Below are 267,486 nucleotides of genomic sequence, written 5' to 3'. Positions count from 1 at the left end.
TCATTTGAGAGCCTCACTCTTAGTCTCTCACATACAAACTGGAAAACACAAAAACCAGTTCTACTTGTCATTGTGTACCGTCCACCTGTTCCTTACTCAGAGTTTTTAACTGAATTCCCTGACTTCCTGTCTGATTTAGTGCTTAGATCAGATAAAGTCATTATAGTGGGAGATTTTAACATTCATGTAGATGTTGAAAATAACAGCCTCAGCATTGCATTTAATTCTATATTAGATTCAATTGGTTTCATTCAAAACGTTAATAAACCCACCCACTGTTTTAATCACACCCTTGATCTTGTTCTGACCTATGGCATCGAAATTGAACATCTAATAATTTTTCCCCCAAATCCTGTTTTGTCAGATCATTCTTTAATAACTTTCGAATTTAAAATGATGGATCATGCAGCGTCTGGAAGAAAATTCCACTACAGCAGATGTTTATCCGACAACGCTGTTAATAAATTTAAGAAAATGATTCCATCTTTATTTGCATCCATGCCAAGTATAAACATAGTGGAGGGCAGCTGCCTTAATCCTACTCCCTACCAAATTGATCATGTTGTTGACAGCGCTGTAACCTCACTGCGTGAAACGCTTGATTCTGTAGCCCCTCTGAAAAAGAAGTTAGTGATTCAGAGAAGACTAGCCCCATGGTATAATTTACATGTTCGTACCTTAAAGCAGGCATCACGAAGGCTGGAAAGGAAGTGGCGTTCCACAAACTTAGAGGAAATTTTTCTAGCCTGGAAAAACAGTCTACTAACATATAAAAAAGCTCTCCGTAAAGCCAGAACTGCATACTATTCATCACTAATAGAGGAAAATAAGAACAATCCCAGGTTTCTTTTCAGCACTGTAGCCAGGCTGACAAAAAGTCACAGCTCCGTTGAGCCCAGTGTTCCCTTAGCTCTCAGCAGTGATGAATTTATGAGTTTCTTTACAAATAAAATCACAACTATTAGAGATAAAATTCAGCAGGTGCTTCCTATACCTGCAACAAATGAATCTTCTACTACAGTAGCTCTTGAATCATCTGTAGGACCTCAGTTATGTTTAGACTGCTTCTCTCCTATAGATCTCTCTGAATTTACATCAGTAGTTGCTTCATCGAAATCATCAACGTGTCTCTTGGACCCCATCCCGACTAGACTGCTTAAAGGCACCCTGCCATTAATGAACTCATCTTTATTGGACTTGGTAAATTTATCTCTAGTATCAGGCTACGTACCACAGGCCTTTAAGACTGCAGTAATCAAACCTTTACTCAAAAAGCCTAGTCTTGATCCAGGAGTCTTGGCTAATTATAGACCAATATCCAACCTGCCATTTATTTCTAAAATCCTAGAAAAAGCTGTTGCTAAGCAGCTATCAGACCACTTACACAGGAATGAACTATTTGAAGATTTCCAATCAGGATTTAGAGCACATCATAGTACAGAAACAGCACTGTTGAAAGTTACCAACGATCTTCTCTTAGCCTCAGATAATGGACTTGTTTCGATACTTGTCCTCCTAGACCTTAGTGCAGCATTCGACACCATTGACCACAACATCTTATTACAGAGACTGGAGCATGTGATTGGTATCAGAGGAACAGCGTTAAAGTGGTTCCAATCCTATTTATCGGACAGATTCCAGTTTGTTCATGTCCATGATGAACCTTCCACATGAACAAAAGTTAGTTATGGAGTTCCACAAGGTTCTGTGCTAGGACCGATTCTGTTCACCCTGTACATGCTTCCTTTAGGATATATCATTAGGAAGCACTCTATTAATTACCACTGCTATGCGGATGACACTCAGTTATATCTATCTATTAAACCTGTTAACACAAACCAGTTAACCAGACTTCAAGCCTGTCTAACTGACATAAAGGCTTGGATGACCAGTAACTTTTTACTTTTAAACTCGGAGAAAACAGAAGTCATTATATTTGGGCCTAAAAATCTCAGAAATAACTTTTCTAAAATTATAGCTACTCTAGATGGCATAGCCCTGGCCTCCAGCACTACTGTAAAAAACCTTGGAGTTATTTTTGACCAGGACATGTCCTTTAACTCACACATAAAACAAATTTCTAGAACTGCATTCTTTCACCTGCGCAACATTTCCAAAATTAGGAACATCCTGTCTCAAAATGATGCAGAAAAACTAGTCCATGCATTTGTTTCCTCAAGGCTAGATTACTGTAACTCATTACTATCTGGATGTCCTAATATCTTAATAAAAAGCCTCCAATTAATCCAGAATGCCGCAGCCAGAGTCCTGACAGGAACTAGCAAGAGAGATCATATTTCTCCTATATTGGCTTCTCTTCATTGGCTCCCTGTAAAATATAGAATAGAATTTAAAATCCTTCTTCTCACATACAAATCCCTTCATAATCAAGCTCCTTCATACCTTAAAGACCTCATAGTACCATATTATCCCAATAGACCACTTCGCTCTCAGAGTGCAGGCCTACTTGTGGTTCCCAGAGTTCTCAAAAGCAGAATGGGAGGCAGAGCCTTTAGCTATCAAGCTCCTCTCCTGTGGAACCAGCTCTCAGCCTGGGTTCAGGAGGCAGACACTCTCTGTACTTTTAAGGCTAGGCTTAAAACCTTCCTCTTTGACAAAGCATATAGTTAGGGCTGGCTTCAGGCAACCCTGAACCATCCCTTAGTTAGTTATGCTGCTATAGGCCTAGACTGCCCGAGGACCATCGGTGCACTGAGCTCCCCTACCCTACCCCCCCGCCCCCTTCTCTCCCACCTCATGTATATTCCACCATTGAATGTTACTAACCTTGTGCTCTCTCTCTCCCCTAGTTTGTGCTCTCTCCCTCCCTCTCTCTCTCTCTCTCTCTGTACCTTCTGCAGGTGTCCCTGGTCCTGGAGCTGTTTATCGCTGATGTGCAGTTATTGGCCCCACCAACTTGCAGTGTCTATTTGTTGTTTATTGTTGCTGTTCTTTTCTCTCTGCTCTATCCACTCACCCCAACCGGTCGAGGCAGATGGCCGCCCAAACTGAGCCCGGTTCTGCTGGAGGTTTTTTTCTTCCGTTAAAGGGAGTTTTTTCCTCTCCACTGTCGCCAAGTGCTTGCTCATAAGGGAATTGTTGGGTTTTTAGTTTTAGTTTTTGTAAAGTGCCTTGAGATGATTTGTATTGTGATTTGGCGCTATACAAATAAAATTGAATTGAATTGAATTGAAATTGAATTGAAATTACCAAGTCGAAATTTGAAATTGAATATATCTGTGCTTTGCCTGTAATGGTAACATCTTCTATAAGACATCAATCTAAAAGGTATTGATGTTCACTACAACATTTGCTTTATGTTGAAAAACAGGTTTTAATGATTCTTATGTTATGTAAAAAAGATTTGGTTTTTATGACCACCATAAGCATGCAAACATCCGATCAATGCACTCCTCACCATTTCAACTCAGCAAACATAACTTTTGTGCCAAACAGCCAGCTTACAGTATGTGTTCAGTCATAAATCAAAGTACTAAGCACATTGTTTTAAAAGGTGAAGAAATGGTAAGGAAGACAGAAATACCATTTCCTACAACTCCCATAGTGGTGCATTTGATTAGGCTGTCCATTCCTGGCAAACACCCATGTCTCACCCACTCTCAATGGCCCCTGCTTGTAACATAAACTTTCTAAAAAATAGACTAAATAATGAATAATACTTGTCATGAAAGAAATCTGGGCCACCTAAGTACAATCAATCATAAACCACTTTAAGACAAAGACAAAGAATCTTGCACTAAATCCTGTAATTAACTTTTACATTAAGTTGAAAAGGAAATATGGAACATCTGCTGAGATACTGAGGTCAGGAGAGGAGTGTATTTTGCTTCATGTTTGCCTTTATGTCTTTATCTATAGTATCAATGACATTTTAGCAACAAATGACTATTACTTTGAAAGATGGATGAGTGGAAATTGATTAAATAATAACACATGTTACCATGGCAACAGCTAAAACCTAAAAATGCTTAGGAGAAATACAAATTGAAATGCAAAAATGAGACTATAATGTCACTAACAAAAATCGTAGCGAAAGTAAGTGAACCTAATATTTTAGGGCATGGGTGATATTTTAAACTCTTGGTCAAAGAATCTTACAGTCAGATGCTAAAATAAAAAGTGCACAGCGTAAAATGATCAGAACAAAGATAAATATAAATTGCTCAAATGTTGCTTTTTCTGTTTTGTCTTTGCAAAGAAAGTATTTTCCAGCTTGAGCCTGTTGGAAAAAAACATCACGCCCCGTTCCTTGGCATGGGCTTAACCTTAGTTTACTAAAAACATATTTGAGTTAGAAAATATGCCCAAACAACAGAGGAAACATCGTCATGTGTTCCACGTTCGAGCTTATAATTGATCGGCACCCTGTCGCGAGCTCAGCTCCCTTCCCCTCGGGACGCGCTCCTCCACGCGAGCGTCGGGGAAAGCTGATTTCAAAGTAAAAGCCCCGGTAGAAGGAGGGACCCGGCCTGCTTCGAGTGAAACTTGAGAAGCGTCTTCCCCTCTCCGTCCTAATAACGTTTCACCAGCTGCCAGAAAACTCAAGACAGACCTTCCCACATTGAATAACACAGCCGGCATCACTAATGGAAAAAAAAAAAACAAAAAAAAAAACAACAGCTGGCTGCATGGGAAAACTTATTCTAACCACATGCACAGTGAAGTAATCTCCAGCTCACAAGCTTCAGGCAGGAATCAAACACCATCTCCCATGTGAAAGTATTGTGTTGGTCACCCACTCATCTACCTCAACCTAGTGAAGTTAATCTCATAATAGAATAGGTGGCTAAAGAGGTATGACAAGGTGTGACCAGCTTGAGCCCCTAAGATTCAGTTAATGCCCTGGCAGGACAGATCTGAGTGGGTAAAGTGAATAAGCAGCCCATCCCTTCATGGCCAACACTGAGGTGCTCCTGACCAACGTGCTCACACCACTCCAGCTGCTTCACTGCAGCTGTTCAGTACCCAACAGAGTAGATTGTGGTTTAACTGTGCAGCTCTCATGTGTTATTGTTTCTAAATGTGCCAGTGTGTACAAGGGCTGCTGTTCCCTGATCAAATGAATGTGTTAAATCATGATAATCATTTTAATCAGAGATCTTTAAACTTCCATCCAAATTGTATTAGCTGACAGTTGAAAATAATGGTTCAATCCATCAACAGAAGCAGATAATTAAAGGATCTCTTAGGAATGACCTCTGCCATAATTGTGGCCTACATACATACTGATCCTTAAAGAAGATGTAGGATGCCCTCTTGTGTTCATCAAGGCAATCTGCCTCAATCATCCACCAGTTATCCTAGAACACCCAGGGTGGCAGGGGTGCTGGAGTCTATCCCAGCTGACACTAGGCAAGAGATGGGGTACAGTCTGGAAAGCTCAGCACTCTAACACAGGGTTGACACATAGAGACAGACAAACACTCACTTTCATTCACACCTACAAACTACATGTCTTTGGACTGTGGGGGGAAGCTGGGGTGCCTGGAGACACAGGAAGAGCATGCATAGTACACACAGAAAGGCCTTAGGGTTGAAGGTGGTTCAAACCCAAAACCTTCTTGCTGTGGACACCAGTGCTTGCATGTTAGTCTTTCTTTATTCCCACCAAGTGAAAAAAAAATGTAATTAATCAATAATCAATTAATTAAAATGACTTTATGCATAACCATTATGAGTGTGCTTTGGATGTACATAGGTGTGCAAGATGGCACAATCATAGTGTTGACCTGTTGTGCTGCCATGTAGGGTTTTATTTTGTGTTTATTTTTTATACTCCTTTTTATCTATAATAGTCTTTTTAATTCACAATAAGTAAGGATAATGTCTACTCCAAGGAATTTTTAATAGGTTCTTCTGTTTTTAGGCTTCTTTATATTTTATTTTTCTTTACTACAGTAACAATAGAATTTCGGCTTTGGGGGTTATTAAAGGACTCTATATATCTAAATGTTTACAAGAAAGAAAAAGTATATAAGCCCAATGGAATTAATAGCTGATCAAATCTTCTTTGGCAGCAATGACTTCGAGCTAGTGCTTTCGATAGCTCTGGATCAGACGTGTACAACATTCGGGAGGAATTTATGACCATTCCTCTTTACAGAACTGCTCAGACACATTTGTAGAATGTCTTTAGGGTCTGACTGGGACCATTTTTGAAGCCATTCTGTGGTGGATTTACTTCAGTGTTTAGTGTCATTGTGTGCTTCATCACTCAATTTCTACTAAGCGTCAGCAGACAGCGACCCTGGCATTATCCTGTGGGATATTTTGTTAGACTTGGGAATTCATTTTCCCCTCGATGATGGCAACTGGTCCAGGCCCTGAGGCAGCTAAGCAAGCCCAAATCATGATGCTGTGACTACCATACTTCACTTTTAGGATGATGTTTTTTTATGTTGATAAACACATTTAATATTTATGCAGATCTCACAGACCTCTTTTTGCAAGACATGATTCACATAATCAGATGCTGGAGTCCAGGTGTGAAACTACCAACTCCAATTAGCTTTTATTCTAGTAACTAGGGGTTCACTTACCTTTTACTCCATCACTGTGAATCTTTAATGGGTGTGTTCAATAAAGACATGAGAAATTAGAGGTCTTTGTGTGGTACCAGCTTAAGCACAATGTGTTTGTGGCGTTGTTACGCCTTACATGATGATCAGATCACATTTTCTTGCAAACTAATGCAGAAAACCAGGTAATTCTAAGGGGTTCACATACTTTTTCTTGTCTTTGTGTCTATTAACAAACAAAGAATATAAAATAAAGGGGCCACTCATAATTTGTAATAAAACTGCATAATATAATTCTAAAATGAAAAAAAACAAAGAGATCAACAAATATAGTAGCAAAGTAGAAATATTAGTATATACTACCATATTGTAAAGTGTGTAGTACTGTAGATACCCTAAGCCTGTTGTCTGATGTGTTGAGAAGCAACCGCCTGTAGGTGGCAATGTTTGCATGTTTTTGAAATCAGTCTTTTGAATCTAAAATGCAGCTTTCACATTCTCATCTTCGAATTTTATTGCTAAAATCCAAACCCAAGAATGCAATGAAAGTCTATAAATGCAGGGCTGGAAACTTCACAGCCAACTGCATTGTCAACTCTAGCCCCAGTGCCAGTGATTGTTCACTATATACTACAGTACTTCCATAGGAATAAAATGTTATGTCTTGATAAAACAGAAATCTACCAGTTTGGTAGAGGAGCTGCTGATGTTGACAGCAGACTTTTCTGCGTATTTAAGAGGGTACCACTAGAGGGCATCATAACAAGAGAAAAGTGACTGTTTCAGACCTGTCATGAACCCTGACATTGTCTATGCAGAGAAACATGGTAAACAGAGGAAGAAGGAGGAGATGGATGTTGTGTGTAGCGCATAGTAAAGCCTGATTGTGCTCATCTGTTCTCTGACCTTTTCTGCCTCTCTGCTGCCTCTCCACCTACTCTCTCATGCCTTATGTTCGAGACCACTGTCTCTCTGCACAATCAGCTGTTTCATCTGACTACGCTGACCTCAGACCCCTCACCCTGTCAAACCAGCCACACGACCCCTACGGCTTGCACCCTATGACATTTTAGCTGAATAAAAGGTCCATTAAACAGGACACTGTGTGTGTGTATACAAGCTAAGATTTTGGAGCAGCAGATAGTCCAATTAAGTGACTGATTATGCGTGTGTGTGTGTGCAGAGCACATGTGTGTGCTCATTCTGTTAGATTTCACAGGCTTCATGGATGTCAGAATATTTCCAAACCACAGAGAGGCATATAGACAAGATATTTCCATGCCACACAATGAGAGCTTTGTTTTCCGGCAGCATTCCTCTGACTTTACACTACTGTACATTATCGTCAGCTTGGAACCATACCAACAATCTGCATCATCCTTCAAACTACATCTTGTACGGTACATAAAGCATTATTTGTTCAAAGAAGAAGATCTAAATTGCCTTTAAAATCAAGAATTTACAGTACTGTGCAAAAAGTTTTAGGCAGTTAAAATACACAAGGGATGCTTTTACTTTAAATTGCATACATCGTTTTTTATTTATCAATTAACTTCAAGCTAAGTGCAGCAAAGGGAACCAAAGAGAGCTGGGACTGGCTCCAGCAGATCCCTGTGACCCTAAATAGGAATAAGCAGGTATAGATAATGGATGGATGGATGGATTTGCAGCATTTCCCCTTTGCCCTTAAAGCAACAGCAGTTCCCTTTGGTTTGACCTGCACACAGTTTCTCCTGATAATTGGCTGCACCTTGGAGAAGCTGCAGCAGTTCTTCTGTAGATTCAGGCTGTGCCAGTGTTTCTGTCGCTTCATATTATCCCAGACTGACTCCACACTGCTGTGATGAAGGCTCTGTAAATGATCAGAGGCTTGATTGCACTGGACTTATGTTTTATTTGGCCGCAGTTGGCTCGGGAGGTTTCACCTGATTATATTATAAATAATGTAATAAAAACTGCTATCACACAGATAGCACACACACTCAAAGGCTAAATTGCTATGTAAAACAGGTTTTTTTACCTTGACTTGTAAATTTCTTTCAGTTCACCTCAGGCACTGTCCATTCAGTCTCTGTACAGTTGTTAATGTGAAAATCAAGATAACATACTGTACTTTGCAATTAGATTTTAAGGAATTTTAACTATTAATACTTTTTCTATAAGAAATAATTGTCTGTCCATCCGTCCGTGGCCACACAATAATTTGCAAAGGGAGGCAAACCTAGAGCAGTGTGTGTAACTTAGGGGACAATTTTCCACTGGTTTGCATTGCAACCAGAAGTTATGTCTAATACATTCATCAGCTTCATGTCCTACTCTCCTAGTTTAATGTGCTAGTTTTCTTATTTACTCTTACTGCTTCTTGAAATATCTAGACTGGCTGTTCCCACTGAAACATTTCATGCTTTTATGACTGCTAGTCAGTGAATTTGCACCTTCCTCCGCTTCCTCTTTAATGTACGTAGCTGAATTACTACCCCTCTCTCCAATGCTGTAATTAGTTCTGCTTTTGCTCCAAAATCACTGCATGGCCTTAGAGTTAACCTAGTGTTAACTTAGTGTTAAAGTTAACCTTTAACAGAACTGAATATGTTCAGGGCTGAGCTCAAAATACTTGGATCTAAAGCCCCAAATGATTATGGCTAACAACACTACTGGGGTCAGACCATCTGCTGCAGGACTCCTGGTTCTTCTTGCCTCTGAAAATAGCTCTTCATGAACTCAAGTGGGTTCTTTATGGGGCTTCTTGTCCTGCACAATGAACCTGGGACCAGTCAGACAGCTGATGGTGCTGTGTGAGAATTTAAAACTTCCACACAGTTCTGTATGTGGTGAAGCACCTACAGCGTAGTCGTGCTCTCTCTACCTTATCCTCTGATTGTTCTTTGTGAATGTGTGATACCTACAAAATGTTTAACCTGGGAGAAATAAACACCAGTTGGTCAACACTACTACGGTCATATAATTATCTTCTTGCAGGATCAACAGCTGTTAAGGGCCAGTTTTATTTGAATCTGTAGAAACTCCCAGCACACTATTGGAGACACCCACCATAAACCTACAAGACCATGAGTCAGAGTCAGCGATAACAAATGGGGCCTTGTTTCGCGCATTCATAGTTGCCCCATTATCAGATAATCTCCCTTGTACTTTCAGTCAGTGGAGTTAAAGATATTTTAATGCTTTGACAGATCTGGGAAACCCCAACCAAGACATTCCCTTGCTCTCTTTTATACTCAGTTGTGACTGCTCTGCTTTTTTATTTTTCTTCTTCTGCCACACTTTTTAGTAATGTCTGAACTTTTCTTTCACATTGTTGTTTGACAGTTCATTTGAACTGGGGGATGGAAGTATATTTACTCAAGTACTGTATTTATCATTTTGAGGTATTTATACTTTACTTGAGTATTCTCATTGTATGACACTTAATACTTGTATTCCAATGCATTTCAGAGTTATATATTAAGCCCTTTACCCCTTTACATTTAGTTCTATATTTATGTATAGTGGGAAAAGTATTTCTATCTTTTACTTCAGTAATATTATCAAGACCACAACGCCAGTATTGTTTTGAAAGGTTTTCATTGGAGGTCTACAGCACAGATGCAAAGGCTCACTGGGTTCTGGATTCACAGATTATGAGGAGTACACAAAATTCCTTATCGGTTTTACTCTCTTTATGGGATTTGTGGAAAATAACAAGAAATATCGCAAGTCACCACCCGTATCAATTGAGTACATTTCATTAACAGACTTTCCATACTTGGGAAAATTTTGAATGGGATGTTTGACTTTACCTGTGATGGAATGGTGACCTGTCCAGGGTATAGCCCTACCTTTCACCCAAAGAGAGCTGGTATAGTCTAGCAGATTTGCACACACACTTGATTTCATTCAATCACATGCACATATCACACTTGATTGGTGAAATGTTTTGACTTAACTACTAGAAGTCCAGTTACCATGACTCAGCTTCTAGATAACTTCATTTGGATGACTGAGAATTTTCATAGACAGCCATCTGTGACTCACACATAACAGTAAGATGTAATTGATTTTACTGTGAATATAAAAAAATACGCTGGAGAGGATGTTAGCTAAATTTGAGGCTGTAGTTAGCCTTTAAGAGGTGAGTCAGGAGCATAAAATGGGCATTGAGAAATATTTGGGTGGACCTTTACATGATACAATATTATGTTTTCAGTTATACTAGGGTGTCCAGAAATGTCCATGGAGACTTCTGGATCTGAGTGGTGATGAATAAAGAAAGGAGGCAGAGCATATTTGAGGTTTCTGACATGCTATAACTTCAAATCCCCAGTTACTGAATATCCCACAGCAGATCACTGCTCTGTCATAGGAAAAACAAGCATATATTCCTTATAAACAAGCAGTTCTCATAGGGAGCATCACATAATGATTACAAAGAATAACAAAATCAAGTGTAAGTGTAATCTGCTGTAGTGTGAGTGATCTCACTTGTCACAAGAGTCAGATCACAAACACACTGTGCGTGTGTGTGTGGGTGTTCATTTATGTGGGTTTTGTAAGAGACTTACCTTCCCAAAGGCATAATTGCATAACTGTAATGAAAGCCATGAAACCAAAATAAGCTAATATTATTCAGTGGATCTAAGTAGACTGACATTAGAAACAAAAATTATAAAACTGAATCAACTTTTTATGAGAATTTTTTTTTTCTAATTTACAGAATTTCATCAAAACCATGATTAGGGATGCATTCACTTTCAATTTATATATTATAACTGTCTTTCAGTTTACTAAACTATCCTCTACCATTAATAAAAAAAACCCCATGGCACGATACTGGCCAAAAAAAAAAAAAACACAACCTGGCTGAATTAACATCAGTATTAGCATGATTATAACAAGCATTTTAGTAGATGTATGGGAAATTAGCAGTTGTGTAGTAAGACTGTGAAGTCTCAGTGGAAACAGATCACACAAAAGGCCAGTCTCTGTGTTTGTAAAACAAGCACATTATCTATTTACACTATCAATATGTTAAAGTTCTGCAGTGGATCTGTGGTACCAAATCCATCGCAGTTACTGTCCTTTTCAAATTTTACATCTTCAGCCATTATCTTGTGATTTTTGGATTTTTAAAGTATCTACAGTATATCACCATATTTTATTCTCTTTCCTTCCATCAAACTTTGTGGCTTATTATCTCATGGAGCAGAAACATCTTTGGAAAATTAGTTAAATCCTAGTATGGACCTACCACTATGCAGCTCCACTTATAGAGCCCAGAGAGGGCTGTGGAACAACAATGATCTCAGTGTTAGTCTGGTCCAGGGTGGAGGCTTCAGTTGCTCTCTGGCAAACAGATGCTCCTCTGCACAGCAGGTTCATTTAAGGCCTCCCTCATTTTTAACTGGTAGAGGATGACACTGTAGAGAGATTCTTCTTATGTTTTTATTCTGTGGATGTCTCTTTCACATGCTCTTGCTCTTGCCTGCTCCCATCCTACATCTCTCTGAATCATTTCTTCTTGTTTAGCAGCTTTGTGTGTTTCTCTTTATTTTTGTCTGTCCACTGTGAAGAAGTTGTAAGGCTCTGGAGCGACAATGCTTATCATCCCTGTACTTTGGACTTTTTTGCTTCCCCCATGTGTGTCTTAAAAAATAATTAAAGATCGAGATCTGGACTCACTTTCCCAGGCAGATGTATTTTTCACTGCCGTGTCTGGAGAGTTATTTGGATTTGGTCTCTTTTTTCTCTTGCTTTCTCTTTCTGGCTTCCTCGCTCTTATATTCTTCATTTCCACACTCTCACCCCACATATGTTTGCGAGCCCAGACGTTGGTCTGAGGGCCCAGACTGGTCGCCATAGGGACGGATCCAACAACAGGCATAAACAGAATTGTGAGGAGGAAGAGAGCAGGGAGAGATCAGAGGAGAATGGGCAAATAGAAAGGGCCAAGCGGCAAGGGAGAGTGGGAGTTTCACATCTAAGTGTCCAGAAGTGAAAGGACAACATGGATTTGGGTCAAGCTTGGGGCTTCTTATCTGAACAAACACATCATTAAAGATAGACCCATAGAAGGAGAAGTACTGAGTATAGATTTGCTGCTCCACTGCACCAGTGCAAAGGGACGGGAGATGATTCAACAAGAGATACCTTAAATACTTGCACTGAAACAAACCTAAATGTGAAAAAGAGTGCAAAGGTCAGTATTAATGAAATATACAACTGGATACACTGGAAGAATGGCTTCCTTTATTTCTTTGCACTGTTTAAATACTGTCCACACAGGATTGGCATATACACAATACCACCATAATGACCCATAACCTGGAATTTCCCAGGAGCTGAACTGACAATGACTCTTAAAGTCTAAATTCCATGTTGTTTCCACTACACTGTGCAAACCACAAGGTGACAACAGAAAGTCTGAGCTTTAACATGAGCGCATTTTTCTCAATGTAGTAAGAACTACGTAGGAGATCTATCCCTTTAGAGGTTCAGAGTTAACATCTCCAGTTATCCAGTCATTGACTGTCATGTGTACAGTTGTGTCCTAAAGATAAATTAGATGCAGGATGCAGTAAATTGCACTGAAAATCCAAATCATCAGAGTGGTAAATGCAACAGATTCTAGACACTCAGAAACCAACTTGGGCTCCTGCAGACTAATGTAACAGTAACATACTGTAAACAGAGAGCTCAATTACCAGATTTCTTTGTTTTTTTAAGTGTAATTTCCAACATTATTAAAAATTGGGAGGTGATGCTATTTGCCAATGTAGGCCCCTGCTTATTTTCTCTTTGACTCACATCAGACTAAGGTTATTTCAGTCAACTGAGTGGCAAACCAGAAAAAAAATCTTAAATGTCAATTCCACTGAAGAATTTACAGAGATTGCAGCTGCTGATATTCTGCCTGCAGATGACTGATGTTCACGGAGTGTCAACCACAATGCTGGCAAGGTTCTGCCCCTAATAACAGCTGTTAGTAGACTGCAGAGGTTCTGGTGGTTTGTGTGCTTGTCTAAAGACACCTAGACTGCGCTGGGAAGAAGAAGTCATGTGAAGAGCTGGATGATGACAGGAGGATGAGTAAAGCCACGGCATAATTTATGTCTACACAACAGCTGTGTGCTGTTTTAAAGAACAAAACAGGAAATGCTGAGACTAAGCTCTGTATTTTAAACACGTATGTGGGTGTATTTGTGTGTTTACACCTGGTTGATGATCGACATTAAATAATCGGTCTGAACCGATCCAGACACAGCACAGTGACAATAAAGCAACTGACTGTGGCTGTATGAATGAGTTACTGGCAGCAAGTATCATTCCCCTCCCCTCTTTAGAGCCTGTCTGTAAAGTCTGCCAATAGACAGAATTCTGCAGAAATGTTCTAAATAGTTACTGTAAATACTTTTGATCTCTTTCATCCTCTCAGGAACACTTTGTTTCCTAGAAAACCATTGAATTTATATAATCTCTGGGAAATGATCATTGTTCATCTGGGGGTTCTGATTCCTGGATGAAGCGAGTGTATGTGTGTACGTGTCCATGTCTGGATTGCGATTGGTAATCATTAATCAAAGACACATCTGCTAATACTTTCCAGTATATGTGCATTACTCCTGTCACATGTTTTGTTTCAGTGCAAGTGTGCGTGAGTGTGTATTCAGATTTAATGTCAGTAAAATCAAAATAGTTATACTTCACTGTAAAAGCACAAGTATTGTAATCAAAATACTGAAAAATTAAAGTACTCATAAGAATTTTATTACTGCCCCAATAACTTGTTGAAACCAGTCAAAGTGAACAAACCAGTGAGGCTGCACAGTGGAGCAGTGGTTAACATTGTTGCCTCACAGCAAGAAGGTTCTGGGTTTGAACCTCATTCCACCAGGGCTTTTCTGTGTGAAGTTTCTTGCAGTTTTTTCCAGGTGCTTCCTCCCACAGTCCAAACACATACAGGTTACGTTGATTGGTCACTCTAAACATATGTATGAATGTGTATGTGAGTGTCTACGTGTCAGTCCTGTGACAGACCGGTGATCTGTACCCTTCCTCTTGTACAAGTTAGCTGGGATTGGAGGAGAACTTGGGGAGTCAAGGTGGTAGCAACTCCAGGAGTCAACTGGAAGTTACTTGACTCTGAAGCAGGCAACAGCTGAAACACCCCCAAACCTCCATTAGAAATTTGATCAATTAAGCCTTAAAAGCCAACCTTTGGAAATATTTAAAAATGAGAAATTCTGCAACATCAATATGCAACAGACAACCACATTATTTGGAGTTACACAGTAACATCGCTCACAGCAATATCACACATTGTCACAATTTTATTTTGTAAGTAATCTAGTAGTCTAAAGTAAAAGTATTACAGCAGATAGATTTGAGAAGAGAATCTGAAGGGAAATGGGTTATTATCTCAGCAGAATGTGGAAGCTGTGTAAAGGAAGTAAAAGGGAAGTTTACTCAATATAAGACATTACACAGATGTAATCTCCCATAAGATTCCACAGAATGAAACTGATTAAAAATAATCTGTGGTGCAAAATGAAAGGTAGGAACATTGTATTCTGCTGGTCGGCTGAGACTGGGCAGTCATTTGGCAGCTGGCAGCCTTGCTCTATATGAGCAGCTAGTCAGATGAACTTACCAAGTTTAAACTCTGTTATTCATACTGTGTCACATTCAACATGCTACACCTATTTTTCTCAAATGATTCATAAATAGCATTGATAGTCAATTTAGAGTTTATTTAACAATGACACACAACACCACCCACTCCACCCAAATGGATCAATGGAGAAATGTCCAAGTCACAACCCTGCGTGTGTCTATAGATGCCTCTGCCCATTCCCAAAATGATCATAATTAATTCCCTGCTTGTTCATTGAGTCATTATGTGGTACACCACAAAACTAATCTAGTGTTTCTTTTATTTAATAAGCCAAGTACATATTTCTGTGCAGGATGTAATGCTATGACACTAGGTCACACTTCACAGTCACACCTTCCTCCCAGCTCTACAGTAGTACAGCCTCGACCACACCCCCAACACATGTGCCAATGTGGGTACCCAGTCAGTGGAAGGAATGAGAAAAGTTGGGAGAGCAACTAAGGCAATATGAAGCCACGGCCATTGACCCAGCCAGCATGAACAGCTAACAACACGAGTCTGCCTCTCTTCCAACTCCCTATATAATCTCAGAGACGACAGTTCCCCTAAAAGTGCTACCCTACCTGCAATGTTAAGACTTTAAGGTGCAACGGGTTCAAATTGGAGAATAAATTTCCAACATCAGTTATAACAGCATCAGCAATCAATCAACAATCAAATGAAAGAGTGAAAGAGGGCATTGCAGAGGCTAAAATAGTCCTGAGAATTCTTAAACCTAGCACCGTTAAAGATATGCTATGATGAAATGACTCTGCCTGAACTTAAGGGTTTCCTGAGGTCACATCTCAGTGAAAAGACAACTACTTATATGTTATAAGATCTAGTGTGTGTGAGACACTCAGATATGTGTTACCCCAGCACTTAACACCTACACAGGATGACTGGACTCAACAGAAACCTATTTTCTAGTCATGACAAGCCAACACAGACACCTCTTACGATCCTACGACAATTCAAGAGGTTCTTCTCCATATAATTTACCGAGGATTTGGAGTGAACCATGCTGACCTTCGCCGGAGACTGAGGCCACCAATCTCCAATAGTCAAGTCCTCAGGCAGTTAATTGTAATTATACATGATAAAAGTGAGCACTAACACAGATTTGCCTTTCTGATTGAGCTGAACCCACTTGGTACTGGAATATTCCCATGTCTGACCTAGTCTCCTGTCTGTTGTTGCTCAGTAATGCAGCCTATCTACTTGCCTGGCTCTCGTCTGTTTTCTTATCTCTCTTTCTCTGTTGCGTAGGCAGTCTGAAGTTTTTTTTTCCATGTTGAAAGCTGTTGTTTACACTATTAAGAATCACTTTAAAAATGTCCCTTGCCAGTGCTTCTTTCGTTTAAGTTAGCGGTTGACGAATCAACATAATCATACATTACTTGCTCTTATTGTAATTAAAAATGACCTACTCCAAAGTGGGAGTATAAAAAGTCCCTAAAACAACATTCAGTGATCACCTGAATACTCACCTGATTTGCCCTCACTTGTTTCATACAAGAGGAAGGAAACTTTGCCTACACAGAAAACACCCATGAATTGTGCCAACAGAAACTCAGCAGCAGTGTACCACAGCAGCATTACTCGAGCCAAATTTGGTTTTAGTTTGAGAGAAAACAAAAAAGCTGTGTATATCAGAACTCTCCATGCTCTGTCATCTAAATGCTCCAATGGCAATATAGAATAGACAATGCTTTAGTGCAAATGACAAACCAGGATGACATATATACTCATTTTGCAGTTTATTGGTTACATCTATTTAAAACTAATCCACTGGTAATCTTCCTTGAAGGTGGTAATGTTCCATAAGTATTGACGTTCTGCTGTGAGTTTTGGTATTATCACACTGTTAACCTGCTCAGTTTCGTTGCAATTCAATATTCATGTGATCCAAGACAAGTGAAGAGAAACAAAGAAAAGAGAGGAGAGAGGCGTGCTGTGATAATCCAGTTTGGATCTGTTTTGCTCAGAATCCCGTGTGGTGTGATTACAGTCAGCTGATGGTTATGTATACAGAGATAATTGAGCTCTGGTTTGTCTTTTTTGGTTAAAGCAAGTGCTTGATCTCCACTAACCCTTTGACCACTGTCATGGCTCACTGCCAGAGGAGACGGAGGATCTCAGTCAACAGTGCTCAGTGGGACTGATTGTGTTTTGTAGGGTGTTATTAATACAGTATAGAAGCCACAGTGAGGTAGAGCTGAAGGTGAAGAAAATAATAATGATAATATTAAAGATGATATTAATATAGCATGGCTGTACCCACCATTGAGGTCACCAAGGTCCTGACCTTAATATTTTTTCCCAGGCACATACAACAAAATTTGTGAATTCCCTGAAATAACTTAAAAAAAACATTTTAATTTTATTTGGGTGCCATAAATATATTGTACTGCGAAAAAATTGAACCTGTATAAAAGCAAAACCTAAAGAAAAAGTGAATTTAACTAAAGTATGCGGACCAGCCCTTAGTGTCGATATACTATCAGAATATCATTTAGCCAATATAACTCTCTAGTCTTTAATAAGGTCAAACTCCCTGTAGACTTGCTTAAAGTTGTTAGAATAAGTGTGTCGAATATAAGAATCTCTTCAGGTTTTTCATAATAGGCTGTATTATATAATGATAATGTATAGAATATGTAGTATATTTTATATATTTTAAGTCTTAAGTTTAAGTCTTAATTTCTTAATAAATTTCCACAAATGTCCCTAGAAATCAACATTAAAAGGGTTATTTTTCAAAAGCTTCTTCTAGAGTAGGATGCCCCCGGACCCTCCTAGCTTTGTTGACCTCAGTATTTCTTAATCCCTGCATCTCCTTCTTGTCCTTTCGGCTGCTCCCTTCAGGGGTCGCCACAGAGAATCATCTGCCTCCATTTAACCCTATCCTCTGTATCCTCCTCACCCACACCAACTATCCTCATGTCCTCCTTCACTACATCCAAGAACCTCCTCTTTGGTCTTCCTCTAGGCCTCCTTCCTGGCAGCTCTAACCTCAGCATCCTTTTATCAATGTATTCACTGTCCCTCCTCTGAACATGTCCAAACCATCTCAATCTGGCTTCCCTGGCTTTTTCTCCAAAACATCTAACATGAACTGTCCCTCTGATGTACTCATTCCTGATCCTATCCATCCTCGTCACTCCCAGAGAGAACCTCAACATCTTCAGCTCTGCTACCTCCAGCTCTGCCTCCTGTCTTTTTCTCAGTGCCACTGTCTCTAAACCAGACAACATTGCTGGTCTCACCACTGTCTTGTCCACCTTTCCATTCATTCTTGCTGACACTCTTTTGTCACACATCACACCTGACACTTTCCTCCACCCGTTCCAACCTGCTTGCACACGTCTCTTCACTTCTTTTCCACACTCTCCGTTGCTCTGGACTGTTGACCCTAGGTACTTAAAATCCTCCACCTTCTTCACCTCGACTCCCTGTAACCTCACCGTTCTACTTGAGTCCCTCTCATTTACACACGTTACACTTTGTTTTACTGCGGCTCAGCTTCATTCCTCTCCTTTCCAGAGCAAACCTCCACCTCTCTACATTTTCCTCCACCTGCTCCCTGCTCCCTGCAACAGATGACAATGACATCTGCAAACATCATGGTCCATGGAGATTCCTGTCTGCCTGTCCATCACCACAGCAAACAAGAAGGGGCTCACCACTGTCTTACAGCTCTCATACATGTCCTGCACCACTCGAACATACTTCTCTGACACTCCAGACTTCCTCATACAAAACCACAGCTCCTCTCTTGGCACCCTGTCATACGCTTTTTCCAAATCTACAAAGACACAATGCAGCTCCTTCTGGCCTTCTCTGTACTTCTCCATCAGCATTCTCAAAGCAAATATTGGCTCTGTGATACTCTTTCTTGGCATGAAACCATACTGCTGCTCACAAATGCTCACTTCTGACCTCAGCCTAGCCTCCACTACTCTTTCCCATAACTTCATTGTGTGACTCATCAGCTTTATTCCTCTGTAGTTTCCACAACTCTGCATGTCTCCCTTGTTCTTTACAGATGGGCACCAGTACACTCCTCCATTCCTCAGGCATCCTCTCACTCTCCAAGATCTTGTTAAATAGCCCAGTGAAAAACTCTACTGCCACGTGTCCTAAACACTTCCATACTTCCACAGGTATGTCATCAGGACCAACTGCCTTTCCACTCTTCATCCTCTTCAAGGTCTTCCTCACTTCATCCTTACTGATCTTTGGTACTTCCTGCTCCACAACAATAACCTCTTCTACTCTGTGCTGTCTAACATTTTCCTCATTCATCAACTCTTCAAAGTATTCCTTCCATCTTTCCATTACACTTGTGGCACCTGTCAACACATTTCCATCCCTGTCCTTAATCACTGTCCTACACTCCTGCCCTTCCTCTTCTCTCTTTGCCCACGAACACACCTTCCTCCTCTCCTTCTTCGAGCAACAGTAGTCCAGTTTCCACTGGCATCCTGTAAGTCAACAGCACCAGTGGCGGTCGTTGTTAACCCGGGCTGCGACCAATCTGGTATGGAAGTCATATTTGTAATTCACATGTTTGATTTGGCTTAAATTTTACATCGGATGCCCTTCCTAACACAACCCTCTGCATTTACCCGAACCTGGGACCGATACATGAAGACACTGGATTGTGCCCCCCTGTGGTTGCATTTCTTAATCCCTGCATACAGTCCTGTAATCTAGGCACATCCAAGTGGTAGGAGACCTAGAACACACTGGAGAGACTGTGCGGCTCTTAATTGTTTCAAAATGGCAATGCATAGAGTTACATGCAAACTTGAAGAAGACTTTGACTGACCTACAGAGCTTTGATGTTAGCCCGTTAACACCTTTAGGATGAACCGGCACACCTTATCACCCTAGATCACTCATTGTCACTAATGCTCCTGTTTCTGCATGTGCAGTGGAGGCTGTCATACTAGATCATTATTAATAGTGGTTTTGGGAGGCGATGTACAGCTATCACACGTGTGTTTATGCAATATTATGACTGTGTTTATGGTAATGAAATGTGTGTTCACACAGTCTAGACTGCAGTCCGGAAAACTGCTTACGACAAATGATACCCCCACACCTCCCCACCCCTTTTGTAACGAATTATGTGTGCCATGTGTGCTCACTGCCTCGCTTTAACTGTCTGTCTCTCTCTCATTCACGCACACACGTACATCAGTGACTGCATTTGCAGACAATTTGCAACACATGACAAATCTATAAAAATGACACTACAACACCCCAGGACAGTCTCACAAACACACACACACATGCAAGGACACTGCACATTACATCTGTTTTGCAGTAACTAGAATGGCTCACAGTGGAAAAATAAGTGGAAAGAGAAAAATATTTAATGTACTTGGAAAAACAAATAGAGGTGAGTGAAAAGAGCTACACCTTGGCACCACACACACAGTACAATAATGGACGAAAGAAACAGGACACTAAGAGACACGAAAAGACAGGATTGTTTCCTGTTTTATGCAGATGGGTTGCACATAATGACACACATCATTACACTCACAGCCAAGTGGGGAATATAATTACAAGGTGACTCTACATGTAAGCGCTGCATTAAAGTCTTTGCACAGGTCAAATATCACCCCTTTCATTCAATAGTATTTAGAAGAAACCCAGCCAACCTGCATCCCTGCCTCTCCGTGGACTTTCCAGCCCAACTGGGTTTCATTAGGATTCATGATCCACCCAGAACAAATACTACGCACTAATATTGCTGCCAGTCAGCAGGGGAAATAAATTCTCTCTTCCTGTTGGGAGGGTCCTTCCGCAGCAGCAATCTGGCAGGGAAGCCATAAAACATAAAATTGCGATGATCTAACAGATAAAATGATGTCAACTTCACTCCCTACACCTCTGTCTGGGTTTTTTTTTTATTTGTTTGTTTGTTTGTTTGTTTCTCACATCCCATGCAGGCTCCACTCTGTGTCTTCTAGCCACAAAACCTCTGTCCTTTTCCATGTTGAATCATTAAAAGTACTTCCTCAGCGTTTCCTCTCTCCCATCCCTCTTCCATCCATCTTTTCCTTTTCGTGAGAAACTTTGGGCAAAATGCCTCCATGGAAACACCTTACCACTTTCACTTTTGGGTTTTTACCAATTGAAGTATAACCATATTAAGGAAAATTGCACATTAATGACATAGACACCAGAGGTCATTTCAGTCACTTACAGCAGTTTCCACTGAATTATGATATGAAAAATGCAAAAGATATTACTTTGGAAATATCTATTTTATCAGCTATTATTGGGTATTATCAGTCTTACTATTTTTGAAGTAAATAATCCATCAGCAACACCAAAGAAAGTAGTTTAGATAGATTTAATTTTTAATACCACTTCCACCAGTTTTTCTATGCCACATATATATTGCAACAAATTCAACACAGCCTGGCAAAGAAAATATGATGCTTGGTTTTCTATTGGTGGTGAAATACAGCAACAGTACTCCTGTCTCAAGGTGAGAGTTAGGAATGAAAAAGCCTTCCCACTTTATCTTAGGCCTAGACAGACCTGCTCAGAGTATAACGAAAACCATGGAAATAACGCTGAAAAAATGATTAACTTTTTAAAATGTCTTATAAACATTTCATTATTGATTAGCCTAATTATCATATGAATGTCTGTAAAGACTCACAGTCATCCAGGTGAAATTATCTAGAGGTTGAGTTATGGCAACTGGACTTCTAGTTTTTAGATTGAAACATTTCACTACTCACCCAAGTAGCTTCGTCAGTTTAAAAAGAAAGCTGGTATGGAGTGTTAACATTTATCCTTCAGGTTGATTTCACTTCACCCGTAGCCTAAATAGACTTGTTAGGTGAACTATGTAACTGGGGCGAGAGTTGTTAGACCCACACTCCTGAATTGATTTTACTTCACACCTGGCCTGAATATGCTCATTAAGTAAGCAAGGGAAGAGAGCAGAAGTGAGGGTTGTTGGGATCTAATGGTCAACTCTTGTGATCCCTTCCGATCCACAAACTGGGTGCAAAGTGTGTCCACCCTGAACGACATGTGATGAGCTCCTTGACCTCCTGGGAACAGATGAAAGGGCAGACTGGTAGATTGAGGATAATTTATGTCTGAGTCCCCCACTCCTGTTAAGGGAGGCTTTTTTTTTTTTTTTTGCACTTAAACATGTATGGCTTCTCTGACTCCTCTCTCAAACCATCTATTCTCTCTGTTCAAAATATATACATCACTGTCTTCAAATGAGTGTATGACAAAAATAGAAGACAAAACCCTTAATGGAACAAATGGTAGGCTGCACAGGGTCAATATGCTGGCAATACAACAAGCCCCTCTGTGCAGACAAGAACAAATCATTGTTCTGTACTATGCAGAAAACCTTTTTGAGTCAAAGAGTTACTCATCTACAGACGTGTTGGATTAAGCAGACTAAAGCTGAGCTCCATATGTGCTCTACAACAGCATCAACAAAGACATGTTACTCATCTGTTTCTGATGAGTATGCTGTTTGAACACTTGTGAACATTTTGAAAGAGCATTGCCGAATATTAGCTCAGTCTGTCTGTGCTTCAGTATTTGTGCGTGTGCTGCTGACAGATGTAGGTTTGTAATGATGTAGAACTGTCTCTTTTTCTGCCTTTCGAAAGAAACCTGAGAGTTTGTTTTTACTGTCTGCTTAGCATTCCTGAAACACTTCCATAGAAACTAATAAGAAAAGCAGGCACTGTATCACCTCTTTCTTCATTTTGTCATAACAAACTATTGCTCTGTAGCATCACTAAACTATTAAAAAAACACCATTATGTCACACTGTTGCGCTGGTTGACATCTTCCTTAAATACCATGGACACAGACATATTAGTTTATTTATACTCCCATCATGCAGCTGGAAATATTCACTAGAGCCCCAAATGTGGATTAATTTCCAAAAAAAAAAAAAAAAAACTATAGTAAACTAAAATATTTTGAAATCAGAAAGACAAAATGAACTTAGGGCAAAAAGCTACAAATGGGACAGAATGCTCACAGATAGACTAATGCAAAGTTTTTTTTTTCTGCACTGCAGTGTGATGTTGAAAAACAAATAACACTCCAAGGCAAAGCATACACATTTTAATACCAGTAAGCTGAAAGTGTCTTTCATGTGAATGGCTGCAATAAGTAACATGTGCAGAAGAATGTGATAAATCATAGAAATTAAAACAAGTAAAAACCACAAAAAAAAAGACCTTGATGAAGCTGCGTGCACTGAAATATGTGGCTGAACTCTGCACAAATGATCTACTACACAGCCCAGCATACTTTCTTTGATCTTGCAGCAAAATCATTTGAGAAAAATAAAATCTAAAGGCAAGAATAATTAAAGGCAAACTTATATATAGATTAAAAAAAATGAACCAAATACAACTTGCCAAAACTGTAGGCATCATGAGAACGCTCCCCCTTCCTGTGCAGGGGGTTTTGCTCCGGCTGCAGAACCAGAACTGCAGAGGTCAGATGGTAGATTAACAGCGGCTGTGGGGAAATCATAGGGCGGCACCTCACACAGATCATGTTCTGCTGACTGATGAGCCCCTGCTTCCCTGCAGCTCCAACAGTCTCTTTTGATTGTAAAAAAACAAGTACAACATGCAACACGCACGTACTCCTTCCACATCTGTGCAGTTTGTCTCTAGACTTTCCCTTTACTCTCTAATCTGTCCTGCTTTAGGCCATTCACTTAAAGTCTGAATTTCCTTTTTCCTTCTGTAGTAGTATTTCTTTCAGCTCAAAACAGCTCTTGATTTTAACTTACCATCATGATAGATGAGTGTTTGAGCAGATGTCTTGCTGTGTGTTTGTGTGTGTGTGTTCGTGATGGGTTTGCCAGCTGAGCACAAAGTGCTCCTGTCCTGCCAGCTTGAGAAATGAGAGGAAGCATTTTACAAGTCGTGCGGTTGTACATTATAACCTGGCTCATGCTGTACATCTCTACAGTTGAATACAACACCTCCCGTCCTTTATCCGCAATTTGTGAAAATGGAAGACCCAAACATGTACAACTTGGGTAAGATCAAAACTGATTCAAAATTATTTTTGTGAATATTTGAATTCACAAAGTAGAAATAAAAATTTCTCATCTTTGAACTAAGATCATATAACTTGAACTAGTCAGCTTGTCAACTGAGAATGCCCTCAATAGTATGTTCAACCCCATCTGGAAATTTCATTTATGTAACAACTAATTTTTAACAGTAAATACATTTTGAAGGAGATGTAACATCTATATTATTGTTCAGAATAACTTCATACACATATGTATTGGAATTTAATAAACAACCCTGTAGATAATGCACATCTAAAGTTTGCATTAGTGTTCTCCCTAAGTGCATCTTAAAGCAACTGACTGCAGAGAATTATGGGAAATAAAGAGAAATTTGGTGTGCCTGTACCCATGTCTCAATTCAGGGGCCACATCCATGGAAGAACTACAGGGTCTACATAGACTAAGCCTTTATAGACTGCGTAGCTGAACTATAGGCTGAACTGAAATGAGGCGGCCTAGTCTATAGAGGATTTCTTGTTTGTGTCACCAACTGTACCTACCATTGAGCCACAAGAACACTGTCATCTAGCAACCTGTACAGCTAGTTGGAAGAGAGTTGGACAAAGGTACTGGGAAAATCAATTAATATGGTGCTTTATGTTCTGTTGGGGCCAAATGATCCACTTTATTAAGTCCCCCCTCTTTCTTTAAACATCTGTATCATTATTTATTTGATTGAAGTGGAAAGTTGAGTTGAAACCCATTACTTACACGAGTAAAAAACAAAAAAAGTGAACTCAACCGAGATCCACTGATTCAGCACTTGTGCCCAACATATTTTGTTTTTGAATGTTGGGATATGCTGGACTGCAAAGGTTACAACAGATGAAACCTTTATTTCACGTGGAAAGTAGGCTACATTTGTCTGCCACCTTTGAATGAGAAATGGCACAGCCTTGTCACAACACTGTGATGAAATCAGCGTTCAAATGTAGCCTTCGAAAGATGAAGCTGGGGGACACAGTCTGTATCATATAATTGGTTACAACTATTGTTACATAGACTGTCTTTACTGTAATAGAGCTACAGTGATTATACATATCACACCCACAACACCTTGACATGTTTTGTAACACAGCATGAGATACAGTATATGGGTCTCTTCAACTGTTCTAGTGAGTTTGTTACAAACACACACAGCAGTGCTTACAGCTGCATATCAACTTGTATGATTTGTCCTAATGTGCATCAGTTGTCACACGAGGCAATTAAAATTGTTTTACAGAAACGTAAAATAGAATAAAAATATGAAAATACATGAAAACATAAAAGAATTGATAAAATAAGTTAAATAAAAATATTAATTTCATCGAATCACCGGATACTGTCGTCATCAAAGGCTTTGAAGAACAGGCACCTTGTAAGTCTAGATTTGTTAAATGTATTAACATATGGGGCCAATCTTAAATTTTCAGGTAACAAATTCCACTGATACAGTAAGCAGCTTGAAAACTAAATGCTGCTTTTCCATACTTGGAACTAACCTGTGAAACAGTCAGGAAACCAGTCCCCGATGTTCTGAATGTTCTTGTAGGTTCATAAGAGAATTAGTAAATATATTTAGAACCAAAGCCATTGATAGATTTAAAACCAAGTAAAAGAATTTAAAAAATAATTCTAAAATCAAAAGGAAGCTAATGTAAAGCTTTAAGAATTGATGTAATGTGTTTAATCTTTCTTCTGGTGAGCATCCTTTCTGCACCATTCTATTGCAACAACTTGTACTTTTTCTACATTTTTCTTGGGAAGACCTGCGTACCAGGCATTACTGTAGTCCGATTTACTAAAGATAAAAACATGAATCACCTTTTACAGATTGTGTCTAGACACAAGGTCTCTAATTCTGCTAATGTTTTTCAAGTGATAAAAAGCTGATTTTACAACAGACTTACCCTGACTGCTCATACTGAGATCTGAATCCAACAGGACACCTAGATTGCTTACAGTGAAACTAGGAACTGAACTGTGGAACAGTGGAACTGAAACCCAATGTCTTCATGTGATTGCTTACCATTAATCTTTCTTTTTTTTAATCCAAATACAATAACTTCAGTTTTATCCTTATTAAGTTTAAGAAAATTCTGGTGCATACAGATATTCATTTGATTGATACACTGCAGCAAGGAGTTAAGTGGGCCATGGTAGGTTTTGGTTTAGGCTTAGGTTTAAGCTCCACATAAATTTGTGTATCATCAGGATAACTCTGATACGCAATATCATTATGTATTATAACCAGAGGCACCATAAGTGAAGAGGTCCTATAATAGACCTTTGTGGTACACCACAGTTCAGTTCTACTTTAGATGATACATTATTTCCTAATACAACAGAACTATCTCTATTTTCCAAATAAGATTTAACCCAATTGAGAGCAGCTCCAGAAATCCCCACCCAGTAATGCCATAAAGTTCCATGATACGCTGTATCAAATGCGACAGGATATCAAATGCAGAAATGCAGAACAGTACAGAATTTTTTTCTTTATCTGTATTACTGGGAATATCATTTTAAATGTTCCCATACTATAATAGGCCTGAAAGCTTTAGTGAAAATAATCAACTAGACTATTTCATTTGAATACATTATCAGTTGATTAAAAACAACTTTTCCAATACTCTTCCCAAGAATAGTGAGATTAGCAGTAGGTCTGTAATTGGAGAGGACTGAAGCGTCAAGATTATTATTTTTGAGTTTAGGCCTATTGATGGTTGTTTTTAGTTCTACAGGAAAATTGCCAGTCAAAAGAGATGTGTTGACAATGTGGAGCACATCACTAGCCAAATGAGTAAAACCAGACCTAAATAAGCTTGTAGGAATTCCATCTAGCAAGCAGGTTGATGAGTTTACTTACAATATCCTTGAGTGTGCCCTGATCAATGGGCTTAAGTTGTAATAGTGTTCAACTTCTGGTAAAAGCAGTGGAGAATTTGCACCCAATCCCAACTCAGTAACTGTCTGTCTAATGTTTTTTAATTTGTTAATAGAAAAGGAGATAAATTACACATTTAAATATGTGTTAGTGTACATGTTTGTATGTGCAAGCATGTTCATTTGTCAACGCTTTCATGTGCTTGCAAACTATACTGTATGCTCTCTGCTACATAAATCAAGCCTGAAAGCAGACCATTATCAGACCCATGCTTCCCTCCCATCCAGACCCACAGTCTGAGGACTCCAAGAGACAGAGGTTAAAGGCCAAACCTCTAAAAGCAAAGCTGAGCCGTGACATCTGATGTCTGAGGTAAACCACAGACACACATTCACACAGCCTAAAGCCAGGGAAGAGGAGGACGTAACAGCAAGTCAAACAGTCACAGTGTCCAAATCTAGACACAGGCAGTAACAATAAAAACATCCAGCAAGAAACAAAGAGGTGAAATTCTGGTTTAGAGTGAGTGTACCAACACTGGCTGTAAATTTATAAAACTTACATAAGAACAAATGTGAATTCATAGTATACACATTTCAAGATTGCCAGTATTTATTAACATCATCTTGGTTGAATTCTGAAGATCAAACTCACATCTGGTCAGAGACACATTCCAACCAGCTGAATAATCATGGACATGAGCTTACACAATAAAAGCAGCACTCTAATCACAATCACTATCAGAATTATAACCATAGCTACAAATGCAACCCAGATACAGATAATAGATGCTTAATAATTCAGTTTGTCAACAAAACTAACTGAGAAAGTGCTTTACATTGGCATTGCTCAGGGGAGACATTAAAACCATTAAAAAGATTCGACAAATGTTCAGTGACGAGTGAAATGTTTCTTGTTGCACTATTGTAGTGCTCTTGCAATACCATGTTTGTTACAGTAAGTGGCTGTCCTATTTTTTACTAACAGGAAGTGATCCACTCCAAATTTGGAAACTTGGAAATGTTGTTTTTCTTGATTTTTCAAGTTGTCTATAGAACATTTCCATTCAAAACTGATTCCAGCTACATAAAAATGTCCATACTAAAATATTAACCAATTCTAGAGTGCATGCTGACATATTTAAGGATGCTTCTAGCACTCTGCGAGCAAATAAACATAGCAAGACAGATGACACCGATTCCTGCGGTTCACAACACTTCAATCTAATCTCTTTTCTAGGCTTTGATACAAGCTCCCCCTTCGCTTTCCTTTCCCTTCCCCACTGCCTCTCCCTTGAAGTGAGGGAAAGCAATTTTAATCCATTAAACTTAATGGCAATAGCCATCCACTATCCAGCCAAACTCCAGATCCTCTCACTTGCTATTTCTATGACTGAGGTAGTGTTTGTCGCACTCTACACAATCTAATCTGTCTCATCAAAGGCCCTGCCCTTTTTGCAGCTTTTCCCAAGAACACCTCACACTGTGTCGCTGACGTCCGTCTTTCCTGCGTCTGTGCCAGGAAAACCCAGATAAGTGATGAAGTAGAAGGGGAAATGCAGGAAGAACTGAAAAGAGATGATGTCGAGGCACATTCCTTCTTATGGGTGGCTCAGCTCGTTGTTGTGAATAAATAAAAATAGATAATTCTATATAGAAGTTTCCTTTATTTCTTTGTAAAAATATTAATTGTCAATTTTTTGCCATATTTTTTATATTATTCATTTTATGATGATTTAAAGGGTTACATTAATGTACATTAATGAGCTGTTTGCAGGGGTTGGATGACTCCTTCAAGAACAAATGGTTGCCTTCGAAAACATGCACCCCGAACACACACTTCAACGCACACAGCAACACACACACTCATACTCCACATGCTCTTCTGTCCACTCTTATCAGTTTGCACTTACAGAAAGATAAGGGCAGCTCCTGTTAATCATTAGGCACTAATGTGTTCTGTATATGGACAAGACGACAACAAACAGACAAACAAACAAATATTATTGTGTAGATTTTTTGAAAATCAGGTTACAGAAACTGTAGTGGTCCAGGATCAATTCCAGGGTCAACTGCCGTTGCTATTGTTACTTTTCTGTCTGTCTTTACTGGAAACTGGCTCAGAACAGGAAAAGGCTGAACCAGTGTCTGCACCCATGTCATATGAGTTCCCAAAAACATTAATGACACAATTAGAGTGCTGATATAGGGCAGTACTTAAAAGTCAGACTGCAGTAGTGGGAGGAATACAGGATTTACAGTATGTACAGTATTTCAGGTAAGATGTAGTACTAGACATCCAGATCTGAATCACAGAGGTGACAGGTGCAGTTATAAACCCATGATACTTACATGTAATGTAAGCTTTACATCATCCGTGACTCTTAAAGAAAAACTCAAGGTAATTACTGAGATCTGCTCAATGATTAGCTAAAAATAGCTTTCATGGGGGAACAAACATAAGCAGTTACAGAATCGGACTGACTGTAAACAAGTTAACAGATCTTACTTATTTATAAGAGAAAACCAATTATTATCCAAATATGTAAAGAGGCTTAAAGACACACTTCTTAATTTTACTTCTATGAGTATTCACTAACAAACAGGGATTAACAAACATTTATGTATCACTGAATCTATAGCAACATAATTCCTGTTTCTGATAAATGATTCATTTGCTTATATAATTAATAGCTCTTGCAACATTATCCCAATGTCACTTCATGGCGTAAGTAACTTAAAGAAATATGACAGAGGCATAACTCATGTGATGGACACCAGTGATACATGATGTCAGAGAAAGGTGAGGCACCTGAGCATTTGATTGGAGTGCAGCTGGAGTGGTTTTATTGTATGAAGTCGACTGAATGAAGATCATCAAAGAGGAATCTTTTTGGCGGACTAAGAGGACTTCAGTCTACTCTCAAAACACACAAAAACATCCTGACAAATGCTCCTCAGTTCCTGTTATTCTGTAATTACTAGCTAGCTCTGATCCCTAAAAGATCTCATCGAAAAACTACGCAGGAAGACACTGTGATCCCTGGATTACTTTTGAAGGTTTCTACACCGATAGCTGCTGCATTACAGCTGAGAGACTTTTTCATGAATGACACGACAGAGAAACGGGATTTTGATGTGTGGTCATTTGGTATATACCATATCAGCAGGTTTCATTTCCTCACAACGGTCTGAATGTCACTCCTTCATCTGCCCTTCTCAACCTCTAAAAAACTGAAAATAATTTTTTAAGTACGAAGAAATTTCACCAGAAAGATTTTCACAATCTCTAAAAAAAATTCTCCATGTCTTTTGTTTCTTCTTTTCAGTCCTTTTAACTTTCTTTTTCTTCAGTGTTTATTGGCTCCAGGTCTTGCCTTTCCTGTCAGTAACATTCCATAAGCCATACCCAGTCTTCCTCCTGCATACGATGGTTGCTGTTAAGAAAAACACTCTCTTTCCTGGACAAACACTGCCAGCATGCAGGGGTCAGAGTATAAAGTGGAATCAAATGTTGTTTGCCTATGGCTGAAAAGAGATTGTGGGATTGGAGATTATGTTTGATGAAGTGTGTTGAACCTGGAATTGTACCAACCGCAAATGTTCATCTGTTGTGCTTAGCAATTAGAGTGAACTTCTTGCCTCAGACGCTGTTTCCTTGAAGTGATATGATGAAATGCCAGAGGTGACATCCCTGTGCAATTTTCTCACAATAAAATATCATTGTCTACCCTCCTGGCCTCAGGGTGGTCTCTGCGATAGCATTGACCCTGATACGCACCACATTTCCACTTCCTCTGGTGTTCCCAGACGATACATCATTCCTACCATGTGACAGTTACACGTTGAGCTCCATAAACAGCATCCTCAAAGGGGACCTTGGGGTTTTTTTCTTGCTTCTGACAAAATTAGGAACCTCCTGTCTCAAAATGATGCAGAAAAACTACTTGCATTCATTTGTCTAGCGTTCTATATAGGCTAGACTTAAAACTTTCCGTTTTGACAAAGCTTATAGTTAGGGCTGGCTCAGGTGACCCTGAACCATCCCCTTAGTTATGCTGCTATAGGCCTAGACTGCCTGAGGACTCCCCATTATGCACTTAGCTCCCCTCTCCTCTTCCCACCCTCTCTGCTTCTTTTTCTATCTCCCCTGAGAGTCCCCTGAGATCACCTCTGCTATGTTGTTATTCTAAACTCAGACTGTACAACCTTTATGTCTATGGGATTAGTTCACTAATTCAGATTAGGTGAATACAATCATGCGAACTTGGCCAAGACATTGAACCATGACCATGTTGGCTTGTGCTGGCGTCCCAAGCCTATCAGCAGACAAGCACATCAATTTTGTATGAATCTGCAAACCCAGGATTATGTTCAATGGAAAGTTTTTAAAATTCCCTTTTCTACTATTTCCCTTTTCTGTCCATGGCAATTGCAGTAGTTTTAGGGTTTGGTGAAAGATCAGGGTTCAATTAAAATAGGGTTAGGATTAGAAAACAAATACACTTGGTGAAAATTAATATACTGAGACAAAAGTGGGTCTGATTCATTTGGTCTCCAGCACCCAAACATCCATATCCTTAGTTTTGGGAGTCACTAGTTGGAAGTTAATTGTATTTAGAACTGTCCTGAATTTTGACACTGGGAGCTACACCAAAAAGTATCATAGAGCAAAGAGAGATGCAGCATCATTTATATGGAGATAACTGTTCCTACTTTCAGACAGTCTCTATGGAAAGCATCCATAGTCCTTATTTGTTCACATAGCTGTCTGAGTATAAGTGGATGTGAATGTCAGACAGATTCAAAAGTTACAAAAATGGTTGGACACAGTTGGACTACAGCAGACTACTTCCAGCACTAAATCTCGAGATATAAATATAGATATAAACATACCTTCTACTGGGCTGGGTCTTTCTTGATCTGAATGAGCTGGAAAAGGTGAGCACACAGATGTTTAGAGACACAATTCCAGGATCAATATCATCCCCAACAATGAACATACAGAGCAAATTGTAAATGGTAGGCAAAAACTAGGTGATAGCTTTTAGATGTCCCAATTGAAATTTCAAGTGTCTTCCACTCTAACATCCATCCATCCATTTTCTATACCCGCTTTTCCTGGCTCAGGGTCACGGGGATCTGCTGGAGCCTATCCCAGCTCTCTCTCGGGTGGAAGGCAGGGGTACACCCTGGACAGGTCACCAGTCCATCACAGGGCCACATATAGGCACACAAAGACAGACAACCTCACACACTCACACTCACTCCTACAGGCAATTTTAGAGTCACCAATCAACCTAACATGCATGTTTTTGGACTGTGGGAGGAAACCAGAGTACCTGGAGAAAACCCACGCAAGCACAGGGAGAACATGCAAACTCCACACAGAAAGGCCGGGATGCAAACCCACGACCTTCTTGCTGTGAGGCAACAGTGCTAACCACTCATCCACCATGCTGCCCCACTCTAACATATTAAACTGAATAAAAAGTTTAAGTGCTGTAGCCAAACTGTATGGATTTGTTCTGTAAGGCAATTTATAAGATTAGCTTAACCTGGCATTATTTTGCACTTAACAGACTTTTAGCCAGCAGGTCTCAAGGACAACATGTCAGTTGTCCAGTCTGTTGGTTCAGCCCAGACTGAGATTCTGTATAATTATGGGACAAATGACGACTAAATATAAACGTAACACATTTGGTGATAACAAACTAAGACAATAAATGACAGTGAAACACGTGGCCCTTATGTACCAAAGAAACTATGAAAAAGTACAATAGACGAAAACATCAGGAGTGATGAATGAAGCCATTACTCTGTTCAAAGGAATCCATAATACAAAGTAAAACAAAACCTCAAACTGCCAAAATTGCCATATTTTTATTATGCTTTCCAGGTGATTTACCTTTGTTTAGAGATTTGACTGGTTTTAATTGCATCATCTTGCTGTCCTCTTCTCTTTTTTAATGATTTAATATCACCTTACTTTAACATGGCACCCTTTCATGCCCAGGTATCCTACAAATCAAACTGAACAGAATACAGCCCATTTCGCTGTCAAACTGTATTTCTGAGAATGCTACAAGAACAGTAATTCGAACAGTAATTCGTCTTCAAAACTAATGGGTGGAGAACACCGCTTGGTGGGTGAAAAAGTAGGCGTGGGGGTGTGGGTGTGTGGGGATATTTCCCAGGGCATTAAGAAGTGCTGAATGAGAATATGATGAAAGGATCTTGAGTTTCCACTGGGACCAGCGGGAAATGAATGACCTCTATATTCTTACCAAGAATGAGTCTTTTCTGGCCTCAAAACAGTGTTGAGAACAATAGACAGAGAAGACAAGCATAGGACGAAAAGAGTTAGCAGCAATGTCAAATAACGGCTATAAGTTAGAAGAGTCAGTTGCTGGATGGAAATGAGTTTCTGTTGTTGTACTGTCTTGTCATTCATTCAGTTATATTTTTTTTTTCTCTTTTTGTCTTTGCCGTGTATTTTGGATATCAAATAAACATTTTAACCCACAGCCCTACTATAAGTTGCAAAATTAGCTTACCATCAATTCACAAGACAACAGATGGACAGGCACACACACAGCACATTTCAACAAGCTGCAAATGGCTGCGTTCAATTAGCGGTGTGAAAATGTGTGTGCATGTGCAAGAGAGTGGGGTTTACATACACTCCCACTGAGTAACCCCATGAGTCATACTAATCACCTCAGGATTTCTAAATGAAGTCACACAATTCAATTCAATTCAGTTCAGTTTTATTTGTATAGCACCAAATCACAATAGAAATCATCTCAAGGCACTTTACGAAAACAAAAAAACCCAACCAATCCCTTATGAGCAAGCACTTGGCGACAGTGGAGAGTTTGGGCGGCCACCTGCCCCGACAATTATGTTTGGTGGTGTGAGAGTGGCTGGGTGAGGAGGAAATGCAGGGGGAGACAGAGCTGTAGAGTTCTATTACATGACCCCCTGAGTTAGGACTTGAAATCAATAGGTGTGGACTGTTGACAGTCAAAAAAGCCCTGCCCCTTTTCTCACCAATCAGGTGATCAGCAATTTTTCCCCATGTCAGAGATAAGTGATTTAAACCATAGATAGGTGATAAAAGGTTTTGTTTTCATTACTCATACCATACTGCATAGTCATGCAACTGCATAAATGACATGAAGGTCATGTTTCTCAGAATGAAAGAACCCAAATTTATCCCTTGGTCGTCAATTCCCTTTGAAAGCAAAAGTGACTTGAAAACAGATGGATAACTGAATGTCTGAATGTTAGCTCTTTCTTTTTTTTTTCAAACAAAGTGTTTATGTGTGTTTATGTGTGTGTGTGTGTGTGTGCGTGTGTACTTGTACTTTAGTCTTTGTGAGTACTATTTTCAGCATATTTCTATCAAAGTGAGGACCATTTTCTGGTACACACTTTGTTGAGACTGCTGTTTCAGGGTTAAAACTTGGTTTTAGAATTAGGTCTCTAATAGGGTTAAGTGAATGATTATGGTTAGGCATTTAGTTGTGATGGTTATGGAATACATTATGTCCTCACAAAGATAGAAATACAAGCATAGAAAGTGTGTGTGTGTGTGTGTGTGTGTGTGTGTGTGTGTGTGTGTGTGTAATAGCTCCTGGAGGTTCAGCGGTATGGAATGTTGACAACAGCTGTGAAACCGAAGAATTTACACAGAAACCTAATCTCACAAGAGTATTGGACACACACACACACACACACACACACACACACAAACAAATTAATGTGCACAAAGACATTATTTATTTGCTTTGGCAGCCTTAATTGAAAGAATACTAGCATTGTACTAGAGTGTGTTCCTCTATCAACCTCCAATGAAGCACAGAGTGTACCCACTTTCTAAAGGACTGCTGCTAAAACTGTATTTGCATTAGCTCTTAATATACATGGTTTGAAAACGAGGGCTGCCATTTCCAAGGCACTGCTGGCCTGATAGAAAGAAAAGGAAAATGGACAGATATGACTCAGTCACGGTTCTGTGCTGTTCAAACCGATACAGTGGGCCCCAGTGTGTGGGTTGCTGCGTTTTGAGTAATGAGTGCAAAGAGGGACTTTACAAAAGCGACACATATAACACACTTTACAACAAATGCTCAGACTGACACCGCAAAACACTTTATGCATGCCTTTAAACACCTGTTGCAGCACACATACTGCATCATCAAACTGCATCTTGCTGTGGCCGTGGGTTTAGTTGTTACTCAAATTACTGGGTCCTTGAAATGTCAATGCACTGCTCGCTTCTCTTTTGACATGAGAAGGGAGTTTTAAATGTTCAATTCCTTTTCTTTTTCTTTTCTTATTTTTCACATCAGAAAAGTGCTCGCTTAGAAACCAGCGTCACACCTCCTCCCTTGGACAGAAACAAACTCACACCCTCAGAAGGGGGAAAGTGCAACTTGACATTTGTAGTGAATGTTTCCTGTAATATAATACTGCATGTGGCATGAAAACAAAAGAAAATGAAAGAACAAGATAGTAATGATAAAATATGTAATTGGTAATAAGTCTTTAATCTGTCTGATCAACTGGAACATACTAACAGTGTGCATTAACCACTTCAGGTTTCCGTTGCTCTGCCTTTACCGGGAAATCCCTTTCGCCAACAAGTTCACCTCAGTCAGAAGTTAAGAAAAGAGCATCCTGTCATGATGTCACTCTTAAAACACTCACCACATGGAAACTGGAGCAGATAATAGCCGGAGTGAAGTACAAGGACACAAAAACTGACTGGCAGGGTTTCAGTCTAGACAAGTGTTGACATTTGGAATAAATAAAGGAGTGTGCTGATAACTTTTCTGAAAGCTCTTTTGGCGAGCTCCTCTAGAGCTATTGCATAAAGACTTGATGAGGGGGATCATCAGTCATTTTAACTTGTTTTCAAATACATGGAATATATTGAAAACATCTCTTGGTAATAGATTTGACTTTGAAATGAAATCACTTAAACTTATTTGGAGCGTAAACACATCTGCAAACAGTTGTTTCACAGGTCCAATTTAACAATAATCTGCAGATTGGGCTCTGGAGAGAAAAACAGGACACATTTTCAGGTGACTGAAGAGAAATTCCACCCCATAATATATACACTTCCCTGCATTTTCATTTAGGTATAGATTACTTCATTTATATACAAGGGTGTATCTGTTTTAGGTTGGGTGAATTTTTAACATTGAACTTTGACTTTAAAGTTTTGAACACTAGAATAAACACAAAGATTACTGAGGAACAATTTTTAATACAACCCTCTCTCTCACTCTCTCTGCCTCTCGTTCAGCCCAACACCTGAGTCCACTTTGAAATATATTAATCATTTGATGGATTCTAGTGATTTTTTTTTTTACACACATTCATAGTTCTCAGAGAATTAATCCTAATAACTTTAGTGATCCCTTGGCTTTTCCTTTGACTATGAGGTCAACATTTGCATTTTCCACATATTTAGTTAACAACAGGTTGAATTGGTTTATGATGAAATACCTGCAGAATAGTGTACTGTCATTGACCTCAGCTCTACTGGTGCTGAATCATAAACGTTAGGAAGCCAACGCACCAAGATGGCAACAATGGAAAACTTTCTACCTACTACCCAATAGCATGTTATCATTACACTTGTTAGCATGCTTTAGCATTTACTGTATGTACATCGAGCCACAGGCGTGCCCGTCTTTTTAGATACTAAAAGACAGGCTACAGTAGAAGTTACCAATATCAAAATGTCTGGGGCTAATGGGAAAAAGTGTCATGAACTGTCCATAATGTGGATGAAAACCAGGAGAAGACAGAGAACAAAAGGAAAAGTTCATTTATGGGTCCAATAATTTAAATCGGTGGCATTTGGATGTTGCAATATTTAAATAAACCAACAACACATCAAAAAATAAACTTAAATTAATAACTATATTAACATTAGCTGGTCAAGGCCATTTGATTTGTTATGGAGTGGTTTCATCAGTTTTCGTTGTGCTCTGTATAGAACTTGTGCTGTGCGAACCATTATTACAAAGCAACATGCTATCAATCCATCAAATGCATGTTTTGTTTTGGTTTTTTTTTTTTGGAATATTCATAGTTCTGATCATTAATTGGCATACTGATACAACAGAAGAGCCTCGGCCATGTTTTTAAGTTGCAGATTCCAGCAGCAATTCAAGTTCTGTGCCGAAGCAGAAGCACAAACAAGACAAGCATGGTCACTTCTGTGGTCACTCACACCACTCTGGGTATCTAAAACTCGGCTGTTTTACACCACTTGGTTTGTCATCAGGCTTATCAGAAAGACTGCACTGTACGAACCACACTCCTTCATTACATGTTCTTGGATCCACAAACCATCGTTATGTGAAGAGAATGGGAGACTGGCCCACTCATGTCATTTCCCTGCTGCTGAATGACATTCAGCTCCTGTTGACTAATGGATAATTCTGTGAGAAAACATAAACTTAGTCAAAACCAACATCTGCACATGCAAGTGACTGCTAGATTTTATGCAGCAGATTATTATTATGCATATATTTAGCTGCAACATCACTCACCCTGAGACTAGCCAGACCTTTGGAAGAGAACAAAAAGCTAATGCTATAATTATAATACTATAAATTATACTTGGCTCCCTGTTGTAAACATCCATCTCAGTTTACAGACTCTATATAAATGTACGCAATGTGCAGCATTGGCTGGCTAATCTGCTTGCGGCATGTTTACTGAAATTTGACCACTAGTGATCATGAAAACTACATTATGTTACACAGTTTATTCTAATTGGATTTTAAACTTTGTTATTGTATGCTACAGATATAACCATAAGATTTTTATATGATGATATTATTTCATTTTTCATTAAAAGGTGAAAATAATCTACCCTAAACCACACTTATAAGATTAATTCTAAAGGTTTTGCCCAGTATGTAATATAATATACACCTCATACTGAATAAAACGTAGATTGCAACAGTGCAATTACAGAGCATATAAACTACAGGGGAGTCTGATTTTTGTTCCACAGCCAACCCCCACCCCCTAAACCATGTGTGTTTATAGGCCTCCTGGGTCCTAAGAAACAAAACAAATACCTCATGAATCAAAATAAAATATTCTTTTTAATATCTTGCTGAGCCAACATTACAGCAAAAAAACTATATCTCAATCTGTTGACCAAGTTTCCATTGTTGTGAAACTGCCTGGCAAACAGTGAACAATTTGTTCTGATGAATAACACTGTTGGGATTTAATGAAGTCACAGATATTAACCAGCATATGCGGTCCTGTACAGAGCTCACTGTTAGGCCAGACAACAGTTGGAATTAACGATGAAGAAATTACACAAATACAGGCATGCAAACATATCATGCTTGTACATGGGAATCTATTCGCGCTTGTGTGGGTTTACTCCAGTTTCCTCCCACAGTCCAACAACATATATGTCAGGTTGATTGGTGATTCTAAATTACCCATAGGAGTGAGTGTGAGTGTGTGAGGTTGTTTGTCTCTATGTGGCCCTGTGATGGACTGGTGACCTGTCCAGGGTGTACCCCTGCCTTTCACCCAAAGAGAGCTGGGATAGGCTCCAGCAGGTCCCTGTGACCCTGGTTAAGGAATAAGCAGGTATAGATAATGGATGGATGGATGGTTGGATGGATGGTTTCAGAATCACTGACTGACAGCAGTGTGTTACATAATGTTGCAGCATCCTTGTCTACTCCCATCCACCAGCAGTTATTATCAATTATAGTCAGTAGTCAGTGACAGTTCAGTGAAATAGTCTTCCAGTATTGTTGTCAGTGATTTGCAGTTTGTGTTTCAAAGATATGAATTTGTTGAGAATTTGAAACTTGTGTATCAAGATGATAAAATAAAAATAATGTTTTTGTATAGCGTTATTAGTAGTAATAGTAGTAGTAGTAGAAGTACTAGTAGTAGTAGTAATAGTAGTGGTAGTAGTAGTAGCCTACAAATATGTAGGTATACTGGTCACGGAACAGAGATGTACAATGTAAAAAAGGGCAGAGATGCCTTTTCTTCCTAAGACGCCTCAGGTCCTTAGATGTCTTCAAGAAGATGCTGCACATGTTTTACCAAACTAGGGTCGCAAATGTGCTGGTTTATGCTGCAGTCTGCTGGGGAGGCAGCACAAAGATGCAAGGTGGCTGGACAAACTGGTGGAAAAAGCTGGTTCAGTGACTTAAATGAGGCTGGACACATTGGAGGCTGTTGTGGAGAGATGCACACAGGAAAAGGTAGAGGCCATCCCGGACAACACTAACTACTTTTCTTAATTTTACTACAACACTATGAATTTTCCTTTGAGGATTAATACATTTCATTATTTTATCTTATCCTATCACATGAATTTGCATGGGTCTTTTTCAACCACACTGCTACACTGGGTGTTCCTATGACAGAGCCCTGACCTGTTGTTGGTGGTTGTGACTAGATGTAGCCTAACTTGCAGTTAATAAGGTCATTTGGATGAACAGGACCACCTGGGCCCATGCTTGCGAGCACCTGTAAAAAGCCCAACCGCACTCTTCCTGCTCTTCCTGCTCTTTGTCATGGCATGAGTCAGTCAAAATTACTCTACCATGAACACACATTTTGTCTCCATCCCATATACACTGTCCAGCAGCAGTGTGGGGACTATCATAACAAATCATAGTCTACACACAAAAACTACACAAGAACATGTTTCAGAGGTGCACTGAGTTGTTACAAAAGAATGTGTAAGCCACAAATCACAAATTATCTGTAATTTCCTAAAGATGTAGTGATGTAGAGTCTGAGATAGCAATAATGAACTGCCAGATATTATTTAGATGGAGATACCAAAATAAGTCAGACCTTTGACCACTAGTGATCATACCAAAATAAGACCCAATGTTGTAAACCCCAGAATTTCCCTTTGAGTCTCTACTTAGTTAAAAAAAAAACATCTTGTTTTAGACATGAAGCCAAACTTGGCTTATTCATAGTCCTGGACTATGAAACATACTGGGACCCGAAACCAAACACACTGCAGGAGCTGGACTCCAGAGGACTGGTGAGGAAAGGGGTCGTCAGGGGCTGTGAGACAGAGAGCGTATGGCTCAGTTCCAGAGCTTGGCAGAAAGCAGCATGTCCAGACCTGCTGCGTCATATGAGCAGACAGGCAGCCTCACAGACTCAGCTTTAGTACCTCTCTGTCACCGGACTCACTTTGTGGGCTTTCATCAAAGTTCACTTGGATTAGGAACCTCATTTCATAAGACTTGTATTTCCCAAGAACACAACACTGCAGAGAATAATAAAACTGAACCGGGGTGAACATAATTTTGTCAGTGGAACTCTGTTAACAGTAAATCTGCGTTTCCACTTTTAGTGTCAGTCTTGTTTCTGTACACTGCACACCAGGTCAGCTAAAGAAAATATTAACTACTTCAGTTTTTTAACTTACTGCCTTAAAATGACTTAATATCAGTACTTTGGAAATAACATTTCTGCATAACTTGTGAACTTTCTCAAGCACTTTACATAATATACATTTTAAACAGGTTTAAAGCTTACTTCTAATAGGTAGTGAGTATATATGGGGCATTTTTTAAAATCTTCTGCATCAAAATATTAGATATTGTAACGACTGGTGGGTTTTTGCTGGAGCTAAGCTACTCTAGCAAGCACTGGCCCTGTACTAGACGGCTAGCAGGATGCTAGCAGCTATCGCCGTACTTGCTAGCGAGCGAGAGCGCTCGTGCCCCATACACCGCACGACCCCGAGCGTCTCAGTAAATAAGCGCAGTCTTCTTGATTGACCAACAGGAGGCAGTGTTCCTCTTTCACGCAGTTTATTGCTCAGAGAACAAGCCATCAAATTCCACACACTTACAAGCGCTGTCACCAAGCCCCTTTTCCACACACCTCGCCCAGAGTCATGGTGACAGCCACTCCCACTAAACAACCCCACACAAACACACACAATCCCTCCCTAACACAACCCAAAGTACACAATAACTCCAAACAGAACGTAACTCTTATCACATTTGAACAGGTAACCTATCTAAACACTGATAACAACTCCCACAATGCACCTGGCCGCCAACTCCCCGGCCAGGTTGCTACACAGCCCCCCCCCCAAGAGGGTTAGTGTCCCCACAACCCTAATTCCCTAACACAAAGTCCAGCAAGTGTCCAGGTCGGCGCTGAGTACGCCTCGGCCTTCCCGAGACCCCACTACCCGCACCCGGCCGAAGTCCAGTGGCGTTCCCCCCCGTGTTGAGCAAGGGGGGTGGAGAGTCTCCCAGGCGCATGCCAGTCCCAGGTTCTGAGGCAAGCGGGTGGTACGGTGCCAACCGGTCCTTATGCAGCACCACCCGCCTTCCCCGCCCGGGCATCCGTACCCGGAAAACCACCTCTGAGATCCGCTCAAGGATCTCTCCAGGTCCCTGCCAATGACTCATCAGCTTTGGGGACAGCCCCCGCTTCCTTTGCGGGCAGAACACCCACACCCGATCCCCGGGTGCCAAAGTGGGACCGTGAGCGCGGGTATCATAGGCCCGCTTCTGGCGAGCCCCAGCCGCCCCCAACGTCTCTCTGGCCAATTGATGGACCGTGGTCAACCGCTCCCTCAGGCGCCGAACATAGTCCATCTCCGGACCGCCAGCAATCTCCGGCTCAGGGGGCGCTCCGAACACCAGGTCCACCGGGGTTCGGAGTTCCCTCCCGAACATCAGTACTGCAGGAGTGCACTGACTTGACTCCTGCACTGCTGTCCGGTACGCCCACAGAACAAGGGGCAGGTGTTGGTCCCAGTCCTTCTGGTGCTGGCTGGTCAGGATGGCAAGCTGAGTCGAGAGCGTGCGGTTGAATCGCTCGACAAGCCCGTCACTTTGGGGGTGAAGCGGGGTGGTCCTTGTCTTCCTCACCCCCAACCGCTGGCACACCTCTCCAAACACCCGGCTTTCAAAGTTTCTCCCCTGGTCACTATGGAGTTCCTCCGGCACCCCGAACCGCGTGAACATCCCGTCCACTAGAACCCGTGCCGAGGTCGCCGCGCTCTGATCCGGCACCGCATACGCCTCCGGCCACTTTGTAAAATAATCCATCGCGACCAGGACGAAGCGGTTGCCAGCATCAGTGACAGGGAACGGGCCCAGGATGTCGACTCCGACCCTTTCCATGGGGGCCCCCACCAGGTACTGTTGCAGCGGTGCCCGGGAGCGTTGGCCAGGTCCCTTCTGAGCCGTGCAGACATCGCAGCAGTGGACGTGGATCTCCACATCCTGTAGACACCCTGGCCAGTAAAACCGCTGCCTCAGCCGCCGCACCGTCTTGCCATTCCCGAAATGGCCGGCTCCTGCCGCCCCGTGCACCCAGCGGAGGACCTCAGGCCGCAAGGCTCGGGGGACCAGGAGCTGTAGTCGGTCACTTCCTCCTCCCGGTGCCCGCCACCGCCGGTAGACCACGCCGTCGTGGAGCTCCAAGTTGCTCCACTGGGAATGCAGCGACTTCAGCTCAGGCTCCTGTGAGGACACGGCCGGCCAGTCCGGACGCGTCCCCGCCTGCAACCAGCTCCTCACCGCCCCCAGCACTCGGTCACTCGCCTGGCGTGGCCCCAGCTCCTCAGGGAGGAATGGCTCCGACACCCCGCGGCCACCCTCTGGTTCCGCCGCCGCTGCCGTCAGGCCCCGATACCATTCCTCCAGACGCCCACAGTACCGACACTCCTCCGTGAGACAAGGGCGTCTGGAGAGAGCATCGGCGTTGGTATGCCGCCTCCCTGGTCGGTGCTGGATCTCAAAGTCATATTCCTGCAATATTTCCAGCCACCTGGCCACCTGACCCTCCGGCTGGCGAAAGTTTAACAACCAGGTCAGGCTGGCATGGTCGGTCCTGAGCAGGAACTTGGTGCCCAAGAGGTAGGGTCGGAAGTGGCGGACCGCCAAAATTACTGCCAACAGCTCCCGCCGGGTAACACAGTAGTTCCTCTCGGCCCGGCTGAGGCTGCAGCTGTAGTACGCCACTACCCGCTCTCCAGCCTCTCCCCTCTGGGAGAGCACAGCTCCAACCCCCACGTTACTGGCGTCCGTGTCCAGCAGGAAGGGTTGACTGGGGTCAGGGTACGCCAGGACTGGGGCAACCGCGAGGGGCAGCCTTCAGCTGCTGGAACGCCGCGGCACAGTCCTCAGACCACTCAAACCGCCGGCCCTTATCTGTTAAATGGTGCAAAGGGCTGGCAATGGTGGCAAAGTCTTTGACGAACCTTCGGTAATAAGAGGCTAGTCCTAGGAAGCTTCGCAGTTCCGAGATGTTCGTTGGGGGAGGCCAGTCTCCCACTGCGACCACCTTCTCTGGGTTGGTAGCCACCCCCCTTTCGCTCACCACATGTCCCAGGAAATGCGTCTGGCGAGCAAGCAGGTTGCACTTGGCCGGGTTCAACCTTAACCCGGCCCCCCTGATGGCTGTCATGACCTCTCGGACGTTAGCAACAGCTTGCTCAAAGTCTTTGGCGTGGATCAGCAGATCGTCCAAATAGACCACGCAGCGGGTACGGGGAATGTCTTTGAGGACCCTCTCCATTAGTCTCTCAAATGTAGCTGGTGCATTGCATAGTCCAAATGGCATCACTGTAAATTGCCACAGTCCTTGCCCTATGGTAAACGCAGTCTTGGGTCGGGCCTCAGCGGCCAGTTCAACTTGCCAATACCCGCTGCGGAGGTCTAGGGAGCTGAACCAGCAGGACCCAGCTACGTAGTCCAGGGCATCATCGATGCGGGGCAGGGGGTAAGAGTCCTTGCGGGTGACCGCATTCAGGCGCCTATAGTCCACGCAGGGTCGCCAACCCCCGGTCTTCTTACGCACCATAACCATAGGTGCGGCCCAGGGACTGTCTGACGGTTCGATGATGCCACTCGCTGCCATCTCTTCGATCAACTCCTCAGCAGCCTGTCGCTTAGCGAGGGGCAGGCGGTGGGGGCGTAAGCGGATGGGAGCAGCAGAGCCAGTATCGATGGTGTGCTGCACCAGTGCCGTCCTGGTGCAGTCCTCCTCCTTGGCTGCGAAAATGTCCATGAACTCATTCAGTAGACTCTGCAGCTGTTCTTGTTGCGTCGTACTTAGATGCTCGCCACTTCGCCGCCCCAACTCCTTCACTGCGGCAACAGTCTCAGGTGATGGGGAGACGGGTGGACTGGGCGGAGGCCCAGGCTGTGATGTGCTGGCCCGGGCTGCGTTAACTCTCCGGCCCCCTCGCCGAGTCTTTGCTGTTCTTGGTCCGTGGCTGGGGTTTAGAATTGGGGGGTATGGAGGCTGTCGGGGTGTCAGTGGGACAGGGGTCTCTTCCTGGCTGCCTCGGCCCACCCGGAGCTGCACGGTTTCAGTGCCGAGATGGATGGCGACTCCCGGCACGTCAACCCGCGCCCCCCACTGGCCCAATAAGTCTAGTCCAAGGATGCACTCATCTCTTATGTCTGCGAGCCAGAATTCATGGCTCGTCTGATTCGTCCCCACCACCACCGACAGAGTCTTTTTCCCCGGCATCATTGTCTTTTCCCCTGTAACCGTGTACAGGGCAGTGTCCGTGGGGGTCCAATCCCCCGGCAGCGGACCAACTGTCTCTGGTAGCACTCCTCTCCGCAGCAAACAAATGGTGGATCCCGTATCCACCAGAGCACGGCAGGGCTGCCCATCGATTACACAGTCTAGATACAGTCCTTGTGCAGGCCCGCAGCGGCCCACCGTTGGGTAGTCATCATAGAGAGGAGTTGGCGATTCGGGCAAGGGTCCTCTCACTGCCTCGCCCCGCGGCCGTTTCCCACCGGTGGCGTCATCGAGGCCCTGGGACTAGGGGCAGGGCAGTTTCTAGCGATATGGCCAGGCTCCCCACACCGGTAGCAGCAGTCTGCTCTTGGTCTCCGACGGGGAACCACTTCTAGTTGGGCTTGGCTGGCCTCCTCATCCCCCGACTGTGCTACGTCCACCTCCCGCTCGACCGCTCGGGCTAGTCGTCGCTGTAGCAATGGCTGACGCATCTCCGGCTCTTCCCTCAGCACCTCCTCAGCTCGCTCGGCATCCTTCACCGCCTCTTCCAGGCCTCGAGGGGATGACAGGCGAACGTGCTGCCTCAGCCTCTCTGGCGTGAGGCCCCGCAGGAAGGCGTGGAGACCCAGCTCTTCTCTCGCTGCCCTCGGGAAGGTAGGGTAGCCCCTTCGGGTGTGTAGACGGATGTCAGCGGCGAAGGAGCCCACTCTCTCTCCCTCGCGTCTGCGTCTGTGGGCTAGCTCCTCCCTACTCTGCTCGGCCGAAGGTCCCTGTCCAAAACGTCGGTCGAGGGCAGTGGTCAGGGCCTGGAGGTCGCGTCGTTCGTCAGGGGGCAGGTCAACGAGAACCTGTAGCGCCGGACCCTCCAAAGCAAGTGCCACATGTGTTGCGGCCTCCTCCTGGCTCCAACCATTATGGGTGGCAGCCAGTTCGACTTGGGCCAGGTAGGGTTCCAACGGCGTCGCCCCACTGTACCGCTGCAGCTTGGCTGTCGATCGGGCGGGGAGTAGCGATACAGCCGCTGGAAGCTCCTCTGGCCTGACATAATGGGGTGGGTGGTTCGTCCGGGAAGCACTGCGACCCTCAGGCTGGCGTAACTCTCTGCCACTTCGCCTGGCCTGGTCGACCAGGTGCTCCAGCAACATGCTGTTTTCCCGGACCGCACGCTCTAAATCGCCTATAGCTGGCTCCATTGCAATGTCTTCTAGACACTTTAGTATCCCACTTCTGACACCAATGTAACGACTGGTGGGTTTTTGCTGGAGCTAAGCTACTCTAGCAAGCACTGGCCCTGTACTAGACGGCTAGCCGGATGCTAGCAGCTATCGCCGTACTTGCTAGCGAGCGAGAGCGCTCGTGCCCCATACACCGCACGACCCCGAGCGTCTCAGTAAATAAGCGCAGTCTTCTTGATTGACCAACAGGAGGCAGTGTTCCTCTTTCACGCAGTTTATTGCTCAGAGAACAAGCCATCAAATTCCACACACTTACAAGCGCTGTCACCAAGCCCCTTTTCCACACACCTCGCCCAGAGTCATGGTGACAGCCACTCCCACTAAACAACCCCACACAAACACACACAATCCCTCCCTAACACAACCCAAAGTACACAATAACTCCAAACAGAACGTAACTCTTATCACATTTGAACAGGTAACCTATCTAAACACTGATAACAACTCCCACAATGCACCTGGCCGCCAACTCCCCGGCCAGGTTGCTACAATATTTTTCGTCAGTGGAACTCTGTTGACTGTGGGTCTGCATTTCGCTCGAAAATAAGTGGAGGTACTGTTATATTCCTGTAAGCTGGCCCTGGGTTTATATGTGTGTGTACAGAGCTGTTTACTGTTCCGATTTTCACTATTTGGATAGGTAATTACGCTCAGGGTTGAGAGGGAGAGAGAGACAGAGAGTGAGAGAGAGAGAGTCCTCCCTCCCTCCCTCCTCCGGTTTCCTGTCAGACGAGTGTGTGCCTATGTGTGTGTGTGTGTGTTTGTGTGTGTGTTTGTGTATATGTTGGGTGGGTGTATGGATGGTTCAGCAGTGAGTCCCCAGCTGCTGAGCGGAGTGGAGCGCACGGCACCAGGCGAAGCGTCAAATCTATGCCACCACTGGGCTCTTTTTTTTTTTTTTATTCTTTTCTTTTTTTAACTTTTCTCTGAATCTGAATGACAAGCTGTGGAAGGAGAGCAAAGAACCATGAAGAAACAACGCCGTTCTTTGTCTTTACTTGGAGTTTTATGTGCCTTTTTCTTGACTGCGCTTCTGGAGCCCGGGAGTGCCGGTAAGTTCCAATATCAACATTACGCGTATCCTAAACACTCCGAACCGTTCACTGCCTCGGTAATCTCTCGCCTCGGTGTGTATTTATACCAGAGGCGCAGTGTGTTAGTTGTCATGTGCGGGGGAAACGTTCAATCCAGCGTGATGCGAGACTACTCCGGAGAGCCGAGAACAGCGCAACAACAGGTGACTCATTCGGGGACTATGCTTCTAACTGCTGGGGACGACTTACACTGACTAACTAGGGTGCCTAGTTTAAAACAGCACGTGTTTCCTCCACATGCAGTGCATTAGACTTTCCCACTGAGAGATTACCTTTCCCCACGAAATCCACGTCCACGTCGCAGAATTTCATGTTTGCCAAGTTTTTAAAAGTCTTATTTCTAAAGATAAAATGAAAATCAAACTTCATACTAAGTTCAAAAAAAAAAAAAAAAGATCTATGAACAGGTTCATCTTGTCACATATAATTTTGTGAACATTACTAAACGTTAACCTTTGAACATGGTGTGCTTTTATTTCTGGGGCACTCCACCGAATTTACGCATCAAGTTCACTTTGTTTGTGAGAAGTGTTACCTGTGTAAACTGTGTAGTGTCCTCTGTGGCAGGAAGGGACTTTTTCAAAGTTGGAGAAAATAACCCTGATTATTTTGTCAGTCTCATCTTATGGCTCCAGTTTATGAACAGAAGGGGCAAAGAGTTGGGGATTTGGCAGGCAGCGTTTCTAACAAAAAGTATTATTGAGTTGCACTATGGGAATTGTAGGATCTAATGGTTTTTGGCTCTTGGACTTATAGGAAGTAAAAGCCCAAATATGCTGACATCTGCCTTGCTGAACTTTTTAAGATGCAGATGTTTAACCTGTATTATGTGGTATCTTTCAACACTTTGAGCTCTCGGTCTGTGGGTTTAAACTCCAGAACACGGGTTGTACAGAATGTACAGAATGAGATCTTCTCATGACTGCTGACAGATGGGTCGAATGGGTAGACACAGGTCTCAGATGAAAATAGTAATTAAAATTGTAGCCATATGAAATATCACACCATGTGTTGTCCCAGTTCTGTTTCCCTTCTTCATCCTTCTTCCGCTCCCCCTCTCTCTCTGCTGCTGGTTCCTGCCCTCCTCCAGTCGTGAGCCTATTTTGAACCTGGAAATCCCACATACCAGAAAGACTGGTGGCCATGCTGCACTGTATGTCTCACAAATAGCCAGGCACAGCAACACACACGTACACACATGCACGAGAAGACAAACAATCTCCCACCCACGTGGGCCATTCTGCTGCACCAATACACATTAACACACACACACACACACACACTCCGTCTCTCTCTCTCTCTCTCTCTCTCTCTCCTTGTTTTTGTAATTACTCCAGCGCACCTCAGGCCGGGGGAAAGCTGCTCACCACTCTCCCAAGTACTGGAGCTGCTTGACATTTTGGTTATCCAAACAGCAGATCCGGATTTGATCTTTTCTTTCTTTATTTGCTTTCAACTGATGTTGATAACCACCCGCTCTGCAGGCTGTCACAGGAAGGTTTTTTCTTCCTTCCTTTCCAGGGAATCTTCATCACATCAGGGCAGAGGCCACTGTGTGCTTGTGCATTTTCCATTTCTCGGCTGAGCCAAGACAGAACACGAGCTGTTTTGAAAATGCCAATCAAAGTCAGGGCTGAAAAGGAAAAACAGGATAGCTTTAACACAGAATCAGTAAATTAATTTTTTTTTTTTGACACAGACGATTTCTCTTTTAAGGGATTCTCTGACTTCATCACATTTCTCCTTGTACATAAATGAGGTTCTATTAGATATTAGTACATTGATTAGCCCTTTATACTGTACAAAATAGCATGTGTGTGGCCCCTGTGCAGTCTGTCACAGCCCCAGTTCCTACAGTGTATGAGTTTGTTGGGTTTCACAGCAGAGAAGATTAGTGCAGAGACTAACTTTACTCCTTTTAACCTCTTTGAAGCCTCTCCCTTATTATTATTTTTTACCATATTTGTCGACTTCCCCCTCGTGGTCTGCCTGTGCTTCGCTGACTTTCAAAGAGAAGAAGTAGGGATTGAGGTGGAGGTGGCAGGGGGGAAAAAGGGAACCTGAGAAAGTTAAAAGGGGAAGGTAAAGACGGGTGGAATGAGGGATTTGGGGCCAAGTTAGAGAGACATGGATTAAGAGGGAGTCAAAGAGGTGGGAGGATCATTTTCAGCAACAGTCGGGAGAGCGCTGAGCCACCTGCTGTTGCGGTTATGTAGCCCTCTGCTACCTATTGCTAGTTGTCTCCCCTTTTTTCAGTGACACCGTCATGGCTGACTGGGAAAATACTCTATACATACAAGGCCTTTTAGTGGTACTGATTTATAGAATGCATGGTGTGCAAATTTTTCAGTTTTTCCATTCACATTTGAGCACTTCAGAGCAGTATTTCCTGTATATGGGTGATAAATTGCAGTCAAGTTTCCTATCTGTCCTTCTGTCCATTGTGAGCTCACATCCTCAGTGGTCTGGAAAAACAGGGAAAGGGTAAGAGAGGAGGAAAGAGAGGGGTGATAGTTGATGAGACAGGGAGTTTCGATGCTGATATACAAACTTTCAATTCGCAGTGCCTCCTGAATCATAAATTGCATTGGGATTTGATTTACAGCAGGTTTCAGTTAGGAGATTTGCTGTTATTTCATTTCTTTTTTCAGACTGGTTGATAGACAGTTAATTATTGTTATTATGTGCTATTATGCACATGAGAATCACAAGCCAAATATATTAAATGCTTTAGTTCCAGATCCTCCACATTTTAGGAAACATTTTCATTGCTATTTAATGGATCATACTGGGCTAAGATCCACTGAAAGTTATGTACAGGTATTTATCAAGGTTATTTTTTGATCTGAGTGCCAGACAGAAGCAGGTTACAGTAGCAGCAGGTCCCTCCTGGAATAAGCTCTCACATTTCAATTGCAGCCCCTTTAGGAGTCATCAGGAGCTCAGTTAATGACAGTCGACACTTTCCCCCTTCACTTTCCTGTGACGCACTGAGGACACATGTGTTTTCATACTCTTAATTTCTACACGTGGACTAGCAGCATGAAAAAGTGCAGCAGTAAGAAAAGTCAAAGTGTTTTAGCAGCTGGAACAATGACCCACATACCACCGCAGCCCTTCATGCACAGTTACCCTTTAAATTTCTGCACCGGCACAGTCTGTTGCTACTGAAGAGCTTAAAGCTGCATCCTGTAACAGCACTGTTGTCATAAATCCAGAAACTTTTCTTTTCTTACCCTTTGAACATAGTTCAGGCTAAATTCATGCCCCTTGTGTTTGTGAGTAAAACAAACAAACATAATTTGCCCTAAAACACATACAGAAACCTATGATATGCTAACTTCAAAGGAGGCTGTAACTAAAACTTATCCTAAAGGATAATTATGTTAAAGGAGTAGTGTTATGAAACTCTACTATTATACACTCTAGCTCTGAAACTTGTTTTCTCATCTCATTCTTAGAGAAAGCAGGTTCAATTCCTAAAATGTTGAACTGTTGTTTTTAAAAGACACCAAGGGCATGTGCAGTACATCATTCATTCATTCATTCATTATCTATACACACTTTTTCCTATTTAGGGTCACAGGGATCTGCTGGAGTCTATCCCAGCTCTCTTTGGGTGAAAGGCAGGGGTACACCCTGGACAGGTCACCAGTCTATCACAGGGCCACATAGAGACAAACAACCTCACACACTCACACTCACTCCTATGGGCAATTTAGAGTCACCAATCAACCTGACATACATGTTTTTGGACTGTTGGAGGAAACCAGAGTACCTGGAGAAAACCCACACAAGCACAGGGAGAACATGCAAACTCCACACAGAAAGGCCCCTGCCGGCTTACGAACGCAGGACCTTCCTGCTGTGAGGCAACAGTGCTAACCACTCAGTCACCTTGCTGCCCCTGCAGTATGTTATAAACAAATAAAAAATATAAAAATTTAGAAGCTTGGGTTTAACAAAAGAGTAGGAAGCCTTCAATAGGAAAAACTGACCTGCAATCAAATAGTTTAAAAGCTCTTAATGTGTAATCAGTGTTGCACAATAGAGCAATAAAGATTAATCAATCACTTTCTGAGCTTTCTGGCTGCACAGAGTGTAACTCTACCCATGTTCATTCATTTCATTTGTCTCTGAGGGTGTGTGTGGGTGTTTTAGAAGTATACTGACTGTTGCTCCTGTTAAATGAACAACCTGGCCACACCGATATGAGTACATGATGTAGAGGGAAATTTTGCAACATGTGTGTTATGAATGAGGTCTTCCTCACAGCTCAATGCCTGCAAACGTGCTGCTGTCTCAGCTGATTAACTGATAGCACAGACGGCACCGCGTGCAGTTGTTTTGTCTGTGCCTTGGATTTTAGATGTGTGGGGGCTGTTGTTGTTGTTGTTTGGAAGAGAGGGGTCACTTTCATCACTGTGCATTGGACTATCTGTTAAATCAGACATCCTCTCTCTTTTCTCAATCTATAAAGGAGTAATCAAAGTCCTAAGAAGTCTGAGTATTTACCTGTATCTGTGAGCATGATGTTTATCTAAACAATCTACAAAGAACAGTTGGACACTGATGATCATAACTTAAGGGGTCATGTGTGTTGACTTCCTAGCAGTAGTACTAAGTAGTACTGCCGCTTGCAGCTGAAAATAGAGGAAATGATTGCTAACGTGACATTACTAGCCAATATAATAAATGTTGTTTATTGGCCCCACATAAGCACATAATTTGACCTGATGTTTGGTTTCCTGTTTCTCTTCATTCATCGGGTTCTTGTAAAGTTATTTCTTCTATCATTTCTCTCAAAGTGGTTTCTGTGGTTGCCCAGGCCAGATGACAAAGCCAAGGTACAGGCTGAAAAAAAATTGACCTATCTCAGATAAACATGGCAAACAGCTCAGCATAACACTAAGTGAGGTTTTCATCTCCTCTCCTCTCAGTCTTCACTGCTGCTCCCTCCATGTGTGTCCTTTAATAGAAGTGTTTTATAAGCACCTGAAAGAATAATAATATCACATTTTATTGACCACAGGCATCATGATCATGCATTGATCATGCATTGATCATGCATGTGTATAGTACCTTAAATATTAACCTTCATTTTGTTTCTAAATTCAAAGATATAGTTTAAACAGGAAGTTTTAAGCTCTTAAAGATCTTAAACCTGAGACTAACACAGTCTAAAAAGGCTTAGCTGGATGGGTTTACAAAGCCAGTTCTAGCCTTGCAAGCACTGGGTTTAATGTCAGAGAGGCATGTCTGAACAGGACACAGAGCGGAGGGAGATCAGAGAGGCAGAGCAGCTCGAGTCATGCTAAGGAGAATGACAGGGATAAGATTTTACTGATTACGCAGCCAGCTCAGGCAGCACATGACCTACCTGTACCACATGCAATGCCTTTAATTTTTGGACAATGCCACAACATTATGAGGCGAAATAAAGAAAAAAAAACTGCTTTTGATAAGAATTCCAAAGCAAGATCATGAACACTGATTCTTTGGGAAATTCCTTTTTGAGCAATAATTTTTGAAGGCATTTCGAAGATTCTGTGAGCTTTGGGGTTATGTATCTACAGAGATCTAAGAACTGATTGAGCTGTTTGTGTGTTAAGTGTGGTATTGGCCTACTTTTGTACGGCCCTTTTGTTAGACCCCATCCAGCACCTTTGAGGTGGTGGATCCAGGCTCATGCATTGCTGCCTGTATTTTTTGTGCTCATCGTTTTAGATTTATATGTATTTCAATTCATGAAGATAATAAGCTTAACCAGTCCTGACCTGGATATATTCAGACTACTGATGATTTCCTGTGGTTAAAACCTACTGCATATGATGCACAGCATGTAGCTACCAGTATCCTATGCACCTGCTTTTAACATGTCACTTCAGTTATTTGAAGCAGAAAATAAGTTGCACAGAGCTGCCAACTAATTACCATCTTTGTGTATACTTTGAATATCAAAGCTGAATACTTGATACTTAAATCTATCAGTCACAAAGATATGAAAATAGTTTAAAATTTTGCAGTGGTCCATTAGTGGGGCTAAAGTGTTCTCAAAAATCCCTGGAAGTTTATTTCTAAGCATGAATAAGTTCTCTAAGTCTCACAACATTATTGCAGTGTTACATAGCAATGTGAGGTGTGACAGTGGTCACAAAGAAAGGTCACTTTGTCTCCAAACAATTTAAACTCCTGTAATCTGCCAAATGGAAAAAACTGATCACTGGTGAAGAGTATTCAGCATCTTCCTGTAGTTCCTGTGCAGAGTGGGAAACTTTAGCCTCTTGGCAATTCTAAGGTCAAAGTGTCACCAAAAATATTAAGTTTCATCTATGTGGGGACCATTGATATTCACACATTGATAATTATGAAAAACTGTTAACAGATTTACTCCTCAAGCCAAAAAAACTGGCATTATACATAGCAATACTTTTTTGTGTCTGCTCCACAGGTATACCTTTTCTCCCACTGCATCAGCTTTGTAGGTTCTGTGATCTGAGGCTGTCCTCGTGTAGTGGTGCAGGGACCTGCATGTCCAATTGCAACATCACATCCATCTGCTTACAGGCCTTTGAGGTCTGTGTGGCTATCTGGTAGGTACCTGAGAGCAGCAAATGGCCTTCATCTCTTAAATGTGACTGATTTGCTCAATAATGGACACTGTTTAATGATCTCTGCTGTGTGTATTTCATAGGAGGAAGAATGAGACAGGCTTCTCTATTGAAACTCTTTGCCATGACCCATCCAAACCACTGTATGGCATCATGCTGGATGACTCCAGAAATGCAACATGTGAGATGAAGGAGAAGAACACAACAAGTGGGATGGCACATGTCTGCTCCTGTAATGAGGAGGAATGTAACGACAAACTTTTATTCTCCCCCAGTGAGTACTTATTCGTATATTTATTTAACTCATGGCCATCGGTGGTCATGTGTGATGTGAAAAGGGGATGCGCGTAGAGAGAGATTTGGTGAATACAGAGAGAGAATTATCTCTTCAGGTCCTCTCTGTGGAACATTTTAGCATCTTTACAATCATTGTTTTTGGTTGTACAGTCCACAGCATCACTGTTTTGGTCTCTCTGCTCTAATAAAACTAGTTTCTTATCAGCTCATATACAGTACACTATCTGCCCAGCAGCAAACAGCAGACAAAGACAGAGACAAACTGGTGAATATATACTACAACATCACAGCTGGACATGACCCTCAGTAGTTAGTGAAGAGCAAAACAATAAAGTTAAAATAAATAACAGTGTTTATGTTCATGGTAATGAATATACTTGTTTTTTTTTTTCTTTTAATGGAATTTGCTGACAATAAGAACCACTAATCACTCAGCTGCTTTGAATATGTTTGTCATAGCTGGCTGCACAGGAAGAAAACAGAAAACTTGTAACTCACACCCACTTTCATCTAACCAAGTGCATTAACGCTTGGCAAAAAAATCAGCTAATTTTGACATTGTTTACACATCTGTTATTGCATGTCTGGTTGACCACATATAAAATCAGCATGTTATCTGTTCAGACAGCTGCACAGTTAATCCCAACATTTGCTGAGCAGAAGAACACATCTGTACTGCTTCCTCATTGTCCAACTTTAAATGAGTAACCAAGAGCTTGATGCTTCTTTGCATCTTCATCCCTTGTATGTTTAACCAGTTTTCTGTCTCTGCTAGTTCTTTCATTTATGAATAAATCATTATTCCTCTTTATCATTTCATCAGCCCCTCCCCTTCCTCTTCTGGTTTTCTCTCCAACAACTGACAGGGAAGCTCTTTGAGTACTGAACCTCGGCATATACAGTTGTTCACATGCAATTCAGAAGTTGTGGGCATTTTGCATCTTTATTGTGGTTGTTGACTTGTGGAATGACTACAGAATGCACCTTCATCAAAAACAGGAAATGGAAATGTGGAGTTAACGTCACACGTAAACAGCACGCGGGGAATCCTCAGTGTGGTCACAGACAGGCAGCCCACTGCATTATGCGATGTGCGTTTGGTTGACGAGAAGAAACATTGCGTGTCTGTGACGTGTATTGTGTGTTATGTATTATGTATGTGGATGTGTGTGTGTGTGTGTGTGTGTATGTGGTTGTCTAGGCCAACCATGCCGGAGAGCTCAGACATATGGTTTCCTGTCTGTGTTTAAATAAATCAGAAACATCTCCAGCACATGGTGAACAGGCTCCAAAGACACAGAGCACCTCTGTAGTGGATGACAGTGACGTAGGCTCATGTGCTAATTTATTCTCTTCTTGTGCTACACTATTATTAAAGCAGATTTGATTCCCCATCTTCCCACCCCACTGACTAGGCTGCAACCTTTTATCTGTATATCTGCTGCAAATAATGTGGGAGGCTGAAGGAAGGCCAAGTGTTGAAACAGACGGTCCTTGCACTGGACGAACTGTTTTCAATGCTTAGGTTGGATAACATCACCATGATTGCGCTGCTGGGGCAATTTCACAACATGAAACTTTAAAGGGTTAGTTCAGCCAACAAAAGCATTGTTTCTCACGTACCTCTAATGGTATTTAACCTTTCACATTTTGGTTTTCTTAGCCATACTTTTCAGATGTGGCAAAATCCCAGGAATCTATACTATATGTAGCAATTTCATTATATATTGAAGGCCCAGAAAGGAATCAGTAATCCAACATTAGCTAACTACCTGTGGCTAGTTGGCTCAGGGATTCTCCAAACTGTTAAACACAATGTAATTCGTACATATACAGTAATTTACAAATTAAATACTACTCATGTGCATTGTTTTTATATTACCCAGAAATTGGACTGACAGAGAGGTGTCTTGATCCTCTTCCACCCTATATGTTATCTCAGCTGAGCTCCACCTGTATTTTCTTCATTACACCACATGTAAAAGGATGGATGTCCAATAATTATTTGATGAATTTGTGTTATGTGCTATGTGGGCAGTGGATTTAGTTTAATTTAAATATCCATGACCATGACAAGCACTGGCAGGCAATTTCACTGCACATACTGTAAATAAAGTGGAATTCTGCACTTCATAGTACTGAATTTATTTAGTGTAATAGACCTACCACAGTAGTTTTAAACCATTGTCCATATTTTTCATTGTCTTTCAGTCTACATCTTGCATCAATCTTCACCTAACCCTCAAACAGTATTTTGATTCAGACACTGATCTCTCACCAAAATATCCTCACACATACACACACATGCATGTGCGCACACACACGCACACACGTCCCTGAGGGTAAGGGTTGTGGTTCCTTCCTCCCATTGAAGAAACATGCAACAGGAAGTCTTTGTTTGTTTATTGGACCACTGCCATGGCTTATTCCTCTACAAATATCTCACATTGTTCTTCCCCAGCATTGCATTCTTGCGACATGCTTGTAATACTGTTGTGGATATTGTTCATTGCTTGAGAGTTGTGGATTCTGGTGTGTGTGAGTGAGCTTTGTGTGTCCACTGCACGGGTTAAAAATGTTACTATGAATTTTGGAACAGCTGGGCAGTTCAGTGAGAAGCTTAGAATTAGTCTGATAGTAAGGTGACAAAAATCTGCTTCACCAAATTTGGTGTTTTTTTTTTTTTTTTTTACATTTTTTTATCGTATGTATAAGCAAAACTCTTCTGGGTGTGATCATAAATGGTCAATAGACAATCAGAATCATTGTCTATCCCTATTTGTGTTTTGGAAAAAAGAAAGCCAACCCATGTGCAAATTATCATGTTTTAAAACATTTTTTAATATTGAAAGATTTTCTGGCACCTGGGAAGGTACAGTGTGCACTGTCCTATTGTGATTGTTGTTATCTCTTTGAATAAACATGGAGAGTACACTTGAAAGTTAAACTATTATTATACCCCCACTGGAATAATTTCAAACCCAACCCCATCTGACTTCCTGACCTTTCTCAGCCAATGTGCCAAGATCAGAAAACCTGATCAGAGATTAGTCCTTTCACTCTGAGAAATATGGGCCTTTTTGACTGAGCACATGTTTCTAATTAGAATCTTGTGCAAATGATTTGCCTCTGTCTTTCAACCAGTGTCAGTTACACGTGTTTTGGAGCTTGTGCACTAGTTGCTGTGGGAAGGGATGCATTGACATTAAAAACTGTCTTGTCATAGTCATTTCAGTGCTTTTTGTTTTAGTGCTGCATTTACAGCTAAACGCTTATGACAGTCAGTTTTACGTTCTTGGAGGCAATGCTGTGTGAGAAATGAGAAGGCAGAGCTAATTCATTTCTGACATGGATTCCTCTACTCGCACAGATGTCACCTGATCTTCTCCAAGTCATTTGACATACCTAATGGTGAATGAAATATTCCTCATGACCTGGAGTGGGGTTTTTTGACACAAATAGGATTTTCTATTTTGTTTATAAAGAAGAAGAACAAGAGATAAAAATAAGAAAGGGAAAAATGAATTGAAATGATTTCTTGATGCAGACAGCAAATGGGAAGCAGAGAGGAAGACAGTTATGGAGTGATAAAGGAAAAAGTGGCTTGGCATATGTTTCAGGATCTGTTTTTTACTTTTATATTTTACAGTTCCTCCTTAACTGTGGAATCTTGGCCTGCCATCAGTGAGTATATCGGTCATTCTGACACACAGCAGACTGCTTTATAGAGAAATGACTCAAGCAGGCCAATTCTAAGATGCATATAGATGAGAGAAGAAGGACAATGTGAGTCAAAAAGACAGCATGCTGGCCAAAACCAATGAACACAGAGATATTTACAAGTAGACGGAGAGACAGAAACAGCGAGAGATGTTGGATGGAGGGCATGGGGAGCTGGAGAGACATGTGCCGTGTTTATGAAGCACGACTGGATTGTAAATGCAATGCTGTTACCATAACAAGTAAATAGTAAGTGTGATACTCAGTTTTACTTACTGTTACCAGCCTCCCTGTGGCTGGATATGATATCAGCCTGGATAGAGACTGGTTATTTATATACATTTAGTAGGGCAAATCTTCATAGGGAGAGATGGTAAACAACTTTCCTGATGTTAAATGTCTTCAAGCATAAATATACTCTAATAAAACTTGCAAGCACAACCTCAAGAAAGTACATGTGCCCTAATCAGTGATAAAGTGGAGAATGATTAACAGATATAGTTGAAGCTACAAAACCGTACACAGTTATATTAAAGCTGCAATTTGCTAAAACTCTTAGCCCAGAAACCAAAACAATAATAAGGTCGGTGGGTGTGAAGGATTTGTCCTGTGAATGCAATGGGAAATACTTCTCATTAGGCCGGTTGCCTTATATATATATATATATATATATAATTATATTTCCTTATATAATATCAAAATATGCATACTATAGGCAATCCTCTTACTATGATTTTATTATTAGGTTTTATGTATTTCAGAGTGGAAAGTACTTGTAAAGTAAATGTTCAATCCACTAAGCATGAATAAATGCTATGTAAAGCCTCATTAGAAAGGTTTTCCTGGTGCAACAGAGAAAGTGGAACAGTGCAGGCCAGCTGGAAGTGTGTGCTTCAACCTCTTTGATGTTTATAATAACTCCCATCTATCCACCCATCACCTGCTTCAAACATGAAATCATGTCTGACTGTCATTTTCCAAGGAAAATAGTTCCTATGTAATATCCAACTCACAACCTTGTGATTGAGGATCCAAATAATTACCAACTGGTTAGAGGATTAAGAGTCTGAGTCAGAGGTGGCAGCATTTAAAATCCCACCACTGACATCCTGTAACACACACACACACTAATGATGTGAGGGTCTCTGTTTGTCCAAATGATGTGTCAAACCTCAATGAACTCTGCATAAAAACATCCTGGCATCCTGATTGGAAAAGGCAACATCGGCTCTGTTACCAGTTTGTCTTGGCTGTTTTACCTTGGATACACACACACACATACACACACAGACGCACACACACACTTCAATCAAGGCAGAAAGACAGCAAGGAAAATACATGCAAAACATCTAAACTCCCCAAGCAATACTTACACACATGTACAGACACATGGAATTTGAGGAGTGTCTGTCTTATCTCACAACCTAATTTACTACCAGACTTCTGAAGTTTCCTCAAACCTCAAACTTTGCACGTGTGTGTGTGTTGCATCCATGGCTTTGCCTGAAGCAATTTTCAAAAACATTTACTACATTTAATGAAACAAAGTTTAAAGCATGTGAGTCAGACATACTTTACAGTTAATGAGGCTGTAATGTCAGTACGTCAATTATAACACATGTATGACCAAGTGTTGGCATGATAGTCTTTAATGTTTATTTTACACAGCAGACTGAACGTCTTTACTGCTGCATAGTGACATTTAGGTTTGGGTCTCCAGCCATGGTCCAGGCCTTTATATCTGTTTTTTTCTTATATTTAATTAACTCACCCCATGATTTATTACTGTTTGTAGCCAATGATAATTTTGACCTATCTATATTTTTTTGAGCTTCAAAGCAGTTGGCTAATAACAACTGTGTATGTGGAAAATTTGAATGCAAAATAGATGCTGGGTGGTGCAGTCCGTCAATGGCCAGTTCTTGGTGCAGCACCTCCAACCTGCCAATGTGACAGCTTTGCTCAGGAGTGTAATATTTCCCTCATAGACTGAATGAGACACTCTTTGAAAAAATGCCCAATGAGGGCAGATCAGGCCAGGCATGGTGAAGTCAGACAGGCTCTTGACTGTTTTCTCCCTGCCGCTGGAGCTGTGACGGTTGGCTGCCGTTCTGTCCGGCTTGGCAGTCAGAGCCAGAGGAGGTAATTAATGCTGCAGCTTACCAAGCTGCAAAAGCTTCTCACACTGTCTGAAGTTTCGACTGTAGGTCTGTTGACTGACTATGGAGTAAGAAGTCACCTAAAAATACAGACCCATATATATAAATACATGTATAAGTCATAGTTATAACACAAGGGTGGATCTTATGGCACGAGTTTAAAAAGTGACTTCGTTGTGGTGGGCTCGCTTGTGTTGGACTGTTACTATATGAGTAGTGGGAGGAAACAGCAGAGTAAGCAGTTGAATCCACACTGTATTCGGATTACAAACCACTAATGTATAATAGATGTTGTTAATGGTGGTGTCCGATATTTCAGCTACTTTTGCCAGTTTGTTTTAACTCCCCAACTTCCCAGTGTTTATTACTTGGAGTATTAATTTATTGATATTGGTTTTGACTTATTTTAAACTAAAATACAGCAGACTAAAGCTAAACAGGCCTATAATGTTACTGGATAGTACTGAAGATTAGGGTATGGCTGTTTGTACTGAGTCAGTAAATATCATGGCAAAATTGCCTGGTGAGGACAGCCTCTTACAAAAAGATAGCTGGCCTTAAGGAAGAGATCTGACAGCTTTCTGATAAACAGCAGAAGAAGGAATCTCTTTTGACCAACTTCATGGTTGTGGTTTCTGGGTAGTCCAAACAGGTCGCTTCCCTCAGTGCAGCCCTCCAGGACATAGCTTTGTGAGATCCTTCCACCTGCCTATGGTCTTCCTCCTGCTTGACACCATCAGTTGTCCTGGGCTGAAGTGGTGGTCGACAGGTGCAAGAGAAACTTGCCTGCAAAACTTGGATTTATTGACAATTTTAATTGTTTCTGGGATCTCGCCTCAGTCTTCAGTCTTCTCAGTCTGATTACTGATTTTTATACTGCATTTCACACTGCAACGAAAATAAGAATACTCTACTAACAAGGAAATAACATACTGCTTTACATTCAAATCTTATTTATATTCCTTGAAAGACAATTACATCTGAAAGCTGTCTGACTCAGACTGAGCGGACTAATATGAGATCCCTGCGGACCAATTTCTTTATGTCACCAAATAAGTTTGACTTTTATGATAACAGAGACATGGATACAACCAGAAGACTCTAGCCCTTTAATTGAACCTTTCCCCCCGAGGCTAATCTTTCATTCATCACCTTAGACTATCTAGCACGGGTGTGGCGGGGGGGGGCTTGCTGTTATTTTTAAGAACAGTTTTAAATGTTCCCTTGTTGATGTTGGACACTTTTCCACGTTTGAAACTCTACATTTTGTGTTCAAAGGGAAATCTCAATATCTGTGCATATTAGTCTATAGATGTTCTAATGATTTTTTAGCTAGTTACTTCATTAATAGTCTTTCCTAAATATATCTTTTTATTATTATTATTATTTTACATGTCTGCTGCCTATCAGATTCTTTGGGTGCTGAGTTTTTATCCCTGATTGATTTCTTGAACTTAACACTTTCATCAACTGGGCCCACACTTGATTTGGTCTTATCTCATGGGCTCAGATTCAACATGTATGTTTGACCATTACTGTATTTTAGTGTAGTTTGACAAAGGTGTTACTTTAGTTTTAGCTATATTTCTATTTCATGACATATTTTTAACTCTACTTCTGCAGATTTCTTCAGTAAATCTTTTAATAGTGTAACAAGTTGAGGGTGAGTCCTGATTTTTAATGAAAAGGCTTTTAATAATTTTAGTGAGATAGGAACTCAATCCTGGAAAGGTTATACCATTTAAGCCCAGAAAACTCAAAAAACTGTATAGGCCCTGGCTAAATAAATATATTGGAGCATTAAAACCCAGTACAATGGATGAGTGGTTAGCACTGTTGCCTCACAGCCCAAAGGTCCCTGAAACCTGGCAGGTGCCAATATGGTGCAGATTGTGCAAACCGAGCACTCTGGTTTGTTCCCTCAGTCTGAAAACATGTATGTCAGGTTAATTGGTGATTCTAAATTTTCCATAGGAGTGAGTGTGTGTGGTTGTCTATGTGTGGCCCTGCGACCTGTCCAGGGTGTACCCCTGCCTTTCACCCAGAGAGAGCTGGGATAGGCTCCAACAGATCCCTGTGAACCTAAATGGGAATAAGCGGGTATAAATAATGGATGATGATGGATGGATGGATGGATGGATGGATGGATGGAAAACCCAATTGTCATAAAATATTATTCTACGAACTGTCTCTCCATTTGTCCACCCACCAGTCAGTCCTGCTTGTAACAACCTGTTGTGCTTATTCAACACCATATCCTCTGCTTCTTTGAGTGAAACCTTTTGGCCCTGTTTTATTCTCAATTTATATGATACCTCTTGGATATCTTCTAAGAGCACATAACATAACAAGTTTCAACTTTTATGCTGATGACACTGATTTATTCTAGCCATGACCCCACAGATTTTAACGAGACTTTCTCCCTTTTAAATTGTCTACAGGACATCCAACAGTGGATGGCTGCCATTTTTTTTACAACTTAAAACCTAACTGAAATCACTTTAATTGGTGTGGATGAAAAATGACAGAGAAATTTGGCTCCTACTCAGACCTTATTATGTAACAGTAATAAGCTACAACTACAACTGTGCAGCTCTTCTGGAGGGTCCTATAGCCAGATTGAAAAACAAAGGTGACTTTGGAGTCTTTGCAGTCAGAGCTCCTGAACTGTGGAACAGCCTCAATGAAGAAATCAGTTTGACTGAGCCTCGGCCTCCCTTTATGCCCTCCCTTATTTCTATGCTGTAAATACTGTGATCGGATACTTTGCAAACTGTATGTGTTAATGCAATTTATTCTTGTAATGCTTGTATGTAATCCAACAAACTTATTTTATTTATTTAATTCATCTCCAGTTATTAATAAACCTCCAGATGACCCTTTGGTGTATGTAATCCTGGTGAGCTTGCTGCCCCTGCTGGTGATGGGTATCGTGGTTGTGGGAATGTTGTACTGGTATCGATCCTACCGACAACGCATGCTCAACCAAGAATGGGAGAGCAGCATGAAGAAGCGAAAACCAAAAGCTGGAGGACTGGACTGCAGTGATGCATGTGCCATCATGATGGATGACGACAGGTCAGACAGCAGCTCGACGCATGCCAACAACCTGAACCACAACACTGAGCCGCTGCCTATAGATCTGGATCTGCTGGTATACACACCTAATAGCATTCGAGATTTGTTTTGTGGATCTGCTCTGCACTGTGCCATTATAACTAATGATAAACTTTGATCATCTCCCAGGTGGGTAAAGGTCGCTTCGCTCAGGTATACAAGGCTAAACTGAAGCAAACCACCTCGGAGCAGTTTGAAACTGTGGCTGTGAAGATCTTCCCCGATGAGGAGTACGCTTCCTGGAAGAATGAGAAGGACATTTTCTCCAATACAGACCTCAGACATGAGAACATCCTCCACTTCCTGACAGCTGAGGAGAGAAAGCTGGAGAAACAGTACTGGCTCATCACTGCCTTCCACCCCAGAGGAAATCTACAGGTGAGAGCACCACTGTCGGGGTAGCCAGCAGTAGTGAAGCAGTAGTACGTCATATTATAAACTGCAATTCCAACAGTAGATTTTTGTACTTTTGTGACCATTCCCATCATATTTCCACCTTCCAGGAGTACCTGACACGTCATGTCATTAGCTGGGAGGAGCTGCATGTGCTGGGCAGTTCTCTAGCTCGGGGTGTTGCCCACCTCCACAGTGACCGCCTCGCCTGTGGACGCCCTAAGGTAGGCCTGTGTGTTTTCTGTATGTACTGAATATCTAAGTGATTTCTAACTGCACAATACGGTGTCTTTTAAATCTTTTCTCAAAATCCTTATTACTGAGGGTGACACAAGCCAAAAGCCAAAATTCAACAGGGCCTGAGGAAGTGGTGCTATGGGAAATAGATGCAAAATAGTGCAAGGTTTAGTCTCGGAGCAACATAAATATTTAACTAAGTTCATGGAAATCCAGTTTTTGTATTAGATGGGTGCAAACTGAGATCTCACAGTGTGTCCAGAATAGAAGGTTAATGGCAATATATTTGTTTATGATCTTTACCGTTATAAACAGATTTTTTAGTGCTAAAGAATAGACCAGGGCTCATCAAAATGATTATTACAGATATTCACAGTTATAATGCAAATAAATCATGTGTTTTTTTGCATGTGAAGGTCATATTTGCTGTTTTAATACTTTAATACATTCTTATAAAATAATTGTAATGCTTTTATTTTGAAGTTGACAGTTTATTTCTGTTGTGCCTGAAGGTGCCCATAGTCCACCGTGACCTGAAGAGCTCCAACATCCTAGTAAAGAATGACCTGACTTGCTGCCTGTGTGACTTTGGCCTGGCCCTCTGTCTGGATAGCAGCCTTTCTGTGGATGACCTCGCCAACAGTGGACAGGTCAGACAGAAGAAATATAAAAGTGCTCATTCTGCGATTACTTGCTTTCTACAACTCTGCCCTGGGGCAGCTTCCTTTCAGTCTTGGCTAAGAGTGGTAACAAAGCTAAGTACTACCGTCAGGTGTTTCCTATATTGTTACAATTTGTGGGTTGCGGAGAGAAAGCGTATTCTCTGCTGTTATGGCAACTCTCTGTTTGCCAGCAAAGTCCTGCATTACAACAGATTTGAGTTGGTCTTTGGTGAGATATGAACTAGATGTGTTTGTTTTGCCTGTTCCAGTCTTAGTCACAGTCTGTGTTAATATGTTTTGATGGCATATACCTCATTTGCCGAGAGAATAAATCTGACACACAATCAAGGGATAGTGTGAGGGGTAAAGGCTTTGTCATAACATGTCCCAGTCTCAGTGGTGAGACTTTGTTGTTCTTTAAAATGTATGATTCACTGGCTGAAAATGCAGCAGGTGAGAGCTGACTGACTTGTGACTCTGTGCCCCTACCACATTCTTATATAATTGATGTAAATGTGACAAAGACCAGGCTTTAATTTAGAAACACGCACATCTTCCTGAGCATTTTCACCTGATTCTTTTTTCCTAGTTAGTAGCAAAATGCAGGGTGTGATGCTTTTGTTCCCAAGCTGTTTTATCCACCAATTTTTCCATTTAAATGTTTAAATGAAGACGTATGACTGTGTGATATGTTCCATTCTCAACGGGAAGCTGGAAATTCCCAGCTGGTAATTATAACGCGCGCGCGTGTGTGTGTGTGTTCATGCCAGTCCAGCGCTAAAAAACCTCTGAACATGTACATCTTCATAGTTTTCTTTGCTTTACGTAATAAACGTGTTCCACATGCAGCAGCAGATATTATGTCAGCAATATTTGTTGACATAATATCCTCTTGCTTGCTTGTACAGCTTTTTTGTGTGTGTTTGACCACACACCACACTGATATTTTAAAGGATTTAAAAGGTATGCACAACCTTTGCCTTAGATGTTTACTTTCCTACTTCTGACACGAGGAGTGCTTCAGGCACATTTTTCTGCTGGTGAAATGTTCATGGAAGGTAGCATCAGACAATTAGGCACAATGATGCTGAGCTGTGGATAATGCATCACTCGTTAAAACTTTCAGAGAAGAGTCTGAGCAACTATAGGTTTGACTCATAGTTTGACTTGACTTTAATAATGATGACTCATGACTTATAAACCCGAAGCCCAAAGACATGGCCAATGTATGATTATAATATAAATATAACTCACAAGCAATATTCTTAGTTTACAGCATGTTTTATAGCTGCAGGCCAACACAAGACAAACAACTTCGTAATATTCGTTTCTTAACTCCAAGGAGTATCTTGTTTTTACAGTCTGTGGAGGAGAGGGGTAAACCTGTAGGGCCATAGGGGCACTTCTGGTTTTCAGTTGAGACTAGTTAATCCTGACTAAAGGACTTGTGTTGGGCCTCTTAGACTTAAAAGCTACTGGTCTTGAGTTTGTGGTGTCTGAGTTGGGACAAGGTCATGAGAGGAGATTACTCTAGTAGTGTGGATCTTCCTTCACTCCATCTGTTTGTTAAGGAACAAACAAAACAGAAACATGGAAACTTTAAAGGAAGTATGTATGTTAACTCTTCCTGCTGTTTCTGTACCTCAGGTGGGTACGGCACGTTACATGGCTCCGGAAGTGCTGGAGGCCCGACTCAATCTGGAGAACATCGAATCCTTCAAACAGACGGATATTTACTCCATGGCCCTGGTGCTCTGGGAAATGACATCGCGATGTGAAGCTATTGGAGGTCAGAGCACACAACACACCACAACACACACATCTTCAGTAGCTTACCTGTTTCAGGATGTGGGTACGCCATGTAATGCTCAAGCATATGCTCATTTGGTAACACAGCAAATACTGCCAAGGTGAAGTATCACAGTGCTGACTCAACAATGAGGACTGGCAACGTGTCATGAGTTTTCAAGGTTATCACTGCAAGCCAAGCAGGTGAGCTGATTGGCCAGTAGTGATGACATCACATTAGAATATAGCTCAGTGGATGTTTTTTGTCACAGGTGTACACATTAGTTCTTGCATGTAGCAGCAAAAGCAGCATGTGACAATGAGCCTAACATCTGTAATCTGATATGATAAAAATGGCTGATCTCCTTTGTTGATGTGAAAACAGTTTGGACAAATTATTAACATGTAAGCAAATGATTGTCTATTTTCACTATTTAACATTAACAGAGCGTTGTCACTGAAACAGCTGCTCGTTGCTGTTAGAAACAAGGTTCATGACAGTGGAGAAAGGTAACCAGAACAGTAAAGTCACAGGTAGAGTTTGTAGGGAGACAGGAGGGTCATTGGTTTTGTAAATAAGTGAATTTTTGAGCACTCAAGTCATGTGACACAGCATGTTGTTGACGGTTGTGAAATTCAGTGAATAATGCAGACAGTAGGTCCAGGCTGCTGTTTCCTGTTATGCAGTGAGTGAGGGTTTGTGTCTAATGGTCTTGTCTATTGGACATTGCTTTGACGTCAGCTCCAGGTCTGCAGCAGGAATCTGAGGAATGTCTGATATGTTATGGAGACAATCTGAACCCTTGTCCTTCTTTGGGCAGGAAATCAGTGAGTGAGCCTGAGTGGATACTGTACCTATTGCAGTTGGCTCTGCATGTGTGTGTTAGTGTGCAGCACTTATGCACTTGAGGGTCCTCACAAGAATAGAAAGACTAAACTAAGGTTATTTTTTTTAAGTTTTGTATGTGAATGGGTGTGTATATGTTTGAGCAGTTTTCATATTTGCATCAACCTTTAATTGTTGTTACTGTCAGAACCAAATGTCCGTATCCATGATCCTCCTCAGACAGATGTCTGTCTGGACGCTACACACTCAAACACACAGTTGTATTGGTATTGTGGTGCTGCAGGGGTGTCAACAACCATAGTATGATCACACTGAATTTTGCTCTCCTGTGAGTTGTTGATGTACACATCTCTTTAACGTTCCACAAAGATACATAAGATTGACAAAGCACTCTATAACTTTAATTTTAACTTTTACTTTTGTTTTTCTTCTTTCCTGACAGTAGAGTGGGAGTCTCTTGGACTCACCTTTCTCCCTACTGACCTTTTCTAGACACCCTGAGATATTTAGAACTAGACAGTCACATTTCAACATTGGCGTGTTTGTCTGTGCAGTTTACAGAGAGACAGAGTGAGTGTACAAAACTAGACAGATGTACTCGTGTCCTTGTTTCTACAGTGGGTACGGAAAGTATTCAGACCCCTTTACATTTTTCACTCTTTGTGTCATTGCAGCCATTTGCCAAAATCAAAAAAGTTCATTTTATTTCTCATTAATGTACACTCAGCACCCCATCTTGACAGAAAAAAACAGAAATGTAGAAATTTTTGCAAATTTATTAAAAAAGAAAAACTGAAATATCACATGGTCATAAGTATTCAGACCCTGTGCTCAGTATTGAGTAGAAGCACCCTTTTGAGCTAGTACAGCCATGAGTCTTCTTGGGAATGATGCAACAAGTTTTTCACACCTGGATTTAGGGATCCTCTGCCATTCTTCCTTGCAGATCCTCTCCAGTTCTGTCAGGTTGGATGGTGAACGTTGGTGGACAGCCATTTTCAGGTCTCTCCAGAGATGCTCAATTGGGTTTAGGTCAGGGCTCTGGCTGGGCCAGTCAAGAACGGTCACAGAGTTGTTCCGAAGCCACTCCTTTGTTATTTTAGCTGTGTACTTAGGGTCTTTGTCCTGTTGAAAGGTGAACCTTCGGCCCAGTCTGAGGTCCTGAGCACTATGGAAGAGGTTTTCTTCCAGGATATCTCTGTACTTGGCCGCATTCATCTTTCCTTCAATTGCAACCAGTCGTCCTGTCCCTGCAGCTGAAAAACACCCCGACAACATGATGCTCCCACCACCATGTTTCACTGTAGGGATTGTATTGGGCAGGTGATGAGCAGTGCCTGGTTTTCTCCACACATACCGCTTAGAATTAACGCCAAAAAGTTCAATCTTGGTCTCATCAGACCAGAGAATCTTATTTCTCATAGTCCGGGAGTCCTTCATGTGTTTTTTGGCAAACTCTATGCAGGCTTTCATGTGTCTTGCACTGAGGAGAGGCTTCCGTCGGGCCACTCTGCCATAAAGCCCCGACTGGTGGAGGGCTGCAGTGATAGTTGACTTTGTGGAACTTTCTCCCATCTCCCTACTGCATCTCTGGAGCTCAGCCACAGTGATCTTTGGGTTCTTCTTTACCGCTCTCACCAAGGCTCTTCTCCCACGATCGCTCAGTTTGGCTGGACGGCCAGGTCTAGGAAGAGTTCCGGTCGTCCCAAACTTTTTCCATTTGAGGATTATGGAGACCACTGTGCTCTTAGGAACCTTGAGTGCTGCAGAAATTCTTTTGTAACCTTGGCCAGATCTGTGCCTTGCCACAATTCTGTCTCTGAGCTCCTTGGGCAGTTCCTTCGACCTCACGATTCTCATTTGCTCTGACATGCACTGTGAGCTGTAAGGTCTTATATAGACAGGTGTGTGCCTTTCCTAATCAAGTCCAATCAGTTTAATTAAACATAGCTGGACTCCAATGAAGGAGCAGAACCATCTCAAGGAGGATCAGAATAAATGGACAGCATGTGAGTTAAATATGAGTGTCACTGCAAAGGGTCTGAATACTTATGACCATGTGATATTTCAGTTTTTCTTTTTTAATAAATTTGCAAAAATTTCTACATTTCAGTTTTTTTTCTGTCAAGATGGGGTGCTGAGTGTACATTAATGAGAAATAAAATGAACTTTTTTGATTTTGGCAAATGGCTGCAATGACACAAAGAGTGAAAAATTTAAAGGGGTCTGAATACTTTCCGTACCCACTGTATGTCTCAAATTGAGATTGTGTGTGCGTGTGTGTGTGTGTGTGTGTGTGTATTTCCTCTGTCTCCTCCCCAACAACAGGGGACAGAATGGTGGAGAGAAATACTACCCTGCACTGGCATTGTTGTTGTGGTCAGTTATAGTACATTCTCTGTGTGTCTCTGAGCATTTTATTTACATGTCCTAAATTAGCCTGCAGGGTGCGGCAGGGCCTGTCTGAGCTGCGGGTTATGCAGGATAATGGAGCAGGGGGTGAAGGGTTTGCACTGTGCCAAACAAAAGCCTTGTGGTCTGTGAAAACTAGGCATACACATACTAAGTTTAATAACTGAATGTCTATTTTTTATTTTTATTTTAAATGTATGGGGTGGCATCATTTATGCAACTGGACTGAGTCATTTTCACACCTATACACAAATGGAACTAGATTCACCTGCTTGCGGCAAAGGAATTTCCTGCTAGCCTCTCATCACGCAATCAAACACTACTAGCAGTACTAACATTTAACTTTCACAGCTCCTACAAAGCCAGCCACAAAATTCAGCCCACAACTTTCTCAGGAGAGGGGTGGATGCTGTTTTTGGATGGAAAGATGATTTTGTTTGGAGGAGGTGTTGTTTATTAGGAGTTATGCAGGTTATTTTCTAGTTTTAAAATCATTGTGGGATCAGTGTTTTCTGATACATGTATGCCTGCACAGAGTAGTCCGAACACCAAAGATGAAGCTATGTTTCCAAATAGTAGATTCCAGATGGTGTAGCCAGCCACAGAGGTTTCTGCTAACCTCCAGGCCACAGAGGTTTCAGACAGATAATCTAAAAAGGAAACCATCATAAACCGCTTTCCACCCCTTCGACTGGACTTATTGGGATTTAAGTATGGGTTGTAAACAGCAAGGGAAACCTAAGACTGAAACTCTGGATTTAGTTTTGCTAAATCTCTTCTCAAACCAGGATTACAATTCTGCTCATTGCTTTCAAATGTCTGGAGAAGGAAGGCAGCTTGCACCTGTCCCAGTTATCATTCATATAATCATGGTGAAAATTACAAATATAACATTCTAATTGATGCCAGACCGTGAAATGAGATCTCACCCACTCAGTCATTGCTTCACCTCTTTATATTTTTATGTTCTTGTTTTAGTTTAGCTTCCTCTTGTACCTGTGTTCTGAATTTCATCTGTATCCAGGCCAGGAGAATGTGTGGTATTTATACCAGCTCCACAGCAGAGAGCTGTGTACAACACAGCTCTGGCATAAATACGTTCCACGGGAACAGGTACTGGTCCTGTTTTGAAACACTAAAAACGAGGGAAGTTCCAAATGTCAAAAACAGGAAGTGTGGGCCTGTGGAGTCGGTTGAGCTTCTCAAACAGGGTTTGAGCTACACACCTCCTGATCCCGGCCCTCCAACATCCTGTCGGACAGTTCTACTCTGACTTTCCCGTTTCTTGCATTTGAGGACATAGTGGCAGAGACCAGGGACCTGATTTATATGAAACTACATCAGCGTTTCCTAAATTTCATAATACCACCCTGCTAATTAACATTAACAACATACAGTTTTTAAATGGGTATTCATAGCACAAAAACAGTCAATTTAATTGTTGTTTTGGAACATTTTAGTATATTGTACTGTATATTCTTCACTTTCAGGTTTATTATTTTGAAATGACCAATAAGTAGGTGTGCTACAAGTGCTCAGAAAACAATAACAATCTGAGCAGCTGAAAGCTTCCTGTGCATTTGTAATCAGGTTTTTCTTTATGCTTTCTGGAAAAGGGGTACAGCAAACAATCAAATCTGTTAGAACTGGGTCATTTCATCTACAATATGAACACAATCTCCAGTATAGCTACTAAATAAACTTTTCTTTCCTCCTTTCCTGTTTCCAAAGCCAAGAACAAGCTTTGAACCTCAGGTTGAAGGCTGCCTCAAAAATTAACTGACGTAAAAAACGACAACACTTGTTACATTTTGCTATTTGCTACAGATTAGCCTTCTAGTGTCGTAGTGGTCATCTGTCTTGACAGTGCATTTTAAATATTTTATTTCTGTCAATACCTCAGGTAAGAGCTCCTATGCTGCCAAATATAACACATGTAAAAAAAAGTGCATATTAGCACATAGTAGGCTACATAGTGAATAATGCTTGATTGAGATGTTGTGAAATAGGATGTAGAAATTGTTAAATATATAAAAGAGAAAGCTGTTTGTCTTATTTTCTGGCTCAGATGGATAAATGAAGATAACTTTGCAGAGACTAGTATCTTATTTCACAGCAACTGTGAAAGCCTGTGAGCCTTCTCTTTGGGGCTGACTGACTGCAGCTGTTGTGAATTCAGTTTCATGAGGGTTGGACCCAATCCCAGAACTTTGTTTTTCATTTTTCATGGTTTTTATGTTATATTTGCTGTTTTTTTTTTCTGCTAGTTCTTCAAAATAAAATAGTAAAAAAAAAAAAGAGAGAGAGAGAGAGACTAGGAGGTTGGTGTTTTGTATGGCCTGGGGTTGCGACTAATTGCTTGTTAGCAAAAGTTGATTTGTTGTTTTAAGAAACGATCACTATTCAAGTGCCAGAGTGGGTGTTTTCCCTCCCACAGGGACATCAAAAAAAAAAAAAAAAAATTAAAACTTTTTGTTTCCCACTGTCAGCATTATTGGTGCCAGTGCACAAAACTGACATCTCAGTTGAAAATAATAGCCCAGTGGTTTGTGGTGGAATGACTTCATACTGGAATGCTTTTACACACAATTTCTAATTATATTAACTCTACGGGCCACCTGTTTCACTCTGTCTTCCTCTTTCAGGGTTTTTGTACCTTCAACTTTTTCCTATCTCCTGAATCATGCATTGAAATGTGTTATTTGTTTTGTGTTCATGTAGAACTTGGCTGATTCCTTTTCACATACTTGCCTGAAAGTTGCAATCCCAACATCAGGACAGAGTGTTTTTCTCCACTTGAGTCCCAGGTGATGATTTACAGTACATAACTGAGCTGTGTTTGTGTTTGCAGAGGTGAAGGAGTATGAGCCTGCGTATGGCTCTAAAGTGCGAGAGCACCCCTGTGTGGAAAGCATGAAGGACAACGTGCTGAGAGACAGAGGAAGACCCGAGATCCCCGACACCTGGCTGAGGCATCAGGTGAGACACACTGTTGTACTGCATTTATATGCTGAAAGGATAACCACCGAGTCCTAGACACCCACAAGGGATTTCCACATTAGTGTTAATTTTGTATGAATACAAAATCTGAACAGCGCTAAAAACATAGGTCTGATAGGTGTATTAAAACAAAACACTGACATTTTATGACCTTATAAAGCTGCTATGGTATGTTAGACATATAGCCGACAGAGTAACATTAGACATTAACATTAATGTAGAGCAGATTTATCTGACTGTTTTGCTGAGAACAGCTGCCTGCTGCAGCTGGAAACAAGGTTACGGAAAACAAAGAGCTAAAAAGAGGCTAAAACTTATCATAGAGGTCATTACAAGAATTAGTCATTTTGTGCGTTATTTCAAAATACTAATTGCAGCTTTACAGTATATCAAAAAAAGCATGCAAAGTCATTTTAGTCTTTAAATGTAAATATTTTTGTATGTAAGAGAAATGCTGCTTCCTACAGTTGATTACACTTCCCCTTAGCCGGTAATGAAATTGTCCCTGTATGCTGTCAAGTCAATCTTCAATCAATGCTCTGTCCCTCCCACTGCAGGGTGTGGCAGTGATTTGCGCCACCATAAAGGAATGCTGGGACCATGACCCTGAGGCCCGACTCACCGCCCATTGTGTCGCAGAACGCATCTCTGAGATGGAGGACGAGTTGGACAAACTGTCCAGCCGCAGCTCCTCAGCAGAGAAGATCCCTGAGGAGCTCAAGATCCCAATGGAGGTGGAGATCCCAGAGAAGGAGGTGAAAATCACAGAGATACAGGACATCATAGCTGTGGACTGCTCCGTGAGCGACAAAAAGTGAGAGGAAGCTCTGAAGCTTTCCTCATGGAGACTTTTCAGACATTCAGGAGCTGAGCTCTTGCATGACTTGGAGCCATATTGAATTGTAACATCGAATTGTAACCCAGCAAAGATAAACTTGTCTCACTTTAATTAGCCGAAAAAGCTAAAGAGCCAAAAAGCCAACGTTAACTGGAAGCTTCCAAAGATGTGCTGGAGCAAGGAGGCAGCATTTCTTAAGAGTCAGACAGACATGTCTCTGAGCAAAAAGGTCGCACTCTCTTTATGAGAAATCAACAGGGCAACAACTGTTAAACCAAAGACATTTATTGTGCACTTTATCATGTTATCCATATGCATTACAAATGTGGTTCATACAAAGCCATGTATTCTAACATGTCAGGTTTATCAAAGCTTTTGCCTAAAAAGTGCCTTTGTGTGTCTGGCACAGTTGTCACCTTAACACTAATGATGATGCATACTCCACTCTCACCAGCAAGAAATCAAAGGAATATATATATATATATATATATATATTTGTGTGTGTGTGTGTGTGTGTGTGCGTGCGTGCGTGCGTGTGTGCGTGTGTGCGTGTGTGGTGTGTGTGTGCATGTGTGTGTGTGTGTTGTGGGTGTGTGTCTATGCAACCATATTATTTTTACCCAGCTACACTTAAAAGTTGTTTGCCACATAAGCAAGCACAATGTACATAGAGACAATAACTGTACATAAGAGACAAATCAACCAAAAAGGGAAATTAATCCTACTAATCTTTGCAGAGATGCGGAGATGTATTTTTTAAAGCATTTTGTATATCTTATATATCAAAGGGGAACTGAGGAGTGTGCCAAAGATCATTTTCCCCGCCTTACACAGAGTATGTCTTATATGTAAAATGTTGTAAATCTGTTATGAATTAAAGATATTTCTGTGTACTGAGATTCTGCTCTTAGTCTATTGTAATCCATCCAAGAATGACACAAATTGCATTGCAATGCAGTGCATTTTATTTTTCATGTTTCAAGCTATGATGAGTCTGAGCTGGTACAGAGGGGATTCAGGTCATATTGGGATCTAGGAAGAAATTCAATCCAAATGCAATTTAGCTTATCATTTTTATCTTCTCTTGTTGCCTACTACAGTACTTGCAAAGTTACAGGATGAGACAGTTTCTCATACTTACTCATACTTTTCTCATCTTTTCAACATGGTGAAGAATAAGGAGTTAAAAGATAAAAAAAAAAAGAAATTTAAAAGTCATCAAGTGAATCTTAAAGTGAATACTAATATGTAGCAGTGTAATTCAGCTACAACAGGAGATGTATGCTCTCTTAGATTTGGAATTAAGCTCTCTTAGATTTGGAATTAAGCTCATTTTCCTATTTACACATCACAGCGATACTGATCAGTATTACTGCTCATTGATTTGAGTGTTTCTGTCCACCTAATTAAAGCAGGTACAGCATTAACTCTACTGTGCTGTTGTAACTGGTAAATAAAACTTAATGTTAAAACACTGTGCAGGGGGAGGTCAGGGTGAGGAAGGGCTATGTCAGATGGTCATACACAGCTGTCTAATGAAAATCTCTCAACACCAGTTGTGGTAATTTGTTATGTTTTTATCTCTTTGGAAGCATAACAGGCATATTTTACGATTGTATGAGGCCCATTCTTGATGCCCTGAAATAGAGAGTAACTAAGTTAAACTCAACTCTAAGTACAAAATTTGCATAGTTCACACATGAACAGTGAGTGCAGGAGCAGTGAATGCTTCATCAGAAGTTCCCACCTAGTAAGTAATCAGACACTTTTTCTACACCATGTTTTCCTGCCCAAATAGTACGGAGTTAAAAATTAGCTTCACCTCCACCAGCTACACCTGCCTTAACCAATCAGTTAAGACATGTCCCTTTGGCATTTCTTGGCTGAACAAATGGAGCTGAGCTGTGGAGACATTTTAGGTAGTTTAGATGTTTTAGATTCTTATCACACAACTCCATCAGGTGTCACATTGGTCCCAGGTTCACTGTGCAGGACAACATTCCCTTAAAGAACCCATTAGAGTTCATGAAGAACTATTTTCAGACCTATTTTCAGTCCTGCAGCACATGTCTGACCCTACTAGAGTCCTGATCAGTGTGGAGTCTGTGGGATCATATAAGGAGAGACGGAAGACACTGGGACAGCCTGAATCTACAGAAGGACTGCAGCAACTTCTCCATGGTGCTGCAAGGTACCAGGAGAAACTGTGTGCAGGTCAAACCAAAGAGAACTGCTCCTGGTTTAAAGACAAAGGGGAAGTACTACAAATACTGATTAGATTTAGGGTTTGTTTCTGTCATGAGTTGGGTTTTTCTTAGTTCTGGTTTTGGACTCTTGTTTTGGTTAGTTTCCTGTTTCTCTCCTATGTTGATTATTGTTCTTGTTCTGTTTTGTGCCTGTACGCCAAGTGGTGTTTCCGTTTTGCCTGTCTGCCTAAACCCGTTCATGTCCAGCACTTGGGTCCTCACCTCTCCTTCAAACATCACCACCATCACAACACCGCAGTTCATGACAGTTTCCTTTGCTGCACTTTGTATGAAGTTAACAGATAAATGGACAACTAATTATGTCATTTATATTAAAGGCATCCCCTGTATATGTTCACTGCCTAAAACTTTTGCACAGTACTGTATCATTTTCTTGACCAAAGTCATGCAGATGAAAAAATGTTTGCTATCCTATCCCTAACAGTAAATTGTTTGTCAGCAGCAACGCCAAGGTTTACTGCAGTATAAAGGTGGCTTTAGGTGACTAAGTGTCACAACTGTTGAGTCTGAGCAAAGGTCAAATGGTAGGCCCAGTTTCCCTCTGTGCACAAAGTTGTTTCTTATTCTTTTATTTCCAAATGGATCATTTGACATAGAACAGTTTTAGCAGTAAGGACAGTAGGTATTACACACACACACACATACATGTTCTACATGCAGAAGATCTTTCAGGACATTCAGGAAGGCAAATTTACACAACAGGATATTATTGCCATATTGGCTATAGGTGAGTTATCTGTTCGTCTGTTCCTGTTTTGGTCCTCAGCTAAAATATGTAAATATATGTGTGTTTTACCTACTGGGACAAGTGGATTATTTGAGGTTTTCGTCACTGTCAAGTGTTTCTTGATTTTTTGGAACAGTTAGTAAGACTGTTTGCTGTGCAATGACAGTACACTGACTTTAAGAAAACCTTAAAAAATGTAGCAACAATCAGTCATAGCAGACACCGACCTCTGTGGTGAGTGCAGCTAGAGCAGTCAGGCTCAATTGAGTGAAGTAACCCTTTGAATTGAGAGTGTGTTCTGTCATGTAAAAAATTTTAGAGTGAAATGAGCAGTGAGTCAGACTGCATGTGCATGTATGTGTGTGTGAGAGAGAGAGCATATTTAAAGTGGTACCCTTTGTTCCTTGTTCCCATGCCAGAGCCATTCTGTGGGCCTAGCAGGCCTGTCATTACTTTTCTCTGGTACAAACTCTGGTCTGCAAAGGAATTTCTGCACACACACACACGCACACATACAGTGTGTGTGCAGTTCTCTCCTTCCTGTCTTGTTCAGCTTCTTCTCTCTGGCTCGGTATTGTTCTTTCCATCTTAAAGCCCCAGTTCTCCTTATGGCAGTCTTAGTTGGTGTATTCCTGGCATCACTGACTTCCCTTCATGGGCAAACATCCCATGTCCAGAATTAACTTCTGGCTTTAGAAGTTATTCTTTCATAGACCTCAGACATCCTACAGTGTTGTATGCATTTCAAAAGCCTCTCTCTGCCCACCCTCTTTGCTGGAATAACCAGACTCGGTCAGTCGTCCACCGACTGAGCTCCCACAATCAGTGTTTTCACAGATTTTCTCCAGCTGCCATTCACCTGCCTGCAGATGCTGGACATGGGGTTACAGCTTCATTTGTCCCCCCTATGTTTTTAAAATGCATCACCTGAACTACAAAAATGTGGAAACAAGTGAAATATTTTAGGTGTAATCACAGAAGCAGATACTGCCAATATATATATATATATATATATATATATATATATATATATATATATATATATACATGTATATACTGCTGTCTACAAAGAAACAAATGTCCTCTATTCTTAAAATGACCTCCAATAGTTTTCCAGTGCTTTGTAGTTGTGCTGACAGAAAGAACATGTCTGCTCTCTGGTGGGCAACACACATCCAGCAGTCAGAATTTGATTCATGTCCGTATTTTACAGCATGCATTTATTTTCAGTCAAAATAATGCAACCACAGTGGGGGCACAATCCAGTGTCTTCATGTGTCGGTCCCAAGTCAGGGTAAATGCAGAGGGTTGTGTTAGGAAGGGCATCTGACGTAAAATTTAAGCCAAATCATGCGAATAACAAATATGACTTCCATATCGGATCGGTTGCGGCCCGGGTTAACAACTGGTGCTGTTGACTTACAGGGTGCCAGTGGAAATTGGACTAGTGTTGGTCAAAGAAGGAGAGGAGGAAGGCATGTTCGTGGGCAAAGAGAGAAGAGGAAAGTCAAGGAAAACTGGAGTTAGCTGATATGATGGAGAGAAGAAAGGTGGATATCTTGTGTGTTCAGGAGACCAGGTGGAAAGGTAGCAAGGCCTATGGATTAGGAGCAGGGTTGAAGCTGTTTTATCACGGTGTGGATGGAAAGAGGAATGGAGAGAGGAGTTATCCTGAAGGAGGATTTTGCTAGAAATGTTCTGGAGGTGAACAGAGTGTCAGATAGGGTGATGAGTCTGAAGCTGGAAGTTGAAGGTGTGATGTTGAATGTTGTCAGTGGCTATGCCCCACAGGTAGGATGTGAGTTAGAAGAGAAGGAGAAATTCTGGAGGGAGATGGGTGAGGTGATTCAGGGTATTTTTAGTGGTGAGAGAGTGGTGATTGGGGCAGACTTCAACAAACATGTTGGTGAGGGAAACAGAGGTGACGAGGAAGTGATGGGTAAGTTTGGTATGCAGAACAAGAATGCATAAGGACAGATGGTGGTAGACTTCGCAAAAAGGATGGAAATGGCTGACCTTTACACATTTTTCCAGAAAAGGGAGGAGAATAGGGTGACATATAAGAGTGGAGGCAGGAGCACACAAGTTGATTACATCTTGTGCAGACGTTTCAATCTGAAAGAGATCAGTGAGGTTGGGGAGAGTGTAGCCAGACAGCATAGGATAGCGGTGTGTAGGATGATTCTGGTGGTGAGGAAGACGAAGAGGACAAGGGCAGAGCAGAGGACCAAGTGGTGGAAGTTGAAAAGGGAAGAGTGTTGTGTGGCTTTCAGGGAGGAGCTGAAACAGGCTCTGGGAGGTCAGGAGGTTCTTCCAGATGACTGGACAGCTACAGCTAAAGTGATCAGGGCGACAGGTAGGAGGGTACTTGGTGTGTCATCTGGAAAGAGGAAAGCAGATAAGGAGACTTGGTGGTGGAATGAGGAAGTTCAGGAGTGTGTTAAGAGGAAAGGGTTAGCTAAGAACAACAGAAGAGAACAGACAGGCGTACAGGGAGATGCAGCGTAAGGTGAAGGTAGAGGTGGCAAAGGCCAAACAAAGGGTGTATGAGGATTTGTATAATAGGTTGGACACTAAGGAGGGAGAGGTGGATTTGTACAGGTTGGCGAGGCAGAGAGACAGAGATGGGAAGGATGTGCAGCAGGTTAGGGTGATCAAGGACAGGGATGGAAATGTGTTGACAGGTGCCACAAGTGTAATGGAAAGATGGAAGGAATACTTTGAAGAGTTGATGAATGAGGAAAATGTTAGAGAGCACAGAGTAGAAGAGGTGACTGTTGTGGAGCAGGAAGTAGCAAAGATCAGTAAGGATGAAGTGAGGAAGGCCTTGAAGAGGATGAAGACTGTAAAGGCAGTTGCTCCTGCCTACTACCTGTGGAAATATGGAAGTGTTTAGGACAGGTGGCAGTAGAGTTTTTGACTGGGCTACTTAACAAGATCTTGGAGAGTGAGAGGATGCCTGAGGAATGGAGAAGTGTACTGGTGCCCATCTTTAGGAACAAGGGAGACATGCAGAGTTGTGGAAACTACAGAGGAATAAAGCTGATGAATCACACAATAACGTTATGGGAAAGAGTAGTGGAGGCTAGGCTGAGGTCAGAAGTGAGCATTTGTGAGCAGCAGTATGGTTTCATGCCAAGAAAGAGAACCACAGATGCAATATTTGCTTTGAGAATGCTGATGGAGAAGTACAGAGAAGGCCAGAAGGAGCTGCATTGTGTCTTTGTAGATTTGGAAAAAGTGTATGACAGGGTGCTGAGAGAGGAGCTGTGGTTTTGTATGAGGAAGTCTGGAGTGGCAGAGAAGTATGTTCGAGTGGTGCAGGACATGTATGAGAGCTGTAAGACAGGGGTGAGGTGTGCTGTAGAGGTGACAGAGGAGTTCAAGGTGGAGGTGGGACTGCACCAAGGATCGGCTTTGAGCCCCTTCGTGTTTGCTGTGGTGATGGACAGGCTGACAGATGAGGTTAGACAGGAATCTCTGTGGAGCATGATGTTTGCAGATGATATTGTCATCTGTAGAGAGAGCAGGGAGCAGGTGGAGGAAAATCTAGAGAGGTGGAGGTTTGCTCTGGAAAGGAGAGGAATGAAGCTTAGCCACAGTAAAACAGAGTACATGTGTGGATTCAAGTAGAACGGTGAGGTTACAGGGAGTAGAGGTGAAGAAGCTGGAGGATTTTAAGTACCTAGGGTCAACAGTCCAGAGCAACGGAGAGTGTGGAAAAGAAGTGAAGAGACGTGTGCAAGCAGGTTGGAACGGGTGGAGGAAAGTGTCAGGTGTGATGTATGACAAAAGAATGTCAGCAAGAATGAAAGGAAAGGTGGACAAGACAGTGGTGAGACCAGCAATGTTGTCTGGTTTAGAAACAGTGGCACTGAGAAAAAGACAGGAGGCAGAGCTGGAGGTAGCAGAGCTGAAGATGTTGAGGTTCTCTCTGGGAGGGACGAGGATGGATAGGATCAGGAATGAGGACATCAGAGGGACAGCTCATGTTAGATGTTTTGGAGAAAAAGCCAGGGAAGCCAGATTGTGATGGTTTGGACATGTTCAGAGGAGGGACAGTGAATACATTGGAAAAAGGATGCTGAGGTTAGAGCTGCCAGGAAGGAGGCCTAGAGGAAGACCAAAGAGGAGGTTCTTGGATGTAGTGAAGGAGGACATGAGGATAGTTGGTGTGGGTGAGGAGGATACAGAGGATAGGGTTAAATGGAGGCAGATGATTCGCTGTGGCGACCCCTGAAGGGACAGCCGAAAGGAGAAGAAGAAGTAGGGAAGTAGAGATGGGTGTGGAGGATACGGAGCATAGGGTTAAATGGAGGCAGATGATTGTGGCGACCCCTGAAGGGAGCAGCCGAAACAGGCTTTCAATCACAGTGTGCTGTCCCAGTGTTTTTGTTAAGTAGGAAAAATATATAGGAAATGTCCAACATCCAGTTTTAGTTTGAAAAATAGGTAAGTGCTGAACTCCCATGCAGTCCGATAGGTGCAGAATAAAAACTGGTTATTACTCAATAATCTAGCATATTTTGCTGTACACATACACTTTAGCAAAATGGAATTTACTTGATCCAAGATTTACACTCATCATGAGCATTAATAATGTGCTGTTATAGCTGGTTTGTTTGGTGTGTTATTTGCTATGCCATACACATAAAATTGCACTTTTCATTGAATATGTCAACTCACCATTTACAAATGGAAACACAACTCAAGTTCTTTATAATCGTGCATGTTTTTCATGAGAAAGTTGGGTGAGGCAGCAGGACAATGACCCAAAACATTCGAGTAAATCCACCAAAGAATGGTTTAAAAAAAAAAAAAATCTGATCAACTACTTGTGATTGTGTCTTCACAGATCTCTTTGTTCAAGGCATGGTTCACATGTGAACAGCAAACTTCAAATGTTTGAGTTTCTTTTATTAATCAAAGAAGCTCTAAAGCACACCTCCAAATCTCCACGTCCAAACAGATCTTGTTGGGTGTTCCCGTTCTGTAGTGGTTAGTTCTGACCAAAAGTTGTTAAACTTTCAAATTTCATTTATAATTTTCAAAACATCCCATTGTGTTTGAATCTTTGTTGCAGGGTTTGAACGTGGTGTCGTGGTGACAATGATCTCTGACCTGTAGCCATGATCATGGTTTTCTCTCCTTTTGATGTGTTTTTCATTGAATGGTGTTGCTCATCCTGACAGTAGAACTATGAAAGCAAACAGATTCACAGAATATGCACAGTGAGCTGCAGAGTGACACAAGTGCCAACCTACTACTGCGCTGTATAAACAGTGTAAGGCAGGTGGTCATAATGTTATGGCTGATGGGTGTAGAAAGTTGTCTTTTCAACACAATCAACAAATAATTCTGTGAACCTGTCTTGGAAGTTTAATAATAAATATAATATATAATAATTAGCAGTAATTATATAATAATTAGCAGTAATAGCTATGGTGCAACGGGTCTGCCTGTATATTCTGTAAAACAAAGGAATAGTGAGCAGTGAGGTAGTGAAATAAATTTATCCAAACTCATTATAAGTTAAGTGTATTGCATAGCTCTAAATACAATAGCTGGTTCAAGTAAATATAAAAGCTGGTTCAAGTCCAGATCAGCAAAGTTTATTCTCAGCTTGAATTTGACCGTGTGGTGGGCAACCAATACAATAATAAATTAATACAAAAATTACAGTGTTTTATCAAATCCTAATCAAAGGATAAAGGTGTTTCATAAAATTTGTTGATTAGATACAGATGTTACATATAAACACTGTTTCCACACTATAAGGTCTGGTTTTGGATGCACTGAAATTAACATAAACCATAATCTTTACGTTAACATTTTGTTTGATTCTACAACATCTTTATACTTTTTGATTTCCTTTAGATGATATATAAAGTTAATGTTTGTGCTTTCCATAGAATCAACAAATAATTCTGTGAACCTTTCTCATTTCATTATCTGGACTCCGATTAGCTTTCATATGTGGGTTCACTCACTCTTTCCTCCAGCACTGTTAATGTATAATGGGTGTGTTCAATAACCTCAGTAGAAATTTAAAAATGTTTGTGTGTTATCAGCCTAAGTACATTGTTGCGACTAAGATGAAGATCATATCACATTTTATTAAGGCCGAAAACCAGTGAATTCAACAGGGTTTGGATACTTTTTCTTTCATTGTATTATCATTGTATTATCTATTTCTGTGTACTTAACAGGTTCCAGGAGAAAGAAGAGGTTTGTGACTCTTGCTCTGAGCCAGCCTTGAATTGCATTTAATAAAAAGGAAGTAAGGATCATCCAGGCCAGGTAAAAAGTCCATTTCAGGCCAGGTGTCTCTTTCTTTCATGCTTTCGTCAGCCTCAGTGGCGAGCTCAGCACCCCTCTCCTCCTTCCACAGCCTCTTGTGCTCCTCCTTTAGCTCGGTGTAGGTGATGTAGAATGTGTGAAAGATAGATGTGGAAGGAAAAGACAAAATGAGGACCCCTGCCAAGATGGTGATCAGCGCCACCAGTTGGCCGGGTATGCTGCACGGCACCATGTCACCATATCCCACCGTTGTCACCGAAATGATGGACCACCAGTAAGACGCTGGGATGCTGCTGAAGCTGTGCTGGGGGGACCTGGCAGCATTAAGAGCCAGCTCGCTCTCTGCAAGATGGACCAGTGGGGAGAAGAGAGTCACAGATACACACACAAAGAGCAACAGCAGGCCGAAGTCCTTCATACTCCGCTGAATGGTGAGCCCCAGAGTCTGCAGGCCCAGAGAGTGACGGGCCAGCCTCATCACATACAGGATTCGCAGGGCTCTGGTCACACGCAGGATTAGACCCAGTTTATCCAGGCTGCTTCTTCCTGTTCCAGCCACAATATCCTGCACAGACTCATCCTTGAGCTCCAGAAACAGAGAAACATAGTAGGGCAAGACGGCAGCTGCATCGATGATGTTGAGTGGGCTACGGGCAAACTCCAGCTTGCTTTGAGCATGGAAAAATCGTACCAGGAATTCTAAGGAGAACCAGGCCACACAAACCGACTCCACCAAAAACAAGTTGCGGCATTTCTGGGAGCAGTGACCCTGTGGAAACAACAACATGCAAACTGGTACTAGTTAATTGAGTTAGTTCAACTGAGGCCAAATTTTTAAAATGCTTGTAAACACTTTAGTCTAATCAAATCAAACTGAATTATATTTCTCAAAGTTGGACACACCCAGATAATGTGGATTAGAGTTGAGTTAGTCCTGAGTTACTAACCACCCTACTGGTCACTTTACTTTTTAGAAGCAATATTATGCAATCTGTGAAAACAGTTGTATGGTTCCAGAGGAGAAATACTGAATCAGTCAACTCTTCCAAAAAAAAAAAAATAGCTTGTACACATTGCTGATAAAAGTCTCAAGTAATCCCACTTCAAATTCAAAATAAACAAAAATGTCTTCATTTTGTGTGCTCTGATGTTTTTTCAAGATTAGTCTTAACAAATGTGTTTGTTTTGCACATACCGTGGCTTCTTCCTGCTGGTAGCCTGACATGGTGCTGATGCACAGACTGACCACAGTGGTCACTACCATGATGACAGACAGGAAGGCAAAGACTTTCCCCGCTAAACCTGAATGAGGGTTCTCCACTGCTTCTCCCAGCCTGTGGAACAGACTGCCCTCCCTCATGGATGCCTTCAACACCCTCCTCTTCTCCCGCCACTCATCCTCTTTGCGCTGGTGCTCAGCCACCGCTTCCACAGAGGACATCATACGGTGATGGCAGCAGGGCTCCATCTGTCCTATATCGATGCCCCAATACACCAGCTCGGTGTGTAGGGCAACATTGCAGACCTCTTGCGACAGGCGCAGTTTCCCTTTTGCCAAGAAGCAGAAGATGACTTGAAAGGCTAAAGGGTCACGGTCAAAGAAGAATTCATGTTGCATCTCATCAAAGTCATCGCAAAACTCAGATACCTCCATAGGGGTGGTGCAGGAGCACAGGCGACCCAAACGGCTCTGGGGGAAATCCTTTAGGGTGCTCCAGGGGAAAGCATAGCGGATACCCCCCACATTTATGAGGATGTGCTGGGAAACACCAAGGTACCGAGACAAGGCTTCTGGACCACGAAGCTGCTGACCACACTGGAAGTACAAGCCTTTTACTGTGGCTTTCTCTGTGTCTGTGAAGACATGGTCATAACTGTCATCAGTGCTGAAGGACACGTCATCAAATCCGGCACCAATAATGGCCATGATGGTGAATAGATATCAGACAGAAGACCTGCACTGTAGTTACAGCAGTGTGTCCTGTTGGAGATTTATAAGGAAAATCTGAAATTAGGGAATATGTTGAAAACTCCTGCATATCTCTGGGTGACGTTTTTGCTTCTGTTTTATATTTTTGCATTACACAATTTTAAAAACAGACCAAATAATGTGAATGAGATTAAATGTAATGACTAATCCATAGGGAATTGTCACCTGGCTCTGCAATTTTTCAGCTAATTAATCTGATTTTTCCAGCCTGTAAATTTGGATCCCAACAGTCTCATTTCCAGCAGCAGCTGGTAGGTGATTTCAGCAAATGGTCTGTACCCCCAACCAGCAAACAAAGTCTGACACAAATGAACACTGGAACATTTAGCACTGTTGCTGGAGACCAAAACAAAGCTATAAGATAATGAATATTCACAAGCTGGCCAGAAACACAACTTTAAATGAATGTTAATGTTGCTCTTTGTCTGCTAAAATCAAAATCTTAAAAATAGCAAGTTTGCTTTAGGTTTGTTAACACATTTTCACAATTTGAAAATCCACAAAGGGAATGCCTTTAACAATATTTTGGACTGCAGCAAGTCTCAATTTTTTGCATTTCTAAGTTGTCACAGTTAACAGTTGTTCAAATGTAAAATTAATAATTTAGTCTTGAAGCCATTTTCACTAATACTGTAAGTGGTGTAACTCACCTTAAATTGGTATTGATGTGGTATAAAAATCCATCCAAAATGACAATTCCAAATCCTGCTGCTGTCTGTGAGTCCTTAACTTAATGAAGAATACATTTTCAGAAAATTGGATTTCCAATGTCAGCAGTGTAGCTTTATTATACCTGCAAAATTCTGAACCTGAAGTGAAAGAGGAGCTCAGAGTCCAAGGGAACACAACCCTCCCAGATAATCCACAAAAAGGATCTACGTATTTACTCCTTCTTTCCATCTTCTCATAACTGTAGTGTTCGGATCACTAATGGATGACCCTGCAGTCAGTCTGGACATAATCAGGACACTTTGTGTCCACTTTGGTCTAAAACACCATCCATTAACATTGTCACAATCTAGGCCTTTTGCTTTAATGCATCAAAATCCTGACAGGCAATGTCAAAAGGCTGATTCTTTTACAGAGAGAGGATTAATGAGATTAATCTCAAGAGGATAAAGAGTCAGAGATACACAAATGTAGCATAGCACATAACACAAAAATTACACCACCGGTAGGGAAACATAAGTCAAAAGTGAATATATATTTTAAGCTGGGTTCTATGTTTTATGCATAGAAAATTGAAAACTTATCCATATTTAGTAATGAGTAATGTCACCAGTAATTTTCTTATGACTTTGGTGTTTGATGCCCCTCATCCCAACATATAGGCAGAAACCTAAAGCTGCATGTTGTCTGACAACAGAACACTGAACAACCCCCAGTGCATTACATGTCACAACCTGCACCCATTTCCTGTTTGGGGACTCTTATTTCTTATTTTCTGCTCCCTAATGTGTGCCTTGCTTTTTTTAGTTTTACTGTGTCTGCCCTTTTCCCCCTGTGTCTTGTTATTCCTTGTACACACTTTATTTGAACCCTAATCTCTTACCCTTTAGTTATTAGTTCATTGTCATTGTGTTCTTGTCATTTCCCATGTTGCTGTCTTGGTGTGCTGGATTATCATTTTAGACTTTTGTCGGTTATCTACTGCTTCGATCTCTGGATTGGTATTAGGCTCTTGTGTCTGCTTAGTGTGTGTTTATGTATAGTTGCCTCTTGTATTGTGTCCTCACCGAATGTTTACTTAGTCCTCCTGTTTCTTAATAAATCATGTGTTATCTGTGATCTGGGCTGTGCACTCTGTGTGCGTCGGTGTCCTGCACCTTGTGAATACCTGAACATATGGCACAACCTTCCATAGAGTTGATTCCACTCTATTGGCTGTCAAGCTCCATCACCCAAAACACACTTCTGATCCAATAAATACCAGCTCCCACCCCACAAATGAAGTAATCATAACATATGAAGTATTTCACTGATGATAATACTGGAATTGATATGCAACCTAAAAGGGTGAAGCTATCTGTCTAGATTGCCTTGTCATGTGGCCCCCCACCTCACACACCCTAAGATCCAGGGAGGGAACAACTTAACACCAAGGAAAGAAACATTATTGGCAAACTTTATAATTTATTCACCCTGGCATTTACAAAGGGTTAAAACAGGAGGAGGCTGAACCAGCTCATTTGATGGGCAGTAATACACCTTCTCATAATAAAACCATAGATAAGACATGATAAATGTCCAGGGGGATCAAACAGTGTTGTGTGGCACTAGGCAGTGGAAAGCTGAGTCACAGGGCTATCCTCCCCGAGGCATAATCTTCATTCCCCATGACCCACTCCTCTTCCCATCGAGGCAGAGTTCCATCTCTGCCCTGCTGTCTTCACTTGGCATGGTGCCTGTATGGGCAGTCAGGCTCCTCTCATCGCACTTCATAACCCTTCCAACCTCGCTCCAGCGCTCTGTGATCCACTTCCCACCAGTTCAGTCTACTGCTACCACACCGACGCTCCTCCAGTCAAACTTCTCATAGAGTGGCCCTGCTTCCACTTCCTCCCACACCCCCACTTCCCCCCGGAACCTCGAGTCTCTGTCCTCTTTTCCTGTTGTCAAACCACCTTATCATCATCATCATCATTCAGTCACAAGTGAAAACAATCAGTACTTAGAAAGGGAGGTCAGATTAGTTACAACTTAACCAAAATGACTCCAACCAAAAACATGCAATGTATAAAAAAATCACAGTGTCAGACAAATAAATAAAATACACCCAATTAATCAAATTACACATAAAACCATTCTATGAATAAAGAAAAACAAAATACACATCTGTGACTCCTATGTGGCACAGAGCCAAAAGCATTTGCTTGATCTAAAAAAACCATTTGCGTGTCTCTTTGTTCTCTATTTGCTGACTGAATTTCATGCCAAATCATGCTTGTGTGCTCTAAGCATCCAGAAAAACCTGGAACTCCAGTCAGAGTGATGGCATGGGGAAAGAAACTGTAGCACCTTGGGTGTGACAATGGGTGTGACAATGGTGTTGCTGAAGTCCACAGACAGGACCCGTGCATAAGTGACTCCATGGGGAGTCAAGGTGTTGCAGAAAGTCTCCCAAAGGTCTTCATAACCACAGATGTCAGGGTAACAGGTCTGTAGTCATTTAATCCACTGATCAGGGTTTCTTGCAAACCAGGATGTGTTTTAATTGGTTTGAGACAGTTGGCATTGCTAACCTGAACATCAGGCCAGATGCATGGGTGATTTATTATCTGAGTGTCATATGGCTGTCTTTGCTTTGGAATCACAATCCTCCACTTTGCTGGAGTGTCAGGACATTGGTGATCAACTATTTTAAGACATTCAAAACTGTAGCAATGTTTGACTTAGGTGTTGTACCAGTGCCCTGAACATTAGTATTTCCTGTTCATTTCTTGTAGGCACCATCAGTATCACCACTCTCACTTTTACCTCATCTGATCTTGATCTACTGGTTATTACTGTATCCTATATATTTGCTGTTGTGCAAATTTTAAACCTATTTTTACTTCACCTTAGATTACACTCTTTTCTGTTTTTGTCATGATTCCTATTTGTGCTGCTCTTTTTTGTTCCCTACATGCCATGCTGACAACACTTAGGGACCTGGGATTCCCGTCGATGGGGCTAGAGCATTGTGCCTCGCCCAGCCCCAGCCCCTGTTCCAGTCAGGCTAGGCCCTCGTAGGATCCTATGGCTAGCTTTTCACCTCAGTCTCTGGCCAACCCTTCTCCTGAGTCTCTGGCCTGGTCCTCATCTGATCCTCTGGTGAGTCCTTCACCTCAGTCCACGGCGAGCCCTTCTCCTGAGTTTCCGGCCAGACCTTCACCTGAGTCTCCAGCCAGTTCCTCACCTCAGCCTTCGGCCAGCCTTTCACCTGGTTATCCCGCCAGTTCCTCAGCTCACTCTCTGACTAGCCATTCACCTAAGCGCCCAGCCAGTCCTTCACCCATGTCCCCGGCCAGCCTTTCACCTCAGTCTCCGGCTGGTCTCTCACCTGAGTCACCAGCTAGTCCACTGGAGTCTAGCAACGCCATCCAGTCTCGGCTCAGCCTTCTTCAGCCAGAGGCCAGCGCTCTCCGGCCAGAAATTAGTGCCCAGCCGGAGTCCCTCGGTGTTGCCCAGCCGGAGTCCACAGCTAGACTTTCGCCTGCATTCGTGGCCAGGCCTTCACCTCAGTCCCCTGCCTCCTCGAGGGGTCACTCTCCAGAGCGGAGCCGGGCTCCAGGCCTCTCGGGAGGTCCACTCCCTAAACAGCTCCAGACTTATATTTGCCCCAGGGGCCGTCCTTCCAAAGCGCCTCGGACCTTTGCCTGCTGAAAGGTTTTATACACTTCTATGGCCTCTTCACTGTCCTTTACTGAAGTACAGAATTTGGTGGCCTGCAAGTGGCTCAAGAGATAAAGTGTTTGTATTCTAACCAGAAGGTTGGCAGTTTGATTCCCATTCTCACAATTTCACATGTCGAAGTGTCTTTGGGCAAGACACTGAACCAAGGGTAATCTAGACTAAGTTGCTCCTGATAGCCAGGTCAGCACCTTGCATGCCAGCACCACCATCAGTGTGTGAATGATTGTATGTGCGAATGCTTGAATGGAAAATAGCGTGAAGCACTTAAATATACAAAGACTGCTAAGTAAGTTTTAAAAAAAGAATTCAAAAGCAAACTTCCAGTCATCTAACATAAAATTTGAAGTGCACTTTATAAAAGATGTTGGCGAGGAGCTAATTTCATTTTTTTGTATATGTATGGACCTGGAATCAGCAGTAAAGGAATAGAAATCTGAAGTGCCGCTTCAATGAAGAACATGAGACATCTATGTTGCATTAAGTGATAACTGATTACTGTGTGTAGATGTAGCATACATCCTTTCTCTTTTCCAGTTTGTGGTTGAGCATCAGCCCTTCTGTAAAATAGTGTTCTCTCTTGTGCATGAGCCTACTAGTTTTTGACACCTATCTTTGCCTAATCCCTCGCTGGACCTTTGGACTCTTCGAGTATTTGCTTGTGGATACTTGTCTGTACTGCTGATTAGATGCTTGTGTATGACCTCCTGCCATTTTGTAAGTTAAAAAATGTTGGACTCTTCCACTGTGTTATGCCTGATCCTTGCATTTGAGTCACTTATCGGTCTTTTGTCATGATAGTTTTATGACAGAGATGTTTTGCAAAATTATCTTTTAAAAAAGTAAATAATTCCGGGGGTTTGTTAGATCACTCGATAAAATGTACATCCTAACTGACAATGCAGCCTTTTTGCCAAATATGCAGTATTTTGCCCTGATGGATCCCAGTGTATATTATAGGCACCATTTATATTTTATTTATATTTATACATTTTCACCCCTGTGCTTCCAGCAGCCTCAGTTCACCGCTGTGCCCGGAGGATGTCTTAATGGCTTTGTTGATCTCCTTCACTTTTCATCTAACACCATCATTCTGGCATGGATTAAATGTCCAGTCCAAAAACCTGCAAAACTACTGGCATTTCTATTTGCTTCAGCTATACATTGTTTTTAGTGTAGTGCAATTATTCAGTATTAGTGTGCTTATATGCTAATGTAAGACAAATATCAGCATTAGAATCGTCACTGAATATCTACATGTAGTCAATGTGAGCATGTTGGCATGCTGACATTAGAACTGAGCAAATAGCATGGCTTTAGACTTCATACAACTTGTTTTGTAGAGCAGCCTTGTATTCATAGACCTCTATTAAAAAAACTTTGTTTAAACATATCACAAACTAACTGACCCCCACCTTGTAACCATGTTTTTATGCTTCAATATTTCTTCAGCCACACATAGTGAAACATAATGTATTTAAATCAATCTCTGCTTTTCATGCGTTGCAAACTTTGAAACGTTATCTGTAAATACTGACCCTTGTGTCACTGTGAGCCCTCTTGTTTCACTTTCCCTCACCTTCTGTCATGGGCAGAGGAAATCAATAAGTTTTACCAATAAATCCATTGTTGATTTCTTTCTGCTGACAGAATAATGTTTGTCCGGCCACTATCCTTTATGCTCAGGAAGAGCTGCTCACAGAGAGAAGCTGCTCCGACCACAGAGACACTAAACAGATGTCAGAGTCAGTGAGCACTGCTCACATTTCCCTTTAAATGTGGATTCCCAGTAATGTCCGACAGGGCCTTTGCAACAGGACAGCTTGTTTAACCTAGCACGCTGTGCTTTACCAGCCATAACCACTGCTTTACCATCCACCGTGAGCATCACTGAATCATCATCACTGCAGCTCACACATCTCATCACACATCTGTCTCTAATTTCCCCAGCAGGGCTGAGCCTCTGCAATATTTGGACATGCTTTTTCACATTATCAGCGGACTGACCTGTGTGACTGCAATGTGGAGTGTCTGTAACTTTCCACAGTAAGGCCAGATCTAGTAATTTTCCACTCCGGGGGACAGAGGACAATGTTCAGTGGAGTGGTCCCCTTTGCACATTATTGTCATGTGTATTTAATCTCTCGCCTGCACTGGGTGTCCATCGCTGTCCTGCAACCACAACTATAACTTTATATTTTACAAAAAATAAATTATGCCAAAAAAAGCAAAACATTTAGAGAGATAATCATTTAAATGAATATAAGACAGGTTAAAGTTCATGCAGTAGAGGGTGTAGTAAAAATAAAAGGACAGTAGCATAATTAGTAACTACTGTGTAACCCTGCAATTGAATGTTACCACTACCGCTAAAAAAAAGTGCACCATGCAAAACCAAAGATGCATGTCTTTCTAAAAAAATTCTATATTTAAATATTTATTTATATTAATATTATTTAATATTTATGTATATTTATTTATTTATCTTGTTTAATTAGTTTGTAATTCTTTCCTGATGAGGTTCAGGACAGTTGAAGACCCAAAAGTTTTAAAAACACTGTACACTGAAACAGTGACCCGATCCTGAATCATTACCTGGTTAGAGAAAGTGAGACTCAGTGGCCTCTAAACATCCTTATCTCAGACACTGTAACTAATGGATGTTGTTGAGCAACTACTGTATTGTCACGTCTGATTGAAAGATTTTATATTTCTCACAGGTCAGTCCTAATTCTCTTAAGTAAAATAATAAATAAAAAATAGGACATTTCAAATGAATAGAGTTGTATGCAGAGCTGCTTTTCAAAACGTACATGCATAGCAGAATAAATCCAGTAGAGGATCTTCTTAAAGCTGCAATCATAGAGAACAAACAAATTATTATCTAGTGCATTGTGCTGCAGCTGCATGTTGCAGTGGGAAATTCCATGACATCAGGAGAGTCCATCCCAGTGCGGATAAATACAGACGTCTTAGTGAGGGGCTGCAGAAAACCAAAGAGACTCCACACAGCAGCATCCAACTAAGACATGGACTTATCTATGGAGACACATTTGGAGGGTAAGTGTGAGTGGTGGTGAGACCTTGCACACATTTAGGCACTGAACCTGAATTATTTTTATCTACATATCTCAGCTGATTGTCATTCTTTGAAACTTTTGGGGGTTTTCTGCCTTTCCTAGTGGGACAGGGGAGTTGAAGGGTTCAAGCATTTATCAGTTCTTCAGTGCTTGTAACTTCAACCTTAAACTGAAACAGATTGTCCCATTCATGAGCCGATGATGTTTCTAATAAGCTATCCCACCTGAAGTGGATCATACCTTTTTTTTTTTTTTTTTTTTGCGCTGGCTGTCACTGAGCCTTGAGGAGCGAGAGCAGCGCACAGGCAGCAGTCTGTGGGATTGGTTCTCAAGGTGGATTTGTTGTCTGAGCATCGATTGCCAAGGAGGGTCCGGATCGCACCCCCTCACCTCTGCGCAGTCTCCCCCGACTCCCCCAACCGACATGGGTCGTACCATAATAGTCAAAAAAGCGTCCACGTGTACAAAAGTCTAAGCCTAGGTTACATGTTCATGAAAAAAATGTTTCCTAACCCAAATTCTGTGAGGTAGACTATTAATACAATTTTACTGGAATTTTACTGAAACTATATTTCACCTAAGGAAAAGTGTACAACTTGGAGGAATGCATTAGAGCAGACTTACTCTATGAGTCTCTATGATGTGGCTTTAACAAGGAAAACCACAACAAAGTAGTCTGTGCAGCTGATATGGTAGCCTACTGGTTAGACCAGTTGTAACAGCACAAACCATGTTCACTACATTACTAGATATTAATGAGTATGCACAAGATGCACAAAGTTAAGCAAACCTGCCAAAATTGGTTGAGAGGTATCAGCCAGTTCATAGACCCATAAAAGTCTTGGAAACATAATGATGCAAACAGAATCGATCTATTATTATAGCTAAATCAAGTTTTCCACTCATGTAAGATATGTCAAAATAATACTCTTAGGGAAATTTAAAATTATATATGAATAAATAATTTACAGTTTATAATGCTGATTGTGATTTTCTGATTAATTATATATGTTGATGAAATTCATAAATTCCGTAGTCATAACAGCAATGCTGATATTGGATATACAGGGTCTCCATTTTATTCCTGAATTAACTGGGAAAAACAAATTTATTTAAAATGGTTGTCACTGAAAATTTAAAAAAAAAAAACAGGAGGACTAGTTAATGAGTAACCAGATAAACTCTCAACTTTGGCACTCTTGCCAAAGAAGACCTCTGGAAACAAACAGACAGCACTCTGGCCATTACTTCATTTTGTTTTATTTTTTATGGTATGAGAGATATATAATTGTACTTATGACAGAAATGAATTCGAATTTTTTGTTTGTTTGTTTGCAGGGGTGAAGTTCTATGAAAGCCAGAGCAATGTGGCAGATTCTAGGCTTCCAGTGATAAATAATTTTGTTCTAAATGGCCCCACTGTGGATGTACATGCAGCTGAGGAGTTTGTACACCAGGCCATGGAAATAATTATGGACGAGGCAGTAAGAAAGTCCACTGATGTTAAAGAAAAGGTAGAAGTGTGATCTTATACTATTCAGAAATTTCTGGCAATGATTTCTGTAAATAAGTGAGATGATTGGTCTAATCAGGTTTGTGAGTGGCGTTCCCCTGAGCAACTGAAGGAGTTGTTGGACCTTGAGCTGAGAGACGAGGGAGAGCCAGAGGCCAAGATCCTGCAGCGCTGCAGTGAAGCCATCAGATATAGCATCAAGACTGGTAAATCTTCAAACTTTAATGGAAATGTATATTATAACATTTATTTAATTAGATAGACTGAGATAATTGTAATTTTTTTCAGGGTTCTGTAGTATAACTTTTAAATCTACACAGGGAACGGGTCTCTTGTCATAGAGGCAGCAATGTTCCACTGCCATGTTTCTACAGTAGCCCAGAAGGGACAAACTAAACACTGGCTCTAGATAGTGGATTGTGTACTGTTTAGAAACGAGTGGCCATCGTGCAATCTTACCAATTATTTTGTAATTGGCCAGATCACTGATGTTAATTTGTTTTGCACTGATGAAGCAAAATGAGTAACTATCATTTTAAAACTGCTGACATACTATTCTGACAAGGCATCTGTTGTCTATATTCACCTTCAATCAGGCCATCCTCATTTCTTCAACCAGCTGTATGCAGGGATGGAGCCTTACTCCATGGTGGCAAGCTTCATTATTGAAGCAACCAAAACCAGTCTGTGAGTCGCAAAACTCATTGTAAGACTGAGTCATACATGGAAATATTTGAGTGTAGTTGCTGCCTTTTACTTGCTCAACAGTTTGAAGTCATGTCAAGACATTGCATATATGCGGTTCCCATCAGGTACACATATGAGGTTGCTCCAGTTTTTACCCTGATGGAAGAGGCCGTGCTGAGGAAGATGATAGAGATGGTCGGCTGGAAGGAAGGAGGAGATGGAATCTTTAACCCAGGTAGCAAAAAGTTGCCTAGTTTTATTATTTCTCTTTCCTAATACGTCCTAGTGAATTAGACCTCTAGCATGAAGAAATCTCAACAATATTATGTGTTGCATCTCTTTCAGGTGGCTCAATGTCCAACATGTATGCTGTGAACTTAGCCAGGTACCGTTACTGCCGAGACATTAAAATGAATGGCCTCTTTGCTGCTCCACGAATGGTCATACTAACATCTCAGGAGGTACATTTTACAGGAACTTATCAAGCTTAACAGATGAGCAGCATTTTGACCCCTTGAAGTCTTTAGTTTTTGGCTATTGTGAATATTTTTAATCTGTTTTCTGTCATCTGCCATGTTTTATCTTATAACCTATATTAAAAAATGTTTTTCATGCCATTGATTGGTATCTTTTCATCAGCACATTGCCAATATGACCTGAAACTTATATTTTCACTTTCATATTTCCCTTGAAACAACATACTGCATCCAAAAACACATAGACATAGAATCTGAGAAATTATGTGTTATTTGACACTGACGTGGTAAAGATAGCCTCTTTGGCAGTCATGGCCTAATGGATAGCGAGTTGGACTTGTAACCTGAAAGTTGCTGGTTTGAGTCTCAGGACTGACAGAAATTGTTGGTGGGGCAGAGTGAATAGCCAGTGCTCTTTCTACCTTCAATACCACAACAGAGATGAGATCCTTGAGCAAAGCACTGAACTCCCAACTGCTCCCCAGATGCCACAGCAATGGCTGCCCACTGCTGTGTGTGTGCACTTTGGGTGGTAATTGCAATTTCCCCATTGTGGGACTAATAAGGGTAGTAACTTGTTTTTAGTTGGTTTACCTATATCAAATAAAAACTAGTGCAAACAACCGTGCACACTACACTAGAGGAGTTACATCCTCCATGGCTCTCCTGTCAGTGGAAGACATTTGCACTTCGGATCAGGTGGTTACACGCACTTCCTTTGGTTTTCGGACTCTTCTCCTGGGTGGCAGGGCCCAGTGAGGTGTAGAGCATTTCTGGCTATCACTTTGAACCCAAGATTCTGACAATTCTGACAATCTTGGGTTATGATACATAACCAATGTTCTGTCTCATTGGTGCGCAGCCCTCTGGGCTTTGGGCCCCACTAGTCCCTTGAGCCGGCTGAAGAAAAGACCGGTTCATTCTTAGGGAAGAGCTCGCCCAAACCACCGCCTTATATATGGGAGCTGCAGACGTGTGGACACTCGGTCCGGTCAACGGGGCCCCACCCTGGTGGGAGTAAATGAATTTCTCTTCAGTTCGCAGGCGCAAACAGGGGATATGACCCATAACAATAGCCCAGAGGGCTGCGCCCAATTCACAGAATCTTGGGTTACGATACATAACCAATGTTTTGCACAATTGACAGACTAGTGTTTAATCTCTTTCAGTGTCATTACTCCATTTCCAAAGCAGCAGCTTTACTTGGCATAGGAACGAAGAATGTGTACGTGGTGCCATCTGATAAAAGGTAAACTGCTACTCACACATACTGTGTAATTCTACCTGATATGCTGCTTCCTCTTCTGTGAACACACAGGCCTGACTAGTGCCACTTTAATAGTTGGTATTATAAAGACTCTTTACCCTTATTTGTTGTAAACATCACATTTTGATCAACTTTGACTTTTGATGAATTTTGTGTTTGTCAGAGGGAAGATGATTCCCTCAGCTCTGGAAGATCAAATAAAGAGAGCAAAAAGTGAGGTGAGGAAGCCGTGGTACCTGTCTGTGATATTGTTGCATGATTTTTGCAGTGAAATATTGCAGCATCATTTGCTGTGTTAATATGTGTGTGTGCGTGTGCATGCGTGTGCAGGGTGCTGTTCCCTTCATGGTAAACGCCACAGCAGGGACTACTGTGCTAGGAGCTTTTGATCCCATTGACGAAATTGCAGACATCTGTGAAAAATATGACCTGTGGCTTCATGTGGATGTGAGCTCATTCATTATTTCAAAATTGCTGATTTACTAGCCAATCGTTGTATTTTACTCTCAGTATAAATGTGCCTTTTCCTCTTCTTTCCACAGGCATGTTGGGGTGGAGCAGCTCTGATGTCCAATAAACATAAGCACTTGTTAAATGGCATCCACAGGTAAACGTTCCTATTAGTCAACACTCCATACACAGCAGTGTCTGCGATAAAGCCTTTTATCCTCAGTTCATAAAGTCCCAGTGACTACACAGTGATTGTTACACTCTCTCTTGTGTCTGCTCAGGGTCAACTCCATGGCCTGGAACCCTCATAAGATGATGATGGCATCACTGCAGTGCTCTGCTTTCCTGGTCAGAGACAAGACAGTAAGTCAAGCTCACTTATCAACTGATGATACGTCTGTTCTACAGAAATAACAACTGTTACCTACTATATGTGTGCATGAAAGCTGTGTAGCATTAAAATGTAACAAAAAATAAGAATGAGTGTTAGCTCTTCAGCTACATGGTGGACAGATGTCCTTCATAATTCTGCCTTTGTGGTGTCACTGTTAAAAGATCATTTCAACAGTTAACTGAATATAGACTGTATTAAATATCTTTGTCACTGCTTCTTCAGAGTCTCCTGCAGCACTGCCACTCTGCTCAGGCCTCCTACCTGTTCCAGCAGGATAAGTTCTACGACGTCAGCTATGACACAGGGGATAAGTCTGTCCAGTGCAGCAGGAAACCTGATGCCTTCAAGTTCTGGCTCATGTGGAAAGCTTTAGGAACAACAGAGATGGAACAAAGGGTGGACAGAGCCCTCGCCCTGGCCAGGTTAGTTTGAGGAAACTCACACATGCAGGATGAAAAGGTTATCCTTTGTTCACTTCTTTTTACTTATAGGGTACAAGGTCCTTTGTTAAAGCAATCTGCTTTTTTTTCAAGGAAAATACGGCAGTACAATAGGGCTAATAGTTACATGCAGAAAGACACATCAAAGGATATAAAGCCAAATGTGCTTTTTGTAGGTATCTTGCCCAAGAGATCAACAAAAGAGAAGGGTTTCAGCTCTTGATGGAAGTAAGTTGCAAAAATTAATCTGTAAATTTCAGATAATGCCACCAAATTTCACTGTGGATTTCTAGTTTGTGGGCAATTTTCACTGCTCTCCTTTTCTGTTTACAGCCTGAATTTGCAAATGTTTGCTTCTGGTACATTCCACCAAGCCTGAGGAATCTTCCAGCTGGCCCTGAGCTCTGGGAAAAACTCCACACTGTAAGCTATTACTTAATAGTGATATTTTATCATTTTGACCAGAAACAATGACCAAATTGTACTATTCTCAGTTCTATTGGTGCTAGGATCCTATTGCAATGCACAGTAAATCAGTGAAGTGAAAATGACCTTAAAGAATAATTAGAATAAGCTTTATCAGTAAGGCTATTAAACCAATGTGCTGAATGCCAGACATAAATAAAGAATACACACCAACTCTGGCAAAGTGTTTGGATCTAGCACCTCTGGCAAGTTCACAGCTGAATTATAATACAGCATTTAGCATGACTTTTACAATTGCACCCATCAGTGTTATTAAAGATTATTGTGCCTTCTCTCTTTAGGTGGCCCCAGTGGTAAAAGAGCGGATGATGAAGAAGGGCAGCATGATGGTGGGCTACCAGACCCATCGTGACAAGCCCAACTTTTTCAGAATGGTGGTGATCAGTCCCCAGGTCAGCAGGGAGGACTTGGACTTTGCCTTGGATGAGATACAACATCTGGGAAAGGACTTGTGATGAATGATTAGTGTTTGTGAAGAGCCTGTGTCCAGTCTTTTGCCTTCTGTCATGGATGGAGATTTTAAGGCATTTTCACTAGGAGAAGATTTTGAAGGAAGAATTCCTTGGTGGTTTACAATGTGCATCACAAACAGTTTCAAAAGTGATATGATGATCTGTAAAATGATGATGATCAATACAAATGTGCCTTGTCCAAAGACAAATAAAACTTAAATAAAATAGCAGTTTTCAGAGAAAAATCAAAGTTTTCAAATTGTGGCTCTTCTTTTCATGTGCTTCATATCTCAGGACCCGCTTATTCCTATTCTTATTTAGGGTCATGGGAATCTGCTGGAACCTATCCCAGGCAAATCTCAGGCAAAAAGGGATACACCCTGGACTGGTTGCCAGATCATTGCAGGGCAATAGCTGTTCGAAATCCAAATTGTATGTGAGATTTCCTTTAAATCTTGATCTGCACTATGTACAGATATTTTTCAGTACGTGGAACTCTTGAGTATATCTCCTAGTTTTCTTAATGAAGTATTGTGTTTGTATACAGCTGCTGGGTAACTAATATTCAAAATGTTCTATGTGACAAATTTTTCTGCAAATCTGGATTCCTGAGGGCCTGCATTGTATTAGCCACTTTAGTTTCCCAAAAACTCTGGTGCCGGCTGACAGTATGTTCTTACACTGCAATCATTTTGGGTCACTGTGACAAATACACAGAATACAAAGGAATGCTGTGACTTTTGATTTCCTAATATTGAACCAAATTTCATTTTCTTGACCTGCTGTGCTCTGGTAAAATAAACCACCACAGTAAATGATCTTTTGTAACTGTCAGATCAATTGTGTGAGCTTTGTTCATTCTTTCAAACAAAATAAATAGTCACAGATTACTTCAGTTGCATACTGGCAAGTATTGTTTCTCTTTGCAGTTTGAATAAAATGAACTGAGACCAGAGTCAATATATTTTGTTGTTTTATTTGAGAGTGGCTCAGAGCTATCTGGAAGGATCTGGAAGCGTCATGGAAACTGGACTTCACCTGGATGAGAATCTTCTACATACAGTATATAGTTACCACTATATAGTTGAATGTGTCAAAAGCTGGGTGAGTATTCATGGAAGCCCAGTATTAATGTTAAATAATGGTTTGAGCTACCACTGGGCCCTGCAGCCCCTGCTATCAGGCCATAAATCTGCTGTGCCCCAGGTGGCACCATCTGTAGCCCTGTGGTATAATACCTTTGAACTAACTCAGACTCTCTCCCAAGCAAAGAGTAAATACTTGGCAAGCTAACCCTGCCTAATCTATACACTGTAAACAATTATGATAAGCACTTGGGCTGGCCCCACTGACTTGGGTAGCATTTATCATTTGAGTCCACCTGGCATACCATGTAGTCCTACTGTTACTGTGTTACACCAATCTCTAACCAAGTGCACATTTACACTGTCCTTGAATCCTGTCCTCACCACAGCACACAGCAGATCCTTGGCATCTGGCCCTGTTTCACCAATTAAAAGAACATGGTGTCAAAATCAATTTGTGTTTGAGAGTGTGGGAAAGTCTACAGGGCAACTCCTTGTCTACACAGCAGCATACTACTCGACCACCAAAATAACAGCCCAGTGTCTCAGCTGCCTCATCTTAGCAAGTCACTGCTATCTAGATAAGTAACCTGTTATGCTAATAATCTTAGATGATTATATAAATGCATTAATAGTGAAAAAATGACATCTGTATAATATGAAACTGTAAAATTCACAGGTTTGGAAGGAAATTGTGGACAGACTCTTGCTTAGTTATATGGCAGCACAGCCCACATCACAGCAAGGTCTTTCTGTCTGGAGTTCACTCTCTTTCTCCTCGCCCCTGCCTGGGTTTTCTCTCGGCCCACTGGCTCATCCATCTGTGACGTATAGAAAAAAAATCCCTTCATTCTGCTGTCAGTACACTAGAGCACATAGCTGACCAAATTGTGTTGTTATACTGACACTTCTGTATTAACTTTTACAACACTTTTATAGTTTGCCTCTAAACTAAGTCTTCTCTTAATTCATTGCAGTTTGAAGACTTCCTGGGCTTTACTCTGAAGGCTGATCTCTGCAGCACTTCAGGATCTTGGTCTCTGGGTCCTTTCTGTCTCTCAGATAAAGGAGCAGTAATCCCTTCAGCTGCTAAGAAGAACACCATCAAACCTGGTTAGAACAGACACACATTTAACTATGGAGGTAACCTGTAGTACAATTTTCTGTTCTACTGCATCCATGCACTATAGAAGAGTAAATGATTATACTTTTTACTATTTCTCTGATATCAGTGGCTTCACTGCACCTTCCATAATAAGGGCAATGGGTTACTAAATTAAGTTACTAAATCATTTACAGTGGGTACGGAAAGTATTCAGACCCCTTTAAATTTTTCACTCTTTGTGTCATTGCAGCCATTTGCCAAAATCATAAAAGTTCATTTTATTTCTCATTAATGTACACTCAGCACCCCATCTTGACAGAAAAAAACTGAAATGTAGAAATTTTTGCAAATTTATTAAAAAAGAAAAACTGAAATATCACATGGTCATAAGTATTCACACCCTGTGCTCAGTATTGAGTAGAAGCACCCTTTTGAGCTAGTACAGCCACGAGTCTTCTTGGGAATGATGCAACAAGTGTCTCACACCTGGATTTGGGGATCCTCTGCCATTCTTCCTTGCAGATCCTCTCCAGTTCTGTCAGGTTGGATGGTGAACGTTGGGAACGTTATATATTATATATATATATATATATATATATATATATATATATATATATATATATATATACATGTTACATGATTCATGATTCATATACAATGAAATAAATATGATTATATTAAAAAATTGATGAGAAATTATCAGCAAAGTTACTGCTGAAAACAATAGAATTTGTATAGCATGCTTGTTTTGTGTTTTAGTTCACCTTCACTAAAATTCCTACAGTATTATAAAGAATTGCTGTGATACGATGCATTTGCTCATGTTGTTGGCATTTGAGCATAAAGAAATCAAAATACATTTTAATGTAATGTAAATGTACACTAGAAGCTTGCCTTTCAAAAGACTCTCTATGATTGATGCCATTGCTTTGACAATGCTAGCTTTGTTCCAGCTGGTCACTGTGCATTTAAAGTAAGATGTCTGTACTTGTATACCACTAATCCTCCTGAGGAGCATTTCATGTTGCACCATAGTTTACTTTCAGTGAATGTCCCAGCATGTTCTCATCCTAGGGCGTTAAATACAGATGCTTTGGCAAATGCATTTAACACTGTGGGAAAGTGTCACCTTTATTTATGATATATGCCATGCCCAGAAACGTTAGGAAAGAGATAAGTGCACACCTACAAAAACAATGTGCCTACACTCTCAAAATGACTATTAATTGGCACACCAATAAATATTAATAGAATTGGTACATGTCCACAACATTAGTTTTTGTCTCTCATGTTTTTTTTTAAAAAAAGTCCAGGAAGCCTTACAGAGAGCATAGGCTACAATAGTATAGTTGTAGAAGTCATGAAGAGAAAGAAAGATTTTTTTTCTTCTATATGAGTGAAAGCAGTTGTTGGTCTGACATGAGTAGTGACTGTAACGTCATCTATAGACACATATGTATGTGGTAATGTTTGGTGTATTGTCCCTGAAAAAAATACATACTTTATATATAGTACTACTGTTACTGTCAGTAGTACTAATGAATCTCCAGCAGGTGTCAGTAACTTTACATAGACAGCATACTTACAGGGATATCCCCTGTGGAGTTATACCACACAAACTATTAGCATGCCAACTTAAGAAAATGGAAGCAGATCCGACAATACACAAAATTAGAAGCGACAAGTGAAATGTGTTGATTAAACCAAAAGATATCATCCATCAATCCATCCATTATATATACTGGCTAATTCCCAACTAGGGTCACGGGGATCTCCTGGAGTCTACCCCAGCATTCTTTGAGTGTAAGGCAGGGGTACACCCTCGACAGGTCACCAGTCCATCACAGGGCTCAAAAGAAATCAACAACAGATCATTACAGTTTCACTCTGACTTGCACATGTCGAAATGTAGTATTGATCCTTTAGTTATTTATTTGTTTCTAGATGAGTGCAACCTGCCCAGAATAACAGAAGAAGCCTTCAGTACTCTTAACTCTTATATCCAGTCCATAGATATTCAAAAAGCCTTTATATAAGTCAAAAGTAGGAAAGCACCAGGCCCTGACAGCCTTCTGTACAAAAAAATGGAGTAATATCCTCACTCTTATAGAATGGTTCAATTGAAGACAGGGTTGCCCACTGTCTGCGCTAATATTTGAGCCACTTGAGCCACTTGCTCAGAATATCCGATTAAAATCCCAAATATGTAGGGACTAAAGTACATTGAACAGAACTTCTTCAGGTGGCCACGCTGTTCTGATCTCAGAAGCTAAGCAGTGCTGGACCTGGTTGGTATCTCAATAGGAGACCAGGGATCGCTAGACTCCGCTACTGAGGTTTCACAAGTAGTGCGGTCTTAGTGGCTGTCTCAAGCCCGAGACAATGACAGGGCATCTGCATCAGGAAGGGCATCTGGCATAAAACTTGTGCCAAATCAATCATGTAGATCAATTGATCTGCTGTGGCAACCCGTAACGGGAGCAGAGGAAAGAAGTAAAGATGTATTTTTTCTTTCTCCACTCTATGCAGTGTAGCTTTAATTTACATGATTCATCTTGGTGATAAGGTGGTGAACACAGTGTAAGCAATTAATTACTGAGAGGAATACATATGTTATTACTTCATTTTTCTTGTTCACAGTTCGTCAGGTTGTGGAACTGTATCTCTGGTAGAGTTGTGATCAGCACAGGGGCTCCACAGGGAACTGTTTTGGCTCCATTCTTGTACACACTGTACACAGCAGACTTCACATACAATTCTGAGCGTTGTCACTTTCAGACGTATTCTGACGATACTGTGATTGTTGCATGTATCATGACTGGACAGGAAGAGGAGTACAGAGGCCTGATAAAATCCTTCAGTGACTGGACTCACATAAACTGCCTCCTATTGAACACATCTAAAACTGAGGCGATGGTAGTGGACTTTTGAAAGGTCAAAACCCCTCCCTATTCCCAACATCTGTGGTGCAGACAGTGAAGTGGTGCCAGCCTACAGATATCTAGGTGTACTCCAGGACAATAAGTTGAACTGGTCACTGAACACAAGTGCATAATATAAACAAGGGCAGAGACGGTTTTTCCTACTAAGGCGGAATTGAATTGAATTGAATTGAATTTAAAGGCAGCGATAACATACTCAGCACTCAGACAACATATTTATGAATTCTATATTCCATTTCTTCTAGATTGCCCTAAATATTACACATTAAACCTTTGAGCCACTAAATCAACACTAAATGATTCTCTCAAAACAATGAGAATATAAGCAGCCCTGGCCATAACGTCTCTGTTTGTTGGTGGAAGAGTAACTGTTTACTAAGAAAAACTATAGAGCACAACTATTATGTGTGTACAGATTCATCTAATACACAAGCAGTTTCACCTTTGACACTGTTTTAACAAGTTTACGAAATTTCCTGCACACTACAATACAGCCATAACGAAAACCAGGGAGGTTTCCAAGAACAATCCTGCTTTGAGAATAAACAAACAACAAAGACAGAGCAGATTTAGTTACCATCAGGAGGCTGAGAATGGTATTGCAGTAAAGAATATGTGTAAATACATATTTGGGCCCCACAAAAGTATACTTTATAAAACTTGTAAAGTACGTCATTTTCATTTCATCACATACATGTGGCAGTGTTAGAAATGATATGAATACATTCATTCATTCATTATTTATACCCGCTTATTCCTCACCAGGGTCACAGGGATCTGCTGGAGCCTATCCCAGCTCTCTTTGGGTGAAAGGCAGGGGTACACCCTGGACAGGTCACCAGTCCATTACAGTATATGAATACATGTCAAAACAAAAAAATACATGTTGTCAAATATATTTTATTTCATAAATTTTGTATTTTTTCCACATGCATAATATTTTTGGTACTTATTAACATAAAAAACACCTCTGATTGTCTGCTGCAAAATCAGTGAACATATATAGAGCAACCTGCCCAAGCTGAAATTTGCAAAACTGCTGGTTCTCTAGAAAAAGAAAAAAGAAACACTGAAACACAAAACCTGTATCACACCTTCACTTAACAGCACACATTTATGGTTTGCCACTATTAACTAGTGACAGGAACATAGCTCACCACAAACTGCTTCCTGTCTTTTGATAGTAAGGTCCTTGCTGATTCTGCAGCACTTGAGTGCAACAGTGCAGGGAAGTGACAAATGAATGAATTCAGTATGTTATGTACAAAGGTCACGCTGCACCACTTCATTAGCTACTCTGATACTGACATGTAATGTAGGAATTTTCTGAAGTGAAAAATGAAACCGATCCTAAAACCAAAATTATTTTCACATGTACCACATTAGGCAAAACAGGTTTGGGGAGCATAGGAGCCTTTGAGTTATAACTTATCTGGTTGTTTATTTGTTTTTGGAGCTTGCTTTTAGTGTAGATACATGTGAAGATTTTATATCTACTGCCACTGCACAATTCATCTTATTTCCCTTTAGTTTATTAAATGAATTGTGTTGATTCCTGCAAAAGTATATGGTTAACTTTTATTATTCAGACTTGCATATCATCTGGAGAGGTGAGTTTTGCGACAGCAAAACACTACAGGCAGCCCACACACACAAACCACAGACACAGTCATGCATCAAGTACCATAAAAAGCTTTCCTAGCATGTGATAAATTTAAGGTTGGAGGTGAAAATAGTTCAGATATCCCCGACACCTGAACCTAAGCATGAACACGTATCTAGACTTTGGTTTTAAGACCCACTGCAAGATTAGACTGGTCTTATTTTTTTTTGTAAAAAATTGTTATTACAGGGTATCATGTCTCTTTCACAGGCTGCCAAGTGGCAACCTAGAAACTAAAAAGCATCTCAAGGAAAAATAAGGGCTTCAGTTTTATAAAGTCCCTGAAAATGTGAGTGCTTCTTTACAATCTCAAACATCACTGGATGTAAAACAACCATACATTTTAAAAGAACAACATATAACAACATCTCATTAAATACTATTTACTAGGAGTTAATGCTCAAAAATTTGGCTGATTTGCTTTACTGTGATAATGTGAGTATGTTATGATCCAATTTGATGGAGAGTTGCCAAGCAACCCAGCAACTGTCATCACAGTAGATTTGATCCTAAATGCTGAACCAAAACCAATATATAACAAGTGACTCATCAACTGAATCTTTGTTTTTTCAATTTGAATATCACAATCAACCATGTCAACGGAAGCCGTGAGATTAGGCAAACCTAAAGCAGAAGTAGGACAAAGAAACTGAAAAATGATCTGTTCATGAGAAAAACATTTTTTTCCCTGTTCTTATGAAAGATCTTGAAATTGTGTTAGTTAGTTAGTTGTTAAAAGTTATCAAAGGATGAGCAAGTCACAACAGAAATATAGCAAAAGTAAATAAAAATAATAATAATACAAAGATGTATGAAATCCTTTTCAGTAAAACCACAGTATAATGGCTCAACATGAACATTGCAGTCCCTCCTAGGGTAGCAAATATTTCTTCACTCTCACCTGATCCTTCTCAGGCAGGCTGCTTCTGCAAAACACAGATATGAACCTTATTACACTCTACAATTATTTATCTCTAAACATTTATTGTTTGCTTCACTAGATACTTGATGAGTTATCAAACGCTGGAGCTCTTTCATCCATTGCTCTCCTCTTTTCTTTTTGCAAGGATGGGTCTTAACAGAGATTCTGTATCTCTGTATCTGTCTGCTGGTGTTTGAGGATATATTGTATCTACTGCTGTTACATTTCTTTCAACAGCTGTTGGGATCTAGCTTTATTTTACTGGCCAATGAAGCTGTTTCCTGGTAGGCAAATTAAGTATTGAAATCTGTAGTAGTAGTAGATCTGTTCACTCATTCCTCCATTAAGACACACTGTTTAAGCGCAGTATACAGTTGTATTTAACGATTAGATACTTTTGAGCAATAACAAAATCAACTGTGAGGTACCACTCTTTGTTGGGACATGTTCTATGAAGTTATACACATGCAATTTGAGGTGTCCTATCAACAGATTTACAGAAGTTTATATATATATATATATATATATATAGGGGCAGTCAATTGATTTTTATGCCTGAAGTTTGTTTATGCCTGAAGTTTGAAGTTTTATTTCTCATATGAATACTGCTCATTCTGTGAAAATAGTTGTGTAATATTTTCTTTGGCAATGGAGGGAGTTTTTCTGACAAAAGATAATTACATTATGGGTAATGTGGGATGCAGTTTTTTTTTTAGATCTTGACCCTTCTTTTGTGAATCCCCCTACTTAATGGAAGTGCAAAACAAAAACTAACCATTAACCGATTTAGTCTATCATTGTTTTGTTTAGCATTAGTAAATGATTTATGGACCATTAATAACAACTTAGAAATCCATGTAAATTATGACATCAAAAAGTGGCTGTACCTCTATTAGGATCTGTCTGCAGCACGGCACCTGTCACACTGGCTCTTTCTCTGTTAATTTATGGTGCAATTTAGGTTAACTAGCTCAATAAAAACTGACACATTATACCTTCAAAAGCATATGAATATGTGAATGTGGAACATTTAGCATACAAAAGATCCACAGTCAGGATACGCATTGCTTGTGTGAGCTGCTGACTGAATACTGATAAGGCTGTGTGTTTGACCGTGTTTAGCATTTTAGTTTGGGTATAGGTGATAGCTGAGGAGCAGACTCATGACCTTAGCATTAGCTTCCAGAGAAAAAAAAATTACACAGGTGTACAAATCTCTTTGCATGATCCTGTGCATCTGATTAAGAACAGGTCTATTTATGAAATCCTGTTTTGACAATTTGACAGGAGTGAAGTTCTGCCTGTTTACACTGCAATCTCAAAGAGACCTGTCTTAAGCACCTTCATAGGCTATACTGTGAGGAAAGCGCATACAAATGTTTAGGCTTGTATAGGATTGTTAATGAAGAATAATACTGCACTGGTTTGGTATTTTATCTTCACTTAAACTAAAATAATAAAGTGTATCAGTTATGTTAGCTCATTGCTTGGCAAGTGCTCAGCTAAGTCAACTAATGTTGTTTGACAGTATTCACACCATAAAGCTGTAACCACACACTTTCTGAGTCACAGTAAGAACGAGCCAGTGTTCACAGTCAGAACAGTCAGCAACTGTATTTGCTTTTCAACTTAACTTGTGGTTTTACTACCTCCTTCTCCTACATTGCTTGTGTGTGGTGAAACAACGTGTTTGGAAAATCTGACATTAGTTTACAATAGGACTAATGGTTAATTATCATTTTTAGGGGGGCTGAGATGAAATGTAGGTGTGCTTGAGCATCCAGGGTTCTGAAATCGCTCCTCCTTAATTTATAACCTCAAGGTGAAAGAATTAAAAGCAGCGGAGGGGGAGAGAAATGCGGCCTGCCTGTATTTGGGGAGTGTAGGGGCAGTGACAAAGGCCGATTGCAATAAAAGGTTTGACAAAAGTCGTTTTAAGTATAACTCTGTAAACTTGGTAACCTCTAGTATTTTATATTTACAACCCTACACACACCGTTTCCTATCCTGTCGCGCTTTTGGCCACAGCACCTGAGTAAACGTCGCCAGGCACATCATCTTCTTCGCAAGTCATTTATTTAATTGGCTGCGCGATTACATAGTCCCTGCGATTGTCGCGTGCCATACGCTCTTCCCAGTGTCCGTCATGCGCCGTGTTTTACTTTCTACTCGCGCTACACTCGTCAGTGGTCAGGGTGCTCTTCTGCCATTGGTCATTGTGGTTGTCTGTCAAACACGCTCCACCGTGGGATTGGACCTGTCCCGGAGCTCTGTCCCTGTCGGCTGTACCTGTCTCGCTGTGAGAGGCTGACGGCTCTTCCTGCTCCACGGGCTACTCCCGCCCCTTCTTCCAGCTCCAAGGAAGGAAGGAGGAACTGGTAGAGTCGCATGTGTCATTTCCAGTATGCACCAAAACCGTGCTGCGATGTGGTTCCTTGGGCTTATGTAGCTGGTTTATGGTAGGCGGGAAGTAAGGGTCGGGATTTTGGAATCACAACCGGTGTCCTGGGGAGTGTGGGGCGCTTAGGGAAGGTGGTGCAAGTGGTTTCGGAAGTGGAGCGTGGCAGAGAAAAGGAAGAAGAGGGGCTTTTCTTTCCTGTGTGACACCAGAGAGCTCGCTTCGCTTGCCTGCCACGACGGGACTGACGTAAAATATGGCGGAGCATCACCCGGTGTCCGAAAACAAACATAAATCCTCATTGAACTCCGGTGCATCGTACTCTGGGAACGGGCGCAGCAGCACGGCGGTGGCGGAAAGAATCAGCAGCGCCGGTGCAGCAGGAGGTCTGTCAGGCGGCCTGTCGCAGCCTGCCGGGTGGCAGTCCCTGCTGTCTTTCACCATCCTGTTCCTGGCCTGGCTGGCCGGTTTCAGCTCCAGGCTCTTCGCTGTCATTCGCTTCGAGAGCATCATTCACGAGTTTGACCCCTGGTGAGTGTGCCCCCCCCCCCCCCCCACACACCGAGCTGTAAACGGGGTGGACAGGCAGCCCTGCCCGGCCTGGGAGCAGATTTCTTTTAAAACTGGTGAAGTTTGGGGGTTGTAGTAACGTTACACCTTGCCATGCACCTACATTCCGTGAAAAGCTGTTTGCTTTTTGGTTTGACCAAAACTAATTTGAAGACCTGCTTGTACCGACTGATATTATGGCCCTAAATTGGCCCGTCGTTAAAGCCTATAGGCTGACGTGTTTCCTTACTACTTACTACTGTGATAAAACATGAGGCTTGAACCACCAGTTAGTTATCTTAGACAGCTTCTCCGTCATTTGTCGAAGCCATTCCCTTGGTTTTTAGAAGTATTCTCTGAGTATTGTGCTGATTAAAATACGCTGCTTAATTTGGCCTCACCTTTTCAGCGCCAAGAGAACATATATATTAAAAGGAGCTGATTATAAAGTACAGTATTGTAACAGAGTGGAGGAGGAAGGCTGGGGATATTGCAACAGAGTTGTTGGCGGTGGTCAGAGCTTGATCTGACACTGGTGAACTTGGAAAGAAGCAGCCCAGGGTAGAAGGGCTGAGTGAACATTTCCCCTTTCTACACCCTCTGATTTGTCTCTGATTTGTCTCTTTCCAGCACACCTGTTTCAGTATGTGTGTATTTAAGCTGCTTTACAGTTAGAATATTGCAGCTTGACATGCACACTGTAGGTACAGACTTTATTACATTTCCTTAACATCCATCTAATCTGTTGTTTTTCCTTAGGTTGGAATGGCCTCTTAGTCTTCATAGCACTATTCATTTTTTTTTATATTCGTACAGCTTTGAAAGCGTCACTTCCTCTGATTCAGCTTCAATTCTTAAGCAGCATTTTGTGGTTGTGGTATGTGCTACTAGTTTTATTTCGAGTATGCAAAGGGCTTCCTCATAGGCAGCAGTTGACAGTTTATCAGACTTTGCTACAAGACTTTGCTATGAGGTGTTGGGGGGACTAGCCAAATTGTCAGATTTTGTTGATTTTCACGTTGTCTTGTCTTCCAAAGCTAACTTGCTAATTACAAATCTTGAAGTACCTCAGATTAAACAGGCCAGAGCTCTGCTCAACCAGAGCTGAGGGCCTTTTTTCTACAATCACCATCATACTGTTTGTGTTTCATTTCAAAACCTCCATCAGCGTGGCTTCTGCCAGATATTGTTCAAGCTTTTTATTTGTACTCTAAGGGACTGTTGCTTGACCCAAGCCTGCATTGCATCACTGAAAGCATTTAATGATTATTCTGAGTCCAGCATTGTGGATTAAACTGCCAGCTTCATGTCTGCTGAATGAAAGAGGACGCTTGAAAGCTTTGGCTGGGTGCGAATCCTTCTGTGTGGCTGTCTGAAAACCAAACATGGCATGGCATGACATGGAGTGAAATTTATTGTTGCACTGCTTTATTGTTCTTTCATTCCCTCTTTGCCATCACACTGATGACATTATGTACACCATATTTTTGGATGACTGAGGGGATCCTTTGTGTGTGTCAGTGTTTAACCTGTAGGTTAAGATTTGACGATACAATATATTTAAGATCAAAAAATATTTGTTACAAATCTCATAGAGATGCTTAAAAAGTAGTCAGACAAAGCCTCACTGCTTCACTTCATGTTTTGAAGGGGATGCCCCTTGTGTATGTGTTACTGTGTGCACTTGTATGTGTGAAGTGAAAGTAGCGCATCTTGTTCAAGTTTTCTGCTGTCATTTAAATTTGTGAAGCTCATCTTTAAAAGAGGATCATAGAGAGCTAACAGTCATATCAACCCTCTACTGCCTTGTTTGTTCTTTTTCTGTACATTTTGCCTGCTCTCACACTTTCCGATGTGTCCTTTCATGTGGTTAGTTAATAGGCGTTTGCCTTCAGAAATGAGAGATGGGACAGCAAAAAAGCATTAGCTGGCCTGTTAGCTATGCTTGGAGTTTGTGCCATGTTAATCATGGAACAGCATCAGAAAGAAAGAAAAAAAACAAAAAACAAAACACCTTCATTAATACATAATTATTCTCTAATCCTCTCTATCCAATGCAATAATGTTTGCTTGCTAGGGAGCTGGACCTCGCTCAAAGTAAGGTTGTGCAAGGAGATGGCATGCTTGCACCTGTCATCTTTTGCTCAAAACCCCAGCTCTATGACTCATAGGAACGTTTATCAAAATCTATCTTTAGAACTTAATTTCTTCTACATTCATAGTATAAAATTGTGTAAGGATCTAGGTGATATTATAAACACATTTCCTGGTTATAGAGACTGTAGCAAATCCGTTCTTTGCCAGTACCTCTAGCTGCCAGTAGAGGAAAAAGAGATTAATAGAGATACATTTTCTGTTTAATCACGGGTGATTATCAAACCCAAATGTAAGTTGTAACATTAGTATAGAAGACATTTCTACACCTGGAACCTCACAATTTATAGAGGGGAAAAAAAGCAGAGTGAACTTACAATAGAGCTGCTCTAATATGAGGTTAGTGTACTCTTTATTTCCATATGCATAAATGGAAGATATTATAAACTGCTCTGGTGTTTATTGAGGATGGAGTTGATGGTGTGTGCACCATTACTGCTGTAAGATGGGTTATCAGTTGTGCCACATTACAAAGCACTCAGAATGAGAACAAGAGGTTTTGTGGTCTGTAATAAACCATTATTATTAGGCTGTTTTAGATTTGTTGGAAAAGATCTAGTTCTTCCTCTGCATTTTCTTCAGAATCAGAATCAGCTTTATTGCCAAGTGTGTGTGTGTGGGTGCACATACGCACAAGCAAAAAGAGGAAAAAGGTGCTTTTGAAGGTTTAAAATGAAAAGGGAGGGAGACCTGGGAGGAGAAATGAAAAGTGTCAGCTTGAAAGAGAATGAAAAAGTTGGACTACATTTTGCACTTAGTTTCATTTACACTGCCTGCCTCTTCAGGTCTTTTTCTCCCATGTTTCTGCATAATCATTTCATTTCTTAAGGTGCTGTTGAGGTCAAATGATACATTAAGATAGATTGCCTTTTTGTTGACCTGCTTGGGTGACAGTAAAAACCCTTAAACCCAATCAAGTGAACAGTGCACTAAAAGGCTGTGTCAGGATTTTGGCCAGTAATTCATGTGAACATGTACAATCCTAGTGTCTTCTGTTGTGCACAAGAGTCATGACAGTTTGTGCCTCTGGTCAACTGTGTTGACAGACTGAGCTGGCCCACCTGAAACCTGATTCTTTAGCAGCAGTGGCTTTGCCAGTGCTTTCACTGGCTAGTGGAACAAATGTTCTGTCCCACTGGCTGCTAAGGAGATGTGGAGCCAGAGAGGCTGCTTGGCTAACACACTGGCAGGCTCACCCTTACAGACTCACTGGGTGGCTTTGACCTTGTGCAGTGTAGGTTTTAATTTCACTGTCACTGCAGATGTGTTATTTACTCAATTCAATTCAATTCAATTTTATTTGTATAGCGCCAAATCACAATACAAATCATCTCAAGGCACTTTACAAAAACTAAAACTAAAAACCCAACAATTCCCTTATGAGCAAGCACTTGGCGACAGTGGAGAGGAAAAAACTCCCTTTAACGGAAGAAAAAAAAACCTCCAGCAGAACCGGGCTCAGTTTGGGCGGCCATCTGCCTCGACCGGTTGGGGTGAGTGGATAGAGCAGAGAGAAAAGAACAGCAACAATAAACAACAAATAGACACTGCAAGTTGGTGGGGCCAGTAACTGCACATCAGCGATAAACAGCTCCAGGACCAGGGACACCTGCAGAAGGTACAGAGAGAGAGAGAGAGAGAGAGAGAGGGAGGGAGAGAGCACAAACTAGGGTAGAGAGAGAGCACAAGGTTAGTAACATTCAATGGTGGAATATACATGAGGTGGGAGAGAAGAGGGGGGGGTTAGGGTAGGGGTACTGCCACATATATGCCTTTTTCAAGTATTTGGCTGATGACTTTGAGCTTTTGTTTTTGGTCTAACATATTAACCTAAATATAATATAAAAAGAGACGTTTAAATGAATGCACTAATGACACACTTTATCACAATTGTGGAGAGTTTTTTTTTTCTGCACCATTGCAAGTTTTACAGTATGTCTTTAAACGGGGCTCAACATCCACGTAGCTTTTCTCTGGTATGTTTTGTATACCTTTTATAGGTTGCTTGAAATATGAGGGAAGGGATTGTAGTGATGGCTGCCGCCGTTTAAAGCCACTAGTTTACACGAAAACCAGAACCAAGAAAAAATACTAGAGATAATTAATACAAACACAGGTAGCCCTTATTTTTATTGTGGATGTTTATTTTAATATGTTGTGATCTGTTGTGTTGTATATTATTATAAGGTTGTCTACTATCCTGAATGCCATATGCTGTTAGGCTTGAGCTGGTGATCAAATTGCCAATGGTTGAAGACACAATCAGATTTTTTTTTTTGTTTTGTTTTGTTTTGTTTTGTTTCCAAAATGATGATCACAGTTGATCAGCAAATATGACATGACAAAGAAGTGGTTTACACTGTGTAATCTGCCAAATTTATATTACTGCTACTACTGCTTGATTGTAGCAGGTGTGAGTGTGTGTGCATGGCTATACATTGTGAAGACCAGTTTTAGTGTAATGCCATAGCAGTAAGGACATTCTGGAAAAGTGAGGGTGGGCTGTTTGAGTCCACATCACAAATATAGCTTAAATTCACCTGTGTGCATAGCGACACTTCATTTATTTATTTAATTTGTGAGTGATATTGAGTAGAACAAGTTTATGTCTCTTATTATTTTATTTTGCCTACATTGAGAAATTAAACCAAAATGCTGGTTAATGATAGCTGCTAGGCTGTGAGATGGCCTTTGCAGACATATAATGAGTGATGAGAGAGTAAGATGGAGTAATTTGTATTATAATGGTTCACTGAATAGCCATCGCCTTTCGTTTGTCTTGGAAATGTTCACTGTCTGTTGGGCTACTAGACCCCAGTATGCACTGTGATGCAAAAACAGTAATATTTTCCTGACACCAAATCATCTGCATTTAGTACCATACTATACAGTGTCGACAGTGTGCTCTTTTGATTCTTTTTTGATCGCACTTTTTACCTATACAAGAACATAAGGCTTCGTGCTAGCAGTAAATCATACATTTCCTACACAAAGAATGTCAAACTTTTGCAGCATTTAAAACTTGACCTTATGGCCAGGATGATCACACTAGTTTTAGGAGAGCTCTTTTGTAACTGTTAGATTGTAGATTGTGGATTGTGGACTTGACTTGTTTAGGACTATTAGGACTAAGTGCAGACAAAGAACAAACAGCTGATACAGTATCTTTAACATTTAATTAATCCATCTGGGATGTTAATAGATTTAGTGTTTATGAGTTGAAGTTTTGAGAGACATACCACAGAAGGACATTAATAAATTTTAGTTTATGGTTCTCAAAGCAATGAGTTAAAAAGTATTTAGTATACACAATAGTGTTACTGAAACACAGTTGTAGATTTTCTTATGGTTTTAAAGATCGCGAACAGTCACAGAGGCCTTCTGAGTACCAAGTAAAATTTTTAATTTAAGGTTTTAATTTAAAAAGAATTCATGTGTCTTCTGGAGTGTAAAATTTTTGTAGGTGTGTGATATGACATAAGGACATCAATGTTGGTTTGAGCCCTGAGAGAGATAAAGTCAGTTCAAAAGAATTTGCAATGCCAGATCCCGATTATTAGTGTCATCTTAAACATCATGTGCAAGGCAAATTTAACTGTGTAGCTCATTTCAGTCACAGATAGACAAGTGCCTGACATATGTTGGAAAGACATTCAGAAACTAAATCATGAATAAGTGTGACTAGACTAGGACACAGTTCATATTGATTTGGCTCCTGTTTTCCTTACCTCTCTCTTCTTTATTCATCTCTCGTTTTTACTTCTGCACACCTGTTGATTATAGTTTAATTGTGGAAGGAAAAGAGGAAGCATATATATATAAACAGTGTTGAGACTTGTTACTGTCAAAGCACATATGTTTCAAGATGTTTTGGTTTTTACCAAGTGTCACTTTCAGAGGAATTTATAGTATTTGTGGAAAGCTCAGTGTTCAGATTAGGAGGTACAATTAGGAGTGAAATGTAAAGTTTAAGAAATGGTTCACCGGATTGTGTTGTGGTTAAATATTTTTACTGTCAGTGGACGGCACTTTGTCAATATATTGTATTTTGTCGACCTGAGGCTTTGTCAGGTTGCAAATATTATGCAGCAAACAAGTCAAGTCAAAGTTTTCTATAGCAGATTTAAAACAACCTCAGTGCTGTATAGTTATAAACAAACCCCACAATCAACAATTCCTGATTGCATAAATTAACAATAAAAATGAGCTAAGATAAAACATAAATATATCAGCATAATTAAATAAAATAAAAATAAAACAACAAAAAAAGCTACAACAAAATAAAACAAAAATGTAATATGATAAAAGCCAAAGTATTACTCCTAACTGGGACAGAATGCCAAGGAGAAAAAATAGGTCTGCAGTAGTGACTTAAATTGGTCCAGAGTCTGGGCCGCTCTAATATGGAGAGGTAGAAGTTCCACAGTTTAGGTGCCGCCAGCAAGAAGCCTCTTGTCACCTCTGGTGATAGCCTGGACCTGGGACCTGACAGAAGATGTGGGTTTTTGGATCTCAGTGCTCTGGCTGGAGTGTGAGACTTGCAAGGGCTCAGACAAGTAAGATGGAGCTGTGCCATTTAGACATTTAAGAACAATTAATAAAGCTTGGAACTGGATCCTGAACTTAACAGTAAGCCAGTGTAAGGATGCAAGCACTGGAGTGATGTGATCACGCTGTTTCTTTCCTGTCTGCAGGCATGCTGCTGCATTTTGTACCACCTGCAGACGGTGCAGTAAGGAGTAGTCCAGACAAATGTACAAATGGTTGTCGAGCTACCGAGCCGATGTTTTTGTCAAATTTAAAAGCGTGATCAAAAATCATGCCAAGCTTTCTTGCAGACAGGTGACAGTAGGACGCTATTTGGCCAATGGCACTGTCATAGCCATCTAGAAGGTTATGTTGCCCAAATAAAATAATTTCTGTTTTGTCTTTATTCAGTTTAAGGAAGTTTACATCCATCCAAGTTTGTACATCTGTGAGATAGTCCCGTGAAGCCTGAATAGAGGCATGACTGTTAGGCTTTTATAACGGCAGATAGATTTGCACATCATCTGCAGGGAACAGATATTACAATGACAATGAACAGAAGGACAAATATGCAGGAGAGCACTGCCGAGCAACCTGCTGTTAGAACCATGAGGAGCTTATAGAGTTTAATTTTGGATGTTGTAGAGCACTAAAGCACCGGCGTGATAGCAGGTTTGGCTAATCAAATATGGGAGACACACTGTAGTGTTTTTGTTTTGTTTTTTTCTGGACAAAGAGGTACAGTTCCTGTTCCCACTGCGCTTCTCAGTATCATTTCCCCGGTTGTGCCAAGTGTAGAGTGAGCTAAAACAAATCTGTTTCTGAACAACTGTCACAAAATCACATTGTCGCCATTAATATTTTTAATGTAATATTCATTTTATTTTTTGTCTCAATTTTTGGTTACGGCCTTGGTATGTAATGACCAAACTACATCTAGTAGTTTGTTTTTAACAGGTAACAGGTGACAAGTGAGTGCAGTTTGTAGTTTTAATGATGAACTTTTTTTATGATGCACTTTTTTCAACATATAACAGAAAAAACTGAAAACACAAGAGGTAAAAACAAAACCTCAAATTATGTGTGATGTTTGAACTTTACACTAAAATCAAAAGTGAGATAGATAATCCTTATAAATCCACATGCTTTCAGATATGCACTTGAATGTGGCTATTCTGGTGATCTGGATGTAAAAATGCAACTGTCCAAGGAACATGGACCAGACATTACCTGGACTTTTCCCGTGAGCTCCTTTGCAAAAAGTCTGGGTAGTGTCGTGGTGTGAGCCACTAGCAGACAGACTGTCAGGAGCACCAGGACATTTCCTGGTGGCCTGTGGGTCGTTTGGCCTGCCGCAGACAGTCAACTTGACCAGTGATAACACAGCAGCAAGATAAGTTGATAGACTCTCAGAATCCTCACATCAAGCGTGACTTTCATTCTTGCTGAGCTGCTGAAAAAGACATAATAGCATTTCTTGGCAATGCACATAGCAACCATAGTAGTGCATAGAAACTATCCACCTGTTTGTCCACCAATATTGTTTGCATTTAGAGTCAGACAGTGAGATTAGAACCTGCGATGGAGTCAAATTCCCAGCCTGAATCAATGTTCAGTCTGCCCCTTGTGAGAACTGCTGTTATTTCTCCTGCTGTGTGCTGCTACAAACAATAAACACAGCTAATCAATAAACATGTTTGTTGGCAACTATTTTAATAATCGATTTGAGCGATTAGTTGTTGCAGCCCTTGTATATATCATCAGCATTCGTACAGTCATAAAGTTTTCAGTTAAGTCCAATTTTATTTGTATAGTGCCAAACCACAATGAATAATCATCTCAAGGCACTTTACATATACACCTAACAAATCCCTATGAGCAAGCACTTGACGACTGTGGAGAGGAAAAACTCCCTGTAACGGAAGAAACCTCCAGCAGTACCAGACACAGTTTGGGGCGGCCATCTGCCTCGACCGGTTGGGGTAAGTGGATAGAGGAGACGAAAAAGAACAACAATAAACAACAAATAAACACTCTGCTGTTTGGTTGGGCCAGAGTTTGCTATTACAGTGTTGGACCTGTGGTTAAACTAGGGCTAAGTGATCTCATAGAAGTGCATTGCATTGCCAAAACATTGTGCAGTAGCAATGGCTGTGCAAGCTTTTGAAGACCAGTTTAGCAAAATAACATAACCTTACATACTTTTTAGTTTGAACAGATACAAGTGGCATTTGCTTCAGATTTTTTAATTTATGTTAGGAAGTTTAAAATTATCTGATTGGTAGATGATTGCATATTTTGGTTTATAAACTAAAATAAAGCAGACCTAATACCTCTAGTTATTAAAGTAACCGTTTCTTACAATGTCACCACCTGCCTTTGTTTAACAAAACAACTAAACTATGTCACAGCGTCATTGGGTTGTACAGTTTGATTGACCTAAAATGGTACCCTTGGAGGATGTGAAAATTATTCCAACACATTTTGTTTTTAAGGAGAAAATTCTTCGCACTGTGTACTTGTCTTATTTAACTTACACAACACTATTTTGGCTGGTTTATTATGCAACATCCAAAATTGGATGAGTAATTTTAGGAGATCAGAAGGAGGTGGTGGGGGGATGAAAATGTCTGGCACCTAATTTAATTTAGCAATTTCACCACATTATTTTACTTATACAGTGGCAGGAAAATGGAAAAAAAAAAAGAGCTTCACCTTCAGGAGCTGGGAAGCTGGGTGATGCACTAGGACATTCTGTAAATGATTCTAAACACAGAATTATATCTACTACAGTATGGTTTCAAACTATATATCCATGTATTGTAGTGGTCCTGTCAGAGCCCCGACCTGAACCTGATGGAGATGATGTGGAATGAGCTCAGAGATCACACCAGACATCCTGAAACTATGAAGCAGCTCTGTAAAAGCAGTGGTCCAGAATTCTTCCTAAACATTGTACAGGTCTGATTCACAGCTACTAGAAACACTTATCTGAGGTTATTGCTGCCAAAGGAGGTTCGACCAGTTATTAAACACAAGGCTTCAGTTACTTTTTCCACCAGCACTGTGATGCCTGTTTCCATTAAAGACATGGAGTATTTTGTTTTGATGAAGATCAGATGACATTTTACGGAAAGTAATGAAAAAAACCATTCCTATCGGTTCACTTACATTTTCTTGCCACTATTTATTTTATCAGATGTAAATGAATGAAAACACCTCCTTGTATTCAGCTGGGTCACATTTGTGACTAGCCATTACAAGCTTGTGTTTGTATTCTGCTGCACTAAACGATTAAGCTCACATTACAATTATTTGGAAATTCGTTCAAGCACACTGAGAGCAGTTTTAAATATATTTGCAGAATAAAGTGATCTGTGTCTATATATATTCTCCACATGTTTAAATGTAAAATTGCATTCAGAGGAGGTAGATGCTGTTGTGTGTCAGGTTGTGTGTAAATGATGGTTTGTCCACTGTTGCCTGGCTGGTGCTGGGGCTGGGACTTTATCATACACCGTTGCCTGACAGCTCCTTCTCCATGACTGCCATTGATTTCTGACTCCTACCATGGCTACTTTTTCCTTTGTAAAGTCTGTGTGGGTGTGCAGCACATACACATTTGCAAATAAGACTTTGATCTGCTGTGGCACTTCTGTGCACGATATTAACCCTACAGCCAAATTTCTATGTCCCTAAAATATTGTAGAAGCATACTGACAGTGATGATGAAACAACTGTGCAATAAACCCAAACAGCCCTATCAGACATTGCCTGATTATGTATTTTGTTTGTTTGTTTTCTATTTAGTCTTTTGGATTATGTGGAATCACTCAGTTTTTGTTTGATAGGCTTTTTGTGCCATCAGTGTGCTATTCATCCTTGGATTTTCTATAGATACAGTTTTTTTTTTTTTTTTTTTTTTGGATTAACTGATGAATCACTTAGTCTATAACATGGACAAAATGTCCATCACATTTTCCCAAAGAACATAAAGTACTTGTCCACAAAGTGATGGCTAATGTTTGCTGTTTGGGTCCACACAAAAACAATGAAGCTACACACACACAAATGAGAATGCAAATCATACAAGCAAGTATATAAATATCAAATTATATGGAATAACTTCTGCATTTGAAAAATTAGACAAAATAAACATACAACAGAAACACAATGAATAGCTACAAAAAGGAAATAGGCACAATCTAAAATGTTAAGTAATTAACAGAAGTGTGTTTTTGTACAAGTCAGTTTGAATGATTAACAAAAGACATAATACAGGAAGAAGATCTAATGCAGATGCTCTCCTCTGTGCAGGCTGAAGTTCTCCTGGATGTTTCTCAGCTGCACTCGACCAAATGACCACGCAGTAGCCCGAATTTTACAGAACAAGTATTAGAACAATATAATGGAAGATTGAACATTTCATTGAATGCATAACATTTCATTGACAATGTAATGAGTGTTTCATCATATTAATTAACAGTGTGATCAGTCTAATCAGGTAGGCCAACTAAATAAGATTTAACACCAATAACATGGTTTTGTTGTGAAATCCTGCAATTCAAAAGCTTGAACCAATAACCCCCAATGAATGACTTAAAAATCTCACTGTCTGATCAATTAATAGACTGTGTTTAACACTAAAGGCAGTTTATCAGTTAATGAAAGTACAATTTAAGGGCAGCATGGTGGGTGAGTGGTTAGAACTGTTGCTTCACAGCAAGAAGGCTCCAGCAGATCCCTGTGACCCTAATTAGGAATAAGCGGTTATAAATACTGAATGAATTAAAAATACATTTTTAACAAATAGATCAGGGGGACTTGATAATGTAGTGGTTAGAAAACATACCATGTACATTTACGTAACTGCGGTATTGGTTGGTGGGATTCTGGAAAACATTTTTGCATGTCATACTTCTTTTTCTTGCCCTGTTTTTTGTGTCTTATCTTCACTGCCATCTGCACTCAAAGGTGAAATGCTAAGTTATTAATAATTGACCTCTTGTTTATTAATTTGCTTTTGCTTTAACTTATTTTTTTCACCATCATGCCACATTCACATAGTTGGTTAGGGTGTGCTGGTTTATGTACTGGTGAGACAAATATGATCTGCAAAGTCAAGCTCAGGAATAGATTTATGTGTTTAAAGCTTAATGGATGCTAAAAGATAGCCCAGTGGTTTGTAATACAGGATTGTACAATTTTGAGAAGCTATAATAGAGGTATCTGTTTGCCTGTTGCGTATGTCTGTGACAGTCTCGAGGTAAACAGAAATACAATATTGGCCTTACGGAACACTGATGTTACCATGGGAAAAAAAAAACACCTCGCCATTGTTGTGTATGTGGTACATTGTGCTGCCTCTGCAATACATGGAGCAAAAACATGGCACAAGTTCAAATTTGTTAGACTTTAACCCCAGCATGCAGCTACCAAGATTACTAAAAAACACTGTTTGAATCACTGACATGTAGCAATATACTGCTTGCAACATTAGCACTGTAACTAAGGTGGCACCAAAATTTGGTTTTCAGTTGCTGGTTATAATTTAAATAACTATGGCAATGATTTGCAAGACATGATATGCGAGTCATGTGACTTGTGTGGTGCAGCACAGGGCACTCCACCAACTTTACACATGAAGTTCAGTTAAAATCAGGGAAATAATGCTTAGTTTTTCCATAGCTCTGAAGGTAGTTTTCTAGAGTTTTAAAATGTTATCCCAACTATGAAAGTACAGTAGGGGGCATGAAGGATGCAATGAAAATTGCAAAACATTATTTTTGAGTTTGATTATAAGAAGTGTAGAGGTTACGGAGCTTGATCCATACTAGAGACTAGAATAACTGTGTGATAACATTGATCTTACTGCATCACTGCATGCTGCACCGTGACATGGAATTGATGAAAGATTCTTCGTTAGATCTTACTGTCATTTTTGAGGTATGTCAGAATGTGTCATGAATTCCTAGTTAATTATAGTACAACAATGTAAATCTATATATTTTCAAAATGCAAGCAGAGACAGGATGTCAGCATTTACCTAATATTAGTACCTGTCCAATAGTTTGAAACTGCAAAAGCTGGCTTTGTCACTAACACAATTTAAAAATGTTAGGTCCATTATTTTATTCACACAGATTTTTTAAAAATTGATATGAGTTATATATTATGAGGAAATTAAGAGATATAACTGATCTGCATTAAATAGTTTTTTTCATGTCATCACATTTCTAAAGTTAAGTGTTTTAGCTACCACTTACTGTGCATTCATTCTGTTAATGGGGTAAAGGCTGTGTTTTTAGCTCCACACTAATTCCTGACCTCATAAGAACAATCTCAAATAGTTTTTCGCTATTAGGTAAACACTTTACAGTGTAGGTGTCAGCACATACTATACCTTGAGTAAGAATTTTGATTTGCATTTGTCACCTGTGTCCGTTTCTTACAGTGTGACATAACACTGTTTTGAATGGATATCCACCAGTTTCATGATTGCCAGCTTTCTTCTGGGACAGCCTTCTTTTGTAGGTTTAGATGTTTCACTGTGGTGGGGGAGATTGGTGATGTTGATAGGCTATTCTTTTGCAAGTGTGGGGTATTTCTATCCACTATACTTCTCTTTCATCTAGAGTTGCACATATGAAAACATTACAAATTGGCAACTGTAGTAAGACATAATGTGAAACCTTCCTCGCAACATTTAAGCTTTTTTGTGCTTTTGCCAATACTGCAGGTGGGAAAACTTCAATTTTAACCGGTGTCCTCTTTATCTTTCCTTTTTGAGTAATGGCATATTTCTACTTTGATTTGCACCTTGCTTCGAACTGCTAGTTCAGCAGTGCCTTAATACTGCTTACACATTAGTTCATGCAGTTTTTTTGTAATCACATCCCATCACTGACTAAATGCACTGCTTTCCTTGCAAAGTCTGTTTATGCAAACACCACATGCATATAAAATGTAGACTGCCATTTCCTATTGGAATTTATTGGATTTTTACCTGATCTCAGTGTTTAGACCAGACTACACTTATATACTCTTTACACATTTTTTTTTGTAACTCTGTACAAACCTATTCTATTGTGGTTGTGAAGAAGTACTCGCTTGCATGAAGAGTAATAGAGCCATTGCAACAGTGGGTTTAGACTTTTTTTTCCCCCCTGTGATCACAGGTAATAGTTCTTTTGAAGTTTTATACATTCAAATCTCTTTAGGTTCTTTAGGTTTTGGCATGCTAAAATATTGTTGCACAAGGTAAAAACATTACGCTCTTGGGCAGTGGTACCCTTAATAAAGCCTTTTCAAGTGTATATAAGAATTTATCAAATTCAGTGTTTTCCAAAGTGTCAAATTAGCATCCATTTGTTTTTTTTTTTCTATACTCTCATGCATTCATCCGTAGCTGCTTGGATATATAAGATGTCAGCATTTGCTCCACAGGGGGAATGAGGCTGTCTGTGTGTTTGGTTCATCAGCAGTGAGAAGGAGGGGTCAAGGAGCTTTTTTTCTTATTTTCAAGGAAGAAAAAAAATCAAACAATCAATCAAACAAGGCCCAGTTTTTCACAATCCAGAGGAACAGGCCAATAGCCAATCAAGAATGAAAAACAAAAAAAGTACATTCTGCAATTTATCACACCTGTCATTTGTGAGCTCCTATTTGGGAACATTTTGTGGCAGTTTTTCTTATGCAAGTGTGTTAAAACCTACAAGCACCACTGTCTTTTCCACTAGATTATTTAGATATGCACTAAAATAATACTGACTAAACACAGGATTACAGTTTTTATCTGTCATTTTTCTTTTGCTCATTTGCAGTATATTGTCTGTGAAACGGTTAGGTAAAATATATTGTGATTAGTCATATTGCAGTATGAAAAATGGATTTAACTTTGCAAAATAGAATTACATGTACTAGGACAGATGATTTTATCTATATCACTTAGTATGAGCACTTAATGCTATTGCTGCAAAAAGCTACCCTGCAAAGTTTTAAAAAATCATTTATTAGTAAAATACTGCTGTAACTATACCTGTACTTACTTTAACCAGTGTGACTGTAATGATGGTAATGATTTAATGACCTGGATGGCAGAAAAAGAAGCATAAATGCTACACTGTGTTCATGGTTTTACGAAGACTCATGATAGTTACCACTGACCTCAATGAGAGGTACAGCAGGTGATCCAGAGCCAAAGAGCATAATGGTGGTCACTTAAAATAGTGGATTTATTGTGCTGTTGTTCACATATTTACATCAGTGAACTCCTCTGGTTTATGAAACATTTGGGATTGATTTCAAGATGCAATTTTGCTGACATCTTATATATCCAAGCAGCTACGAATGAATGCATGAGGGTATAGAAAAAAACAAATGTATGCTAATTTGACACTTTGGGAAAACACTGAATTTGATAAATTCTTATATGCACTTGAAAAGGCTTTTCAAGGGTACCACTGGCCAAGAGCATAATGTTTTTAGCTTGTGCAACAATATTTTAGCACTTTGACGCTTTGGAAAACACTGAATTTGATAAATATTTTGAAACATTACTGTTGCTGAAATATACCTGCTTTCTTTTGTCTGCTGTCTGTTCTCCTGAAGTGCATCACCTGCTTCTATTTCCTCAAAGCCCTAGTCATCAGTCTTTCACTTTGTGTCTAGTCAGTGAAATGACACTGACAAGCTCACTGGCAGCTTTTATACAAGCACTGTGTCTGACTGATTTCTGTCCAACTGAATAAGTTTAAAATGTCTGTGGTGTGCTTACAGATTGCCACGTTTCACTGAAGAAATTCATCTGTAACAATTTTAATCCCTTTGCTATCTGTCGTGGATCAAATGTGTGTTGTTGGTCTTTGTGTGCATAAGTAGTAAGGATTTATCACAGCTCATTTGATGAGTAAACAGATGCAGCCTGGCTACAGGCCTCACACCAACTCACTCATTGTATTCAATTGACTAACTAAAAAGAAAGGCTAGCCTTACTGTAAATGTGGCAGTATTTATCAACCAACAGTTCCAGACATTATGTAGATGCTTTCCAAGATTTCCAAGATAGTGCCTACAATGCAAAATACTACTGCAGCGTTGAAATTGCTCCAATTAAGTGGCAAAAGACAATGAACACATTATTTGACCTATTTTATTATTTTAACTGTGAAACAAATAATAAATAGCTTAAATTTGAATTTGGTGGTAGAGTGCATATTTCAAAATTAAGTGGACCTTTTAAGAAAGTCCACTACACTGCTGAATATTTTACTGTGACAGAATGTGTGCCCTGAAGGCTGCACATTTTCAGATTAAAAGATGATGATGATAGAGAGGTTGTAAGACTGGCTTAAAAATCCTTCACCATCATCTGAGCCTATAGGCAATAATTTTAGAACAAGATTCTAGATGGTCTTCCACTATATCTGACTGGGTCTGTGGAGAAATTACCTTCCCCTTTCAGAATAAGCAATCTTTGTCTCTCTGTCTCTCTCATGATTCTTTCCTGAAGCAGTCCAGGGTGCTGAGTTTTTTTTTTTTTTTTTATGAGCAGTGAATCACCCTGGAAACAGAACCTAAATGAACATCGTTTTCGTATGTTATTAACAGGGCTCACTCCAGCTAAGATGCTTCAAATCCACTCCTTCCTAAATAAATATGGTTATAGGCTACTGGTTTCTCAGTAAATACTGTAGGACAATGTCTGGTCTAATGCAACCTATGCAGGCTATAATACAAGACAAATCAAGACAAATAGACCACAGATGTGAATGCGCATCTTTTTGACTCTGTTTTTGCCCAACAGCTCCAGATTTCATTTGAAAAATTCATCAGTTAAAACTATGCAATGTCTTTTTGCACTCTGTAATTTTATGGACCAATATTGGTGCTGAATGTGAGAAAAATGGGTCTATTTTTCTTATTTCTTGACAGATCTGTCTGGAGTGAAACCCCTGCTATGTGTCACACTATCCAAAGTGTCAACTCTAATTAAACAATGGAAAAACATACGAAATCCAATAACTACCAGGTCTACCTATACAAAATTTCCAGGTACATAGTTGACAGGAAAATTAAGGCCAAACCTGAAATGGTTTTCTGCATTTCTGGTACACAGCAGTGACACATGGAGTCTTTGTGAGTAAAATCTGACCTTGTGTGTTTACGTTCCATTACATACATTATGAGTTAATGTTGGTCATTACTGAATGAGCATTGTGTGTATAGTGATGATCATAACAGCCAATTTCCACAGCGTGAGCTAAGTGGGGCTTTAAAAGGTGATAATGACAGAGTGAAAGGGGAACATAACCCAAGCAGAAAAGCAAGATAGATTTAGAGACAACAAGGAGGACGACAAAGCTGTGGTCAGTGCTGCAGCAGGCAGCTACACATTTTCCCTCCCTGCTCATCTGCTGTGCTTACTTGATATTCCTCCCCACTGTTCCTCTGCTACGATCCACTCGAAGGGTGTATTAAAGCGTCTACGCTGCTAACTTTATATCAAAGAAATGCCTTTACCCAGATTAAACTCAAAAACAGAAACTAGAAATGATCATAGTGGCCTTGCTTCTTTTTACAGTTGATTAATCTTTTAACAATGACCAGAGGCAACATGGCTGTCACTGAAAAATATTTATCAGGACCGCACATTGTTTGTTGCAGTTTGATGAGCAACTGACCTTTGTGTTACCGGTACGTAACATTACAGTTTTTAGCACACTTCACTTCTGTTTCCCTCCCTCCTTCCTCTTCATGCAATTCTATCTCTCCTTGGTCGTCTTCAGTGTGTCACTATGCCTTCGCCAGTTATTAGGTTGATGCTGATTGCCAGTTAGATTAGCACAGACACTTAATCTAGTACAGCACAGTTTGACATAACCTCTGCACCTTCTAGTTTATTTTCTTGTCACTGCTGTTTCCCATCATTTCTCTACTTTCTGTTTCATACCCTGTGCTTATTTGTGGCCATTATTTCAGTTTTCCTTGTTGTCTCAGTGGAGTGATAAGCCCTTACATTAGCTCAGCTGTAACATGAATAGTAAAGTGAACATTTTGGGTTTATAGTAAACATGATTGTGATGAATATTGTTTTTTGTTCAAATGAAGAGAGTGTTAATTTGCTGATTGGATGTTGGACCAGACATTTGTACCAATCATTGTGTTTTAGATGTTCTAAAATGAGAAAACCATGCAACACAGAATAACATTTTTTTCCAAACGTGTGTTAAATGTGATTTATTACGAGTAAGTCAATGATTCTCTAATATTAACAAAAAGTGACCATTGATACTAAGTAAAGATAACGATCAGATGAGTTAAAAGATTTTGAAATGTATCTTTATGTTTAGAAAGGTAGATGTTATAAAGACATGCTGTGAGTTAATCTAAAGCTGAGAGACTATAAGTGCTTGTCTTAATGTGTTTAAAGCAGTTCGATGGCTCCTACAATGACATTCTCAAACCAGCATGTCTGATTAAAACATTAGCTAAGCAGAATTGCATAACATTTGTGTCTTTTTTTTTTTTTTCTTTCTAAAGGACATCTTTGTATGTAGGTTTCCAATAAATAAAGACATGAACATTAACACTGAGGGGAAAGGACACTGAGCCATGTGACTGCTCAGTTGTCTGCAGCTGTCATTAGAAGACTGTGGCTGGAGCGGACTGACACCAAGTTAAAAATAAGGAGTGACCCTGTTAGGTTTGGCATTTCCAGATCATCTCTGCAAAGTTAGTGCAATTGGAAAAAGGGTTTCTATATATAGTACATGTAGCTCTAAGTCATGTCTTGGTACTTTACACTTATACACAACTGAAAGAAATATTAAAATAGAAATGTAACTTACTTTAGTGTTTGATGTAATTATGTATTTTTTTATTCATTGTTCATTTTCAAAGTTATATATAAACTTTTAAGGTAGCCATTTTATGGATTACATTTTTTGGAATGTATAGGTGTAACATTATTAGCTGTATTAGTGTTAGTCTGCAAAAGATTACCATATTTTTGTGTCTATAGGTTTCATCGAATATAAGTCACTTTTAGCAAAAACAACCTTGTTGAACAAGAAAATATATATAAATCACTTTGGTGCATGTCACATTTTAAATTATACTAATTTTAGTCTAAATTAGCCTATGAAGAACAAAGACTAGGCATAACAACAGGCAGAAGTGCATGTACTGAATTCATTTGTCGTGTCAAGTAACGTTAAACCACTCCACCACTGAAATGCTGACACTCCAAACTTTCTTTTGGCTGAATACTTTATTAGCTGCACTTTGAAGTCTGCAGTACAGCTCTTTCTTCTGGGCGGCATTTTCACTTGCGTTACACTATGAGTTATAGTTTAGTGTGAACGCTTTTACTTTTTCAGTGATACAATATTATGTTCAATTGTGCCAAGAGTGCCATCTAATGCTATAGTGAGTACTCGACAAAGTGATCGTAAATATACACATATAAGTCGCACTGCAAGCACGAGGAATAAATAAATTGCAACTTATAGTCTGGAAAATGTGTTTTGGATCAAAAATTGGAAAATTGGTTGTAAGTTCAGTCTTATTTTAATAGTGGACAGACTTTCTGACTTAGTACGCATACTGTACTTGTATTAGGAGGTTTGGCATTCCTGTTCCAACATGGCAGCTTCAGTGATGTATTGCTATAATGGAAGGCTATATCTCAGGCCAGTTAGCCTGTGTGTAGCAACTTGAAGCATTCAGCTTGATGGGAATACTGCAGTAAATTCACCTAATGAAGTATTACAGTCATACTACAGATATAAGGTATGAAACACAGTGACCATGCAGTATACTTTTTTTTTTGTTTTTTTTGTTTTTTGCCTTTATTTGACAGTAGATCAAAACTCTGTTCCAGTGGTTTTTTTTATTCCTTTGTTGCGGCTCACTTAAGGTTTTGTGGTACTGTTGAGCTTCCCTGCATGCACAGCATGTTCAAGTCAGAGGACTCAGGCAGTTCCAAATGCTTCAGCCTGTCTTTCTTGAAGTTTATCACAGTAGATTTTAGGTCTGCTTTGGATCTCTATTTTAGAGGTCAGCTCCAGGTCAAGGTCTTTTATTTTCTTGACTGACTGGAAAAGATTTGCTTCCAGAATTTGCTGATTTTCAATGGAGCCCATTATTGCTGTCAGAGGGTTATTTCCATCAAAAGCTGGTCCTATTTTTTCCTCTAAACATTTTTTGTGTTTCTGGTTAAAGAGCTCATTTTTAAGAACTGTGCAATGCAACATCAGATATTGATATGTGTGATGCAGAAGCTGGTGCCACTTCTGTCTCAGCTGAAGCTTCCTGCAGGTTCATTGCACTAGAGCCCAACTGATATATGAGCAGGCCTGCTACATACAATGCATTCATAAAGCCACCACCATGCTTCACTGTTGGTTTGGTATTGGGCAGCTGATAACAAGTGCCTGGTTTCCTGCAGACATAATATTTAGAATTGAGGTCAGTGTGTTCAGTTTTGGTTTCATCAGACCAGAAAATGTTGTTCCTTACAGTCTGAGAGTCCTTCAGGTGTTTTTTGCAAACTTCAAGCAGGCTTTCATGTATTTTGCACCCGAGGAGAGGCTTCTGTCTAACCACTCTGCCATAAAGCCCAGATTGGTGGACGGCTGCAGTGATGGTTGTCCTTCTTGAACTTTGTCCCATCTCCACACAGGATCTCTGGAGCTCAGTCAGAGTGACCATCAGGTTCTTGGTCACCTCTCTTACTAAGGTCCTTCTCCCACAGTTGCTCAGTTTGGGTGGAAAACAAGCTGTTGGAAGAGTCCTGGTTGTGCCAAACAGCTTCCCTTTGATTATTATGGAGGCCACTGTGATCCTGGGAACCTTCAGTGCAGCAGAATTTTTTTTGTAGCCTTCCCCAGCTCTGTACCTATCAACAATCCTGTCTCTGAGCTCTACAGACAGGTCTTTTGACCTTATGGCTGTTTTTGCTCTGATATGTATTGCCAGCTGAGGCCTTCTATAGAAAGGTGTGTGCCTTACCAAATCATGTCCAGTCAATTTAATTTACCACAGGTGGGCTCCAATTAAGGTGTAGAAACATCTCAGCAACGATCAAGAGAAATGGGAGGCACCTGAGCTAATTTACATGTGTAGTATCAAAGATCTGAATACTTATGTAAATGTTATATTTCAGATTTTTCTTTATAATAAACTAACAAACATTGAGGGGAAAAAAAACCAATTGTAGTGTCAGGCTGCCACATTGCAAAATTGAAAAAAGTAGGGGGGCGTTGATCAAAGAAACCAGTATCCGTGTTTGAAATGGATGGAGATAGATGATTGAGCTATTTTATTCCCATTGTCGCTATTATGCAGTTTGTTTGTTAGGAATGTTGACTCCACATAGGAAACATAATAATCCCTGTGAGTTCACAGAATGGATCACAGTCCATGTATAATGCAATACTTGAATTTTAACAAACCATGGCCCCTCATTTATTCTTTTGAATAACCTAAATATGTGCAACAGTCAAACAGATATGTCATTTCTGCTGGAGTAAGACACAGGTTCAGCAGCAGTAGCTGAGGGGTATAGGCCATGGCCTTTTGACAAGCTTAATTTTTATGCTTATTTGTGAAAAGAAGATGGCTCTAGGGGTTACATAACTCTTATTTTGATTCCTCTCAGTATATTATCACTGACAGCTGCTATAAAACATAAGTCAGGTCATTTCTTTATCTTTCTGAACCTGTCAATCTGGCACTGGAGGTGACACTAAAGACTGGTTTCAGTTCTCTAAAGCTCATCTTTTTGTTACACAACTTTTTCTGTTACTTTTAATGTGATACATATAAAATGTTACCCCCAAATTTAAACAATATAATTTCTCCTCCTCCTCCTATTATAGATGACTTTTCTCACTGCCTTCCACTGTGGCTATATGAAACATCCACATTTGAATCCTGAGAACCACTTTTTTCTACTATACCATAGAACATACTTTGATTCAATTTATGTGATTACTTGGCTCCAATAGACTTGCTTTTGCATTTGAGATGTTTTATTTTACAGAGTTCCCAACTTTGTATATTCCAATCCACCAGCAGTTTACCACTTTTTAAAAACCAAAGTAAAAAATGTAAATGTGTTTCATTAAGCCCCATTTGAAGGCGAAACTTTGTCATGAACCGACTGTGGATTTCTCAAACTGAGAGCCAAATGACAAGGAGGACAGTCATGCCCCTAAAGCCAGATACATATTGTTATTCATCATATGGGCAGCCACCCACCATAGACGGGCCAGTGACCTCTTAATTAAAGAAGCAAAGCTCCAGGCTTCAAATTGACAAAGTGTAATTGTTACATACAATAATTCTTTTACAGTTTTACTCTACATGAACATATCAACCTACATGTTCTACTGTGTTCAATTTAGGTAGTCATTTATGCTTTCCACTCTGATGGCTATGATTGCAACTGTCACACAACAACCTTGCATTAGTATCTGTGACCTGCTTTTAATATGAGGACATATACATCAGCTGATATTTACACTGCTTTAGTGCTCTGCCGCTTATTATTAGGAATTTGACCTTTGTCTGAATGAAAGCTATGAAAGAGTCAACATTATAGGTCAAGAGAAAGAGAAAGATTTTCATGGTATCAGTCATACCTGTAATACAACCAAGTCCAACTCAGCTACCTTCCTCTGTCTATACTCTGTAACAGCTTAAATACATTGTGTTGTATCCTCAGAAACCTACAGGGCTGGTGCATTCTCATGGATGACTCTTCTCCATATTCCTCGGAGCTAGATTTTATGTGTGCGCATACCACACACACAAACAGACCTGCTGTATCATTTGTATTCGTAATAAACCTCACAATTTTATGGCAGTGTTGCATAGGAGGCAAAATGGCAGTCCTCAGGCCAAGGCCACAGTGATATGAAAAAGAAATCCACTCATCACTCAGTGGAAAATATGAAAGGTCGAAGCAGACACTTCAAACGGTTAAAAGCCGGATCTCAGTAGACCAGTAAATTTGACAATCTGTGCCACACAATCTGGACATGCATCAGATTTTATGGATCACAAAGTGGCCAGTATGACTTGGTTTACCAAGTGAAATTTGTAATGCTAATATCTTGCTGACAATTGTACCTCTAACCTATTTATTGAATGTCATATAACATGGAAATTTCTATTTGGTGAGGGACTTTATGGCCAGAGTGCTGTGAAGTAAATATTAATGTTCCTTGAGCATTTATTCTCACATGCAAAAAAATACAGATAAATTTTGCAGGACATGAGCTTAGACTCATCTTTTCTTTTTAAGTAAAGGCTAGCAGTATTACCAGTGTCACTTTTTTATTAATGGTGTACAGTAAGCATTTAATAACTTTCTGTCCCATGCAGCGTGAGTAATGGCATACAGCCAACAGCTAAATGGAGGTTAATGTTTGCCATGGCTGGTCAGCTTGTCTTTTTTGTCAGCAATGGTGGCAAGTTATCAACCATCAGTTGGAGAGTTTACTCAGCACTAAGATAGTTTTGACTCCCTTATAAAGTGAAAATCGCTGGAAAACTCAGAGTACTGCCAGGCACTGTGGGCAATTCACATAGAAGTCAGCTTTCTGTCCTGGAGCCACAACACAACATAAATTTAAAATGAAGCTCCTGTGTGTACGATGAGGTCATAATTCTTTATGTCGTGGGTGGGTTAATGTGTGTTATATTTCTTTAAAATGGTTTAATTGTCTTCTGAACATGGAATGATTTCACTGCAGATTTCACTGCCCATTGCTAGTCAAAGAAAAAGAGCTAAGTTCTACATTTGTTTGGTCACTGTGACACCTCAGTTCCAGTGGGCACCAGCCCAATATTTGCAGCTTAACCTCACCAGTTATGTATTTGGTCTAGGAGGAACTATCAAGTGATACAATAGCCTATAGGACATTTCTCCTTTAAAAAACATGTTCATATGTTTTCTGTTGCTGGGCACATTTACAGATGAACATCGAATCAAATACAAGCAATAAAAAACATTTTACACAATGAAGAACTTTGCTAAGTAGTTTATATTTTTTAGTGTACCTCTGAAAATTTGTTGATTTATAAATTGGTTGCAATGAGTGGTGGCAGAATCACAAATGTTAATACTTAATGAATTAATTGAGAAAATCATCCCCAAATAAATCAGTAATCTTTTGCAGCAGTAGAGTGGCAAACTTAAAAGCAACACCATGTAGTTTTTCGACCTTAAAATAATGTCTCTAAAATTATTTCCGTGGTAGAACAACTCTTAACTGGGTGAATTCTACCACCCTGCAACAGCACTATGTAACTTTTGTGTTTGGGTAGGCTCACCATCTGATGCCAGCGGACAAGTGCGAGCTGCTTTACGGCATATGTCACATGTTTTACTTGAGCCCAAACACGAATCAATATTTGCTGGTTCCATCAGCTTAATCAACAAATTCATGTGTATTAGGCTGCCCACTGTAAAGTTTATACAGCATCAGTATTTACATAGTGTTGATTTAAGTCATTGTTGGCTACAGAGGAATGTTTGATCAAATCTCTTAAGTATTTGACACCATTGCTGCTTTTTAACAATGCCACAGCTTTTGGAACAGCTACCTTGCCTCTTCCAGAAAAAGCTGTACTACAAATGGCTTTTAAAATCTGATTTTAGTTTTTTGTTGCCCTTTGGTCAATTGTTTTAGACACTTGAGGCCTGAGATGTACCCTCAGCCTGTCCTTTAAGCACTTACTTTGGAGTAGCTGTAAACAGTTTGAAACACCATGCAGGCTGCTGAAAAGACAACACAAGATGATTTCAGGTTAGTTCAGTCATTCTCAGACCAGATGAGATAGATAATCTCTCACCTTCTGAATCTGCCATTCTAATCTTATGCCCTAAACACCTCAACTGGCTCCTTTTGATGTGGAACAGCAGCGCTCCCAGCTCGCTTTTTAAATCACAGTTCTGCACCAATGTCTAAGGCCAAGTCCAGCCAACCTGTGAAGGAAGCTCATTTTGGCCCCTTGAAGTCGCAGTCTCATCCTTTTGGTCACTACCCAAATCTTGTGGGTGTGAACCATGGCCTCAGACTTAGAGGTGGTGACTCTTATCCCAGCTGCTTCCCACGTGGCTGCAAACTACCCCAGTGCCTACTGAAAGTCACGGTATGATGATGCCCACAGGACCACATTATCTGCAAAAAACAGAGAAGCAAATATGAGGCGCACAAACTAGACACACACCACCTTAAGATGCTGCCCGTGAAGATAGGCAGCCAGCCTAACTTTTGTCAATTTTACTGGAGCTCAAGTTAATATTACTAGTTTTACAAATATGAATTAAATGTGGAAAAACTGAGGTGAAAACTGGGACATGGTGTGGTCAATATGCTTTTATTTGTCTAGAGGCTGTGTGACCGGCACATGTTTCCGATGTGTGTGTGCAGCAGAGCTGGTGTCTCCCATCTGTATAATCTACTCTGAAGGCACTGTGCTGAGCAGCTGGTCGGAGCAGCAAAGCAACTCCTCATTAAATAATCATGACTTCAATGGGCTGAGACAGTGTTGTTGCTCAGCTATTAGTGTTTAGCCTCTAACTGACCAACCAGCACTGCTTAAAACGAATTCAGACCATAAAGACATAGTACTTGCCAGTCAAAAGTTTGGACACTCCATTGGATTGAAATTCAGTTGTCTGGTGTTCAATTGAGAAGTTAATTCTGTATACATGGGATAAAATATAAATCCAAGGTCCAGGGTTAAAGTTAAATGTTATTATTATATACATGTAAAAAGTTAAGACACCTTAACTTAAATTAGAATTGATACAGTTCAGCATGTTCAGCTGCTACATAAACCCTCCCTGGTCAGATTGTAGCTTCAGGGCCTTTTTTGACATGCTTGAAAAGCCCAGAGAGGCACATTTCCTTAACAGTTATTATATAGGGTCTAGTAGTGCCCAGAAGAAAAGCTTTTTTAGTAGTCTAGTATATATATATATATATATATATATATATATATATATATATATATATATATATATATATATATATATATATTTTTTTTTTTAAGAGTTCTTCAAGCTAAACATACGAAAGGTTAAGCACTTCAAGGAGGATAATGCATTTTCCTCCATTTTACTCCATCCACCCAGTTAAATTAGTTTTTAGTAAAAATGACATTTGAGGGTAAAAAATTTTCCTTAGTGTCATTTATCTCTTTCTACCATGGCCCTGAGTAGCAAAATAAAACATTTTAGAGTGACATTTCAGAAACTACAACAGCAAAAGTGAAAACTTTCTGTATAGGGGGTAAGACAGACATTCGGACACAGCCTCAGTCTCTTTCTTCTCTCTCTGCCCAGCACCTTGTCCTTCTCAACAGCAGCACAACCAGTCTTGCAACAATCAGTACTGCTGTCCTCCCAAACCCCCCCCCCTTTCTGGTGTCTTTCTCCTAATAAACAGGCAGGAGCTAATTACCAAATTAGTCCCAGCTCCAACATACATACAAATGTTCAAACAGACACATATACACACACACACACATACACACTGACATTACCACCCACAGCCACCTGCCACACCTCTCACCTCCCACAGATGGCCTCCACAATAACATTTCAGAAAACAAGACCATACAAGAACAATTTCTTACATTTAAACACTTCACCTTTTGCAATGCAATAACAATGATTCTCAAAGTGGCAAAATAACATGGGAGAGTGCTGCTGCTGTGGCTAATAAATCTATAGCATCTCAAGAGACTTTACACACAGTTAATGTCTAATTGCAGGTTGAATGACTGTTCAAAGCTTCTACAAAGCTCTACAGAGCAGTACCGGAAATGCCTATGCAGTCCTCTGAGCTTTGTAATAGGATTACATGGTCCACTGTGTCAAAAGCAGCACTCAGATCCAACACTACTAAGATAAAGACTCTGCCAGCATGGGTGTTCAGAGAAATGTCATTTGTCACCTTGATAAGTGCAGTCCCAAGGCTGTGATGGGACCTAAAACCTGACTGAAAGTCTTCAGTTGTTTAGCAGGTAAAAGACAGTAAGTTGTTGGTAAACAACTTTTTCAAGGACTTTACCTAAAAACAACGTTTTATGTGGGCCGATAGTTGTTCAGTACTGTGGCATCAGTACTGCTCTTCTTTAGGAGAGGCTTGATCAGAGCAATTCCAGGGCCCTTGGAAATGTTCCAGACTGTAATGAGTCATTAACTCAATGAGTGAGTTGTGGGAACAAACTGCAGCCTGCAAAGTTACTGTGGTTCAGGCCAAGCCATTCTGGGGCCAGTTTCAGGTAATAATCTGATGCACCCACCATGCAATTACCTGTAAACATCAAAGCTGTGGATGTGTAAATAGGCAACAGTTTAACATTACAGGACATCATTATGTCAGGAGTAATTATGTGCTATTCTTCTAGTGGACAGTAAATGATTATTGCAAGATTTTTGATGTGTGTTTAATTTCTATCAAAAAAAAAAAAATTACCAATGGAAAAACATTTTGGCAGCTTTGGCAAATAAGAGTTGATTGTTTTGCAGTTGGCGCTAAACCTGGAAAATGCCAGTAAGCAGCACTGCTTCTCCTCTTCTCTAATTCTACAAGCTTTTGGAACCCCAGGGCAAATTACGTATTTTATTAGGTTTTTAAAATGAAAAGAAGTAAATACCACCCCTGCAGCAAACAGACATTAAAAATTATAGCTTTTCTGCAAATTTTAATGTTGATTTATTGTTTTTTTTTTTTTTTAATGTCATGGACTAAAAAATGTAACAGTAATGACAGCATGTACGAAAGATTTGGCACCCTTCTGCTGAGTCTCAGAACCTTTTGACTCGATAAGACTTGATGGACGTTTAATGTAGGTCAGGAACAGTTATTAGGACTTCTTAGCTGGTGATAAAGTCTGAGTTGGTTGTAGCTTTCAACCATCTAAACAACTGGCTGGTGTCCACAAAGCAGGAGAGGCCCTTTATTTTATACAGTGATGATGCACAGTAATGACGTAAAGTGTCTGCATGGAGGGAAATCTTACCTACAACTGGATTACAACTTCTTAAATATGCAAAGCAACGTCTTGATAAACAAAAGTCAAACTACATATTTTATTAACATTGTCTTTGTGGTTAAAGGTTTCTGAATGATTACATTGAAATAGAGTTCTTCCCAAAATCACCAAAGGTGTGTTTAAAAACAAAATAGAGCAACACTGCAACATTTCATGGGAAAAAAAACAAAACAAAAAAAAAAAACAGCTTGCCAACTGCTCAGCATGAAGGTGGAAATATTGTGCTTTGGTGTTGTATGTCAGCCAGTGGCAAATTCTGGATGCAGAGGCCCTCAGTTGGTCAAGAAAGTGAAGCCAAAAAGAGGCTGGCTTTTATATCAGGAAAACGATTCAGAGTACATTCCAAAATCCACCATGAATTACTTAAAGGAGTTGAAGATTTTGAAATAGCCATCATGTCTGATTTGTTTTAACATGCTGTGTGTGCAAGGCAGTGTAAAGAATTCACAAAACTTGAAGTGATCTGAACAATCAATGGGTGAAAAATCTTAAATCAAGAATAGATAGACTGGAAAGAAGCTGTGATGCCTGTAATTTATTTACAATTAATTACATTGTTTTGCAGTGCAAAAATATTTGAATAGTGATTGTTTGTCTGTTTGATGCAGGGACGGTTGTATTTACTAATCCTCACAAAAATCAACAAATATGTCATTTGCCCAGGGGTGCCCAGAAACTGTTGCATACAGAAAGAGAATAAAAGCACCTCCCCAACTTCAGGTATGACACTTTCTCTGAGCTGCAGATCACAGGTGGGTTTGCTTTCCTTGGCTCTTTCTGTACCATTTTTCATTGTTAGCCAGGCGTTTGGGAAATAATGTCTGATTTGCATCTGGTCAACTTTATGACTATTTGGGATAAAATATCTGTCCTTTTTGGTCTCATGCCTCTATGTTCCTTTGCCTGTTGTTGGTGATTTTTACCCTTATGATCCCTTAACTTGTGTAATGTTTTGTGGTCAGTTTATGTTGAGAGTTGTTTTCTGTGATTTATTTAGCTTGTATGGGGAATGCAGGCATAGTTGTGGGTGAGTGGTGCAAATCTTGCTCTGTGCTTACCGTCGGCGGATTGTTTTTAATCAGCTAGTCATACTCCAGTACTGTCATCCTCATTGTGTATCCTCGACTGCCCCTGCTTAGTGCAAGATAGGATTTGTGGGAATTTCGTCAGATTTTAATACAAGCTTTTGTATGAGGTCCTCTCTCCTCCCCTGGGCTCTAAACTGGCTTAGTTTTCACTCTGACCCCACCATGCACCTCCCTCATACTACCTTCTGTCAGCAATAATATTATCAGTGTTTTCACTCTTTGACTTTCATTTAGAAATTTTGCAGATATTGTAGGTGAGCTCAGATGCTAATGAAAAGTAAACAGGTTTGTTAGGCTTAAATTGCCAGCTATATAAACACCAGTGTTGCCTGTTTAGTGTTTATATGTTGGTCTGTGCAGGCCTGAAGGATCTTTACTTTATGGCTTTGTGTCCCTTCACTCCAGACACATTTTATTGTTTTTTGTCTGTTTTTCATTTGATGTGTTGTTTTTCATTATTTGTTGAACTACCTTGAGCCTCTATTTTGAAGACATAGGTCTCCATGTCAAACGAAAAAGACCAGTCTTTGCTCAATCACCTCTCTGTGTGCTTGCTTTTTCTGCTCTAAGTCTTCCTGCCAATCCATTTTGTATTAGTGTCTTTAATTTAGATTTAGAGGAGCAGTTTCCAAGCATTCTCCTAATTCCAGATTTGAAGAAGATTTGAACTGCATTTCTATTTTATACAAATGTGAATTAAATATCTTTGGGTTTTGAACTGTTGTGAGTTAATTTTATACATTTTATAGACCGCTCAGTCAATGCATAAACTTGAGGAAAATAAATGACAGATAACGAAAGCTGTTAATCGTTTCAGCCCTAGTCTCTGTGGTGAAAATATGTAAGGAAAGCCTGGGCAATATCTGGGCTTTAAACAAATGCAGTTTGATGTACAGTATTTTTGTGCAGTTAATTTTGCTTTTGATAATCTCACAGTATATTTGAGTGTGGATGTTCATTCCTTAGTAAAAAAGTCTGATGCATGCAATGGGTTCTGATAGTACACATTTTAAAACAAATGGACAAATAAAATAAAACTCCTTGCTCTTCTTTTTCATCTTCTCCTCCAGTCCTCTCTTTGTCTTAGTAGGGCAGATCTCAGCCAGGCCTCAGAACAGCACTTCAGAGAAAAAGAGCCCCTCATCTACTGTCTTCATGGACTGTGAAATTATGTTTTACTTAAAACGGGCTGGTGGAATTTGGAAATGATGAGAGTGATTCAAGGGTTTGTTGTTTGCAGTTCCAGACAGATGGAGAGGCAGGAGGGCCTAATTTCTTCCATGTTGGTTGCTCCCATCTCATCAAGCATTTAGAGAGCCCCAACCAGTTACACAACATGGCTGCTCAAATGCCAGTACAGGGCAAGGAGGTGAACAAAAATTGCTATTATATTCTGTATCTAATTTAACCCAGGGCCTGTCCCCTCACAAGTTCCTGTGCATATACTGTATATATATATTTCAGTCTCCTGCATGGTAAGCTCCTTATGTTTTAGCCATCTGACACTGCCTCCAGCCCTATGTCAACTCAATGTGCAATTTAAGGATAATGTAGATAACTTGACTTTGACAGATACATCTTCCCTCTCTCTGTTTATGGCTCATTGTGACCCCATGCTGGGCAGCATTATTACACTTATCTATAAACAAAACATAATCATAAACTACCTTTGGGTACTGTGGGATCATGTGCCCAGCCCAACACACAGAGACATAACGTGTTCCAAAATGTTTTTATTTAGTTCAGTAATACCATATGATACAGTCTTTCTCTCTGTCAAGCGGCTGATTGATTCAGCTTTATAGTCAGCAACCTTCTGCTCCGGCTGCCGTCTCTCTTCACTCCTTTCAACTGTCTTGCTGCTCTGGCTGGTTCTTTCTGCCATATCACCCGATACCACGATGCTTTTTGCCTCGTAAATACAACTAATTGTATTGAGTGCTGGAACTAATAGCCAGATTAGTTTCAGCCGTGCCACTCAAACACCAACACTCTTTTATCCAGACACACACACGCACCTGCTGCAACCACCTCAAGCCATCTGACCCCCACTCCCAACATGGTTTAACAGGTCAGATGCTGTTATGTCGTGTATGGTCTTTTTAAATCAGTTTGTTGGAGCAAACTCCTGGGTATACTTCAAAATGGGTGTGATGTTGGATTTCTGAAAGTTACAACAATTGTCAGATGCCTTTCCACCCTTGATTCCAATGCTGAAAAAATGTATGGAGACCGAGGTTGGAACCAAAACAAATCTCTCAAATCTGGACTCAAAAGACCAAGGTGAAGATTTTTTCTTGTCTGATGTCCATTTGTTAGGTTTCTTTGAAGCCATTTGACCATGGAAGCCTGATTTATGCTTTCCCAAGACTGGCAATTCAAATTAACCTCTCCATTGCAGCAGAGGTAGCTCTTGGTCTCCCTCTCCTACGGGCCATCTTTATAAAGCCTGTATCATTAGATTTTTTTTGACTGCAGATGAAGAAACTTCCATTATAGTTCTTGAAATTTTCCACACTGATGTGTATGATATTGGAGTGTGCTTTTATAGCTCTAAAGTGTTTTTTGTGTTTAACATGGTGGGGTATGCAGCGTACCATAGAGGATGAATTGACTTGTACAAAGTGACAATGAGGTGAGTTTCATTTTATTGTAATCTCTCTCTGCTGTAGAGAAGGATGTGTGATTCCTACAAGAAACTTGTTTGTGGCATAGTGTCTTAAACAATAGTCACTCTCTGTACATTATTCACGACAACAAAATGAGCAGTTTGAAGGATTGGATTGGATAAGAACATTGAGTCACTCACTGTGAGAGGCTACAGGACATGATGCATCCCTGTATTTTATTGTAACACTTCAAATCACATTTGTACCTAGTATTGAAATGCAGCACGTCCTTGTAATTTGTCTGAATATGATTAAGCATGTATGAAAGTTTTTAAGCTGTTAAAGTGCCTGTGGGGCCTGCATTAATTGTACTTTACACTGCTGCCTTTAAATATTGGGTATGTGCGCACTCTGTCTCTTTCAATCTTTTCCTGTCAGGGTGCACAACACTCTTGCACAACATATCTTGTATGTGTATGTCTGTTAGCTGCGGAGTTCATACCGTGTGTATGTGTTCGTGTGTGTCTGTATACGTGATAGAAGTGTGCAGCTCAGCATTAGACTCTTTGATGCCAGCTCCTGTCATCTCTTCAGAGCTGTGTGTTTTCCAGTCCTCCTGTGTCACGCTCCCACATACACCATCTGAAAGCAGCAGGGAGCTCGATCACCCTGCAGAGGCTGATGCTGCCCGGTCTGTCCTTGGAAAAAATGGTAGTATGGTTCATTAAAAGATGACAGGGCCCTCAGTTTGGCTGCTCCTTGGCCATCTGCCATGTTTACAGATGCAGCTGAGAAATTGTCAGTGTGTACAAAGAAGTGAAAGGGTTTGCAAATAGCTTGTTTTCAGATATGAAAAAGCAAAGTGGTAAGTGTCACATCTGAAATCATCCTGACCTGAACAGATGCCCGAAGACATCGAAATATCTAAAGGGAAATTTAGTATAATGGACTGACTGTTAATCCGTATTAATAAACACTGTAGATTCATGAGTAATTAAGTTGGCTGTTTTCTGGCTCATCAGTGTGAAGTATCTTATAAGTAAGTGTGTACTGTCAGGATGCTTGAAATGTTTCCATTCTGATGGCATTTTTTTCTTCTTTGTTTCATTGTCTGACACCTGGGGGCCAGAGAAAGCATTACAGCGAGACAGTATGAGGCATATGGTAAAATAGATGTACCTTAGTGCAATGAATCTCTCAGCTGTGTCTGAATTATTTACAGACTTTTCTGCCAGACATTTATTTACCATATGACAATTGACTAAGAATGATTGCTGTTTTTTTCTGCAGTACTTTGCTTCTCAAGATGTATTTATATTTAACCAAGAATGCTACTCCAGATGAAAGTTGTTAGTTTTGCACAAAATCTCAGGCAAATGCCTTGTCGGCAATATATTTAAGTGTGAAACGGAATAAATCTGAGTATATATTTCACTGTGTTTACTAAAGCTGTTAGATGTGAATAGAGTTGATCTAGCCAGCAGCAGGGCCATACATCTTATACATGTACTTGTTTATTAATTAGTTTATTTGCTCAGCAGAGTTATGTGGCTGACATAAGTAGGATACTGTCTGCCATGCGTGGCTGAGTATTTTATTACACTCTGAAGTCATTACTTGTTTTCATGCCATCTAGTGATGCTTTAATTGGAGTTTTAAAGCAAATATTCATCACTGATTTAGTGTAATTAGAATAGGCCCTGATCTATTACAGATCTGTTGGGCCCTGGTCCCCCTTTACTGCACAAACAGCCATTCCAGCACTATTTCACCCTCCTATATAAGAACAGATTATTATGCATGTGTTTCATCTGACCACCATGTAGCTATTTACTTTAACCTTGAGTTCTAAGTCCCCGTTTAGTTTTGATGTTCCAAACCCTAATCAGGGGCTGTGGAGCAAAAAATTGGGGCTCAATAAGTATCAATAATAAGTATTGGGGCTCTGATTTATGCATTATAATTCTACAAAAGTGTATTTCCATTTAGAGAAGAACTCTGAAAGTCCGTGTTAGTTGGAGTTGTCCAGGGAAGGGTTTTTGTTTGTTTGTTTGTTTCTAAAGAGAAAGCAAAAAACATTCCCAATCCCATCTATCAAGCTTAATCACTATCCTGGTTACTAATATTTTCTGGGCTCTAGCAGAAAAATATTTAGCACAGTGGCAGAAATATTGGGAAATGCATCAAAATGTTCTACTAATTTACAGGCAGAGTAGCAAAGAAATTAGAAATGACAGACAAATTCACCAGCCACAGCTAAAATGACCATGATTTGTTTGCCGGTGGAGATAATTTTGTGTCCTTGTCTGATACAAGGTTAGGCTATTTCTGGTGAGGCTGCACATGAAAGAACTTCCCTATGTTTTAATGAGCTGGTATCCCATGGGTGAAACAGAATTTGATGTTTCTGAGACCTAGGTTGGAAGAGGTTACATCCAGAGAGTCAAGTGTGGGTATTAACGTCTTTCTTTTGTCCACACACTGACTGAAAGCTTTAGGATGCAGCTGTCTTTTCTGGGGCTGTGATTGTAAGGAGAAAATGAGAGGCATTCTATCAAAACATGCAGGAATCAGAGCACCAAAGAGACACAATGGATTGGGTGTATGGCGTGTGCGGTTGTGGCTCCACTTTTTCTCTGCCCTCTTTTCCCAGTCAAATAACTGAGCCTCAGGAGTGTGCATGAACACCCGCGCATGTACCCTCTATCTAGCACTCACCCCTACGGAGACTGAGCAAGCCATATGCTGCAGTGCCTCCATCAAATTCCTGTTTTTCATGGAGGGACAGTTTGTATTGAGTGTTTCAAGCTCAGGGGACAGGCAGACTAACTGCCTTGTCTCAGCACAGTCTCTGTCTGAAAGCTGTGGGTTAAGATGCGGGATTTGTACAATAGCAGGATAATAACAGCACTCTATCTACTCGGATAGCAGCACTTTTAAACATCTCTCTTGGCACGTCTGCAATACTTCCAGCTGGCAGCTGCTTGCTAGCTATGGCACTCATATTGCCAATGATTTTCAGGACTTTTCTGTATTCCTTCTCTTTTTATGCTTTTATTACTTCAACCTGAGTCTTTCGGCTTGCTGTGAGATTTCTGTGCAAGTCTTCATTCGTTCGCTTTCCTGTATGATGCTGCAACTTATAAATCTCTTTCATGCTGTTTTGACAGCTTCATAAGTTCTTGTCATGTTCATAGCTGAGACTTTGTTGTTTCTTTTGTTGTGTAGTTTCAGAGCTGCTGATAAATGCTCTAAGTTTAAGTTTGTTTGATGTCGCTTTACCTTGCAAATGCAATTGGCAAGCACTACATGCTTTTGTGGTCTTAAGTTCTTTTAATTCAAGTTGCCTTAAAAATGATCACGTTTTGGAGGTTGGTATTCAGTGTGGTTTGGAGTAGGCTTAATGTACACATCTGTATCGGTACATAGTTTCAATTCCCACTGCTGTACATCAAACATCATATGCTCTTATACCTTTAGGATATGCTAGGCAAATTTGTGTTTCAGTTTCATAAGAACTGAAAGCATAGTGTGCTAACTTGAAGGGAATGGTTGTTTTGTTTGGTTAAAGTTGAGTGATTGCACTGATAAACCATTAAACCAGACCTTACTTATTTCAATTACAACTTAATGTTCTTTAGCTGCTCTGTATATTTTGGTGCCCTGTCTAACAGCCTTTCTCTGCCTCTGTCTTATCGCTGCAGGTTTAACTACAGGTCAACTCACCATCTCACCACAAATGGCTTCTACGAGTTCCTCAACTGGTTTGACGAAAGAGCCTGGTACCCTCTGGGTAGGATAGTAGGTGGCACGGTGAGTGTGTTGCTGCACTTCTTGGGACACTGGGGAGGTAGTGAGCAGTTTTGCCAAAAATATTATCACAGTATTATTTTTTTTATATTGATAATTAGTCATATGCATTTAATACCAATAATGAGGAAGGAAACGTTCAAGATGTTTGTCAGACCTCAATGATATACTGTTTTGGTGAGTAAGACTAAATGCTAATATAACTTGTTTTATTACAAGAAAACTCCACAGGATTCATTTTGTCCTGTCTATCCTGTTTGAATCTTACATGCATTTTTAAGTTTTTTATGGCTGTAACAGCAACAATGCGTCAATGGTGCTAGTCTGGTTCCTATGAAAGACTGAAAAGACAGACACAACCAAATACCCCCAGCAGTACCATATCCACAAGAAACCTGTTTATGAGTGTGGGTGCTAGTGGGATTTACATTTTAAATGGTCAAAAAGGTTTTCTGTGTTTCCCCTTTTTATTGGCACAGGTTGCCTGCATACCATGTATTGCAATGGCTATTGCACTGCTGTTTAGACAATTTTAGAAATCCATATCCTTTTCAAATACTGATGTAGTGTGACCTCTGGTCACCACAGTCTCCTCATCTTGTATGGACATCCGATACACGATTGTGCAGATGCGAACTGACCAAAACACACACCAGATACAGTTATTGTAAATTAATCATCAGTTTATTATTTGAGATATTTTTGTGATACTTACTGAGACTTTTTTATTGCACAGCCATAGTGTGAGTTGTTTCTGCCTTAGGCCCATCCTGCATGCTTGCCTTTGTCCTTATTTCTCAAGAATCACATTACTGCAATGAATTCTTTATCATTCACTTAAAATTGTTCTCAAGTACATGTTCTCTCTCTCTCTCTCTCTCTCTCTCTCTCTCTCTCTCTCTCTCTCTCTCTCTCTCTCTCTCTCTCTCTCTCTCTCTCTCTCACATGCACACACACACTCACACAGTAAGCAAGACTGGATGGTTAAACAGCTCCTGGGGGAGTTTGGGGAGTTAGCAGTGAGCACTCATACACCACACAGAGTAGATCTGTCCTCATAACAGCTAAAGGACAGACAGAATGGGGTCACTTTTAACACGTCATTACGCTACAACTCCTCTCTGAGTGCTTATCTGTATATTTATTCCCCTGCGTGTGATTTCTCTGTATAGGTTGATGAGAGCAGAACTAATTGTTGAAGTTTAATCTGTTACCAAGAGTGCACTTTGCACAGAGTGCACTGTAAAATTACAATTGCTGACAAAAGAGCAGCTTTCTGTATGTTGCCTTTGCATGACGTGACAATGGGAAAAAAAATAAAACTTTATTCTTCATTGTCTTGACAGTCGGTCCCAATTTAACACTTACAAACCTCACAGTTGAATTTGTTTTTGTGGTGGATACTGACAGGGTGATTTAAACATATGTGTGCCCTGACTGCATTCATGTAGCAGTGATATTTAGTTCAAATAGTTATTTATTTTTTTTATCTGCAGTTGGGGAAGGCTCATTGTGGATTTTTCTTGGCTCTGTTTACCCCAGCTTTGCTGCCATTTTCAATATAAAGAAAGGTCAATTACACTTTCTTGGAAAAAGTAAGGTACAGCAGCATTTGCTGTCATCAGAGCTCTGGTTTTCAAGGTAATGATGCAGGCTGTTGAAAACGAATTCTCTGTCCAGGACCTCTGTGAGCTAGCAATGGGCTTGTAGTGTGATTCTTCTTTTTTCCTACTGTTGAATTGCTCATTAAAACTGTTAATTATGGCAGTCACAGCAGAGAAAAGATGATGCAGCATTTTCAGTTTTTCAGAGCTAGCACCAGCACGTCAATTTGAGCAATCTTCTTATCGCAACAAATACGTATTTCACTGGAGAGAGACAAGTCTTAATTATTGGCTATTTAGACTAACAATTTAAAAAAAATCTGTAAAGCAACTATATTCAAATTGCCTGTCTTAAAAGAACCTGAATATTTTCTGTCCTCTGTTTCTCATCCTCCTCTAGGTGTACCCAGGCCTGATGGCCACGGCAGGGCTCATCCACTATGTGCTTAACCTGCTGCACATTACCGTCCACATCCGGGACGTGTGTGTGTTCCTGGCCCCAGTATTTAGCGGCCTGACCTCCATCTCTACCTTTCTGCTGACAAGGGAACTGTGGAACCAAGGGGCTGGGCTGCTTGCAGCCTGCTTCATTGCCATTGTCCCTGGCTACATCTCCCGCTCTGTGGCTGGCTCCTTTGACAATGAAGGCATTGCCATCTTCGCCCTGCAGTTTACCTACTACCTCTGGGTACACTTTAACATGCTTTATTATCTTTTCCATAGTTTTCTCAGAATTTTATGCTTCTTAATATAGCCTTCTCATTTTTCCTTCCACTGGATGATCTTTGTTAGGAGTTGAGGATAAACTCATCTTCTACAGTACATACAACTAAAAGCTAGAATAATCACTGTTGTATTAACAATGGCATCAAATGACTGTGTGATGTGGAAGGCGGTTCCCTCAGGCACAGATCCATGGAGAATTATCAGTCAACTTGGCAGAATTCTAGCCTGATAATCAGACTGCACTTCATCTGCCAGACAGCTTGACAATGAGTTCATGTTTGTAGTTTTCAGCTTGGGAGCAGTTATTTTTGCCCTAACCACATAGTAGAGTGCCTTTAAGTCAGAGCTTGTTGGCTTTGTTAAGCCATTGTTAGCAGCTCTCGTCTTCTGCTGTGGTGGAGCTAAGTGTAGGACATGGTGCTCTGTTTTGTGCAGGTTATTAAAGAGGGAAACACAATGAATAATTCACACTGTTGTCTTGTGTAAGCAGCAACAGAACAATGTCCTCAAGAAAAAAATGGGGGGGGAAAGCAGCTCAGCTTAGAGGAAACAGTTGATGCGGATTTGTATGTTCATATGTGTGGGCGTCTTTGTGTTACTGGTTAATTTAGCTCTCCCCCATGTAAACTGCAGGTGAAGTCTGTGAAGACGGGATCAGTCTTCTGGACCATTGGATGCTGTCTGTCTTATTTCTACATGGTGAGAACAACACACAAAAACATTTGTAGTAAACTTGAAAAAACACTTGGGAACTTATACTTTTTAATATTCATTTATTTTAAATCTAACCCAAATGTTACACCAAACTAAACACAAATCTGGGTCCATATTTATATAAGAATTGGAAATCATTTATTACTGACAAAAAAAAAAAAAAAAATCAACTGGTTTTTATCATCTGTCTTTATTTTGGAAACCAGTCCTTTGGCAGGAGATGGCATTCATGCAGAGATGTTCAGCAAGAGGAGATTTTGAAATTCTTAATGACACTGAGTTTAGTAAAAGATTATTAAAAAAAACAAAAAAAAAAAACAATTTGAGATTGACTTTGTGCAGGATGAAGAGAGTGTCTCCACAGAGATTGAATGTTACAGTTTTTTGTAAAATAGTTAACACAGCTGTACAACAGTGAGGATACAGCAGTAATACATCAAACTTTGATTGTCCTCAGAATTCCACTCGGACAATTTCTCTACTTACTATGGAGAAAAACAAGCTGCACTCCTGCAAATTGTCGATATATTTATTTTTGAATTAATGAATTCATGTGTTTAAGTGACAGGTCGTTGATATTGTTACTGCAAGTGGCTGATAGAGACAAAAATTTCTCCTATAAGGACAGTGGAAGTTTTCATTTGTATATAATTGCTGCATGTACCATATGGCAGAATTTGCGTGAAGCTGCGCTAAGGCAGGAAGTGTGAAGCAATGTCATGTGATTGTGTAGGGCTAACAAGGATGTATTATGTAGCTGAATCAAAGCTAATCTACCCTGTAAGATAAAATGGTATACAGTTATTGTTTAATGCATGAGAGTGTGTTGCCAGTGTTTACTTACAGGCCAATTCAAATTATTTATAGATAAATATAATTTTAAGATTCAGGCTACTTGTAAAGTTTTTATTGCTCACATAGCACACAGTAGATGAACTTACTTACCAGTTTATTGCCTGCATGCATAAAGACAACACATTAAAAAGTGGATACTTTGTGGATGTGACAGTTCTAAAATAGCAGCGTCACAATTTTTTCCCAGGAGTTGTCCTGTTGCTTGCTGGAAGTGAGAGTAGAATGTTTAATAAATTTGTGTCAAGTCTTGCTCTGAAGTAGGAGTATTTTTTAGTTCTACATCAACTTTCAGGACAAATCCAAAGAGTGGGTGTGAAACATTTCATGAATACAGCCCATAAATTTGAGGCAAAGCAACATGCAGCTCTCACAGTCATTCTGAAACACAGAAGCAGCCAAATTGTATCATCACCATGTACCATTCAGAGTTCTTTATTGGCCAAGTTTGTGCACATAAACAAGAAATTTGCCTGTGGTTCACTAATCTCTCTGTGTCGAGGTGATGCAGGATGTAGTGCAGTCACATGTTGACAGCATCATCCGCTGATCTGTTTCACTGGTAGGCAAATTGCAGGGGGTCCAGCAGGAACAGGTCTGTAGTCATTTAATCCTGTAATGAAAGGCTTCTTGGGGCTTTTCTCTGGCCTGCTTGAACAGGGCCCAGTCCCCAGTTCTGTCAGCCTCCTCCTTGGCCTGGTGCCTGTCTCCTGAGGATGGATGTAAACCATGGTTTATTGTTGCTGCATGACAAGAAGGTCTTGGTTCTGCACACACATCCTCACATAAACTGATGTAAGATGTCACAGTGTCAGTGAGTTTGTTGAAGTCTGTGGCTGCAGCTTCAAAAACACTCCAATCAATGCAGTCAAAGCAGGCCTGTAACTCCAGCTTTGACCTTTGGCGGGTTTTTTTTTTTTTTTTTTGGTCTTTGTTTTTTGGTGTTGAGAAGCAGCAGCTCATCCATCTTATTTGCCAGGGAGCGGACATTTTCCAGGTGTATAGACAGGAGTGGAGTGCGTAATCCCCGCTGCCTCAACGTGACGAGCGCTCCAGCACGTTTCCTTATGTTGGTGGCACCAGCAAGCTCTATAAAGAACAGCTGTACCTCCAACCAGAATCTCTGTGAAACAGCTCTCTGCGTCATTGAAAAAGTACTCAGAAGAAGACTGTCCAATGTGTAAAAGATCTTCTCTGGTGTAGGTGATCAAAGAGGGGCAGCAAAAAACAGAAAAAACACACAACATACTAGACAGCAAAGAACCATGGATGCAGTGGCTGCCATCAGCATTGCCATTATGAAATATCTGTGGATGTCCATTTTTTGCATTCACTGTAAGCCATCATCAGACACACATCTTTTAGGGATCCTTTTACTCTGACTGTGATGAAGCCATGATTCATTTGAAGACATCACCCTATAAAATGGTGCCTCTTCTTGGGCAGATGCTCACTGCCTGCAGTTAAGCTTAAGCACAAAGTTTGAAAGGAGGTACATGTTTCTGTCTGCTGCACTGAGTATGTGTAAAGCTCTCTGTGAATATGTGTGTCTTTTTCTTATTACATTGTGACAATTTTTAATAATGCTGTTATTGTTAGGACGTTTTAGCAAGTCCTCATAACTTAGAGTGTTTGGATGTTAAAACTTACTTTTAGGATTACGTTTAGAATTGGGTTTAGGTTAGGGTTAGCCATTTAAATGTGATGGATCAGCTTAGGGTAACGTGCTCAGGAATTCATTATGTCAATAAGGGTCCTCACATCTATAAGACAGTTGTGAGAGGGAGGTATTTGTGTGTGCTTTTGAGGGTTTTGGGACCAACAGCATAATTTGAATAGCAGTGGTAAATGCTTTAGCTCATAATGATTTCATAGCTCTCAGGTGGGCTGTGCAGATTTGCACCGTACCTTTTATTGCAACCCATCTCATAATGAACGCTTCTGTGTGTGTTTGTGTGCCTGTGTGTGTTGTGAATAAGAAAGAACATGCAGTCACCTTTAAGTTCCCAGTCTACAGGGAATTATGAGCTGAAAGCATAGCACAGATTTAGGATCAAAATCCCATTACGACAAGAAGCAGTAAACTAACAGTTTGCATCTCTTTATTTGTGTGCATATATCTCGGTACAGGTAAGCTTGTGGGTATGCATAATCCAAATTGTTACATCCCTTTAATAATGACTGTTAATGCCAAAGCTTTGAATTATTAAATACATGCTCTTTTTAAACATGTGTGTTTTACAGGTGTCAGCCTGGGGCGGTTATGTCTTCATCATCAACCTTATTCCTCTTCATGTGTTTGTCCTGCTGCTTATGCAGCGCTTTAGTAGAAGAGTCTACATAGGTAAGATGTAGCACACACATATTTACGTTAATTCAAGGATCTACACAGATCATTTGGGGGTGTCCAATTATGATCATTTGACATTCAGCGTAGCACATCTAGGATAATATAAAGGGCAGGATAATTTAATTCAATTCAATTCAATTTTATTTGTATAGCGCCAAATCACAATACAATCATCTCAAGGTGTTTTACATAAAAACAAAAAAAACCCAACAATTCCCTTATGAGCAAGCACTTGGCGACAGTGGAGAGGAAAAACTGCCTTTAATGGAAGAATAAACCTCCAGCAGAACCGGGCTCAGTTTGGGCGGCCATCTGCCTCGACCGGTTGGGGTGAGTGGATAGAGCAGAGAGAAAAGATAAAGATAACTGTCCAAACAGACACAAACAGAAAAAAACTGTATTTTCTCCACCTTAATAAGACTTAAACTTTGCACATTTGAGGGGACACCATCCAGAGTATTCTGTGATGTGTTGTTGTTCACTGTATAAACATGGTTACTAATGGTTAACAGCATCCATTAGCAGCTGATGTTGTGTTTGTAATGAGACAGATATCAGGTTTACACAAATCCCACATAGAAGGGCAGAAGGGAGACGAGATAAAAGTATAGAGTTGGAGAATGGAAATACAGGCAGCGAACAAGAGAGAAGGAAAAAAGATTAAAGCTATGTTCCCTTCAAAGAGTTTGCCTTGTTGCAGACTCTGAACTTGCCTCACAGATCATGCATTAAGTCCTGACCCTAGACTCGCAGCTCTCACTAATGCTGTACCATCACCATTTTTTTTCAGATTCCAATCAATAACCCCTACATACCATACCAGTTCATAGTCCTGTAGAAATAATGACATATTACAATGTAAAAATACAGAGTAAGGCAGTGAAGTTTGGAATGAAAGGGACCCCCTTACTCTGGACCATATTCTGACTGGTGGGTTCTGCTTCCTCCCATCAGAATTATTAGTGAAATGAATAAATTACCATCAGTGTGACTTTCCCGTCTTTGTATCTTGGTTTCCTACCCCCTTCATCCTCTTCCCTACATCATTCTTTCCCATCACCTCCTCCACCTGCTCTCTCTCTTCTCTCTGAAGACCAGCACCATACATTCTGCCTCCAGCAATGCAATAATTGAGTTAGTTCAAAGTTGTAATAGCTCATGATGTTCTGTGATGCATACCTTGTACTGTGATTTAAAGTCCAGTCTGTGACCTGCTGTCACACACTCCCCCTCTCTCGTTTCATCTTCTCTGTCTAATAAAGTAGAAATACTGTAATGAAATCCATTTGGAATTTCATTATCTCATGAGCATTGTCTTCTCAGCAGAAGGATAGGAAACTTAAGCTTAATTCGGACTGGATTAACATTACAGCTGTACATGGGGCATAAAATAGTCCCTGTGGTCCCCCCCCCCCAACACACACACACACACACGCACCCACACCCACACCCACACACATGGCTTTATGGTAATTTTCTTGAACTCAATACAGTTTTTAAACATTCATGAAACACACTGATATCATTCGTTGTGCTTTAAAATTTTTGAAGATGTCATTATCTCAAATGGATATCACCAATAAACATCAATAAGTCCACTTAGGAATCATAGAAAAAAAAAAATGCCTTAGAACCTGTCTAAGAATTAGAATATTTGTCAATGATATATAGATCCAGGAACTGCTAATGGTTGATTTGGCATGCTTACAGTGATGTCAATTTGGCATCAAATGTAGTTGAGAAAAATGGCGGCTCAAGAGAGATTACTTGTAGTTGATATTACAACAGCCATACATTAAGACTTTTATTGTGTCTCATCATGGCTTTATTTTTCTCCCTCATCATATTTATTACAAAATACCCATATGTTTTCATTCATCAGGTTGGTAAAAACTTTGAATTAATCCATTTTCAGTCACATTTCACACTAAGCTCCCACAGAGACCTATAAAATACAAGAACAAATGAGTTTGGTGAAAAGTCATTTTGGCTGTAATTATTTATGGGGAAGTGGTGAAAAATTACCCACATACTGTATGTGCACCAGATTGGGTTAAAATCACAGACAAGACTAGGTAATATAAAAGCGCCACACCTGCTTTGGAGGGCTTTGGAGAATATAAACTACTCTGATGGGTGTCTGTTCTATAATGGGCATTAACTGGTCACTGATTCCTAGTACCAGTTTAGGTTTTCACATGACTCAGGATTCTGGAGAGTAGGTACCATGTGTCTCCCGCTGGGACCCTTGAACAGGCCAACGCATGGCTTGTCTATTACAGAACTGCCCTGTCCAAGTGCCAGTTTCACAAAATGAATGAATGAGATTTGATGAGCGCTTTTTGGAGAGGCACAGACCAAATATATTTATCATATTTGGATTTGGATGCTGTCACGACAGAAAATGCAGACATTTTTAGTTAGCTGCCAAACATGCTTAACCACAGACCGATTATGCCAGTTTTTTTTTTTTTAAGTAGCTTTCACTTTTTATGGACAACCCAAGGTGGACTGGCCAGAGAGAGATTAAAAAGGGACTGCTTTGTTGTGTCAAAACAAAATGAAACGAAGCACAACTACCAGTGGTGGTAGGTGGCATCAGTCTGCATAATATTAAGGATAAGTCTAGCAATATTCTATATATTTGTATTCCAACAATGAATGTATCCTACCAGTATTATGTGTATCTGAGCCTGATGTAGTTGCTTTCTTTTGCCACAGACCCCCATTACAATCAATCAACTATATTTATATAGTGCTACATGCAACAAGTGCTTCATGATTATAAAAAAATAAACATAAAACACCAATAAAACGTTTGAAAAATACAAAAAAAAAACAACACTGCCTGGTACAAATAACTACTGATCACCATGAGCCAAGGTACAAAGTTGAGTCCTCAACTTAGATTTGAAGACAAAAATATCAAGAGCCAAGAGCTAAAAGGACATCAACAGGGAGGCTGTTCCAGAATTTCAGTTCAGCCACGACAAAGGCACGATCCCCCAGCAAACAGAACGTGTTATTGGAGCTACCAAAAGTGATTGTGTGGAAGATCTAAGAAGACCTATTGGTTATTCTTTCACATGGCAGTTCAGATAAATACATGGGAGTGAGGCGATGAAGGGATTTCAAAACAAAAAGCACTAACTCATAGTCCAAAACGTTTTAAATAAACAAATCATGGAGCAACATAACTTGCACTGATTGACATCATCTATTGTACTTTATTCTCACTCAGTGTCACTGATGTTGTCCAGCTGCTAGAAAAAACACTCAAAAACACCATTTGTGGATGCATCTACTCCTATAAACAGAGACAAAGGCTGGGTGTCAGGCTCATTATCATAACGGTTTTTGTATATTGAAGCTCTGTGTTACTGAGAAATAGGATTCTGTTTTATCAGGCTTTGTCTACACACAGTACTTGTTAGCAAGGTCAGTTAAATTTTGGTTTTGGCTGTTGTATATAATTTGTTGATGAAGAAAGTACCTACTGTATGCTTATGAGCAAGAGTAGTACTAGAAATGAGTGAGGTTGATTGTTATGTATGTATTGTTGAGGATTATTTAATGAAAACAGTTAAATATACTTACATGTAGTTTATTACTTTAACCTATAGTAACTAGCCTTAACTGGTTGATATATCCTTGCAGCCTATAGCACCTTCTACATCATCGGCCTGGTCCTGTCTATGCAGATCCCCTTTGTGGGCTTCCAACCAATCAGGACCAGCGAACACATGGCTGCAGCAGGTCAGTAACCAATCAACTCGCATTCGATACAAAGGGGAAAATGTTTTATGTGCTAACTGCAGGCAAATGGCTTAAATTTGAATTTCTGACCACTACTGTATGAGCACTCTTCTTTCTTCCTAAAACATTGTTTAACCTTTACTAGACCCAAAATACAGATGGAAGTATCAGTTTAGTATTTTTCAAGTTTACCAACTGTACTACATAAATATCTGCTATGAAATCCTTAAATATAATCTGTTTGAGCCCTCAAACCAGAGTATGTCATAATGGTGGCACCATACCCGTTCACTCAAGTCAGCTTGATTGTGTCAGTGAAATGTTACCACAAATGTTAACCACCCTCAGTTTGTCCTGTGTCTCTGCAGGTGTGTTTGTGCTGCTTCAGGTCTATGCCTTTCTGCAGTACCTGAAGGACCGACTGACCAAGCAGGAGTTCCAGACTCTGTTCTTCCTGGGAGTCTCTCTGGCGGCTGGAGTGGTTTTTCTCTCTGTCATCTATCTGACATACACAGGTTGGGTCACATTGTCTTTTAGAATCTCGGTCTGCCGAATAGCTCTCCAACATTTTCGACTGACTTGATTAAATACCGCAGCATTTACCACATTTAAAGACCTAACAGAATGATAGATCAGACATAGACTGAGGAGCTTGATGTTATTTCAAAGAGCTGTGATTGACATTATACGTAGGTTTTAGAAAACATCGGCCCTTTTGAAAGAATGTCAGTGGGATGACTGATTAAAAGTTGCTTTAACTGTGTTTGGTTGGGAGTTGATTACAACAACTTATTTCAAAGATACATTGAAACATGAGTCTTCACTCTGGCAGGGGTAATAGGCCTGCTTTATACAGATGACCTGCAATCAACAGGGAGATGAAACTGGTGTGTGTTAGCCACCAGTTTCTTGTGCACACACACAAATAGTATGTACGTATGCACGTTATAACACAGGGAGTATTTGCTACGTGCTCTCTTTTGACATATTATTGGTAAGGAGCATTGTCTTAATCATGTGTTTTTTAAAAGTATGCTCTACCTTTTCTTATTCTCAGTAAACTCCATGAAAAGACCAAAAGCCAAAACAATCTAAGACAAAAACATTTACAAATGGGTCACATTTAGACTTTTTAAAGGTACAGTAAGTTCCTGTAAGAGCTGGGCTGTTTTCTAGTTTAGCAAAAGTGAGTAGAGCATTTGTTGGGAACTGTTTTCAACCATAAATTAATATTCATTTGTCACGCATACTGTACCATACTATTTCCAGCAGAATTAAACTACCAAGGCAATATTTTTGATAATGGAGGAACATGTCACCCAGTGCAACAGTGTGGCTCAGGGATGTGTTTTAATCATTTCTGGACAACAATGGAGCTCGGTAGAGCAGAGAAAAAACATTATTAGCTTGCATGCCCAAACAATGCAAGTTATTTTGATACATTCACTCCTGGTTTTGGTCATTACCAGCAGCCTTCAACCTTTTAATTTCATACAGTATGAGACAGCCTGCAGCTTGATGCCTTTTTTTTTTTTTTTTTTTTGTACATCTAATGACCTGAAGCCTTTTAAGTTCTCTAAACATTTAGGATGCTCATAGTAATTATAACCCTTATCTAAACGCTGCATGTGAAGCAATAGCTGGATATGATTAGAACGAGTCATCAACTGCCATCACTCATCTGTTATGTGTATTTGATTGGACCACCTGCTGGCTAATCACCTGCTGGTAATGAGTTTCTGTTTTCTTATTTATCATTGCACTGCGAAGCTTAGTGGACAGCAGGCCAGAGAGAATTCATTACAGCCATTCATCATGTCTCCAACACAACACAAAACAGCAAGCGCATATTACTAAGTAATTGTATAACCAATGCACACAGGAAGACTGTTGCAAGCCACTTTCTCCTTCTATCGATGTATGACATAATGCACCGATCACCGACAGTACACATAGGGCATAGTGTGTGTGTATATGCAGACTGGTTTATGTAGACTGGTGGAAGATGTGTTTATTATAATGTACCTTTACATTCAAACTCCATCTGAGTGTGTGTGTGTGTGTGTTTTCACCTTCAGGGTACATTGCTCCATGGAGTGGACGCTTTTATTCTCTCTGGGATACTGGGTGAGTCATTAGAATTTATGTGTTATACTTTTAAACTGGATTTAAATCACCTGTCTCACCTGTCCATTGCTGATAATCAATTGGATTTAAATTGTTTAGTTTCACACTGACCTATGAATATGTTTCATGGATGATTTATTCCACCATGTCTACTAGTTGATTTACCATGAAATCCAGGTTTTAATGTATTTTAATAGTTTTAATTTTTAAGCAATAGCTCACGTTTTAGTTAGATCTATCAGACCACTCAAATGCAAACCCATTACCGTAGCTTTACATTACCTTTCTGTTTTTATGGTTACAGTGAGTCACTTAGCCTGCCACTCAGCCCACTCAAAATCTTCTAGAGAACTGTCAGACTGCAGCATCAGCTGTAAAACTCTTGCATATATGTATGCGTGTCAGTGTATGTATTTATGCTCATGTGTGTTTGTTTCTAAAAGAAGCTCAGTTTTGCTGTAGTTCAGTAAAAGGAATAGAGTAATCCACAGCCCCAAGATAATCCCCAATTCTAATCTCTGAATAAGATCTCACAGCTTTAAGATCAATAGCCCTGGGTCATTTTAAAATGAGTGGATGTTAATGGGGGTTAAATGAACTCTTATCTTGAATTAAAAAAAACTAATACTAATAATACAATGCATTCATTTGATACTGTTATTTTGGAGACTTCTTTTTTTTAACTCCCTGTATCCACTTTTCTGTGGTGTCTCACTTCTCTCTGTCCTCCATGTCATTCACAGATATGCAAAGATCCACATTCCCATCATAGCATCAGTATCTGAGCACCAGCCCACCACTTGGGTGTCCTTCTTCTTTGACCTTCACATCCTTGTCTGTACCTTCCCAGCAGGCCTCTGGTTCTGCATTAAGAACATCAACGATGAGCGTGTCTTTGGTAAGAGACAAATTATGAAATAAATGCGTTTTTCTTTCATAGTTAGAGCACTGTTGCTTGCAAAGGTCCTGATACTTATTACTATTCTTTCAATACAATCAGACACTCATCTGGTGGAGAAGGAATCTTTTGTTATTATTATATCAACCTGTCATTTTTAACTTTGGAAATCATGCTTTGATAACATATAGTGCACAAAACATATTATTTTTCAGTTAGGCCTCTGGAACAGAGAAAGCTCAACAGTGAGTTCCAGTGTCCAAGAACCAACCCCTTATTTACCTGCAATCACCAACTCAGTTTATCAATTTGGCTGTGGGACGAGCTTGAGAAAAGTGTGAATAATCTCTAATGATTTGATTTTTGCTTTTTAATGTTTAGTAATGTTTGTCAGCATGAGCTTAATGTAGCGTTATTACTTTTTTTATTTCAACACTTGAAACTCTGATCCAATCTGGGTTTTGCAGTTGGTGTCCCTTAAACTCTTTGTGGTCTGAAAGTATCACTTACAGGATATCTACTTGGAAAACTTTTTTTTATTTTGTGCAAGTGAGAATGTGACTTTTATAAGGTTAACCATCAGTCGGTGGAGAGAGTCTGGCTCTCAGGCACCTTCTTATTTTCCTCTGTTTGTGTATTATCACACACTATCCAATAAAGCTGTATTTGGATTAGAAAAGTAACCACAGGAAGAAAAACGGTATTGAATTGATCGTCTGTATCTCTAAGCACACTTTGGTTTCATTCAAAACATTGAACAGATCACTAGAGTATTAACTGTGTTGCATTTTCAATTTTGTTTTTGCACAGTGATGTTCTGGAGGGCAGCATATGCGCTGCATGGGTGGATTAGTGGTTAGTACTGTTGCCTCACAGCAAGAAGGGTTTGTGTTCGAAACCCAGCAAGGACCTCCTTGCTGGTCTCCCACAGTCCAAAAACATGTATGTCAGGTTGATTGGTGACTCTAAATTGCCCATAGGAGTGAGTGTGAGTGTGTGTAGTTGTTTGTCTCTATGTGGCCCTGTGATGGACTAGTGACCTGTCCAGGGTGTACCCCTGCCTTTCACCCAAAGAGAGCTGGGATAGGCTCCAGCAGATCCCTGTGACCCTGGTCAGTAATATGCAGGTGTAGATAATGGATGGATGGATGTTCTGGTATTGATAACTGAGTTTTATACTGCACTTTATTATTATTTAAATATGTTCCGTTTTTTTTTTTTTTTTAATCACACCTTAAATATGCTCCTTTCAGTCAGGTTTAATATTTAAAACTCACTGTATTCTTTTCTGGTTTCCAGTATACACAGTGTAGTGCACTGGGCACAGTTCATAAAAGGTCCAGTCTTCTGCTGCCCTCCCTTGGCTGATTGACTCTTCTTTTTATCTGCTCTAGTGTACACCATTTTCTCATATATCTCATATACCACTCACTTTTACTTCTCAACTTTCCACTGACACCGATGCTGAACTTTTTTCTCCTGGCAGACAACAGAGGAGAAAGGCATAATACAACTCAACAGCGTTAGATTAATCTAAATATAGTAAATGAAGTTATCTCTATAATCGAACCAAACTCATCAAGCTTGGATCATAACATCCTGTTCACGTCTCTGTCCCTCTCTCTGTTCTTCGTTCACCACAGTTGCCTTGTATGCCATCAGCGCTGTGTACTTTGCTGGTGTGATGGTGCGTTTGATGCTGACCTTGACTCCAGTAGTGTGCATGCTGTCAGCCATAGCTTTCTCCAGCGTCTTTGAACACTACCTGGGCGATGACATGAAGAGGCAGAGCCCACCTGCAGAGGACAGCAGTGACGAGGATGACAGAAAGAATGCCGGCAACCTCTACGACAAGGTCAGGGGGACATCACAAGGAGTGGTCGACAAAATGCACCTACACAATTACACAAAAGACAGTTAGCTTTTAGAATTAATGCCACAAAATGAAAATTGTACACCAATATTTGTATAGCTCTTAACATGAACACGACAGTGTGTGAAGTCACTTGTAGTGACAGATCCACAGGAGAATTATCAGTGAACTCTGCATTTTTCCACAGTGCTTTAGCATTTGTCATCTCATTGAGCCGGTTTTACATCCAACAATGTCACTTATTTGGTCCACCTTAGACACAGAAAATATTACTGTACAATAGAATAAACAGCTAGCCATCTTATATATAAACAACATTACCTAAATAATTATCCCAACATTGCCGTTACAAAACATTTACGAGTAAAAATGTTGGATTGAAATTGAAATGTATGCTAGTCACACTCCTCCTCATCCTTCAGGAAAATCAGACAGTACTGATGTCCAATATTGTTGTCATCCTTCTTCCGCTGTACTTTCAACCGACACAGTAGGAATAATGCATTACCGACCTATCACAGGTCTCCTGAAAGGTGGCGCTGAATGTGACACCATAAAACAGCTACAACAGTTAATTGTCTGTGCGAATTCTCTGTGGGAACAGTTACAAACCTTTTAGTACATTAACGGCTCATTTTTATAATGCATCTTCCTACAAGCGTTTCAATCACCTTTCCATATGGAGTCATGTCTGTGTGCTGTACTCTGCAGGCTGGTAAGGTGCGGAAACACGTGTCAGAGCAGGAGAAGACTGAGGAAGGTCTGGGGCCCAACATCAAATCCATAGTGACCATGCTGATGTTGATGCTGCTCATGATGTTTGCAGTCCACTGCACATGGGTTACCAGCAATGCCTACTCCAGCCCGAGCGTGGTACTGGCATCTTACAACCACGATGGGTGAGAATAATGAGAATATGCAATTCCTACATGTCATATATACTAGGCTTTTACCTAGTGCTTCATTTGTGCACGATAGCAGGTAATAGGAGATTTGCACTTTCTGTAAGATTGATTCTCCGAGGATACCTTTGACAGCTGTAGTTCATAAAGTGTCATCTTACACAAATTACCACCCATTTTTACCACCCAGTGTTACCATCTTTGGTCAGGTTTTGACATACTGTACACACCTCTGAGATTTTTGCCTCCACTCTAATACTGTGGAGCAATCAGTAATGAAACAGCAGCATTTCTTTTCTGAGACCAACAATCCACATGACATTTTATTGAATTCTTTTCTACTGAAGAAATAGTCTCTTTCAATACCTCTGGACAGAAATGCATAAAAGCTGCCTCCTCCTACATACCAGATGGTTTACAGCTTTTTCCAGGATTTTTGCAGTTTGAAGAAAACTCTTAAGTTCTATTGTTGGTTTAACTCTTTTATTCATGCTCAGGGCTCCCTCCTACATACACATATATGCTGGATGTATTTTTAAATAAGGCTATTCTTCTGTCTAACATTTGGTTACTATGAGTTTATTGTAGCTCTAGTATGTTTTCTACAGCAAAATCATGGGGAAAATGTACAAAGAAGTCAGATGAGATTTGATATCAGATGATACTCGGTATTAAAAGATCAGGACAGAAGACCTGATCAAGACATCTGTACTTTTGGCTGAACCCTTTTTTTCTAACACCAAATGCTACTAAAAGTCACTTCAATAGGAGGCTCTTCTTCAGGAGGTCCCAAGGCCATTTGTCTGATCTGTATTGGGGTGGAGGCAGAAAGAGGCACTGACTGGTATCATAAGACCTTGCCACATAAAACAGAAATTACTGCAAGATGCCTCCAGTAATAAATATTGTAGATTGAGTGAATAGAGTGGATTAATGTTTAATCTCTAAGTCTTGGTTTAAGTTTAATGCTCTGTAATAATACCCTATGACTGTATTACTCTACCCGTCCACCAGCTCCCGTAACATCCTGGATGACTTCAGGGAGGCCTACTACTGGCTGAGGCAGAACACAGACGAACATGCAAGAGTGATGTCCTGGTGGGACTATGGCTACCAAATAGCAGGCATGGCTAACAGAACCACGCTGGTCGACAACAACACATGGAACAACAGTCACATAGCACTGGTGAGAGCTGCTGTAACGTTACCCATGTTAATGACATTTCCCTTTCCATCTCTGTTCCTTGTAAATGCTTTCTAAAAAGAAAGCATTGATTAAAGGGGCACTGTAAAACCTTTACACAGGAAGACTCCTTTACTCGTCACAGGGGGATACCACTCAGCCTCTGGGAAGAGTTGTATGCCTTCTGTGTTTCTGAAGGAGCTTTTTCAGTTTTTACAAAAACCTTTGCTTTAAATATCGAGTGGTCCTTGAAAATTTGGTGCACTTATTCTCAGCCTCATTTGTTTTGTTTTTTTGTTTTTTTTCCATTGCTTTCTTACTACATTTCTTTGCATCCATATTCCATGCTTTCATAGTTTGACAGCTGTTGATTTCATACTTTGGGTCTAATCTGCACCACAAAGTGGACATATTTTGTGTTGCTACACTGCACTGTACATCAGTGAAAGTGAGATTTTGTATGGTGCACCCCATTACCACAGACTGGTCTTGGTCTTGGTGTGTAAAATGTGTGGCTTGCCTCTTTGATTATCATTTCACTTCAAACCACTCTTATTGAATTGAAATTGTCAAACTACCTTGTCCTGCACTGATGTACAGGTGGGCAAAGCCATGTCATCTAATGAGACTGCAGCCTATGAAATCATGCAGTCGCTGGATGTCGACTATGTCTTGATCATCTTTGGCGGGGTGATTGGCTACTCAGGTGATGACATCAACAAGTTCCTGTGGATGGTGCGCATTGCAGAGGGGGAGCACCCCAGGGACATCAGGGTGAGATAAACGTCGCATGTACTGTATTTCAGTCACTTTAATGTACAGCACTTTTTAATTATTAACCAAAGAGGTGGTGGCTGCCCGCAAAGTGGAAGTTATATGAATGTTTAATGTGCGTTCCTCTGATAAAAGTAAAAGCCTCAAGATGTTTGGCTGCAAAAGAAAATCATGGATCACAGTGTGCAGCAGTTTGCTTATTTTTCCTGCCATCTGTCCCCTTATTCTGCCTCTCTACCCAGGAGAGTGACTACTTCACCCCACAGGGAGAGTTCAGAGTGGACAAAGCCGGTTCCCCCACTCTACTCAACTGCCTTATGTACAAAATGTCTTACTACCGCTTTGGAGAGATGCAGGTATGTCATTATTAATGATCCCCTCTGCTTAACATTCCTGTGCCACAAGAAGAGTGATTGATTATTGAAGAGACACTGTCTAATCACAATAATATTAATAACTGTTTTCATTTCTGTCAAGTTGGACTTCAGGACACCACCAGGCTTTGACCGAACACGTAACGCTGAGATTGGAAACAAAGACATAAAGCTGAAGCACCTTGAGGAAGCCTTCACCTCCGAGCACTGGCTGGTCAGGATTTATAAGGTCAAAAAGCTGGAGAACAGAGACCGTGTGGAGCACAAGCTGCGAAGCACCGACACCACCAAGCAGAAGTACACCTCCAAAAAGGTAAGTCGGTATCCTCACAGCAGCATAGTCCAAAGTCCTCTCAGTGGGCAAACAACTGTATGCTCACAGCAACTGTGGCTATGTTTATTTAATAATATCCACCTCAAAGGTTTATCAAAACAAAAATGAAAGTAAGAACTTTCAGTCTGAAACTAGTCTCATGACATTATTGCCCAGTTGGTGCTTTAGAGGCTGAATCTAGTAGGGATATAAACACATCCCTATACATTATTCAGAAATAAACACGAACAACATCCCAGTTTTTTAACTGATCAACAAAGCTTCTATTTTTACCTCAGTCTGGCATTTTCATTGGTTTTATTCTATTCTGTATTTAATATTTTATATGGAGTCTACAGCTTCCTGCATCACATTGCAACTGTTGTCACTCACAAATGTAACTGAACATGCTGTTTAATAGCAGCCCACAAGAAGCGATTCTAATGTAAAAGGTTTTCTGTCATGGCTGCCATCAGTGAAACCTATGCCCCCATCCAAGTGTCACTCTCACTGTGACCGGCCAGTTGATTGTTTTCCATTTGGACGTGAACGATTCAGCTTCATCTGAAACAGAGAAAGACCTTTTTGTGGCTTTTCGTGATAGCACACGACAGTACTTTGCGATTAGTTTTGGCAGGTCTATGCTGCTCTCTGCTGGACAGCACTGAAATACAGTACACTTTCCCAGTTCACTTTCCCACTGTTAAAACCTGCCATTCATTTCTACCCAGACTATTAACACCCATGCATCTTTAAGACTTTTACTACATATACCAGCAATGAAGTTGAAATGACGCTAATACAGATCAGACCACAAAGATCTAAATAAAATAATGTTGATTCAGCTATGTAGCTGTGTCTTGCTGAAACTGTAGCTACCAAAGCTTGTTTTGATCCTTATTTTTTTTTCACTGGAGTGTTTTTGGTGATTTCTTCCTCTGCAGACAGCCAAGAGAAAGCGTGGATACATCAGGAACAAGCTGTCCCTCAAGAAGGGCAAGAAATTGACCAAGAAATTTTTATAGAAAGCCCACTGCCAACACAGAGGCACACTGTGGACCGGAGAGAGAGAGAGAGAGAGAGAGAGGAAAAATCTTAAATACAAAACTTTCAACAAAAAACAAGCAGCCAACAGTAAAATCCACCGATTAGATGAATAAGGAACACCAGAGGCTCTGCAGACACCTGTCATCCTGAGCGCCCTTACCTGGAGGTCCACCCTGGAAATGTAACCATCACCTCGGAGGACGCGTTGAACCTTTGGCCTGATCAGCGACGTGAAGGAGGCAGAGAACAGTAGATGTCGGGTTGCCTGAGAGCCTCGCCACACTGGAACTGTGAACTTGCTTTTCTTTTTGTACTTGAATGTGTGAGTGATGGGAGACAGAAAGATTAAGAGAGATTACATGTCCTTAATGCAGGGACTCAGTTTGCGACTCCTCTATGCATCATTCAGACAGAAAATAGATCACTGGTTCGACCATGTTACAGATTCAGAGCCCAAGCCCCTCTCAAACCGAGGCAAAGGCTGATTTCAGGAGGACTGAAATGGTCTTTCTCCTTGTTGGCATTTCTCAAATTCTCACACATGATATTAATGTTTGATGGAAAAAGAGAAGAAACAGAAACTGACCAGTGACCACCGGCTTCTTTGGTTTGTTTTAACCGGCTATCAGTTATATCTCTACAGCAATTCAAAGAATTTGTGCTCACAGGCTTATGGAGCATCCCACATTAGGTCACATCACAGTAACCACATGGATAATGGGTCATCTATTTTAATCCATTTAGTTTCTTTTTACGTCCCCTTTGGATGTTCCAGCAAGGAGAAGCCTTCATCACACATGGTCCACCTTCATACTGCTGCACTGACAGGACCTTTTTGTTTTAGAAAACACACTGCACAGGTTCCTCAAATGAAAATTCCTTTTTTTTTTAAAAAACAAAACATGGCTCTAATTTTTACTCTGTCAGAAATAATAACACTGTAGTCTTCATTAATGAGGCAGGAGAACAAGGCAACAGACACAGAAAATTCAGACAGATAGAAAAAGAAGTCCTACTAGACAAGGAACCATGGACAGTCAGTCAGATGGGTTGTAAACCTCCAGTGGTTCAAACCTGTTTAGAAGACAAAAATGTGAAATGAATAGTCCCCTGCAATCATCCATTACAGCTTTACTCACTGACTGACTTCATGGCTCGGCTCGTGCACACACAGTTCTATTGAGAAGTAAAGGATTCTTACCATCACTTAAGGTATACTGGTGCCAATTGAAGCGGTTTACCAGAAATTCAGTACTTTACGTCCATAAATGAATTAACTCACAAAAGCCTATTAAAACCCTACTGATCAAGAGCAGTAGCAGGTTGACAGAATCTTTTTTTCTTCCTCTCTAGTGTAAAAACACATAACCTACAGCTAATCTGGCTAAATTGTGGGTTTGTTGCAACCTGTCATGTGAATGCATGGAAGTTTCACTCTGACTTACTAATGACGTTGAATGCAGTGTTATTAGAACCAATAGAAATGATTATCCATGCCATGAGGCTTGTAAATCGTAAAGTCAGAATTATATTTTCAGCTGTGTGAGTTATTTGTATCCATCCATTACTGAACCACACTAGACCACCTATGAGAAGTACAATGTTTGAAGATGCTTGAGAAGCCAGACCAAGAACCAAGGTCTACATTTTATCAGCTAATGATGATGAATGAATATGTTGCTCTTACAGTCCAACAGAATGCTGCCTCTCCCCTGCCCGGATACCATAACAGGGTCAAACACACTCTGCACCCCACTGCTTATTCCTTCATGAGCTTAGAAAATTGTTCTGAAGTCCTCTGAGCTGTCAGACTCTGAGAGGGTTAAAATGTTAACACTCTAGTGATTCTTTCTGACTGGCTGGATTTTCACTGTTGCAACCAGACACATAACATTGTCAGTGGTTCCTTTTGTAAATCAAAACCTCCCTATAATTGAATCTGCCTTATTCTGTTTGTGGAAGATATTCTAAGAAACACATCCTGCTCAAGCTGTCTTTTATTCTGTTGTGGGATTTTGTCAGAACACCATCGTAAGAACATGCAGGTGGAGAACATTGGCCTTAAAAGAAAAAATAAATGAATAAATCATATCGTTTCCAGAGCTCGAGACAGTTGGTCGGTGAGTGTATTTATTACATGGACAATGGAAACTGTGATGACTTAAATGAGCGTAGCATCCTGTCTCAAAGTGCAAGCGTTTTGTTTTGAATTTTGAGGTTTTTTCCATCAATTGTAATGATCTGGATGCCGGTGTGAGAATGAAACACACTTTTTTGAATAAAGAGGTTGAAGTAACTTGCTTTCATCTCTTGGATTTCATGTTCATATCTTGTGGTGTTACTGTCTTAAAAAAACACACGTTTTTCCACACAGATGGTTTTCAGTGCAGCTTAAGATATTTTATACCACCTTCCCTCTGGGTGGAGGGTTGCAATGGATAACACCCTCATCTTCTAAAACTACATGTGGAAGAAAATGTAGATGGAACTGTTGGCATTTGTCTGGTTTTCTGTATAAATAAGTTATGACTCCTGCTGACATTTAATGACATCGGTGTTAATTAGTGTTGCAATTAATTTTTTCACCATTCTTTAAGTTTAATGGGTGTCTTTAAATAAAGACAGGAAAAATCCTGTTTGTGATTTTTATGTCATTGGTGATCAAGATCAGATCACGTTCTTCTTCTTTCCCTTTTGGCTTACTCCCATTCGGGGGTTGCCACAGTGTATCAATTGATCCACATTGTCGATTTGGCCCAAGTTTTACAGCGGATTCCCTTCCTGATGCAGTCTCAATGTCTGAGGATAGCAGCCCCCGATCTTTCAAGTTGGTCTCCCATCCAAGTACTAACCAGACGCAACCCCGCTTAGCTTCCAAGAGCAGGCGTTATTGGGCACTTGCATTTGCACTCCAGTGCGGCCGCTTTGAAGAGAAGATTACAGAACCAAATTATGCAGAAAACCAGAAAACTGCAAAAGAAATGCTTTACTATAGTCTGTGGTTTAAATTCTACTTTATTATAGTCGATGCTTAAAACAGTGCTCTAAGAAGCTATTCTGATCATTACTCACTTTTAAATTAATAACTCTTGCTGTTTAATTTTTGTGTCAATCCAGCGTTTGCATGATGTTTATAGAAATACATCAACGCCATGAAAAATAGGACAACGGAGCAAAGGGGCAAAGGCGAAGAGACGAACATTCTGCTGATTCCCCGTTCAGATTGCTGCAGTACTGAGCCACCCTGTCCTTGCAGCTTCTGATTGGATGAGCACAGCAACAGTGGGCAGGGCAGAGATGTTTTGAAAACAAGTAGGGCAGCAGCTCCTGAGCACTGAAGTTTGACACCTGTGTTTTAGACTGAAGTTTTTGCCCCATGCTACAAATGTTTATTGGTGTGTGCTTTACCTGGCTTTTATTTTTGAGGTTTTGAGCTCATTGAGGTCACAGCACAGGACACTGAACAATTGTTTTAATGATTTCTCTATCAAACAGTACAGCCATAACTGTTCTCTAAAAATGAACACAACAAATTCACATCAAAAGAACAAAACTCATGCGATTGCATTGACAAGAATGCATTCTCCATACACTGTTATAGCTCCTTTGTTGAAGCTAGAATATCTTCATACATTCAACACATCACTGAATGTATTCCAATTCGACACTCAACACTATTCTATACACCACAGATTACTACAGTTGAAGAGGAGGACTGAAACACAAAGCAACAAAAATGACCTTCACATGACAGGTATCTTTGAACATGGAAGAGGGTGGAGAGTCTGCAGGACTGTCGAGGACACATGACAGCAGCCGCTACAGAGACTAGGATCTGTAACTGTGCTCTTAAGTTCTTTTCTGTTGGAAAAATGCTTTAGTCTTTTCTAAAGTGAAAGGCACAAGAACACAAGAAATAAAAAAGTGTCACTGTTTGGATTTCACTAGAAAAGATTCATATTACATTAAACCAAAACATGTCAATTTTCTGTATGAATGAATATATTAAAAGGGTATCTGAGCTGACTAGTCACCGGCGGTGACCAACAACTGGATGGTGTAAAATTAGACCAATAACACATGGGCAAGCTAATAATTTCACCACCACCAAAGTTGCATAGTTTGCACGGTGCTTTGAGAAGCAGCTTCAGCCTGCGTCTGAGTTTTTAAATGACATATCGACATGATTTTTAGTCAAAAGAGTATATGCTTTTCCTGTTTCATACTTCAGCCCATAAACTACAAAATCACCTACTTTTTATATTACAGTTATACATGTTCATCAAAGATTTTGTCCATTTATTTCAAAACTTCAAGTCAACTTTATCAGGTTACCTCGTTATCTTATAAAGCATCTCATGCTTTATAAGATAAAGAGGTAAGCTTATTAGATACCATCTTGCTTGAGAGGTAAATCATCGCAGTGCACATTATATCACCTTTATCTTTTTGATAAGAATGACTGGGTTTTGTGTTGTATTGAAGCTGTAAGCATTTAAATATTCTAATTGATTAAAAAAAACAAAGGTATCAGATGGTTCACTGTGATGGATTATATAAGCTACATGACATGTTATGTCAAGCATAGAATTTTCATAGACAGTAGGCTAAAGTATACAAAAACACTGGCACTGTCCTCAGAGAAATTATAAAGGATGAACAATGTGGATGAATACAAAAGTCTTAATTTTTCCCACGTTTATATTAGTTAATCAAATTTCCCTTTGGCGCCCTTGAGTCATCTGTTACTGTGGTTAATAACAGTGATCTACCTCAGCTTCACCATTCAGTCCTCCTCATCCTCCTCATCCCCTCCGAACGACAGAAGGCTGTTATTCTTTACTTTCTTTCCAGACTCTTTCTCCTCCTTCTCTCCTCCATCACTCTTCTTCTTTTTGCTGGAGCTGGCAGTGATCCCCTGGAATTTGTCTGAGGAGGAGCGTTTAGGTGGCTTCTTGAAAAGGATTTTACCATCCGCAGGGGGTTTATCATCTGCAGACGCAAACACACTTTTTAGAGGGCAAACATTATGCAAAGACAAGAGATTTTCATTTTAGATGCTTCCTATTGCAACAAAATTCATTTAAAGATGCCCTCCAGGCATGTTTGAAAATATATAAACATACCCTGCTATGAATTATAATTTGCATCTACTTGTTATTTTCCATAAAAATATTTAAAAGTGTAGCTGCTGGACATGTGAGTGAAGGGTCACTAAGCACCTGTTTTTAATGTATGTGTAAAGCACAGGAGAGCATTACAGAAATCCAGTCTGCTGGCTATAAAAGCAGGCATTTTAATCTCTATGTGAGACTGCACTCTGGCAGGTGACAGACCCAACATGATCTTCAAGTCCAGTTCTGAGGCAAACATGACATTGAGGACAAGTGAACCAAAGCTACTGAGGAAAAGGTCTATGAAAGTAGAACTCTCCAACTCCAGTGAAATGAAAGACCCTCTAAACAGAAAAGCCAGCTCTTGCTGATTTAGTCTTACCTTTGTCTGCACCACCCCCAGTATGCATGTCATTCTTGATCTTCTTCACTTCCTCTGCAGTCAGGTCTTCACCTTTGAGGACCACAATTTGAGGTAACTCATCTTCTCGATCACTCCCGCTGTCATCATCCAGTGTTGGCATCACCTGGCGCTGCGAGAGAGTAAGACACAGAGGATTTTTCCAACAGATGAATAAAGGAACCTCATGGACATTGTGTTTATAAAGCCCCCCCTCTCTCCCTCTCTCTCCCCCTCTCCCTCTCCGTCCACTTTTTGTCTTCGCTCTCTCTCTCTCTCTGTACCTTCTGCAGGTGTCCCTGGTCCTGGAGCTGCATATACTGCTGATGTGCAGTTACTGGCCCCACCAACCTGCGGTGTCTGTTTATTTTTTGTTTATTGTTGCTGTTCTTTTCTCTTTCCTCCATCCACTCACCCCAACCAGTGGAGGTAGATGGCCGCTCAAACTGACCCCGGTCCTGCTGGAGGTTTTTTCTTCCGTTACAGGGAGTTTTGCTCTGCTTACTTATCAGGAATGTGTGTGTGTTTCTGTGTGAACTGCCTTGTGACTTAGCGCCACACAAATCACACTGAACTGAATAACGCGGTAAGGGCAAAGGGATGTAACGAGTGCGGAGGTTTTGTGTCGTTATAGCAGCTAGCAGTGAGCTAGCAGTGAGCTGACGTTAACTATTTAATACATCGCACAGTTATAATATAAAACTGACCAAGGAGACGGCTAACGCGGGTAAAACTGTAATTAACCGTGAAATAATTTCCAGTGAGTTAGCTGTTTCGGCTCGCTTAGCGTTACACAGCTAGCCGAACCAGCACATAGCGTTACCTTCGTGTCAACCGTCGGCCCTTCTTTGTATCCAACGTCGTTTTTAAACTTCTTCAGGAAGGATGGTTCCGCTGGTTTCACCCACGCCACACCACTGGCTTTGTTTTTGTTCATTGTAAAAGCAGTAGAACAGTCAAATACACACCTATGTAGATTTGGCGATAGCTAGTCCTCGCCAAAACATTAAGACGTCATTACGATGTGCCGCTACGAGTCACATGACTTCAAAAGTTGTTGCGATTGGTCAATGAGAGACTGTTGTCGAAACGACGGAAATGTGACAGGATAGCGTGAAATTGCTTTTTCAAAATAAAATCAGAAATGAGTGCGAGCCCTAAAGAACAATTGTCATCCTGGGGGGAAAAAAGCCGTTAAATGTTCGTGAAGTAGGCTTTTGTTTTGAAATGTTTCCCCACGGTCCATCATGTTTGGTTGACAGGAAGTGTTATTACTATTTCTAACACGGAAATGTGTGAAGTATGCTGTCGGGGTCGTTTTACGCGTTATTAGCGGGGTTTCTGGCTGCTGCCGCCTCTTTGTCTGCCAAGCTGTCCCTGGGTGCAGACTACGTGAGAGACATATGTAAGTCCGGGCTGAGCATCTGGACTGAAACACACGGTGGAGCTGCAGACTGTGACTGGGTGAGGCTGACTTCATTTCACACATGGAACACCTTTCTCTGTCTGTGTCTGGCTCTACATGGGCCTTTCTTTGGAAGAAGTCTGGGGATATGCCTTTGGGTTCATACTTCATACTCCTAAACCATTGATCATTCACCTCAATACCTGTAAGTTGTTCATGGGTCCATGCCACCCATGTGTAATGCATTGCTGCATGGGGGTCTGTGTTTTTCCAGCTGCACATCCCCCTGAGGCTGCTGTGTGGAACCCTGCTGTTCACCTGCAACGCTGTCATGTGGACCTTCTTCTCCAAGGCTCTCAGACACTGCTCCTCTTCAGCCAGAGCCACAGTCACTACCACTGCGTCTAACTTCATCTGCTCAGTAAGCTCTTTCAGTCTGCCCAAGAAGTTTCAGTCATGTCTGTATTTCATGAGTCTTTTGTTGTGTGTCTCCAGGCCGCCCTGGGGAGGGTGATTTTTGGAGAGGCACATGGAGCTTTGTGGTGGGTGGGCATCTCTCTCACGCTGTGTGGACTGTTGCTGCTTCATCAGTCAGCTTCTCAGGCCGAGCCACAAGATCAGGGCAGAAAGGACAAGTGACGTCGAAGATCTGGTGCCTCACGAGTGTGTGGCCTCTGCTCTTGGGTCACAGTCGCAAAACACTGTGGCAGCTCTTTCTCAGGGACACATCATGGAATTTCTCAGGCTCCTGCTAGTGGAAACACTGGACCATGTTGCTCAGAGCTGATGGTAGATTCTGTACAATCAGACCCTGAAACCTCTTCTGAGACTGATGTGGAAACACACCCTGTTGTTGTGGCAGGGTTTTCAGTGTTTTTGTTTTCTGGGTGAATTAGGTTAGCCTGAAAACAGGAAGAAACTGATAGTCTCTGTCCATCGGTAAAATTAGAACCTGTTTCTACATTTGAGGTTTTCTGATTATTAAACAAACCAGATATAATGTGTTAAGTAGGGACTTCACAGGTCCTGGTAGGTTTGTAATTACATTTACAGGCTATGGGTTTCAAACTAACTGTACCAACATGAGACTAAGCAGGAAAGCAAACAAACAGATCTTTCAAATTAAGTGGCTATTATGCAGTTGACTTATTTTTCTATTCACCAGTGTAAACGCATTCTGCTATTTTTTAAATATCGAAATACCTGTTGACCTGTAAACTATGCAGATTGATTTGAAAACAAAATCCCTTAAATTATTTCTTTTATTATTACTAACAACCAAACTCTTAAAACACAGTACTATTGGTAATGGATAGATTTAATAGGAAATGTGTCCACTGATTTTAGAATATAAAAAATGAAACTCAAACATATCAGTTTGATAAAATAATACAAACATGAGTGGTCCCATGATCTCCAGCACCCATTTAACAGTTGAAAGCCCTTATCCAACAGCCATTTCCCAGCTTTCTGTTACACAACACTCTTCAACGTGATGAGAATGGCAGGTTTAGACAGAAACGCAAGAATCAAGCCGAGCAATTGGACAATATACCAAGTGTTTCACTCGCCCCGATAAGAAAAAAAAAAAAACATTAAGGCACAGGGGTCAGTTAAAATCCTCATGTAAAAAGGTAGCAGTGACAGTAAAGTGGCTGAAATCAAACTGCTTATGGTTCATGTTCAGTTAGTGTTACTGTATGTGGTGTTCTCCTGAGACAGCTCAGAGAGAAGCTTTGAAATCTATCAACTTCTCACATCTTTGAATCAGAAAGACTTTGGTTGCATTCACAAGGAAACCTGTATCCCTCAAGTGCCTTTACTTCACCGGTTGATTCTACTAGGCAGAGATTTCTGGGAAATACTGCAGATTTGCCACCATGAATTATGTAGCGAATGATCACTTCTGAATGTTATTAGGTTCTGCATGCAATGACAGCCGACAGGTGAATATGCTGAAATTTGATAAAGTTTGTTCTCCTGTGCACCCTGCAAATGGCTGTGTTGCCCCAGGGAGAGAAGTGGGTGTGGCAAATGTGGTATTTTCACATATACTTTTGGTGGTATATAGAAAGCCCTGATTCATGTTCCCAAACTCCAAAGAGATCTGTTTGTAGAGAAGCTTTGTCAGGATCAGAAAAATGTCTTCCTGACAGCAGGAAGTTAGTTTAATGGTATCTCTATAATGTCCTCCTTGATGATCTCCCCCTGTGGAACGCTGACATGCTCAGGAGGGCTCTTGTTGCAGCTCAGCCCTGTGAAGGGGCTGCACCAGGACAGAGAGAACGGGCCTCCAAACGCCATCTGCATGGCCTCCCTACACGGCACCTTCCCCCACTTCCCCGTCTCTCCCTTCAGACGTTCGATCCCCTGGAGAAGACAGAATGAGGCAGTGAGTCTAAAGGGACTTGAATGTGTATAATGTCTATGCACTATCAATCACAGCTAGGACACAGAGATGATGACAGAACTAAAATTATATGGTGCAGCTTTTTAAGCTAGTTTCTCAGGCACAAGTGAAAATATCCACACACACAAAAAAAAAAACACTAAAAGAGTTTTTAAAGTCTACCTTAACACAATACTCAGTTGCTGTATTTATGTCAAAAGAATATACAATGTGCTACTGCAGCAGCATTTCATAATTAGCACTAAGTAGAGTTAAGATCAGCAGGGTGCACTTTAGGGTATAGCTCAAATAAACATATGCTAAAATTCAGCTGAAGATCATTCGAGACGTCACCAGTTAGACAAGTTAGACAAATCAAATAGGCATCTTTGTCCTGGCTGGGATTAGGTGAGGTTAAACCTGATTTAGGCTGTTTGCTGGTATAACATAACCATGGCAACAAATTCAAAGCCACCTGTTAGCTTGTCATACAGTGAGTTTGCAGAGGCCTTGAATTATCTTCAGCTGAAATCTGGAATGCCCCAGTTCTTACAGTATAGTTGCCAATGATGGTCAATAGCGTTTCCAATTTACATCAAGGCTTTTGAGTATTGTATTAACATAGAACTCAGCCTATTTTTGAAAAGCTTTGCATCAGTTCAGATTCACAAATTTTCTAAAACAAACATGCGCGACAAAACAGTACACTACATAAATTATAAGCACTTATCATAATAATAAATAATAAACCCTGATGAAAACCCATGTCGAATGTTCCAAATCAGTACATGCATCACAGAGCTCACACATTCATTCATCATGTTTGGTTGAATCTGGAAAAAAAAAAAAAAAAAAGAAAGAAATAAAAGTGCCCTCTGGCATTTTGATTGGAATCTGCATGCTTGTGATGTGTCAAGCTTCACTGGATGGTTAGTGTGAGCCCTTACCTCTGGCAGGATTATACAGAACTGTCTGCTTCAGAAAGCTTTCGGCAGAGTGAGGTATCAACCAAAGCAAATGCGTGAGTGTGGAGAGAACATTGCATGGGCAGGGTACAGATAGTAAAGTAGAATGGAAGACAAGGATAGGGGAAATTTATCAATGTGGGGTTTGACAGATACTTGAGAAAAGCACTGTAAAATAGATTTTTTTTAGAAAACATTATAGATATATATATATATATAGGTGTTCAGACTCCACTTCTTACACATTTTATTGTGTTGCAGATTTAATTTTAATTGGATAAAATTGTAATTTTGCCATTAGTCTAAACTCAATAACCCCTAAAAACATTTTTTTTGTTTTTAGCAAATTTATTAAAAATCAAACCTAATTTACAGAAGTATTCAGAACCTTTAGTGGGGCACTCTAAATTGTGGTCGGCTTCAAGCTGTTTGATTGAAATATCCTTGAGATTTGTCTAGAACTTGAGTGGAGTCCACCTGCGGCAGCATGTGAAAATCTTGTCATGGGTTATTGAGTGTAGCTTGATGGACAAAGTGACAATTATATCTAAATACTTCTACAACACAAAGTGTGCAAAAATATGAAGTGGTGTCAATACTTAAAACAACTACTTTATCTGGGTAGTACTACTAACTGCTCAACAGTGACATTAAACACATCCAAAAAGCAACCCAACACAGTTATTGCATTGCAACTGAGAAGTATTTATTCTCTGCGCATGTGCTGAAATATCAGAATATTTAGAAAGAATTCAAATTTCTATAAAAAACAAATCTCCAGTATCACTGTTGGCACCATCATACCAGCAGTGCTGCACATAAATAACTACACTAGCCTTCACCTGCACCATGCATTCAGATAACAAAAGGATACATACAATATTGTGTAAGCAAAAAATAAAGAATAAAATACACACTGTAGAACACACAGAAGTTCCAACAGGAGAAAATCTAATAAATATAATAAAATGATAAATACTTAGTCTTTTTATCTGTGGTATAAATGTGAATGATGAAAGTTAAGTTAATACTTTGTTAAATTCTTTGAAGTATTATGGAACAGTCCAGAAATACGGCCCAGCTAATCTCCAGCTACTGCGTAATAAGATGTATGCTGTTGCACGTTTTTATACGATGCTTCCCTTGGACACCACACAGGATTTATTACGTTTTCTCCAGCAGAGACGATTTAAAAGCAGAGTCAGTGTCCTACTTTGAGGAATTTTGTATCAAAGCTTTCTCAAGTAATCATGTAACTGTGTGGTTCACTGAATTTGGCACACAATCACAACATCAAAACACCACATGGGCTCTGAGCACAGAGGCTGTTCTACTGGCAAGAGATCATGCACACAGAGAGGGAGCGCTGGGAGGGAGGCTGACATCTGTCCTGACTGAACCCATTTAACTTCCTCTGTGAGCACTGTAAGAATGATTTGGCCATGACCAAAACAAACTGGCATTTGATTCGATTTGAGGGAACAACAATGTGGATCATATCAACCATGTATCAGAGAGGAATCAGGAAGAATGTACCACATCTTGACAACATGTAAAAAGTGGCTTCTGAAAATATTTCTTCATATAGACATTATTGTATTAAAGGTTTCATTTTAAATGGGCATGATTGCTATTTTAATCCATTAATCTACACTCAATAACCGATAATTATTTTTTGGAAATGTTTGCAAAATGTTAGATAAAATCAAAACCTGAAATGTCTCATTTACAGCAAAGCAAACCTGTGTTCGCTAGTTTGCAAACATTTCTTCAAACATACTTTGATTTTCTTATGTGTTATTAAGTGTAGACTGGCGACAAAAACGGAAATTGTAACCATTTAAAATAAAATCAGCAACACAAAAAAGTCTGGACACCTGAATGTAACCTACACCCAGTCCTTAATTTCCTGTAAAAGGTTTTTTTGTCCACATCTGGAACACACTACTGACTACTGTCTGACAAGAGGATCATTTAAAGATCCATTTGACCCTAAAAATCACACACAGACACTTTAGCACTTAGGTTCTGTCACCCTAGGACAATGCAGGTTAGAGTAAATGGTGCTGACCGCAACTTAACAATGTCCTGGTCCCAGAATAAGCCACTGTAAATATTTGCTGGTTTTCTATATCTTCTGTGGATCTAAATGGAATATGCTGTGGATATTTTTCACTATTTTATGACATTTTATAAATGATTTAATTAAAAAATTCTCAGGATATCAAACTATAAATAATCTTAAATTGCAAACCTAAAGAAACTTCCATTCCCTTCAATTGAGATGGCAATAGAAATTTCAGGGGTAGGTATCTCAAAACTTTAAGACCTAAAACTGGAAATATCTGCATGGCCAGACACCATTAGTGTTAAAATATGTTTTTTTTTTTTAAATAGCTGCTGAAGGGAAAACAAAAACAGAGTCAGAAATGAGAAGGCTTGTAATAGAGCAGAAAGAGAAAAAGATCAGAAAACACAGATTCTTCACAGTGTGTGCAAACAGGATTCACAAAAATCAAAGTGTTTCTTTATCTCTGCAACTCAACTCACTCAAGGCAACACAAAAATGAACGTATAGCCCACTCAGTTTGGCAACACAAAAAGCAGATGAAAAACTGTCCATGGCTAGTGTGGGTGATACAGTGTAAATCATGTTAAGCCTTTAGAGCGACAGCCTGCCAGAGCTGGGCTCAGTGGGGCTGGCCTGGGCCTACCATTTTGGTTTTGACCTGGCCGCCTTGTTCCCTGTGCTGAGCTCTCACACCACATACTGGTAGGTCTCAGCTTTCCCATGGTCAGGGGTGGAGAAGGGACTAAACCACAACAAGGAGAAAGGGTGTCCGAACACCGCCCTCATGTTCATCCATTTAGTTTTTTTAGCCCATCTTCTCTCTTCCTTTTTCAACTGCTCTATGCCCTGAAAATAAGAGACAACCGAACTTCAGTTGGTGTGCTTTTGTGACCCTGTCAGTGATCACAAATCAAATTTCAAGTATCCATATCCTTCAACCCAGTACATATATGAATCATTGAAACTTCAGCTCTTTCTGAAAATCATTTGGGCCGCAGGCTTGGAGTAACGTCCTTGCAAGCTACTTTTCCATCTGGCTGTTGTAGAGTCATCAGTATGTCTAAGCCCTCTCTCCTTGATTACTTGATAAAATGTGTCCCAAATCTCTGGCCTAGAGTTGCAGACAAGTTGCAGAAGTTAAAGGAACTATTAGCAGAATTGTGTGCTTTGTTTTTAAGGTGACGGGCACTGTACCCTCCCTCACACCTCTGTTTCCAGGTGTGAGGGATCTCTGCAAATCTTTCACCTGCACTTTTAAATGCAGGAGAAAGACTTTGGTTTACAAAGGCACACCAATACAAACTTCATAGGATAATGATTCCTTATTCCACTGATACATGTACACATTTCTCTATAGTAAAAAAAATACTTACCTATCTTTCAAATACAGCACACAGTGTGCACTGTGGTTTTACATACAGATCAGGCACTTGATTGTTGACATAGGTCTATATATAGAGAGTGTTTAAACTACTAATTGGAATTTTATCCATGTAGAAAATGACCGGCTTTATCCTTTGAATGTGTGAAGACAACACACAGCAACGGTATCAAACTTTTCCCACACATGCACAGGAATGGCATCAGACTGGCTCCAGCAGCCACAATACTGCTTGAAGAAAGAACAAGTTGTTTTACAGCTTTAACCTGCAGTCACCTGTGTGGATTAAATGTGACCATGAGCATCACACAGACATGTCACCAGAAATATCTCCTGTAAATGAACAGTAGGGAGGACATTTTTAATTTTATTCTCTATAATAATTTAGTTCCATACTACAGGGGTATAAACCAATTTGCAATCTAATATGCAATCAGCACAAACCTAGGTCAGTTATGGTGACTTGATATCTCAAATAACAATGGATATAACCGAATTCAAATGGCTTATAACCATCATTTAACAAACCCACCAAAGAAAGTATTGTACATTAAACACTGATATTTGGACAATAAAGAGAGAGCTAAGCTGCTTGTATGAGCAGAGGGAAAGAGGTTAAATTGTGATTTATAATGTATTTGTATCTTTTTAAATGTAATTATTATTTAGTGTAATGAATGAGCAGTAAACAGAACAGAGCCCCACTGGCCTGAGATTAACCTGGTGAACCTGTCTTGTATGAAATCCATATGAGGTCAGACCCAACCCAAATATAATGCACATTCAAAGGACCTGTGTCAATATGTGTATCTCCTGTGCGAAAGGAGTGTCAGTTACTGTTACACTTGCCAATCTACTGCAGCACAAATGCAGTTTCCAGTGAAATCAGTAGAAACTCTGAAACAGCATATCTTTGATATCAAACAAGAGAAGAAAAGTAAGCTTATTACTTTTATTAGGCACCACCAATTTTGGCAGCTGAAACAACTAGTGTCAGTAACTACCGTATCTTCTGGACTATAAGTCGCAATGGAATATTAGTTGCTTTCAGCAAAGACAGCCTTGTTGAACAGAAAAAAAAAAAACATATATAAGTTGCTTCGGTGTATAAGTTGCATTTCTAATTCTAGTCTAAATTAGCCTATGAAGAACGTAGGCTAGGTATAACAAAAAGCAGAAGTGCATTACAGAATTCATGCATCCGTGTCAAGTAACATTAAACAAATGTGCCAACATGGGGGCGAGCGGCCAGATAGAAGATGAAGTGGCATATCCTCCTCCTCTCTTAGGTTGTCTGAAGGCCGACACTCACTCCAAACTTTATTTCAGCTAAACATTTTACTCCCTACACTTTGAAGTTTGCAGAATAGCTCTTTCTTTTGGGCAATATTTTCACTTGCGTTACAATCAAAGTTGTTTAGTGAGAACACAAATGTTTTACTTTTTCAGTGAGACAGTATTATTTTCAATTGAGTCAAGAGTGCAAGAATGCCATCTTCGCTAGTCACTACTTGACAAAGTCAACATATAAGTTGCATCACTATATAAGTCACACTACAGGCAAGAGAAATGAAAAAAGTGCAACTCATAGTCCAGAAAATACAGTACTTAATAACATAAGTTAGCCAAACGTTTTCTAAAAGGTTATTCCAGCTCATGTGTCTGAAGTTGACACCGCCCCAAACAGGTATTTTGTATGCATCTGAGGGCTACATATATGATACCATGGCAAAAAACTGCCCCAGCTGGTGATCCGTATCCTTCTATTGCAAGATCTTGTCTAGTCAACATTCCACAGATAATATCAAAATATCTATATTCCAATGTAATTTAACTTATCTGTTTAACATGTTCATAAAACAGTGAGTAGATACATTAAAAAGAAATTGTCAGCTTTGGTATGTGCATTGTTTGATGTGAAGGGTTTATGGAACGAGTGCAGAGAGCAGGAATACTCCACAAATGTACCTTTAAGGCATCAATATTGAAGTTTCTTTCTTTTTGGCAGTTATTCACTTTTCAGATAATGTCTTCAGTCAAAGGAAAGACTTAAAGGTACTTTGCAGTACCTCATTTTACCTTAAGCAGCAGAGGGAGAAACGTAACTTGAGGCAGTTTGAATTAAGAGTAGAAAGTTAAAGCAAAGGGTGGGAGCAGCAGGGACAGGAGGACTGTTGGTCACGAAATGGGTCACTTACAGTCTCGTCGGTACAGATGGAGTGGACTTGGGTGCCGAACATCACAGAGGTGAAGATGAGGAAGAGGAGACCCTCAAAGCACAGGAGTATGAGGAGGATGACTGTTGCTGGAGGAGAGAAGGAACTGCACTCTGGGGGAGGGAAGGAGCAGGGAGGAGGGAAGGGAGTTAACTGCTACACTACAATCAGAGAATCTACAGCACTACAGTAATAATGCAAAGCTGTAAAACTATTTTGCTCAGGTTGCATCACTGGGATGTGAAGGCTTAGGCATTTTTTTAAGCAGGTAGGAAAATCTGACTATAGACCAACACAAAGGAGAATGTCTAATTCCTATAAAGGGCCTGAAAGTCTTTTAACGACCTACAGTTGCACCAGCTAAGTGTAAGTTTAAACACAGCATAGGTGCAGTGGGGTAGGTATGCTATAACTTCATAAAAATGGGTTGCACCATACAGGTTAGTTACAATGTAGAATTAACTAAACATGTACAAGTGGAATCCTTATTGACTGTTATCATTGTCGAATGCTTACCAAGGTGGGAGACACTAATTATAGAGCAAGAGGAAAATTTGCTTCACCTTCTATACCAGAACCATGTTGTCTGTGAGAGAATAAATCCTATTAATGTTTAAGATGACAACTAGATTTACACTTGATTGCAGTTTCAGTGATTATAATCACATAGTACTTGGGTAGTAACACAGTGTATGGATAGTAGTTTTGTGGTGTCACCTTTCACATCTATGTTACTCATCTCTAAGTTATCTAAAGGACTAAATGTATATGCCACCAGTGTCAGCATAGGTAAAGATTGTTACCTTTACAGTATATAAAACATTACTGTCAACTAACTAACTTGTGAAAATATATTACCTAATAAGCATAGCCTATAAGAAATAAATCACATTGGAACAGAAACCTAACACATCCAAATACATGAACCAGTACATATCTCAGCTTTAACAGAATGAAATCCAAATATAGCTAATATGTTAAAAGAAGTCGAAGCTAAGAGCTTATAATTAAGATGTAATATTTAGTGTGACACCAGGATAATTAAGAAAGCAGTATTAGGAAGCACAGAAACCTCTAGAGATTTCTCATGCCTGTTAGTACATATTACCACATAGCAAAATAATGAAAATGTGGTTGCACGCCTGACTGCTAATGTGCCAACAATTTATAGCTCATGCAGGTTTGTAGTGTGCCATGCAACCTAGTGGCTTTACAACAGTAAAAGGATGACTATAATCCGCACTGATTCTGACGTGCGTCACAATTTAAATATTCACAAAACTCCAATGTTGTATTTTTGATAGCTCTGGACAAGACCTGAGAGGAAATGGGTATTATTATTAAAATATTTTTCCAGTGCTGTAAGGACGAATTATTTACTGTACCTACTTTTGAAGCTATCATCTACTATATGATTCTGAAACAGATGTGGAATGGCTGCTTACCACATCCATCTCCTCCATTGTGTATTGTGTCATGTTACATATATTAAAGTTAATATTATAGTAGAAATATATACCAGCACACACATTATTGTGGAGACATGCTGTCAAAGGCTGCTGTGACCCAAACTCATTGAACAGCCTAGCAGTAGTTGAGAGGTATTCCCTTTTTAACGTTTTTTTTTCTAAGAAAAAATTAGAGAATCTCAAGAAGGAAGCTCAGTGTTGTCAATCAATATTTGACCTCCCTCCTAGGCCACTACTCAGCTGTCACTGAGGCTTTAAAATGGTGATAGCTGGTGGTACATGAAGGGCCAGACCAAGCGCAACTGAGCAGGGAGAGGGAAGGGTGGGAGGAGTGGTGTGATGTGCTTCCCATTTAATTGTACACAATAAAGTAAACAATACAGTAAAACTTTTTGGAAAACTGTTTTTAGAAGGAGAGTGAGTTTTGGGAGACCAAGTCTCCCAAAGTAAAACTTTTTTATATTTTTTTTATTTTTAAGGAAATTGAGTGCTATAGAAGTAGAAATAAAACACTTACTTGTCCAATCATCTTCAAAGCAGTAGAGGAAATGGAAGACCACCATGATCAGAGCGTGAAGAGAAATTAGTGCAATATACATCTATGTTAAAAATGAAAATAGGAAACAAGAAGGACAGGTCACCACATATACTAACTGCAAACAGAGTGGTAAACACTGAGCAATCCCTCTTGTCTGCATCCAATATTTATTACAATGACTACAACTGATTTCCCACTTAACACCTCCTTTTCTTACAGTATGTTATTTCACAGTTACCTGTAATGTCAAGGCAACTCCTTATCATTGTCAAAGTTTGTAAAATATAAAATATAAGTTTTCAATGAGCATATTTTATAAGAGACTCAGTGCTGCAGTGAACTTACTGTGAAAAGAACAAAGTATTTTTGGTTGTTCTCCCCAACACAGTTGTTGACCCAGGGACAATGGTGGTCCATTTTCCGTATGCAGCGTTTGCAAACACTGTGCGAGTGACAGCAAGTTACATGTGAAGGAAAAAAATAACATGATTAAAATACACTGAATATTCTACCAACCCTTCAGGGTGATTACAACAACAGCTGCACACAAAGAGAAACACTGCAGCTCTAAGCATGTGATGGAGGTTGTGACACCAAATGCTGCAGTGAGAATTTTATGTCCTTTTCACCCTACCTGCAGTGGTGTGCTCGGTCAGGCTTGATGCTGCAGCACTTGGGACATTTGTAGACCACCTGCCCTGGTTTCAGCTGAAGGCTTTCTATGTATTCCTTAGTAGCATTCCCTTTTGGCACTGCCCCCTAGTAAGAAGCACCACACAGAAAGTAAGAGTATAATTTGCAGGTGATCACTCAAATAAATAGGTAGGAAGAGGCTAAATGTACTGTTATTTTATGAAAGTTTGCTTCATTAATCAGAAATATTTAGAGCTTAAAACTCTAATCTTATCAGCATGACAGCGAGAGTTAAAGTAAGACAGCCTGTCCCCCGAGTTTTCATTTGTGTGTATAAATAACCCCAAACAGCCCTTACTTACAGGGTCAGTGCACATTGCCCTGAGGTGTGAGGCAAGGGCAAGGAAGGCCAGAGTGTTAAACAGGGTCCCGTTCACAATGCTGTATGTCAAATTCTTGGAGGGTAGCAGCATTACAAACACCACCACAAACTCGGCGTACAGCACCAGCAGCCAGGTGATGACAGCACACACGATGCCACAGGCGTCCCTGATAAACCACATGGCGGAGGCAGAGGAGGAAGTGATGACGTCTTTGGAAATAGGGATGCGCTGCTCGGGCTGTAGGCAGTTGGCTCCTGCCCCGTCCCCGGCCTGCCCACGTCCGTGCTCCACATCCCTGCATCTGTGCACAGGGCTCTTCATACTTCATCTAAGCTAGATGCCTGCTGCTGTTGCTGGCTGTGGACCCACTTAGCCTTCAGGCTTCAGTCTCAGTTAATGCATGCTGGTGGAAAAGAGAAAAAGTGTCAAAGGTTAAAGACATGACTTCGTTAGATTCTCTAGAGAATATCTAAGGGAAAATAAACATTTTACTAGTAACATACTATTTTACTCATATGCTTGGTTCTGTTTAATTTGTGGCTAAAAAAAAATCACTTTTGACAACTATGTATGATGGCGTTGGTTTTGGAAGATAATTCATCAACAAAATCAGCATTAATTTTAAGCTTTTTAATATGATGCCATGTTTTATATTTCTATTTTATACCTATTTTTATATAATTAAAAGTTATAATTTTTAATTTGATGAATTTTTTGAGTTGAGAGCTTGTGTAATAGCAATCAATTTCACTTTTGGATCAATAAAGTTGTTGAATAATGAATCTTGAATAATTCTAAATAATCTGCTCAAATTCCTTATTGTTACAACAACTCTTATTATTTTTGTAAGCATTACTATGTGTACACCATATTAAATGTAAAGTAATTAATTGTAAACAATTATGAGCTTTACCTGAATTGAAGCACATGTGACTCAGTACATTTATGGATAAGAAAAATTATCTGATACAGGAAATTCTACCTGACAGTCAACTTTCCTGTTCTACAATAAAACGTGTCAGTGTAATCTGGCGAAAAGACTGAACACAAAATAAATAAGCATAACTGCAAATCTCATAGCACATGGAATTCACAGTTTTTGCCTCAGAAATAGATCATTCAAAGGGTACAAAAACAGGAAATTCAAAACTGAATTTATATCGTATTAATATAATTCAATATTAAATCTAACATAAGGTGTCAGACAAACATTTACAGTCCTTTGCCTTTAATAATCATCAATACATGGAGAGGTCCTTGAGGTGCCCATGCTCATCATATCTGACCTTAAAAGACGTCTTACAAGTTAAATAACACACATTACCCCTTAAATTTAATTAGGTCTGATTAGCTATAATACATAAGCTCCACAGCCATAATAACTGTTGTCACATTTAAAAAGAGGGCACTGAGGGGCTTTATGTGCTCAAATCTGGGCCACTGGTTTCCAGCTCACTCAGGCCCAAAGGGTGAAGCGGTTTATGCTTCTCTACTGAAGAAACTCGACACTAACGTCACGTTTAACCAGGAACGAAGAATGAAGTGACTTGTTATGTCATTGCTGAAACCGGACACATATAACATCAGTCAATAGCCTGCCCTAGCTGCTTAACGCTAGCTAACGTGTTACAATGAGCATTAACCAACCTGTTTGCATTTCCCTGCCACGGTCCTTCCCTTCAGCTACAGAGCGGAAGACGCCCCAAACCGTATGTCAGCCTTCACTTCGGAATAATTACCATTATTTGCCGCTGAAACCCACCTGAACCATCAACATCCTTTGACCACCTCAGATACAGCTGCTGCTTCTCAGTGACGTAACTCTGCTCCCGCCCCTTCACAACACCGACACGACATGACGTTGGGGAAATGAGCCAATGGTATCATCAGGAATGTTTCGCGCATGTGCAAGGAATGATCTACATCACAGGTTGGCCCTGACACACCTTTCTAGATATCTATCCCACAGACTGGTCCCGACATACCTTTCTAGATATCTATCCCACAGACTGGTCCCGACACACCTTTCTAGATATCTATCCCACAGACTGGTCCCGACACACCTTTCTAGATATCTATCCCACAGACTGGTCCCGACATACCTTTGTAGATATCAAAGGTGTGCATCTGAACATGATATTTCCTCAACACACTGATCACACATTGAGATAGCATTCAAATATTTGTATGTAGATGTATGTATCTATATGTTTCATAAAGTCTACTCCTTGCTTTTGCACTTTAAACCATTTTTTACACATTTTACTGTCTAAGCACTTTATTTCAGACTTTATTCTTACAGTTAATTTTAGTTGTGATGTTTCTTATCTGCTGATATAGTTGAATGTTAAATATAGACACTTTGCTTATCATTGCTAGCTAATTCCTCAAGAATTGATGACTGACGTCTATTATTATTTATTATCTATACCTTATGCTTATTCCTTAACCAGGGTCACAGGGATCTGTTGGAGCCTATCCCAGCTCTCTTTGGGTGAAAGGCAGCGGTACACCCTGGACAGGTCACCAGTCCATCACAGGGCCACATAGAGACAAACAACCACACACACTCACATTCACTTGAGTGAGTGAATTTAGAGTCACCAATCAACCTAAAATCCATGTTTTTGGACTGTGGGGGGAAACTGGAGTACATGAAGAACATGGAGCTCTAACACAGCACTGAACTTCACAGTTATCACTAGAGGGCAGTGCTATACAGACAACGCTTTATGGCTCTATGACTCATTGGCTGTTGGCTTCTGGGCAATGCAGTATACTGAACAGTATCCTTCATGCATTCATTTTAATGTAGCTGTGGTTTTCTGACAACAAATGTTCATTAAATACAACACAGGATTATGCACATACTGCTTTAGTGGCTTGATTAATAATTGTGTGTACTAGGAAGCACTGTGTTTGAATTGAAAAACATATAGGCAGTGTACTACATGATATCTTATTTTCATAACATATTTGTCCAGATTCACACCACTCATCCAGTAGGACCTAGAGGTCTGTCAACACAAAGGCTCATGTAAGTATGGTACTGCAAATGTATAGACATGGCCACTTACGTAGGAGTCTTCATTTGGATTCTTACATCAGCCACAAAGAAAAAAGAGAACATTCATTCTGTTTTTTTGTTGTTTTTTTTTGCACTTGTCCACACAGCACTGTTGCCTGTACATGGAAATTGAATGTTAAGCCAAGCTGGTGTGCATGCTTAGAGATTACTGAATGTAATAAACTGAAATGATATTGTTTCAGAGAAAACAGGATGCTTTCTCTTCGTCATTGCCTTGCAGCAGTGCCTGCCCGGGGGTCATGTTAGAAAAGTCTTCAAATACAGCTTCTGTCAAGCTGTCTGTGCTGGTCCTGTTGATTTTGCTCAATCTGCATCTGTGTCTCTGTCAGCCACAATCCCTGAATTTCTATGAAGCTTTTCTCAACTCTCATTCCTCAGATGTCACTTGACCTTCCCTACCACTTTCAGCCCTCTGATCACTCCCACCCACTCACAGGTTATTACTCCAGCCAGCATTTAAACATGCCTGTTCCACCTTCCTTTTTGCAAGGTCAGTGTGCACCTCTCATGCTTTAATCCTGTGATCCCCTGTTTAGTTTTTGTTACCTTAATTGGTTTCTGTACTGCATGTCTATCCCTGTGTTGCCTTTAAGCCTTTCGTTATCATTTTTTTCTATTTTAAACTTACTTGCCTGCACCTGCCTGGCTGTCTCATGTGCCTATATTCACAGTGTATTAACTGTGACATCTACAAGAAGATGCTTTGGAACATAAATGCAACAAGTGGAAATGAAAAGACAGCTGACAGCTGAGAGAAATGGCAAGAAAAAGACAGGAGTCGAGAGGAAAACATTTTCAGAGAAAGGTGCCGTCATTTCCACTGAACTGTTATTTATTTGCTGCTTATGACTGTGGCTCAGCTGGCTCAGCTGTCAGTCAGACGTATGTGCTGTTGATTTGGAGGTTGTGTTTGGCTTTACACTCATTGCACAAATACTAATAAGGGTGCATGTTTACCACAATCCTTAATTTATTCTGTGCTTATGTCAGTCAAATTTCAGTGTTTTTTTTAGTATTTGCATTTATTAATAAATGCATTATTTTGTGAAAATTATTAGCTTAAATGTTTCAGAAAATGTGTGAACTGTGTGCATATAGCATATATAACTACTTCTACCCGTCAAAGGGATTTTCAGCCCCACTGAAAGACAACAATGATAGATATTTGAAATGTACTAACTGCTAGAAGACCATTGTTAATGGTATACACACAAGATGAGATTATAAGAAGAAAAATCTTTCTAATCAATAAATGGTTCATATGTCCTTTGTCAATCAGACCTATAGTTCACACAAAACAAGGCATCTAGATGGTAAATATGAAAAGTAAAATAAAATCTTTGGCAGCATGGTGGGGCAGTGGCTAGCACTGTCATCTCAAAAAACAAGGTTCCTCTGAAAGCATAAGTGAATAGATAGATTTGTCCCAAAAATAAAATTGCTGTGATGTTTCAGATCAGTCCACTCAGCTGCAATCACTAACAGATATCTAATAAAGGTGTGTGCCAGTCTGATAAGAAACTTCCAAGTCTGTTCTCATGCATCCTAGATCGTGGGTCCTCAGAGATTCTTCCTCAATCCTTGCTTCTCAGAGCAAAAATAAAAGCTTTGGGTTGGCTTTTAACGTGGCAGAACAATACAGCATCTGGGTCGAGCAAGATCCAAGGTGTATTCACCCTCAGTCTTTTTAAGATAAAAACAATCACAGGAAATGAGAAAGCTCAGAGGCCCAGTCTCCATTAAATTTTGCGATTCAAAAACTGAAAACATCTGCTCATTTTCTGTCACAGTCAAATAGTTCTAGGAAAAATTTTACAGGGTCTTTCAAGTCTCAGGTCTCAAATTGGTTCTGTCCAACAACCATGTAAAGCAATAAGAAGATATTATTTCTGTCTCAGTGGTGACTTCAATGGCCCTCTGTGGCCTAGAAACTGCTTTAGAGGCTTTACCACTTTGTGAAACTTTAAACTGCTGACAAATTAAAATATTGCACTCAAAAACTGCTACACTGCTCCTTTGTAGTTGGTAAACTGCATCTATGGAATTTAAGCTACACAAGCTCATTCATTATTAAAACAGATTTTTCAGAAGACGTTTTAACATGTAATACTGGCAAAAGCATAGGACTAAATAAACTGAGCAATACCCAAATTTCACTTAGCTGCTTTAGTAATAAATGTAAATAGTAATAAGTGTAAATATCCATGTGTACACTGGGTGTGAAAATACCCTGTAAATACTGTACAGTATTGTTTTAGTGGTGTTTGCTCTAAACTACAGTGGCCAGTTGCTTAGGCTGCTTTTTCTGAGGTTTACATCTCTAGTGGGATTCAGCTGGGCAGAAAGTACTGAAAGACTAAAGCACTGTTGGCTTTGGGATTCTTATGGGATTTGTTGACAATACCACAAATATACAAAATTGCCCACCTTACTCTTAAAGTGCTATTTATATTCAATGGGATTTGTTAAGTAATTATTACATGATGTGTTATTAAATGTCATCCAACTCAATATTCATGAGTAATTTATTATTTACTATATAGCGCACAATTCATAGTTTTTTTACAGAACTACTTAAAATCTAATTTTAGGCATATTTATATTTTAGGCATATTTATATTAGACATATTATGCTGTTCATTCACTCATGTATTCATTTTCATATGATTCATGATGTGTCTTGCACTAGCCAAAGCGTTTGCCCCTGTAACACGTTCAGCAAATAGGACCCAGATGCAAACACTCACACACAGACTCAAGGTAGTACAGGGAGAATAAGCAGAATAAAATAAACAGAAATTCACTCTCGACAAAAACCAAAACAAGGGCAACCAACGAGGTGCGAGGATGAGGACCTGAGATAGCATAAAATTAACAAAGATTCGAGACTAGAACAAAACTTCTTCCAACAACATAAGATAAGAAACTTGGCAGGATTTAAAGGATGATACAGCAAAGTCTGACCTTACTGGGTTGACAGGGCCTGAAGGCACAATGGCAAATGTAGAGATGTAGTAACTATGGAAACTAGAAGACTGAGCTTAAAAAAAGTTCAAAGGAAAAACTTAACTAATCCAGCTTTCAGGAGGCAGGAAAGGGCACAAAGCAGGATACAAAATCTGCAACACAAAGAAAACTGAGCGGAACTGGCATGTTGCCGGCAAAAACTTGTCAAGGAATGAGTGGTAGTGGGTCTTTATGAAGCTGAGATCTGAAGAGCAACAGGTGTGCATTCAGAGTGAAGCAGGATAATGCAGAGGAAAGGACAGGACATGCAGTGGAGATGGTGGGGAGTCTGAAAACACAGAGGGTACACATATAATGAAAAACAACAGACAGCATGACAAACAATAACCAAAGAAACTTGCAAAATCATGATAGCTCCAACCCAAAATTATAGTACTAAAGCTACAATATAATTAAGTGTGCAAAATGTAAAGATGTCTGAATATATTTTGAACCCTGGTTTTTGTCAGTTGTGTCTTTCTAAACATAAGGACAAGTACAGCAGACAGGATGCACTATTGGTGCCACAGCAAAGGGCAAGAAGGTATACGTATATATATATATATATATATATCTTCATCTATATCTGTATGCACAATCCAATACAGTTACAACTAAAGGCAATTAAAATGACTGACAGTTTCATGTTTTAGCATTGAAGTACTTTGCAATGCTGTTGTGCTAGACTGCACCCTAATCTATTTGTACAGATGTTAGATGATGTTATGTCAAAGCTGTTGCAGTGGACTGCCCAAAACAGCACAGAATTTAATAAAATAGCTCCTGGGTGTATTTCTAAATACAGTGGAACATACAGCACAGTCACCTCTGTGCTTTTTAACTACTCTTGGAGTAAGTAATATAATAAGATAAACTCTTCAACAAACAAACTCACTTTGTTATATGAAATTTTGTTATGCACCTACTCTTGCTGTACCTCATGGCACTATAAAGGAAATAAGCTGACCTTTTTTCTCCCTTATCATATGAGTAACTTGCGCTTTTCATCTCTATTCTCTAAATGATACACAAAAGAAAAAAGACTAAAGGTATGTGTATTATCACCCCTGTCAAGAAGAAAATATATAAAACACCTACACATAGCCAGACAGCCACTCAAAGCACTTTTATGACATTTGGCTTTTGCCATTCACCTTCCTCTCTATAGTTCCCCACTGGGTCCACACAGATATGACTGGGCCTGATGTATTTTAGTACCGGTATTCTGCATTTACCTGTGATATAGCATATGCCTGCTGAGCTCCTAGTGGTGACACACCAAAGCTCATGCCCATTTTTTGATTCTGTCTGCCTTCCATCTCCTCCACACAAATGCTTCCATTATGACTGTCACTTAATATGTGCTGTTATCTCCGCCTGCCTGCCTCAACCTTTTGCTGTGTCCTTCCCTGTCTCTCAGCCTTTCTATCTAACCCCAAAACCAGGATAGTGTCTGTTCACATGCTTCACTCCAACTGCAGTCTCTGTAATGCATTTTTCTCAGTATATCAACTGAGCCGAAGGTCTGACCTGGAGGGAAAAAAGACTGGAGGAAAAAGGCTTGATTATTGACGCCAAATTAATTTTGCAGAACACGAATGGCTAATAAAGTGTTTCAGAGATCCATGTTTGATGACCCGCTGTGACTCATCTCATCAATTTAAAACTTCTTCAAGCATAAAAGCAATTAAAAATGTGAAATGTTTCAATTGTAGATTTGATTATAGCATTCCAAAAGAAGCCTGCTGTTAATTTTGCAACTTAAGAATAGTTTGCAAGTGCAAGTATTGTTGGAGTAAAAACTGTTTTCCACTTGGTAAATTAATTTTTTATTGATTTTTGCAGCCAGTTTTCTCTTTGCAAAGTTATTGTTGCAATGCCTGTGAAGTCTTCCATTAACACATGGCAAATATGCATTTGGCATATACAGTGGGTACGGAAAGTATTCAGACCTCTTTAAATTTTTCACTCTTTGTGTCATTGCAGCCATTTGCCAAAATCAAAAAAGTTCATTTTATTTCTCATTAATGTACACTCAGCACCCCATCTTGACAGAAAAAAACAGAAATGTAGAAATTTTTGCAAATTTATTAAAAAAGAAAAACTGAAATATCACATGGTCATAAGTATTCAGACCCTTTGCAGTGACACTCATATTTAACTCACATGCTGTCCATTTCTTCTGATCCTCCTTGAGATGGTTCTGCTCCTTCATTGGAGTCCAGCTGTGGTTAATTAAACTGATTGGACTTGATTAGGAAAGGCACACGCCTGTCTATATAAGACCTTACAGCTCACAGTGCATGTCAGAGTAAATGAGAATCATGAGGTCGAAGGAACTGCCCAAGGAGCTCAGAGACAGAATTGTGGCAAGGCACAGATCTGGCCAAGGTTACAAAAAATTTCTGCAGCACTCAAGGTTCCTAAGAGCACAGTGGCCTCCATAATCCTCAAATGGAAAAAGTTTGGGACGACCGGAACTCTTCCTAGACCTGGCCGTGCAGCCAAACTGAGCGATCGTGGGAGAAGAGCCTTGGTGAGAGAGGTAAAGAAGAACCCAAAGATCACTGTGGCTGAGCTCCAGAGATGCAGTAGGGAGATGGGAGAAAGTTCCACAAAGTCAACTATCACTGCAGCCCTCCACCAGTCGGGGCTTTATGGCAGAGTGGCCCGACGGAAGCCTCTCCTCAGTGCAAGACACATGAAAGTCCGCATAGAGTTTGCCAAAAAACACATGAAGGACTCCCAGACTATGAGAAATAAGATTCTCTGGTCTGATGAGACCAAGATTGAACTTTTTGCCATTAATTCTAAGCGGTATGTGTGGAGAAAACCAGGCACTGCTCATCACCTGCCCAATACAATCCCTACAGTGAAACATGGTGGTAGGTACATCATGTTGTGGGGGTGTTTTTTAGCTGCAGGGACAGGAAGACTGGTTGCAATTGAAGGAAAGATGAATGCGGCCAAGTACAGAGATATCCTGGAAGAAAACCTCTTCCAGAGTGGTCAGGACCTCAGACTGGGCCGAAGGTTCACCTTTCAATAGGACAATGACCCTAAGCACACAGCTAAAATAACAAAGGAATGGCATCGGAACAACTCTGTGACCATTCTTGACTGGCCCAGCCAGAGCCCTGACCTAAACCCAATTGAGCATCTCTGGAGAGACCTGAAAATGGCTGTCCACCAACGTTCACCATCCAACCTGACAGAACTGGAGAGGATCTGCAAGGAAGAATGGCAGAGGATCCCTAAATCCAGGTGTGAAAAACTTGTTGCATCATTCCCAAGAAGACTCATGGCTGTACTAGCTCAAAAGGGTGCTTCTACTCAATACTGAGCACAGGGTCTGAATACTTATGACCATGTGATATTTCAGTTTTTCTTTTTTAATAAATTTGCAAAAATTTCTACATTGCTGTTTTTTTCTGTCAAGATGGGGTGCTGAGTGTACATTAATGAGAAATAAAATGAACTTTTTTGATTTTGGCCACTGGCTGCAATGACAAAGAGTGAAAAATTTAAAGGGGTCTGAATACTTTCCGTACCCACTGTAGACTGTAGAGTGGCAGATTTACCTTCAAAACCCTCTTATTGTATTTTTTAAAACTGTGGGTGTGTGTCAGTAAACGCAGCTTGTCATTTCCAAGGTGTGACAGTCAATTTCTCTGGATTAAATAGCAATGGTTGGTAGTTGATTTGATCAGCTTTTGCTAGCTAATAAAAACAAATGTTCCAGTGAGTTAGAAATGCTGCCTTCGGCTGACTTTTAACATTTCAACTATGCTATGTATATTGCATTGTAGACTCTAGGGGTGTTTAAAACGACTTAATGGCTACGTACATATAGAGATATGAACTAAACCTGTGAAAAATGTAGCATTTTTTATAAAAAATATTGTCACTAACATTTTTAAGTTTAGTGGTGTATTTTCCAAAGGCGTAAATGACAGAAGTTTGCTGTTCCTGAGCTGCCACCTAAATCATCCTTCACTGAGTTCAGTAATCGAAGAAAGGTTTGACCTGAATGCCAGTGAAGGTTTTCTCACATTCTCCTCTGACATATCAAAAATGATTAGATGTGACCTGTTCAGCACTTCACACATCACATCACAACTATTCAAATACAAAATGCATGAGAGCAGAAGTGCATCTTCATTTGAAACTGTCACTATCCACATATGGGAAAGACCACAGTGAATCTTTCTGCAGCACTTGTGAAATTTCTTGGACAGATCAGTGGACTTCACTTTCCACATTTGGTCCAATAAATGTCAGTTATATACTGTAACTCAGGATTTTATAAGTATAGACTCAGCCCTCTGAGGACATGGGCAAAGTCTATATGAAATACAACTTTCATCAGATCTTATTTAGTTACTTTAATGAAATATAATAGAATATCTGTTTGGGCAAGGGGGGGAGGGGTGGAGCGAGGGAGAGGGTCAGTGCACTGACCATCCTTGTGCTGATATATGACATATAAATAGACATAGTGACAAACAAGAAAAACAGACAAATGGACTAAATAACATGTTATTTAGCCTTGGTGAGGCAGCCTTTCAAGGCTAAAACAACACTATTTTCTTTTTCTCCCACATAAACATTATCTATCCACTGCATAAAATGCTCTTGAAGATGGGTGCACTTCAGTTTACATCAGTGCCCTTTTTTATATAAAAAAAAAGCCAAATCGTCTTCTAAAAAGCTTCTAAACAAGAAGGTTGTTTCAGCCGTTGGCAGTGGATTGAGGAACAAGTAAGACTTTTACATGATTCTTTTTTTTATTTAAGCTTTTACATTTACCATGTCTGTCAGCAACTCATCAGGGACATACTAAACGTTCATCTATAGTTTGTGAATGGATACATCACATAGCAGTACATTACTGTAAGTGTATGCTAAGAATGACAAACTTAATTATCTAGAGTTTTTAAAGCTTAATGTAGCTGTATAATGAAAAGTTAACAATGTTCAGATTAGCAAATTTGACTGTGGCTGTTGTGAAAGAGGACAACAAATGAATCAATGTGACATCGGGAGAATCTAATGTTGAGAAAACCTCTACCCTGAAGAACAAGCATAAAATAGCAGCTAAGATCTGGGGCTGCAGTAATGAAAAAGAGTAGCAGAGGTGCTAGGGCTGACATTCTGCTGAGATGTAACTAACCATTGCTGCTTTTACTTTGTGCAGCTCTGGCTTTGATGATATTTCAATGGAGGCGTACTGGTTCTTCCATTGTCACAACATCTTTTCTAATAGGAATCATGATACATTTCAAGGAAATGGAGGGAAAAAAATAGATATGCTCCTTTATACTGCAGCCTAGTTCTGAGAACTGCACAATGTTTGTGATCAATTTGTGCCACTAAAAACACTGACCAGTCACCCTTTCGTTGCAGTAGCTTCACTGGACTCCTGTCGTGTGTATTACAATATAAACCCAGACCTCCTTTATTACCTCCTTTTTTGGCTAATAATAATGACTAATGATAATCTTGTAATATAATCAAATATGCTGCCATGCCCAAATATTATGAGTGTACTGTCTACTAAAACCATGGGTCTTCTCCACATTATGCTGGGTGGGAAGATAATATGATCAAAAGGGTCATCCAAAAGCATAACACCATGTCAGTCTGTGTAAAGCCAGCTGTTTGATCTTTAGCACATAATAAAAGGAAAGAAGATACTGGGGAAGTAATGAAGGGGAAAGAATTGCAGGAAAGCTGAATAAAAATGGAGAAAGGCAATGCAGAAAAGACCTGCATGGATTTTGTCAGTGGGCAGGGTCTGGGCACACAGAGAGAGGCCTGGAGTGGTAGGAAAATTATTGCGTAAGTATCTCTAATGAAAAAGGACACTTTGAAATAATATGCAATTTCTGGTCAAGCTCTAACCCAGCAGGCCTACACTGTAAAGCAACCGGCTAACTTAACATCCAACAACACAGCATGTTGTTATCACCAGCTGCATGCTGCTCACTCCACAAGCACCAGCCAAGTCTTCACCCTCAGAAGCCTCATCTTAGCAAATAGCAAAGCCCGTGTGCTGATATGAACTGCCGGAAATCACGGGAATGACAACACGAGGATGCAAAAAAAAAAAAACTGTGCCGGGGTTCATTTCTGAGTGTATAATCATTTTTTCATCTTTTAATTAATCAGTGACATGGTAGGTCTGTGTAAATGTTGACTCAAGGGTTTTTTTTTTTTTTTTACCTTAAATGTGTTGACATCTGAATATTAACTGCACAAACCCACATGAGGATGGCATTACCACACATGTGAGGTACATCTTTAAACCATCGTTCATTTTCCAGAGCTGAACGCTGCTAATAAATAATGAAGAAAATACAATACTTCAAGCAGATAATACTTGAAATGGCCAAAACATTTTAATTTATTGACATTTTTAAAACTCCTAAACCCATTATGATTAAATGGTTATCCAGAACTTTAAAAATGTAAACCTGATTAAATCTCATACTTTAAGATGTTTCTAATCTGTCTTTCACTAGTGCTAACTCTATCATAAATGAAAGAATACCCCCAAAAACAATTTCCCATCAGTCTCAGATATCATTAGTGTTTAGGGCTGTTTACCAACACTAGTAAGGAGGTGAATAATTGATTGCTGCAGGAATACACACTGTATATCTCTGATATGACTACAGTTTTATCGGAATGCACAATAAAAGCAGTGGATCTTTAATTCCCATTTAAATTACTGTTTTTGGACTGTAATTTCTTCAACATTACTAATGCCCCATGTGACAATGATGTTTGTAAAGTTGGCGAAAGGACTTTCAGCACATTTGACTATTCTAAAAACACTGAGACCACATTGAGACTGACAAGACTAAAACAGATCGGAGGGTTTTGGCTAAAAGCTTATAATTATTATAATCATCTTCAGTCTGAAGACTGGCAGTAGTTCTTACTAATAGCTCAGATGGGCAGAGCATCTCTTTCATTTTAATTGTGGTCATGATGATCAAAAAAAAATGTTCATTTAAAATGTGTTTCATAACTGTAAAAGCACTGACCACTTACAAAGGGTGGAACATTTCCAAGTTGAAAGCCAACATACTCAAATGAGCTGCTGGTGCTTGGACAAAAGGTCACAATACTGATCGGGGGAGAAAATACAGATATAATGGAAATGATTAACTGCAAATGGGACATAGCTCCGACTGAATACATCATGTCATGTACTGGTCAATATACTGAATCTATGCAAAAGAAGCTCTATGCCTGAATTTTTATACCACAGTTTGTTTGTTTTTTTTCCACAGGTCAAGCATCAAGAAATCATTTTCACTAAAGCACACGGGACTGACTCGACACTGCCCTGCCGTATAATGCAATCCACCATGGCAATCCCTGAGTGCCTGTAAGCCCTGGACAGTAACATCCACAGGAAAAAAAGCTGACTACTGACATGAATACTACATCAGTGAACCGGTCAGACTGCCCTGAGGTGAAGGTCCCCTTCCCTCTCTTCTTCACCATTGGGGCAGTGAGCTTGGCTGAGAACTTCCTGGTTGTGGTGGCCGTCATACGCAACAGGAACCTTCACTCACCCATGTACTGCTTCATCTGCAGCCTTGCAGCCTTCAACACCATCGCCAGCCTCACCAAAACGTGGGAGAACCTGATGATTGTGTTTGCTGACGTGGGACAGCTGCATAAGAAAGGTTTCCATGAGACCAAGCTTGATGACGTGATAGACTCCCTGCTTTGCATGTCCTTCGTTGGTTCATTTTTCAGTTTCCTGGCTATTGCTGTGGACCGGTATGTATCAATGTTGAGTGGCTGCACACAAAAATGTTTGAGAGGAGCATGTAGCAATCACTATTTTTATATCATATACTTGTGTGAGGGATAACTCACCTTTGACAGGAGTGATAAGCTTTCACCCCAGCCAACTAATCTACCAGAATCACTTTTTTAATGGCATCATTTTTTTTTAGTTTATTTTAAATTAAAAGAATATCTAAATTCAAAGCATCATGCCTCATTAACTAGGACTCTGAGGAGAAGAAAATTTACAGCTTAAAAAAAGTATATCTTAATAACTTCAGTGGTTTCACGAATCTATACATTACTTTGAAATTTGCTGTTTTTTTTTTTAAACCTTCCAGACAGCAACTAATTTCAGATCATGTCAGCATACAAAGACTTAAAGAAGGTTTTGACAGCTAACATCATAGATAGAACTACTGCGGTCACAAAGGGGCTGGTAGAGCCCAGACCTCATACAAGCGTCAAAGATACACTTTATGAGGCTGGAGAGTGTTTATATGAATGAATTCAATGACCCTTCAGTTAGGGTCACATATTCACGCCCTCAGAATTCATGAATGTGCAATACCATGGCAAGATTTATATACCTAGATGGGAACTAGTATTTTCCGGAATGTAGCTTATAACGCCTCTTTATGTGTTACCTAGGTGACTGATGTGCAACTTTACACATCCAGCAGACATGGTGAAACATTAGCATTTAGGTAAAATTGTGTTTGTGTCCTCTTGATGAATTTAAGTCCATTTTACTCCCTCTCTTGATCAATATGGTCTCCACCAGTTCCAGAGAAAAAAGTTTGATTTTGACGCTACATCTAACGTGTGCCAATTCATTAGGGCTTTTCTTTCAGGTGCTGCCAATCAATTTAAAAGCTAAAAATATCAGTGTTTACAGCTCTTTAAAGAAAAATTCAGCTACTGCAAGTTTAAAGCATCTGAGTGAAATTTATTAATGATTTGAGCAGATAACCAAGTTACTTCTTTTTATTTTCAGATACATCACCATCTTCCATGCACTGCGATACCATAATATTATGACAATGTGGCGCACCAGGGTCATCTTGGGTGTCATCTGGATGAAATGTGGGGTGTTGGCCGTGCTAATGGTGAGATTCTTTGATTTCAAATTCATCATGATCTGCTTTGTCGTCTTCTTCGTCATCTCCCTGGCGACCATCTGCTTCCTCTATGTCTACATGTTTATGTTGGCACGCATCCACGCCAAGAGGATTGCAGCTCTGCCCAGCAGCAGTGGTGGGAGGTGTGGGCGCCAGCGGTGCTGGGGGAGCAGCATGAGAGGAGCCCTGACTCTCACTATCTTGTTTGGCGCATTTGTGGTGTGTTGGGCTCCATTTTTCCTCCACCTCATCATCATCATGGTGTGCCCAATGAACCCTTACTGTGAGTGTTACAGATCACTGTTCCAGCTGCATGTGGTGCTATTGATGAGCCACGCCATGATTGACCCGGCCATCTATGCCTTCCGCAGCGCCGAGCTCAGACGCACTTTCAGGAAGATGTTTGCTTTGTTCAGATTGGAAGCAGTGTTCATAAAAATATCCTAATACACCTTTTATTTTTGCCTTTATGGATGTGCTGTTTACCTTCAGGGGCCTTTAAATTCACTGGATTGCTTATATTTACACAGGTTAATAATATATAACATTGTACTGCCATTGAGCAGCAGGTATTCCAGGATACAATGTAGCAAAAAAGTTCACTTTCTTCTTTCCCTAACTAGAAACTGAAGCTTTATACATCAAGACTACTGTGTCCTTTACATTTGGTTCTTTTGAGTTTGACTGAGCACCTAGTGACTTTCAATGTGTGTTTGCATGCACCTCTTTAAGACTCAGTGTACTGTTTAGGTTAAGGTTAGTTCATTAGATAACTGCTATCTGTCCGTCTTCTCCCTGTCTTACTGGATGTCTAACCAGCTATCCCTCCCTCATCATTACCCACATCCATCACATTCATATGAGCCTCATCATTTCCACAGCCTCTTTCACTCATCCATGCCAGGAGGATCGCAGCTCTGCCCGGTAGTAGTGGTGGGAGGTGGTTTTACTAAAGAACATGTTATTTCTTTCTACATTGAGATTTCCAGTACTCACAGGACCATAACATCACAGTGACTGTTAAGAACAATATCCATCCATCCATCCATTATCTTTGCCCACATATTCCTATTTTTAGGGTCACAGGGATCTGCTGGAGCCTATCCCAGCTCTCTTTGGGTGAAAGGCAGGGGTACATCCTGGGTCACCAGTCCATCACACGGCCACATGTAGACACACAGAAAGGCCCCTGCTGGGTTTTGAACCAGGAACCTTCTTGCTGAGAGGCAACAGTGCTATCCACCAAACCACCGTGCTGCCCACTAAGAACAATAATGTGACAAATGTTCTCCATTTCACCTTTTGCTTTTATTATTTGAACACATATTATTAAAATTAAATCTTTTTATTCAACATGGCCAACACTGACATCAACCATTTCTACTGTAGCTCACATTTATATTTCTGCATGCCAACACTTTTACTATCAACTTACATGAAATATTTCCCCCAGCTGTTAACACTGTCTCACTGGACTTAAACATAAGGCTGCGTATGCAAGTGGCAACCAACCCACGAGCTTTGTCCAATGTCACATCACAGTCAGCTGGTGTTTCTATAGAAACAAGGACTGAGTAGTTTACAATCAACAACAACAATTACTTATGTTGCATAAGTGCACAATGTGTCATATGGGTGGAGATTATACATTCAGCAAAATAGAGCGATATGGTTTTAATAAAAGCATTTGTGTGTGTGTTATATGCTCTTCTTTTGATCTCACAATATCATTACACTTAACAATAAACACTAAACAAAAGCTACCGTGAAGCTATTACAACAGAAAAAGAGAGAATTTTTCATTATATTTATTCCAAAGCCTATTTAGCTGTACCCATTAAAAAGTCCTGGATCAGTCTGAAGACACAAATGATACAGATGGCCGGCTGCATTTTACAATAAATAGTAATATGACAGACTGGAAAACAAATGTTTAATATCTTGACACTGGAACAATTTGTAACATTTAGTATGAAGAGCAGTTTCAGCAAATTCTTGATGTTGATGAAGATGTGTGGCACCACCAACACACCCACACCCACACACACACACATAGAGCTCTTTGAAGCCACTGGTACATTTGGTTTTTTTTTTTTTAAATTTCAAACATCTTAGAGCATCTTTACCTAATGCAGTTTAATGCAGACTATGGGCTGGGAAGCAGTGTGATACATAGCTACAGTGGCAGCATAGAGCAGCTGTAATAAATATAAAGATAGCGGAGTAGACTGAGAGTAAGTGACTGCATTCAAATCACAGCACGCTACTGGGAGCTGGCAGATTTGACGAAAGTGCATGTTATCTGTAGCGCTAATGCTGCAACATGGGGAGGCAGAGCTGATGGGAGCGACAAAAAATTGGCTGCTGACAGGTTAAACTGTCCAAAAGCTCACCAGCAGTATTTTTTTCCCACTTAGCAAACAGTGTAACATAAGTCTAAGGCCTTAGACAAAGTGACTTCTTTTTCAGGTTGTTGCAGGTGGGAACACACAGTCCACTAACAGGACAGTTAATCTACACAACACATCAGAGACTTACATTGTAAAAACTTGTAGTGAGGAAGCTCAGACTAGGATCGATTTAGAAACACTGTCAGAGCAGCTCTGAGCAAGGAAAGGACTAAAACATTGCATGGTTGACCTCATTGCTAGATATGACACATTGTTTTAAAAGTTGTGATTGGTTGACCAAAGTCTATAGGCTATAAAAATCCACTCTTAGTGGTAATGTGCATATTATGGACAGTGAAATTCATATGGCTAATTCTCAATAGAATATCACCTCTATAAAGACATGGTGTTATCAATACTTTTTTATGTAATAAACATCTCTGCTGCATTTATTTAAAGCCATAATATGCTGTAAAAGTGGCCTAATTTATTTGATATTAATGGGAGAAAATGCTTCACCATTAATGTGATTGCTGGCCAGTCTACTTAAGTAGTGGTGCTGGATGACATGTAGGGACCAAGCAAACAGCATCAGAAAACCCATTTTAACAGGAAATGTTAAGCCCAGCGTTACAACACAAGCCAAGAGGCAGGCAAGATAACTGCTTTCATTTAGGATTGCTTTCATTTAGGATGATATAGCATATCTCTAATGAGATTGAGCAGAGGCATTATTCTAGCACATTCTAATCTGTAATGTTTCATTAACTAACTGTCATTCAGGGTTTGTAGAATATTTCTTCCACCTTTCTGTCTTTCTGACATTTTGTCCTGTTTTAAAAACATAACCCTCTTAAAGGTGCTCCTCCCTACTCCCACATTTCTTCACTTCAGGTGCCTAAGATACTTTGTGAATAGCTTTTATCTTTACCAGGATTTAATCTTAATTGTTTTAATTAACTTTTTTTGAGAAAACGTCAGCGGTGAATCTTAAGGATTTAAGTAATTGGATTAGATGTTGTCTTATCTAAGAGATCAGGAGACTAGTGATAGGAGGCTTTTCATTTTACACACAAATTTAATTTGCGTACGTCATGTGAATGCTCATGTATGGCAGATTCAGTCAGTCCTGTGGTTCCTGTGCCTCAGTATTTACCCGTCAGAGCGCAGATGTTGGCGCAGACGTTTCTCAGGCTGTAACAGCAGATGATCTCCTTAAACGTCTTCCTCATCTCCTGACTCCTGAAGGCATAGATGAGTGGGTCAATCACAGAGTTGCACATGATCAGGATGAGGTACATGTTGAAGTGGGACATGAAGCACACGCAGTAGAGGTTCCGCGGACAGGAGATCATCAGGATCAGGTGGAGGAAGAAGGGAGCCCAGCAGACGATGAAGATCCCCAGCAGAATGGTCAGCGTGATGGCCCCCTTCATGCTGGCCCGCTGGTGGATGGAGTTGTACCCTGGCAGGGCGGCGATGCGCTTGACGTGCGAGCGGGCCAGCATGAACATGTGGCTGTAGAGGGAAGCCATGATGAGCAACATGGCGAAGAACATGGAGACCAGACAGATGATGACGGGAGTGGCGTCTGAGTAGATGATGAAGACGATTCCGCAGCCCGTGCAGAAGGTCCAGATTCCCGCGATGATGCAGCCGGCTCTCTTCACTGTCATAATGTTGTGGTACCTCAGTGCGTAGAAGATAGTGACATACCTGGACATAATAACATATACTGATTTCTGTTTTTTTTAGCAAAGGGATTTGATTTTATAGTGTTGATTTCAGTTTTCACCATGCCATGCCATAATACTGTACAACATGCTCTGAATCACTACCTCTAAAGGGTCTAAGCCTGTAAAGAAAATAGCTGCATTGCTGATTTTCCCACAGATCAATTTTTTTGAGCAATCCACAGAACAGTAGCAGTTCAATTTCCACAGTATGGATTGCCACTGGAGACAGCTGACAATCAGGAGGAAAACTGACAATAATTTCCTCTCTTTTTTTTGTCTTTATCTCTCCATTCAATCAGCTTCACTCTGGTACATGTTGGGTCATCACTGAGACAGTGCTGTGGTATCTTGCGTATTTTATGTGGAATAGATTGGGCACAGAAGCGTTGCAATCTGAAGTATACGGTGTGAATAATAAGGGTGAGTGGATGCAACCTTGAGGTGCACCAACAGTAGTTCTGATAAGAGGAGTGATTGTGCCCCTTCCATTCAATATCTAGAAGAAATGAGTTGACCCTTTACAGAAGTGATTAAGACAGAAGTAAACAAGGAACTGAACTGTACTGAATACAGAAATGTACAGAAAAAAAATAAAGCCCCAGTGATGTAATTGTTAAAGGAGTACTTCAGTCTTTAAGTGTTGGCTGGCTTGTCAGAGACATAATAAAACATGTGAGAAACACATTTTTTTCATAATTCAAGATGGTCCAGATGGTTTTTCCAGTTGCACCAGGTTGTGCCCGTCTTAATACAAGTCCTTTAATATTCAGATTCTGTAAATACCTCATCTGATTTCATACTTATTTTTATCTAAATGACAGAGCTGCCTAATGCAAATTGACATCAGTGTAATCTATCCAATTTAAGTGGAACTGTATGTCTAATAACCAAATAGTTACATTAATACAAAACGGAGCAGCACTTAAACTGCCTATTTATTTACTGGTGTGTAGCTACTGGACAAGGTCTATTTTTAGACAAACCTCTCTTATTGTTTACGCGTAACTTTCACATTAGCTAAGCTCAAAGAGAGGGAAAATCTGAGCAATGTAATTATGCAAACTGACTCTCTTGTCAGAGTGCATTTAATTAAAAAAGTTAATTTCTTTTAAAAGATGTTCCTGGAGGAATACTAATAAAAATGAAGTACAAAGAATGCGTGTATGTGTGTGCTGCAGTGATCTGGCAGTTGTACAAGGTTTTCAAGGTAGAGATAAAAACGGCCTCATCCTTTCAATAACCACCTCCCTCCGCAGGATAAAATGCAATGAAATCTAATCTTTTTATTATTATTGCAGTGCATTATAGGGAATTACTTTTTGCATCACTCTTAATTGTGGCAGTCATTAAAACTATAAAGTACACAGAAGCTTGAAATCTAAAAACTATAGCCTATACGTTTTCATAAAAAAATTATATTTGGAGGAAATAAGGTGTGCAACATGGGATAGAGATCGTTACCTGTCCACAGCAATGGCCAGTAGGCTGCACATCGATGCAACAACAGAGATGCAGATCATGGAGTCAAACACGTTGTCCATCTGCCGAATGAAGTGGTCCTCCACCACCAGCTGTCTGTTGTTCAGAAGGTAAATGATGATGGTTTCCCAGGCATTGGACACACTGACCAGCATGTCTGCCACTGCCAGACTGCAACAACCACAAGGGATAGGTCAAAATGTTGATCACAGTATATTGTACCTCCACCCTAACACACTGAAAAAATCAATGAAACAATTGAAGAGGCATTATTATGCAATCTATGTGACATTTTCTATCGACATCTTTAACCAGCAGGTGGGAGTGAGGCCGAAGCACTCACGTGTCAAATCAAAATGCTAGTCCTAAATGTTAGGACACCTGCTCTAAATATCAGCATTAAGAAAACAGTTCACCAAGCAGAGTCATGTGAAAACAGGAACACTGCAACATCTCAGCAAACCTACCATGCTTAACCTGATTTCAATCTGTGTTTTTATCAACTGCAGTCATACAAGTAGTCGGAGGAAGATTATACGATCAAAAAAATAACAGATGTGTTTCCCCTTTTTCCATATTTTTGTATAGGGAAAGAGTAAGCAAAGGCAGATCCATCATCATAATTGTGAGAAAAAAATCATTTGGTGTCAAACTCCAGATGTGTAAATTATCTTAACCCTAATAAATCAGCCCATTGTGCCACCTTTTTTTTTAAAAATATAGCCTACTTAATGTTTTCATCCAGGGTGTCTCTAGCTCAAAATGCACATAAAACAGGTGGCACCACCTAAAACACAAGTCTTTGGCACGCATCATGCTTATGATTATGAGACATAAAGTGAGTTCAATTTCTGAACAGGCTTTTCTAGCTACATTTAGAAGTAAAGTTTCACTGTGTCACTTTTAATTTGAAAACTGGATCTGTAGATAATCTCTCATTAAAGCTAACTGCTAGTTACCAGTTAGCTTCCAACAGATCAGGCTGGGGATCAGGTTTCTGTCTATGTGTACTTATTATTGCTTCCTGTACTGTGTTCCATGTTTTACTGCACATCCAACATGTACCTACTGGATACAGAGTGAATACTAAAAATACAGTAGGTGTTTAACAGTTTTTATGAAAAAAGCTTGCACACACACCTATACAAATAGGAGACTGAGTGACTAGTGAGACATTGACTTTGCTGGTCAGTATTCACAAGGAACTAGTCCAGCTGGCATATTCTGGTGCACTGGAAACATTGGCTGTTAGTGTTTTATTTTGTTCCTCACAGGTTCAAATAGCAGCCTACTTGGGTCACAGACATTATATGAAATTGCAGGGGCCTTAAGGGGACATCTGCGTTATTACCTAATTTTGAGGCTCCAGCTTGCAGATGGGCCTGAGTTCAGATCTGGATTTAAGGCTGTTATTTCACTTTATGTTGTGCTTAGATGTTTGTTATTCAGATTATTACATACACAATTAACAGTGGCCTTAAACTTATTTTAGCAATGTCAAGGCTGCAATTCATTAGGAATGACTATATATATCTACACATCATCATCATGTGTTGAGCATCCATTTACCTGCAAACAAAGAAGTACATTGGTGAGTGGAGGTTCTTGTTCTTTATTATGGCTGTGATGACTAGGATGTTCTCCAGCAGGGAGATGATACCCAGGATCAGAAAAACCTGGAAAGACACATACTATATGACTATGAGAAGAGTAACACAAAATGACAGCACAGTAGCAGTTCTCAACATTAATGCTGGGTTCCTTTAAGGGATTACAAGATCAGTCTGCTAAACTGAAAACAGATACAAAAACTGCTACTATACAAAATTAAATGACTGGAGTGTTTTATTTTACCAGGGCTTCAAATCAATGAAATGTGAGAGAGGAACATCACTCTTCGTTCAGTGTTACACACACAAATACAAACCTCTACAGCGATGTGGACCTGTTCACATGCTGCCGGCCTGGACGTGCTGATTTTGTCAGGTAGCAGCGGAGGGGACAGGGTGTAGTTTTGGTGATTGTAGGAGTAGAGCCAGGTAGAATTACCCAGCGACACCTCCTCATGGTAGTAGGTCTCTTCAGACGCATTCATAGCTGCTGCTGCTGTGCCTCTGGTTGAGATCATGGCTGCTCTATTGTTAATGCCATTTTTCAAGCAGTCTACAAAGCAAACAGGCATCAAGGTGAGATGGTCTCATATTCAACATTATGTTTATTATGTTATTTTATAGAACCTGTAGCTCAGTTAGAATACTTTTCTTTTTCTTTCTTTTTTATAGAAATGTGTCCCCTTAAAATAACTGCCTGTTCCAGCTGAAAACGATGCGGGATGAACAGTGTGAGTGAACCAAACTAGTAAAGTTGGAGCCAGACAACTAAGCACCTGAAACTACAGTAAAGGTCATAGGAGCTGCAGATTCAACCAACAATTTTCACTGGGTTTATCACTATGAGTGAACCCTTTCCTATTGTTGTATTATTTTCACATTGTCATTTGATTCACCCACTCTAATGTCATTATGGTATTAAGTTGTAACATCATACATGAACCACCCCAGCAGCCTTAGTACTGGGACCAGGCTGAATCTGTTATTAAAATGTGGCCTGCCACTGCTATTTAGAGGAGGTCACAGAGGCACATTCATCTCTGCAAATGGATGAGAACTGATAGATTTGCATTGTAGTGCTTCATTTGCATTGCATCACATTTAGTAAAGTTGCACTTCAGAATAATTCAGTACAGGTTCAACAGCATCATTGTTGACTGACTCATTATTATAAGCTTGTTTTTCATTCTTTAGCATACAATTTTGATTAAGTGGAGGCATTTGAATATTTAAACTTTTGCTAGTGATTGGAAAAAAAACAACAATTTATTTTGTTTCATCATTCTGTTGAATCTATTAGAGTCTAGCTCAAAGGAACAGCTCCCAACCTCTCATTTTGAGAAATGCACTTTTTTAGTTTCTCCCTGAGAATTAAATTAAAAAAATCAAAACCACTGTCATGTCATCATAGCAAATATTAAGACACAGCCAGCAACTGATTAGCTCAGCTTAGCATGAATACTGGAAACACATGCATATATGTGTATATACACACACACACACACACACACGCACACACACACACACCCTCACACACAGATATGTATATATATATATATATATATATATATATATTGCAAATGAAAGTTTTTGGGGGAATTCATTATGACCATTGTTAATTGAATTAATGAGTAATTCAATGCAGTTAACAATGAAACAACAATGAAGGTTAAAATGACACTTGCAACCGATGAGTTTGAAACTAATTATATTTTCAGTCTTCATTTATCCTCCCTGTTGCTAAGGTTTGCTGTTGCACAAACATTTCCCTGCGATGTCTTCCTATGATCAACTGCTTGCCATTTTTAAACAAATCTTTACGCTGTGCACAGTATTTGTATTGTTTGGCAATACATTGGCTATAATTGAAATAATGTGTAATTTATTGCAATTGCAGTATTTAGTGCACATGCATTTCCAAGTAGTTCAATCAAAAAAAAACAAAGTAACTGATGATAATTTTATTTCAATTGTGAAACAATTATTGATTAATTAATGGATAAATTACCGGCCTATAATTTAGTAGGTTACCAAACAAAACGGCACTGAAGTTTGCTTTGCAGTTTGCTTTGGACATTCCAGGTTGATTATGACAGTACAGCAATAAAGTTTGCCTATGATAGTCCTACAGCAAAAGAGAGCGACCACAGAAAGCCTCAGGATTAAGATCCTGTCCGCAGCTGTGATGAGGACTAACCTGGAATAGGAGCAATAACTCTTTCCTGAAGACAGGAGTCTTCCCCATTTCTCAACTCATGACCTGCGTCAACAGCTTCTCTCTTGAAGTTTGAGTTGCTTATACATTTTCACAGAGCTGGCATAAACTCTCCTAATAGAACAGAAAAGTTCCCAAGCGTCATGTGGTACATGAGTAATTTCAAGGATGAGGGAAAAAAAGCCTTGGATGGGAAAAGAGAAAAAGGCAAACACTGATAACAAAATGAAACCACTCGAGCAAAGTTAAGCGATGAACTTAATTCCACATTATGGTCACCGTGTTGGTTTGCAGACTGTCTCATTTCAGCAAAATGCAGTTATGCAAATTCTATTACAAAGCAACACAATGAGTTTAACAGAAATTAACCTTTTCTGCAAGACTGAAAAAACACATACTAGTTATGATGATGCTGTTAATATACTTACTACTGTGATGCAAGCACTGTACGTATGAATGTAAGGAAGTATGGATGCTATCGTATCAAGAAGCAATTGCTCTGAATAAAAAGTGTAGTTTGAATTATTTAATTTTACTGGCTAGAGATGTTCTATTTCAAATTGTATGGTGTGTTTTTCATTGTACTTGCCTGTCTCTTCAGTATATATTATCAATTATTTTTATTTATTAATAGAAGCACTACCCAAATATACAGAAACTGATATAAGAAAACCTGAGTGTCATCCAAGTATTAGACAGAAACTTGAAAACATAGCTATTTGTTTCTCAAATAAGATCCTGCAACATAGCAAAAGATAAGATTGTGGTTTATCAGTCCAACCTACAAACACTTAAGGAATGTAAGGCTGATCTCATATCCCCTGCTGCAAGGAACAGAAATTAAAATCATCCAAAACTGTGAAAATGAAGCAGCTGTTAAAGCCACATGAATGTTACAATTCAGGCCCAGAGCCTGTTTTTGAAGCAACTGTCATCTCCTGTAAGAAAGTCAAAGATCCTGTAAAAAATAAAGTCATCCTATATGCCCATCTGATCTTACAGTCATTAAATATTTTTTGCCACATAAAGATAACTGCTGCACCTTTTTCTGCACATTTCCTACTTGAAAATAACCAGACAGCATTAAAGTGTGTTGAGCAATTTAAAGAGACATATGATGGTAGACCTGCATTTAAGAATTATTACTGCCTGGCGATGTCTTGTATTTTGAAAATAAATAGGTTTTGCTGTCTTTTTGTATTAGCTAAGGTGTGAACAGCAGAGCCCAGGGTGACACATTAATGAGACAAAAAAGCCTAGAGGTGCTTTTGGCTGTTTAAAAAAACAAAACAAATACACATCACTTCTACATTTGATTCACATGCGGGTTGTAGCCTCCCTGTACCCCATGGTATGCTGCATTTCCATGGGTCGCTGGCTGCTCCAACCTGGCTTGTGTTGCAGTTTAAAGCTGCGAGGTCAGAGATGGGGGCTCCCACAGCAGACACACATTGTCTGCTGTCATGTGAAGATGCAAACCACTGCACTCTATAAATTATGCTGTCTGCCATGATCAGTGCACAATTACGTACCCAATCAGCCTGAACTCTAGTACCACTCACCCCACATCAGTTTCAAGTGTTTACTGCTAATAAAACTGTAATTTTCTATGACTGACTGTCTGACTGACTGTGTGTTCCAGTTAGCAGACCTTGTGCCATAATACCAGCCCCTCTGACCCTTTTCTCTGTCTGTATGGCTTTTGAATGCGAGGGCCCCAAGAGAACACATGGTCTGTTTTTAAAATTCTGAACATATTTTAGGGTTTGAAGATTGTGTTCATGTGTGAAATAAGATTAAAATGAAAATGAGCAAAAACCATCTTGTCTCAAGTGGTGGTTTATGATGTTTTCTACGTTATTCATCAGAGTAGGACAGTCTGAATTACGTAAATTGCAACAAAAGTAATTCAATGTATTTACATGGAAACGTTAATGACACCAGTAAGACACATTGTGAGCATGCCATGTCACGCTATGGCATAACAGCCATGCATTTACTGTACAGAATGGTCGCTTGATATACAGCACAGTCAAACTTAGAACTTGTTTTTTGATATTTTAGATTTTTGGCTTGTGGGCTGATTTTTGTACTTTTGTGGAGCTATTGTGTATGTATTTGGTGTCAGATCAGGAATTCTAAACTAGATCTGCCTGCAGCACATTGAGTTCAGCAGGATCTATCATCTCATCTTCATCCTCCCACAGAAATTTCTCCATGCAGTGACCAATCAATTATAAAATAAATAAGTTTTGGAACAAAAAAACGGTCAAAATTTAGAAGCAAGCTTTTTATTTTTCCCTGTAAAATTCGATAATAGTGGTGCTCTCTTTCCACGGTTGTAAAAGGTTTTTGTGACATGGCAGGCGCTTCAGTACAATGCTGCATGTCATATTGTTGTGTGAAATATCCATGTCAGCGTACTAGATGTAATACCAAGTTGGAGCTTCTGAAGGCAACAATATACAACAATATATCTGCTTTCTACTTTAATCTTCGTTTTTCCTTTTGTAACGTTTAAGTTCTATGTTAATTTTTTGTACACAGTACAACAGTTTAGTGAAATGTCTTGTTTGTGTGCACAAACTTGGCCAACAAAGTGGATTCTGATTATGATTGCACTTAACAAATCAATCTAAATATGTAACACAGCATGATCGGGTGATAAGAGCAATCATGCATAAATGCTTTCAGGCAATAGAATATAAGGCAATAGAATGACTGGCTTTTCCTTTTCTATCAACATTGTGTAATTGGAGGTGAAATGAAAAGTATAAAACACTGTTTCTTTTAACTAACAGCACCATTAATTGACTGCTGTGACTTGTGTTTCAGGGCTCTTTGTATTTATAGAGTGACAGATCTCAATCTGCAGCCGATCCCATGATGTGTCTGACTCTGCTGACAATGGCACGGATGATAGCAAAACACGTCTTCAGTGGTTACCATGGTCACGTTATCACAAACGTTCACAAGTGTTTTCTTTTCAACCCAGACGTTCCCAAAAAATAACAACACTCTCACCATTCAAGTCATGATCTAGCCTATTTTGGAAGTCTAGTGCTAATTAAATATTATTGGTTGCTAACAACAGATTCACTTGGAAGATTATTTAAATTAGATGGCAAGAATGTTGACAATAATGCGCTGGAAAATCTTTACATCAGCCAGTGTCTTTGTTATGAGTTTGTGTGTATCATTTACACACCATACCATATATATATATGTATATATATATATATAGCTTCACAGCCACGCCCACATACATAAACCTTTCAGATTCTCTAGTGTCAGAATTTCAAAAATAAAATTTAAAATGAATAACAACACATATGAATTTGTGGAATTCAACAAATGTCTGTTTTTTGGCTAATCCAATTAATTCAGGCTTAATACCTGATCAAAATAATGCATGATGATAAATATAATAGTGTTCACAATGGCCTAATTATCTAGATAAAAATAGAATATAAAAACCATTTGCTGTTGACAACGTTATTTCACAGTAAAATTCACCCACTGCTTCTTCTGATTTCTTTCCATTTGTGTAATATGGTGCTGCTGTTTACCAACTGTGCTCTGTTAAAGCCTGCAGAGCCTATTGAGTGACTATTTACACGGGCTTTATTAAAGCGACTTGTCACGCACCTTTCTGGGTCCAAGATGTCAGAGAGAGGCACACAAAAGAGATGAACATGTCATGACCCACGACACAACATATGACTGAAATGAACTTGTGAATGGAGCCAAGTTCTTGTTCTCCCAGCAGGAGATGTGTTAATCAGGGGCAGATTCAGGTCAGTAAAAAGACAGCTCCTCTTCTCACACTGAGAGATGCTTGCCGCTGTTGCTTTACAACAGTGATGACTAATCTTTAGAACAATTTTCTCTAGATAATTATTACAGCATCAATTAGACTAAAAAAACACATTTCTGGTACAACAGGGGTGGAAACGATTACATTTCTCTATTGCAAATCTTTTACCTGTTCATTTATTCAATTCTTGTGCCTAACAAAGTGACACTGACTTAAAATTACTGCTTTAATTGCAGTAAGCTTTGTGAAAATACAGCAAACTTACATTATGTCTTGGCCATGCGCCAGTTTAGGGATTTGTTATGCTGGATTAATCCATGGCTGTAGTTCCTTCAATTTAAGCAAATGCACATCTGGCACGATGCTATGAGACTGATCATCAAACGCTTCTCTGTGTTTGTGTTTCCGTAGGAAATAGCAGAGCTGCCTAAAGAGAGGCTCTATCTGACTGATTATCAATTTTAAAAAAAAAGAAATGTGATTCTGCACATTTCATTTCAGATCATAGCCACAAGCATGTCACCATGGTGCCCTCAGTTCTCAACAGACACAAGGACTGTGCTGTCGACAAATTCGGGCCGCTCATTGGCAAGATACAAATTCTGCAGTGCTTTAAGACCATTAAAACTAAAACAGCTTTATGCCTAATACTGAGGTATCATTTCACTGATCGTGTGTGGGCAGTGGTTGTTATGATATAGAGTTTAAGACAAGCATAATGCCTGGCCTACCCACCTGTAGGATTATTTGGAATTGTATACATTTACAGATATCATTTTATAAATGTTTTATGGTAGTATATGCAGTGATAAATAGACAATTTTATAACAATATCGTAGTTAGCAAGACTACACTTAGAAAAAGTGGAAAATGCCATCCAAATATGAAAAAATATATATATCATGCAGCTGCAATATGTACACTCACGTATCACTGAAAATACTGTAAATGTATTGTAAAGTCCGTACTTTGAATCATAGACAAACTTCAAGTTTCCCTCATCTTCAGAAGACAAAAATAACAAGCCAGTTTGATGATGTCACAGTAAAGCAGGCAGAGACGCACTTTGAGCCTCTCTGAGTCAAGCTATTCTCTAAATGCCTATTTTGACAAAAATCAATGTAAAAATGCAAAGGAGTCTCTTAAGGTGGTGGTAAAAATCCATCATGAGTGGGGCTAGAGAGATTAAGCATGACTCACCTCTCACAGGAGCCGTGACTCAAATCCTTCCCACTGGAGGTTCCGATGGACTAGATGGTGCCTCTCTGGAGCAGCGGATCAGTGGATTTACGGATCGTGAGAATGGAGATGCTGAGAGAGAGAGAGAGAGAGAGAGAGAGAGAGAGAGAGAGAGGGGAAGGGGGGAGGGAGAAGGAGGGAAGAAAGGAACTCCCCGCTTTGGCTCTGAAATAGTGGACACACAACATGCGGCTATTGCCAGCAATTTTTAGCCATCTCTCTCACAGTGGACTGAAGAGAGCAGCTGCCAAATGCACAGAGCTTCCTCCATGATAAATTATTCTGTCTGTTAGGCGCTCCATCTTAGAAAAATAATAATAGCTTCTATATGTGCACACCTCCAAAATGCAACATTGAAACAATGAAAAAAAATAAAACAGTAAAATAAAACAACAATAAATAAGTAAATTTAAAGAACAAAAAGAACAGAATACAACTCCACTGTTCAAAATTCAAAATGTTAGGTGTTATGTGCCTGCTGGAATGTGCCTTCCTGAGTAACAATGCAAAACATGACTGAAGATGCCATGACCCTGTATGTTGTTCAGCATCATTATTCTTTGTTTCAGATGCAGATTAGGAAGACGTAGAAGAAACAACATTTATTTACCGAATAGCTTAGAGTTAAGGGATTTTTGCACATGATAGAGTGTAACTATAAATAATCTCCCATTTCTCATTCTCATTCAGTTGTGTTGATCAAGGTTGTATTTTTTTCTCTGGACCTTGTCAGCCACCACAATTTTAAGATGAGCTAAAACATATATGATTTCAGTATAAATTAGTATAATATGTAATATGCTGCACAGTGCCCACAGTGCTTTATTCAGTGTTTTGCTTTATGAATTAAAGGTTTAGAAAGGTTTGAAGTAATGTCTTAAAGGTAGTTGTATACAGCAGTTTTTTACCCTACACATCTGCCAAACAAATGGCTTTTTTTTAATCTCCTACATGCAGCAAAGAAGGCATTAAACATGAAGACACACAAAGAGTGTAGGATGTTAATTAAAATGCACAAATACAAATACTGAAAGTAATGAAGCCACATCTGAGAAACATTTTTGTTGTGTGTGTGTTTGTTCTGTCAATCCAGAGCATGGGTCCCTACAGCAGCCCAGTGTATCATCCTTTTTTTTTTTCTACTGTTCGTGTCCCTTCATTTCATGAAATGGTAGATCTATTTGTGCAAGCTATGTTAGGTTTGAACATTTTAAACACATTCAGGATTTCCAGCAAATGTTTGCATTGCACCCAGGATATCTTGACTGAGAGAAAAATAAAGTGAAAACACAGTCTGTCTTTTGATTGAAAGCAGTCCCTACATGCACAGTGTATTTCCCAAAGGCAAAGCGCTGCACTGTCTATGAGAGCTTAAAAATCATTGCTATCACACAGCCACAAGTTGGATTTGATTTTGAATACGCATCTTCATTTCTTTCAACTAAAAAGTCGATTGAAGATGCAGAAAAAGTCGATTGAAGATACAGAAAAAGTCGATTGAAGATGCAGAAATGTCACACTGCGACACAAATACCATCAAAGAATGTCCCGGTGGCTTGACTGAGAAGGATTGCACTGACTGATGGAAAAGCATGTATTGCCTAATAGCTTTGATCCGTTCATTGTTTTCTTCATTGTAGCTTTGCTCAAATAGAGATTAACAGTCATGCTAATGTTTTTTTATGGCAGATCACCAACTCCCATGGTGAGCTTGCAATATTCATCATCCTCGCCACTTTAAAAAAAGGTCCAATAACAGTATTGTTCTGCATTTAAAAAACAGAAGCTGCACCCACACACTCCTTGTTCTTTCACATGCATGTATAATCAAGTATATTTGCAGTGGTGTAGCTTGGCACACAGTGGGTTGAGTTAGAGCCCTGTAGCGACAGAACTATAGGAATTACATTTGATCGGAGTTTATGTGTGTGTATGTGTGTAGTTTGTCCACTCAAATTTATTACAACAAATACAAGATGCATTTAAGAATTTATGGGAGGCTACATTAACGACGTTTGAGTGTCCTGAATGGCAATTAGATCCAGAAGATGGGAGTGCAATTTCCACCCAGAACTCCCACTAATGTGTTTATTTAATTATTTATTAAGTGCCAAAGAGTCACTGATGCAATTTAATGATCTAATAGCGAAGGAGCATGTTTTTTTTTTTTTGTTTTTTTTTTCCCCACTGGCTTTTCAGTTAGTCAGTCATCAAACCTAATCTTCTCATTACATTTTGTAGCAGAGCAACAAAATGTCTACACCTCTGCCATAAGTTGCAATGTACTAGTTATGAAAAAATGACTGTGTTGAAGGCTGTTTTAAAATATCTGTTGGAGCACTGGATGGAATGACTGGAATGTGAATAATATGTGAATAACTGCTTCTCACAGGATGAACTCTAATAAATTTGGTGCTCCCTTAACCTTTCCTCTGACACCATCATTAGGTCAAAATGGTTATTTGTCTTATTCTTTGACGACACTCAGCCCCAGTACTGTACTGTACTTTGAGTTTAGTGTTCATATTGCTAGAATAATTGTGGGGAAATATATTTGCAGACGCTCCATGATGGCACAAAACTGACTTTATTAAACAGTACTTGTAAACCAGCCGCACTCTACACCTGTAAAAAGTAATGCCCCTTACAGCAATGGGATATTATTTGCAAATGGGGGTTTAGCCAGGCTGAAAAGCCTGGCCAGCTAAAATAATTTCTTGTTTATGACAAGTTAATTAGATTGTAGATTGTATAGGACCAACAAGTGAATGTAGATGTTTCTGAGCTCTTACAAGCTCCCTTTTCCACATTAGAGGACTGTTGGTCAGCCTGTACTTAAGTTGGCACAATGAGGAGACTCTGTGATAGCCCCCTAAGCCACAGAAAGGCCTGACCTTAGTCTTAGCGTGGAGCTTGGGGCTTCTCAACCTTGTTCTCCAGAGACAAAACCTCAGCTCCTAGTTGGTATTCCAGTGGTCTCATCTCTCGCCAAGCTCCTTTTCTGTCAGCTCACTGAATTTAACTTGTTTGTGCATTTATTCCTCCAGTGTTTGGAGACCAAACTTTCTTTTAATATTTTAAAAAGAAAAAAAAAATGCAGTTCCATATGTTAATCAATATGGAAAGCATGGACTCTGCTATCTGTAAACCGAGCTACCTTTCTTTATTTATATGACTGAATAAGATAGCGATCATTAATACTGACTACAGAGGCTCTCAGGCAGACTTGAAAACAATGTTGGACCTTATTGGGAAAATCTAGAGACGCAGGAGAACCAGCATGGCTGTGGCGCTGGCATCACAGAGGTTCATTTAAACACACACACGCTTAGATTTTTATCAATTCTTATTGATGGCTGCATAATTATACCAACGATGGGAGAATATAGTGATTATGATTTATATGCTGTGGTTATTGTTGCGTGAGCCTTCTCCATATTGATATGAATGATGCATGTGTTTAATTGCGGGTTACAGCCAATAAAATGTGAACAAAAGTAAAAAATAAGATAAATGCAGGTTTTTCTGTCCCAAAGTATCAAAGGCAAGTCTAATGAAAGCGGTAATACAGCTCCCGCCAAGCTGTTTATCTTTCTATTAAAACCTGCACTAATGGATCCATTTACATCACTGTCTTCTACCTTAAGGGAAATAAGAAAAATGCTTCAGCTAGTGAAAGTGTTTGATTACCACAGTAGCAGCTTGTGACTGGCTGCGGCACTGAACACCTTGTTGGAATGACATAATGATTATTGATGACTGAACGCAGGAACTTGGTGCAGAAACAAATCAATCAAACTGAATAAAACAAAGTTTAACATTTTATTTGGGGAGCAGAAGCAGAAAATGCCACGAAAACGCTTGAATTCTAAAGATTCGTAGCAGTAAGCAGTCAATCTCCACTGCTGAATGTAACCACTTCAAAGCATCGGATATCCCTGTGAAGCATGCTCTTCAAGCCTGCTGGAGCGTGTTTTAGAGGCAGTGACAGACATAGACTCATTTTGATCCTATTGAGCATCACTGCCTGCATGCTCCTGACTTAACAACCCTGACAACAATATTATTTTTGCACACAAAGTATGGCCTCAATCTTTGTGAAACGTTCTGTGTCGTGTTTTAGATTCTATTGCTTAATGGGTTCTTCAGACATCACCTATGTCACTGATGTTTCAGAAAAATCGACAGCTTTCTTTATAACAAGTGGTTGTTAGACAGAGATGCAGCAACTTGAGGCCAGCAGGCAAAATGAGAAAAAGAGGAAAACTTAGAATTATGGAAGAAAAAGTGTTAGCAAAGTTGTTTTTTTTTTTTTTTTTCTCATTGTTGCATAAGAGCCAACAGTCCGGTTGTGCTTGGCTTCTTACTCTTTCTACGGCTAATGCTAGAGATGCAGTACCACATATGGATACTATCTAAAAATCCACCCCTTTATCCAACCATTCAACCATGGTCTGTCTCTTATCTGAATCTATTCAATTCAATTCAATTCAATTTTATTTGTATAGCGCCAAATCACAATACAAATCATCTCAAGGCACTTTACAAAAACTAAAACTAAAAACCCAACAATTCCCTTATGAGCAAGCACTTGGCGACAGTGGAGAGGAAAAAACTCCCTTTAACGGAAGAAAAAAACCTCCAGCAGAACCGGGCTCAGTTTGGGCGGCCATCTGCCTCGACCGGTTGGGGTGAGTGGATAGAGCAGAGAGAAAAGAACAGCAACAATAAACAACAAATAGACACTGCAAGTTGGTGGGGCCAGTAACTGCACATCAGCGATAAACAGCTCCAGGACCAGGGACACCTGCAGAAGGTACAGAGAGAGAGAGAGAGAGAGAGAGGGAATGAGAGAGCACAAACTAGGGGAGAGAGAGAGCACAAGGTTAGTAACATTCAATGGTGGAATATACATGAGGTGCGAGAGAAGGGGGGGGGTTAGGGCAGGGAAGCTCAGTGCACCAATGGTCCTCGGGCAGTCTAGGCCTATAGCAGCATAACTAAGGGATGGTTCAGGGTTGCCTGAAGCCAGCCCTAACTATATGCTTTGTCAAAGAGGAAGGTTTTAAGTCTAGCCTTAAAAGTACAGAGTGTCTGCCTCCTGAACCCAGGCTGAGAGCTGGTTCCACAGGAGAGGAGCTTGATAGCTAAAGGCTCTGCCTCCCATTCTGCTTTTGAGAACTCTGGGAACCACAAGTAGGCCTGCACTCTGAGAGCGAAGTGGTCTATTGGGATAATATGGTACTATGAGGTCTTTAAGGTATGAAGGAGCTTGATTATGAAGGGATTTGTATGTGAGAAGAAGGATTTTAAATTCTATTCTATATTTTACAGGGAGCCAATGAAGAGAAGCCATTATAGGAGAAATATGATCTCTCTTGCTAGTTCCTGTCAGGACTCTGGCTGCGGCATTCTGGATTAATTGGAGGCTTTTTATTAAGATATTAGGACATCCAGATAGTAATGATTTACAGTAATCTAGCCTTGAGGAAACAAATGCATGGACTAGTTTTTCTGCATCATTTTGAGACAGGATGTTCCTAATTTTGGAAATGTTGCGCAGGTGAAAGAATGCAGTTCTAGAAATTTGTTTTATGTGAGAGTTAAAGGACATGTCCTGGTCAAAAATAACTCCAAGGTTTTTTACAGTAGTGCTGGAGGCCAGGGCTATGCCATCTAGAGTAGCTATAATTTTAGAAAAGTTATTTCTGAGATTTTTAGGCCCAAATATAATGACTTCTGTTTTCTCCGAGTTTAAAAGTAAAAAGTTACTGGTCATCCAGGCCTTTATGTCAGTTAGACAGGCTTGAAGTCTGGTTAACTGGTTTGTGTTAACAGGTTTAATAGATAGATATAACTGAGTGTCATCCGCATAGCAGTGGTAATTAATAGAGTGCTTCCTAATGATATATCCTAAAGGAAGCATATACAGGGTGAACAGAATCGGTCCTAGCACAGAACCTTGTGGAACTCCATAACTAACTTTTGTTCGTGTGGAAGGTTCATCATGGACATGAACAAACTGGAATCTGTCCGATAAATAGGATTGGAACCACTTTAACGCTGTTCCTCTGATACCAATCACATGCTCCAGTCTCTGTAATAAGATGTTGTGATCAATGGTGTCGAATGCTGCACTAAGGTCTAGGAGGACAAGTATCGAAACAAGTCCATTATCTGAGGCTAAGAGAAGATCGTTGGTAACTTTCAACAGTGCTGTTTCTGTACTATGATGTGCTCTAAATCCTGATTGGAAATCTTCAAATAGTTCATTCCTGTGTAAGTGGTCTGATAGCTGCTTAGCAACAGCTTTTTCTAGGATTTTAGAAATAAATGGCAGGTTGGATATTGGTCTATAATTAGCCAAGACACCTGGATCAAGACTAGGCTTTTTGAGTAAAGGTTTGATTACTGCAGTCTTAAAGGCCTGTGGTACGTAGCCTGATACTAGAGATAAATTTACCAAGTCCAATAAAGATGAGTTCATTAATGGCAGGGTGCCTTTAAGCAGTCTAGTCGGGATGGGGTCCAAGAGACACGTTGATGATTTCGATGAAGCAACTACTGATGTAAATTCAGAGAGATCTATGGGAGAGAAGCAGTCTAAACATAACTGAGGTCCTACAGATGATTCAAGAGCTACTGTAGTAAAAGATTCATTTATTGCAGGTATAGGAAGCATCTGCTGAATTTTATCTCTAATAGTTGTGATTTTATTTGTAAAGAAACTCATAAATTCATCACTGCTGAGAGCTAAGGGAACACTGGGCTCAACGGAGCTGTGACTTTTTGTCAGCCTGGCTACAGTGCTGAAAAGAAACCTGGGATTGTTCTTATTTTCCTCTATTAGTGATGAATAGTATGCAGTTCTGGCTTTACGGAGAGCTTTTTTATATGTTAGTAGACTGTTTTTCCAGGCTAGAAAAATTTCCTCTAAGTTTGTGGAACGCCACTTCCTTTCCAGCCTTCGTGATGCCTGCTTTAAGGTACGAACATGTAAATTATACCATGGGGCTAGTCTTCTCTGAATCACTAACTTCTTTTTCAGAGGGGCTACAGAATCAAGCGTTTCACGCAGTGAGGTTACAGCGCTGTCAACAACATGATCAATTTGGTAGGGAGTAGGATTAAGGCAGCTGCCCTCCACTATGTTTATACTTGGCATAGATGTAAATAAAGATGGAATCATTTTCTTAAATTTATTAACAGCGTTGTCGGATAAACATCTGCTGTAGTGGAATTTTCTTCCAGACGCTGCATGATCCATCATTTTAAATTCGAAAGTTATTAAAGAATGATCTGACAAAACAGGATTTGGGGGAAAAATTATTAGATGTTCAATTTCGATGCCATAGGTCAGAACAAGATCAAGGGTGTGATTAAAACAGTGGGTGGGTTTATTAACGTTTTGAATGAAACCAATTGAATCTAATATAGAATTAAATGCAATGCTGAGGCTGTTATTTTCAACATCTACATGAATGTTAAAATCTCCCACTATAATGACTTTATCTGATCTAAGCACTAAATCAGACAGGAAGTCAGGGAATTCAGTTAAAAACTCTGAGTAAGGAACAGGTGGACGGTACATAATGACAAGTAGAACTGGTTTTTGTGTTTTCCAGTTTGTATGTGAGAGACTAAGAGTGAGGCTCTCAAATGAGTTATAATTGTTCTGAGGATGAAAGTTTAATAATAAGTTTGACTGGAAGATTGCAGCTACTCCTCCACCTCGACCTGTGCTTCGAGGAACATGATAATTTTTATGACTGAGGGGGGTTGATTCATTCAGACTGACATATTCATCCTGCTGTAACCAGGTTTCAGTAAGATAAAGTAGGTCAATTTGGTGATCAGTTATCAAATCATTTACTAACAGAGATTTAGAAGAAAGGGACCTAATATTTAATAATCCACATTTGACAGTTCTGTTTTTCTGTTCAATAAGAGGAGTGGTCTTAATTTTTATTAAGTTTTTATGAATAACTCCTCTTCTGTTAACTTCTGATTTGTTTGATTTATATGTTCGAGGGGCAGACACAGTCTCTATGTGGTTTGAAGGGGGCGGCGGCTCTAAGGAAACTGCAGAGAAGCGTTTTAGACTGAGTCTCTGCATCTAGGTTGTAGCAACAAGCAGGTCGTTTTGAGATTGCTCTACAGAGTGAAAATAAAAGTTATTATCATTGCGTATTCATCAAATAAATAAATAAATAGACTTCATCAGACTTTCCCTCACAGGAAACAGCTGCTTTATTTAACCACCAGATATTAATATATAGTACATGAAATATTTTCAGGGCACATATAAATCATATAACTCATAAATCATGGGCTTAGATATTTTACAACCTTCATCTAGGGTGCATTGTATATATCTCTTATATCTCCTAACACATCTGGCACAGATCTGCCAGTTCATTACAAAATAAAACTGGCTTTATGGCTCTAAAGATGTAGACACCCCAAATCTTCTTTTTGACTTTACAGCCATTTTAATTGTGTAGTTTCTGCACAATGTAATTATTCATGCTTGCAGACCAATGCATGATACACAATACATGACTCATACACCTCATGACTGAATACAGATTAATGTCCCAATATTTCTAGTGCCCGTCTATTGCTGTACTAAATGTAGCAGTGATGATCCCCTATAGGCATTTAGCGGCATGCAAACACAGTGATGCCATGTTTATGGGCTTGACACAGGTTTCTGGAGTGCATGTACAGCACCTTCAACTTCATTTATGAGAAAATGTACACAAGAACAATGTAAACCAGACAGTGTTTTAACGAACATCTTTGACAGATGCAGTAGAGTGAAAACTAAAGTACCATCTCTGACTGTAAACAACACAGAGAAGACAAGGGAGGCTAATACAGTAACCTAACATTTACAATTCAGGAATGCCCTGTCCCAGCAGCTGCAGGTGTTTTATATAATGACTGGCCTCTCTGTCAGACCACTCTGCAGACAGGTGGACACAAGAAACAGAGATGGAAGTGAGATCTGCAACACAGAATTAACCCATAAGAGTCCGTGGTAACACAGGTTTCACAAAGCCCTTAAAAGATACTCATATGGCTGTATTCTTGACCATGCCTCATGAAGAAGTAAGTACATCCTGGTGCAGTCAAAAACGGTGGTGTTGCATTGGGTTCTTGAGGGGTAATTTGATCTGTCAATCTAGTTAATAGCAACAGTAAACAGAGCTGGTGGCTCTTGAGGCAGGGGCGATGTGTCTGTGCTCTCCCATGTTCACCTGGAGCTCAATTGCACTCATACTCTTACAAACGTACGCCCACAAGCACATCTTAGTGGTGAGAGGCTCTTCCTCAACTGGAGGACTTGGTTTTAATCCCTCTGTCCACAAGTATCTACTATGCAGAGCATCCACAAACGTGACCCTGAATCGTAATCAGCATCAAGTCCACATGGATCTATGGTGATTTATACAAAGCTGGAACTTATCATAAAATTAATTAAAGATTTTCAGACTTATCCACCACATTGACTTCACTGGAAACTTAATTCCCAGAGTGAGAAACATCTTTTGAATAGAAAGGACACATGCTACAAGACTGTGAGCAGACCACCCTCTTCTGGTGAAACTTGTGTAATGCAGATGGTGGGGTACATCGATCCTATGTGCCATCTGCATTTCCTTGCATTATGAACACACAAGGAAATACATTTTTTCCCTTAATATCTTAGGTTTGTTTTCGTTGTACAAGGCAGGTTATGGACATTTTTGACACTGTGTTTTTGTGTGAAACTGATATCTGATACTTGTGCCTTATGCTATTTGTACTTTTTGTATATTTTTCTTACTTTGTATTATCTATGTTTATTTTGCATGGCCTTATCGTAATTTTCAGATTGCACTACTTAGTGTTTGGAGTTTATCTGTATGCACCATGGGTCTAAGAGTAGCTCTACATGTGGCAAAATTGACAATAAAGCAGACTTATCAATAGTTATTCACAGACAACCCCCCCCCCCAACCACACACACACACACACACACGCTCCAAAAAAAAAAAAATACTGTGTCTTTGTGATCCACTAATACAGACCTACATCCAATGCATGAATGCAGGAATACGTTTCAAGGTCAAACAATCTTTATCCAACTTTATATTCAGTGGTGGAAAAAGCCACTGATACCAGACCATAATAATTCTCTGTTACTAATAAAAATCTGCATTCAGATTTTTACTTCTGTAGCCTAGATCAGAATCATGGAAAACAAAGATGTCAGCATCTTACTTTACTTACTTTACATCCTACTTTAATGTATTTTATATTACTGGATCATAATTGCATAATAATGATGCATTATTGTGTTCATCACTAATACTAATACTAAATTTGCTAATATTAAGTAAAATGTTGCTTGTGTTTATAATTTGAATTACTTTACATATGCTGGACAGTGGCGTAGGCAGAAACTGTATTTTGCTTGGGCCAAAACAAACGTGGGTGGTCCATCATTTCCTATTAACACACATTAATGAAAACTTAAGGGCAGCCATTATCGCATTGACAAACATAGAGGAAAGTAGGATTTACTTTGAAAACTTCTGCATGCCTAAGCCAATGAGCTAATAACACTGCATGTTAAATCAGCAGGACATTTTGACATAATATACAACACTATGAATAATCCATGCAGCCTAAATGTATTTACAACAGGTGACCTTAAGATTTCTTAGGTTATTATAATATGTTGCTTGACATCTAAAATTCAAAATCAGGACTGGCAGATCATGCACTGTCATAACCATAAACTTAACTCTAAAGTTTATAAGATTATAATGTATTTTCTGATTCTGATTTTCTGATTGAAAAGTAACCACTAACTTTTAAAATAAAGTAGTACTGGAATAAAAGTACAGTATTTTCTAAAAGTAGTGGAGTCAGAGTTTGAAGTAGTAGAAAGTGAAATGCTCTGAGTTATTTTTTGCCAATGTTCATATTTATGTCCATAAAGCTGATTCTGTGCTGGACTGGTAACTGAATTTGCTTCACGTTTTGGGATGTGTCATAGCCAGATTCCTGCGCACTACATTTCCCATGGATCTGCGCGCGGTTAGAGTTACATGCTGCTGTCCACGCAGCTCTTTCTGTAGCAGTGCTCAATGTGGGACTTGAATGACACATCTCCGGGCATGTGTACATGGGCCTCAGGAATGAGGAGTACGACCTGTTCTTGACCTCAGCACGTAACGTGATGTAAGTGTGGTCTGTATCCTGTGTTCTGCTTTCAGGTGGGGTTTCTTATAGAATTGTTTTCCCACCTGTCTGCGTGGTTAGCGGCTAGCTAACAGCTACCTAGCTAGCGTCAGACGCCAAAGTTGGCAGCAGTTAGGAGTCTGGTCTTAACAAAGCCTCCAGTCAGGGCCTAAAAGTGAACACTGTCTTCTGTTAATGGCATTAATGCTCACTTCGCCTCCCGACATCATGGGAACTAAAACATGCCTCCGCCTTGTCCTCCAGACAACACTAGGCAATGTCAACTAACGTTAGCCTGAAATATATGTGCGTGAAGCGGACGTGAAAAACGGTTCAGACTTCCGGTCGGAGCCTCTAGAATAAACTAAATAAATAAAGACGGATTCTTACTGTTGACCTTTCATGCAGTCTGAGTATTTTATGTTGAAGACAAGTACGTCCTGTGTGAGTTGGTCGGTTTCACACAGCTTGTGCGGTACAGTTAGTTAGTTAGCTAGTTAGCTGACGTTAGTTTGGTGAGCGTAAGTTACTCGGGTCTGCCAGAAGTTTCATAACAGCAGCCTCTGGTTTGATGGTCATTATTAATAAATGTATCCACATGCTGTGCTTTTCCCCTGTCGTATAACATACATTTAGATTTAGGGTTTTACCCCACACTGCAGGTATTTTCAAATCTGTTTAAATATACATTTTTAGGCATTAAGAGAAATTAAGTTAGAAGGTTACTGTTATCTATCTCAGTAATACTACGGAGGTCTACAGAAATATAAATTTGTCTTGTACGGGTTTTGGCATTTTTAGGAAATGCCCATTTGGTTTTGTTCTATACCTTAATTGGTCAGAGTGACTTTAGGAGTGGGAATAAAGCTGCAGTGTTTAATCTGTCAGCCATTTATTTGTAATAACTGGCTACTTGTTTGTCATACTTGAGCAAGAAGGCCTTAAAATTCAAAATCAGGCAGTTCAGATATTTTATTTTGGACTCTTTGACTCCATATTAACATCTTGATTAACAGATAGTGAAATTAATTAGTTGCCATGCTAAACAAGAATATACAGACTTAAAAATACTAAAATAGTATGTTTTTTTTTCTCTCTCTCTGATGCCACAGTCTGTAGTTGAATATCACAGCAGCAGAAAGGTGAAGAGGATGATAATGTACTGTATCCTAACTCCTGGGAGACTGTGGCGGATGGGAGCGGTGCGTCCATTGCTGCTGGGTGTCACCGTCCCCGAGCAGTCAGTAGCATTATCTTACTGTGCCCTCCGTCAGTCGCCACCTACCAGTCGGTACTGGCTGTCAACCTCAGCCTCAAGCTGGACAGGACACCAGCTGAAACACCAGCCACCACCACAGGAGAAGCAACAGTCCAGGTCCACACCTCAAACACAGGAGGTCCAGAAAAGGGAAGATGGACCTGTTGCTGCAGAGGTGGATCCCCTGCAGGACAAGTCCATCGGCCTGTTCCAGAGGTTTAAGAAGACATTCAAACAGTATGGAAAAGTGATGATACCCGTACATCTGGTGACGTCCTCCGCCTGGTTTGGGACCTTCTATTATGCAGCAATGAAGTGAGTCTGCCAGTTTTCTTAGTTGATGGCTTTGCATTTGACTTCCTGGTCTTAAGTGTAAGTGTTCATGTAACAGTAGTGCAATTGTCAGTTAACTTCATTTAACCAAGACTATAAACTTCATTTTGCTCTCTCTCTCCTCTTGTTGTCTGTGTGGTCTGTCTCCCATCAAAAGCATAAAATGTCAATAATTGGTTACATTGTTCTGACAGAGAAGGTTATTTTGTGTGTTTGTTTTGGCAGCTACTTTAAAATCTGCTCCGTCCTATTTTGCCTGCTTTCAGAGGTGTGAACGTAGTGCCATTCCTGGAGATGATTGGTCTGCCAGAGTCACTAGTTGGCCTTTTGAGAGACTCTTCCAGTGGCTATGCTCTCACTGCATATGCCATGTACAAGGTAATTTAGTCCAGTTTTGAATGTGTTGGCTTCTTCAGTCATTATCATCAGATATTATCAGTCATTTTGTTACTTTAATGTACCTCTACACCATAATTTTTTTTAATCCAACTTTGATTTGCTTTTGTCTTACTTCCCTACCCTGAATCTACTTAAGAAATCAGATTTAGTATTTATAAAACGAGGAATGAATTCAGATGTTCTTTCAGAACATTATTATTTTCTTTCAGATTGCCACACCTGCTAGATATATGGTGACTCTGGGCGGAACGTCACTATCAGTTCAGTATCTCCGCAAGCATGGTTATTTGTCCACGCCACCACCAGTTAAAGAATACATCCAGGACAAAATGGAAGAGACAAAAGAGAAACTTACAGAAAAGATGGAGGAGACAAAGGAAAGATTCTCAGAGAAAATGGAGGAAACAAAAGAACGCATCTCTGGGAAAATGGAAGAAACTAAGGACAAGCTTTCTGAGAAATTACAGGAAACCAAAGACAGGGTCTCTGAGGGAAAAGCTTTTTTTAGAAAGAGAAGTGATTAAAAAAAAAATAGGGAATCACATTAACATGTGGCAGCACTGAACAAATGAACTTATTTTGATCTCAACAAGTAATCACTGAATTGTGGGTACCAGACAGCACTTCTGAGACTCTTGGAGAGGTGAGAGAGAGAGAGAGAGACATTGCACTATCCTTGTCTTGAAATTTCACCTTGCACATCCCAGTTATCACATGTAATCTATTTAAGTGTCTCTAATTATCCAAATGCTGCCACAGTGCACTGTAAGTGTAGACTAGACAGCAGCTTAGCAGACTCCTGGTAATGCTACATTCTGGCTCAGTCAACTGACTGGATTTACATATGCTGAAGTGATCTGGACTTAGCTGGCTTTAAGTTGATTATTTACAGATAGGCCTGTTTACAAGAGGTCTGGGCTTCATTTTCCTGTGTAAAACATCATCTATTAAAGACTGTATGGGAGTAATGTTATATACTTCTGGTTGGTAGGAAAATAAAACTTGAAGCTTGTGGTTACCTGTGTGTCCATCAAAGCCTTTTTGCAGGCTAGGTATTGCCCTGTGTGGCTGTCACCCTGAGTTTTCTATTGTATTTTTATTTGACACCTAAGCTGTGTATGAAATGAGTTATGTGACTGAAGGCTACTATTTGAGCTGAAATAGACATATTTCAGTTCATATATAAATGATAGGATGTCAGTCATACATGTAAACATCCAGTTGGGTACTGTGTGCAGCATTAGTTACTAATCATGTGTGCTATGGTAATATATGAGACTTTACAACTTGCAAAATAGGGACTACTGGAGGTACTTAACATGAGACTTAACATGAGAATCGGTTGAGTGAATAAATAAAACTCAATCTTGTTCAACCCTATATACACTCTTCCTGTACTCCCTGACTTGATCTGGTATGACTGTAGGATTGTTGCGTATGACCAAATTTCAGTTCATTTTAGTAAAGGGGAGATGTAATCAATATTACTCAGTGTTAACAGCTGCTGTTCATTTGCTATGTTACATAATGGCATTTCAAAGCCATCGCTGCAGTAAGTGTTTTAGTTCACACTCTGTGTCATTTTGGGTTTGAAATGGTAAACTAGTAAAATAAGATGCCAAACAACTTTACCCATGTTAAAATTCTGAAACATTGCAGAATCCTGAGTCCCCCTTGCTTATATCAACACCATCTTTACTGGTCAGGTGACATTCATAGAGTTTTATATTTTCAGCAAATCCATATAATCTAAGGGTGAATAAAGTTTCTCTCATCACACCTTATCATCTCATCTCATATTGTATAGAATCAGTATCCTAAACTGAAATGGGCCTAAACAGCCTTCAGGGCCAAATTACCTCTGATGGCATCTTGTAAAAGCCTCACGGTAAATGTTTCTTACTCCTTTAGCTTCTCACTGGGACATTTTTTGCCTTTCACTGTAAGTGAGAAAACGTTGCCACTTTGCACACTGAATGTGTAGTTCTCTTGCACTGAGCCTTTAAAAATATTTTCTTCGTTGTCTCTCTGTTTTGGCAGTCATTTAACAAAAATGAAGGTAGTGAGTAAGGAGTAGAATATTTGTCCATGAAATCTAGTATAGTGCCATTAGTAAACTAACGCCTTTTTACACATTTAACAGACACGGATCAACAGTATCATTCAGAGTTGTGTTTCTTGCCACCGATCTCCTCTTAGCTGTTCACGGCTCCGCAAACTATGAGGGAAAATCTGACTCTTTAGCTGCTAAATGCCCCACTAGGTTCACCAATTAGTCAACAAATTCAAATTCTTCACTACAGCGGGCTTTATCAGAGCATTGGCTGTTGCTGAAAATGAGGTGGATGAGTGTGGTAAGGGTGAGTCAGTCTGATGCAAAACCACAACAAGGAGCTGGAAGATGCTGCAGAGCTGGGGGAATACTATATCTCTTAACTGCCATTGTCCAGAAACAGTAGACGCATATACACATCACTGTGTCACACCTTCAACATGCTCCAGTCTGCTTTCTTCATTATGAATTGTATCTATAGTATATGTAAATATGATGGTATTGCTCTGTGCTAAAGTGTATGAGTGGGTTACAATGACCTCTGCTGTCCAAACTAATGAACAACTGTTTATGCAGTCCACGGCCCCTCGCTCTAACACCTGGCTGTTCTCCCACAGGGAGTGTGACACAGAGCGTTTCAGTGTAAAGGCAATCTGTGTTCCTCAGGTGTGAGCTTGTGGCTGAACACGACTCAAGTGTCAAGATGAGGTGAATCACAGGTTAGGAGGCAGAAAAACTGTCAAAGACTGTCTAAAGTCAATGATTTTCTCTACTTTACATATTTTCTTGCAAAAGGTCAGTGGGATAGTCTTTAATGTAGCTGACAGACTATGACATTAGAAAGTTGCAGTTGAGGTCACATGTGTTGAAATAAAGCTATGTTTATATTCTCCGAATAAAGGTCAACATCAGACTGAAATCACAGATCGACCATATGGAATTTAAAAATAAATAAACAAACATAGTCGCTTTCCAGAAACCGTGTCCAGGTAAATATAGGTTTATTGATACTGATTATCCAGAGTAATGGGAATCTCATACATCACTCGTGTGTGTTTGTGTGTGTGTGTGTTTGTCTGTGTGTGAACCACACTTTTAAAAGGTTCTTCAGCAATTTTGTGATGTACTACCATGAGTTAGATGTCCTAGATTTTAGTCATTATCGCAGGTCAACGGCCCAAAACACCATCACGGAGCTGAATAGCATATTCCAAAGGCTATTTGGCTGTGCCTGTGTGCCTGCTTTATATGCAACTACAAATGTGAGGAAACCCACTGAAATGGAGCGTGACTGATGAATAAAATCTAAAATTAATCTCTGTCAGCTTATAATCAAAGAGGAACAGCTAGAGAAGGCACTGTGATAACATTTACTCCAAGTATTTCTGTAGAAAAGTCATTTCTAGGTAGCCTACTACCTGCTAGTGTCTATTGAATTTGTTTTCACTCGTAAAACTTGTCTAAATACTACTGATTTTAGTAATATCTAAATTGCTTCTGCGAAACTTCTGTTGGACTCCTAAACAGTACAGCATAATCATAATAATCTATACTATTGGCCAGGTGTGGAAAGGTGTGCTCAGTCAATCAGAAGCTGAAAGATACCATCTCAGATGGGAGTGAGGGAAGACAAACTGAATTGGTATCTTCCAGCTTCTGTTGGCTGAACACAGCTAATCCAGTTTGTGAAGATTCTCAGTAGTAGTGATATAGTGATCGCCTTCAGTATAAAAAAAAACAAGACGCCACATGTACTAGTGATGGGGCTCAATATTTGGAACCATACAAGCTTAGAACCAGTTCCAAATTTTCGGATCAATTCCTTTTATTAATGCCAAAAGTTTCGCATACATCATGACCTCAAACTTTGCAGCTCCACTGTTGAAAACCTGAAACTAGAAGTGGTACAAAGTGTGTCTTCATTTCACCAAGAAAATATGACAACAGTGCTGCTTACTGCAAAAAAAGCAAGACCTCTTTTGACGTCACAAATACATGACAGATAGTAAAAGTATATTGACAACTAATTATTTCATACAGTACTAATTTGTGTCACTCAACCTATTTTAATTAAGTGAGGTGTAAATCTATTACACACTGAAATTAGAAGCAGAGCTTGTGATGAACTAGAAGTCATTTTTCCTTCCTCTCCTGTTCTGTTTCCTGTCTAATAGGGAAGCCTGAGAGAGGTTCACAGTCAGGGGCAGTTCTAGACCCTTTTTAGGGGGGCTTTAGCCCCCCTGTCTGTCATTTAACCCCCTCTAAAACTGTCAAACTATTAAAATGTATTGAAAGTATCATTTTTACTTTTTAAAATAAAAACGAAAATAACTAAGAAATGCAGGACATGTCGATTAAAAAAAATTATTTATTTACAGTATTTATTCATTCTCTTTGCTATTCTGCGCATGCGTGATAGCCCTTCCTTAGAAGTGCAACAGCTTGTGCTTTATGTCAGCCGGGGGCAGGAGATGATGAAACGTTCTGCGACACGTAGGTGGTTATAGAAGGTAGGTAGTGTTATCAAGCAACAATAGTGAGGGTTAAGCCCCCCTAAGGATGAAGTCCTAGAACCGCCCCTGTTCACAATGAATGCGAAGTTGCATCACATCAGTATGAACAAACTGCAAACTGATGTCTACATGACTTCCTCTGCATGGCCTCACCAATCTAAAGCTCTTGAGATGTGTCTGCGTGTGTGTAGAGTGAAGAAACTGAGTCAGCAGAAAATGTGAGCAGTATCAGGATGCTCGTGCTTCATGCAGCATTTTGCAGTAAGAAGTTCACAGAAAGGACAGCAGGTGGGGGTCCCTGGGCCCACCCTCCTTCCGCACTTGTAAGTGAGGCTAAGTACTTTGAACATTAGCTTTGATTCACGCTTGTGAATCTTATGACAGGTTACCAGATGGAGCCTGTCTATAAATAAAACAGGTCTTGCCGCTGAAATCTACAGAAGCGTGTGTTCTATGCATTTCATTACTTTGTGGAGCTGAGTGAGTCATTTGCTCCTGGCTGCCAAACAAACAAACAGTGGTGGATGTACTGCACAGAGAGTTTTTAACATATCCTGGAGCTGACCTTTACTTTGCTCATCTGACAAACATAAAAGATTCAGCAGGTTTGAATCATCTGATGCTCACCAGAGACTGGACCTTCTCCATCGCATGAATGAAAGAAAGTACTGAAGTCATTTTGCAGAGCTATCCTTCCCAGTATTTTTGTTTTTTAGAAATAACATTCAGGATTGTTTTTTTTTTTTTTTTTCAGAGCTGCCAGTTAATGTGTCAAATAGCACAGTTTGGATTGATTTAAAGCCATACTCAACAGATTTGACATATAACAATGTGTATACCTGAAAGCAATTGTATATTGTGTCCAGTACCTGTGGAGGACCCCGGATAATGTCACCAGGGTTATTTCAGCTTATGTTTGGATCATTTTTAACAGGTCTGTGTACAGCCAGGGAATATGGAATTTGAAAACCATAGATCTTTTCCAGCCAGAATGGGCCTAACAAAGTACACTACTGAGCTGCACAAAATTGGCATCGCATATGTGCAAAGCTCTACCTGAGACCTGAACTACATCTCATCAGTGTTCTTTACATGTAGTAGGCCTACAGGTTGACTCAGGTAACTACTGTGAAACACATTATGTTAACTCACTGAAATGTGATGACTGTAACAGTATCCCACCAGCCGGTGAACCCACTCAGACTGGGTTGGTGCATCAGGCCTCGACCTGCATCAGCAAGCAAGCAGAAACCAGGCTAACAAGTCTGGGGAAGCTGCTGATCTGTCTAAACCTTACTCACGTTAATTGGCTATATCAGTGAGATGAAGAGCTGAGTGGCAAGGCTGCTCCCTCCAACTCCAGTAATCACCTTCAAACAAACTTTGCATAAGACTGAGAAGAACACCAGAGTAATCACTTTTAAAGTTTTATTCATTACGCTGCAGTTTGACTACAGCATAGTACAAGCATAAAATCTGTGACTACAACAGCACTTAGAGCAACATTTTTTGATTTTTTTTCCATCTTTTCTGTAAAAGTATTGCAATAACAGACCTTAGGCCTAAAACCTATTACATCACAATTGCTTAAATAAAGAGGCAAAAATACACAACAATTTTACCTCTGTGTTTGTGTGTGTATATGTATACATGTATATACATATATATATATACACATACCAGCACAGAGGGGCAACAGGGGAGGGGGGGACAAGAAGAAATCATTTTTGTAAATAAAGCAAACTGATGTTACAAAACCCATTATGGTAACTGTCAAGACAGAAAATACCAAACTGAGAGACGTTATTGTTATCATCATAGCTACTTGTCAGCAGTTGAGTACAAACTTTTGATAAGTGGAAAGAGGGAGCACACTGCGATGAGAGAAATCAAATAAAAAAATCAGTCTGAGCCCAAGTTAGTTCTTCAAGCTAGTGCAGGAAACAAAAAAAAAACAAAAAAAAAGTTTAAGGACGAGGAGAGCCAAGCGACCCTCCAGCCAAAGTTACAATAGAGATTTTTTTCAAATTAAAACTACACAACTGCCTCTTTATTTGGTGCGCTGAAGAGAAAATGGCACATTGCTATGTACATTGTCTATAGATAAGAATGGACATGCTCTGCGGTTATTGTACAGTGGAGTTATTTTTAGTACATACTGTAAATAAATGACTGCAGATTAAACATGACTTTAGTTTCCATATACTGTGCCACATACTATACCGTTGTAATGTAGAAAAAAAAAAAAAAAAAAAAAAAAACAGAAAGAAAAGTTCAGTGAGTTTTAGCAGAGACTTTTCATTTGTTTCACGCTGGTGCAACATTTCCAATCTTTACCAGAAATGGAAATGACCATTTTTCCTTTCCGTTCTCCAATCATGTGATCAAAAGTATATGATCATCCTGTAACGGAGCTGAAATGCTATAACCAGAGTATAGCATCCAGCCACAGCTATAGCAGTGCTGAGCGTACTCCACAGTTTTATACTTTACTTTGGCAGATCCACAAAACTATAGCTGAAATGAACTAAAATATTAAGATCAATAAGTAGACACACAGTCTTCCATTTTCGCTCTTGTGCACAGTGGTAGTGTGACAGGTCTTCCAAACTAGAGAGCTTCTGCTTTTTGTTCAGCAATTTACAAAGTGAGTTGAAATTCCACCTCGACCCAGCTGAAGTCATGGCATTATCACCGACCGATGTGTGTGTATGTTTCCTTAAAGATCTGTGTAAGAGAACTATACATCTGTTGGTTGCTGATGGGGATAAGAAAACCACCAGCCAGGACCTAAATGATGACACTGAACGCTTGTTCTCAGAAGAGTAATCGAATAAACAGGTGAATAACATCTCAGCAACTTCCTTAATCGAGAGATTATCTCATCCTTATCATATCAGACTATTATTTATAGCAAAATATTATAAGTTTGTATTTGTGTTGCAACCATCTTCTAAGCATAATTTGCAAACCATGTTTTCTCATAAAAAAAAAAAAAGACAAAGCACGTTTTTTTTAAATTGTAGGCATTTACAAATTTGATGCTGCCTTCTTAAAATTCTTATATTGTCTATACATTATATTACATTATTCACAACATTTTTTTGTGGTTTCTACCCATTGGGTAGGATATGTGCATAATATATTCAAGTTATATACAGCACCTTACAAACAAACATAAAGAAAGACAGACTACTGAAAAAAGCACCGTTGGAAGTGAGGCACAACGAAGGTGGGAGCTTTTTGAGTGCAAGTGGGTTCCTATGTCTGCTCCACACGTGGGTCAAATTACCGGTTGAAATGGCTTCAGCTGCTTTGCCAGGAGTGACCACTTCTGTCTGGCACAATGGGAGTCAGTAGGCCTGTGACCATGCTTGTAAACACCACTGGTGAACTGGTTGTAACCCTAGGAGCTAAAAAGTTCCAGGTTGAGCTGCGGTTTTTGTTGTTCTGCTGACACGAAACAGGTACATTCTCTCTCCTACATTGGCTGAATTTACAGTTTCACATAGACCTCAAATTAAATATGAGACAGAATTCATTAATGAAAATGAGCATCAACACCCAATTGAGAAATAGTGGGACATCCAGACCATGCTCCTAAAAATCATGTCAGCACTGGAACCAATCCTTCCTCACATACTTCTGTGCCTTTGTGCCAGGCTGGTGGTCAGCCCTAGGATAAAACACCTGTAAGGATTCCAAGCAGCAGTTTGACTGAGGTGTGGTCTGCTCAAACATGAACATTAGGCACCTTATTTACTCACATAATAGTAACATGCAAACCTCCTTGTAGAAAACATAAATTTCATCTTTATATCCTCCATTTACAAGCTATGACTGCGCAGAAAGAATGAGCTGAGACAACAACAGAGAGAAGAAGGAAGAAGAGAAAAGAAATGCAGGATTTAAACAGGTTCGTGCAGTCGAAGGCGAAAGTGCTGGTACCAGCTCTTCACCCAGACTGTGACTTTGACTGCAGAGGGTCAGATGTCTCCTAGTTTTGGATGAGCTGAGGGGACAGAATGGACAGATGGACTGGCGGGAGGGAACATGAGAAGCAGCAGTAGCAACAATAGCAGTAGCAGCAACAGCAATAGCAGCAGTGATGTAGTAACACACACATACACACATCCTTAGAGCTAGAAAGCACACATGCGTACATTCAAACACACCAATGCTTACAGAACCAGAGGGCTTTATGAAATCTGCAGGGTGGAAAATCAGAGGTAAGCTACAAATGCACAAGAAAGGGGGTAATAGTTCTTTCTTCACTGCATTTCCTAGTTCCCCACTCCTGCATTAGCATCACATGTACCTCCAAATATTCTTTAATGTTACATTAAGGAACATCACAATCTTTATTTTTTACAAATCATGTATCAGATCATTTCATGTAAGAACTGATAACTGTGTTCCCAATTTAAGATCATAATATAGTTGTACTACATGCTAGTACCATTTCCCCCCCCCAAATAGTATGCAAGTGTTCGAGTTAGTATTTGTACAAGATATGTGCTAACATGTCAATCTGCTACTTTGGAATAACATTTCTAATCAAAAGATAAGTCTTGTGGTATTCCATATTTTGTGCTGACAATAAATCCCATAAAAAGACCAAAACCACCAATGTGTCTGTCCTACCATCAAGCATCTTCCGATTAAAAACACATTAGTGAGACACACTGATCCTTCATTACCATGAACATTCTCACACACTGTAGTTTGATTTGACCCAAACTCAAACAAAGAGACCTAAATCACTAAAACAAGTCACTAAAACACGTTATTAAACTGGTTCTGAACAAAGTCCTCAAAAATGCACCATTTCTTCTTGTTTGAGAAACATTTACTAAAAATCAGTGTTAAGCTGTTTCAGGAAAATACTGAGGCTTAAAAAAAAAAAAAAAAAAAAAAAAAAAAAAAACTTCTCAAAGCCCTTAGTACATTCTCCTGGAGCCTTCTACTGCTGTCCTTAACACGGGGTATCTCCCTAGTGGTATGGCCATATGACGTGTAGTACTTTGGTCATGTAATAATCTCATAATTCTTGGTTTGTAGGTTTTGGTCTTTCCATGGGATTTGTTGACAAAAAAAAAAAAAAAAAAAAAGATAAAACACCATAAAACAATTATCCTCTAATTTGGCCAAAGAAATCCCAAAAATGTCACCCAAAAATTTGGTATGTCTGACATCTTCTTTGAGCTGTCTCTGTCTGCAAGCAGCCCTTCTGTTTCCTTTGAACACTGCATTAAGAGACATTGCATTAAACACATTGTGTACTAAAACCCTTTAATATGAAACTGAGTGTGAATGTGTGTGTCAATCTGGCGTATTATCAAAAAAGGTAGTTTTCCTTGTGCAGCTCTAATGGAAACTGTAGGGTGGACTGTGGGGGTGAACTTTATTTGAAGTTTTACAGTGAGATCACTTCTGCCCCATGATAATTAACCATCATGCATCTCTGGCCTTTTAAAGAGACACTCCACTGAATTCAAATGAAAGCTTAGTTAATGATGTATTGAATTAAACCGTGCCAAATAAATACTATGTCCTTGAATCTCTAAACTCAGACAAAGTTGACTAATAAATCACTCAACTGCACATGCGCGCCCACACACACACACACACAAATTGGTCTTTCTATAGTTGTGAGGACACTCATAGTGCATTGCCCATAAATCCCTACCGTAAATGCCAAAACTAACCATAACCTACATCTAATTCTAACCTTAGCAATAAATCCAAGTTTAAATCCTCAAACAGCTCTTTGGTGGCCAAAATGTCCTCACAAAGATAGTTTCAAACTAAGTGTTGTCCACACAACCACAGATGGACATAGACAACCACACACATTGGAAGGAGAGGACTGCATTAGCACGCTGCCAAACAAGGACTTCACTCTAGTCTCCACTTTAAAGGGCTTGGCGGACTCTGCATCATTTGAACACACTTTTTCTGCACACGGATGGAGGGAGGGATAATGAACAGTGTTTACCAGAGACACTGCTAGAAAGCTGGGATTGGAGGGTGAAGGGGTAGTGTGTTAGAAAAAAGGCAGAGGGGGGCACTGCCATTGGACAGAAAGACAGAGAAAGCGCAAGAGCAGAGGAAAAGGCAACGATGAGCAGAGAAAAAGGCTAGATTTTCAAAAAGTTTTTTTTTCTTTTACAAAAAGGACCCTCCCATAGCCCTTTGACTTTGACCACAGACAGTTTTCATTTAAAACCTGATCGCTGTGCTGGCGGATGCAGACAGGAATCGTCTTTTCTTGTGGCTTTAGAGACATGAAGACGGAGAGCCGAGCCTTTTTTGTTGTTGTTTTGTGTTTTTGTTGTCATGGCGGCGGGGTTGGAGTTCAGTGTGGCTGTTGGCAGAATGCACTGTGCATGTCAAAATGAGTGGTTAGAGTAGGAAGAGGAGGAAGAGGGGCATATGGACACAGGAAACATGAAAAAGGAAGTGTCAAGTGCTCAGAGGTCAGGACAGAGTGGAAAAAAGAATCTGCTGTAACCAGGCTGCTGGATGGAGACTTGGATATGTCTTTGTCATTGTAATTGTTATTGATTATGTTATTCTTGGTTAATAGGTTATCCAACCAGATGGCCAGATTTCTCATAACTGTATTTATAGCAAGTTGGGTCTGGGGTCACCTGTCATCTTTTTAAAGTTTATACCTCCTCCACATTATGTAACAAACTATCAGAGGAAGTTGACGTGTTTTTGCCCTCCCAACACCTAGTTACAAGACAGATCTTATCCCTACTAGGCTGAAGTGTACACACATGAAGCAGGACAAGATTATTCTCTTACTAAGTCTCACTGTGCCTGTGGTGTAAGCAGACAGAGATGTTGTAGGCTGGGTACAAGTATTTCTTGCGATTTTCAAAAAAAGGAAAGACATAAGCTTATAATACTTTTTTTTTTTTTTTTTTTTTTGCTCCCAACTGTTTAAACAACTTTGGAGCCAAAGTTCAGTCAGTCGGTCCATTCAAGAAAAAGACAAAAGAAAAAAAAAAAAAGCAAACACAAACATCATAGTGCAACTTTTTGATAACTTTTCTTTTTGTGTGTTTTGAATGTTAGAATGACTCAATTTTCCCCCTTTGTTTTGCTTCCTTGTGAACCTTGGCACTAAGATTTAAGTTTTAGAGTCTCTTGCTTTGTTGTGTTCTCTTTAAGTCCTTGATTCTCAGTTCTCGTGTCGTGCACAGATCCCGGTCCAGAATGAAAAAAAGAAAAAACAAGACAACAAAAAACAAAAAAAAAAAAAAAAAAAAAAAAAATCCTCAATTCCAGGGGACAGTCGTCACCCAAAGGGAGAAAAAAAAAATTTAAATCATTTCAATCTGTGCCAGCAGTATTTTTCTCTTGTATGAAGGAGGAAAAAAAAAGTCTCCACCCAGTGCATACGTCCTGCCCCAGCAGTGCTAGCTGTGTGAGTTACTAACCTCAGAAATAAACTGTTGGTTCTTGACTTTTCTTGTATTTTTGTAGCTAAGGTTGATATTTATTTGTGCATGGGAGTGTGGAGAGAGGACATGAGAGAAACAGAGAGAGCGAGAGAGATAGATAGATAATTAGGCGTGAAGAGGAGAGACAGTTTTCAGTCTGGGGTGAGCGGCCCCACTTGCCTCCCTGCCCTTTTCTTCACACCAGGTCCTCCGGTTGGCCTTCCTTGGCCTTGGCAGGTACTATTGTGCTTTCTGATTGATTCTGCTGCTGGATCGTCCTGCTCCCTGGCCCTCCTGTCCCTCCCAACCTCTGGTTATTGCTGTGCTGGTGTAGAAAGAACGCTGAGCCGGGATAGTGGCCCATCACCTCACTGTATGCCGGTGGTGGGCCCTCCATGCGCCCATGGCTGCTCGAGTTGGCTGCGCTGATGCCCGAGTTGCTGCTGGGCGGCCTCGGTCCACCTCCGCCTATGCTTCCCACTCCTCCACCTACCCCTGACAGACTTCCACCTCCTCCCATGTCGATCAAGTCACTGTCGTAGATGGTTCGGTTGGGTGGTGCTCTGACCGACTCTCGGTTGAGCTCCATCTGCTGCTCAGGATCACGAAGCTGCAGGGTGCAGGGCCCCTGATAGGGCGGGGGCTCCTCACCATCCGACAGCGATATAGTGGGCGGCAGGTCGATTTGATGTTGCAGGTAGGGGTAGGTGGGCTGGAAGCGGCTGAAGCGATCACGCTGCATGAAGGAAGGTGCAGTGAAGCGATCCCTGGCTTGGGGAGCGTATAATACCTGACAGAAAAGGGTAGAGGAAGGGTGAGAATGAGTGAAGGAAGGAAGAAGATATAACAAATTTCAAGAGAAAAAAACTGTTGAAATGTGTAAAAGAAAACTTTCAGTAACTTACTGTCATGTAAAGCACAATAAAACATGACAAACCAGTGACATGCCAATTAATAATGTTGAACTGTTCAAACAATTCACAATTATATTCTCAAGATTTGTACTAGTAACACATAATGAATCAATATATCCCACCTTTTTTTGCTTTTGTTATGCAACCTTGCATATAGCATATGTAATTTGAGCAGTGGTTCCAATCTCTAGACTTAATTTGAATAGTTTTTAACTTTTTGGATACTTAAGAGTATGTGGGGTATCAATTAGCTCAGTCGGATATCTACTCTACTGGCTTGAATACGGTTCTGAGCCTCTGTTTGATAGCCACAACTGTTTCTCCGAGGTCAAGTTTAATGACATTTCTTAGAATATTTGTTATGTATGGATAGAGAGATAGAGAGATTTTCTTTCTGACAGTTTAACAAGTAAAAATGAATTGAGCGCAAAGTCCAATGAGTCCAGTAAATGACGATATTGTTGCTGCAACTGCACTCACCAATCACCAATTAGCTGTTAAAGACATTACAGTGTAATTATAGTCAAGAGGAGAAAAGATCCATAACGCCTGTTTAAAAGGAACATCAACACAGTAGTTCATACAGCAGCTTTTGTCAGACATCTTCACCTCAATTAGCCCTTCAGACAGTGACTGCATGATCCATTTCTTAATTTCTGTCCAATTCAACACATTTCTGCTGTGGTGAGTCATTATCAGAGGGAACCCATTTCAATTAGTGACTGTGGCTCTAATAGCCAGCCCCCACTGACAAGGCAGTCTGGAAGGAGAGAACATCAGAACGGGGGAAAAAACTGGGGTGGGGGTCAACTGAAATGGAGAGTAGAGAGAGAGAGAAGGATTGAAAACAAAAAGATACTGGAAAGAAAAGGAGAAAATAAGAAAGGTACAGAATAAGAAAAAGTAAAGTTAGAGTGAGCTGGACAGATAGAGAGAGAGAACAGTGAGCAAGAGAGAAAAGTATAGAGGCAGACAGATAGACAAACAGAGGGAGGGGAGAGGAAAGCGTACAGCTGATAGAGGGAACATAGCAGCAGAGCAGGGCAGCTCTCAGACGGCTGTCTAGACAGTGTCAGGGGAGGTGTTGCTGATTAATGACGCACCAAAATCCATCCACCCCACTACGCCACACACACACTCAACCCCCACATCCATCAGCCACTCACACTCATTGGCTGCATCTCCCGTGTTTGTCTCTCCATGGCCTTTTCCTTTTATTCCTTGCTGCTTTAACATTGACATTGTGTTTTTTTTTTTCATTTCTCTCCATCCTTCTGCATTACTCCACCTCCTTTTAGCTCACTTCTACACTTTACTGTACGTAGTCACCCACCATGTCTCTGTCTTTACTCCTTTTAGTTTTCTTTACACATTAAGAGTTCAGCTGGCACAGTACTCCAAATTAAAGCAAATGGTGTTCTTATTTTGATGCAAGTGAGTCTCCACAAAGTGCTATAGTTGTGCAGACTGTTCAGCCAAACTACTTACACAGCCTTAACATACTATTGTCTTCAACCTATAAATACTATCATGCTATTAGTTGTGTTTTAAGTGTTCTTTGAACAATGCCTAGTTTTCCCAAAGCATCTTTTCCCACCATGACTTGTAAGCTCTTCCATCTGGCATGGACGCCATTAAGCAAACAGATCACTAGCCTCAGTGAATGTACTGGCATTTGTTTGCGGTTATGTATTCACGAGTCTTTGAGAACAAGCCAAACTGTGATTTTGTTTGAAGTGCTAGCCATACACAGTGCAATATACAAGCTTCAATTCCTGGATGATCAAATATTTACAAGCAGCCAAAATGCAAATGTCAGGTTCTTTTTGCCCTGAGACTATTGCTGTAACCATGGAATTATACAAGGGCGAGTACTATGAAAATAAGCTAAGAAACAAAGAAGAGCTGAGAAAAAGAGGCAGACTTCTTTTAGAACAGAGCAAGTAATGAAAGTACATTAGACAAAGGAGATCACAGAGTGGACTTAAGGTCTTTCATTCAGTTTCATTAATTTGAGCTGCTGTATCAGTATAGCCTACACAGCCTCTATACACCGTCTCTGAATGTCAAACACAGTTAAAAGTGCTACATGTAGCAAGTTATAGTCTCTAAGTGATTTCTACATGCTGCAAGTTTGGAGTTTTTTTACACTGAACATTACTGAGGAAATGTGTCAACTTATCATACTACAAATTATAGATCAGATCATCCAGGACATCACAGAAGACGTGGTTTCATATACAGCTGTGATGGAGCTGTAAATATTTAAATAACTTTAAGTAAATTTTTAAGAGCACAGAGTTCAAGGTCTTCAACTGTAAACTTCAAGCACAAAGCCACAGACCCATTTGGACTGCTGTTCTCACAGTGATGGTGATTTAGTCTAAGTGTGTTTAATAGGGGTCAGTTTTATGGTGGTCTTACCTCTGAAGCACCTTGTCGAGAGCCGCTGTCTGAGGGCCACAGACACCCATCCTACACATCGAGGCACACAAAACAGAGAAAGGCTAAACTTTAAAAAGGCTTGTGTTTGAGTACGTTTGTCACATATTCATATTAATAGCATGTGTGACATTGACAACATGTTTTAATGCTACTGATAATTTTTAGAAATCAGCAGTCATTACAGATTTACTGTTGTGCATGATATGTTTTTTGATTTGAGACAATTAAGCTGATGGAAGAAACTTTAACACAGAAGAAAGTAGAAAGAAGGAGACCCCCCAGCAACTTAATGTGGATACCGAAGATGAAACGGCAATGCTGAAAAAGCTGTTGGCTTCAAACTCAAAATCGTGTGCATTTCACGAGGAAGAACAACAAAAGTAGCTTCTTAACAATAGAAAGGGAAAAAACTACAATAAAATTTCAGACAAAACTATCAACAATATTCAGTGAAAAACAACCAAATAAAAAGACATCTGCAACAGTGGTTTAACAACTTGCTTGCTGTCGGATGTTGCATTTGTTGCTTTGTCTGTTTTTATTTTACATGAATTTAAATAATCCGTACTGAGACATGCCCAAGCCTAATTCAGTGCAATCTTAAATGTGTATTTATGCTACTGTGTACTTGTGTATGTTTGTCCCAGAGTGTTGACATGTTAGTATGGGGGTGGAGCCACTGCTGTCTAGACAGAGCTGTAGTGAATTAAACATCAAGGTCTGACAGAGGCAGGCTCTGAAGAAACCAATTCAGCAAGTTCACCTAACAGACTGGAGCAAAGCTGTTACCTCAGCGAAAATGGGACAGAGACTCTGGCTGGGATAAAAAGATTCACAGCTTTCCTTGAAACAAACTGGTAAGCTATGTTTGTCCTGCTTCTGAATGAAGTATGTAGTGTGCTAATGACTACGCAGGGACATTCAGTGGGAACAGATGAACAGACAGACAGACACACACACACACAAATGCAGGTTTTTCCACTCACTATCAGTTGAGATCGAATTGTTATTGGCATGGATACAGACAGAACAGCACTGACAGGGCAGATAGCTACTTTTTGTCCTTTATTTATTCGCACCCAAAGAAACACACACACATACACAATGTTACCGACCTGCTGCAGGGCATGGTCGTGCCTACGGGCCTGGCTCTGCCTTGTTATGAAAGACCAGGTGGAGAGCTTGTAGTGGTTGAGCAGGCAGATGATCACCACCACCATCACTGTCATCACCACAATGATGATGATGATCTGAACAAACTCCAGTTCAGCTGCATAAAGACACAAAAGGAGAGCAGGGGGTTAGTATCAAACATTCACCTGATTTGTAGCTCCTAAATAACACAAATCATTAAACAAACAAAATAATGTACAGAAACCCACCCCCAATATACCAACATCACCTAAAAACATGTACAAGTTCAGACTGTCTATTTTCTGACCACCTGTATTCATCCCTCCATTATCTATACCTGCTTATTCCTAACCAAGATGTTTTTTTTAACCTTTCATTCCTAAAATTATAAAAACCAATCCAATCCTGAGTAAGCATTTTCACAGAAGACACTGACATGCTACAGTAGGGACATTAGGTGTAACTGGTCACATGAATGATGGTTAAATTCCACTTAGCTGCTTTAGTTTCAGGATCTAAGTATTCATACTGTCACTATTTACCACCTTTTTTTATGTTCATGTGAAATACTGGTGGCCTGTACCTCCTTAGTTACAGCCCTGTGGGACACTTGAATACAGGAGTCAACATTAATTGTCATCAGTAATACTTTGTAGTGCTATTGTGAAAAAAGGCCTTTTACATGTGCTGATGAAAACCAAGTGAAAAGAACAAAAACTCCAGATCTACTACTGAGGACTCTGACTGCTGTAAAGTGTGTTCACCAGTAGGGGGTAGCACAGGTCAAAGTCAGTCGGTGTGTCACATGCTGGGTGTATGTGTGGTTTAGATGAGTGTGTGCCTGAGGATTCTACAGAGAAAATCACAGAAAAGATGAGTGTTGACATTGGTGTCCATCTCCCCACGTACAGTGGTTTCTTTGTGAAGACGCTGAATAACTGCAGTGTCTATTTCCTCAAACAACAATCTGGGACACACACACCAAGATTGGAGCCGATCTGGGATGACCTCCAAGATCAGGGCACCACTGGGAGACACAATGATCACTGTCTTACAGTCATGTCTGCCTCACATCTCTTGTTCATTGTTTGGTCCTTTCTTTTTCCTTTTTCTCCCACTGTGTCTTTGAATCATTCCTCTATCTCCACTTGTCTGTGATTTCTCTATTTTTCCCCTAACCTGATCTTTCCATGCACTGCTCTCACCCACATGTCTCTGCTTGCGTCTCCCTATGCTTCTTGCCTTTATCACTCTTTTTGCATTCCTCACCCACTATCATCCTTTGCTTGACTTTCTTATTCTTGTCTCCCACTCTCAGTTCCTGCCATCACTTATCTATCTCTCCTTCCTCCCTCTCCTCCACTCCACCTGCTTCCCTGTCTGAGACTCTTTTGTTGCATGTTGTCAGTTTGTTCTGAGCAGAAGTCTTGACCTTGTCTGGTCTTGGCACTCACTGCAACCTCTGACTCACACTCCTACTCACTGCTGGACACTCACCCACTTTATATGTGTGTAAATGTGTGTGTGTGTGTGTGTGTGTGTGTGTGTGTGTGTGAGTGAGTGAGTCTCTACAGACTTAGTCCTTGTGTGCAAGTGCAGCTCAGCAAGAACAATAATACAATTGTGAGCCACAATGCATTGACTCTGGCGGATACCTTGTCTTCTGTTCGACAATTATTAATTAATAAATTCAATCTCAGCATAACGTCTAACAAAATGTTAAAGAAGGGTCTATCTTCCTACCCTCAGAAAGCATCCCTGTCCTAAGCTATTACAGACCATTAGCTTAGGTTAGGGTTAAGACTGAGCCGAAACGTAAACCCACCCAAACCTGCTTCTGCACCACCACAGCAGACACCATGGACGGGTGGGGTAAGACAGGGAGGAAGAAGTCAAAGTAGCGTTAACCACATGAAGGGTGTGAGAAAAAAAAAAAAAAAAAAAATGCCGCAAAGAATGAAACCCAACCCAGTAGAACCAACTGTCATTAACCATCAAAGAGAGAAGGAACGTGATAGTTACATTGCCAAAAAAAAAAAAAAAAAAAACAAAACCAAAAAAAAAACAAGCAAGCTTAACTTCTTTTACAGAATAGATGACAAATGATTTATGAATTTACTTGTATAATTAAGCAACTGTTAGAAAAAATTCAATAAACTAGGTTAGAAAACAATGTAACTAGCACATTCAGTTCAACATTTATTACCTACGGTGGAAATGATGAACAAACCCAATGCATTTTTCACATCACATTTGAAGCAAGTTTTTAAGCTCTTCACAATATGAGTCACCTAATGTGGAACAAGTAGGACTGAGGGAACAAAGTCCTGAGAGTGGAGAACCAAACCAAAGCTGTACTAAATGACCCTCTGGTAGCATCATCATCCCCACATAAGAGTGGTGCGCTCTGGAAAAAGCCCAGTGCACTGAGCTCGTACAGCCAAATTCACAGCCATGGGACTGAAGAGCTGAGGTAATGTTACATTAAAAGAAACAGTGTTCTGAAAACCAATTTAACCACTCTGGGTTTCTTCTGATCTTGTGAACCCCTATATTACTCATGCATAGTCTTTTGGATCTGTGAACCTTTAAAGCTTCAACCGTTTATAAGAAATTATATGTAAGCAGTTTTGTAAGCAGTCTAAACATGAAATCTTAACAAGGTAAACATCTTCAGGATTTCTTAAAAACAGGCCTTACAGCACTTCCTTGAGGCCAAATGTTAAGAACCACCCTAACATGTCTGAAATGACAAAGCCAACATGCCGATGTTTAGCAGGTGTAATGTTTACCATGTGCAGTATCTCGGTTTAGTGTGCTGACATTCTAACATTTGCTGATTAACCCTAAACACAAAGTTGAAGTAGGGCTGAGGCAGACATGATGGTGGTGCTAGACGAAGAGTCAGAATTAGTCATTCAATCCTGAGCGCAACAGAAATGTCTGTACTACATTTTATGGCAAATCTATCTGAACTGCTAATCCAAACTCCACAGTGGTTTTATAGAAAAGGTCAAGGTGAATACCAAACTCAAATTCATGTTACTTGTACAGTATGTAGTGTTATATATTCAAAAAGACCAAATAAAAACTATATCCACAGATCACTTGGTATTACAGTTACAGTCAATGTACTGTAAATAAGTCTGACATTATACCAAGAGTTGGTTTTAAAACTTTAAAGCTGAGATATAGTGCCTTTTGAGAGTAAAACCTTCATCAAATTAAAATCTGCATCTAGTCCCAACCTGGAGGTTGCAATCCACCACCCTCTATGGAAACAGAAAATGTGTTGAAAAAATTATGTCACTAGGCTTAACATCTCATTTGGGAGCTTCAGCCACTACCAGCCCAAGCCTGTGCACTTATCACTGCAGCCACAGGGAGGGGACTGAGGCAGGCTTTCATTCTGAGAAACCAAGTCAACCAAACCCTTCTGTAAGCCTGCCCGATATATATCACACACTCTGCACTTCTGCTATTGTAAAAGCCACACAAAGTAGACGCCTGATTTAAAGCTGCCTACTGAAGCACAGGCGGGGATGTTTTTACAGTTCAACCAAAATAAAGGTACAGTGGCTACAGTTAAAGGCTTCTCCTTTCAACATCACTGAGGAAGGAAACCAGAGGAGAAGTTGAGAGGGGAGGAAGGAAATGTTGGGGGGAGAAAATATTAAATAAGAGTGGAAGAGACGCCTGAACACAGTGTACAGCACAGACTCTTGCACAGGCTACAGAACAATGTGTGCTGGCAGTCTGCATTACCAGCACTAGTCTGATGTTATTACAACAGTAATCCACTTGTCAAAACAATATCAGCCCGGCATCTGCAGCACCCTTACTCCTCCAGTAGGCTGAATAATTTGCATTGCAAGCCAGCCATCCTGCCAGTTTTTTCTTCTGGGTTGAGGGGAAAGGCCATCAAGTTTATTTAAAGGAGGTTACACTACAACTTTTTCAAACGTCTGGCCAGACATACACTATGGCACCACTCACTCATTTACAGAAAGTTGTTTATTACACCAAAAAGCAAACACAAAAGTGGTTTAACCTAAAGAACAAAGATAAAATCTACAGTCTGCTAACTTTTTTATGCATTTTATTTAATTAGGCTAAAAATTGTTCTGTCACCTTGTGATGACTTTTGTCCAATTTTGGTGCTTTTCCACAAAATGTAAGGCAATATTTCAATCAACAGGCCAGCTGCTCCCCCACAGAAGTATAATTATTAACTATGTATAGCCACTTTTAGAGCAGAGTATGTGGCTTTTAACAAGCTATTGAGAAATTGCAATGCATCCAAGCTGAGAAGCTGAGATATGAGAAATTAAAGCATTTTTCACTGCATTTGTTTGGTGACTGAATCAATCATCAAAAGGGTTTGTGTTGATTGCGTACTCGACTAATTGCTTCAGCTCATCGCTACAATAGCTCAGTTCAGAAGCAGTACAAAAGCATGATTTCTTTGATACCTTTTTTAAGGGCTATAAACATTACCCACCTTCCACAAAACCTAATGTTTTTTATTTTCCTTTATTCTGAGAGTCAACAATAAAGAAGTCTCAGGAAAGAAGAATGTATGCTGTGTGTGTGTATATATATATATACACATATCGGACAGAATAAAAAATAAAAAAAAAAGGTTTTATTTCCCACTTCAGTCAGTCCCTTCAGAAGTTAGAGCTGCGGGACAAGTGCAGTGTCCCAATTAAAAAAACAAACAAACAAACAAAAAAAAACAACCAAAACCCAAAGTGAGAGTACTACACAGCTTAGTTAGTGCACCACACACACCGTGATCCGCTGAGGGCCCTTTCACCTTGGTGCTTGTCTGTGTGAGGCCAATGGCAGGTCAGACAGTTCAGCTGACCTGCCAGTGAAAAGAAGCTGTCACACACGCACACAACAGCAGTCAGTATTTGAGAACAGCACTATCACAGGATACATGCAGACGTTGAAATACATGAGTGTTTCTGTGATGAATCACGGCTAATCAATTCCACACACCTTAAAAGGTCAGTTCACATTTTTCCTCGAAGAAGTAATCCCACTGAGACCTGCTAAAAGGGATATTAGTGAGGAACCAGGACACTGTTCCTGGAAAGGGTTCTCACTGAAATTGTTAAAAAGTTGTCTGTTGTCTGCCCATACCCCCCCCCCACACACACACCACAGTAAAACCAATATTGTCTGTATGGATAGTTAGTAGAAATACTAAGTTGTTACTTGGTATTTCCACTACAAATTTATTCCTAGTGGCATCGAGAAGCATTTAATGCTGGAGGAAACTCACTTCTGTAACTAATGAGGGCATACAGGCATGCCCTGTTAGGCTCTGAAATCAGGCTAATGGCTATCTATAGAGACTGCACACACTCAACTGGGGCCTCCAACATTGTTATTGCTCAATAAACTTAACATTTGAGCTCAGATGACCTTAGATGCTTCCGTGAGAAAACAAGGCCTGGCTGGTTTTATTTGCACAAAAGAGCAGTCTTTAGCCCAAACCCACAAGTATGTATTCTATGATTCAGGTTGGAGAGGGGATGTATGCTGACAGTAGACGATGAGCATACTGGGTATGGCTTGTTACAGAACAGGAGAGCTACTCCCACCGGCAAAGGAAATGCCTATTTTACACAGAGTTTCAGTCATTATAAATCCTATCTTGTCGCTAAACATGCAACCCCAAAGCTAATGCAGCAGTTTATGGAATTTTTCCAATCAATAGTCAGTAAAAAAAAAAAAAAGAAGTCTGACCAGACATAGCTCTGCCAGATGACAGGACAGCAGAAAACAAGAATGACACCAGAATCTTCACTGAAATAACTTGGGATTTGTATGTCCCCCTAAAAACTCAAAGCCTGGCAAAATGTGGAGGCAGAATGTGTGGTGATTTTATTTTACATGGCCAAACTGAGCTCAATAAACCCTCCAGCTGGCTTATTACCTCTGCAGTCATTTCCTGTTTCCTGCTGCACTCCAGAGCTGCATCACAGTACTGAAGAAAAAAACATTCACACTCACACCTGGCAATCAAAATGGCACTTTACTGGAAAATGCAGGCACTTCCTCAAGGACTGACAGAAGAAATGTGTTGCTGTGTTGGTCTCCAAGTTCAAGGCACCAATACTGCTTGTTTTCTGGTCTAGTCTGCATCAATAAACTATAAACCTGAATTATAACACATGTAAAGTAAAAAGAGACCGAAAGACTAAATTTAAGGACACTTTCTTCACTAGTCCCTCACACTAACTAACCTTAACCATCACAACTAAATGCCTGCATAACCTAAACCCATTTCTAACCTGAACCCTAAAACAAAGCCCTATTCCTCAAACAGCTCTTTAAAAGGTGTAAGGACTAATAATGTGCTTACTCATACAGCAGAAAACTCAAACTGGTCAGCACAATGTTGAACTACACAAGAGCATACACACATAGTCCTCCTTTGACACACACACACACACAAGTGCACACAGCCCTGTCCACTGCCATTGCTATTGCTATGGTAACCCTTGGGCACAGTGCCGTGATCAACAAGGCCTGGAGCTGCTGGGGCACCATGGCAGCGACCTGGCTGGCACACACACGCACACAGGCACAGAGTGAGATAGAAGGAGACAGGGTGGGAGAGGAAGTATACAGTGTGCACATGCGCAAACTTAAAAAAGACTGGCACAGTTGGAGGAAAGGAGAGAGAGTTCAGTGACAGAGCAACAGAAGGAGGTAGGGGAGACAAGGGAGGGAGAAAATGAGGTACATGTATGGGCTCACACAGTCCTCCACCTCCTCTGGAAGACTGCAACGTCTAGACGGCTGGTATCAGCGTGGCAGCAGAATACTCTTTCAACCACTGTACTGTATAAGTGTGTGTATTACTGTCTGTGTCACCATGGAAATAAATGAACTAGTTTAGTGCTGCTTAACCCTGAGAGGAAGGGGCCTATGGTGTGTTTGAGTGGCCGTGGGGTACGAAATGCATTTGACAGGTATCGAGAGGTTAGGAAGACAGTGAGATAGCTAAGTAGTCTGTCTCTCTCGCTTAACACTTACCAAAAGAGCTTATTTTAATACAATGTATGACAGAGGATGGTTTCTGACCAGTTTGTTTTTAGTCATTTTGGATTCTGAGTTGTTGGTGACTATTTCTATTGGTAATGATAACATAGTTGGTGAGATCTATCTGAGACATGACAAGCACCTTGTTAAATCAGACAATGAGATAAGCTGTCAAAAATACAACCCTGGATGAGAGTTATCATCTAAGACATAATTGTGAAAGGACTGATAATTACATTTCTACACACATGTAAAATTCAATGATATTCCTCTGACTCTCCCAGAGAATTTAGCACACCCTGTGTACCAGAATTAACATCTCTAAATCATCAAAATGCTCCTAATTTTTATTTTGAATGATTGCACTTTTCAGCTCCATGGTTTTGCAAAGAGCAGAAAAGGATGAGAGCACTGCACCAGAACGTTTAGTCTTGTCTCAAAATCACTAACAACAAACCAAACGGTAACAGTAAGGCAACTTGGAAACTCTGCTTTGGGTACAAGCCCTAATACAAGCCATCATACCAGACAAAGGGAGTACTGACAGAGTAAAGAGAAACTTTTAGTGATGTGTGGATATAGTCTAAACTCCAGGCTGTTTCAATCATTTACTATTATTACATCTCAGGCACAGAACTAAGCATCTGCTTCTCTGAGGGATAAATTCCTGTTGACTTTTCAAGGAAAAGGTAATTTAATGACATATACTGAAAATTTAAAAGTATATGCAACTGCCCTGAATGAGACCATTGAAAATCTATTTCCAAATTCAAGTAAAAACACAGATGGTAGCTACCTGCTCAATTCAGATAACATGAATCAGAAACAGTAAACTTTTATTACCATGTATTTAGCTATATTAATGACATTCAGAGTACAAAATGAGCTTGGAGATATGTTTCTTTTCTGTTGCAGATGGATGTGGATTTAACTGCATGGTTAGTCTTGCAGGCTGCAGCTTGGGGTGCTCTTGAATCATAGTGCATTTCAGTGGTAGCTCTAATATTTTGTCCAGGCCATGAAGATACTAAATATCTGTCAGTAGGCCTATAACATACAGTCACAAATTCTCTGGGCTGCTATGTCATAGTCTTTCTAGCTAAACATACAGTTGTATCACTGCTAATATCTTTTCCACATTTTCTTTAAACATAGCCTAAACCTGATTATTGCTAAAGTATGGTTTAACAGTCAGACCCAATGCTGAGCTGGCAATAAATCTCAATCTGTAAGGACACAAAATGAACAAAGATTAAAACCCAGAAGCTCTGGGATAACACATCATAAATATTACAATATAATGTAATATTAGCAATATTCCAATGCTGTAATATTTATGAACACCAGTAGTAGAGAGGGGAGTGTTAAAGTATTCATCCTGTGGGTGAGACAACATATGAACGGTCGGCTCATGGTCACTTCAGAGAGACAAATACACATGCGCCTGTAGTAAGAGTAGGCCTGCACTGTCTCAGGTGTGTAGTGTGTGTGTGTGTGTGTGTGTGTGTGTGTGTGTGTGTGTGTGTGTGTGTGTGTGTGTGTGTGTGTTATCAGAGCCAGACAGACAGGATAGCGTCTAGACAACCCCCCAATCCCTACTCCCACTCCCGTTCTAAGTGATTAAACCAGACTGGAAGGTCAGACTAATATCAGGCTTAAAGGGAGTGGGGGACTATGTGTGTGGGGTGTTGACCAAGGTCAGCTGGGGTCAGCATATGTGTGTACATGTGAGTGAGTGGTTGAGATGCATTTTGTATGATCAGAGCTCATCCTGGCCATGGATGTTGCACAGAGGTTCAACTAGGTTTTAATTAGTTTCCAGGTCTAATTAGTGTTACACCAGAAATGCCTGTGTGTGCATCTGTAAGTAGGACAGACAGATTCTACTTAAGGCAAATGTAGAATCCTTCATTACTAATGTGAGGTGTATCTGGTGGAAAAATAAAAGAAGCAACTTTCTGCTCGTCTAGATGCTGGATTATGATGATGATAATTACCACTATTATTTTAGCTATTATTATAACAGTGGGCAGTCCATTTCATTATTCCCAAGCATGCTGATTGCTGCCAAGTTATTACCAAATGACTAAAAAACATAAAAGTTAAGATGAACTGAACAGCAGTCTAGACCCAAAGCCCTAAAAGCACCTTAAAAATGAAAGGAGCAAAGCCAGAAAAGATGAGAACACTCTAATGACAGTCAAGGGTGCTACAGGGCAGGTGGGTGGAGAAGCACCAGACAGTGGTGTCTGAAAGACCAGCATAACCTGGAGCAGGTAAGGCAGTTAGGGGTGTGTAGTGGTGTGCTTTAACCTGAAAGCAGAGCTTTGACACTGACCAGAAATGACGGGCTCCATTAGCCTCATCGCTAACATCCATGCTGTCATCATCCTCGTCGACGAAAGTTAGAGGAGACAGATACACAGGAGAAGGCTGTTGTGACAGCATTAGGTGGAGAATATTAGCCAGTAGGACATACAAAACCACACATAAACCCAAGAACAACCTAGTTCATAAAGACCAACAAGCAGACTGATGGATAGAGCTGATTGTGGTATTTTGTGCTATTCATGCACACAGTATCACGACATTTGAAAACCAAGAAATATTCTAAATTATAAGTATTATTCATGGTTAAGTGTGGAGATATCCTTTTTGTCACCAAAACACACTTAATCCTGCTAACAACTATTGTATGTATTGTGACTGTTGTCCAAAAACTATTATGACCAGTGAGCCACATTCGTGCACTGGGGGACATGTTCCTTCAATACCATGAACACACGCATAAATTATCACACATACACTGAGCTGCTGCCACAAACATTAACCAGAGCGACAAATGTTTTCATCTGCTGCTGGAAGTATTTCCAAATGTATGTACAATCTCCTATGAAATGTTTGCTTAGAACTATGCTGACATCCTGTTTAGGTTTAGTGAGCTGTACGTCTGTGAGCACCTGGTGGGCTTAATTTTGTTGGTCTTAACAAACCTACACTGCTTTAAAAAAAGACTAAGTTCCCAAAATGAATAACTAAAAAATAGATTCAAAGACACACAAAAATGCAAACATCAGCAGAGACTGCACATGACCACATAAGCACGCACGCACACGCACACGCGCACACGCACACACACACACACACACACACACACACACACACACCATTTCAGCCTGCCGTCTCCTATCAGCCAAAGCAACCTCGCCAGCCATCCAGACACATAAATCTTATGATTTAAAACTTAGCAGGGGGTTATTAAAATGATTCTGCAGTGTTCATTTTTGTACAGGTCAACATCACAGGTTGGCTTGCTGCTGAAGGCAAATCAAAGTAAAAATCATGCTGAGTTCTGGCTGAACAGAATAAGTGAGAAAAGAACAAGAAAATTAAATAAGTAGCAGATAGCTGAAAAGTGGGAAACAGAAGGATAAAGGAAAACACTGAAGAAAGAAATTGGGCACAGACGAGATGGGAACAATGACGAGAGCAGGAAGGAACACAAGGGGGAAGAAGTCAGCAGAGGAAGAGACAGAGTTGCAGGGACATCATTGTAAAGGCAGACAGATGTTAAAGGCAGACAACAAAGCGCAGTGTCTCATGTCTCAACTCTGAAACAGAACAACAAAGCAGAACGATGGAAAAAAAGAACAAAACAAGAGATGAGGGAGTGGAGGAGAAGGACAAAAACAGTACATGTTCATTTGATAGAGCACACATTGCCTCCTTCCCCTCCAACCCCCACACTGCTCACCCCCAGAAGAGAGGTGGTTTTACCATGTAACCCTAACGTGGGTTTTCAACATCAGCAGGGATAGCAGACACCTCCCAGACGTAGGCTGTATGCTATGTATGTGCTGCAAATTCTCTGTGGCTTTCGTGATCAGCCAAACAGAGGCAGCAGAGGATACCGTGGGTGGAACAGAGGAAGCTCTGAGAGATATAGGGCACATCAAAACTGGAGCTGAATGGTCTGAGGAGGCACGATTTAACTGGCAGCGATAGTAGTTTGGTAGTCAATTACTCATTTTTCAAGCACAGATGCGAAATATTCTATGACTTCAGTTATTCACATTTTCTGCTATCTTTTGTCATATCAGCAATAGTACTTTTTTTCACATCTTCAAGGGATACATGAGACATTAATCAGCAGAATGATGTATAACAGTTGCAGCCCTACGTTAATGCACACTACTACTACTTCCATATGCTGTATGCTGTAGCATACAGGGCTATAGCATCAAAATTTTCCTTGGACAGATGTGTCCTCATGGTGTATGGACACATTATGTCCCACTCATTGGTCTTATTTGAATTTCAGTACATCTGTTTAATCCAGTTTACTATTTCAGAGGTCTTTATACCTCTTCTTAAATTAGAAATGGAATCAACTATTTTAATAAGTTGTTATTCTAGGACCAAGTATTCTGCAATGCGTTTTCTCTAAATTCTGTTTCATTGTATATTAAATATCTGAGTTTTGATCTGTGGGTCAGACAAAGTAAATAACTCCGTTCAATTGGCTTGACTGGGGAAAAAGATGGCTTTTCAAAAACAGCATATGCTTGCATGGTGTTTTATTGTGCTATGACTCAATATCTCTTAACCAAGATGGACTGTCTCTGTCTCCTTAATTTAGCCTGTCTCTCTTATTCCACATTCATTATCTGTCTCTTCTTGTGAAACTGCTCTCACTCTGCTTCAGTTTGTATTTATTGTTTGTCTCATTTTTATCTATCTATCCTTTGTCTTTTCATCATTTAGTGCTTTCCTCCTCTGTGTCTTTCAGCTGCCTCTGTACTCCACCTCTTCACTACACATTCTGTCATATCTGCCTCCCTCCCTCTTATCCCTCCTGCTTTCTGTCTCCTACCTTCCCTCCCACTTTTTACTCCTCTCCCACTCCCTCTGACTCTCAGATGAAGGTGTGTAAACATGTCTTCCACATGCGGTCTCATTGTGCTGAGCCAACAGAGCAAAACAACCACGCTTAAGTTGCTCAATAGGCTTCACCAGATGACTAGCGCCTCTTCCCCTCCTTTTTCCCCCCTTCAGGTTGAGATGCTTAACAACCATGAAGCAATGCCTGGCAGGCAGGATTAGGCAGACGCGAGAGACAGAGACAGAAAAGAGAGGAAGGAAGAAGGAAGGGAAGGAAAAGAGAGATGAAAAGGAAAGATAAAGAGTGAAAGTGAGAGAGGGATACAGACAGAAGAGAAGCAAGAGACATGGGGGATAAAGTAAGATGAGTGTGTATATAATAAGAAAAATGTAAGATAACAGGAAATGTGTGTCTGGGAGGGGAAGTCCTATAAAAAAAAAAAAACCCCAAAAACTTTTGTTTCCTTGCTGAAACACTTGTCCGTGACCACAGGCTGAACTTCGATGCAGTGCTGAGCAACAGCTGTCGACAACATAGGAAACTACTAAAAAAGAAAAAAGCTTCAGTAAAAGAAGAAGCAGACCGACAAAGCATGTGAGAGGGAGAGATGAGAAGGGAAAAGCTATTCTCTAAGTAATGGTAGTGGTGTTTTGGAGATGGCCCAGATGTTTCAGGCTTGCAGAGAGAGGGATGGAGGTATAAAGAGTGAGTGAGTGAGTGAGTGAGTGAGTGTGTGTGTGTGTGTGTGTGTGTGTGTTGGGAGGGGGTGGGGGGGGTGGAGTTATGGGGTTCAAACAAAGGGGAGGAGAGTTAAGTGTGGAGAACAGCTACCATTTTACTTAAAAAAAAAAAAAAAAAAAAATTCAAGTTTAAGACAAATCCAGATGCTGCAGACCTGAAGTACATCCATATCTACACAGCTGACTTTTGACAAATGGCATTAAAGCAGTAAGGACAAAAATTTAAAAGGCTGGTTCATGCAATTTACAAAAATAATATATCTGAGTTTTTCTACATATATTCTCACTAACATCTAGACCATAAAGATTTATTTATGTACCCTGGCTTTTAAATATCCATCTCAAACATCAGCAGATTGCAGTGAACAGCTGTCAGTGGAACTACTTTCTATTTGAAAAAACATTGAAGTGCCTGTTAAACAGTTGACAGTGTATTCTATGGCTTATCTACACTACTAAAGGGACTAAATCTGGAAAATTATTATTAAATTCAGCATTTCTTCATGTGTTCTACATGAAAATTTACTTTCTGGAGTTGCTAAAGAGAGAAGACTTGACATCTCCTTCCATCTCTTTTCTACTCCCCTCTTGCAATATCTTTTTTGCCTTCTCTCTCACACACTCCTTGTTCACACCCACATTGCCCACTTCCTTTTTTCTCTCCTTCTCTCTGTAGAAGTAGAAGTACCACTTGGGGAGTTCAGCTCAAGGCGAATATTGCAGAATGAAAAGAAGTTCCTGACTCAATGAGGTAAAACTCTTGGGCGACACAAAGGCAGGGTGTAACTGTAGATATCAACAACTTAGCAACACCCACACACAGACACACACTGTTATATCTTTTTACTAATCTTTTTAGTATTGCCTGTGCTCACAGTGGTTTCTCTTTCTTGTCAAATGGCAGATGTCAGTTCAAGATCACACCAATTTTCGACTCAGACCAATTCACTGAACAGCTTCAAAGAATTTTTTTTTTTTTTTTAAGTGAGGTGTTTTTACAATTTGAAGTTTAGTCTGGGGAAAAATAGGATTTTTGGGAAGAATTAGGCTATTTTGGACTAAGGCTGATTCATAGCTATTCAGCACTGCAAAGAGCTGCAGTCTGTCTCTCCCTGTATGCTCCTGCAGACAAAAAACAGCTGAGAGGGCATGTCTGTCGCTGTTTAGGGCTTACACACACATTGTTTAACACAGAGACAGAGACAGAGACAGAGACAGACACAGACAGAGACACAGACAGAGACACAGACAGAGACACAGACAGAGACACAGACAGAGACACAGACAGAGACACAGACAGAGACACAGACAGAGACACAGACAGAGACACAGACAGAGACACAGACAGAGACACAGACAGAGACACAGACAGAGACACAGACAGAGACACAGACAGAGACACAGAGACAGACAGAGACACAGACACAGACACAGACACAGACACAGACACAGACACAGACACAGACACAGACACAGACACAGACACAGACACAGACACAGACACAGACACAGACCTCTCTTGGACATTCACTCAAAATAGTAGATATTCACTGCAGCAACTGGCTCCTGAAATGGGATTCTCTAACAGTCGCCCCACCTACTCACAAAGACATACAGATGCAATTCATCATAGGGAGAAGGACCCATAAACAAATTTAAAGATAAAAGCATCTGGCACATGATGGCACAGTTATGGAGAATTCTTGGTGGGGCCCTATTATGAAGCCTCGCCCACTGCAGACCTTTACGTAGGTGATCCACTGGGTTAATCTGGCTGACAGATGGGGCAGGCTGTGGGTAAGCAGGGGTAAGCAGGGCCCATGTATTGCACTAGTGCTGGGACGGCACTGGGTTGAGCCAAGCCGTATGCTGCGACTATGACCTATATTAATAATTCACACACAGGATCTCATGCTGCATGGAGCAGGAGCTCTTATCATTAGCAAAAAACTAGCCAGGAGCCCTGTTTACTTCCTTTGAAATGGCACATAAGAAGATCGAAGACAGATAGAAAATTTGCCATTCCTGTTTGCCTCTCTACTTTCTATGTGTTTAAATCAAAATAAAAAATAATGCCTTGAAGGAAATCTCAGATTAATAAATATATTAAAAATTCACATAAAAGGATTAATGTGGGCTCAGTGTGAACTTGAAAATGCAAATATTCACTAAAACTCTCATTAAGATACTTTTCAGTTGATACATACACTTGAATGTTCGCTAACTCAAACATACTGATCTATTATTTCCATGACAATCAGTGTCGGTATGATAAAAGGAATGATTTTTTTATTTGTGAAGAGCTTGTAGAGAGAGAAAAAAAAAAAAAAAAAAAAAAAACCTGACCAGACTCTATATTGTCTCCAAAAAGAAACATGTTTATCAATGCTTTTCTTGGATGTTTGCTACTTGGAGAGGACATTAGAGAGTCTTTAAATTCCTTAATCTTGTCTTGTCTTACAAGACAAATTTCTGATTTTTATGACAATAAAGTGTAATCAATCAATCAATCCACTTTCAGAAACGACAACCACCACAATCAGGAACGTGCAGCCAGCAGGCAGCAGGCAACACAAGCAGCCAGTATCTAAGTGAACACTGTAGCCCTGGCTTGTATTTACAGTACATTTCTGAGGAGGTGCACATCAGTTACACTGTAGTGTGCAGTGTAAACTCAGACCCTAAACACCACTGAAGAAGCATAAAGCCAGATTTAGACTTCAATCGAGCAATTTTTTTCCCAGCTTATTGCTGGGAAATTATTCATATTGCTGTTTCATTGGTAGTTGAGTAAAGAACCATAAAGGTATCTGACAAAAGGAAAAAGATGCTCTCTGCTTGAAAGCAAAAACAAAACTCATCCCCTATGTCTGTAAAGTTGACAATGCAGATAAGGATGCTAATACATTTAGATGCTTGATAACTAAATTAACAAGACAATGCCAATCTAAAATACTTTGCACAACACATCTCCGATACATTTGGGACTTCTAGTGAAAAGTCCGAGAAGCAAGAGGAGGGGAAAAGGTGTTGAGGACAGGAGAGGATAAGAGAGAGAATTTCTGTGTTACGGTTGGGGGCTGGGAGTCAGAGAGGCAGGCCAGACCGCCTCTATCTCCCTCTGACCCTCTGTCTGAGTCTGTGTGTGTGCCAACGAGAGTCCCCTCTCCCAAGCCAGACAATAGAGCAGGCTCTGTGCCTGATTGGGGTCAGCTGGTGGCTGCCGGGGGAAGAGTAGGAAAAGGAAGAGGGGGAAGAAGTGGGGGTTGTAGGTATCAGACGCTGACTCTGACGCATGTGTCTGGATGAGAAGAGAAAGGGACCAAAAATTAGACAGGTCTCTGAATTGCTAATGAAGAGCAAAAAACAGTGAGGGAGAAAAGGAGGACAAGGAAAAGGCTTTTTTCTGACTCCCACACACAGCCTGTCCTACTTGACTCAAGGCTGGGAGGTTAAACTGGGTTAAAATTTAAAATATATATGTGTACACACACACACACACACACACACACATACATATACATATATATGTATGTATGTATGTGTGTATGTGTGTATGTGTGTGCGCTCACTGCACAATGCTGAGCTACAGCACACTGCAGCTGTGTGAGGTTTAACAATTTGTACTGTAGGATCGCCTACTGGTGAATGGGTATAATATGTGCTTACAGAAGAAAGTCTGGAGTCGTTATGTTACTTTTCATTTATAACAGAAAGCACTTCTCCTTTCTATCTTTATCCCCATCTCCTTCTCTCTGTCTCTGCCTCTGCCTCTGGTGTAATCCTTGTAATTTCCTGTGATAAGGTCAGATCAGGGTACAGCCAGCAGCCCAGCTGGCAGAGGCTGTGGATTTACCCCCCTTTGACTGGGTAGTGCAGATGTGAAGAAGAGGTACAGCAGTAACAACAAAGCAAAGATGGCACAGGATAGGCCAGAGTGTTTGCATACTGCAGCAGAGTTAATAGAAAAAATGTTGAGATGGTAGCACTCTGTTCGGATAACACACTTGTTAACATGATAGTTTTATGTGCAAACACACTGATTATGAAAAAATGAAATGAAAATATTGTGAGAGTGATAAAACCATCATAAATCATACAGTGTGTCAACATAAAAAACATGACATTTACAGACCAAAAATGACTTAAAACACAGCAAACCACAGTAGCAGTAACCACCAGTTAACAGTTCATGGGGGCATATAGGATTCTGCAGCAACAGCCTTCTCTTGCTACTATCATGTCGTAAAAAATGGCAATATCCGATATCTTATGCACTGTATTGTAGTTTCTGTCAGATTCCCACAATGCTTAGCGCATTTGATGTGTGGTGCAGTGGGAGGGACTTCCCAGGAGTTCTGCACTTGAGTTTCTCGTGGAGTATGAAATGTCCTGGCAAGAACTAACTCGAGAAAACAAACAAATTTCTCTATTTTCGTGGAGTATAGAAAGGCCTTGACACTAGACATCAAGATTTCTTGAACCTCTCAAGTTAAGATTTAGCTCTGACAAACAGCTGATATGATTTGGTGTTGAAATCAGTGGCACTGTTTTAATGTATTCAAAAACTATTCTAGAACATCTGTAGCATTTCACGTAACACTGTCAAAAAACCCCCCCCCCAAAAAAAAAAACACAGGAACTTCCTTCTCTAAACCTAGCACTACCTTACCCATAATGCAATGTGAACACTGATAATTCAGTCAGAGATTCAGGTGTGTTGTGCTAGTAAGGGCTTATGTAGTCTGGGGCCTCCAGCCTCAATTCTGCTTGAGGTTTGGTCGGCTCAGCTTCTATGTCACACTTGTAGTCTTCATTCCTGTCCTCAAGTGACATCATCTCCATCTGGAGCCATAAAAGGCACAAAAGGCCACAATAATTGTTTGTGTTCCCTTATAAATGATAACAGGTCAGATCAGGGTGCAGCCAGCAGCCCAGCATTATGCATGATGCTTGACAAAAAAAAAGTTTGGAATTTTAATTCTATCGTACAGTTACTTCTCTAACCAAACATGGTTAAATAATCTTATTTCAACAAAGTCTCCATTGCTCTCAATAGAGGAATCTTTTTGGGATTCTCAACAATGAAGAGGATAGCAACAACCTAGGTAATACCTGAAAAATAACCCCTACATCACACAACTTATTTATTCCGCAGGTAATAAGTATACTAGCTACATGCTGAAAAACTGAATGCCCTGTGGAAGTCTTTTCTTTTGCTATATGCAACAATTTGAACAACAAAGACATGCAAAATATTTCCTTTGTATACAGCATGAAAACTGTTTGACTATGCGCGTACAATGCTACATTGATGATGAAGTGATCTTCCAGGGCCATGTAAACCACCCCCAGAGTTGTGCCACCTCTTTGGAAACTTTACAGTATAAACCTCTTCAAAGTCTAAGGACAACTTTGCAAACCACTTGAAGAGACATGTCATTACTCTACTGCATGGGTGTTCATGCACACATAAACAAACGGATTATCCAAAACCTGACAAACTCCAGACACTCAGCATTTCTTCTTCTATTTTGTGTCATACAATTTGAAACAACATTTGCTGTTTCAAAAGAATAATCATGGCTCTGTTGCATTTAAGGAGGGCAATGCGACATGCAGTGAGACAGGGCTCACAAAGGGTAATAAACATGCCAACCATTTCATTTGACTGAATGCTGGGAAAAACAAATCGGCTACAAGGGGGGAAAAAAGGGGGGGGGGGGCTTGGGTACTGTCTGCCAGTGTGTGTCTGGAGCAAAGAACCTTGATTGACTAGAATATGTCTCTTCCATCCTCACAGACCTAGTCATGCAACATGCAGCAGACAGCAGCGCTCATTCAGTTAGTGAAGCTCTTTAGTATATCAGACAGTCAAACGATGTGTAAATAAATGTTGACCGAGACAGCAGACTACCATCCACCCCCCACCACCATTACACACGCACACACATACACTTGATGGATGGCCTGTCTTCAGACATACTAGGACTACAAATCTGCCCTAGTCCCAAGGGCATTTTGAAAACTAAGGGAGGAGGTCTAGGGGGTGGGGGTGGGGGTGGATGTGTATGTGTGTGTGTGTGTGTGTGTGTGCGCGCGTGCGCTTGGGGTTGGGGGTGTAAAATCTAGACACAAAGGGAGCCCCAGCAGCCAGTGACGAGGTTGTGAGTGCTCCTGGAGCTAGAACAGTGAGAAGTGATGGTGCTGCTGGGACAAGTAGAAGGACATGAGGAGTGACCTTTTCACTTTGGATTTTGAAACTTGCTTCCTCAAATTAACCTGCTCAGCTGAAGTAAGCAGAACTGCTCCAAGCTACATTCTCCACAGTGTTTGTAGCTTCAAGGGTTGTCAGATTTCAAAAACTGCGGACTGCATGGGTGCGATATTACATTGCTGTGGTGGTGAAAAAAAAGTAAATGACAATCAAGCTAATTTAAGAAATAAACTGTCAAAAACAGGAAAAAAATACCAAAAGAAAAAAAATGTGCAAATTACTGAACAGAATATGTAGTTAAATATCCTGGAAACTAGTCTGAAGTAACATAAGAACAAAAGACATGCTGAGTGCAAACACACAAGGAAAATCACACATCATCCACACTTCTATCCGTACTGTTGCTCTGCACTGCAGGTGCCCTGGAGATTTTATCTTGTATTCAAGTGTGTGTGTTTCCCACAAGTCTAACAATTGTGACAAATGCATAAACATGCATATAATGTCATAGAAGTTCTCTTATTTACATTAAAAGTTCAAATTATCCTCCTAACTGGCATTTTTAGACTTATCCACTTCCACCCAATTGACTTCAAGTGGTGCCGTCCAATTATTTCCATGTCATGGAAGGGTGCTATTTAAAAATAGTACCTCTTTTTAAAAATTTCACCCATTAACAGCATAAAAATTGAATGAAGAGTTGGAACAAATAGAGAAAACAAAAGATATTAAGTTGGACATTTCTGCAGGTTTCATCAAGCTCATTATTTTGCAAATGTTCCAGCAGGCTTCAAATTTGTTGCATTTAACAGGTTTCAACTAAAAACTCAATGTTTTCAGTCCAGGTCTCATTAAACTTGCACTTCCCCACATTATGTCAATGAACCTACCAGAAAGAACCACTTATGGAAAGCATGTTACATTATCTCACATAACACAACATGCAAGCTGAGTGCTCTACGATAATTTGTGCTCTGGGTTCACAAGTTAGTTTGGTTTTGTAGCTTTGTTACGGCATGATTAATAAAAACTGATGACAGTGGTACAAAGTAATAATCTTAATCAAGTAATCAACAATGCAAAAGTAATAAACATTTTGAGAACCTTAATATGAATATGAAGTCTGTTTTCAACATTTTATTGTCAAATTATGAATTTTATTAAATAAAACATAAAACAAACATTAAAAAGGAGCATGTTTACTAGAATTTCACACTAAAAGCAAAAGTGAGTGGCGCATTAACCCAAATATAGCCACATGCTTTCAGACATGCACTTGAACATTGCTAGACATGATCCTGGTGAGCTGCATGTAAAAACAAAATTATTTGAGAAATGTTGACCAGACATAGACATGAAGCCTAAAATACACAAGGGTTTAGGGTGACGTGGGTCTAATGCCCGATTCTTAGAGTCAGTGTGGAACGACATCAGATAAAACAGAAGTTTGTCTTGGCCTGAGAACCATAAACATTTTACTGACGGATTTTAATGGCGGATTATCAGACCACATAACAAAAAAAACTGAACAAGGAACCACCACTATCCATATAACAATGTAAAAACTGGAAAATGAAACTTTTACTCTTCTGTTTCTGCCATTTTCATCTCTGCAGCTGCTCGTGTCACCATGTGCTGCCGCAAACAGATGCATCAGTTGAAGTAATCGATAACCATGTTCATTGACAACTATTTTAATAATTGATTTGTATCAATTAGTCCCTACTGTAGTAGATAACTGGAGGGAAGAGGCAAATACGACACTTTAGCTCAAAAATATTACCTAAACAACATATCATGTCTCAAAATATTTTCCTAAAGCCCTAAAAATTGATAATGATTTCCCCTAAAGCTAAACCTGAAATATGAGGGGGGGGAACCCGGGACCTCGGAAAGTAAAAACACCCAACGCTACAAATCAATGCATTACAAAGTCTTCAATAATAATTCTCAAGTCATTGGCAAAACATTGATTTTTGAGCTTTTTGCAATGTGCAGTGTACCAGAGTTAGTCATCTGGGCCTGCATAGGGTATCTGCAGGTCAGTTCCATAAAACAGTTCCTAGGGACTCCTCTGACATCACCTCTTCACATAAAACAAGGAGGTCTTTCTTACCCTCGGCAAGCCGAGCACCAGTGTTCACTGCTATAACCCCTCAGCTCAGGAGAGGTGGCAGACTAAATAGTGCTCCACTGAGAGACACCAAGCAAGTGTAGAAATTCCCTGTGAAATTAATTACTGGAGGAGTGATCGCAAAAGAAATCTGTATGGGACGGCAAAGAAAAGATTTCTTTTTTCTTTTCTTTTTTTATTCTGTTGTTTGGTTGTCTTTGCCACTCCCATCCCTAAGGTGCCAGAATTTCTATTTAGACTCTAAGTTTGAAGTCTCTTTTTCCAAGGCTCATTATTAGAATTCATTAATAATAAAACTAATAAAAAACAAACTAATGCCAAATCACCAACACCTCCACAAACAAACCATACAAAATTGAGGCAAAAAAAACAAACCCCAAATAAACAACAAAGAGCTTAGTGAGAGATTGGATTGGCTGTCTGGCTGGAGACTGCAGGGTAAATATTGGCTGAGCCTGAAAGTGTCTCGCTCTGTGTGTGTGTGTGTGTGTGTGTGTGTGTGTGTGTGTGTGTGTGTGTGTGTGTGTGTGTGTATACATACAGCTAGGTGTAAATGTGTGAGCGTGTGCCTGCATGTACATCTTTGTGTATGTGTTGGAGGGAGAGTCAACAAGTAGCCGTGTGCATGTTTGGCCTGAGGTAGTTGACAGATGACCCTGCTGCCACCTACACACTAACACCACTCATACACAGGATTACAGATCAGGCCGTTTACATCCGTCTGGCTGGCCGGCCACTGCTGCAGGCGAACTGTTACATACACAGAGACACAGACAGCCACCCAAGTCTCTGACACATACCCAGGTGGGAAGCACATGTATACAGCTTTTCTGTTATATCTGCATCTAAAAGAAGAAGATGTTGAAGATATTTTAGGAATATCCCACATAAAGATTTACTAGTGATACTTCCGGGGAGAAACATTTAAAGTCTGTCTTTTCATAGTTGGGGCTGGATAAGATTTGATTAGGAATACCAAAAAAAAAAAAAAATCATTAATGCAAAAATATCAAATATGCTCTTTTTAACTACATAGCATCATCTGACAAATGTTAATATGTAAAGCTGCAACAATAAGTCTATTAATCGAGTAGTTCTAATCACAAGAAATTATAAAAGTAACTGTTTATAATAATATAATGATTTTAGGAATTTTTTAAGCTAAGACACCAAAAATAAATAAGTGGGTGAAGGGGGTCAAGCACCTGACCAAATTATACTGCTATTTTAGGATATTACAGTGGATTAAAAAAAGTTAAATACTGTTCAACAGTCTTCTGGAATTATTCTTTGAAGCCACTGCACTGTGATCAAGGTTGTGCCTCTTCACTGGAAAACAATGTATTTGCCTTGGATGAAAGTGAACTGTACTACTAACTAAGTGCAGGTTAAAGCTAAAAAAATCCACACATAGAACAAGTCTGTTGAAGCTATGGTGTTTGATTTCAAGACTTCATAATACCACACCTACAACAGATAGATGTACCTACCTACATATCTATGTATAACCACACTATACGATAAATCCAGGCACAGCAACAGCTAGAGACAAGCACTTGTTAAAGGTGTCTGCCTTTCAAAGCCTACATGTGAATCCCAGTGTGTAGACTGAGGCTGGGTTTCTGGCCGTGACATACTGTGTGCGCTGTGATCTCTCTATGTTCATAGTCCCTTTCAATTTTCCTTCGCCTCTGAATAAAGAGGAAACACACCAGTGAGACTTCCCACTTCTCTTTAAAAAAGAAAAAAAAGGCAGGCTGTCGCTCTTTTCTTCAGCCAGAGAAATCATCAAAGCATGAGTTACACTATTCAGCCTTGCCGAGTCTGCATGACAACACAGGCGTCAAACAAGAGCTCTTTTCAAACCAGACGGCCACTACAGTAGGACATGGCTATTTCAAACCACTTGTGAATGGAACTCCCTCCAACTACTGAGATGTTCAAATGATGAGAAAGGCATTGAAAATACCAGGCCAGCGTTTATTCAAAGTACTAAACACAGAGGCATGCATAATCTTAAATACACTTCACACTTAATTTTTTAGCTAAATACACTGCCAGTATCAATCAACGTTTTTGCAGAACTGCTTGTCTGCTCAGTTTAGCAGTCTGAGGAAGTGCTTCTGGATTAATTAGGTTCCCTTTGCTGTATCATTGTGTCTGTGGATGCACCAGTTCATGCCTGATTATGTGTGTTTTTCCTGGCTGGTGATACGATGATGCCACAGAAAACGAATGGTGGAACACCAGTGCATCTGCCAGACAAATGCACACACATACACACACTTCTTGGGTACAATGTGGCGTCAGTGCAACTACACTCTGCTGCCAAATCTAAATCTAATATCTTGCGTTCACCTCACATTGCCCAGGCCTGGCCTCGGCCCCCATGGAAATTACACATCACTGTAACTCCGATCGTCTGTCCCTAAGTCTTTAGTGTATCTGCATGTCTGTCAATATGTGTGTATGTCTGGCTTTGGATGTATCTGTCTTCATCACTGTTTATATCTCTGTCTGTACTTGTCTGGCTGCCTGGTTATGAATCTACCTGCCTGTCTGTCTGTATGTCTGCCATCTCTTCTTTATTAGTCTCTGTGTGTCTGCAGATTTGTCAGACTGGATACATAAACTGTCTGGCTGTCCTCCGCATTTGTACCTGTCTGTCTGCCTTTTTGAACGTTCTGCTTCAGTCATAAAGTGGAACATCTGCAGTGGCTCTAGCAGACAGCGGCATTAGGGCAGAGCTGATAATGATAGTTTCTCTCTGGGCCGCTCAGAAGGCGGACAGACATAACATACCATTCCAGCCTTTCCTGTCTACGGTGACAGGCAAACTATTTAACCCTGTGTGCACAGCCGAGAAAAGCTAATAGCGCTGAATCTCCATGCATCAAGAAAAAGCAAGCCCTACGGCAGAAAACAAAGAGTAAAGCAGTAAACTTAGAGACAAAACGGGATTTTTCAGCAGGACATTTCTTGTTAAAAAGAACTACTGTAAATGTATAACACAAGTCTGCACAATACTAACGCTAAGTTAAAGTTTTCCTTGGCACCGGTCTGTGCCACAGTATGTCCATCTAATATTAATGCTACTGTAGAAGCTCGACTCTAAAATAAATATGCATAATGTGCGCTAGAAAGACACTTGAAGTCAGATGAAGACAACTAGACCGACTGTAAGGTGAATACCAGAAAGTAGACTAATGACAGCGCAAAGTTTCTATTAGAAAGCCTCGAAACACTAAATACCAAGGGATGAAATTACAGGAATAAATTAAAGAAAGAAAACGGCCGATAGCGATGTTAACAGCAGAATTGGTTTAGCGTCTTGGATAAATGCTAAGTCTGATTTGCTCCCCGTCTGTTGCCACACTGGAGAGCGCACATAAAACGGATTAGTCGCTAAAGTCTCTGTAGGTTTTTAAGGTTAGGAGCAACGCAAGTCCTGTTACTCACATATCTCCATTCCCTGTGGCTGGGAACCGGTGCAGTTGCAGGAGCAGGTGACATTGGAGTTGCCGGGGCCGCCAGGGGCCGTTAGGTTTTGCATGGAGCTGGGCAGACCGGGACACCGCTCCGGGGAGAGAGCCGCCGCCACCGTCGGGGCCCCGCGACGGAACACAACACAAAACTTCCAGGCAGCGGCAGCAGAGTCCGCCGCTACGAGTAACTCCCAACAGTTTCGCACCTATTTCCCACGGTTTTTCTCACGCCATATTTCGCTCGGAGAGTGAATTAATGGGAGCCGTGGGGGACAAACCAATACCCGGGGCTAACGCATTTCCTCCGACTCTATTTTCCGGTCTGTCCTCCGCCGCTGAGAGCAGCTGTCCTTCCTCTGCTGAAGCACGGCACACACATAGCGACCAAGCCCCGCCCACACACTTGACAGACGGCCGTTTCGGCCAATCAGAGGGCTCCAGTGGACGGACACACAAGAGGGAAAGTGGTGCTGCGTTCAGGAGCACACACAAATATCAGTGTAACCGCAACCAGTCAAAAACATAATGAAACGCCACATACTACAGCATCCTTGTCAAAACAAAAAGAAAAAACAAAAAAGATGTAATGTCACACACTAGTAAGGGTGTGATTAAGCCTTCTGAGTATCAAATGATCCGACAGAACCGCAATTTGGACGATATGAAAAAGACTGATTGTATGGTCCAAATCACGTCCGGTTGTGATAGCCTACATTACATTTTAATACCACAAACCAATATACATTAGCCTATATAGACACTCGTTTACACAGATTTTGTTTTTATATATGTGCTTTTATTTTTTATGCTATCATTGTTTGCACACATTTTTTCTTGGCTTATGTGATAAGAGAACTACTACTGTCTCTGAAGGAGTAAAATACTGTTTTTGATGCAGGGGCACCAGTTTCAATTATGCTTGAAGTCAATAGTCGGTAGTGGTAAATATTCATGAAGGCCTTTGCATATGTTAACTACGGAATGCATTAATTGGCCATCATGCTGTCAGCCTATTCACAAATATTGTAATTCATTTTTATTGGGTTTATTCATTGAATTACTAACTGTGAGTGGTGCTTCTTTTTGTATTTTTAGAGTTAAGTCGGTGTCACTTTAATCACCAAATTACTATGATGCATTTTGAAAATACCATTAAGGTGTATTCTTCTTCGTATCTACATGCAGATTAAATAATATCAGTTGATTTCTAAAATTAAACAATAAGGTACAGCAAGGTTCATATTATTAGTAATATTTACTCCTTTCTCACCAAACGCACTTAAA

The 267,486-nt window shown here is 40.2% G+C and overlaps 12 protein-coding genes across 18 annotated transcripts; 7 read left to right on the top strand and 5 right to left on the bottom strand.

Moving 5' to 3' along the window:
• Positions 1-46,775: 46,775 nt before the first annotated feature.
• Positions 46,776-74,022, top strand: tgfbr2b (transforming growth factor beta receptor 2b). The gene is made up of 10 exons (XM_026293507.2): positions 46,776-47,000; positions 53,494-53,635; positions 53,737-53,927; positions 62,685-62,983; positions 63,076-63,324; positions 63,450-63,563; positions 64,089-64,226; positions 65,886-66,027; positions 72,137-72,264; positions 72,843-74,022. Exons 1-10 carry the CDS (start codon positions 46,916-46,918, stop codon positions 73,101-73,103), a joined length of 1,749 nt encoding a protein of 582 aa, XP_026149292.1. The 5' UTR covers positions 46,776-46,915; the 3' UTR covers positions 73,104-74,022.
• Positions 74,023-82,319: 8,297 nt separating this feature from the next.
• Positions 82,320-84,344, bottom strand: LOC113122692 (potassium voltage-gated channel subfamily G member 4-like). The gene is made up of 2 exons (XM_026294186.1): positions 83,613-84,344; positions 82,320-83,186 (listed from the first exon to the last, which is right to left on the bottom strand). The coding sequence occupies exons 1-2, from the start codon at positions 84,342-84,344 to the stop codon at positions 82,320-82,322; spliced, it is 1,599 nt and encodes a 532-aa protein (XP_026149971.1).
• A 3,801-nt stretch (positions 84,345-88,145) lies between these two features.
• LOC113122691 (predicted GPI-anchored protein 58) lies at positions 88,146-88,772 on the top strand. The gene has a single exon (XM_026294185.1). The coding sequence runs from the start codon at positions 88,146-88,148 to the stop codon at positions 88,770-88,772; it is 627 nt and encodes a 208-aa protein (XP_026149970.1).
• A 3,020-nt stretch (positions 88,773-91,792) lies between these two features.
• LOC113122325 (acidic amino acid decarboxylase GADL1) lies at positions 91,793-98,294 on the top strand. 2 transcript variants are annotated; one of them, XM_026293591.1, is made up of 15 exons: positions 91,793-91,859; positions 93,218-93,393; positions 93,472-93,598; positions 93,989-94,079; positions 94,205-94,314; positions 94,425-94,540; positions 95,725-95,804; positions 95,986-96,040; positions 96,153-96,269; positions 96,365-96,429; positions 96,554-96,635; positions 96,889-97,088; positions 97,283-97,334; positions 97,440-97,529; positions 97,874-98,294. In XM_026293591.1, exons 1-15 carry the CDS (start codon positions 91,829-91,831, stop codon positions 98,045-98,047), a joined length of 1,566 nt encoding a protein of 521 aa, XP_026149376.1. In that variant the 5' UTR covers positions 91,793-91,828; the 3' UTR covers positions 98,048-98,294. The 2 variants fall into 2 exon arrangements, with proteins under 2 accessions (XP_026149376.1, XP_026149378.1); XM_026293593.1 differs by lacking the exons at positions 91,793-91,859; positions 93,218-93,393 and having other exon boundaries at positions 93,989-94,098.
• A 9,773-nt stretch (positions 98,295-108,067) lies between these two features.
• Positions 108,068-165,766, top strand: LOC113122238 (dolichyl-diphosphooligosaccharide--protein glycosyltransferase subunit STT3B-like). Its single transcript, XM_026293420.2, has 16 exons — positions 108,068-108,690; positions 143,872-143,980; positions 145,982-146,269; positions 146,941-147,006; positions 150,118-150,217; positions 153,881-153,979; positions 154,348-154,494; positions 156,058-156,106; positions 156,850-157,004; positions 158,648-158,859; positions 159,589-159,776; positions 160,794-160,965; positions 161,563-161,736; positions 161,979-162,092; positions 162,214-162,423; positions 163,368-165,766. The coding sequence occupies exons 1-16, from the start codon at positions 108,416-108,418 to the stop codon at positions 163,446-163,448; spliced, it is 2,439 nt and encodes an 812-aa protein (XP_026149205.1). The 5' UTR covers positions 108,068-108,415; the 3' UTR covers positions 163,449-165,766.
• Positions 165,767-166,925: 1,159 nt separating this feature from the next.
• kiaa1143 (KIAA1143 ortholog) lies at positions 166,926-170,035 on the bottom strand. 2 transcript variants are annotated; one of them, XM_026294378.1, is made up of 4 exons: positions 169,808-170,035; positions 168,967-169,117; positions 168,243-168,462; positions 166,926-167,357 (listed from the first exon to the last, which is right to left on the bottom strand). In XM_026294378.1, exons 1-3 carry the CDS (start codon positions 169,919-169,921, stop codon positions 168,257-168,259), a joined length of 471 nt encoding a protein of 156 aa, XP_026150163.1. In that variant the 5' UTR covers positions 169,922-170,035; the 3' UTR covers positions 166,926-167,357; positions 168,243-168,256. The 2 variants fall into 2 exon arrangements, with proteins under 2 accessions (XP_026150163.1, XP_026150162.1); XM_026294377.1 differs by having other exon boundaries at positions 166,926-168,462.
• A 214-nt stretch (positions 170,036-170,249) lies between these two features.
• LOC113122482 (transmembrane protein 42-like) lies at positions 170,250-171,645 on the top strand. Its single transcript, XM_026293871.2, has 3 exons — positions 170,250-170,448; positions 170,664-170,810; positions 170,885-171,645. The coding sequence occupies exons 1-3, from the start codon at positions 170,287-170,289 to the stop codon at positions 171,026-171,028; spliced, it is 453 nt and encodes a 150-aa protein (XP_026149656.1). The 5' UTR covers positions 170,250-170,286; the 3' UTR covers positions 171,029-171,645.
• On the bottom strand, positions 171,638-184,257 carry zdhhc3a (zDHHC palmitoyltransferase 3a). Of its 3 annotated transcripts, XM_026293870.1 has the most exons (8): positions 184,082-184,254; positions 182,414-182,837; positions 182,053-182,177; positions 181,764-181,860; positions 181,398-181,479; positions 179,394-179,524; positions 176,458-176,660; positions 172,625-172,759 (listed from the first exon to the last, which is right to left on the bottom strand). In XM_026293870.1, the coding sequence occupies exons 2-7, from the start codon at positions 182,753-182,755 to the stop codon at positions 176,502-176,504; spliced, it is 936 nt and encodes a 311-aa protein (XP_026149655.1). In that variant the 5' UTR covers positions 182,756-182,837; positions 184,082-184,254; the 3' UTR covers positions 172,625-172,759; positions 176,458-176,501. The 3 variants fall into 3 exon arrangements, with proteins under 3 accessions (XP_026149654.1, XP_026149653.1, XP_026149655.1); XM_026293869.2 differs by lacking the exon at positions 176,458-176,660 and having other exon boundaries at positions 171,638-172,759; positions 184,197-184,257; XM_026293868.2 differs by lacking the exon at positions 176,458-176,660 and having other exon boundaries at positions 171,638-172,759.
• Positions 184,258-195,975: 11,718 nt separating this feature from the next.
• On the top strand, positions 195,976-197,894 carry mc2r (melanocortin 2 receptor). The gene is given in 3 exon segments (XM_026293565.1): positions 195,976-196,328; positions 197,335-197,860; positions 197,862-197,894. Coding segments are annotated over 3 exon segments (912 nt in total).
• Positions 197,895-199,553: 1,659 nt separating this feature from the next.
• On the bottom strand, positions 199,554-212,032 carry mc5ra (melanocortin 5a receptor). Of its 2 annotated transcripts, none has more exons than XM_026293563.1 (5): positions 211,906-212,032; positions 204,991-205,226; positions 204,633-204,739; positions 203,046-203,234; positions 199,554-201,564 (listed from the first exon to the last, which is right to left on the bottom strand). In XM_026293563.1, exons 2-5 carry the CDS (start codon positions 205,189-205,191, stop codon positions 200,994-200,996), a joined length of 1,068 nt encoding a protein of 355 aa, XP_026149348.1. In that variant the 5' UTR covers positions 205,192-205,226; positions 211,906-212,032; the 3' UTR covers positions 199,554-200,993. The 2 variants fall into 2 exon arrangements, with proteins under 2 accessions (XP_026149348.1, XP_026149349.1); XM_026293564.1 differs by lacking the exon at positions 211,906-212,032 and adding an exon at positions 206,871-206,959.
• Positions 212,033-223,040: 11,008 nt separating this feature from the next.
• fam210ab (family with sequence similarity 210 member Ab) lies at positions 223,041-226,549 on the top strand. The gene is made up of 4 exons (XM_026292942.1): positions 223,041-223,179; positions 224,292-224,752; positions 225,037-225,148; positions 225,379-226,549. The coding sequence occupies exons 2-4, from the start codon at positions 224,331-224,333 to the stop codon at positions 225,691-225,693; spliced, it is 849 nt and encodes a 282-aa protein (XP_026148727.1). The 5' UTR covers positions 223,041-223,179; positions 224,292-224,330; the 3' UTR covers positions 225,694-226,549.
• A 10,446-nt stretch (positions 226,550-236,995) lies between these two features.
• On the bottom strand, positions 236,996-266,527 carry LOC113122070 (low-density lipoprotein receptor class A domain-containing protein 4). Of its 2 annotated transcripts, XM_026293005.1 has the most exons (4): positions 266,177-266,527; positions 241,664-241,818; positions 240,528-240,578; positions 236,996-237,979 (listed from the first exon to the last, which is right to left on the bottom strand). In XM_026293005.1, the coding sequence occupies exons 1-4, from the start codon at positions 266,268-266,270 to the stop codon at positions 237,386-237,388; spliced, it is 894 nt and encodes a 297-aa protein (XP_026148790.1). In that variant the 5' UTR covers positions 266,271-266,527; the 3' UTR covers positions 236,996-237,385. The 2 variants fall into 2 exon arrangements, with proteins under 2 accessions (XP_026148790.1, XP_026148791.1); XM_026293006.1 differs by lacking the exon at positions 240,528-240,578.
• Positions 266,528-267,486: the final 959 nt, after the last annotated feature.

The sequence above is a fragment of the Mastacembelus armatus genome, chromosome 16 (genome assembly GCF_900324485.2).
Source record: "Mastacembelus armatus chromosome 16, fMasArm1.2, whole genome shotgun sequence".
NCBI classification, from domain to species: domain Eukaryota; kingdom Metazoa; phylum Chordata; class Actinopteri; order Synbranchiformes; family Mastacembelidae; genus Mastacembelus; species Mastacembelus armatus.
Note: the sequence above shows the minus strand (reverse complement) of the source record. Positions and strands in the feature narration are given on the sequence as shown.

What these genes read in the sequence shown, in the direction of transcription:
- tgfbr2b (XM_026293507.2), top strand. Translation starts at nt 46,916, where the DNA reads ATGAAGAAACAACGCCGTTCTTTGTCTTTACTTGGAGTTTTATGTGCC. An exon ending in CAAACTTTTATTCTCCCCCA is followed by an intron (nt 53,928 to 62,684) that starts GTGAGTACTTAT and finishes ATTCATCTCCAG; the next exon opens with TTATTAATAAACCTCCAGAT. An exon ending in GCGATGTGAAGCTATTGGAG is followed by an intron (nt 66,028 to 72,136) that starts GTCAGAGCACAC and finishes TTGTGTTTGCAG; the next exon opens with AGGTGAAGGAGTATGAGCCT.
- kiaa1143 (XM_026294377.1), bottom strand. Translation starts at nt 169,921, where the DNA reads ATGAACAAAAACAAAGCCAGTGGTGTGGCGTGGGTGAAACCAGCGGAA. An exon ending in GGCCGACGGTTGACACGAAG is followed by an intron (nt 169,118 to 169,807) that starts GTAACGCTATGT and finishes ACTCTCTCGCAG; the next exon opens with CGCCAGGTGATGCCAACACT. An exon ending in TGGGGGTGGTGCAGACAAAG is followed by an intron (nt 168,463 to 168,966) that starts GTAAGACTAAAT and finishes TTGCGTCTGCAG; the next exon opens with ATGATAAACCCCCTGCGGAT.
- zdhhc3a (XM_026293869.2), bottom strand. Translation starts at nt 182,755, where the DNA reads ATGAAGAGCCCTGTGCACAGATGCAGGGATGTGGAGCACGGACGTGGG. An exon ending in GACCGAGCACACCACTGCAG is followed by an intron (nt 181,861 to 182,052) that starts GTAGGGTGAAAA and finishes TCACTCGCACAG; the next exon opens with TGTTTGCAAACGCTGCATAC. An exon ending in AATACTTTGTTCTTTTCACA is followed by an intron (nt 181,480 to 181,763) that starts GTAAGTTCACTG and finishes TTTTTAACATAG; the next exon opens with ATGTATATTGCACTAATTTC.
- LOC113122070 (XM_026293005.1), bottom strand. Translation starts at nt 266,270, where the DNA reads ATGCAAAACCTAACGGCCCCTGGCGGCCCCGGCAACTCCAATGTCACC. An exon ending in GCCACAGGGAATGGAGATAT is followed by an intron (nt 241,819 to 266,176) that starts GTGAGTAACAGG and finishes GTCTTTATGCAG; the next exon opens with CTGAACTGGAGTTTGTTCAG. An exon ending in CTCGACAAGGTGCTTCAGAG is followed by an intron (nt 237,980 to 240,527) that starts GTAAGACCACCA and finishes CTTTTCTGTCAG; the next exon opens with GTATTATACGCTCCCCAAGC.
- mc5ra (XM_026293563.1), bottom strand. Translation starts at nt 205,191, where the DNA reads ATGATCTCAACCAGAGGCACAGCAGCAGCAGCTATGAATGCGTCTGAA. An exon ending in AGGTCCACATCGCTGTAGAG is followed by an intron (nt 204,740 to 204,990) that starts GTTTGTATTTGT and finishes GTGTCTTTCCAG; the next exon opens with GTTTTTCTGATCCTGGGTAT. An exon ending in CTGGCCATTGCTGTGGACAG is followed by an intron (nt 201,565 to 203,045) that starts GTAACGATCTCT and finishes TATTATGTCCAG; the next exon opens with GTATGTCACTATCTTCTACG.
- fam210ab (XM_026292942.1), top strand. Translation starts at nt 224,331, where the DNA reads ATGATAATGTACTGTATCCTAACTCCTGGGAGACTGTGGCGGATGGGA. An exon ending in TTCTATTATGCAGCAATGAA is followed by an intron (nt 224,753 to 225,036) that starts GTGAGTCTGCCA and finishes GCCTGCTTTCAG; the next exon opens with AGGTGTGAACGTAGTGCCAT. An exon ending in CTGCATATGCCATGTACAAG is followed by an intron (nt 225,149 to 225,378) that starts GTAATTTAGTCC and finishes ATTTTCTTTCAG; the next exon opens with ATTGCCACACCTGCTAGATA.
- LOC113122482 (XM_026293871.2), top strand. Translation starts at nt 170,287, where the DNA reads ATGCTGTCGGGGTCGTTTTACGCGTTATTAGCGGGGTTTCTGGCTGCT. An exon ending in GAGCTGCAGACTGTGACTGG is followed by an intron (nt 170,449 to 170,663) that starts GTGAGGCTGACT and finishes GTGTTTTTCCAG; the next exon opens with CTGCACATCCCCCTGAGGCT. An exon ending in CGTCTAACTTCATCTGCTCA is followed by an intron (nt 170,811 to 170,884) that starts GTAAGCTCTTTC and finishes GTGTGTCTCCAG; the next exon opens with GCCGCCCTGGGGAGGGTGAT.
- LOC113122325 (XM_026293591.1), top strand. Translation starts at nt 91,829, where the DNA reads ATGGACTTATCTATGGAGACACATTTGGAGG. An exon ending in CAGATATAGCATCAAGACTG is followed by an intron (nt 93,599 to 93,988) that starts GTAAATCTTCAA and finishes ACCTTCAATCAG; the next exon opens with GCCATCCTCATTTCTTCAAC. An exon ending in TAAAGAGAGCAAAAAGTGAG is followed by an intron (nt 96,041 to 96,152) that starts GTGAGGAAGCCG and finishes ATGCGTGTGCAG; the next exon opens with GGTGCTGTTCCCTTCATGGT.
- LOC113122692 (XM_026294186.1), bottom strand. Translation starts at nt 84,344, where the DNA reads ATGGCCATTATTGGTGCCGGATTTGATGACGTGTCCTTCAGCACTGAT. An exon ending in ACCAGCAGGAAGAAGCCACG is followed by an intron (nt 83,187 to 83,612) that starts GTATGTGCAAAA and finishes TTGTTTCCACAG; the next exon opens with GGTCACTGCTCCCAGAAATG.
- LOC113122691 (XM_026294185.1), top strand. Translation starts at nt 88,146, where the DNA reads ATGGCTAGCTTTTCACCTCAGTCTCTGGCCAACCCTTCTCCTGAGTCT.
- LOC113122238 (XM_026293420.2), top strand. Translation starts at nt 108,416, where the DNA reads ATGGCGGAGCATCACCCGGTGTCCGAAAACAAACATAAATCCTCATTG. An exon ending in CCGGCAACCTCTACGACAAG is followed by an intron (nt 158,860 to 159,588) that starts GTCAGGGGGACA and finishes TGTACTCTGCAG; the next exon opens with GCTGGTAAGGTGCGGAAACA. An exon ending in ACCGCTTTGGAGAGATGCAG is followed by an intron (nt 162,093 to 162,213) that starts GTATGTCATTAT and finishes ATTTCTGTCAAG; the next exon opens with TTGGACTTCAGGACACCACC.